This window comes from Larus michahellis, chromosome 5 (genome assembly GCF_964199755.1).
Source record: "Larus michahellis chromosome 5, bLarMic1.1, whole genome shotgun sequence".
Lineage (NCBI taxonomy): Eukaryota > Metazoa > Chordata > Aves > Charadriiformes > Laridae > Larus > Larus michahellis.
Window position 1 is genome coordinate 45,109,147 of NC_133900.1, and position 288,358 is coordinate 45,397,504.

At 39.3% G+C, this 288,358-nt stretch overlaps 5 protein-coding genes across 36 annotated transcripts; 1 reads left to right on the forward strand and 4 right to left on the reverse strand.

Moving 5' to 3' along the window:
• Nucleotides 1–16,001: 16,001 nt before the first annotated feature.
• Nucleotides 16,002–66,621, reverse strand: NEK1 (NIMA related kinase 1). Of its 20 annotated transcripts, none has more exons than XM_074586962.1 (35): nt 66,477–66,611; nt 62,539–62,687; nt 62,361–62,457; nt 60,210–60,307; nt 58,610–58,693; nt 58,086–58,153; nt 57,880–57,966; nt 56,726–56,780; nt 55,234–55,434; nt 52,149–52,209; nt 50,871–51,028; nt 48,770–48,829; nt 48,464–48,517; nt 48,275–48,322; nt 48,108–48,182; nt 44,823–45,001; nt 44,609–44,740; nt 41,157–41,259; nt 38,916–38,999; nt 38,277–38,360; nt 34,686–34,763; nt 33,724–33,819; nt 33,017–33,190; nt 31,183–31,248; nt 30,858–31,092; nt 29,615–29,767; nt 28,287–28,478; nt 27,585–27,705; nt 27,283–27,365; nt 26,062–26,279; nt 23,328–23,482; nt 22,248–22,459; nt 19,946–20,079; nt 19,527–19,659; nt 16,002–17,487 (listed from the first exon to the last, which is right to left on the reverse strand). In XM_074586962.1, the coding sequence occupies exons 2-35, from the start codon at nt 62,653–62,655 to the stop codon at nt 17,474–17,476; spliced, it is 3,909 nt and encodes a 1,302-aa protein (XP_074443063.1). In that variant the 5' UTR covers nt 62,656–62,687; nt 66,477–66,611; the 3' UTR covers nt 16,002–17,473. The 20 variants fall into 20 exon arrangements, with proteins under 20 accessions (XP_074443063.1, XP_074443082.1, XP_074443069.1 ...); XM_074586981.1 differs by lacking the exons at nt 48,770–48,829; nt 66,477–66,611 and adding exons at nt 61,380–61,492; nt 64,767–64,841; XM_074586968.1 differs by lacking the exon at nt 66,477–66,611 and adding an exon at nt 64,767–64,839 and having other exon boundaries at nt 44,823–44,911.
• An 85-nt stretch (nt 66,622–66,706) lies between these two features.
• Nucleotides 66,707–139,461, forward strand: CLCN3 (chloride voltage-gated channel 3). Of its 4 annotated transcripts, XM_074586983.1 has the most exons (14): nt 66,708–66,847; nt 82,029–82,204; nt 110,352–110,509; nt 112,837–112,936; nt 115,232–115,419; nt 116,105–116,227; nt 117,567–117,773; nt 122,147–122,227; nt 123,481–124,026; nt 128,082–128,268; nt 129,637–130,035; nt 132,094–132,310; nt 134,631–134,706; nt 136,367–139,461. In XM_074586983.1, exons 2-14 carry the CDS (start codon nt 82,045–82,047, stop codon nt 136,523–136,525), a joined length of 2,601 nt encoding a protein of 866 aa, XP_074443084.1. In that variant the 5' UTR covers nt 66,708–66,847; nt 82,029–82,044; the 3' UTR covers nt 136,526–139,461. The 4 variants fall into 4 exon arrangements, with proteins under 4 accessions (XP_074443085.1, XP_074443084.1, XP_074443086.1 ...); XM_074586984.1 differs by lacking the exon at nt 134,631–134,706 and having other exon boundaries at nt 66,707–66,847; XM_074586986.1 differs by lacking the exons at nt 66,708–66,847; nt 82,029–82,204 and adding an exon at nt 97,449–97,725.
• Nucleotides 139,462–141,437: 1,976 nt separating this feature from the next.
• HPF1 (histone PARylation factor 1) lies at nt 141,438–159,566 on the reverse strand. 2 transcript variants are annotated; one of them, XM_074586989.1, is made up of 8 exons: nt 159,434–159,566; nt 148,405–148,564; nt 146,588–146,774; nt 145,983–146,081; nt 144,780–144,930; nt 143,973–144,060; nt 143,205–143,377; nt 141,438–141,704 (listed from the first exon to the last, which is right to left on the reverse strand). In XM_074586989.1, exons 1-8 carry the CDS (start codon nt 159,434–159,436, stop codon nt 141,573–141,575), a joined length of 993 nt encoding a protein of 330 aa, XP_074443090.1. In that variant the 5' UTR covers nt 159,437–159,566; the 3' UTR covers nt 141,438–141,572. The 2 variants fall into 2 exon arrangements, with proteins under 2 accessions (XP_074443090.1, XP_074443089.1); XM_074586988.1 differs by lacking the exon at nt 159,434–159,566 and adding an exon at nt 150,214–150,336.
• A 54,652-nt stretch (nt 159,567–214,218) lies between these two features.
• Nucleotides 214,219–236,040, reverse strand: MFAP3L (microfibril associated protein 3 like). Of its 9 annotated transcripts, none has more exons than XM_074586999.1 (4): nt 235,848–236,017; nt 223,197–223,604; nt 219,486–219,551; nt 214,219–219,368 (listed from the first exon to the last, which is right to left on the reverse strand). In XM_074586999.1, exons 2-4 carry the CDS (start codon nt 223,477–223,479, stop codon nt 218,686–218,688), a joined length of 1,032 nt encoding a protein of 343 aa, XP_074443100.1. In that variant the 5' UTR covers nt 223,480–223,604; nt 235,848–236,017; the 3' UTR covers nt 214,219–218,685. The 9 variants fall into 9 exon arrangements, with proteins under 9 accessions (XP_074443100.1, XP_074443095.1, XP_074443098.1 ...); XM_074586994.1 differs by lacking the exon at nt 235,848–236,017 and adding an exon at nt 235,288–235,536; XM_074586997.1 differs by lacking the exon at nt 235,848–236,017 and adding an exon at nt 227,154–227,237.
• Nucleotides 236,041–268,369: 32,329 nt separating this feature from the next.
• Nucleotides 268,370–288,234, reverse strand: AADAT (aminoadipate aminotransferase). The gene is made up of 14 exons (XM_074587000.1): nt 285,956–288,234; nt 284,642–284,710; nt 282,776–282,944; nt 281,528–281,660; nt 280,809–280,883; nt 279,279–279,488; nt 278,699–278,764; nt 277,421–277,503; nt 276,057–276,153; nt 275,178–275,239; nt 272,808–272,872; nt 271,267–271,373; nt 270,486–270,587; nt 268,370–269,313 (listed from the first exon to the last, which is right to left on the reverse strand). The coding sequence occupies exons 1-14, from the start codon at nt 286,269–286,271 to the stop codon at nt 269,272–269,274; spliced, it is 1,596 nt and encodes a 531-aa protein (XP_074443101.1). The 5' UTR covers nt 286,272–288,234; the 3' UTR covers nt 268,370–269,271.
• Between the last annotated feature and the right edge of the window lie 124 nt (nt 288,235–288,358).

Sequence of the window (288,358 nt, forward strand, 5' to 3'; positions counted from 1 at the left end):
GGGCGAGGTGGGGGCCTCTTCCAGCCAGGGGCACCCGGGCCCGGCCCCCGGCTGTGCGCCTCCTGCTCCCGGCGCGAAGGGCGCAGGGTGTCGGTGGGGCAGCGGTGAGGCCTGGGTCCGGGGGGGTGGGGGGGAGTCGCGGCGTTTCCCGCCTCTGTGCGGTGGTGAGGGGCGGGCAGGGCAGGGAGGCAGGTGGGTGCCTTGTCCCGTGGAGTGCTGCCCTCCGGAGCAGCGGTGCTCTCTCGGGGCCTCGCAGACCGCTCTGCCATAAAGTCGAATGCGGCTTAATGCATTAATCTCGGGTGTGCGTGCCTCTCGCGGGGTGACAGAAAGTTATTTGTTAGTGTTGCTCAAGTAAATAGTCAAGCGAGGTCAGAAACTGCCCGAAATAGGTGTCTTTCTTGACACACGCACACACCCCGCCTTATGTTAGGGAGATGAAGTGCTTGCTTTGGAGGCTGTTTTTGTGAAATACTTCTCTGCAAGACTGTTGGAATGAAGGAGGAAGTAAACCCTAAAGTACATATAAATTATCATAAAAGAAAACAGCTAAAAGGAATTTAAAAAAAAATACACTTTTGGAATTGGATGAAGCACCTTGTCTATGGATGGTGAGAAAAATCTAGAGAAATGTGTAAGTTTTGATACAAGTTCCAGTTAAAGACCTCAAAAAGGGAGCAATCTGAAAGCTTTCTTCTTGTGTCTAGTTTTGAGCTATTCAAGTTTGTTGTCATTCTTACTGAATTGTGCGTGCATATAAAAAGGGGGTTTTTTTTATTGTGTAGGGTTGTGTAACTTGATAGCGTGATCAGCTGTTCTGTCTTGCTTTCTGGATTTGTTAGCTTGGTTGTTTCCTACAGTAATGATATTCTGTGATCATTAGGATTTCCAAATATGTGCTCACACTGAATACGTCTCTGATTTTTTTTTTTTAAATTTATTTATTGGCAGTAGTAGAAATATTGAAAGTGCTAAATATCCATAGTTCATTAAGAAATAAGGTTTCCTCCCCCATGAATTCTGGAGTTTAGGAAAACTGATACAGATGGGGTTCTGGTCTGTGTCTGTGCTTTCCAGGGAGTATCGTAACATAAATAGAAGAGAAGGGTATAAACATCTGATACGTAAGAATATTCCCATGTCTCATGGTATTTCTCTATCTTGCAGTGTGAGCGCTGCCACTGCAGAAAGAAGGATAATCAGTATGTTTAAAATAGGGACTTGCTGAACATAAACATCTTGAACATCATACAGTTGGATTTCATTTTTGGCCATAGCTTTTCCAAAAGATCTCATCAAGGTTGCATGTAATAATTTGCCAGCCTTTCCAGCATAGTTTTGTAAGCAACACAGTTATTGTTGTCTAAACTTAGTTTGCTGCCTAAGGAATGTAAAATCTTTTAAAATGGTAGAGGAATTTAACAATACAGGTGGTGCACTAGGGAAGTGAGATGAAAGTTCAGGGAAGCAGGATAAAAAGATTAGCCCTTTATCAGGGCTGGTCTTTGATAATGTTTTATGTAAAGTCTGTAAAATACTAAAAATATTTTGGGATACTAGCCAAAGCAGTAAACATTCTGAAGAGTAGAGATAAATATGTTACTTCCCGAGCAGCAGCAGTAGTTAATTTTCAAACAAATATAATCTATGTAAAAAGCTGTGGGTGTGCGTGCTGATGTACGCCGCTGCCCTCTTATGGATGAAGTGTTTGAGTTGGAGTGGCTGGAATAGGCTGACGCCAGGACTGAAAGGAACAGAATTGCTGTTACGTTGAAGCATTTATTCATTGTCACTTCCAGCCGCGAGCAGGGAACTGTGCGTTGCACACTATTACACGAGGAGGCCTCGCTTTATGAAACCATTCCGTTCTTCTGTACAGTTCGTTAGTTCCTTGCACGACTTACTAAGTAATTGATGCAAAGGAGAGATTGCACACAGCAGAGAACCACTGAAAACACAGATTTGAGCAAAGAGGCCCTTCAGTTACTTAAATCCCTGGATCTCTACAGTTATAAAGTCTATAAAGTTCATATTTGTGAAAACATTTTACACATTTCTGGTGTAAGAAATTGTACTTCTGAAGGTGGTTTTCAGGCACAAACTTTTTTTTTTCCTGCAACGTATGCTGTTTGTCTTCATCTGGAAGCTGTTGGGTAAAGGAAGAAGCAAAGGATGATACGTGGAACACCAAAAGACAAAATAACAGTAGCAGCACTGATAACGCCTGGTTGCTTTCAAGTGTCCAGCATCCTTAGTGCAATAAACCCAATATGTCCTCTGGGGTCCTCCTTCCCTTTTGCCGATACCTTCTTTTTCTCCTGTGGGCCAACCAACCTACAGGCCTCCCCCCCATGTCTTCAGCCCTCTCTGCCAAAGCAATCATAATCACTGGAATATTTCCTGTTTCTGTCACGCTTCCTAGTATCCTTAGTTTTTCCTCTGTCTTTAAAATGCGAGGCAGCGTATACTGTGCCTGGCTTTGAGCAACACTGCCTAACTGGTAAGTTGGCAGCCTGACAAGAAGAGATAACTTGACCTTTGCTGCACCCGTTTCTGTAGGGGGGCCATTAAATTTTAGCTCTTTTCTAGATACGACCACTGTTTTCTGTAAAATCTATAGAATCTTAATATCTTTACAAATATTCTGTCAGGTTTTGCCAATGAATTATAAATAATTGGGAAGGCGGCTGACAGATGCACCCTATAATCATTTACATCTAGTTCCTTAGGAAATTTAACTGAGAATTAGTATCAGACACTTCAGAATAGGATTCCACTTTTTGGCATGCAAGTCTTTTGAAACATACAGACATTCATAAACTAATGCACAAAAGAGCAAAAGCATTAAATGCAGTAAAATATGCTAATATGCTGAAAAACAAAACCAGGTCCAATTTCCATTCTAATACTACAAAATGTCGCTGAAGATTGTGACCCTGATGGCAGGATAACCCACGTGCCTGAAAAAGTCATGTTAGCAGTACGTATACTTAGATTCATAAACCAAAACTGAATAACTGAGTGCCGAGTAGAGAAACCCTGGCCCATAAGAATAAACATATGAATGCGTATTTATCCTTAAAATCTTGAGATGACTACAAACGACTTAAAGGTAATAAGGATTGTGGAACAAGAGGTCTTATGTCCTATCAGAAAGAAAATGTAACAGAAGATAGCGTCTTGTGGCAGTTGTAGTGTGATTTTTATTTTTTTAATAAGCTCAGGGATGAACTTTAACATTAAGATTATTTCTACTGAGGATAATAAGCATGTTTTTGTTTCAAGATACATTCTTTGTACTAAACTATTTTTATAGCTATTTTTTTTTTTGTCGGAAAAGATGATGTTTCCCCATTTGTAATGTCCACATTAGCCTGTCTTTCCCATGCAATATAGATCTTGAGCACAGACCAAAAAGGTTAATCTTATTTCCTTGTAAAATGACCCCTGGAGATGCAGTGGCAATTTCCTTTTAAAGGCCACGCAAAACTCCCACTGACGTCAATTTAGTAAGAGTTTACCACTGATGGCCATGCTGATATTCCTGGCTTTGTATTGGCAAGTACAGCATGGAGTGAAGTGGGGCCAGCTTTCTTCAGTCTCCGGTGGAAATGAGCAAGGATGTTCTTCGATGACTTTGTTCCCTTTTCATTAAAGAGTTGGGGATTTTTTTTTGTGGTTTTGGTTTCTGGGGGCTTGTGGGGCCTTGTAGTTTGGTTTGGGGTTGGGTTTTGGTTTTTTTGTTGGCTGTGTTTTTTTTTTTTTACAACAAGATGTCTATGCTGCAGTTAGTGCTAGCTTTAAATTGCCCAGCTCGGTTACTGTTCACGGAATGCTAGCCACATGGAGCTCAGCATGGTTGGTATTGATCCAGTCAGTTTGCTGGCAAACCGAGTTTTGTGCTGCCCCTGCTGCACTTTCTGTGTTGTAAACTAGTCGTAACTATATCGACGACTGTAATACAAATATATTTCTAAGGCTTCTGCATCCTGCCAGAAGAATCTCTGCTGTTGCTCGTATTTGTGAGGAGGCAGGAGAAATGGGTTATTGTGCTTTCCATACACTTTGGCTTCTATTTTCACCTCTTTATTCTGTATTCTAGGCATCTAGCTTGGAGTATAGACAAAAGTTGCCTGGCTGTGTCTCAAACCTCACCAGACAGAGATGACATTTGACTTTTGATTACTTTTTAGTTTCCCGTTTTCTTGAGAAGAGTATCATTTGTTTGTTAATGTTGTAAACTACCTGTCTGTGACGTGAAGCTGTGATGTGAAGCTGGGATTGTACTTTTGCACAGATCGATGCTTTTGTAATAACTTAATTTGCGTCGCAATGAGGGAATACGCAACAGAAAAGGTGGCTGTGGCTTTAAAGAATAAACATGTTACAAACTCTCAGTGTTTAGATGAGCTCTTTGTTACCTTAAGACATTTCCACCAGGCTAGTCACAGGAGGACACTTACTGGGTTTATGGGTGCATATGATCCCAATAGCCTAGCTGCACTGTCCACTGCTCTACCTTGTAGAAATGCAGTAAGGAGTTGGTGTGTGTAGGTGGTCAAGAACTTGATTTAAATGATCATTACACTGATGGGAATGTAGTGCCTGCAATCTCATTAACCAGCAAGCTTAAAATTGCCCTTAGTACAAACAAGGTTAAAGAAAAAGCAAAGGAGAACGTTTATTTAAAGAAATCAAACTGGATGGTGCATCTGTGAAGACTTTAGAAGAGGTACAGAAATGTAAGAAGCTGTTCTTAATAAGTTTATTCTGAAATCAAATGATCTTTTTCCTTCCTTGCATGCAGCTGATAAACCACAGACCTCATCTGTGAGGCTGCAGAGTAGGTGCTAACGCTCCGTCACCCCTCTAGAATTAGTGTTGTGTCCACAGCGGAGATTCCTTTGAGGGCAGAACGTGACAGATTCTCTGTTCAATCCTTTTCTAGATATCTCCCAGTCCTACTTAGATCTGCTCTCCTAAAGATTCATAAGTGATTCAGGATGTAGTTTTAGAATTATTGACTGCCCTAGACTTTTTGCAATACTTAACGTGCCATTTTAATAGTTTGCTATATTGTTAGCAAATGTTAAACTATTAAAAAGCTATTAGTATTTTCCCCACTTGCAAAGGCTATGTACAATTCACAGGGTAAAGCTGTTTCATATGAACAGTAAACCAGTAATCATATAAATGTTTAAGTAGAATTATTGTGTTACTGACTCTAGCCTGACATCAGGCAGAACCGTAATCAACCACTTTGAGTGATAGTGGGTTGGAGTGACTAAACACCAATTTTATCTTTGAGGAACATTGTGACAAATGTTTGGAGCTTTCAGAACCCAAACAGATGAGATGAATTGCAGGGCCCAAACAATTTTTTTTTCTTTTTAAATAAGCACAAAACTGTAATGTGATAAAGGATATTCAACATTCATAAAAGTTTACTTAGTCTTCATTACCACACCTCATTACCAAAGTATCTGAAAGAAGCTGAACGTCTGGAGACTGTATAGTTGGCAGGTATACTACTTGAACAAAAAAATACAATATTAGATAGGAGGAGGTGGAACTGCTGAGGAGAGTCAGAAGCACCTTTGCACGTGGACTGTGCAGAGGGAGGGAGGTTGCGGGCATTGGGAGAAGTCTGTATCCATCATGTCAGGTCTACAGTTCCTAGATTCTGCCTATTGTTGTATTTTGTATTTCTAGAAATGCCCTACAGCTTCACTCTCTAAAATCCTGTGAGATAGACATAGCTAGTCAATAAGTTTCATGAATAGGGAAGAATTCATAGCACTGTGCTATTTTACCTGGAGGGGTCCTGCATTCAAATTAACCCTCCTAGAGCAAACAACCTTGGCCAAAGCCTCAGTGCCCTAGCCTCAGAAAAACGTCCTCCAAAAAGTAGCAGGCTGGAGCTTCAGACCTCTTCATGTTTTTCACACCAAACATATTAAGCACCCCCTTCCGTCTTTCTAGATGAGAAATTTTCAAGTCCGCTCAGAGCACAGGCTCTACAGTGGGTGATTTAAGGCATGTTATTTCTTTTTTGGGCAACTGCATGACATAATGAAAACTCAGAAATCTCTGCAGGTTTTAACAAACACCTTATTCTAGGTGTTTTATTCTGAGAGCAGTTACTGGAAGTGCATTTACAGAGGAGTGACTCTTAAAGACCACTTGGGCTTTTGTGGTCATTAAAGCATGAGAAATGTATAGTACAACAAGGATGTACTGTGGGTTGTGTGCATTTTATGGCGAGTCCTGCAGTTCCTCCTATTGTCCAAAGCAGGGAATCTGTTGAAAAGCACCGTACTGCCTTCGCCTGTATCTCCTCTGCAGTGAGAGTCGCTTTGGACTTTGTCCCAGAACAGAGCCTGAATGTAGCCATGCCACACTCCCAGGCTTAGGAGCAGCGCCTGGTACACTGCTCCAGGATAAATATGCGACATCTTTCCATATGAAAGTAATGTGTTTTTAGAGCAAAATCTACGAGAAGAATTTGCTAGCTTGTTTAAATTCTAAACTAAGCCATTTTAGAATTTTGAGTGCTGCAACAGTTTGATAGTTTGCCAAAAAAAACCCAAAAACCAACACCCCCCCCCAAAGAGTTGCCATGTTAGTTCTTAAAAGCATGCTCAGCTAGTTTTTTCAAAGATATTTATTTCCTTAAAATAGCATTTTCCTACTAAAACTGCCTGCTGGGCAGAACTATCTGACAGGCAAGTAGAATTATCAGCATGTTTACTTTTCAAACATCTCTGCCACACTTGCACAGTTCTGCTGTGGTATCAGACGTACATGAGTGACGAGAGAGGTTTTGTAAGAGTTTGTGTACTAGGATATAAAAAAAATTAAAATGTGTTAGAGCATTTAAAGTGCACTAACATATCTATCCCAAACTAGTCAAAGCAGTGTCCTTACACCAAGGCAAAGCATTTTCTTTGACTGAAGCATCCCTTTTTGGAATTTATCCTCAGCTATAAGGAAAGTTGCATTCCCATTAGCACAAATTATACTTCTTGTGTTGTCTGAAAGGTACAGAAGCTCCTTTATAGCTTCAGTTACCTGCAATTTCTGGTAAACTTAGGAAAGGATGTAGGCAGAGGTTTAGATGTCATCACGGTACCATCCATGTACCGTTGGTTTTGTCTATACCTTAGAAGCAAAAAGCAAGGATTTCAAATGGAGCCTGACTCTGAAGAAAAGTTTTGAATTGCATTGGGATGAAAGTAAGGGAATAAAGGGATGAGTTCCCTGGTGATTTTTTTGCAGAATCACTACCATTCTGCTACCACAGCTCTTTACAAAGAGAGGAATGTAGGAAAAAACCCCAACGTTTCCCTGTTCAAAATAAGATTAAGGAAGTGAGATAAATTTATGGAGTACTCATGGCACTACTTTGGATTTCTTTTGTAAAGCTTGGGACTTGGCTTTTAAGTTGATGAAGACATTGAGACACAAAATGAATTCTCTGAGGCTGCTAGCACTGCAAGGCTATATAATCACTCTGGGATTGCCAAAGATGTTGGGGTTTTTTTTGGTAGATTTGTGTCACTTTCACTCCCACACATCTGGCAAGAGACCTCTCTGCACTGGCTTAGTTGAAAATCTTATCTCATAGATCATTACTAGCAATAAATTCCAGCCTTTGTGCTTACTTATATTGTCCCACAGCCTAGAGTCACTGATTTTGTGGAACTAGGAATTTGGGCTGTAAAATATTTACTCACTAACACACACCAAAAAAAAAAAAAAATGCCTCAAAACCAACCCTCTAGCTCTTTCTTTGTGAAGCCAGCTCTAAAAATGTAAATCATATCAAACTGACTCTCAGGGCCAAAGAAAACAGGCAGCTGGATTCCATCTCTTTAGCTAAGAATCAGCCCTTAAATACTGCTTAAATATACACTTTATATGAGCTATAGTCAAACTCATTTTCAAGTAATGTTTTCCCACATGTCCTAGAAAATGTGAACAGCCACTTTCTGCATGTGGATGTGACTAAGGCACTGACAACGGGTAAGCGTGCCAAAAACCTGTTCGCAAGCATCACTGCAAACTGCTAATGCAGTTCTACCACCATTCTTCTCCAAGGTCACACCTCCACTAAAAAAGGGATGTATTTTTAATCCACATCACAGTCCTTAAATACAGCTAAGGCAGCTGCGGTCAAAACAGTTGTCAGCAAATGGTCTGCGCTGGATGTTTTCCTATGTGCTAGTTCACGTTAGTCAGTGAGCATTTTTCTGGTATTGCAGTCTGGGAACATTCTTATTTATGGTGTTTATTGTGCTCTTCCTTTTCTAGATGACAGAGATGGGAAGCACAAAAGTGGAGTTACCTCATATGTTGAAGACTTGGAAACTGATAACGAAAAGGACTGGAAAGAGAAGGCAAGACAAACGAGGGGAGATAATGACTGGCATAGATGCAGTTATCTCTGCAGGATAAATTAAATAATTTGCTGGGGAGGAAGCAAAGGGGCAATTCCCAGAACTAAACCACAGATCTCCAGTTTAGTGACCTGTCTCCTGGAATACCGTTAACAAGCAGGATCAGGGTTAGTAATGACCAGCAAGTGTTGCTGGGTAGCAGATGCATTCTCTAGGTGTGGGGAGAAATGGTACGGAGACACTTGAGATGCAGTGTGCTCGAATATCCCTCCATTCCTGATCATCAGATTTCAGAAAAAAAAAATTGGCAACTGGCAGATAATAAAGCCAGAATGTTTTCCACGAGTCCCAACAATCATTCTTGAATAACTTACCCCAGCAAAAACACAGCAGAATAAACAATCAGGGTATAACGAACTTGAAATGCCTTCCCCTTTTGTTTTCATAGGACAAATTAACAATGTTTTGACTTGAGGTAGTGTTGCATAACATGAAACATTGTAGTTTGAATCAAAATACCAGGATAATCCAGGAACAAGCTGTAACTTAATTTTTGGCATTTTTATTTTCAGTTTCCCAAGTGAATACTGGTAAGTGCGTGGAAGTGTTTTTTAATCAGTCCTGATACATATCCACATGCACCGCCATCAAGAATGAGGTTAGTGCGTTATAGCTGCTGCGGGAACCTTAACTCACTTTCATTGACTTTAGGAGGATTAAGTCAGAAACAATACTATTTTAATGCCATTTTTCGTATTTACTTGGCAAATACGCTTGTCAATTTAAAGTTTCCCATGGGAGGTGTCAAGAGGTCACTGAAATTTTCCTGGGCAGGGGAGGGAGAGTGGTTGAAACCTTGGCCTCCCTGCTGCTTCCTTCAGTGTTTTTCTTCATGTCATTAGTGCTGTACTCGGCACTTTTTCCCCAGCTTCCATTAGAAAAGAGAGTGAGTGAATGTAAAAATGTTAGTGAGAAATGGAGGCAAGAAACACAGAGAAGGCTTCCCTGCTGTTTTATTTGGCTAATTCTAGGCCGTGGTAACAGTAAACTTAGTCACAGAAAGTGAGTATAGAATATATTGTCTACTATACACAAAAAACTCACAGATCTTTCATCACATTTTCTTTTTTCCCCAGTTCATTCTATTATTGTACACAGTCTTCTGCCCAAGGATCACAAAGCCTCCTGACCTCTCTGTTATCCTATGGCAAGGAAATACAGTTCCCTAAGGCTGAAAAAGCATGAGGGTTCAATTTCCAGAAATGAGGTACCTGCAATTTTCATGAACATCAGTGTAACTGTAAGTGAGCAGCACATCTTTCAGACACCACTAAGGCAGACAGAAATGCAGAATGGAGGGGGGCAGGAGAGACACCCCGCATCTTACAGGCTTTGTATGCAAAGCTGCTGAATTTTAGCTGAAAATACCTGAGTTGAAATATCAAAGACAGCTTTGTTAAAGCTAGTGACTGTAGGAAGGGATGTGACCTGTTTCATGCTATGGATTAGTGTGATCCCTCTAACAAGCCCCCAGGGTTTATCATATGATAAAACAGGCAATTTCACAATTACTAGATTTTTTTTACCGATGTCAGTTACACATTTTGCACTTTTTTAACTGCTGTAAGGCAAAATAAAACGACTGTGGGAGTTTTGCCAGGAAGCGAAAACAAAAATAGCGTTAAGTAAGTACATTATGACTTGATGAATGCAAGAGAAACATTATACACTACACAGCTTTTGCTCCTCAGCAGGCCTATTTCACATTGTATGTTCATACCTAAATTTCTCTTACTAACACTGCACAAGCCGTCTTGCACCATCCTTGATAGATGAGCTTTAGGAGCTGTTACGGAGTGGTTTGAGTTATAGCTCCGTCTGTTATGCCCCATCCTTCTGATGGCGCTTGCTTTCAGTGTGGCAGAATAAGCAGAATGGAAGATGTGCTCATATCCTCACCAGCCGCAGCTCGGAGTCTGGTGGCTTGGCTCAAACTTGTCTTCCCAGCAGTTTAATCAACGCTGCTGTTCTTTGCGCCGAAGCATGAGGGCGGGCGCACGTTTCATTCTGCTGGTCCTGGTAATCCTCAGCAGAGGGAAAGAGGAGCATCTTAACAGATCACAGTGGGATTTGACTCAAGCTTTCTTTAAGTTTTACTGGGAGGAGGGAGGCCTTATGACTGTGGTCATCCATGCTCCACTATTGTATGTATGTCTAGATAGTGGTATTTATGGTGGAAAATCTGTCCGTTACTGATCTGAGCAGAACAGTTACGGTAGTATTGCTGCATGGTTAACAAAGGTCACAGGCCAGGGTTGAACTGTGCTCCTTTTCCCAGCTGGCAACGCTTAACCCCACTGTCTGTTAAGAGTCAGAATTTGCTGGAGTCTCTTCCTGGACAAACATGATTGCCCAAGGTAGAAAAAGCAATAGTGGTCATCTGAGGAAAGGGAGCCCTGCAGTGAATTAAGTGAATACAGTGAGTTAAGTTATTCAGGGCACTGTGATCATTAACTGATGTACTAAAGTTCACGGTGGAACAGGATATACAATTCAGTGCAGTCAGGCTTTTCAACAGCTGAAAAGAAATTCTATGTTATTAATAGCTAAAAATAGCTAGAGATGTTTTCCTGCTGTGGAGGTAATTCTCCGTATATGTTTACTAACAGTAAAATTCAGATCTACTAAATAAGGCTTTGAAACTGTTAAGCATGAAAAACTAAAAAATACTAATATTTCTTAGAATTAAAGAGGCATAAAAGTATGTCCAGCGTTAAGTCCAAATTTGCTCTGTTGAGAAGTTCAACTGCCATGATAATCTTCTCCTCCTTTTGATTTTCTCTTAAAAAGTTTGAAGAACAAGTCTAAAATACTCCAAACTGCCACATAAGTTACAACAACTAACATCAGTGGGAAAGGATCAACTAAGCGTGCTACAAGAATGGTAAATTAGATGCATTTTATTACTTTTAGATCTTTATTGAGAGTTATTAGAGCTTAATACAGAAGAAGAAACAAGAGTTTAGAGAAGTACAACAGCTACAGCAGTTTATAGGAAGGAGACTGACTGACCCTTTAAGTAGTCGTCATGTTGGTGTAGCTCCACAATACATAGCGCTCTAGCTGTTTATTTAAAGACGTCTCAGGTTTTCTGTCTTTTCTATATCCCCATCAAAACAATCACTTCTTCAGAAAAAAGCTACATACCTTACTTTTGCAAAACTACTCTGATAACATTTAAAATAGTTCTAGCAGCCATAAAACAAACAGCAATGAGAACTCTTGACTGTTGATGGGGAAGCAGATAGAAGGAAAAAATAGCATCCCTGAAGTACTGCTTGAGATTTAAAATTTTATTAAGAGAGCTAGAACTGCAGAGTTTTTGCCTAAAGTTTGAATCTGGGGAAGTTTTAGCCTATATTGGGGATCCAGCAAAAATGCATACTTCATCCCTTCCCCTAGAGACGAGATTACTGTCAGGACTGTTGGCAGGATACAGCAAAACTGAGGGTATGTCAAGGACCTGATTATGGTTCCATTATCCTCTGAGCGTGTCTGCATCAGCTTCAGCCCCGGCGCTATTTAAAACTGAGCTGTGTTTTCTCCTGGCTGACTGCCGTCCCCAAGGGAACATCCATCAGCCAGGCAGAAGTGACTCAGGCAGCGCCGCAGCCTCACACCCGATACAGACAACCTCAGGGACGACTCGCGGAAGAACTGTCACAGCCATCCTGAAACTAAGCAAAACGCTGCCTCGCTGGAGTTTTCCCACCGTGCAACCCGCCTGGTTTTGGCTTTTGTTGCGCAGCTAATGTGAAAAAAACTCGCCAAGCCTTTGGCTCTGCAAGTTTTTAAACCGTATCGTTAAAAAGAGAGTTAATAGAATTAGCTAAATCACATCTTGGTTAAAAAACATCTTGGAAATAAAATCTGGAAGAGCACACCAGATCAGAGGCGCTCTAGGCAAGCAATTTAGCTGGAGCAGCCGAACTCCTATATATGTGTCTCACAAGTAACTACAAATTAATATATCTTTATGGAAGCGGTTCAATTAAGGCTTTAGCTGCTGAAGAAGTGTTTTTAAGACTCTGGCACAAGCCAACCGTTAAAAGTGCTACTATTTGAATTGATGAACTCATCAGCTCAGCTGGAAAACATCAACTTGGAAATGCATTTGAAGTGTGTACTGCATTAACACACAAATTTAATTTAAAGGAATAAGCTGTTTATGGATTTTAAAACTAGTACTTAAACTCTGCAAATTGCTCCGTCTAAACTGCTATGATGAAAATGGCAGAAAGAAATGTTGTAGGAATGGTAAGGATCGGTTTCTATTGTATGCTAAATTTTAGTCTACGTGGCTCATGAATGAAAAATTGTTAAAATAAGATTTGAGAAAGCGCATAATTCTTTGGGAAGAAAAATGTTATAAAGGCTCGAAAAACCAAAATTCTGTATTTGTCTGTGGTTTATCACAGTTGATAAAGTTGAGTCTTGCTTCATTTGAGTCTTGATGAGGTGCTTTTAGTGGAGAGATGAAAGTCAAATCAGGAATTGAGTCAGGAGTGCGCTTCTACCCCACCCTCTGGCTGAGGGGAAGATTGATACAGAGTCCAGCCATACACAACATCATAACCGTGCTAAAAGCGCCGTATTTTGTTTTATTTAAATTTGCATCTAGTCATTTGGGGAAACTGGAGATATTGGGGGTTGGGGAAACATGCCATCCCCCAGGAAAAGGAACGTAAGGGTGGCATGACTGATACAAGCTGAGAAGCTGTGCTTCAGCTAAAGGCTTCTCACCCAGTTCCGCAACTTCTATATAGTTCTCTATATTTTTGATTTCATGGAATCATAGAATGGTTCGGGTTGGAAGGGACCTTAAAGTTCCATCTAGTTCCAGCTCCCCTGCCATGGGCCCAGACACCTTCCACTAGACCAGGCTGCTCAAAGCCCCATCCAGCCTGGCCTTGAACACTTCCAGGGATGGGGCATCCACAGCTTCTCTGGGCAACCTGTTCCAGTGTCTCACCACCCCCAGAGTGAAGAATTTCTTCCTAATATCTAATCTAAATCTGCCCTCTTTCAGTTTAAAACCGTTACCCCTCCTTCTGTTGCTGCGTTCCCTCATAAGGAGTCCTTCCCCATCTCTCCCGTAAGCCCCCTTTAGGTACTGGAAGGCCGCTATAAGGTCTCCCTGGAGCCTTCTCTTCTCCAGGCTGAACAACCCCAACTCTCTCAGCCTGTCTTCATAGGAGAGGTGCTCCAGCCCCCTGAGCATCCTTGTGGCCCTCTTATGGACCGGTTCCAACAGGTCCATCGCCTTCTTGTGCTGAGGACTCCAAAGCTGGCTGCAGTACTCCAGGTGATTTGTAAATTATTTGTGAACGATAACGTTTTGTAAACACGTGAAGATTTGCGTTTATGTGTAGCGTTTTCAGGCCGTGGCCTTGTACAAGGAAACGCTTGTAAATCACAGCGACTTCAGCATTTCCACGCTGCCCCAGGCTCACCGCCTGCCAGCTCGCCCCGCAGCTTCCCAAGCAAAGTGCGGTTTTCATGGAGGATTCCACCCGTTTGGCACCCCCCGAGGCGGCGGGTCCTGCACCCCGCCGGTGGGGCTCTGCTTCCCACGGCCCCCGCCGTCGCCCGCCCGGCAGCCGCGGACGCTGTTATGGCGCCACCTGGCGGCTGCAGGGCTGCACGGCCCCCCCCGAGAAACCCCGTCGGGCTTGGTTTGTGTATTTTGAACAGTCTTATTTAAGAACTAGGGGTTCAACTCTTGAGTTGAGGACAGTCAGAGTTTTGAGAGGGTGTAGTTTCCCCTACAAACAAATGTGGAAAAAAACCCAAACCCAAACAAGCCCTTACAAAAAGTTTTTGTAACTTTTCGACAGATTCAAGCAAGTTTTACTGTGAGCGAAGTTTCCTGTGAGGGTGGTGAGGCAGTGAAACAGGTTGTCCAGAGAAGGTGTGGATGCCCCATCCCTGGAAGTGTTCAAGGCCAGGCTGGATGGGGCTTTGAGCAACCTGGTCTAGTGGGAGGTGTCCCTGCCCATGGCAGGGGGGTTGGAACTAGGTGATCTTTAAGGTCCCTTCTAACCTGAACCATTCTGTGACTCTATAAGGTTGCAAAGCTTTAGAACAAAAGGGTTAACAGAGAATCATAGAATCACCTAGGTTGGAAGGGACCCTTAAGATCATCAAGTCCAACAATCAATCTAACACTGCCAAAACCACCCCTAAATCACATTCCTAAGCACCCCTTCTCCCAGCCTGTTAAATACCTCTGGGGGTGGTGATTCCACCACTTCCCTGGGCAGTTTTACTCCTTGCTGTTGCAGGTCAGAAAACTCAAGGTGTACATACAGCTATAAACGGCACCATGAGCCAGGAGAGGCCAGTGTCATGGACTGCAACCCTGTCTGCAGGGCAGCACAACAGAGGCATTACAGGTTTGGTTTTTCAGCATTTGTTTTTTGGGAGGGGAGTACGTGCATTTTTTTGTTTATGTTCTGTTTTTCTTTTTAAAGATTCCTCACCTGAGTTACGGTTGGCTTTAGGGGTCAAGAAAAAGGACTGAGGACAGGGATATAATATGAAATAGTTTATGGTTTGTGTCAAAAATACCATCCTGTATGTATCTCAATTTGCTACTAGAATTACAACAGAAAATTCTTTATAGTGAGTGTAATATGAATACAAGCCAAATGCTCAACTAATTTCAATAAGTTTTACATACAGACCAATAAATCATCCTGAATTCACACTGTCCTTCATGCCCTTATAATGTACATTAACTAGAGATTTAAAATTGTGTATAAAAGTATTTCTTTAGCAGAGAAACTTATTTACTGTGTCAATTCTAAATTAGCTCTTGAGGGATTTCAAGGATATCCAGTACCGGTTGGCAGGTTTGAAGATTATTCTTGAGCAGCTGTGCATAATCTATGCATATTTTTCAAATCATTAATTGATAAAAAGCTCTATGTCTGTAAAGCTTGAAGTCTGCAGCTTATGTCCATTTTTCTTACCAGCAGCAAACCGGCACACTGCCTAAGAAATGAAGACACTCAAGAATGACATGATTTCAATTTCAAAAGAATTAGACACCCTCCACCCTTTAACTTCAGTAAGACTGTATCACCTTGAGAAAATCCAAAACCACAGAGCGCAGAATAAACCAGTTGGTATATTTTCTTCTTTCCATATAGTTAATCTGTATTCTTTTAAATCTATAGCCCCAAAAGGTGTACAAGGTATTGATTTGAAAAGCAAACCTGAAAATAGAAAATAACGCAGACTCATTCTTTATTAAAGTCTTTAGAGTGTGGCTGCTGAATGTCATTGATGATGCAGCTTATGAGGATCATCTCTCTGAACAGATTAATCAGCAGTAAAAAATGGAATGAAAGAGAAGCCTAGTGAAAAGCCCCAAAACTTACTGTGGGAAGTTTAAAAAAAGGAAGGGAAGGAAAAGAGAAACAGCATAGAACAGAACCAGCACTGTGTCCAACAATGACGTTACTTTCTCATCAGATGAAGCAAGAGGTGTTTATCAAGTAAATAAGGACTTAAAAAAAAATTAAAATGTTAAAGGCGTTTATGATTTTTAATTTTATTCTCATCGCAGATGCCCAGGATACAGCTGAAACAGAGTAAGTTTGGCCTACCTTTAAGAAGTGGATGTGTTTAAAAAAAAATTAACACTTTTGAGTGGGCAAAACTTTAATAACAACACCATAAAACAATTATACAAAAATCATGTACATGTTTTGACAGTTCCAAATAATACATATGTATATACTTGATTTTACTTTGTGGAAAAGTAACTTTTGACAGTTTTAGATTGTGACTGGCTGTAGCTGAAAAATAAAAACCAAACTATTTTTCTCCAATAGGGCAGTTGGGATCAGATTTGTAACAGAGACTTCCTGTATGGGGGAGCCAATCAAGTTGTCCCAGAGATAATTGGAAAAAAACAGCAGCGTACCTGATGTCTGCCCTGCATAGTACCACTTTGACAGAAGGAACAAGGAAATGTGGGTCAGAAGACGTGCCTTCCCCCCCCGCTTTCTTTTGGGGTGGTGGAAATCAAGCTACAAAACCTTATTACAGAGCACTTGTGCCTGCAATTATTTTGCCCCACGGCTGCTGGAGCCATGAGTGTAACAGTAAGAATTTAAAAACAAAACTGGAAAACTCCCACTTCTTTGAATTCAACAGCATCCTATATTATCATTGACCAGATTACAAAATTCAAAAGAACTAAATACTTGGGATTTTGGGAAAGGGTTGGGGAAGAAAAATATTGAGAAAAAAAAAGTATTTGAGCTCCACATGAATTTTACAATCTCAAAACCCCCAGATGTTTCAATGATGACTGAAGTATCAGTTTGCCTTGATTTAGAAACACCATTAAGATATTTCAGATGACACTGGTTAAAAACTGACGGAAGCCTTCAGCTTCAAAATACAATAGTTCTTTTATGAAGAAAAGAGTGAAATACTCAAACCGGACCACTAGATTAAGATGCCATTAAAATATAACCACAAGGGTCAATAAAAATGAAGTAATTTCTTTATGTGGGTGTAAAGAGAGGCTACTTTCAGTAAGTAAGTGAAGAACTAGGTGTGGGTACTTCCACAACATAGTAATGCTTCCAGTTGCTTAACCATACCTGCCAACTGTTGATACAGCAGAAATTCTGTTTTAAATTATAGGTCTCAGTTTTGTATAAGAATATCTACAGGTATTCCTTTCTATATTTATTTTGGAATTTGAGAGATTACAGGTTTGGGGTTTTTTTTCTGTTGTTGTTTTTTGGGGTTTTGGTTTTTACGTTTTGGGCATCTAATATTTAATGAATACATATGCAAGTACACACGAGATGTGTATAGGTATCTCAGTTTTAAAAGGCAGAGTCGTCTTCTTTTTAATACAATCAACATTATTTTTTGAAGTCTTGCTTCTCCTGCCCCATGTTACATTCTCCACTACAATTTGTTATTCAGCTGTGCAGACTTCAAACACCGGTATGTAGTACAGCATTAAGGGCTTTCCTGAGTCAGGTTTATTCATCGTTATCTGTAAAAAGCAGGAGAGGGGGAGAGACAGGGTGAGAGAGAGCCACAAACACACACACACACACACAAAATCAAGCTGGGGTTACAGAATGAACTAGAAACCACAATTTAGTAAGCAATAATACAAGAATTCAGTCGGTCACTGATGGGGTGACTGTTACCAAAACTGTCTTGGAAGCACTATGCGTACAAATACTGAACAACATGTCATCTTTCTTGGATTAGTGAATTTAAGATAGTTTCATCTCAAGTGGCCTGCTTCAGTTAGAACAATCCTCTTAGTAGAGAGCAACATAGATCTTTTCAAACTTTTCTTATTTGAAGAGTATAAAATTTGAGACAGGTCAGGAACGTGCTTCTGACTGTCACTCGTCCTCTACTCACCTTTATTATCTTAGGATTTTTTCTTTAAACGTCTGAAATTTAAAGTAGCTCTTAAAATGCAGTTCTTTATGTACTTTAGTACCAAAGTAGTACCTGTACTTTAAATGTCTGAAGTGTAAAGAACTACTTTTTCCTTTACATTTTTGTATACTACCACATAAATTTGTAAAATACAGAATTAGAACTGAAGCTATTCAAAATAGCCGCTTGTTAATTAGCATTTTACAAGATGAAAGCTAGTTCATTTTAACAGGACTCACTCAGACAGCAGCTTACAATTTGTATGCCAACATTTCTGCTAGTTGTCATTTAAGCCTTTTGGAACTAGTTTTAAGTATCCTTAAGGCAAAGTGGCAAGAAACCAGTAACACTATAGTTATCGTTTTCTTCTGTATTGCCAATCCTTTGGACACTTGAGAAAAAAAAAAAATCAACTACTACAATATATCTTTCCAACTCTGTCATTAAATCAAGAACTTGTGGTTGAAAAAATATTTTTCAGACACTTTTCTGTCATACTTCCACAACACAGCATGAAAACAGCACTGGTTATTCTTACTGAGTGGTTCTATATCAGTAGCAAGAAAAGTTCAGACAGTGAAATTTGTATTAGAGCTTTTGTTTTTCAATTACTATGTTTTTAAAACTAGTTTTTAAGACTTTTTTCCCCAAGCTTTTACATGTAAAATACATAGAAAGCCATAATCTTATTTGACCCTTTATCCACTGCTATTGCAACAGATTTGTAAAAGAATTTAAAAGATGCAGAAAGTAGATGTTGACCAACATGTATTAGAATATTTTTTCAAAATTGAAAATTTCAAAATTGCACACATTTCTAGAGACAATATATAACACTTCTGATTTCTATAAAAATAATTGAGATTCTAGATTTTTTTTTTTTCCTCTCTAGTAAAGACTTTCATCATTAGAAATCTAAAACTACATAACTGCAGATCAATTTTTGACATGAGGGGAAAAAAACCCAACAAAATGATTTCTCATTGATAGTGGTCTGTGCGGGATTTCATAGGGCGACTCCAAGATCTAGGAAACTATCCATCTGCCTAGTAATCTGTGCTAAGCAAGGCAGGGCTCCCCCAAGCAAGATAAGTTTTCTTAACGTATTACTGAGCCACCTGAAAACTAGGATGGATGGTACCTCCACATCAAGTTCTTCTAAATAACAGCAGTTATAGGATAAAGAGCCATGTGAAATTTTCTTTTCAGGAAAGTAGTGATACTGCAATCCATTAAGAGTTTTGGAAAGAACAATATTATTTTAGCTAAAAATCCATTAATTCTTAAGATAAAATTGTTTTTAATTCTGAAAGTTATATTCTAGACTTTCATCTTCCCAAGCTGTGTAACTGTTTTACAGAAGTTAAATAATTATACTGCACCTTTCATAAGGCAACTATTGTTACCATTGACTGCATATGTACAAACTGTTAAAAGAGGGCAGTCAGCATGCTTCATCAAAGCTTGCCACGTTTTGCTGCAGGAATAATAATACCCTTTGTGAAAAAAATTATCAGTTTAGCCAATCAATATAACAGAGCACAGATATGTTTTAGAAGTATATTGGAACCTATTGTATACTGACCAAGAAAGAACGTAAGACAAGCCATAATTGCCAGGATACAGTGAGATTACCTTCCTGGTAGGCTCCATCTGCCATTACTAGGTGAAGTATTTTGGCATACAGGTGTTTGTGTTCATTTCCAAGAACAGTCTGAACTATGGTTGAACAAATATCAATATTTTCATCTTCATCTTCATGTATAGCCTGGGAGAAAGGACAATTCATGTTGCCAAAATTAATATGGGCATAGAATCAAGTAGTTCAAATTTATTAAATGCAATTCATGGTTAAACCTGAAGTTTTCCTCTTTAATCCACTCACGTGGTATTTTCTGTGATAATATTGTAGCGTGTTGAAACAGAGTAAGAGACTAAAGAAATAAGCATTGATTCTAGTCACATAATGCAATTAGTTACTGGCACAGTAAACAGCCCTAGGTACATTTATCTTGTTTCTGAAAATATTTTCCACTTGAGGTTATTCCACAAACCTTTATTTTCTCATAAACTTCAATTAATTTATCAAAGCCTATTTCCTGCTCCAGGTTATATCTCAATTCTTCCAAATGGCTGAAGATACTATCACATTCTTCACATTCACTGGCAATCTCTCCATCGCTATTATCTATAAAGAAAAAAAACAACAGTAAAACCCCCTCAGTTTTCCTACAGTCTTAATGTTGTTTTCACATCCCTAAACTTGATATCCACACAGACCTCTAAGTATAATGAGATCAGGTAAGCTCAGGAACAGTAGATGATGTTGGCAGATGTTCTGAACAACCTGCAAGGAAATAGGAGCAGCCTCTTTGCCTCTTTTTTGGCAGCAAAGAAATTCTGAATCCCAAATGGGAAGCATCTAGGTATCTCCGCTAAAACCCCCCTTTGACCATTAGCAACAAGGGCATTCGTACTGAAGGAAAACAAGGCATGGTCTGAAAGCAGACTTTTATTTACCAAAGCAATGTCAGTAGGTCAAGTTCCACATAACTAGTCCACGTATTTCTGAGGTGGAACTGATGCAGGGTTCAGTGGCTGTCCCAAGCTAGGGAAAAGTGCTCCTTAAGGAAGCAGCTGTCTTCTAGCAGAAAATAAGGAGATGTACATTAAGAACCAGTTATTTAATTTCTGGAGCAAGATGCATCTTGTTCCACTGAGCAAGTCTAGAAAACCCAGTACTAATTTAGCTACAAAGTTCTTCGTTCTTTTATGAGTGCATCTCCTCCATGTAGCAAATTCAGCATGCCAATTGATGCAATAAGGCATGCAACAGAATTGAAGGTGATGTTGTTTATAGGCTACAGAAACCTTACAAATTGGTTTGTAACAGTCAAACATTAGGTAAGTTTAACAAAACAAAAACAAGGATCTATTTAAAAATACAAGATAGAATTCCTATGTAAATCCTATTATAAAATACAAACTGCTTTTGCCTAAGAAAAGTACTTCCTTAAATAAACATTTGAATTACAAAAGGATTTACCTACCCAGAGAAAAAAAATATACAGCTTTTTAGATTTCAGTTTATATTACCAAATCTTTAAAAAAGCCCACATAGTATTGCCTGGTAGGCCACAGACTTCGTGAGTTAATATTAAAAGTATACTACCTCCTATATGTGACTAAGTGTAAGGTATAATCCTGACCAAATCATATCCCTGATTCAAGTATCAACAGTCATATCAATAAGAAATTATTACTGAAATAAAAAGAAAACTTGTATGTGGGTTAAACCCCCCCCCCATTAGATGCCTTCAAATCCTATGCTGTACTTTTGGATCTTAGATAGATTTGGTTTCAGGCTCTGTCTGTTGCCCTGAGTTTTGAAGGCCTTCCTCCCACCCCCAACACTGAAACCTGCAAGTTTTCTGAAATATCATGTTTCTAGAAGGTGGGACACTGACACCAAGTGCTGCAACACTTGCAACAACAACAGAATCACAGAAAGCATTGTATGTTATTAACGTATAACATCAGCACTGTCAAAAAATTAAAGAAGATGGTATTATGTACGCTTATTTTACCTTAAATACTTACTGAAGTGTATTATATAGATTATATCTTACAGGAATACTCACAGATTTTCAATTTGTTTAAAGTTGCCTTCAATAAACCAAAACTACACAAAAGCTATGTTTCAGATTACTTATTGATGTTTATACATCTTTTTATATACCTGTATTTCTAAATGCACTTTATTTTACAGCAGTAGTAAAATACTTATTTCAACCAGAATTTCAATAACAGAACTGAGGACACCATTGTGTATAGCTCATGCAAAATGCTAGAAGCAGTAATAAATTTTTCTGTCTCATTTTTAGTTCAACTGCATTAATAGTTATTTTGGGCTAAGAACAAGGTTAATAATTTCACGTTCCTTTTGACTGCCTGTTAAATTACTTAATTGTAATGTAAGCTGGATCCCAGATACTCCAGTCATGCCAATTGCCATTTCTTTTTCACTCTTACATTGTAGTCATGAATTATTCAAAACACATGATGTGCACAGTCCTTGATCTTCCTTGAAGACAAGTTTTAGACAACTAGAGAAAAAGCAACTTATAATCGCTGCCTGACAAACAGCCGGCATTTAATTTACAACACCAAATGTTGCGTAGATGTTGACCTTAACATTCAGAGTCTAAATATTATCTGATTTTTTAAAACTTCGGTATAAAAACTATTAACTAGAGCTTTACTTCATTATAAGTATACAATGAAGAAACATTCTTCTGTGTTTGAGTTGTTAGCATCAATAACTAACTTACGAAACAGGTACAATAGAAATTATACCTGACTGCCATTCTTCATTAAGTGCACTTTCACTGCTGGGGTTGTTTTCCTCTCCTTCCTCCATCTCTGTACCATTTGTTATGCATCCGACAACATTAGCCTTTAAAGTAGACTCCTCCTCTTCACTGAATTCCTCACTGGGCTGCTCCCTAAGCAATTGTTCCATTGAGGCCCGGAGTTCCTGCAAATCTGTATCTGCCTCCCCAAACATACTGAAAGTGATATAAAGGTTATAAATTAATACTTTAACAAGACAAACCCTGTAGGAAGAGCTCATTTCTTTTGTTATGCCAACAAACTGGAAAACCAATGTAGCTGGAGAAAAAAAAAAAAAAAAGAGACAAATCTTTGCGTCCTTAGTCCAACATCACAGCATTGATACCACAAGATACCACAAGACACAGGGAATAAAGACTAGCTAAACAGATATCACAGCGTTTCATAAAAAGATGATGACATGTCCTCTATTCAACTTAATTAGTAAGATAATTTCAGAATCTTTGTACTCATGCACTACTATAGAACCCTGGCAAGTATAATATTTCCAATCCAGATTAAAAATGTATCTGGAGCAAAAAGAGATCTAGATCTTATCAGATTAGATCACCAGATGATTCTGTCCCTGCAGACTACCCAAGCTGCAGGGAATAGTCAAGAGCCAGATTTTGAAGCTCCTTAAGAGGCTTGGGGAACTTGAAGGACATCCCAATACAACAGTAGAGAAGACAGATGAGCGAGATTCCCAGAACATATGAAGGAAATAAATATTCCTTAAATCTTTATTTCTAGAAGACTGGCAGCCATTGACTTTTATCTGCTTCAGCATAATGCAAGGCACAGAAGCCAGAGAGAATAGCATCTTTGATGGAATTTGGAAAGGAAGTTTAGACAGCTATTGTAAGCAGTACATCCCATTAGCTTCTCAATTCTCTGGAAGAAGACTCAAAGTAAATGGTGATTCAATAAAGGATTTTTAAAATTTGGGTAAAAACCCCATGCTGGTATACTGTGTATAGTTGTTAGTGTCTAACCAAAAATATTCTTGATCTAAGATGACCGTTGATAAATTGATACACTCACATATCCTCAGAATCAGAAGGTCCTTCTTTGGCTTGCTCATCTTCTGTGTCATCTATTTCAAGATTACGCTGATGCTGCACATCTGCTACACTGGGAACATCAACTAAAGTTCTGTACAGTTTGTAAAGATCCGGGAGTGAACATGTTCTCAACATCTGCAAAGGTAACAGAAAGCCTGTTTGATAACAACACTGAAGACAGTCTGAGGTTACAAAATACTTCAAAATTAGATTATTTTTTTTTCCTTTTTCATTTGAGGGTCAGTTTCAAAATAACAAAGTATCTAGCACAGATACTCAAATTGTTGAAAATATGACATCTTGAATTTTGCCTCTCAGCTACAAGGAAAGCATTCCTTCTGCCTTTACGAGTTACAGTGATTGAAAAGCTTTAAGAACATCAACTGACAAAGATTCTAGTTTCGCACAGATTTGTTTGTTACCCTGACATCTATCTAAAGAAGAGGAACACTGCAATAGATAAATAATACATATACACACACACACACACAATTGTTTACAATGCATGTATGACAATCACTTACAGCTTAGAACCATTTTAAGTAGCTGACAACAGAATAATTTTTGAGATGACATTTTATTATTTCTCTGGGTTGGTCACTGAAAACAGTAACTTTTGTTTATAGTATATTTCAAGGCAGATCCATAGTATTAGAAAAGTTAATTACAAGAAGTATTAGAAGCTCAAGTTACAACAGTAACTTGTTGCAATGGAAATAGAGCAACATGGAAACAAAGTAACCATTTACACAGTAATCTACCAGCTCTCTCTTGAAAGAAATCTAAGAATCCCCCAAAATTACTAAATATTCACCATATTATTAATAAAACAAGAAATAAGACCTAATCTTCACTAAGAAATTTTACCAATAAGCCTCACCTTCCTTCAGCATAGCTCTGAATACCTGCATGTTCAGTGTTTGCTCCTAAATTGTTTCTAAGTTGTCCTGAACTGTTTCCCCCCTAAATTTTAATGAAAAAAACCTAGTTCCTCAGCTACAATTTATACCAGCACAGTGTATTCATATACATGCTCAAATATCAAATCTCTGTCAGCATATGGCCAGAATATTATTGCCAAAGGAATAACCACTCTTTTTCACCACTACTACTAAAGTGAAGGAACAATTAGAAGACTGACTACCCCATCATTTGAAAGTTTCCGGGTATTTTGAAAAATGCTTATTTTCCAATTAGCCGACTTCTGTTGGCATACAGCCCTGCCTACACATAGGACACTAACTCTGTCTGCCCCGCTCCCTGCTGAAGGTTTCCATGGTTTCCGGGTAGGCGCTGCAGCAGAGGTATATTTGGGAGATTCCAGAAAGTCACATTTGCAGATACTGCAAAGTACTGAACTTCCTCTTCTTGCAAGCACATAAGGAAAGGGAATTTGTTGCATTCTCTCATCAAGTCTACTGCCGCAGTAACAACACATCTGTTGCTTTTACATACAACTCAACTGCATTAACAATTCTGTGCAAACACTTAGGTGCCAAATATGCAGTCTGTGACATAGTGTAGCACTTTGTATTGATACACTGAATAACTTCATTATAAAGCACACCCATTACTCTAAATCTGATAAGGATACAAAGAATGTTCATTTTCCCTCTCCTCACAAGTTAGCCTTTCTGTAATTATCATCCAATTGCCAGATAAGCAGCTTTATAAACTGGGGAGGTTAACAATAGACTAACTCTTGAGGAATCAAAATTAGTCATGAAACCATTTATCTGAATATATGGATCTGTGAAAAGAGATACAAGCTTGTCAAGGAGTCTTATTTTTCCCAAGGATGCAAACACCACTATCCCTGATATTATGCTTCCTAACAATGCATCAACCAATAGATATTATCCAATATTCAGTTATTCACCAAGTACTGCAACTTCTTTCATGAACTCACAAAAAAGGCTGGGAATCAAAAGAAGAAACGTTATTACTTGTCTGGCATTCCTCCACCCAGGAAATCATTTACTACATATTGACTGAATATAATGCAGGTGTGCAAGTTTTCAGAGAACCCTTGCCACCATTGTTTCTCCAAAAAGCAGCTCTTCTTATACACAATTTGTACTTTGGAACCTATGCAAGTATCACACATAAAGTCTGTTTCATCTACTAGTTACATAACTATTCTTAAAGTATTTAAAATTTGTATGATGAAAACCACATTCCACCATTCTATGCTGATTTCAGAGACTGTAGGGCTCATTTCAGAGCAGTTAGCTCCATTCACTCTCTTCAGTCTTCCTGCTTCACAGCCAGAACCTGTGCTAGTGGTTAAATCCTACAGGAGAAAAACCCCAATCATCTTGTTGACAGAAATTACAAGATACATTTGCTGATCTGTTCGGTGTTTATGACGATAGCAAGAAGTCTGAAAAACTGCATAAAAGGGAAGAAAGCAGGTAGTGGAAGTTAAGAATCCCCTTGTGAACTCCGTTATGTCTCAGAGAAGTGGTGGCATTCCTCCACAAACACCTAGACACTGAATGATGAAACTGGAGACACTCAACGCTGCACAATTTCTGCTGATACAATGAACGCACCACAGTCACACTGCAGGGCAGACACCGCTAGACAAATACAAACACCTGCTGAGACACTTATGCCATCTGTTCTGGCCTCACTCAGCCTCAATAAGAAAGTAAGTATATTACTATAGAAATAAAAGTTTTTGTGGTTTTGTTTTTTTTTTTTAAACTTGCCTTTGGGTCATTTGCATCAAACAGCCCTGTAGAAAGTCCAATCAACAAGGAACTTTTGCCTCTATTTTTTGCTGGTGATATGGAACGTGAACGAGGTATGAAAGGCTCTTCCTGTGAAGACTGAGCTGACAGAACCGGTGAGGCTGTTGGTACAGCCGGGGGCTGTATTACCCTCTGGAATAAGGGTTCAGGTTGCTGACAGTCACTGGAACAAGGTTCTGATGTGGTAGAAGAAAGTCTGTTAAAAATCTAAACAGATTAAAACCCCCAAGCTCTTAAGCAAAAGGTAACTGAAGTGAATACAACTAACTAATTTCTGTTGTACAACTGATGCACTAAGAGTATTAAAATCTCTTTGGATTATTTCAGTATCATAGAATCTTCATGGTTGGAAAGGACCTTTGAGATCATCAAGTCCAACCATACACACACAAGAAAACCCCCAAACACCTACAATCTCTGCCACTAGAGCATGCCCTGAAGTGCCAAATCTAGACGTTTCTTAAACACCTCCAGGGATGGTGACTCAACCACCTCCCTGGGCAGGCTGTCCCAGTGCCTGACCACTCTTTCAGTAAAGTAATTCTTCCTAATCTCTAATCCAAACCTCCCCTGCTGCAACTTCAGACCATTTCCTCTGGTCCTGTCATTATTCACCTGGGAGAAGAGGCCAACACCCACCTCTCTCCAGCCTCCTGTCAGGTAGCTGTAGAGGGCAATGAGGTCTCCCCTCAGCCTCCTCTTCTCCAAGCTAAACATTATAATGTAAAATTCTCCCATTTTAACTTTTTGAGAATAGCTATAGCCTATTCTGTTCTCATGCCTGTAGTTTCTTGTTATCCAGTCCATGCCTTAAATTATGGTGTAATCCATTTTCTTCTGTTGCTTTTTGCTTTACATTGAGGTAGCTTTGAAGAAACCTAATATAATTTGCCCAAACACTGGGAAAAAAACCCTAGTTTGCTTAATCCAGCCATAGATGCCATAGTATCACCAATGATGCCCGACAGTATTGCTGATGTATTTTCTATTCTACTGCAAAATATGCAGACCTTCTGACGTTACTTCAAAGGCCTCTGAGAGCAAGCAATTCTTCTATGCAATAAAGATAAAAGATAATCATTAGCTTGCTCTTTGGGGGTTAGAGAAAAAGTGAGAAGGGATGCCTCAAATTCTCCATACCGCCAGCTACAATAAACAAAACAAGATACTTCAACTGACCTTCTGGAGCTTCCTTTTGTGGTTTCACCTTGTCAAGCGCTACTTTCTCAGAAGCTGCCTCATTTCTTCTGTCATGTTGTGCCCTATTGTGAAATACCACATCCAGGGGAAACACCGTGTAAAAACAGTGAAAAACTGAAAAAAAAAATCTTCAGCCACCAAGTGCAGTAAAACTAACACGGCAGGCAAGTAATGAAGCTTTACCTAAGCTTAACATTTTAACTGATGTATCTAAATCCTAGCTCAGTTAAAGCTAGTTGTTTGAACTGGAGAGAGAGGAATCAGAAGAAGAGAATACTTACTTGTCCTCTTTCTCTTTTACCCACACTTCATTAACAGTGATGGGAAATTTCTTACACTCCTTACTCTGGTGCTCTTTAACTTCTGTTTCTTCCAACATCTCTGCTTCCAAATCATCAGGCTCTAAAATTAATAAAGTCATATACATCATTAAAAATGAATCCCAACCAAACAAAGAGACAGGAGAGACTATACATCTTAAGATTATACTTAAATCCTTCAGCTTTAATAATTTTCTCCATTTGGCAGAAACAACTGAAATTTTGTAACCCCAGAGCTAAAAGTTTGTTTACAAGAAAAGTATCTTAAAGCTCCAATAAACTATGTCTTCTAAAAACATCAGTAACATGCCCCCAGATGTCAGCAGAGTGCTGGTATTGTATAGAAGAAATGATTCTAGCACAATTGATGGGGAGAAAGAAACAAGAAATCCAACATCAACAACACAATTGAAACACTTTCAAATTCCACTTGTATTCTAGAGAGTTTTCTAAAAGCACACAAAAAAGGTTTCTGGAAGTTTAGAAAATACATTAGTGAATCAAATTACAACACAGGCATAGGAAGCACTTGGTCCTACCTAAAAGATGTTAATAAAAAGCTGCACATTACTTGTGGGAAGGTATAAAAGTATACAAGATCATTACTTCCCTTATTGAATTGGCAAATAGATTGTAATTAGAATTACTAATGAAAAGGCTTACCATTCAGCATAATAGGTTTACTCTGCACCTGGGTAGGTCCAGCTCTTTGAGATTCTTCTTGGATACTCATGTCAGAGTCTGTGATACCAACTGATACCGAAGACTGAGCTCCGACGGTAGGAAAAGCTTTCTTTTCCTTCTCCTCTCTTATAATTATGGACTGATGATCTCCTTCAAGAGGTTCTGCAGTACCTAACACAAAGTTATTCTATTATTTAAACACTGCTTTGACACAGTTTGATAGTAAACTACAATGTGACTATAAGATGAGTTGAGAATTTTTGTTTCTTTAAAGGAAAACAGAATATAAGAGTTTGTATGCTTTTATTACAGCTATTATGAAGAGGAAAGCTAGAATGTTAAAATTTGAATTTTACTTGCTACGTTACTTGACCCACTTAGCGGACAAGGGAAAGGCTGTGGATGTTCTGTACTTAGTCTTCGGTAAAGCCTTTGACACTGTTTCTCACAGCATTCTCCTGAAGACACTGGCTGCTCATGGCTCGGACAGGGGTACTCTTTGCTGGATAAAAGCTGTCTGGATGGCTGGGCCCAAAGAGTTGCGGTCAACGGAGTTAACTCTAGCTGGCTGCTGGTCAAAAATGATGTTCCCCAGGGCTCAGTACTGGGGTCGGTTCTCTTTAATATCTTTATCAATGATCTGGATGAGGGGATTGAGTGCACCCTCAGTAAGTTTGCAGATGACACCAAGTTGTGTGGGAGTGTTGATCTGTTTGAGGGTACGAAGGGTCTACAGAGGGACCTGGACAGGCTGGATCAGTGGGCTGAGGTATGAGGTTGTCATGGTTTGGGTCACATTGGCCAATGACAAGATGACAGAAGCTCCCCCCATCTCCCTTGCTCCAAGAAGAGGAAGAAGAGAGATAAAGAGATTTATGAGTTTAGAAATACTAAACTACTTTAATGAAATATTAATAATAAAATAAAAAGGAAATAATGAAATAGATGCTATACACATATATAAAACTGTATGAAGTTCCTGGGAAGATGACAGTGGCAGGCACTGGGGACGTCCCAGATTGGATTCAGCAATGGATGGGAACTGGATTTCAGATAATAGACAGGGTCCTCCTCAGACATCAATCATTGAAGAGACAGAGCCACGGAAGAACCAGCCGTTGAAGAAGAGACTGACCCTTTGGATCCCTCAGCTTGCATTGACATTTAGAATGAGGCAATGCCCAGAAGCAGAAAGCAAGAGTAAGGATAGAATATGCTTTTATGACTTCAAAATTAGTTTTAGTAGACAAACTAGCGATCTGGCACATCCTGCGCTTGCAGTGCAGATAACTGCCAGCTGTGCTTACCATTTATTACATCTAGATCCTCAAGTAGGTCAGTTTGCAGCTGCAATTCTGCTTCTCCTAGGATCTTCAGGACTGAATCAGTAGGGCTTTTGCCCCAGACTTTCCTGTGGGGTTCCCCAATATCTTTTTTAATTACTTCCCCAAGAGTTTGTCCTGTCGGAACACAAACACAAATACAGAAACTTTTAGAAATAAGAAACTTTTATTCACTTTCTACATAATGAACAACCTCCACAAAACTAAATACCACAAAGCCAGACTCATGCCACCTCATCCCAAGTCAGACAGACTAAAGACTGTCCTCGAAAGTCTAGAGTTTTGCTTCTGCCAATTCCATTTAATAACAGGAGTTATTCAATGCCAGTTAACATCTGCAACTTAATAGCAGCAGATCTTTTCAGCAATTCAGGCATTCCAGAAGAAAACAGTATGATAAAAGTTTAAAACTGGCATGAGACGGTCTTAACTTTACCTGAAATGGGAAACTAGACAGTCTCTTGTCCTGACATCCTTTGAGATTTCTCTGTTATTTCTCCTTCCAAGGAAAACAGAGGATATAAAAAGCAACAAAGAAAAATAGAGCAAAAGAAGAAGTTTCTTGATCTTTAACATCCTAGCCGTGTAAAACCACTGTGCTATGAAGTAAGTCTGTCACATTTTCAAATTATTTCTACAGTGTGAAACAGACCCTTAATAAGACACACTAAAACCAGGAAAAGGTCTTCCACCCAAAAGACCAGAGAAGGCAAACAGAAAATCTGAAGAGACAAGCTTGATTTACAAAAAGAAAAAAGCTAAGACTGATGAAGGGCATAATAGAAGCAACAGATACAAATTGAGAAAACCTTCAGGTTTTATTGTTCTACTGATAACATAAAAGGATTCTGAAGTTAAAATATATGAGTTTCTTATTTAAGTGCTTTGTGTTCCTTCTGTTAAATTAGTGCCTATTTAAAAGACACTTACAAAGAAAGCTTAAAGAAAGCAACCATGCATTTAACCAGGTAACTGTTTATTGAAATTAGAAAGTTATTTGTTGAATCTCCTGTAGGCCAATTAATTACTCAGCATGTGTCTTATTCCTTATCCAAGGAAATACATAACCACCGGCTTTTTTTTGGAAGCAGAGGACATGCACTGACTAGTAAGACAATAATAATAAAGAGTACTTGCTTTATAAAAACAGACACTACACAACAGTAAACTGATTTACTAATATCATGGTGACAAAAAAAGTACTTACGGTCTGTTCCAGAGAGAGAATCTTCCATCGATAACTGAGCTAGAGGAACGACCAACTCAGATGCCCCAGATGTCCATTTTTTGCGATCTCCTTGAAGAGGATGGTCACCTTCCTGTTGTTCCCCACCATCTTCAGATTCAGCCAATTCAGGGATATTTTTGCACTCCTTTTTTCCTTTCTCATCTTCTTGAGCTTTAAGATTTTGATTTAATCTTCTCAGTATTTCTCGTTTACTCTGAAATAAGGGTCAACATATATAACTTAAAATAGCACCCTCCTTAAACGGAAAAGAAAACTAAATCAAACTGAATACAATTTTACATACTTGCATTGCAAAATCTGGCTTTTTTATTTCCTCCTCAGTTTCCTGGATAGCGGTTACATTTTCATCCTTTAAGTCCAAGAAGCATGAAATACAATGTAGAAGAACACGTCAGAGAAAAATAATCTTGAGAATATTAATAGACATAATAGTGAAAAAATCACCTCTAAAACATTTTCATTGACAACTGCAGATAAACTGAGACAGAATATATGACACTTCTGTATTTATGGGGCTTCCCAAAGACAGAATTTCAAGGGCAGCTTCAGTCTTTGAACCATTCGCTATCTGAAAGTGGTGAGTGAATGAAACAGCCTCAGTTTAAGCAGACAGGTGAAAATTCAGAGCATGAACATGTAGAGATAAAGCTAGACAGGACCTCTACAGCAAAATGCCACCAAATTCCAATGCTAGAAATGAGTAATTCTATGAGGGAACAAAAAAAGTGGCAAAGACGGAGTCAAGGAGCACCTGTAAAGAAAAGCAGAAGGGAGACGAGACAACTTCAGTGATTACAACATACATAATGTCAAGTCACTAAAGAAAACAGTAGTTCCATGATATCTGAAAATGTATGGGAAAGCCTGCCCAGATTAAGTTGACTGAGACTAGGCAGATATTCGTTTGTGTGGTGCGTTCTTTGGGAACACATTCTGCATTGTTCTAATCTGCCTCAATTACAGGAGCAATGAGATTTCAACTACTACATAAAACCTACCAGGCTTCCAAAAGCAAATTCATTTAGAAAGTACATTTACTCTTCAAAATTATAAAGTAGTAAATACGTAAAATAATAAAACTAAAAATTGAAGGCAAAATGTAGAAATTATAATCTTTGTGTACAAGGCTTGTCTTCTCCAATTGCTCTATGTGCTAATTTTCAGTCAGTTATAGTCACCATCTTGCATTACTGTAAGACAAACTACTCGCGTGGAAAAAAAATTTGCTAATAATTTAAGTATTTGTCAAAACATGATTTACTTATTTTTCCAGCTATCAGCTGACATCTTTTAGTGTATTACATTTTCTATACACTATTTAGCACTAAGTTTCACTATATTCCCATAGTCATAGCCTTCAGGGTTGTATACAGTATATAACCTCACGCTACACTGAAATCTAGAAATAGGTTAGGTAAAAACCCCAAAAGTTAGCATTCAAATTAACAAAGACTGTTAAAAAGCTCAAATGCTACCAATGCCCACTTGTATGCTCAGTTTCACAATTGTTACTTAAATCAAATGGTGGTAGTTGAGATAAATGTGTAAGCATTTACAATATCAGAACCTCAGATCACAGAAAACGGAAATTAGAAAGTCTCTAATACTGTTTTAGACAACAAGAAACAACACTACCAGTTTCAGGTCTCAAACTTTATATTTTGTGTTATAATCAGCATATACTTTCAAACTCACTGAAAACAAGGATTAATATAAAGTAGTCCTATCATTCAAAATTTATTTTCTCACTTCCACCAGGTTACAAACTTGATGACTCCCCTCTTTAAGAGGCTGATGAAAGTGCTGGTTAGCTGATGTCATCTTCCACTAGTCATTACTACCTTGATTACAACTGAAATTGCACCCTAGGGTTCATCATAAATAAGCCATTTTGTTCAAAACCAACTGAATTTGAGTTTCAGCGCACAGATGTATTTCAACAGTTTCCAAGTTTTGTGGTTTTTTTTACTTTTTTTTTTTTCTTTCACTGATTAGAAGCAACAAGTATCCTCACCGATTCTTTTTCTACCTAATCTATAACATTCTTCTAAAAATTCTTTTTCAAATCGGTTTGGTTTTTTCACCACTAATTTTACGCTCTTCACAAAAGTACCTACCACACCCACTTCCTTCAAAGCAGAAGTCATGGAGATGACTGGTGTACCAGGCTTCACTGGAAGTTGTGGCTTAGGAAGAGCCGCTCCAAGCTCTTGTAGTCCATGCACAGGACTGTGTTCTGTAGCTCCCACATGAAAAGGCACATTAGGATTCTTTACCCCTTTCGCTATCAGCTGCATAGATTCAATTAAAAATTTTAAATCAATAAATTAGCTTCAAGACTTCTCACATTAAACAGAGTATTATAAAATAGGCTCATGTAAACCTTAAAAAAGGACAATAATGCCCTACTTTTCATACAAAAACAACTGACAACTGCACATGTAAATGATTTCCAGTTTATCAGTTGCACAACATCCTGGGTTTTGTAGTGGTATTTTACCAGTTGGACTTGTCACTGCACAGCACACAGTAGCAAAAGAAGATTAAGTATACATTTCTAAGTTACAGATTGTTAATAAAATGCTTAAGGTAATCCTAATGATTCTTAGGGTTGATGTTCTTAAATTCTTGAACCAAATTCTTCATTCAAGTATACCCAAGATTAGGCTTCTAATGAGGGAATTCTGACTGACAGATGCTCTCCTCCATTTCAGAAGATAAACTAATTATCTAAGCTTGAAAAAAAAAAATCACAGTATAAGATTTTAGTTACACAGAGATATGGCACTATATACTTTGACTGCATGTAACAAGATTTTCTTACATGTTCTTCCCAGGCTCTCTTCTCTCTTTCATATGCTTCCTTTCTCTTTCGCTCTAACTGTTCTTTCAGAACTGCAGCTCGAGCATTTGCTTGGGCCTGTAGTAAACAAACAAGCAAAAAAAGACCAACTTAAAACCATAAAAAGCATTAGTACCCCATTCCATGGAATGTTTTTAAAATAGAAATAGATCATCTTGCTTTCTCTCACTTATTACTGTATAGACTGTGAATGAAGGACTCCACTGACAGATCAAAATCACCACACAAGTATAACAACTGATCCTCTATGTTGAAATAATGGCAACTCCTAAAAATTTAATTACAATTCTTGACTTGCATGGTTATACTTTTAGTGTACATAGTCATATTAAACATAAAATTATAATCTCTACTTAAAATTAGTTTTAAAGCCAAATGCATTAATCAAAATATTAAATATTCAGTTTAAACTTTACATACTCAACATAAACACAAAAAGCTTCTGGTTAGCTACAATAGATAAGATAGCAAGTATTACCCTACTTATTCTATGTATTGTACGGTAGAGATAGTTATTGATAGAAGACCACCACAGGGAATAAAGTGCCAATCAAACACTGGATTTCTGTGAAACACATTTGTTTTAAATGTACTTCGTCACACAGGTATATAGCTCACCTTCCAATCCCTATGGAGCCCATGTAAGCACACTCACAGAAGAGGTTTTGCCCTCCTTTATTCTTTGAATTAAAGTTGTTGTTATTTAAGGTATGTCTTCCTTTCCCTTTCAGTATCAAAATACAATTTTAGTTATACCAAATTGCCTTTAGGACTAAAGCTAACCTAGAGAAAAATCTCAAGGGCAGGGATGGAAAAAATCCTTGACTTACTATGCTAGGTCATAACATATTTAAATGTACTGAGATGAAACAGTGAACAAATGTGAAAACAGTAAGTTCCATCCCCTCCATCCCCACAATTACCTTCTGCGCTTCTATCTTTTTCCGTTTCAGTTCCGCTTCCTCACTTGATTCTTGTCCATCAGAACTGGCAGCTTCATTCTGCAAAGTAAATGATAATTCTTTGAGGACTTTAATTCATGTATTTAAAAGCTGCGTGATATTAAATGACTACACAGATCATTTAGACTGACTGTATGACTAACACAGGTTACAATTTCACTAGGTAACTCCTGACTCAAATGCAATGGCCACTTGGAATGAACTTAATCTTTGAGATTTGTGGGGGTTTTTTGATTATTTCGTTGGTTTTGTGGGCATGTTTTCATTTTAAGAGACATGAAGCTTTTACAGGCGAGGAAGAAAGTAATGTGCCTACTGTTGCCAAGGAAGTGACCTAACGATGCTGGGCTCTCACCTGCCATCCCTCATCACCGTTGCACGCTCTGCAGGTAAGTTATACAAGAAAGGTTTGAAGCTCTGGAATTCCAGTTTCTTCCACTGCATGTGTTCCAGGGAAGGCAGAATTAATTCATTCTCACTTAATTCATTAATTCTCAATTGATTCATTAATTAATTCTACTTCACTCACAGGTGAGGTAGAAAATGGTAACAAGTAAGAATATATGAGGTCTGTCTCAGAAATCCCTCTTACTTCCTTCCGTGGCCTCTGCATATTCTAATTTACAGAACACACTGACAGAGTTACACAAAAAAAGTTGTGAAAGGAACCTTTTATTGTTCATTACCAATTTGTGCAGACCTTTTATTTTAAAAAATACCAAACTATTCAGAAGGCCTATTTAATAGGCTTCTTGCAGTATAAGAAAAAGAGTATTATTAGAAATAATTTGGGAAAACACAAGCAAGAATTTTAGGTAAATTTTTAAGTGAAATTAAAAAGAAATAAGGTCATGCCCACCTTGGCTTCAGTCAGCTAACAGGAAAAAAAGATGACTGGAAAGAATGCTGGAGGTAGAAAAACTTCAGAAAAATAATCTGGCACTTTTCACAGGCAAAGGAATGAATACATATATTAATCTATTGTATATAAAATAGGATACTATGCGGTATAGTATACTATGCAGTAGCAATAGATATAAAATTGTTAATCAACATAAGGAAGTAAACATAGATATGACAAGATTTCATCTGAGATGGTGTTGCTCTAGAAGTGAGCCTCCTTGCATCCAGGTTTGCATCTGCAGGTCATCAAGAAAAAGCTTCTTAAACTTGGTCTCTGAATTCTGAAAATTAGTTTAGGCCTACTTCCTGGAAAGATAATCTATTCTCTGTTCCTGAGGGCGGCATACCTTTTGGGACATACAACACTACCACAGGTAAGGTTCAGCTATTGGGAAAGGAAGTAAGGTTCCTGATAATCCTAATAACCCATACAGATAATCAATGCCATGGTCACACTTACAGTACTTTTGTTTGATTTTACTAGCAAAATCAGCCTTGGCCTCCAGAGAACAGGTTTCTGGAGAGTACCTTTACTTCTGCAGTTAACCACACTGCAGGTAGAGTGTGGCTGCTCCTGATTTTGACAAAAAGCGTTGCAGCTGCTCAGTGAAAAAAAATGAAAGAAATTGTGCAGTACAGCAATGGCTCTATGCTGGTAACATTTTCGCACTGTCGTCAGTATTCTAAGTGTATTCATGAGCCACAGTAAGATTTCATAGGCCTGTGTATAGAGATGACTAGCCCCACTGCAACAGTTTTGAAGCAGAGGACACAGAGTTACAAGTGAAACTAGCACCCAATGCAATTAAGACAGCATGTGCTTATGGTGCATTAACTAAGCATTTTATGCAAGTCAGCTCTAGTGATAACTTCACTGACCAGCCTCTACAGTAACTTTATAGACTCACAAGATCTTGATTTTCCTCTTGCTCCTTAAGACAAACTTAGGAGAACAGCCCATGTTGATTGATCCCTTTGCCACTCACACATCTTACAAAGTTTGCATAGTCTCCTCAGGTAGAAACATAAATAACTTTTGCTCTGTCCAGAACAAGGGGCAAGTGAGTCCAGAGGAGGGTCATGAAGATGCTCAGAGGGCTGGAGCATCTCTCCTATGAAGACAGACTGAGAGAGTTGGGGTTGTTCAGCCTGGAGATGAGAAGGCTCCAGGAAGACCTTATAGCGGCCTTCCAGAACCTAAAAGGGGCCTACAGGAAAGATAGGGAGGGACTCTTTATCAGGGAGTGTAGTATTGGGCAAGGGGTAACAGTTTTAAACCGAAAGAGGGGAAATTTAGATTAGTTATTAGGAAGAAGGTCTTTACTATGAGGGTGGTGAAGCACTGGAACAGGTTGCCCAGGGAAGCTATGAATGCCCCATCCCTGGAAGTGTTCAAGGCCAGGCTGGATGGGGCTTTGAGCAGCCTGGTCTAGTGGGAGGTGTCCCTGCCCATGGCAGGGGGGTTGGAACTAGATGATCGTTAAGGTCCCTTCCAACTCTAACCATTCTATGATCATTCATTTCAGATTTAAAAAGGCACAGGTTCCTCTTCAGTGCACTGAAGTTTTGCATCTCAATCAAGGGATTGAATTTGGCTCTCTTGCATCTCAACAGTGAGATGCACTCAAGGTCAAAGAAAATAGACAAAACAATTCAGAAGAAGTCACTAATACAGGGGGGGAAAAAAAATAGAGTATTTTAGTATTAAAGAAAACCAACCCCCAAAACCTAGAGCAATGCAGAACTCTCTCTAGTTGGGACAGTGGTCCAAAGAAACTGATTGGTACTAGGCATGCTCTTGCCTCATATGTCCACTAAATATAGATAAGATGCATGAAAGCACTTAATATGGGTGCTTGACGGTACGGGTAAGGCAGGAACATTTCTCTAGTTTTAAATCACAAAGTACAATGTGAATCTATAAGGAGATGATCACTTGATGAAACCCAAACCACTCTATTAAGACAAATGGACAGGAAGGGGAAGAGCAGACAGGAGTACAAGATCACACAGTAAATTAATGAGAAGATGGAAACAACTCAAACCACATTTACTACATAGATTACCTCAAAAATGAAACTTTTTTTAAACAAGTAAATGGATAGCTTCCAAGGGTGCCTTGGATTATTCATTTGACATCTTAAGTGTTCATTCTGAATTAACTTTATGAACATTTTTTTGTTGTTGTATTACGAACATATTTTGGAAAAGCGATGTTTTTAAAAAGGTGTAATGATTAAATTGAGCTCATGCCAAGAATTTCTAACTTTATTACACACCTACAGAACATATGAAAAGAATTGCTTCATATGTACTCTGTGTAAGCATTGTCAAAGAGTGGCTTCTGGAGAAGTTTCTATAACTAAAAACAAATAAATATAAACAGGTAACCTTATGTTGTCCTGTTTTTAAAACATTGTTAGTTCACAGGCACTGAAGGTGCATCCCCACACTGAAATAACAAACAGATTTTGCATATTCTAGAAGAAGAGATGGAAGTACACTAACTGTGGAACAGAATTAAATGTCAAAAAAATATGTCTATATATAAATCTGCCTATGAGAAAAGTCTTCCCGCAGGGATAGGGATAAAAGAATACATCTCACAGCAAACTTCCAGAAGTATTTAAAATTATTTTTCAAACCAACCTTCTCTCCACGAAGTTTTGCTCTAATCTGTTGACGTTCATTAAAGTTTTGTAGCCGGATCTGTCTTAATCTTGCCAAATACTCCTAAGGCAAAGAAAGGAAGTAAGTGTCAGTTATACTGAAACTGTCTCCAGCACAGTTAAAGTACATAAGATTCCATAAAAAAAATTAAGACGGGGAAAAAAAAAAAGAAAAAACCACCACACTATTACTATCACCCTATTAGCATTTACTAATCTCCAGAAAAACTCTCATCTAATGAAAATAAAGAAAACTGTAACATATGTTCCCCAGTATTAAGCTATCATTACATTTTTATATCACTGAAGGCTAGGAATGGTTATATTTGTCACAACAGGATTAAAATACCCAGAGTCATATCTGTTTGTATGCACATTCAGGAACCTCTCTGAGACAGACTGAAGTAGACAACTATTATTTTGATTTAAAAAAAAAAAAAACCACAACCACAAACACAACCAAACTCTAGACCTTTATACAGTAAATTATTTCCTAGTAATTTATAAAGTCCTTTTATTTTGTTACAGAGATGAACCATGCAGGGAAGCTAGGCACAGTCAAGGTCAAAACAGTGCTGTTTGTGTGATGAGCGAAGTGGCAAACATGCGTCAAGCATACCTCTTCCTCCTTGTTTCTGGATTTCCTTCCTCTTGCAGAAATGGGCCTGCCTCCATAGATATCTGCCACGTTTTGCAGTGTGCCCTGTTTGCCATTTAATGGTATCAAATTTAAGGTGGCTGGGGTGGTAAAATTATCTGCTTTATCCAATAACTGTTCACTTACAAGAAACCAAATCCATCAATGATCTGCAGTTGTTCTGGAGTTAACCAATAACCCCTTTTCACTTCCATAAAACATGACAGTAGTAACTAAAAATCCTGAGTAGCCAAAGAGAGCGACTAGAGCTTTAAGAACATAGTTGACTTCTCCTTGCAATTCTGATCTTCTCCTGCTATGCCAGAAAGCCTAAATTCAGGTGGTCATAAGTCCTCCATCTGGATTATATACAAGTTGTGGCACAGAGCTGGCATTTCTGCCATTGTTGAACCAAGTCTAAAATAGAAGCGGAATCTTTGTGTGTTCTTAGATTAAGCTTTTTCCACATGATTACTTTTTTTTTTTCTTAAATATACTACAAGTAGCAAAAACTCAAAAACCTAATAAAATACTTCATTCACAATGTATAGCCTTGGTTAGTGTGATCCACTCTGTGTCCTAACTGTCACCAAAAGGATTCAACCTTTAAGGAAGTCCAATACAAAACAGTACAATAATCATTTAACTCCAGGTTTCCTGCTGGGATTAAAATCCAAAACATTTAAATTACTTTGTTCATGACAAGCCTCTGCTGAACAGGCTAAAAATATCTTGATTTGTTAACTCAACATACAATAAAGACAGTAAGTATACATGTAATAGTTACATCGACCTTCTGCCTTATAAATCACAAGCTTGAGTGTGGAAAACAATCAGTAGGTAAATATACCTGTTAAGTTCTTGACAGGGAAGACCAAATCCAAATATTCTGGCTAAATACTCTCTCAGATTGAGCAAGAAATCAGTAACTCAAGGAAATAGCACATTTCTGGACTTCTGTGGTTTAGTGACTGGGGATCAGAGAATAAATTACAGGCACCATCCTGTGGTTAAGAAGTAGCATACCATTCATGAGGACTCCATGAATTCTGGTTTCCGCTTGAGCATTAAGTCATGCAAAATGAAAAGGAATATTTTCCATATTCACCTTTTTAGAAAGTATTTGTCTTTATTTTTAACTTTTTTATGCGTGTTTCTGAGCTTTGCAAAAGCTAACAGGCACTATTCAAGTCATCTCATTCTTCATTCTAGCTTTCAAGTCAGTCTAGGTGTTTTCATCAAACTGATGGACATTTATATCCCTGTTCTTAAACAAGAAACTGGAAGCAAGATTTTTGAGAACTGATTTTCTTTCTGTAGATTGTTAACTTTTACCTTCCAAAGACCAGGACTCAATGCTTTGCAATGCCACACAGCTACAGCAAAGTAGCAAATTAGGTCAGCAGCTGTCTTAAAGAAGAGATGATTGAAAGTATCTCATCAACTCACCTACTGAGTCAAACTTTATATTATCACTTGAAAATTAAAATTGGCAGCAACTATATTTAACAGAAGCTGGGTAAATTAATGCAAGTCATTTGACTTACAGGTCTTTATACAACAAAGACTGCATATTAGTTCATGATTCCTACCAATTTCTCCTTTCAGATTATCATGGTCTGCTGGAAAATAGTCCCACCCCTATATAAGAACTGCTGCCTGCCAGTCAAATCACTTTCCTGCACACATAGAAGGAAGCTACTGAGAACACTGTCCACTAGTTAACCTCTAAAGAGTAAAGGTTTTAGAAACATCAACCTTGACGAAGATAGATGTCTTTATAATACCTTCTAAATAAGCAGAACATGTTTTTGTTAAACACACTACTGTACCTGATCATTAGCTGTTATCAGTTTAATCAAACTTCATTCTATGTTCAAGCTATCGACTAATACAAAAAGTTTAATTTCAACAAAAACTTTAAAGCTATGAACAGAAAACCATGTAAATGAATGTTCTAAAATTCACAATATCACGTTAGACACATGCAAGAAAAGATATTTTCCTTTGTTGATAATTTACAGTCATGAGAGATGTATTGCACAATTCTGTTACATTTTAATAAAATCAATAGCAATATGCAAAAAACCTACCTCCCATTCATTATTTTTTTTTAGTATTTAAAGAAAATATTTAGCCAGCATTTCATGGTTACGATGCTACTTCCAAGATTCATAATGCATGCTGAAACAGTAATAAACATAGGAAGACCAGACTCCATACCATGTGTCCCTCAGCTCGAGCTTTGTTTTCCATAGCCTCTCTCTTCCGTTGCCAGAATTCTTCAACTTGCTTTGCTCTATCTGCAGCTATCCATCCTTTTTGCCTGAGTAATTGCAACACATAGCAAGATAAAAGTCTCTGAAAAACGACACTCAAGCCCCCCCCTCCCACCTTTATTCTAACTAGGACAGACACAAAAAAAAGTAACTTTCTATGAGTAAGGCATCTTCAAAAAATGCCTTTCATCAGCCAAAATACAAGTCAGACTTCCACAAAATGGAGGAAGATAGGCTTAACTAAGTTAAAGGAACAATTTCAAAAAAAAAAAAAAACAAACAAACAAAAAACCCACAAACCAAACCACCATGCTGTCCTTCCAGATCCTGGTCACCAAAACAAAAATGAATGTCAAAACACAATCTTAGTGCAATCATTTCTGGAAATGTCTCAGCTTGTTTTGTTATTGTTATCGTTTGTGAAAAAGACGACCCCTTCAAGGTTACCCTTTAGAGACAAGCAAGACCTCATCACATGAGCCAGTCAGTAAGGTCAATACTGCAGCAGTCTTTCAAGACCGACCTACATTTGGAGTAAGAGCTTCTACCACTTTGATTATCAGTGCAGCACTAGTAGTCTCAGATTGTTCTGGCAACTCCTTTTGGAGTATCTTCAAGGATTTTTGCTTGCTTTTAAAGGGACTGTGAAGGAATTTCCTACCTTAAAAGTAGGAAAGGTATGTATTTTTTCCACATGTTCCACCCCAGGTCAGGGACCTGCTTGGGTAGACAGAAGACCACGTTCAAATTACCGTGCTCAACTGAGCACCTGGGAAGTCTCCTAGCACATACATACGATTATTTTGTAGAAGAACCAATTTCTGACAAATTGGTTAGAAGTGGACTCACAGGAAGCTTTCTATTAAAAAAAAAAAACACACAACCAAAATCTGAGAAATGGTGTAAGATATTATAACAAATGGTAGAATGATGAGGCAATCCCCTTTACAAGGTTTAATTAGCTTCATTTTACTACAGAGTATTGGCAGTCCAATGACAGACAGGAAGAAACTGGCAGAAGCCGATACCAATAACCCATCAGGCTGAGACAGTCAAAGAATCATTCTGCAATACAGGAGCTATTGCTAGTAATTTATAAATGAATTAGCACACTAATTAAACATCCTTGCATCTTATTTTTTCTCTTCTCTCACTGCCCCCCCCAGGCAACAAAGAAATGAAATATTTCCATATGCTACAATTCATTAAGAGGAAGACAGAGATAAAACTACTTTGATACAATAAAACACACACTGTAGCTGCTCTGAAGAGGTAAGATGATCCATGTAGGTGTTACTGGTAGAGAAACAAACACTTGATAATCTTGGTATACACATATTTGACTCACTACAAGATTTTTACTGTAACTGTTCGTTACATGTGAACTCAATTGGTGGATAGTGAAATCTGTCCAAACCTGCGTCATACAGCTGAAGTTTAGCTTACAGTGTTGGAGGAGAGGAGTCTCCCAAGCAAAAAAAACCAAACCAAACCCAAACCTATTTGTCTTAAATCAAATGCACAGGAAAAACTCGTTTCAACTAAATTTTACAAAAATGGTTTTCCCTACTCTAAAGCTGAGTGACTCGTTTTGCTAAAATATTTCAACTAGATTTCTTCTGGGATGCATTTCTGTCCAAGAGACAATTTTTAAAGACTGTTGATGTTGAAAATACTTAGCTTTACATTAGTTGTGCTAGTGTAATCCGAAACATTGCAACTGGAAGATTTTTCAACTTCTTTAACATATGCTCTGAATTACCTATCTTTAAGAAAGTTGCAATTATTTAAATTCTTTGGTCGAGCTAAACATCCTGAATACTTATCTTTATATTTCACCTCCAGCTGAAAAAAAATAAAGTGCAGGAGAGAAACACTGCTAGGCTAGCTACAATAATAAAACTGCTTCCAGATAATAAAGTACAAATACTTATCACTTTTTAAATGCTAAGAAACCACACTTTAATTTAAGGTTAAAGGCAATCCAGTTTATAAATAGAAAAAAAAGTCTACCTATTTTGAAACTTCTGCACAATATTTTGAGTGCTTCCAAGTTCATGTTCTCAAATAATTTGAGAAATATTGAATCAATTTCTCTTCATGATCTCAGTGCTATTCATAATTTGCAGCCCTCTACTATAGTTCCTTGCAATTTGAACACATTTAAAACAGTTTATCCAGGTGTAGCTAAGTATCATTTAATATTGTCAAATGTGCAAGGCAAACAGTGTTTCCTAATCCAGGCAAGATTTGAGGATTGTGGCACTTTGTGCCAAGCACTGAGAATAAATATAGGAGGATGGAAACGTGCACCTACATCATCTGGGAAAAATACACCTTCCAGTACTGGGTTGTACTAGGAGGAATTTTAATTAGCTCACTTCAGGCCAAATTACTACAAAGAAAATAAAATATTCCTTATAGCTTGCAAAATTGTAAACATCAGCATTAAACATGTTATGTTATTGCTGCAAATTTTAAAATAGAAAAAATCTACAAAGACAAAATATATTGTCTTAAAACATAACTGCATAAAATTAGTTTAGAAGAACAAATACTTTTCTCACAGTAACTTCATTTATTTCTACCTTGATGGGATAAGTCATTTGATCTGCAGAAGTTTAAATGATGCATGAGAAATTCTGTCCCTCCTGGAAACTTAGTAATGCTCACGTACTAAACTTCTAGAAAAAAGGTATTTTCCCCATTTACTGCTCAAGAGTGCAGACACAGTTCTTTGGGCAGTATTAACAGATCTGACGGACAGTGAAGTTTTGAAGAAGTTACTTGAAAGAGTGAAATCATTAAGTAAAAGAACAATACTTGTTTACAATCCTTCTATATATAAAATACTCAGTTTATAGTCATTGCAAAGAATAAGCATCACCAAATTAAAAGCTCCACACCATTTTAACACCTGGCATTCGCATCTCGACAAAGAAGGCTCCTGGAAGTTTTCCACTGATTGATAAACAGGAGCTAACGGTTCTGGGAGCATTCTACATCCTTCTACGCTACAGTCCAACACTTAGATGTAGAGAGAGCAGTGAGAATGAGATGACAGGAGAATCTCAGCACGTAACACAAAAAGTGGAACTATGAAAAAAGCAAAGGAGGAGGCTTATCATGTTATCTGCAACTGCATTAAGCCAAGAAGTTTGGCTGAAATCGAGTTTAGTTACAGTTGTTAGTAATCCATTTTTTCCATTATTGGTGAAGCCAAAGTTTCCATTGGTGCTAAAAGAATTGTGGTCTGCGAGGGGCTAACACACAAACAGACAGCACAATACCAATGGATAAAAGTGATTTTGAGACATATCCAACTACTAAATGAAACAAGACACAGAACAAGAATCTAACATGTAGGGACAGATTTATGGATTATCATAGTCCAACCTGTTTGCATTGGCTTGTTTAGACACCTCCTTCAATCTTTTCATTTTTTTCCTAACTGCACCAGCATCAGGTGAATGATGATGACCTGCAGGCCCCTTAGGAACTCCTGGACGTATTCCAGGTGGAATTCCTCTGTAGATAAATATGTACAGTAACTTTCATTACTTTCATCTAAAGCAGACCACACACAATTTCTAATGGAAGGTAGCCATACCTTTCAACAACTTCTCGGCCTTGTACTTTCACCCTCAATTTGGCTTCCCTCTCTTCAGCTACTCTAATGTTTTCCTTTTGCTGTTGCATCTGGTCAAAAATAGCATGATAGTGTTCATATTGTCCTCTGGAAGACACAGGAAAAGCACCAACACCACCTCCACCGCCATAATATGGTGCCTGGAAATCAGAAGAGGTAGGGTAGAAATCTCAAACAGTGGTTTTAACAAGACCTTCCAATTTTCACCTCTTCAGTAGAATAAAAGTGTTAATATGTCCTGCAACAATTTTGAATTGGTCCTAGTTTTGCTCCTGGCATGCCCCGATTTTAAGAAGCTACAAGACAGAAAAATTAAAAACTTATTTTTCTGTTAGCACTCCAGAATAACACAGTGTTTTACCTCCCTCTGATAATAGTCTGGTTATACATGAGACATCTGTGTCACATTTTGGAAGTCATTGGTAACAAATCCATTGGAGTGTAATTGGAGACAGATGTTCTACACAGCAGAAATCAAAGTTTTAGCACAATAGCTAGAAGTTATATAGTACTAACTGAAGTACTAATGAGTGATTTGTAGCCAAACACCCATTTTTTTCCATGAAGCTGAAAACAGTTAAGCACACTTCTGAGGTTGATGAATGGTATTAGGTGCAGATTTATCTGAGAATCCCCATAGTTACCAACCTGTAATTTGGTTTCATCACCAGAATTGAGATGCTTCCCTACTAAAGCTCAGGTCAGCACAGCATCTACAACATGCTACTGCTTTATGCGAAGTTATCTTTGTCATTCTCAAAGAATTAGAATTCCCACACCAGAGTTCATGTGAAAATAATAATAAAAAAATAAAATGTTGCAAGCAGCTGTGTACAGTAGTAGCCAAGGATGGATGCAGAAAATGTGAAACTGGCAAAACAAGGTTAAGGTTGTCAGCACATGCATAAAAACATTCCCTTTCTCCCTGGCGGAAGCAGTCAAATAGCCCATGGTAGTGAAGCTATGGAACCTGTTTTAACAATAGTGTCAATGTTCCTTCCAGAGTGGTCTAAGTATTTCAAGTAAATTCAAAGAGGTCAGTGCAGATGTGACAGGTTTAAGATTGCCTACTTAGAATTTCTTGAACAGATTATATTTGACAATAGAATTTAGCTCACGTTGAGTTTCAGTTGCTTATCACCCATCAATAGCTCCTCATAATCCATATGATGCAGTACTAACTGAAAGATTATCCAGGCATTCAAATAAATATGTAAGTATACTGTTCATCTGAATAAAGATAATTTACAAGACTATAGTTTCTACAAATAGAATGCTAAGTCTGGCTTTAGGCACTATTCAAGGTTTCACCTATCAGAGCTCACTTTTGAAAAAGGATTATCTAAAGAAATAGTATGATCAATCTCTAGGCAAATGCTATGAAGCAGGTGCTCATCAATAGTCTGCAGAACAGTTACAGCCCCTGCTACAAACCCAAAACCAAAGCCAAATCCTTGCCACCTCTTTTCCCTACCTTTCCTCAGAAACAGGTGCCAGCAACCAACCCCAAAAGACAACAGGAGGAGAAAAATCATGCAGTGCATGACCCTGCTGTGCCTTCTTAAGATACTACATGGCTTGCATTATTGGAAAGCTTGAACAACGCTATTCAACAGCATCGTCAGGGAGTTGCTGGATACACTGCTTTCATTTTGGAGAAAGGAAAAGGATAATGAAGTCAAGAACACTGTAATAGTAAATGGAAACCTGGAGTGATGATAATCTAGCAACCTGCAGTAAGATTTTTACTAAACTATCCAGTGTGGAGAAGCCATTTCAATGAATTTTAAAGCATGCTTACCACAACATTTTACACCAGTGACACTTACTGAAAATATACACAGACACTGAACCTCTTTTCCTAGATGACTGAGAATATTGATAACAATGCGGCTGTAGCTACAACAGAACACTTTATATGTTTGCAGTGTCTAAGGACCTTGCAATAAAATTCTCAAAGTTAACCAGAAACATGACTGTTTTCAGGAATATATATAGCTCTGGTCCAAACGTGACGATGCTGATATATCATGTTGTATGGAAGCTTGCATTGGTGCCTGCCAGTTTCATCTTGAGAGAGAGAGAGAGAGAGAGAGAGAGAGAGAGAGAAGAACAGCATAGGAACGAAATTATGTTTTTTGATTTTTCCATTAAATCAGTACCTGGTAGTTTTTAAAGTCTGCTACGCTTAAGTTTTTCTTATTTAAGCTCTACTTACATGATGTGTGGCGCACATGAAAGATGATGTCTATTTTGAAATAACATACTTGATAAGCAGCTACTGAAACCTGGTCAAGTGCTTGTGTATTCCTCATACTCTTGTACAAGGAACAGAAGATAAAACCTCCATTCATTTTGGCTCTACTACTCTGTCAGTACCCTAGTAAACCCTAACTAAAACCCTACTAAATGTGTTTAGGCCAATTATTTTTGTAAGACTTACTACCACCAGAACAAACAGCTGTGCTTTAATCCATTTTCCATGGTCAAATAGATTTACACCACAGCAATACTTAAAACTCCTCCAGTGGCTCAGTCTGATTAAAGTACTCACAGCTTTATATTCAAATAACTTCACAAGACTACTTTCCAGAACAGTTGTTTCCATGGAACTATGACACACACAAACAGGCAAAAAGAAACTCTCATAGGAATCAGACTAAATTATGTAATTAAATTATGCAAGAACTGAATGGCTAAAGAGATTACTGCTTTCAGAAAAAAATAATTAGATTTACTCAGGATTTTTCACTCCCCTCCTGATATTATATATCAGTACATATAAACATGACCATTTACGTTGCTATATAACAAAGAATGCTTAGAAGTAAGTGTTCAATACTGGGGAAGAGGGCCATTATCATAATATGAGAGCCTGGAAAAAGATTTCAACAAAAGAATTGAAGAACAAACTTGAATGTGGAAAAAGCTGTTCATGCATAGATTCAGCACAGGAAAAGTAGCAAAAGCAGGAGTGGCAAAAAAAAGAAAGTGGTGCATGAAAACCATCACTGGCAGAAAGAGATTCAGAAATTTAGTAAGTACTAAAAATGAAAATTGCACGTGACCTCCAAAAAGCCAGGGAAGAGTGTGTTATAAAGTTTTTCTTAAATTAACCATAGATTAATAATGGGCAGCCCCAAGAGTTGACATCCAAGAGCAGATCTTTCTGAAAAGAGAAGACCACACCAGATAACCAAAGGTGGGGGGAACAGACTACACCACATTTCTGCATCTGCTGCCAACCTTAACATCACCACTTCCACCTGAACCAAGCACATTCCTCCATCCTTGTTCCCTGGCTCTGTTTATTCGTTCCATCTGAAGGAGAAAACAATACAGGAAAACATAATTCAAGGAATCACTATGTAAAAACTGAACTTCACTATTAACACATTTTAAACATATTTTACCCTTTCTTTTTCCAATCTTCTCATTTCATCTGCCTTCAGCAAACTGATCTGCAATGTGCAAGGATTAAACATGTTTAGTAACTGGAAAATTAAACTGTTCTATATTCTTATGCAACATGTAACACACCACAAGCTATTTCATTAAAATTACTATGGGTGGAAAAAAAAAGTCTCGAGAATCTTGTCTACCTGGTCTCTCTGGCGTTTTTCAGGCAATTCTAACCTTTTCTTTTTTGAAGGTTCCTGAAAAATAAGCATATAATTTAGTATTTATTACTAAGCCGTTATTCTGTCAAGTCTCTGTCAAGACAGCTTAGTGCTCCAATTGCTGGTGTGTGTCCACAAAGATTAAAAAAAATTTTTTTTTAAAAATCACTGTTACATAACGTTTGGGAAAAGAGATAAGGAGGAAAGGTTTGAAGGTTTTATTTTGTCATTCTTGCTCTGGACTTAGCTTTTGCTTAGTTTGAAAATTAACAGATGATTTCATGATACCTCAAACATTTTCCTCCTTTCTTCTCCTGGATTCATTTTCTTCACTGGAGTGGGAAAGGCCTGGATAAAAGGTGAAACTTCAAATTAGATAGCACGATGCCAGAATGAGAGAAAAATTCTAATCAGAAAAAAAAATTCCTAAATCCACAGCTTAGTAGATGCAAAATGGGGTTTAAAATAATTAATTTTTCAGGAGATTTAAAATGAAAAGGACGAGAATCTAAGGGGTAAATGCTGCAGTACTCGCTCATCCTCTACTAAACGCTCTGTCTTAAAAGCTGAAGGCAGTAATTTTAAAATCTGTTTTGTCTTAATTTTTCTTCTCTGGCAATATCATTCTGCATTACAATCTGTTCCTATTATAAGTCTTTGAGGGTCCCTAGATATTAACATTCGCTTTTATTTGTAGAACAGATTTATTAGGTTATCCTTAGGCTCTTTCACTTGGGTAACTCTAACTAAGCTTCTTGCTACCTATGGAAGAAGAGAACGCAGCCACTATTGAACACCTGGTGAAGACAACCTGTATGTAATAAACCATCCTGCTTACTCTAGTCTTCTCAAAAAAGTATTGGTTGCTTTTAAAGCATTTTTTTTCTGACTGTACTAGAACACAGAGAGCTTCATAGTATTTTCTTTTGATGACCTAAAATCTTATCACATGAGTACTTTAAAATCAACTATTTCAGAAGATGGAAGCATTTAGAGACTTAAGCCAATGTAGTTCAAGTACAGTGAGTTAACATAATATCACTAAACAAAGGAGATGATGGTTACAACCTCCTCTGAAAAGCCAGTTGAGAGCTGCAAGCTCAGACTACCCTGAAACAACAGCAAAGAGAAGTAAGTTTCTATTACCCCGTGCCCATTGTTTTTATCCTACACCTTATCCCTTGTCACTAGGTATAATTCAAACAGAGTACCTCTTAAAATTGCAGCATTACTGACTCCTTACATGCAGCAAAGAGGATATTTCCTTCAGTCTCTACCCTGTCACTTTGTCTCCATGCAAGTTGGATTAGAGTTGGCTGGTGAAACTGATTATAGAGAACAGCAGACTGGCAGATGGTTGTGCAACCAAGCTTTAAAACATATAAACCTCATGGTCTCATAAGGACACACAAAGAAGTCTGTGTCTTCCCTTCTTGCTCTTTTTCACAAGGCTTGTTGTGTGCTTAATGAGTTTTTCCCGAAACCTCCAATAACTTTTGAACTTCAAGGATAAGTTATATCTTAGGGATAATTTTCTATCCGCCTATCAAATTCAACAGATAAAGAACTCAGTATTATGTTCCCCAAAGTGCCATGGGAAGAAGGAAAAAAATAAAAAACCCAACTCCAAACCCACAAAAAAACATCCCACCACAACAACAATATTACTCATTCAGAAGAAAATTTGAATTAATTCTCCTGCTGAAGAAGGAGCTTCTTGGTTGGTAGTTGTTTGGCACGTGCATATAGCTCAAAATTAGCTGTATCTTAAACATCTCCTGACCATGCAGTAATTAAAGGAATACAGAGAGAGAAAAAAAAAGTTTTATGTAATAAGGAGTACAGAGAAGATGACTGAAAAAGATCAGAAGTACTGTATGAAGGTATACAGAAGATTATTTCTCATTAGCGCATAGAATTAAGTCTAGGAAACTCCTCTTCCAATTATACAATTTCTCTGGCTGACACACTTTAGAAAATGACTAAAAAGTTTCTTATGTTTTGAAAATTTGCCATTGTTTTCGAACAAGAAAGATGCAAAGAATCTTATCCAGTGTCGATGATCTTGATATACCTGACAGACTTCCAATATTTCTAAGAGTGGTCAACACCAACAAAGGAACTGAAAACATGCAAAGCACATCTAATTCAGCAGTGGAATTAAAAACAAACCTAAGGTAGCAGTCTCCAAAACTCATATTAAAAACAACTAAACAAACAAACAAACAAAATCAATAATGAAGCAAGCCAAGCATTTAAACTACTACTACTCCCTTTGCAGAAGCATGTGTCCATTTAAAAGACATTTTGAAAGAAATGCATAGTATTTTCATAGCGTTTAAATAAGGTATAAGCAAACCAGTTCAATTTAAGTAACTTAGCTTCTTACCTGTCTAGATTTAGCCAATGGCTTCCTCTCACTAGGTTTTTTAGGTGCATCACAAGACTTCCTGATCACTAAAGGCACTCCATATTTTGCAGCAGGTTTAGTAATTTTCTGAGCTGGTGCAACTGAAGTCAGTATTTGTTCTTGAGCTGGTCTTTTAGCTAAAAAGAAAAAGCTTGGTTTACAGCTATCCAGTCTGGCCTGTGTACCATATTTCCCTTTCCCAAGGTCTTGGAACAGCAAAGCTGGAAGAAAATGGGTGAACTGCTAATAGTTCACTCACATGGCCTGATGCGTAAGTGCAATATGCCCAGGTGTCCAAACCAACTTGATAAGAAACAGCAGAAAACAAACCCTGAGCTTTTCACTCTCAGCACTTCGCTTTAAACTGTAGAATTGAAGCTTATTTCATCTGCCATCGTTTATTATACAATCGACACAGACAAAGGGAAAAGTTTTCCTAATGAAATGGAGGGACAGGCTTCCCTCCACTAGTGACACTGGAGTGCAACCCGCAACACTAATGTCAGCAGAGGATGAGTTCTGGAAGAGCTTCAGTGGCCTTCAGAGATACTGTTTTCCCTGTAGAGTTCCTGATAATATGCCAATATTGCAGTTTTAATTCTGCGCTAGCAGGGCTTTCTTACCACAGAATAGCAGGACAGCAGTGAAACACACAACACTATCAAAAGACACCAAAGCACTTGCCATGGCTTCAAGGAATTACAAGGAAATAAAATAAAGAGGAATAAAATCTAGGAAAAAAAAGGTAAAATAATGCAGGAAAATGAAGTAAGGTAAGACTATTTGACAAAGTTAAACAAGTTTGGGCTGAAGTCAGGGCTTAATCCCAGAATCTCTAACAAAACCTCCCACATTATATATATATATTTTTTTTTTTTTTTTTTTTTTTTTTTACAAGAAATGGTATTTCTCATTATCCGTTTGTCATTACTAAGGGGGACAAAAAAATCGTACAATAACAACATAAATTGTTTCCAGTATTTGCAGTCTTCATTGTCTCTTTAAGTTTTGGAAGCGTAGCACACTGCAAGAAGAAAAAGTACACCTAAAATATGACAGGACCATAGTTTACACTTGCATCATTTGTAGCATACATACATCCAGCTCCGTGGGGGAGAAGGGAAAATTGCTTCCCTCTTGTTTGTCCTGAAACTTCTAGGATCAGGTATAAGAACATACCAAAACTAACAAAAGAACAAAGCTACATACACTATCTTGCCAGAGCTGAAAGCAAAAGCACTTTATACACTTGCTTACCTGGTGCAGCCTGTGGTCCAAACTTCTGGAAGATTTTGTGATTGAATTCTTCTGCAATAAGCTAAACAAAAAATTGAACAGTTAGCCAACAGTATTTGTATCTGAAGCTAGAGAGAACTCCTTTTCAAAGTGTGCCACTCCCACTAATAGTATTTACTGTAACTTCATTTTATATGAATACTCAACTTTATGTATTCAATTTAGTATCACTAACTTTAATATGAAGCTGGATTTAGGATTTTGAAATATTTTTGCCGTAACTACTCAAATAATTTTTAAAAAAGCAATTTAGTTTGACTTTAGGTAGCATGTGTTACCTCATTTATGAGCTAGCTAAGAATCTAGAAGAAAGTTAATAAGAGCATCAACATAGTTTTATGCATAGTTCATTTTAGATTCTTGTACAGTTGCCAAATTGCACTTCAAATTGTCAGACAGCTTGTGTCAAAAAAATAGCCCTTTAGAAACATTTGCAGTTTTTAGTTTCTCTATCCTTTTCAAGATGGGAAGATGACTACACATGTGGATATCTAGGAACAATATGTATGGTGTGCTGTCAGGCATATCAAATTAGCATAATAAAATCTGGAAGACAGCCTTACTGGAGTAAAAAAAAAAAAAGGAGTCTAGACAAAGAACATTCAAACATGAATAGGCCATCATCTCACATCATATTGAATACCATATGTAGCTTTGAACCCAACACCTCAAAAACCATGTAGTAGAAATGAAAAAGGTTTAAAGAAGAGCAGCAAGGATCTAAGTGCTGAAAGGCTTCAGTACAAAGAATAAGCTTGTTCTTCAGCCTATAAAAAGATGACTGAGATGTAATGTGACAGGTCTAGAATACATGCGATTTTGCAGAGAAACACACAAGGGCAGCAAATGATGATACCAATACGGAAGTGGGGTACAACTGAATACAAGGAAGAAGGTTTAGACTAAACAAAAGTGATGCTTTCTGCAATAAGTAGCAGACCTATGAAGTTTCTCACTGATGATAAAAACTTACACATGTTCAAGGAGAAATCAGATAAGCTCACAGATGAGAAGTCTATTGAGGATGAGTAAATACCAAAGCTGATGCAACTGAGACAAAAGATGAAGGCTGGGAGAGCATTATAGGGTAATGTCACATAGGCTTGCCTTGTTCTTATAGGGCTCACCAGGCACTGGTTATGGTCAATGTTCACCGCTCACATGATATAGAGTGAGACTAACTTTTAGCTGAGCCAGCACCACATTCGCGTTTTCTAACTTCCTGCTCTCAAACTTCTTGCTGAACCTGAGTACGGCAACTGGTGCTACCAATACAGAATATTTGAAGGATGTGAACTGCAAAGATATTTTTCACAACAGTAGAGCTACTTGAAGACAGATAATGGTCATATGACAGACCACCTTTCTAGAGACGGAGCATGCCAGGAATGTGTTACTTAACATTCTGACAACAACTGACAGCAGTGTTAGCTGAATAGTCCCTAAACCACAAGGTTTTAAGGAACAGTCTTTATAGAATCTTGAACCATCCAGATTATTTTCATTTGCTTAGAGACTACCAGTCAGTTACAATAGATGCTGGGGAGTTAAAACTGAGAAAAACAAGAACCAAAGCGCAGAACCTAGGGCTCTGCACACAAAGGCAGAAAAACTGTTTAACTCATACAGTCTGACATCAAAAGATGCTCTAAGCAAGAAGATACACATAAGAACAGTCTCATAACGGTATTTCAACGCTAATTTAGATCCACTCTTTACTGTAACTTATTAACTATGAAAATTAAGAAAGAATTTATCTAAAACTGGAAGACTGATTTCCTGTCATTTAAGAGCAGGATTTCAGCAATAGTTGCAACATGTTGAAGATGTCAACCATGGAAGATCTCTTAAGCTTAAACTAAGGAAAGCAGCAGACAACAGCATTAGCCATGGACGAAACTGAAAGAAAAAAGGCATGACAGTTGTGTCACAGAATGACCACCTCCAGCTGAATACAAATGTACCAATGATTGATACATTTAGTAAAAGGTGCTTTATGGGTGTGGGGTTTTTTGTTGGTTTTAAGATTAGGTAGCATCACATGTTAGTGATTCAGTTGGAAAAATTGTGTGCAAGTATTCCTACTTAACTTACGAGAAAAGAGTATCTTCAGCTGGTAGTAGGGTATTACTAATTATACTTTGCCTGACTAACTCCAAATAAAAATTTTACATCCATTCTAGCTACTGGAAATAAAATCAGATCAAACTATCACTGTTGTAAAAGTTTGAACAAACTTCTGAATCTTAACTCTTATTTAGACTTTAATATGAACTATTATTAGTTGAAAGTCTATTCATATACAACTGAAATTCCAATTACATGTGGCCTTCTCGTGCAGTTTCTTTAGTTATGAGTTAGAATCCATTAGAATTCTTTATACTTAGCGACATATTCTTTCGCATTCATTTCCCCCACATCCTTTCCCTGTCTGTATTTACCTCGTACCAATACTACTATTCACTTGATCATCTTGATCTCTTTTTATTAGATTTATATTAAAAGGACATCAATATATGTCAAATGATATCAACAGATTCTGAACAGAATAGTGAGCAACTTCGAGGTTATATACATATGAAACATTTAAACAAAGAAATTTAAAGATTAATTTACTTAGCAACAGAGTTCTACTTCGTAGAACACGCTTTTGGGCCATTCCAAATTCCAAACAAAAAATGGATTGAAGAAATTTTGATAAAGCAGTGATGCTGAAGTCATTCACAGCACTGTTTTATGACAAAGTGCTTATCTAAACACATCAACATCTCACTCATAATTCCCCACTACGTAGAAAACTACACAATGTAATGAACACTAGAAAACCCCAATTTAAATTTGTTTATGGAAACTACAGAATACCTAAGTAATTTGAGATTTTTCTTCAGAGTTCACAGTAAAACTCTCTTTTCCTCAACTGAAAGCGTCTCTATAAAAGTTCTAGGGAATACCATTACTTTATTTTCTCATGCAGTATATCAACATTATAATAAAGATGAGTCCTGTGATGTTTTTAACAGAATTAGAATTAAAACTAACTTCATACCTGCGGTGTGAGAAATTTTTCAACCCGTTTGGCTATGAAGTTTTTCTCCAATATGGAGTTTATTGATGGTCTATTCCTGGGATTCCTTTTAAATAGCTGTGACAGCAGATTACGTAGGTCATAGGAGTAATGCACAGAAACAGGAGGAAACGGTCCAGAGATTATCTTCAGTACCAAGTTCTTCATGTTACCAGCTTCAAACTGTATCACACAAGAAAGAAAACAGTTACTACGTACTACTTACTGCCCGTGTACATGTAAGGCTGCATATAAAGATGAAGAGGAAAACAAAAAACTGACACACCTTCCCTTGCCTCTACACATCAAAACAAATTTTCAAGGCCCTCAAGAGTTTACATCAGCTGTTCAAAATAATTTGCTGCCAAGTATACTGATTATAAATACATCATAATACAGATATTTCATACAATAGAGATATAAATTTTCTTTAAAAATAATTATTTCCCTCCAGATGTAGACTGACAATGATATATAATTAAGAATAAATTATATAGTTATCTGCTTGATCTCCTCTCCCCAACACTTTCAACCATCACATGCCTTCTGCCCTTTTTAGCAAAGCCGTATTTCAAATAAAAGAATGTAAAGCATTCACACTCATTCAGTGTAAAATCCAAAGGAATGCTTAGACTTCAGCTTAAGCTCAGGAAACTGAGCCCATCATTTCAATTCCTTTGTACAATAAAAAGAAAACGGTACATATCACCCAGCTCACAGAAAACAACCTATTGTCATCAACTGTCAGAAAGGCAACATTGTCAGCATTGCTGCTACAGAAATGACCCAAGCAATAAGAAGTTACAAGAGTTTGAAATTAAATGAAATCCTTACCCCTTGAAATTTTTCTTCTGATTTTCATGTTTTCATCTTTTTTCTTTTAATGAAAATTGGTATTAAACAAAAAAAACCCCAAACTCAAACAAAAAACCCACAACCACAACAAGACAGAAAAAGTGGGGTTTTTTTTCCTTTCCTTCCTAATGGGAAAATGGATGACAAAGATGTACTCTTTAAAACAACAAACACACCAAAAAAGGCAACTCTTTCACCTTGGGAGTTTCTTCTAGGAACTATTTCTGTTCTAAACAGAAATGCACTAATCCATCTGCACAAGAGCTTACAGTCCAAATTCAGACTTTCAATGAAAGCATCAAGTTTTTTGAAAGAAAGGAACACTATTCACAGTATCATTTGTTACAGCACCTAACAATTTTTTCAGCTAACACATTTCATTAAAAACCTACATTGAAAACAAAATATACAGTGCTGCAATTTCTGGAGAGATTGGCATGAACCAAAACACAGATGGAAAACATTGGTCAGTATAGGAAGAGGAGATTAAGATGTTGAAGGTAATTTTAAACAGTCACCTTCAGAGCCCTTCATCAACTGAAATACATTTGTGTAACATCAGGAAAAATCCCTGTTTGAAATCACTATTCTTTTAAAGAAACAAGGAGTTTCAACTCACCGCATGTTTAAGTGTGCACATTTCATAGAGAACACAACCAAGGGCCCAGATATCACTAAATCAAAGAGAACATACTTAGGAATTAGTTCTAGGTGTAACATTGCCAAGTAACTTATATCTGTGAACTCTATTTTTGAAAAGGGGAAAAAAAAAAAAGGGGGGGTTGCATTTTGAGCATGTACAGGCTCCTTTTATCTTCTACTCCCCAAACCACAAAACCCCAAAGAATTCAACAACCAAAAATATGGCCAGCCTGAAAACTAGATGGGGTTATTTTGGCTCCAGATTTTATTTAGAACTTTTCATCTGAACCACCCTAGTTGGAGAAATTAGACAAAATATGGAAAAAGGCTTTTTTCCCTTTAAATGTATGCATTTGCTTGAGGTCTTTGAATTAAACAAACCCCACAACCCAGTTAAGCAAGTACAAGTCTTAAAGTCAATTTACGCTGTTTAACATTGACTTACCTTACCCTCACTCATTACAGGATAACAGAATTTGGTTAGAATACCATTGGATTATAAATCCCATGTGGGAGAAATTAAGGGACAAGGAACTGCAATCATTTTTATCTTTTAAGAAACCAATTGAAATTAGTATAAGGCACTCACAGCAATGGATGCAGCAGCTTAGTGACGTATAAGACTAACTTGATAATGACCATGTTAATTACATTAGGGACACCGTTACCAGATACGGCCTGCTGACAGAACAGCAAACATGTAAGTAAAGAATCTGTATGACTTTGTTATCTGCAGCAAGCTGAGCCACCTATCTACGCATGCTGGGCCACCTACCTACGCATGTGTTTGTGATTTCACAAATTATGTGTTCACTTAACACAGTTTCACATTCATACCGCGTAAAACTAAGGCAGTATAACTAGTGTTTAGATAGGCAAAAATGGAGCCATAATTAAGAACACAGCTAGATCTAGAACTCAGAGAATTAAGCTAAGTCATCTCTGTATCACTTTGCTTTGTACTGCATAGACCTACAAAAGGTCTGATTTGTACAGTGAGAGTCAGTACCTTCTTGATTAACAGATGAACTAATGGCTGTTCACCATCACATAAACAGAACAGCTTTGGATTTCTAAAGAACTCACTTTCTCCTCCTTGCCAAAAATGCTTAATAAAATGCTTATTAGTACCTTTTATTGTTGTAAGGTTTGTTCTGACATATTTCAGGTGACAAATAGTATGGCGTTCCTATGCAAGTGCGAGCCAACTCAGCAGTACTAAGGAAAAAATAAAATGAACGTTAGCTAGTTAACTCACATGAACTGTACAGATTGTGTTTTCCTAGATCAAAGCGATTTAGATTAAGTCAGAGAAAACAGCATCAAAAAGGAGTTACCTGTTAAGAACTCTGGCGATCCCAAAATCTCCCAGCTGTATTGTTCCATCTTTGGTTAAAAATATATTCTTGATATAGAAATTTTAAGAAGTCTGTTAATTAAAACATTCATACAATTGCACACTTTTTGTTCTCAACATGTTTTGCGAAAAATGAAATTTTCTACCATTCAATCACGCTGAAGTCACTAGCAGTAGTGCTATTGACTACTATGAAACACCAGACTTATTCTAGGCCTACTTCATCAAAATTAAAGAAAACACCATTACACTTTCTAAAATATAACCTTTTCTGTCCCCACAGATTAATTTGAGTATTACTCAAAGAACTTTATCAAATAGCCTACTCTGTTTGTACAAATATCATATAAACCTCTTCCAGACAATTCTGAAGAAAAAAAGCTTCCAGTATTAGAAGTGTTTATGTAAACAGACTATATTCCATAATTTGCCAACTTACGGTAGCAAGATATGTATGTAATCACTTTGGAAGTAAATTCAGTTAAAAAATAATTACCTACATACCTGTGACTTTATGTCCCGATGCAAGATTTTTCTATCATGTATGTGTTTTAGTGCTAAACAGATTTGTACAAACCAATCCAGAATCTATACATAAAAGAAAATGCAACATCAGCATCATTATTTATCTGAAAGCTTCCCCAGTTATGTAACTGAAGATATTATCAAATCAGTTTTATTATTATAACTCAAGATTTTACACTCTTGCCACAAACTTGTCTTCATTCATACCATAAAATAATTAAAAACATAACAGTACTGTCACTGTAACACAAACCTTTTAATGAAAGATGCCTATTACCCAAATTAGGTATTAAGCCTGAGACTACTAGTTCCATTACATATTATAAAGCTAACAAAAGCATGCAATATGAATTTGACTGGCTAAAGTAATTAAGACATGGAACTTGTATCTTGAAGAGTGTACTTTTACTGTAACCAATACAAGTCTTCTTGCAGTCAGTTAATCAACCAAGAGCCTAAAAAGCTATACTGATGTTTACAGAAACATCCGGTAATTTTATGTATTTTACCTTAACAAGAAAAATAGTACAAAGCATATTTCAATGAGAAAAGCAACAAACAACTGGAAGATTACAAACAAGCCAACAAAATCCACTTTTTTGGGTACATTTGTAAAAAACACAATATGAAAAGGGACTAACAGCAAGAACTTTTCCATGTGAAAACTTTTTCCATGTGATTTCACATTCCCAACTTAGAGATATGTACATGTCAAAATTACAGTATATTGCAAGGTGTAATTTTCACTTTTCCATTGTAAGTTCTTCTTGCAAAGATGAGTCCAAATTAGAAAAATGAGAAGGTTTACAAATTATGTCCAAGAAGTTTCATGATTACCCTATTCTAATTACCATTAATAGACTTAATACACTATTAAGCCTTTCCAACCACAGGTAAATTGAGATCCTACTGAATGCACACACAAAAGCATAGAAATAATTTATAAACACGGAAACATATATCATTTTTAACCAAAAAATCGAATGCTACATCATCTATTTTAACTTAATCAAATCTGTATATAAAATCCTCTCATTTATTCCAGATTTTCCCACAGTACAAATGACTTTATAACCACTATCATAGAAAATCTGCTAGTATACTTCCAATACAATATTAAATTTTTCTAATGGAAAAATAAACTTTTGAATGATGTAAACTTCATATTGCAGTATTTCATATTATTTTATTTACAAAGTATGTTATTCTTCCTTCTGATAAATGAAAATCAGTATTACAAACCAAAAATCCTGTGCCATTATATCTTAAAAAAAAATAATTTCAAAGGTTTAAAAATATTCATGTTATTCTTCAGTATTTTCCATTTCTCCAATTGGGTTTACTTTGCCAGAGATTCAACTTTTTTGACAGCATCTTACACATGCAGACAAACCCCAGGATCTACAGCTACATTTTTTTTTTTCTTCAAGATACTACTGTGACTGACAGCAACAAGAATCACAATTTGAGAACCTCCTTTTAGATTAAGCAACCACACTTACCAAACAGAAACAAAACAATTTAAAACTCACGAAGAAGGATTACACAACAAAACACTACAGCAGAAGTTTGCTGATACCTGATCTTCAGAAAATAAGATTCCTTTCTGGGCATTTATTTTTTTAAATAGGTCTCCTCCTTCGCAGTAATCCATCACTATGTAGAGACAGCCATTTTCTGTAAATTAAAACACAAAGTATTAAAAAAAACACAAACAAAACAGACCCAGTCTTTAATATTACTTTCCAAATATCTTCATTGCAGTCACAGAAAAAGCAACAAAAAAATTAACCTTTTCACATGCAGCTTCAGATATCCTTTATTAGTCCTTTTTTCAAACTTCAAGCAAAAATGCTTTTATTATTTTGAGTTTTACAACTTAAGTTTCCCATTTCTATTTTGATACAGGGAAAAAAAAAGTGACATCTACTGAACCACGTCCCAATATGGGGTTCCAAACCACTATGAAATTAAAGGTGTAATTTTAGGAATGCAATATAAATCTATTCTTCAACCTGCTTTCGAACATCCTACAGATCCCCCACCCTAAAAACAGAGGTCTTAAGTTCTAATTCAGGCAGTTGTCTCTATTTGCCTAATTCTTTCTTGGAGTTTTACCTGGACAAAGTATTACTCGCATTAAGTGCAAGAAAGTGACAATCATCAGCTCTCATTCTAGAAATACAGTTCATTTCAGAGATTGAAGAACAGTAATAAAACTTCCAGACGACAATGACAGATGGAAACAATTATTTTCCTATTTTTGAATGAAATTTGGGGAGACTTCCAGGAATCCTATGCAGGTTTCCACTAGGAGGTATAAAAATATATAATACATTTCATACAAAGTTCCCCAATGCAATCTTTTCCAGTTACTGATGAGAAAGGAGATTAGGCAGAAGTCAACTGCAAGTTACCAAAACCACAAGAACTACACTACTCACATACTAGGCATGATTTTGAGAAGAGCTGAATAAATACATAAAATCAATCACATGCTGCTCAAAAGAAAAACTCTTATTTTATGAAAGAGTTAGTCATAGCACTTAAAAACTCTAGAGTCAAAATTAATTAAATCATCACTTAATCACTTAAGTTTCACTCCCACAGAATGCTTCCTGAGATCTGTCTTTCAAAACATCAAACCCAGGATTTTTCTTTTGTGCTTGTGGCTGTTTGTATCTTGGTTAAGCTTTATAATCGGTATTATTTTTAAAAATTATTGTAGGAGCCTGGATTTCTTACAGACCTGTTGCTGAAATAATTCTCTTTTATAAATCAAATCAGTATGTTCAAAGTCAATGTGCTTTAGCAACAAAGATGAAACATGAAGTCTTGTGAACTACAGATTACAGGATCTACCTTGTAAGAAGAAAAAAGAAGAAAAACAGACTTAAAGAACAGGCCTCTATTACAGAGAAGACAGGAGCGTGGATTTATACATCAGAAGACTGTGGCTGTGCAATATGATACGGCACAAAATTATACTTTAATTAATAGAAAAAATAAAAGCCCCTAATCAAAAGACATATGAAAGTCGGTAGAAAGGAAGGAAAGGAGAAAAGAGCAGTGCTCCTAAACAGTATCTCAAATAGTATTTAGGTTTTTCAACAGTATTTTAACCTATATAACAGGCTCTCAGAATCTTTTATCTCTTCTGCTTATCTCTCAAGACATTCACTGTGAAAACACTGTGGAATTATATTTCCCCTTCCTTCATAGCTTGCTGAAGCAGTCAGTCATCTATTTTTCCAGCTCTGAAAGCAATTATATGATTGTAATTAATGAAGGCTGCATTTTAAGACAAGAGATCTTGAGATAAAATTGCTCTTGCTATGTTATCAATCCCCAAATTTAGACCATACTCATATTTAACATGCACAAGCATTCAAGTTGTTAGCTTATACACAAGTACCCAAGGAGACTTACACTGTAGAGAAACAAGAGAACAAAACCCTTTTGTTTAAGCATCAAAATTGATGCATGTAAGGAAGAGACATGAATATTTCTGTTTAATTGTTGTGCTTTTTTTAAACAGCTATTATTTTTAAATGTGCAGGGAACTTGTTAAAAAAAAACAACCAAAAAGAACTGAAGCAAGTAATAGAAGTATGAAAAAGACTGATTAAAGAGAAAAAACACACTGACTTTTAAACTGCCTGCAATAAGTAGTGCACCAACAGTCACCTACTGTCGTTACTTCAGCTTCTACTGTATTAGTTAGTCTTACCTTCAAATGACTCCCTATACAGGACAATATTTGGATGTTTCATGTTAGCCAACACAGCAACTTCTCTCCTTGATTCTTCTCTCTCCTTATTTGACATCTTCAGAAGGAAAACAATGCTTTTTTGAGAGCAGGAATACAAAAAAGAATGGACCAGTAGCAATTAATAATAATCACTTACCTTAGAAATGTTTATTTCTTTAATAACATACTGTTGCCCATTTTCTTTAGCTTTGACAAGAATTGCTTTCCCAAAGGATCCTTCTCCAATCTTTCTCACTTTAATATATTTATCCATAGTTATCTTCTTAAGGCATCTTTAGTCAAGTACTAAGCAAAAAAAAAAAAAAAAAAAAAAAAAGACAAAACAGATATAGTTAGCCATACGTAGTCATCTAGCCTGCCAGGTCACATTATGTTTGGGTTTTGTTTTTCTTTTTTGTTCAAAATGTCAACCCGTTTGTCTCCTCAGTTGCATCACATGCTCTGGAGCTTTTCTGTAAAGCATTTAGTCCCTTAGTCTCACTTCTATTTTGGTACAGTTAGCTCACTTGGTGTAGAAAAAGGGTTGCATTGCTAAAACTGCCTTAAATAAAGCAAGTAGTCAGTGCCATAACTTCTGATTCAGCTAGCACACAGACATCATACAGAGCTATAGCACCTGGTTAACAATCTTTCATTCAACTTTACTTAGAAGAACTACAATAGCTAGTCACTATAATGAAGCCAAAAGTGGACTGAATTAAATACATCCCCATCAAGTTTAGAATCATCATTCAATACAGAAAGGTGTGACCTTAATTATGACTGAAAACTTAGATAATTTATTTTTCCATCTTGCATAGAAATAAATTCATTACAAAATGGTTCAAATCAGTATTTTTAGTATACTATCTGACCACTGAGACTACCTTTTGAGATTAAACAGATTACTCAGCTGAACATTGATGGTGTTTAAGGTTCTATATTAAAAAACACCTACCTTGATAAAAATCAGACATTAACGAGCTGCACATGGAAGGTATGACAATGTAGAGAAGTGTCAGAACAGCAAAGTGAATTGGCAAAACAAGGACCAAAGTGATAAACATCAAAACAAATTCATGCTGGACTAAAAGATCATCTTTTCTACAGTGGAAAGAACTTCTATACCACGATAAAGTTTCTGTAAGCCAAAGAAGCCAAAAGGTTCCTAAGCTTTTTTTGCATCCAAGCCTCATTTGAGAGCACCAACAGCATTTGTGCTTTGCTCTACCCAGCTTCCTTCCAACAGGAGACCCTATTAGATCCATATTTCACACGCATCTCAGGTGAGGCTTTTCCTCCTGATTTGGGATAATTTTTTTTTGGTCACAGAATTACCACGCACCAAACACAGATGCTGCTACTCTCAGGAAGATGAAAGGCCCATACCACAGAAGGAGACTAAAATTAATAAACTTGACTAGTATAGCAAGATAAAACACAAGAGAACTGAAGTAATCTTTTCTGCAAAACAGGAGACAGGAAAACAACCAGGACTAAAGATAGCTACCAGGAAAGAAAAAAGTGAAAACAACAGGCCTGCAATGTCTTGGAGGGGTTTTTTGCTTTGAAGCACAGAAAGGTAGTTTAGTGTGAAGTTGCACTGCTAAAAAAGTAAAGACTCAGTATTAACATCAATATTCTCTTTGGGGCAATGACAAAGTGTAGCAGGTCCGAAGCAATTTTAACTGTACATGGCTTTACTAACTTCTCTTCCTCACCCTGCTTCTTTATGAAACAAGCTACACTGTACTGCAGTTAAACCATCTTCATTAGGTCTCCTACTGCACGCTGCTCTGTGTGCATATAAACGATCAACAAGCAGCCTGTGGGCAAGAAGGTACCGTTCAGTTAAACGGGGTATATTATTTTACACAAATTAGATGGCTTATTTTTCCCCTTGGCACGGGAAACACAAGTCTTGAGACCGGCTCTCAGCGCTGACAGGGCGTTGGCTCTCCAAGCCCTGGGCAAGAAGTCATTTTACCCATCACGGACACGCACAAAAACGCGGGGGTGGGGGGGAGGCACAAGTCCCAGCCCGACCGACGGCTGAAGCACCGAGAAGGCGAGGCAACAAACCCGGACCGCACGGCCAGGCCACGATCGGGCGGACAGAAAGCGGCACGGCTCACCGGCCCCAGCCCGGCAGGAGGGGATGCCCCCAGGGCCCAGCGCCGGGCCGCGCTCCTCAGCCGGGCCCCATCAGGCCGCCGCCCCCGCACAGCCAAGGCAGGACCGGCGCCAGGCCGAGAGACGCGGCCGGGGACCATCCCCTCCCGTCCCAGGGTGACTGAGAGAAGCAACCCGCCACCGGCCTGACCCCACCAGCGGCCGACGCTACCGGCCCAGCAGAAGGGCAGCCTCACCCCCGCCCCAGCATACCTCCCCGCTGCGCCCACCACTGCCACAGCCGCTCAACCGAGCCTCACACCCGCCGCGGGCCCGCCCCCTCAGCCCTTATTGGCGGGCCCGCCCCGCGGCTCAGCTCCTATTGGGCGAAGCAGCGGGTTGGCTTTGACCGCCCTTCCCGCGTTAGCGGCACTTCACCGTGGTAACGCGCGGCCTAGGGGTGGGGGGCGGTCACGTGACGGGCAGGGGGCGGTGCCCCGGGGCGCGCGGTGGTTCTGCGGGTTTTTTGGGGAAAAAAGTAATAAATGAAGCGGCTCTAAACGTCTGACGCAGCCACCGCGACCGGCGGGACGTGCCTTCCCCGGGGAAGGGTTTGCCGGCGGTAGGGAGCGCGTCCGGTGCGGCGGAGCCCTGCCCCCGCTGGGCGTTGGTGGGAGCTGTCGTGGTTCGGGCAATTACTGAGCAGAAAGTTGGTTGTTTTACCTCAAACCAGGACAGGAGCGCGGGCTGGTGATCCCCAGCGCTCCTTTTCTGTCTGGTCTTAGTTGTCTGGGTCCATTGTCCTCTATATGCCCTGCAAAACACTGATCACTTTTCGGCCTTTTGCAGAAATGAACCTGCAGGTATTTTATCATTTTTGAGAAAAAAAACCCAAACACAAAACCACCACCAAAGCTGCCACAGTATTCTTCTGGAACCTCTGTTCCATCAATGTATGTTAAGAAAATACCTCACCAGCCCCAGTACCTTGGCAGGCACCAAAACACTCCGTGCTGACCTCGGGGTGCTGGCACACAGGAGTCAAGCCCGAGAGTTGCCTTTCACCTGCTGTCCTGGCCGGAGCGACATGGGATTAATGTCTCTTCCAGTAATTTTACTCTTTGATAAGGTCTCTTTTAACACTAGGCAAAACTGCCTTCGTAGAAGACGCTAGTGTCTGAATTTTTTAGAATATCTACAGCTATAGTACGCAGGTTTCAAGGTCTCAAGTGTTTCCGAGCTCACCAAGTGCGGGGACGAGGAGGAGCAAGACTCGTGCACTTGACCCAAGCTGGCCAACAGGATTATTTCATACCAGGAACACCACATTCAATGTAAGTTAGGAAGTTTGCCAAGGAGTTCTCTCTCTCCCTTGATAGATGCGATCCTGAGAAGTTCTTGCCCCAGTGCTGGACCCCTGAGCCCTTCCCTTCCTCCCGAAGCCGTAGCACTGGCAGTGTCCCACACTTGCTGTCCACTGCCAGGGGTGCACAGCTTACTGCTGGTATCATTGGGTGAGTATAATCCTCGTATATTTTATATTGGTATCGGAATCAATACTGGTTCTTTAGTATTGTTAATTATTTAGTCTTATTCTACTAAATCTGTTCATATCTCAATGCTCAGGTTTCCTTGCTTTTTTCCTGATTCCCCTTCCCAGGTGGGGAGGGGTCATCAGGTGAGAGAATAATTGCCTAAACGACAATAAATTCTGGGTTCCTCAACTCGTACCACCTGTAAAATGCCTTTTAGGCTCTCAGGACCCGACAGTCAGAGCACGCAGGGCCCGGGACATCCAGACGCCTCTGGCTTAAGCCAGCAGCCAAAGGCCGCCGCGACGCGCAGAGACACCTCTTTTACCTGGGACACCGTTCCCAAGCACGGGGAGCTCCCACTCCCCCGCTACCGCCCGTTCTGCGCAGCGGCGAGCCGCAGCTCGGCCCCGCCGCCCGCCCTTACGGAAAGGGCCTCCTCTCGCCTTACCAAGCGCCTCTTCCGCGGCCAGGGCCGGGGGCGCCGCCAGCGTAGGCCCCGCCCGCCCTCACCGGGCCGGCGCGTAACAGCTTCTCCCCTCAGCGGCCGCTGGGAGGGCGGGAAAGGGGGACCCGTGGCGGCGCCGGACCGCGGCAACCGGAAGTGGCGGGGTCGGCGCTGACCCCGGCGGGCGCCTGCGCGGCAGGAAGGCCCGTCTCATCCCACCCCCCCCAGCTCCCGGCCGAGGGGGCGGGGCTGGCTGGTGGAGCGGCCGTTGGGGCCCGGGGGCCGAGCCGGTGTCCGCGGCGTCTCCGCCCCGCCGCCGCAGGAGGATGAGCCAGCGCCTCCCCGGGGAGCAGCAGGCGGCGCCACCCGGACAGGTAGGGGCGGGGCGGGACTGGGCCGGGCCGGGCTGGGCTGGCCTCCCCTCCCCTCGGTGGAGGGCCGCGGCACGGAGGGACGGGGGCCCCGGCCCCGCCAGGTGACAGGAGGGGCGGTGGAGCGAGCGAGGTCGAGGTGTCTGCTCCGGCCGCACCTCGGCGGGGCGGGAGGAGGAGAGGGGAGGAGAAGGCCGTCCCCGCCGCAGGGCCCTCCTCAGCGAGAGAGCGCCTCGTCCTGCCGCCGGCAGGCGCAAAAGGGCAGAAATGGTGGTTCCTCACGGGCCCCTCAGCTTACCTGGCCTCCTCCCCCGAAACGGGCTGAGTGGGAGTAACCCGCGTGTTTACACAGCCTGTAACCTCATCGCCGGGTTTCGGCGTGGCAGCTCTCGTTCGCATACGGGAAAGTGAGGGGGCTCCGCAGCTGGGAAGATCCAGAGCCTTCTCCCCACGTAAACAGCGTTATAAGCATTATTCTGCTTGAATTGCTCACTTTATGTTGGCTCACGGCTTTGGTTAGTAAGGCTGCGGTTACACAAGAGAGGGAGGTCATGGGCTCTTCTTGCAGCCTCTTAATTAAATGAGGAGGGCGCAGGTCAGCGAGGTTAAAACCAAAGATTGACTGCATTCGTTCGCATTGTCTTCCCTACTTGTCCCAAATCCTTCCCTTCCCTATCTAGAAAGGCGGAGCTGACTGTAAAACGTGTATGTATCAGTTCTCACCTAAAGCGAATGGCAGCAAGTGTGACAGTGGAAAATCGTGTGCTGGTTGTGAAATACATTCAGTGTTAAATAGTAAATTTGCTATGTCACACTTTAAAGTACTGAATTAGGTAAGACAAGGCCTTAAAAGCAAATTAAAAATGTTTCTGGTGCTAAATTGTGTTAAATAGACACCTAAAATATTTTTTGAAAGATGTTTTGGGGTTTAGGACTCACCCCTCCTTTTTGAGGTTGTTGGACCTCTGAAGTTTATGGTGCAGAGTTTGTGGAAGAAATTAAGTTCATGATTATTTAAGTGCCATGTGTATTGCTACTTTTTGCTTTCACATGCCTTTCTTCTTTGTGGACCTGTGCAGGATTTTATGTTCTGTATCCATTGGCAACATAGAAGCTTCTTTGCAAAAACAGCGATTTGAATGAAGGATGTGTTTGTGTGACAGATTTGAAAGCAGATAGTTATCAATACTGTTTCTCTATTTAAGGAAACTTCAATATGTAAATTAAAAAAAAATCATTCATGCATTATAGGAAACGCCCATAGAGAATTCACCAACTGTCACTATCATTTTTTCTAAGATAAGAGTCTCATACTGGCTAACTGCTTTATGTTTGATGTCTTGTGTCTTTGGTTGGCTGCAGGTGTAAACTTGCTGCTCAGTACTCTTGAGTTGTCAAAATGGGAAGCAGTTCTGCTGTGGGAAAACTGCAGCTAGCTTGAAACTCCTATCTTGAAACAAAATGACTTTGCATCTGTCTGCAACACCTGTGAAAATAAAAGGCATATAGTGCCCAGGAAAATGGAGCTTGTTTCTTGTTTGTGTCTGTTTAGTATTGGTTAGTATGTCAGTCCTAAAAAATCTTTGCCTGACAATAGTAGATGTCATGGCACAGTGTGTATTATAATATTTCTAGAAATGTTTCTTTCTTGTTCTATGATTCCCAAGGCTGTCTTTGCCCAAATCTTTACAGCATCCTATCTGTGAGTGTTTTACGATACCACTGTTCTCCTGTGGTGCATACTTGCAAGTTAAAGTAATCCTGGGGTATATTGCTTCTCTCTCTTGTGCTTAATATTGGCTTGTAATAAGAACAGGCCTATCCAAATCCTCAAATGGTAAAGACACTTGAAGCTGTTTGTCTTTGCTGTTCGTGACTGCATTGCTCTGAGCCACTTTATTTCATGAGTTTGACGGCATTTTCCTCTTGCAACTATGTTTGTACTTCCTCTTGTGGTCTGTTCCATACCTAATGCTTGTCACAAACTGATGTTTTGGTAACCGGCAAGTGAGAACCCCCCGTGCGCTGGTTGTTCTTATGAACAGCTGGGTCTAGCTGTGTAGTACATGTTCTCTCATTCACTGAATATACACTTTGACTTTCCCCCCCACACTTTGCTTTGGGAGCTCTGTGCAGGTGTGTTGTACCTTGGTATTTGAATAGCAGAGCTGCATTCTTTGAATGTAAGCACTAAAGCTGGGACAACTGTTCCAAGTTCACAGCCATTGCCAAAAGTCGTTCTAAGAACGTTAAAATTTTTTTTCCCTCCCCTCATTTAAGTGACTTCATATGCGTGTGGATAGATGTTACTGTGCAGATCAAGTTTTCAGGGTAAATTCTTAAAATAATTTGGCAGTAGGGATATTTTTAACTTGGTCGTAATACAAAAGTGGAATAGAAGCTCTGCTATTGAAAAGATTTGTGCAATTTTGAGTTGTCTGAGAGTTTACTTCCTAATTCTCAGACTCTAGGTTGCGTGTTCCTAAACTTCTTGCTTTGGCATCTCCTTGGCAGCAGCAGTAACCCAGTAATCTCTGAAGGCGGTCAGCAGCAGCAGTGATCATGCGCATGAAACTGCTTATACGCCCTCCCTGCTTGTTCTCCCCAAACTAAGAGTTCAACTTTATACCTGCAAATTCCCAGTTCTGTGTTCCCTGTGTCAGTCTTTCCCTTATGCCATAACCCGTGCCACGGAAACACGGGTTCTGTGCTCACAAACGTGGTATGCGTCTCCAGGCTCTGCTACATAACACTTTGTGCTTGTTTATACGCCAGGCTTCGGAAACTGAAGATGCTCAGAATATTAAAATGTTGACAATTACAAATTTTTGTAGCTGTTTAACTTGAAGCTTGGTTTTGAAATTTGGAAGCCTTTCCAAAATCATCTGAGAGAATAACTTTTAGACAAAACCACACTCATTTAAATTGATACCAATAAAAGGGTTGTAAAAATCTAAAATAATGTTTGCTGGGAGGTGTGCTCTGCTTTAAAAAGATACAAACTGAATAATCAACATAAAAAGTCGAGATGGTGGTTACGTTTAATGAGCTGATAATGCCTGTCACTATCGTAGAGAAGTGAGTTGAGTTGACAAAGTAGTTCCTGGGCTTCCTGCATAATAGAAAGGATTCTAGACGAAGGTGTTAAAATAGTTGTAAATCTGTTTACATCTGGACTGTCCTTATTTGTTTGTATTATGTAGTAAGTAATCTTGAATATGTACTCCTGAAAATGAATGGGAAGAAGAGAATTTATAACTTCACAGTGGTTATTTTTAATGACTTACAGAGAGTCTAGTCAGTTAATTCCTCTTGAACTTTCTAGACATTCAGCTTTTTTGTTTGTTAAGCATTTTGCTTAGGCTTTCTAGTTATGGGAGTAGACTCTGCTTATTTTGTGAGGGTAAGGAGGAACAGCAAACGAAAAAATTAAGTTCAGTCCTAAAGTACAGACCCTTTGATAAAAATAACCTTTGCTGTTACGTTTTTTTCCCCCTTATTTTTGGTATATTTTGATTAAGACATTCATGAAAGAGAAGTACTCAAATGTGCATTTTGTGTGTTCATACTGCAGTACAGTATAATGAAGAAACATTTTCTAATTGAAATAGTAAAAATGTAATTTTACTTCAGTAATGTGCTTAAATTACAGATCGAGCTACTGAGGTGACTTAATATTTTGACATCCTGCCAGTTAAAATTCAAGTACTCGTTTTCCTGAAAGATAAGGTTGTGTTTGAATTCCTTCCACTCTTATCTCCAAATTAGTGTTCTCTGCCAGATTTGTTGGGTTTTGATGTGTTATCTGCAGTTCTTGATCTAACGCAGCTTTTCCCCTGAGGTTTCTGTTATTAATTTGTCTCTTGTATATGTGTTGGGAAAAAAAAAAAGTAGTTCTCCATGCGCTTGCAAACACGCTCATTTTCTGATTCTGCAAAGTGAATCTACAAATTTCCAAAGGGTGTATCTCTAGGAAAGAAAACTGAAAGTTTTTTTAATTATTATTTGTCTTTTTGCTGCTTGTCTTGCAGAAAACTTGCAGAAAAAAAGTGTGGAACACTAAAAGAATGAATAAACACTTAAAATGATTATCAGTGTTACAGACTTACCAGCTTTCTTCTGTTTTGTGCTGAGTCACAAAAATCTGAATGTTTATTCCTCTCTAAAAAAATTTAAAAAGCCTTTGGGTTTTTTAGGTAGGTAGAGGGTGGATTATTTTTAATAAATTTGATCTATGAACCCAGTGAACTGATCTCATCTCTGTGGTTACATAACACATCTAAGATAACTGACCTTGTGTTATCTCTGTTAACTGGAAGCCTTTTAGTAAAGTATTAGTGAATCTTTTTTTCTGTAATTCTAAAAATTAAAAATCTCCCACGAAGCCCCTTTCTTTTTTTCCTCATAAAATATCCACCTTGATTCTTGCTTTCAACTTGATACCACTATTTAAAAGTAATAATTTGCCTCCAGACTCTCCTGCTAGAAACTTGTCTTATCATTTGTAGACCCTGTCAAAGTACACCTAAGTTTAGAAGTTGTACTTGCCAACCACCCAACTAAGTTTTACAGCTGGAGAAAGGAATATTCAAGTGAGGAGAACTTGTTGTGCATTCAGAACTCCTAACACACTTTGATTTACTTTTCCCACCAAAACTTCACTTTTGGTGATTATTGTGCATCAAGGTCTTCACTGCCTTCTGTGGGTTTTTTGGTTGGTTTTTTTTGTTGTTTTGTTTTGGTTTTAAATCTCCTTTGGTCGGCATGTATGTTTTTATTAAAAACTAGAAACAAGCCATTAACAATCTTATTTATTAACATCAGAGGTTTACAGGTCTCTCTTAACAGATTTATTTATTTATTTCATGCTTTGAAGAAGACCAGAATGGCAATCAGTAATGGTTGGATATGCTGTACTTACAAAAATGAGGTGGCTTCTGTCTAGTACAGCCAAGAAGGTCAGCTATGAGCCAGATCCAGATCACTTCACTCCTTTCTTACCTTACTTCCAGAGGAAGAAAAAGAGCAAGCCTATTGACAGGGCTCCTAGCCTTGAAGTTTGAATAGCTCTACATAGTGCATCTGTCAACTTATCTGTTTGTTATGCATACCAAGAAGAGCCGCAGCCTTTTTCATTTTTTGGTGACCAAAGAGTTGTCATTTCTAACCAGAGGACAGCAAATGGGTTCCTCATGAGCTGGTATTTTCTTCACTACTTTGAAGTCTGAAAATCAGTAGTAAGGAGAGTAAGTAAACAGGAACCACGTGGGGTCCCCATGTGACTTTATAAGCAGTGGTCATATGCCTGTGCTGTATTTTGGAGAGCTCTGTAGGATTTTTTTTGTTGATCTTAGGGGCTTTGGTGTGTTTATAAAGAAACTGGAATTCTGTACAAGGACTGTAAAAATCTGTGGTAGCTGCTGTTATCAAGAAGATGCTTACAGTTACTGCGGATAGTGGTGCTTTTTCAGATTCTAATTTGGCGATCCTCAGTGCTAATTTTGCGTGTTGAGAATGAGTACTTCTCATGTGCTTCTCTTTCTGCTGGAGTCTGTGCTCTCGTACGCTCTTTGTCTCGGCTTGCAGAGCCTCTTTTCTGTGATGCTTTCTTATTTCCTTTATGTTAAAGTTTCTTTTTCATTCCTTGAGTATTTTTAGATCTTTCAGATACAAATGTATTGAACTTGAATTAAATTATCTGAAAGATACCCAACTCGGGTGTGACCCTGAGCTTATGAATCTGTTCACGTGGCTAAGGACTGTTCAGTGCATTTCTCTGAAAAGATAAAGAAAAGTAGTATGAATAACAAGACTTCTGGTCATTCTGGTGGTGTGTAAAAGCTCTACTCCGTTATTTGTGTAACCCTAAGATGACTGCAACCCAAGTCCACATTAAAAAGGAGCAAAATCCTTTAAAAACTATAAAGAGAAGTTTGCATGCTATTGCTGTGTCTTTTCATCAAGCAGAAAATGAGCATTGTGGCCAAAGACTCAACAGACAAAAATAACAAACCTACAAAACCTGAAGTCATAGTTCCAGCCCTTCAAATGAGGGGTATGGGTTTTACCTTTCATGGTAAATGACCATTCATGTCTTAATGAATTTCAGTGTTCCTCTCATCTGAATACGGTCACAGAAGAAACACCAGAGATTGTTTTGCTAAGGGGGCTCTCCGTCTTTTCTTTTCTGGACAGAATATTTGCAGCTATAAGTACTGACCCATTAGTTTAGAAACTAATACTTTATCTTACATGTATTTTAGGCTCGCTCCAGAGTGGCAGCCACGGACACAGTTGTTTACCATGAATTGGCTAAGGATCAGTACTTGCTTGTGAAGCTTAAGCTTTTGATTTGTGTTTGCTTTTATATTTAGTTCAGATTCGTGCTAAGGGATTATGTTCTTAGCTTTCTTTTTAAATTGTTAATGAAATACCCCTTAAGGACCTAACCACTCATGTAGCTGCTTATTACTGTGCCTGTGTGGGAGACCACCCTTCAGTTCTGATAGCAGAGGTTTTTTTCTAATGTATCAATAAATGTAAGTAAGTTTAAAGTTTAGTAAGTTTAAATCTGAATTTTCAGCTAATCCAGACAGTTTTGGTTGAAAGCAATTAAAAAGTATTCACATTAGTAATTTGGTGAATGGCTAGCATCTTGCCAGGTGGTATAAGTCTTCAGCTGTCACAACTATGGGTAGCTGTAGCCTTACTGGTTAAGACATTTTAGGGAGTGGAGATGAAGTCGTTTTGAATACTTTATACAAACTGAAGTCAATGCCCTTAATGTTTGGAATCATATGACTGGAAGCATGAGTTCAGTATTCATCCTGTAATTAGGCTGGCAGTTTTTAGGTTGGGGTTTTGTTTTAAAGCTAAGAAGATTTAGAAGTGCTATAAAAAATGAGTATTTATTATTGATTCAGTTTTTATGAAGATCGGATATAGTGGTGATATGCTGTATTGGTATGTATCGTAAAAATGAAAAAAACACTTTTTAGGCTGTTGTTATGTTATATTAAGCTTTTATAACTAAGAGTGGTAAGGTTCAGTATAATCTAGAAAATAGATATGAATACTGTTTTCTTGTTACATTTCTAAATCTAAGATTGTCTTTGTGCTTTACAAGTATTATCTTTTCCTGTAGTTTTGTCTGTGTGTTTCTGTTCTTGTCCTTGCTTACTTTCTCGTTTAAAGAATATTTGAGTACGTGTCTCTTTCCTCCATGAACATTGATTTTATTTTGTAAGTAGCTGTGAATGGAACTAGACTTAGCTTTACCTATGTGTATTTTTTGGAAACTGACTTTTTATTTTCTATTCCAAGAGAATAAAATACATAAATAGATTATTTTAAAAAACCCACCTCAAATAGCTTCAGTTAACTGTCAGTGCTCATTCGTGACTTTATTTTTCTAAATATGACCTAAAAATTGACCAAGATCTTTTCTCACTAAATGACTGCAATAGGAGCAGCCCTGTACCTGAGATCAGTTAAGTTGGTTTCAGATGGGTTTTTTTGGATGCTACAGAGAGTGATCTTTTGTGTATTTATTTTTGTAAGGTTAGCGTATGCATTCCCTAATTTTTAACAGTTTGGGTTCTTGAGTAGCCTTAAGAATTTTTGTGGTCCAACCTTACTTGAGAAAGTTCAGGAAAGCTGCTATTTTGCTCATCTTCCCTTCTGTATTTTATTTGAAGTGTAAGTTTTTTTGAGCCTTTTTATGAATAAATAGTCTGCTAGTGATCTAAAAATCACATTGAGAAATTCCTCAGAATTCATTCACCCCTCTTCCAAAGCTGAAGTTTGGAAGATGAGTGATGTTCTCATCTTGCTTAACTATCTTCACATGACAGGCAAAATAAATAAATGGAGGCTAGATATGCTGGGTCTGTGATGAAAATCACAGAAATTCAAAAGAAGTGTAGCCAGCAGGTAGGGGGAAATGATTCCTCTCCTCTGGACCACTCTGGTGAGATCCCACCTGGAGTACTGCATCCAGCTCTGGGGTCTCCAAGGTAAGAAGAAGATGGATCTGTTGGAGTAAGTCCAGAGAAGGGTCATGAAGATGATCAGAGGGCTGGAGCACCACTGCCATGAGGACAGGCTGAGAGAGTTGGGGCTGTTCAGCCTGGAGAAGAGAAGGCTCCAGGGAGACCTTATAGCAGCCTTTCAGTACCTAAAGGGGCCTACAGGAAAGATGGGGAGGGACGCTTTATCAGGGAGTGTAGCGATAGGACAAGGAGTTACGGTTTTAAACTGAAAGGGGGTAGATTTAGATTAGATATTAGGAAGAAATTCTTTCCTGTGAGGGTGGTGAGGCACTGGAACAGGTTGCCCAGAGAAGCTGTGGATGCCCCATCCCTGGAAGCGTTCAAGGTCAGTCTGGGTGGGGCTTTGAGCAACCTGGTCTAGTGGGAGGTGTCCCTGCCCCATGGCAGGGGGGTTGGAACTAGGTGATGTTTAAGGTCCCTTCCAACTCTTAATCATTGTATGATTCTATGAAAATGGGAATGTAATTTTGAGATTGAGGATGAAAGAGTGGCCCCAACATGGCTTTTGTTTTAGAACGGTTGTAAAAGTCTTATCATTTCTGAGCCCAAAATTTCTTTCTGAAGGGTGGGCTTACTTAGAAGATTAAAAAGATGAACTGCACTATTTTAAATTAACGTAATATGGGAGGTTTGGAATTAAGCATTCAAAGCTGTTCTTGACTGCGTCCATCTTTTGGGCAGTTCTTCTGAAATATATTGCCATATATGGGATGTATGTTAAAATTTTATTTTAAGTGCGGGTGTGGGGAATGTGTCTGTCATATTATTTACCAGTTCTTAAAGTGTATAGCAGTTGTATACTTTTTTTTAATAAGATGATGCATATAGGATTCCTGACTATTTTATAACAAATAACTGGTAAGAACGTTGAAAGTGATAAAAACCTTTAAAATCCTAAAATCTTTTCAAAAATTTTCAGCTAATGACTCTTCTATTGCTATTACTGCATTTCCTCTACTGTAGAACACATTCTTATGTGTAAAGATTGCATTATTAATTTCTTCTGGTTTTGTTTTATGTCTCCATAGCATTTCTCACTGGGTGCAGTCCTTGTGTAGGGTTTGCAGGAAGGTTTCTGTGAGTTAGGGGACAAATGACTGCCTTTTAGCCATTAGTTGTTAGTACTGAACAGAAAATTTGAATTTTACACTGATTTTTGCGTTAATTAAGATTCTTAGTTTGGGAAAGAACTCTTCTGTTAACAAGTTTCTGGGGTTTTGTTGGTTAGTTTTTTGGTTTGGGGTTTTTTTATTTCCTTTCAACTACTTAAAGCAGGTATGTAACCTGCAAACTGGAAGAGTACTTTTAAGTTTTCACTCCACCCCCCTCCCAGGGAAATAACAAACTTAAGATGCCTTTGTTTCCTGCCACTCCTTTGAGATACAGAAAAGTGGTTTTATGTGTTTTTATGGGACAACAGAGCACATAGAGATTTACAGATTACTCAGATCGCCTGACAACAAATGTCCTGTGTATCTGACTTCTTACTATCCTACTTTGTCTTCTCCAGAGACGCTTCTTTGCACTGGAAGTGGTTCCCTCAGCTGACTCGTTTCTCTGCTTGACCTTTTATTTGTAGAGCTTGAAGGATAAGCAGGATGCCTAGTGTTTGAGAGCAGAAAAGTGCCTGAGGTAGTAAATGTGCAGAAAACTGCAACAGCCTTATATGCTTTTTCTAGTATCAATGTAACTGGTTTTGTGCTGTTCTCCTTTACCGATGTAGTTCCTGCCTGCACTGTATTTAATTAATCTCTCCCACTTTGATCTACTTCTATGTTTATTACTTTTTTCCCTCTCCCTAGTCATAACAGGTAAGACATCCTGCTTTAGCTGCCTGTTCTTTGGTTTTATTTGGGTTTTTTGCTGGTGTGGGTTTTTTTGGTTGTTGTTGTTTAATTTTTTTAGTGCCAGAGGCTTCTCTGTTAACCTGCTTTTTAAAAGAATTTTGATTGGTCAGAACATCCTGGAAATACCTTAGTAATGGCAGCATGACGGGTTAGTTGCACCTTTTTTGCTTTATAGAAGACTTGGGTATGTGAGTTGAGTCAAATTCCTTCCTTGTTTCAACAGCTCCCTGAATATCGCTTAGATTTTCTTTTTTTATTCTTACAGCGCATTACTTCACTATTTCTGGGTTTTTTGTTGGTTGTGTTTTTTTTTTTTTTTTTTTTTTTTTTCCAAAGATAATCTGAAGCATTTTTGAGCCTGCTTTCTGAGGTATCTGGACTGGGCTCTGGATCAAAATGATGATGCCTCTCATTAATCCTTTGTAATGTCTCTTGGATTTTTCCAGTAGTCTAGGTTGGAAAATAAAAGGTTTATTACTTAAATATTTACTGTGACTAGTGGTTGTTGGGAATCTCGTGTAGGATTTTTGTTTGCTTTTTCAGGATAATGGGTTTGGCTAACATTCAGCCAGCAGTGTTTTTCCCCATTCGCAATTCCTCTCAAGTAACTTCCATCTTTCCCCACTTGTGTTTTAGTGCCTATTTGGCTAGGGCAGGGAATCTCTGGAAGGTTATCTGACATTATAAAATGGCAAGTTGGCTGGTTAGTTCTCTCTTCACAATTCCATGAGCATTTGTGCAGGCTCTCTTGTATGAATGCACTCTTCCAGTATCCACAAAGATAATCTGCACCACACTGGGTTAGGCACAACACTGATTCTCTTCTGGCTGTTGTAACCATAGAAAAACATTTTCTGGCTCTTCCTTTTCTTTATTACTGCTGTTCCCAAGAATCTGTTTCAGAGGAGGAGTCTGCTCTCTGGGTCCACATCACTGTATTTCCTTCAATGAAACGAGGCAGATCTCTTACCTGCTAGCGGTATTTTAAGGTCATATGAGCATACACTTTTAAGTTGTCTTAAATGTTTAACATGGCTCAAGATAGTGCATCCCGAACTTTGTATCCTAATTTGTTAAGCAAACCCTTTTCTTACAGGCACACAAGGAAATTTGCTATATGTTGACCTAAGCTGGTGTGTCGTGTCGTCCATCCGTTGTCTCCTTCCCCCCCCATTAATTGCAGGTAGTGGTGGACAAATTAGTGACTGATATGCTCTCAAGAAGTGTGAAGCTTATTGTAGTTTCCTGCATTGGTGCTACACAGCAGTATCTAGCACAGTGTCAGATATGAAAGCAGCCGGGGTAGTTGACTCTCTGGGGACATGGAGAATTAACATACAGTTCTTAAGAATCTTTGTTAGGGTCCTCAAAATGAATCATTTTAGTGTTATGGCTTTTGCTTGATTGTTGGAGAGTTCTGCCAAAAGCAGTACTTCTGCAGTAGGGGACATGCAGTTTTCAAAACAAGAAGAGAAGGCCTGTAGCATCATGCTTATCGTGTAACTGTAGGCATGTGTGTGCCAGAGGAGTTGGCATGTGGAATCACGTTTGTGCAGAGATGATGCAGGGAGTCTTCGCAGTACACTTGGTCTGGCTCTGGAGAGTCTGTTGGTTTTGTTTGTTGGTTACTGACTGATTGATGAAACTTTCCTTTCCATTGTAGACCAGACTGAAAGCATTTTCTTAATTATTGAAAGACTTAATATCTGTAATCCACTACTCTGACATTTCTCTGAAGTGATTAAAAAGACATCCAAAGGGAGAGTTATTTCTCTTATTCTGAGTGGCAGGTTTGTTATAAGATTAACTGAAGCTGTGGAATTTAATCTAAAGAAAATTGTCTTTTTCTTTTTTTTTTTTTAAAAAGACACATTTACAATGTTCCACCTTTATGCTGTAATAAATATTTCTGCTGAGGCTCTTACAGGAAAATGTCTTTATTAGATGAAAAATCTCTATGTGGCTTCCAAACTTAGTACAATAACTAAAATACTGAGCAGGCTTTAGCTGTGCCTTCAGTATGCATCAAACATGACAACAAAGTGTTAATAACAGAATTCACTACTCATGCCTCCTTAGTCTGCTTCTGGTAGTGCTATAGAACCAATTCCTTCTGAGTTCAAGTAATTGCTTTTGCTAGTTGTGTTTCTGCCTGTGGTTTACAAGAGAGATGCTCTCACTTGCACACTAACAGAAAGATATTTAGGGCTTCTTGGAGCAGTTTGAATTTTGAGTTTGGAGACCTGGGTTTTACACAGAATTGGTAGTGCTTTTGGGGTCTAGATTTGCTACCTCTCTGTTGTTTTGATACATTTACAAACAAGTCTTTGTGATTGCTAACTGAACGGAGGTCTTTCTCTTGCTTGCTAATTGTTTTCTCCTTTGTAATAAAGATTACTACTTTAAGTGAAAAAAATTAACTATTAAAAAAGGTCAGATATGCAACAGGAAGAGAACACAATAGACTAAAACTTACAGTGTGCTACAGGGAGGGGTTTGTGTCTTGTGCTTTTCATCTTTTAATGTTACTTTTATGGACAAGGCAGGAGAGTTTTTTCTGTCTCCTTGCAGACCTCATCAGAATATAGGAAAAATCAGGTAAATGTAAAAGTAACAAAGATTTCATTCAAGTAGGAGGCCAGTTGGTAGACAAGAGTTTAGAATATAGTTTTTGGTGCATGGAGCAGGTGGAGGAAGGTGACAAATGATGCAGTGAGTGGAAACACTTCTAGGAAGTCCCAATGTCTCATTTCAGCTGTGCGGCGTGGCATCCATTTATGATTATACTGGCAGAGTGATACTAACAGGAGTTTCTGTGAGCATAATAATTAAATAGTTAAGTCTATTTGTGATCTGACTTCTTTTTGGGCATGCTTTTTGTATGGGTACTGTATTATTGGGAATGCCAAAAATTACTGTGTGGGAAAAGTTAATATCTGTTGAACAGTTTCAAATATAGCTTCTGAATAAATTATAAATTGTGATCTGAGCTATTTAGGGGAAAATGGAGATGCTTCCATTGTTTCCAGATATAAGCAACTGTATTTTCAAATAGGATATGCTTCATAATATAGCAGTATGAAATTTTTTTGGCTGTCCGTTAAGAAGCTTTTCTTAGTGGCTGTAAAATGGTAGAGATCAAGAATAATTTTCACTAAAAGATGAGTGGAAGAAATTTATTAGAAGAGAGAGTACATTTTAAATTGTAAATATTATAAATAATTTCTTAAGGAAAAGGGAATAAGTAAAGCCAAAGGGATCTGTCTTGCCCAATAGCAGATCTCTAGGGAAGAGTATAAGAACAGAATAGCATATGCACGTCTCCAGAAGGCTCTCCTAGCCTTCAGCATTTCCATCAGAGGTGTCATCTTTAGTAGCTTTTGATGTTTTGTTATTTTTTTTCTTCTGTGAATTTGCCAGACTGCTTTATGAACCATTGCATATTTCTGCAAAGTGGCAAAGAATTCCACCACTTCCCTACATCCTGTGTGAAGAATCAGCCCTTTTTTCTCTGCTTGTCATGTCACTTCTTTCATTATGACTTGTAGGGGCTACTGGAAAACAGTGGATGCTCTTCACTTTCTTGATGCCGCTTGTGATTTTGCTGACATCTGTTGTGTCATCTTCTACATTACATCTTTTCCAGACTGAAGAGTCATGATCGATTTCGTTGCCCTGTAGACGGAAAGCTGTTTTGTACTCCATCGTTATAGTGCCCTTTTGTAACCTATTTCAGCTCTTCTACAATAATTTTGAACTTTAGGCACTATGTAAAGCATTTAAGGTGCGGACAAGCTGTGGATTTATACAGGGGTTTAATGAAGTTCTCTCAACTGATAATTCTTCTATCAGATTAATTTGGGAACTGCTAGTGCATGCTGAGCTCTTTCTTGTAACTTTATTATTACATTTGGGAATGGTAGTAGTTGAGTCGGAGCCCATTGCTTTATAAGGTAAGTTGGGATGGGTTCTGCAACACCCCCCCACGTGATGTGATTCATATCTATCTGCACAGAATTTTATCTTGTGTTATCACCCAGCTGCACAGTGCTGAGAGTTCCACCTGCAGCTACCCAGCAAACCTTGTTTTGGTTTTCACTCCTTCTAGGTAACTTACTTAGAAGGCTAAGCCATTTGCCAACATGAGAAAGCTGTCTGTCTGACTTCCACTAGTAATTCTTGATATTGGCTAACCAGTCTGGCGTGCTTCTCAAGGCTCAACAGCTGGGTAGAGGAGAAGGATCGGAATTGGAAGTCCTGTTATCGGTTTTTATTGCTGCCAGCTGGCTGGATGTTTACAGCACATACAGCTTTGTAGCAATTACAGTGGATGGTTACAGAATTTGCACATAAGCAGAGGAAAAAGGGTGTAAGGAAGAGATTTGGAGGCGGATTGACGGGGGCATCTTCTTTGCTTGGAGGGAATGAGACGTTTCTTATTACTGAAAAAACGTATGTTGGGCTGTTGTATGTTAATAAGGAGTGATGATCTTTGAGAAATGACAAACACAAGACTTTTTTTGGATAAAGAAGAGCATGGAATCAAGATGTGATCACATCTTGCCCTCCCTCCCACCCCAATGATGAAGTTATTTCTGTGGATTTAACTCTACAAGGCAAAGGAGGACTCAACCTGAGTCTGTGAAACCTAATGTGTTAGTGTTATACCGAACGTGCAAAAACATGTGTTGCTGACACCTCCTTGTGTTTAAAAACAGAGCAACAACCAAACAAAAGGCATATAGGTAAGAGTTTTGAAAGCTATATGTGGACACGAAGATTTTGACCTGTTTTCCACTTTTATGTTTTTGCTCTTCAGTGCAAAAGAATGTGGATGGTTGTACTTCAGGGGACTACAACTTCAGCCTACCATCCGTTTCATTCCAAGCAGACATAGTATAGTACAAGATAGTACCACTAAAGGAACTGATTTTTTTAACCTTAACATTGGCTGGATTTTGCACCAGCTCCATGGTGCAGTGCACATTTGTACGCATGGGGCATGCACATTCCAACCACCTGTACTGGAAGTGAAATACTTTCATGATAACATTGAACTAATGAGAGACCAAGGAAGGGGATGAGGAAGCATCATCCAGTTAAAAATCATGAAAGATTTGTATAAACTTTTCTCTATATAAAATGTTCTGTATTACTGCTATGTTTTGTAGTATTGTGACCTTAATATTTCTTCCCCAAAGCATGAAATGCACTTGTTTTATTTGTATAAACTTCTCAGTCTTTTGTGCGTATTCAAATAGAAAATAACTAATTTTCTTTATATAGGTTATAAAGCAGCTAAATGGAGTCTGAGCAGCTGTTTCATAGAGGCTACTATCGAAACAGTTACAACAGCATAACTAGTGCAAGCAGCGATGAGGAGCTTTTAGATGGAGCAGGTGTAATTATGGACTTTCAGACCTCTGAAGATGACAATCTCTTGGATGGTGATGCTTCGATTGGTAAGTTAATGTTAATTTCAGCTGAAAAATTTCTCTGGGTTGTATTTTTGAGGGGTTTTGTTTTGCTTTGTTTTTTTAATAAACAAAAGCAACCCTTTTTCATAAATAATTAATGTTTCTCTTTAGTTAACCTGTCCTTCAGAGGGATGCTTTAAACCTGAAAGTGGCTGAATGTTTTTCTGTGTGCTTCCCTAATAGTTACATTGTATGGGATGACTTCTGATACCAGGCAGATAATTAATTTACTTCTGGCAAATGACAAACCTACTGTCAAGTAGGGGAAGGATGTCCATGCTGCAGCTACCTGCAGCAGGATTTTGGAAGTCTCACTGTCTTCAGTATTTCTTTAGGACAGAAATTAACAGTCTCATTTAATTGTTACTTCTAGAGATAAATCTATTCTGCTTGATTCAGCTTCAGATCTGTATAGTGATTGCTGTGTCAGTAATACCTGTTGGTTTTAGTTGTTGCTAAGTGATGTTTACACTATTTAAGGACTATTTTCAGGTTCCCATAGAAGCATAGACAGAATGATGGAATGGATGATGAAATATTCCATACCATAGATATCATGCTCAGTATATAAACGGGGGTTAGCCGGGGGGTGGAAATCCACGAGCGCTGCTTGGGACAGGGCTGATTCACTGGGTGGTGAGGGTGACCCGTGTCATTATTATTATCAGTATTTTTCCTTTTCTGTTATTGTTTTTATTAAGCTGTTTTTATCTCAACCCATAAGGTTTTTTCTCCCTTTCCCCTCCTTTTTTTCCCCTCTTCTTCCTACCCTTCTTGCAGGGGAAAAGGGGTGTGTGGTGTACGCAAACAGCTATGTGGTTCCAGTTGCCAGCTGGGGTTAAACCACAACAAGAAGAGGCAAAAAGCTTATAAGTAGAGTTGTTGGAAGCAAAAACACTGTATGAGTTGAACTTTTGACTAGGTGAAAAGTTGCAAAGAAAACTTTACGTGAGCAGTGAAGTGATACAAAGAAGAAAGAACTGGGAAGCTCTTCCTCTCTCTTTTTTTTTTTTTTTTTTAATATTTTTTTATTAACAAAGCAGTTAATGGGGTGAAAGCGTTAACATTCTCTCAGCATGGTCAAAGAGGGGAACAGAAGGAGTGAAAGAAAGTAATTTCTGTTTAAGATAGTAAACTTAGTTAAATATATGCTCTTGTCACTTCCTCTTAGTTTGTTTAAAATCAAACTCGGCCTCTTGAGTTTTCTTTTTTTGTAATCCTTTTCTCCCCCATTAACATTCAGTTGTCTTCTGTCCCTGCAGTCTCTTCCTTCATGCATTTTCCCTTTGCCAGACCTAGCAATTGGATGTTGGCATTGTACTAGATAGTTGTGATGTATTATTTTAAGCATCCTCCTCATCTGTATTCCCTCTGTGTAATTAGATATGTCTTGAATGTGCAGGAATTTACTTGTATACCAATATAGGTATTAAGAGCCAGGACACCTTCAATCTACATAAAAACTCCTGCCAAATTACTTAGAGAACACCAGAATGATGAAGTCAAGCACTTGATAGTTAGGAAATTATTAAGTGAGGAACTGGCTTCCATGTGTAATATTTTCTTCTGAATATCTGTCACTTTGAATAAAGTGAGTGTCTTGCTTGTCTAACGTAATATTTGCAACCTTTACTGAAAGTCTGAAGCTACTCTGATTATTGTTTATATAAATCCTCTCCATCACTTCAACCTTTAAGGAGAAATAAGTTTGCAGTAAAATAGTCTCTGAGCCAGTGTTCTGTCCCTTACTTCTTGTAAAATTAGATCTGTAAATTGAGTCCAAACAGTGAAGTGGTTGTTTTGTGTGCCCTGTCAAAAGCAATGCTAATTACTGCACGTGCCAGCAGCCCCTATGTCATTGCAATGCTGAAGTATTAGGATGTGCATTAGAACATAAATATTAATGTATTTTCTTTCCTGGAGTTAAATTATTTTCCTAATGGTCTATCTGCTTGCCACAATTCTGGTTAGTCAGTAAGAGGCAGCAATAGTAATAAGCACTATTATTTTATTTAAGTGAACGGTGATTTATGTGTGTCTACACATGGAAAATATTTTCTTGTACAGTAAATCATAGTAAATATCTTAACAGTAGATCAGAATGTGGTGTAAATTTTCTTTTCAAGGTGGTAAGAACATTCTTCCAAAAAAGTTTTAAGTAAACTTAGACGCAAGAGGTGAACATCATTATTTCCCATTCCTTAGCTCTCCAAACTTCTACGGTGGTTTTTCTTGTGTGTTTTTAATTCAGCAAATCTCATTGAGAAGACCAAGCGAGCACTTTCTTGCTGGACTGCACTTGCCCTTTTTGTAGTCCTCTAGCATCAACTGTTTGTTTTCTTGATTTGTTTTAGTTATTATTATTTAAATACTCTTATCCTTTAACTGTCTCTTAATGTATTTTTGTTCTGTTGAGTCTAAGTACAGACCAATTCACCGTACAGAATCTGTCCCACCTTTTGAGGAAGGGCAAGACCATCCCGGTAACTGGCAGATCCCATGCTTCTCAACACTGCAGGCCCTCCAGAGCATGATATGAATGCAGAGGCATTAGGTCTAGCTCTGTGCTTTAGCTGGTGAACCCTGCCAAAATCAGGAGCCCTGTTTAAACATATAGTTTGCGTTTTAAGTCTGTAGGACTGGAAGGATTTATGAGCCTGGTTTCTTAGCAACACGAACAAAATGGCAATAACGTATCTGTATCTAAAATGATTGCGGAAATAATGTAGTTAAATTGAAAGCTGCGTAGCTGCAGACTGTAAGTTTGGAGTACAAATGAGCACAGACATGAACTTATCCAGTCTGGATACGCTGACATAGACAATAGTGTGTTCATCATAATTTTACAGTTTATGTAATAAAACATAGAATTACAGATTTAAAAAAAACAAGACCATGCAATGAATAGAAAATGAAGGATTCAGAAAATTATCTTTTTTTTTTTTTGGCTAATGAAAATTGAACCATAAACTGCACATACATTATGCAGATAAAAAGCTAACAATATGGAATTTCTAAAGTAATTGTAGTCTTTCCCCCTCATTTAGAGGGCACTAAGTCAATGGAAGAAGTGTGCTCATTTCAGTAGGCTTGATAAGTCCCTTGGCTGTCAGGACAGCAATTCTATAAAGCCTGCACAGTACTGCCATTCACGTTACCGCTCATACTTAAGCACTTAACGGAGGCTTACAAAGCCATTGAGGCTGTTATTCAATGGTGAATATGCCTTCTGTTGAAAGCGTATGGAAATTAGATGGTGTTGGGAAAGAATACTAATGATATATGCTACTTGTCTTATGTGGGAAAATTTTTTATATTTTATGAGACTACACAAGTGAATGTTAACTAGAACCCATCTTCAGAAAGTCTTATCACCTAAACTTTTAGGTATCTTTAATGTTTAGTTGAAAGAGATTTGCCTTTTTAGTGTCACCTCTGATTTGCAATTTGAATGTTTTTGTGTAGTTCCATGTGGGGGATTCACCATTATGTTAAAAACAATGCTGTACAATAATCTTGTTTCTCTTAACGACTTCTGAAAGCATTTATGTTACCTGTCCTTCACTGTGTCATCTGAGAAGAATACAGAAACTGTGAATATGTAGTATTATATACGAAATACATATATAAATATATATGTGTAGTATTTATATGATAATTATTATTAGAGTATATCATGCGTCTTTTATGTTCTCCAGTCGCTGTTTCCATTGCATAAATTTCAGACTTTTAGTCGCAGCATTATGGAGAACAAGTACGTATCATGAAACTGTAAATTCTTGGAGTGTGGTGTGTTTTAACATGGTAAATAATTAAATTGCTGTGCATGTGGAGGCTTGGGTGGCTTGCACCAAAAGCCCTCCCTAGAAGGAATACTGCCTGTCAGCTTTGGTCAAAACTTGCTTTTGTACCTTATCAAAATTAATCTCTTTGTAGTACTGAAATTAGTGTTTTTCCTTGTTGAACTGCCATCTAATAAGAAGTATGATGACATTATACTGATAACAGAAGTATCTGCCCCTTTGTAGGGAGGATGTCTTACCAATGCTTGTATGTGCAATGTACTTTCGTGTATGCAATCTGTGGAGATCATTTTCATCATGACTTATCTATGTTTTATTTTTAGACTGTTTGCCCTGCTTCTTGTTACGTCAGTTTAATCACGTTATACTTACCATTGAGAAGCTATCCGTTCTTTAATAGTTAAGTCATATGAGCTAATACTTACTGGTTTAAATTGTATAGGAGGAGATCTATACTATTTAGTTTTTTAAAAATTGTTGCGCTGGGATAGTTCCTTGTTTCCTATCACTTTAACAGGGGAAAAAAAGAATTCTTTCTAAACAGAAGTCAAATCTCCAGAATTGACATATATTATCAGATTAATATTTTAACTGGCGGAATGTGAATGAGAAGATGAAATGTCTAATCCATTCTTTTTCTCTCGGCATTGGCTTGCCTTGCCTGTCTCTAAAGTTTGAGAAACACAATTCTTGGCTACTGGCTGGGCTTAAAGAGTGTAACAAGTCTCTTCAAAAGTTCAGACTTTTTCCTTTTATGACTCAGGGTTGGCCAACTAGCAAGGTAAAACTGAGAGGTCTCATAATTTTACTGTATTTACATAAAGTATGTAATATTATGTAATTTTACAGAATTGAGGGACGTTTATATAAGCTAACTGCATCATTTTTCACTATTTTTTTTATTTAAGTGTAGGGCAAGCTCAGCAGGAGTTGGATTTTTGTAACGTTGTCAGACTGCAGATTTTTCAAGGCACTGACTGAAATCAGATGATTAAATCTTATTTGCAGTAAAAATGGTTTGCAAACAAATGATCTCACTGATGTTTACATCTCAAGGTACTTTGATCTGTCTGTGGGAGTCTGAGTCCTGAATGAGCTTGGTGTTCTTTTCAGATTCCTGCTTCAGTTGTGAAGGAGCTTAGTTGCTTATATTGTGACTTCAGTGTGGAGACAGTTTACAGTCTGGCATATGGTGTTAGCATAAAATTGGCAATAGTTAACCTTAATATGACAACCTGTAAACTGGCAATTCAAAAGCTGATGCTACAGCCGCTACTATCTCCTTGCAGTGATAGCAGCGCCACTGAAAAAAAAAGAATATGCCAACAGGTCATGGTGCAAACACTGCAGCTCTCTGCCCTTACCCATGAATTGGAGTCCTTTGCCTAAAGTGAGAGACCAAAACACTCCATTTTCAACACCCTAAATACCGACATTAAAAAATGATGTAGAGAACTAATAATATGGCATTATTTGAGGAACAGAATGTAATTTTCAGTAAGTGCAGGTGGTTCTATACAATCAAGAAATTCATACCACATCAGAGGCTAATTGTTCAAGCAAGATCTAGACAGTTACCTTTCCCAACAACACATGAATGCCCTTTCACATGTATGCTTGTTTCAATTTTAGTTACCACAGTTTATAAAGAAAAGAAAGAATACAAAGAAAAGAACTTATTTCCTGCATAAAGAGCTTAAGTTCCTGTTATATTCTTTATGTGTGGAAATTTCATTAACAGATTTGTCCTGTCCACAGCTGATATGAAGAAGGATCTTCAAAGTAATTTTGCATCGTTGGCATTGTTTGTGTTTTCTATCTATGTGCTATAAAACTGACTTGACTGAACAGTCATTATGACAGTTTGACATATCTCTTTCCTAAGTTACATACAGCCTATCTTCCAAGTTAGCAATATTTGCATTAAAGGGCTCATTGTTCTTCTTAAGGAGTATATTTGCTCTCAAATGATGCCGTACAAATTGAAGCATGCAATAACGTGACTTGCTTTGATCACAAGGGCAAGCATGAGACACAGCTAGTTTCTTTTAAACAGCTAAATTGCCAGTAACTGGTTATCATTTACCTTTTTTCTCTTGGATTGTAGCTAGAGCTGCAGACATCTTGCCTGTGCTCCATACTACTAACGCAGCTGAACACAGGATATCTGACAATACAGAACCATGTTTTCTTTTACTTTTTTTATTATCAATGCGTGAAGCTAATTTTTTGTCCATCTATCTGGGACACAGATTGTTATACACTATGTTTACATGGACATCTGGGCTAATTAACAAAGTTCTTCCTTCAAGGATTTCAAAATTCCTGTCAGAAAACAAAAAAAATTGACTGGAAGATTCTTAGATTAAAGGAAAAAATGTTTTATCTTAGTTATTGGATGTCACTATTGAATGAGTAAGTTGCATGTCTTTGAAATGTCTTTTGCATCTTACCTGTATATTGTGATAGTGATTTTCCTGAACTCTGATCTATTTTTTTAACATAATTATTGTGCAAAGTGAAAATTTTGCCTGTAATGGTGGTACAGTGTTAGTCTGGATTGGTGTGCCATTAGTCTTTCTGAGAGACAGTAATTATGGCAGTGTGTATGTAGAGTTCCAGTAACCAATTAGTGTCTTGTTCTCTTAAATGTTTAAAAACAAATACTGACCGTTTCAATTTCTTACAAATGCCATGGTCAGTTCTTTGAAGACTTGTTTATAGGATATGAGAATTGTGTTGGTTTTAGAACTTAACCTTACCAACAGTCCTCGAATGGTCTCACCAATCTTTCCTGCCAAAGTTGTATTTAGAAAATTGGGTTTCATCTTCCAAAACACACAAGCATATGCATTTCCAGACTGATACTCTGGAAGATGATGAATCATAATACTAGTAATTCGTTCTTTCCATCTTTCTGATATTATATAATCTTGTTGGTTTCCTTCTGCAGCTCTGCTGACGTGCTTAAAGCACCCTGGCTTTGTTACCAGCTGCTGCTGAGGCTGTTATTACTGACTTGACAGCCTGGTGTAGCGTTACCATAAGTATGTCCTTCTCCAGGCACGCTGTATGACTAGTGTAAGATGAAGGAATGAAAGCAGAGGAAATGTGATGGCATATACGTAGGTATGTAGAAAGAAGAGTCTGAAGCATACAATAAAATAATTAAGTCTAATATGACTGTGAAGTCTTTAGTACTAAATAAACAGCTTTCACTACAGCTTTAATAATATTTCATTTATTAATTTTACCTTTGATTTGTTCTCTCAATTCAGCCAAAGGAGGCAGATATGATTTTAACCAAATTGATGTCAGGCTGCACTCCTGCTTTCTACCTTTGAGAATATTCTTGCATACCAGCTAATAAATACATTTTAAAGTGAAAGCTTTTAATCTGCTTGGATTAGACAGAAGTTTTATTCTAGAAGACGTTAATCGTGACGTCCCTGAAACACAGGAACAGCTGTACTGCGTCAAACCACAAATCCACCTTGCTCAGCATCCTGACAGGGGTCAAAAGTCAGTGTTTAAGGAAGAGTAAGAACAGGGTGGGTAAGTGATAGTTCATCTGAGTACTTGTACGGCAGTTTTAGTCCTTATCACTGGATTTTTCTTCCACTGACTTTTTCCTGAAGCAATTCTTTAGCACCCATACCATCCTTTGGCAAGCTCTAACAGTTTAGCTACATTTTATGTCAAGAACCACCTTCTTTTCTTTATTTGAACCTAAACGCAGGTATAAGTACTGCTGAGAACAGCTATAACTGCCAGAGTCTTGCCTAGGCTAACTCTGGCCTATGTGTTAGCACAAACTGACACATGGACTTCCTTGTCATTCATCCTTGTACAGCATAAATGCTTACGCTCTTTTGTTGTTGTTGTTGTTACTATTTGCAGCTGTGAAAAATCTTTCTGCTGATAAATAGGGATTTTAAGGGGTTCTTTCTGCTGATACATAGAGATTAAAGGGGGTTCTTATTGAAATGAAACTGCTGTTGCTACAAAAAGGTTTGATATGAAACTAGGACAGGGTGACCTGAAACTAGGATGACTTGACTGTCTTGCTAAATGCACAAGTACACATACTCTGATAAGGCCGTATGCATGTAGAAACAAACACAGATTAGCACATATATAGCATGGTACTGTCACTGTGAGAGGTGGTAGTCCCTCTCCCATTTCTAAGAGGAGAGAGGAAAGACTCAACGGATTAAAATCCCAGATTTCCCACCATAAAAGAACTGCATCAGATCAGTGATTTTAATTACAGCAAATCAGTGAGGAGGTATATTTATAAATCACCAGTGTGAGATACCAAACTGTTGATAGCTTATGTTTTGCTATACCTGTATACAATGTATACTTACTAACAAAAATTTCTTGTTGTCCTTGCCCTTGTTGTTTGTGGCGATCTTGATCCCCTAAAACAATAACTATCTTAAGAGCTCTTTTATTGGAACAGATGGTGAAAATTTTATTTCCATTGCTACTTACTGCTCTTCCACCTCAGTTATCTCTTTTCCAGGTTAAAGACTTCTGGTTTTCTTAGTTGGACCTTGCAACTATCCCATGCTTTGGATCCTTTTTAGTGCCCCTTCCTGAGCCTTTTCTAATATCTGTAACTTCAGAGGAGGGATCAGAACTTCATACAGCATTTGAAAGATGAACACGTCATGGAAATAGAGTAGCAAGTCTCATTCTGACCACTACTAAGTATTGAGCTAATAGTTTCGTGGAATTCAAATATGTCTGGCATAATACAGTATTATCTATTAACAACGTACAAAATTACTGTTGGCCCTATGGTCACACAGCTTGTGTATGTATGGAGAAGATGTAGTATTCGTGAAGATAGAAAGTAAGCTTAATATATACAGCATATCTAGGGAGGAATATATGTTAATGCTGTAATTTTATCCCGTGCACATACTTTGAACAGTAAGTTGGAAATAGCAGCCAAAAATAAACAGAATAAGGGCAATCTAGCAAATAAAACCTATTTCCTTATATGCATTTAGGTAAGAGGAAAAACAGAATGATCTCAGTAGCAGAATTTTGGCTAGTCCTGGAAAAGGGAGAAGTGAACTTTAGAAAAGCTGCTAAGTAAGTCAGGATCACTTCCTACTACGGATGCCAAATCTTCTTGTTGATGAGTTATAACTACAGTGTTAGCAGATTGGAGTGTGAGGAAAGAACACGTATGCAAAGGTAAAAATGCAGCAGGACTTTCTTTCTTAGTAAAAGCCTACCCTGTTAAAATAAAGAACAGAAAAAAAGATAGAAAGTAGTTAAGAGTCTCTTAGAGAATCAGAGAAAGCAACTTGTTTGCAGAAAATAGCCTGCTTTTCTTTCCACGTTCTCCTTGCATGATAATATAGTAAAAGTAGATATTTTAAATGTCAGTGTAAAGCTGACCAATTAAAAGAAAAGGGAGAGAAAGAAAACAAAGGAAAAACTCCACCTCTCACAGCTGATAGCTATACGTAGTCAGTTGATATCAAGGATTTTCTTCCAGCATCGTTGGTTCCTAGATCAGGAAGAGTGTCATGGACAACCCCAGAAAGAAGTGAAAGGAAAACTGAAGAGTCTTGCCTTCAGCGTTTTGGGCCAAGATGTCAAAGCAGTCTTTGGGACCAAATACTTGGGTTTTTCCTGTTTGTTTTTGGTCTTAGGTGTTAATGTTGCATCATGATTTCATTATTTCCCCTTTTTTCTGTTTATTTCTTTCTTCTCCTGCTCAAAAGTTTGGCATGGCAGTAGGGTGTGTTTAGTTGTGTTTCACTGATTCAAAGTGAAGGCTGAGCTACCCGGGGGGGAAGTCAGTCTCAGAATTGATTACACAACATGCTTGCGGCTATATGACCTGTTCTGCTGCATTCTGTTTGCTGGTTGGGTCTGACTTCAATTACCATCTTCCGTGTCTGGACAGTGAGTAAAAGCACCACTGGAAGTTATACAATACCGTAGGAGAATAATTCAAGAACCTGTGGTTGGCCAGTGAAAAAGTAAGCTTATTAGGCTAGATCCTGGAATATAAAGTGTTCTCTTCTGGGTGAAATGATTGTGAGCAAATTTAAATAACTAATTTGTGGGAAACAAACGATCAGCAAAAAAAACCTGTGATTAGGAAGCTGGGGTATTTTTTCTGTATTGCAAATAGAAAAAAAAAATCTTATTGTGTATTATCGCGAAGCACGTTCTTTTGTATTTTTTTGACTCTTGTTTAAACCCCATCTGCCTTGAACTACTCAACAGCATATGTTATAGATTTTTCTTCTGCTTTTACATTATTTGATCTAAAATTTTTCCTGTCATTGTGTGTCTGCCTCATTGTGGCTTTTGATGAGGTGGCAATGGAAACAGCTTAATGGAGTCTTCTGTAGATAGCTTGATACACAGCTAGGAGCTTTTTGCTAATGCCACTGTGATCAAGCACAGAGTCTTATATACTGCTGATGAATGAATGAAGTTTGGGATTCTGTAATTTAAGATTTTAATTTTTTTTTCCTTTTTTTCCTGTGTATTAATTTGAAGCTATGTGTAACTGAACTTTTTTCCTCTCTTTTTTTCTTGGTCTGTGATTACATCTTTGAGTTGTTTCATCTGGGACTATGTCTGGGTACCAGAACTGGGAGAAGGGTCTTTGTCCTTTTATTGTCTTTAGAGTCCCCACTGCTGGCTCTGTGTGACCCAGATGAGAAAGTTGAATGATTTTATGCAGAATGAACAAAGTCAGACTGAAGGGGCTACAAGATTAGTAAATGGAGACGAGTTAACTACGAGAAGTCAAGCTGGTAGATGGATTAGATTTGGGCTTAGTTTGGCCACATGGATTGAGAAAAGAGTAAATGAAGGAAGAAATCGGAAAAAGGGCAGGGGAATAAAGCTGGAAAGAAAAGGTATGGAAGGACAGTAGGAATGGGACACAGTAGGTTTTGAGACATTTTGTATATTCTTTGGGCACCCTGTTGTAAATGGATGCTTTTGTGCCCAGCCTTCAACTGAGGGTGCATACGAGTTAAATTATTTTCAGAATAGTTGGAGATGGTAGCTGTTTTGAGGAGTGCTCTATTATGTAGCTTTTTTCAAGAGAACGTTATCTTCTAGCTCTGCTGAAGGAGAAGATTTAGTTTTGAATAATAATAGGAAAGAAAATGACAGTTAAGAGTCACCAGAATCTTTTGCCATCAGTCACACTAGCATTTGTAATTATCAGACGCATTTTTGGCATCTCGTGTTACTTTAATGAAATCATTCAGCATCCCCCGTCTTACATTTGGAATTTCATAAAAGATATGATTTTAATTTTCTTTAGCTGGTGCGATGAAATTACATAGTCTATCACCAAAATAAATCAAGTAATTGAAGAAATTGAGAGAATGTGTTTGGTTTATATGTACAAGGTGTGTGGCTGTCTTCCTTAAATCTAGCTTGCTTTTTAATATGAAATGGTGGAATGGTGCTTCAGAATTAAAGTCCTCCCTCCAGCCTTCAGTAAGCAGGCCGTCATACCTCTGTGATACTCTCCTTCTTTTCATTGGCCTTGTTCTGTCACCTCAAAACGCCTTGCCCTGGGTGTATCCGATTTATCTAACCTCTGACTTGTTTTTATATTTTTAGATACTTTATCTTGGAATATGTTTCTTCTCTCTCCCTAAAAGGGAAAAGATAAGATGTGGAGGGAGGGTTAAGGTACCTTTCTTCATTTTCAGTATGCTTTAAAGGTGTGTCACCCGTGTACCTTGTGGTATTTCTAGAACAATGGACTTACAGCCCTTTTCTGCAAAGACAGATGCATCTAAGTGATGGTTAACAACATGCCTGTTGAGAACAATGGGAGCACTCAGATGTGTGAAGTTATTTGGGCATGGAGGGTTTCTGGGATTGCGGCCTTAGTCTGTAATTACTGTGATGAAATCTTGAAAGCAAGCTGCTGTACAGACCTCCTATTTACATAGGAGCTGTTCTATGGACTAAATGGGCCATTTTAAGGGGTCATTGAAAATAAGGCTATTGTAAAACTAAGTTTTGGCCTTACAAGAAGTTGTTCATAATGTTATGTATTTCATAATACCCAAAATACCTAGTTACCTAGAGTCACCATTTCACTAACTACAGTTTTGGAATTTTCTGAGCTTCACAACAGAAATAACTGTCATACTCCTTTGAATATAAAATTATCAGGCCGTTAAAGTCAGACACTATTTCAAACCAGGTAGAAAAAGAGTAATTTGGAAAGATGAAATTGTATAGACTTTTAGATATTAAAAAAAAAAAGACTGGCTTAACTAGGTCAGGTTAGCATGCATAGTATGGTGTTCTCTCTCTCTCTTGCTTAAAGAAAACAAACCACCAAGCACTTTTCATTGTATTATAGGAAAGGGAATGTACACGGTGGTAGAGTTATGAACAATGAGAACACAAGCTGCTAGTAATTGAGAAGGGAAAATGACTGTTCTGCTTTTTAAGACTAGACAAAGAAAGGACTGTATTTGGCAGCCAGTCTATAAGCAGTGACCTTGGAAGAGCTGTTACAGTTTAATATTAGGTAGACTCTTGAAATTTTATGTAGCAGATAAGAAGTTGTATCTGTTTTACACTGCAGAGTTCTTGTCATTATTTTCCCTCATATGTAAAGTTTATCAGATATGCTCTTCAGCTAGTTAGGCCCTTCATCTTTTCCAACTTGAACTGAATTTTAGGCTTCTGTAGAAATTTTGCATGTGCCTTAGTCCAGTGAAGAAGTTTAAGCCAACAAGTTAGGCATTTCTTTGCTGTGATTGATTTTTATTATCTGTTCTAAGACATTCCAGGCCTTCAATAACCACATGAAACTCTTAAACTAGCAGTAATCTTCCACACTGTGTTAATACGAGTCCCTTATATCCTGTATTTCATATTCTTTCAGATGTGGAGTTGAATTTATAGTCTTGTCTTCTATAATCAACATAATAAACTCACTAACAGCTCATTCTGTAATAATCCTTTATTCAGGTTACAAAAATTGTTGTCATATTTCTTCCTGCTGTGAATGACTTTTTATTTAGGGCCTTACAGTAAGGTTACAGGCTTCTTTGCAGGTGCTGTTGAGATGAGTTCAGAACGCTCGGGGATTTCTGTTGTACTTCTCCGTAAATAGAAGTAATGTGGATAATTTAAAGTTCAGAGTTGCTTAGGTTTGGATTTTTTTACAGGCAAAAATAAATGGTGAGAATGCATAACGGCTCTGAAAGTCACACACTTTTGGATATTCAGGATGCTAAAGATTCAGTTGCTCTTGTTGAAAAGGTGATTGTGGGAGGCTACTCTTCAGAAAGCATTTCCTTGCATAGATGACAGCAAATAGAAATGTTTCTTTAACTCAGTAGAAGACACTGGTATTTTAGAACTGAGTATTTGTGGCTCTAGGGTTCCCTTGTTATGGAGATAAGATAGTCTTTAAGGTTTTAAAATATATTTTGCTATATGCTGTTATGTTTGGTTTTGGTTTTTTTTCCTTCATTCTTACTTGTTTTACCATCTGTAGAGATACCAGCGTTTTCTCAGTGTTTGTATTGGAGCCATATTTTTAAGATTTAGTATATTGACAGGTCTGTGAAGTAAATCCAGTATTTCTTTATGTCCTACTCTGTGCTCAAAAAGATCATTTACAGTAGACAGCTTGTAACATTGGCATTGGCCTATAAAAGACGTAACTTCCTTAAGAACATACTTGGAAACTCACTTAAGAAAATATTGCATTTGAAAACTTAAATAGTTTTCTGTCTGTCACACTCAGAGAGGTGGAAAGGCATACCTAATAAAATTAAGTCCTTTCCGTGTGTCCTGTGAGAATGGAACTGAAGCTGGGCCTTTGTGCTGCGGGCAAGCATCAATAGTCTCAGTAATTTCACTGGGACCCCTCAGTTACCTAAATCATGTGTTTGTGTGTATACACACACATATGTACAAGATATATTAAAGTCTTATACTGAGGCAGTATGTCTACTGCCTTGCATATCCATTTTCAGGTCTTGAGAGCATATTTTTTCCTTTTATGTAGTTGGACAAAAATTAATCTCTGCAATTTAAGTAATAGTGTAGTAAATGGATGACACATTTTACTGAAGCAGAACACTTACAATGACTGAGAATAATAGATCAGGGAACAATAATTTTATATTACCTGCCAGAGGGGGGAAAAAAGGAAAAATAAAATGCACATCTTACATAAGCATTTCATTACAACTGAACTAGCTATGAAAACCTCATGTAAAATAGTTTTCTTATCTGGAATTGTGAGATAGGACCAGTACAAGATCGTACAGTAAACAAATTAATACATGGATACAATATGCTTTCAAATGCAAGCAATAATGTAGTCAGTTTATGATTCCCTGTCTTTAGATACCGATTATTTGAAGCGCTTGGGTTTCACCAAAGCTGTAGCAGTGACTGTTGGATGATGGATCCCATGGACGCCTCGGTTAGCATTTGTGGGGCTTGTTGCCTGGTTTGAGTCCGTGACTTTTAAGGGACTCAGAGCGTTTTGTCAACATGTAGAGTAATGCAAACTTAAGTTTGCATTTATTACATTTACTTTTTTCCCCCGCAGAGCTTTTTATTATGAATATGGGCATTATGAGGTTGTAATACCAGAATAATCATCACGAAAAAAAATAAAAATCGGAGACACCAGACCACTTTAGTGAGATATGTAATTAAATTCTTGCTTTAATGTTTTTTGATTACGTATGTTCAAATCTGACGTTTGCTTCTGTAGAACTGAAAGTTCTCCAACGTGAGTGGGGGTGGAGGTGACAGTGGGGTAAGCAGAGTGCGTGGCTTTTAGCAGGTTACCTTGTTCTTCCTCGGTGATAATCATTTTAATGTTCGAAAAGGATGAAGAAAATTAGTGGGAGATAGACTTCCCCACCATCACTGGGTACTACACGAATTTTGATCTTCTATGTCCCTTCGGAGTACAAGGTGATGGCAGCAGCTTAAAAATCTCCGTAAGGGCGGCCGAAATAAGTTCGAATCTCTTTCTTCTCTTCAGCTTCACGCACCGAAAGGCAGGTTTGCCGGTTTAACCCACCCACCCCCGCCCCGTTCACTTGTTGAAGGGGCCGGCGGTTGTGGCGGCTCGGCGTGTGCGAGTGAACTTCTTCCGCCGTCGCTCATACGTCTGTCCCCACGACGGTCCCCTCTGACGCGTAAGCGGCGGGGCGGGGGCTCACACCCCGGGCGCCCTCTCGGGGGTTACCTCCCCCGTAACTTACAAACGGGCTCTTTTCCCCTCCTTCCCGTCAGCGATTAACTAGGCGGCTTCGTTGTTCCCGTGCTGACGACACACAACCCGCAGCGCCGCCCCCCCCCCCCCTCCCGCCAGGTAGCGGGGCCGCGCCCGGGGCCGCCCCGCGGGGCCGCGCCCGCCCAGCCCCCGGCAGCGGCTGCGGCCGCCCCGCGCTGACATCAGCGGCGGGCAGAGCCCGGCTCCTGCGACAAGGCGGCGGCAGCGGCGGCGGCGACGCGCAGGCCGGATCCCGGTCAAACATGGCAGCGTCCCCCGCGGCCGCCCTTGTGTAGGAAATGCCGCGGCCCTTCTGAGGCGGGCTCCGGGAGGGTTGGTGGCGTCCATGGATGTCTCTTCGGATCCGTATCTGCCCTACGATGGCGGGGGAGGAGACGGCATTCCCCTCAGGGAGTTGCATAAACGAGGTAACGCCGAGCGGACGTTCGAGTGACTTGTTTGCATATGTGGATGTGCCAGACTGCTGTGCAGGTTTTGAAGCAGAGGTGTAAAGGCTCGTTAATTACCGCATCGCTTTGTTTCGCCAGCCTGGTGCCTTTTTCCAGGAGGAGGAGGGTTCGGTTCTGGCTCGCTCCTGTGCTGTCAGTGATTGTTGTCTCTGTGGGCAGATTAGTCCTGCTTCACATCTCATCGGCTTGTGACTCCATCTTCGATATGTGGCTGGCTTCCCTTTCTCTCTCTCTCTCTCTTTTTATTTTTTAAATCAATAAAACCACGTCGTGCACAAAAAATCCCCCCAAATTGTGGTTGTGACTGACCACGACCAAATTGGCAAGAGTTTATTAAATAGGCTGTTTTCATGCCTTTCCCTAACTTGAACAGGCACAGTGTTTGTCTGGCTTTGAAGTTTCCATACGTGCCTTGAGACTTGACTCTTTGTTGACGTCTTTGATAAGTGAAGGGAAAGCTCTACAATTGTAATATGTCAGTTAAACCAATATTGATGAGCTCTTAAGAAACCAGAGCTTTGTGGTAGGTTCTTTATACTGTTGCTTGCAAGGAAGCAGATTTAAAAAGAAAACAGCGTTATCAATGTTCAGAGGAAAAATCCTCTTTTGAGCTTGCCTTTTGTTTCTTACTGCAAATTTAAAGCAGAATACATTCTATAAAGATTTGGTTTTGTACGGAGGGAAGTTGTAGTAGGAATAAATTAATGTTACGCCTTCAAATTCTGAGGATGTAAGTCTTTTTTTTCTTGTTTGGATTTGATGGTTACACTTTGATGTTTAAAAACAGTAAACATGGTAAATCTCCCTTTAGTTTTGTTTAAATTGGCTAGTCTAAAATTAGAAAGTTATCAACGTTTATGGCCGCTGGTGATGGCATTAGAGAGGAGGTAGGCTGAGAATAAAGATATGATTAACATAAGATGATTTTTTTCCCTCTCCATGTTATTTTATTGTTTTACTTCTTGTAAACTCTTATTTCTATAAATGAATAAATTAGGTCACACTTTTCTGTCTTCTACTGTCTTTATCTGTGTTTTAGTAGGGTTATTTGTTGTCTTTTTATGATTTTTAGAATGTTTTTCAGCATACGTTAAGAGTATCAACAAGTTCTGATAAGGCTTAGAGTATTTCAGGCAAGCAAATTTTTCTCTGCCCAGATTATTATGATGTAGCAGGTGCTGGTTAGTTCTCTAAGAAAGATTTTAGAATAATTTCTGAGAAATCGAGGATGACATTTTCTTAGAACATTTGCAAAGTGTGAATTGGAGATCTTATCAATGTATATAAATACCTGAAGGAAAGGTGCAAAGACAACTGAGCCAGGCTCTTCTCAGTGGTGCCCAGTGACAGGACCAGAGGTAATGGGCACAAACTAAAATACAGGAGGTTCAGGAGGTTCCCTCTGAACATCAGGAAACAGTTTTTTATTGTGAGGGTGACTGAGCACTGTAACAAGTTGCTTAGAGAGATTGTGAAATCTCCTTCGTTGGAGATATTCAAAAGCTGTCTGGACGTGGTCCTGAGAAACCAGCTGTAGTTGGCCCTGCTTGAGCAGGGGGGTTGGACCAAGTGATCTCCAGAGGTTTATTCCAACCTCTACCATTCTGTGAGTGTAGATTTGTAGATAGTTTTGAAGATGAAAACCGCCCTGTTATTACACTTTCAAGCTCTGCAAATTATAGGTAGACACTGAAATGAGATCAGCTCTATATTCCTGGAAAATAACAAATTTTAGTTGATTTTTACAATACAAAAAGTAGAGGTATGTGCAGTACAAACTGGTGTCTGGCACATTGGAGTATTGCTATTAAATATATAGTTTACAAGTACTGTAATGAAAACAGTCTAGGGTTCACCTAGGTGTTCCCATTGTGGTGACACCACTAGGAGCCAGCAAGAAAATTCCCAGTTGTGACTTGTCACTTTTTGCAGTTTCATTTAATTCCGTTAGGGCTTGTACTTCCTGTATTCTAATACCGTATTTTAAAACCAGTGTTCCTGGTGCCTCTTTGGTTTGCTATAGTGAGTTTTTGTTTGAAACAAACAAACAAAACCCCAACAGTGTTACCATAATCTCTTGCAAATCTTAATTTGTCAAGTGCATATGACTCATAAGAAAATTGAGTCTCCAGACCAGTTTGTTCCATAGATTTAATCAAAATTTGTGTGTATTTCCTGCTGATTTACAATACCTCAGTAATGTGTTATTGTCATCTAGCTATCAAAATGAGGCTTAAGATGCTAACAGACAAAATAAAATTTAAAGTAAATTCTTGACATTTCTGTATTATCTGAGAGTCTAGAAAAGGATGCTACCAAGATTTTTTTCCTCTCATGTAGATTTCAGAGCACTGTAATAAAAACCTAGAGAAAATGGATAAAGCTATTTTGAGATAACACACTTAATTGTTAAAGCCTGTGGAATTTTTTCCCTTATTCACATACTGACAGCTCTTCTGTCCTGCAGAGTAATGTTCACGTCATGCAAAACTGCTTTGTAACATCAAAGCATTTGTTGCACTAATTGGCTGCAGCATCTCACCCAAAGTGGCTGTACCTCAGCAATGGTGAAATGACTGTTTAAATCATTAGGGGTCTTTGAGGTTTAATTAACGGCCTTTACAATGAGATGAAATACAAAGTATTATAATACATTATTATTAAAAGCCTGACCCATTGGTTTGCATTAAGATGTTTTATTTTTTTAAATGCAAATACGCTGTGAAAATGTATTTATTAATTATGTTTATCTTTTAATGTTGATTACTCATCGTAATCTATTTGAAAAAAATACAGGTGTTATTGAATACTTCGTATCATGACTTCCTTAAACTTGCTCTGTTTATGAGCTTCTCTTTATGTGGTACTAAATGCATCGTTCCCGACCTCCTTATCCTGCCCTGATATACTGAAATAAAACTGCAGGAATACAGTTCAAAGAGTTAAAAGTACTACTACTCCCCTCAGAAAGGGGTTTTAAGTCCTGATTTAGGATTGCATTGACATGTACACTTTTTCATAAGAATTTTTTATATAATAAACTATATGCTGGAATATATGTTGTGTAAGTAAATTATTTGTGTTGCTCCGTTCTTTGCCCTTGGATTTATTTTTCTATCATTTTTGCTAGCTGGACCCTTTTTGAAAGTTCCAAATTACCAATATCTTGCTTGTCTTCCAGCTGTTCACAGACATGCTCGCACTGTTTGATCCCTCTCTTCCCTTTTTTTCCCCCTAAATAAGCATTCATTTTACCATTCTTTAAAAATTTGAGATCTGAGTGATAGCAGTACATGTGTAGTGGCCAGGCTGCCAGAAGCAAAACCTGAGCTTCAACAAGCATGAGAGTTGTTAACTCCTTTTTATTTGTTACATATATTAGCACATCTTAGATTTTGGAGGTCCTCTAGCAAAATAAATTAAATGCTGTACCACTAATAATCTGTGATTGAGTCAATAGCCATGAGATGTGAAAATTACATATATAAAGAGCACACCAAATTTAGTGATTACTTGGTTTTAGTAAACCTAATTTTTTTTGAGACAGAATAGCACACAATTTCATTTATTGTGCGTAAATCACCACTGCAGGTAGGTGCAACTCCTAGTGCTTAGACTATACTATAGTATATAACAGTAATATAACAGTATAATTTGGGAAAACTCTTCACTCCGCTTCCCCCCCTTCCCCCAGCTACACCTGTTATCATACACTGTGGGGCAAAGGACACTTAATAATATCCTAGGAAGAGTCTGAGTCAGATGCATACTGAGCCAGTTCAGATCCTCTAGGTGGTAAAAGTTAATACTTTTGTATTTTAGGCTGCGTTTCTGCTTCTGGGCCTCTAGTGTTTAGGAATTAGTAGATAAATCAAAAGCGATTAGAGACTGAAATTCTCAGCGTGACCTTTGAAGTAAATGGGTGTGAAAGTTGTGTACACATGCTCAGAGCTAGAGTTTGACCCTGAAATTTTATTGGTAGCAGGAGGAGAGTAATAAAATTAATTTTTAGACTACTGACAAGCTCATGACAGAAAATGGAATCAAGATGATTGTAGTTGTTTAACATCGATTGCTTTGAGAAAAAGCATTACTTGGAGAAACTCAACGTGGTTATGGCACTGAATTTCTGCTGCACTTTGTTTTAAGGTTCCTAGTATAAAAAGGGGATAAGGATTTTCAGTTATGAGTTTAGTATATTTGACTTGGGTGGTTAACAGAAAGTACCATGAGATATAACTACAGGTAGTTACAGGTTACCTGTCTGCGTGTGCTCTGTGACTGGTCAGGTTCTCTATTAAGCATGTATTTCTCAATTTTGGAAATCATTCTGAGATGTACTGTTATCTGAGGTATTAGAAAGCCCATGGACAAACCAAGATTATGCCCTCCCTTGGGCCTGAACGTGGCCTGACTGGGATAATCATATTAGCAGAATTATTATTTTTGTTGCATCCTGTCTTTTCCCTCCAAAACAATGTATAAGTAGCTCCTGCATACATGCAGCAGCAGCACTTGGAAATCTAATTACCTACATTTCTGTTGGTCTTGACTCTTATTGCCTTGGTCATTGCTAGGTGATAGATTACTTCCCTTTTGTAATGTTTGCTTTATCTAACTGTATGTTCTTATACCTTTTAATTTTCTCATCTCCTTCCTGCACTGTTCATGATCTGTGTAAGTTACAAATTTAGCACTGTGGGGATCCCCATAACTTCAGTTGCATATCTGAAGTCCCTGTGCATTATAGACATAATTAAATAAATGTAGTCCATTCTGCCTTTAAGGCTACAAGAAAAGAAATCTGTAGTAATAAAGTGATTTTTTTCTGCTGATTCATAGAAACAGAAGTGTTTCTTCCACCTAAAGTAAAAAGCCAAAGCTATTTGTGTTCTTCTTTTTTAATTATGCTATATACATTGAACAATACCTGACCTCCTCTTTGCCTTCTCAGATTCCTGGGCATTTGCAGTGGATGCAAGTCTTCAATAGTCTCGGTTTAACTCTGGGGTGCTATTATGCGGCTTTCATTTAACTCCTACTTTTTTGAAGGTTATTTTTACACCCAGATTTTTTTTTTTTTTTTTTTTGGCAGAGGAGATGGAGAGGAGCATGTTATCACTCAGTACTTTGGTAAAGCATTTTATTTCTTTTCCCTGTTCTTCAAATCTTGTTCTGAGTCTTCCTGTTTCCCACCTATCAGATCTTTTCAAGATGATTTTTGTCAGTTAGTGTATATACGGTTTTGTCATTTTTGTATAGATTTTGGCTGTAATGTGGAGACCAATTTGTGCTTTTAAGCCTTTGATGCAGTTTAGAAGAGCCAACTGAAGAGACAGGCTGAAAATTCATAGTTAAACACAAAGGGGGACACATTGCTTGATTATAAAGACTTTAAAATCATTGATCATCAACAGTAGCGAATTATAGCACTCTGGCATGGCATGCTGTGCTTCTGATTCTGGAATTTAAAAGTTTCTTCTAGCCAGGAAAAGACAATAATGCTTAATGATGCTTCTTGAGTGGGTACAGATAAATTTAAATAAACTGACAATTGTTTCTTGTCTTGCTTTTTAATTGAAAGCCTCATATTTTGCGGTTTGAATATGAAGACAGAAACAAGCTCCGGCACTAACACGTGTCTTGTGTATACAAATCTTCTTTATTACAAGTGTAAGTGATCCCTATGGTGTGCATTGCATCCAGGGTGCTCCCCCGCCTTCATTTCCCTTGCCACCTAATACCCAAGGACACACGGGTGAAGCAAAGCCTTGGATTAGTATCTGGCCTCCAGAAAGCTACAGCCCTTGCTGATTTTAGCACTCAGCAGGTTTGGATGCTCATGTCAGGGAGAGCTTATTCCAGCCTTAGGTGTAAACTGATTAGCTTCGTTTTCACTCAGAGGTGCATTTTTCTTTTTTCTCCCCTCCTTTCACGCTGCTTGGAGCAGCACCAGTGAAAGCCCTTGCACTGCTGTCAGACAGAAGGAGAGCTGATAAGGGCAGTACTGTGTCGTTGTGCACTGTCGAGAAAAAGGGATGTGTAAGCAGCAGCAAACTAGTGTGTTCTTGCTGTAAGACTTAGCAATTATGTAGCTTGTAGAGAAATACCTTTGAGAAATTGGTTCCTATTATTGCTCTGCCATTGACTCCAATATTGACGTTGTTTATCTGTTGTTGTGTTCACAACTCTGAAATGTTTTTAAACATAGCCACCTTTGGGAGTTTTGAGCTCTGTGAAATGAATGTTACTTTATAGTGTCTGGATATTAACATTTATATAGAAGTTTTGAATTGTTTCCAGCAGAAAGGCGTAATTAAAATCTAACAAGACCCCAAGGGTGCATTTATATATTTCAGTATAAGTAGTCTGACAGCTTGTTGCTGTGGAAGGGGGTGAACTTGCTCATCATTCCCCATCTCTTCTCTCGGTTCTTGCTCTTGCACTGGCTCTGTTTCTTGTCTGACAGCACAGAAGCTTGATTCCAGTTCTGTGTAATGGCAGAATTATTTTTTTATCGTTAGTTTTGTCTGCTTAGTTGCATTACCATAGTTAGTTGGTTTACCGTGCAGTCAGTTCCAAGGGTGACAGTGGGAGTGTGTGACCAAGAACGGGAGGGACAAGTAGGGGGAGCAAGATCTCTTATCTGGGTGGCAGCAGTCCGTTAGATCAGCTCAGCTTTATTGTGTAATCATGTCCTGAGAGATACGTCTCATTTCTTAAAATGGAGTAAGCCGATATATGCTCAGTTGGAGACCAAGCAGTGTATTTTGTGATGTGCATTCAGATAATGTCTGTAATATGCTGTATAGGGGTCTTAAACTTTATCATAGAATTGGTCCCATGTTAACTCTGTTAGCCACCCTCTTGAGCCTCTTCGTATCTCAGTTCTGCACCTTATTCTTTATGGAGGTTGTAGCTGTGTGCATTTGTTCTGTAGGTGATACTGGGTCATTGTTCAGATGGTCTCACATGGTGGACAACCACATAAAAAAATCTATTATGCAGTGTTTGATTACCCAGAATGCAGCATTTGTCTTAAATCTTGATGTTTCTCTTCTCTTTATTTTTATGAGAAAAGAATGAACACTACTCACAAGGAAAGAGTCGGGAGGGATTGTTGAACAGTTATGCAGGAATCAGGAATATCCAGTATGTTGCAAAACCTCTTTCTTGGGTGAAACTGTGTTTAGATAACTGTGAAGCACTAGCTCCCTCATTTCTTTAACTCAAGGTGTTTTTAAGTGTATTTTCAGTGGGGTTTTTAAATCACAGTGTGTGGAAACTGGAACCCACTGCCTCCCAAGAAGAGTGAACATCAAGAAGTGAGAACCCAGGTCCACTGGCTCTTCATTTCTTCATACTAGGGTCAGGATAGCAGGACCCTGAAGATCTTTATAATCTACTTGATTCCTTCACTTGGGGACTTGTTCTGAGAGATCTGTGAAGTGAAAAATGCAACAGCGTATGAGTGTTGGCAACTCACATTTTGATTTGTTAGTGTTGTAAAATGTTTTATCTTGAAAATTTTTGAACTGTACCATAGTGAATAATCAGTAATGGTCTGCTCATGTTTTAAAGGTATCAGTCCTTGCTGACATGACCTGTTTGGTTTTAAATCGATTAGTTAAAAACTTACCAGGTATTTTTCTTTAAAAACCCATGACTTCTATCAGCTGCATGTTGCTGAGAGTTCCTTTCAAATCTGAAAGAAATCTACCAAAAGAACAAGGGAGTATGGGATCACTACTAGAGGAGGTGAGGCAGCCTTTGAAAATGCTGTGCATGGCACCTGAAAAATGCTGGGTGTAATCTACATAAATCAGGTTTTTGTCATGTTTATCGTAGTTCCAGGATCAATCCAGATTGAAGACTGCTTCTATGAGGCACATATATAGAGTGTGAAAGAACAGATATTCCTTGCCTCAGCAGGATCACAAGGCAAGGAGGACTCTGTTATGTATAAAACAACTTGTGCGAGTATAGCAAAATATTAGTTCTGTAATTTCTTTGTTCCTGCTTTACGTCAGGAGGGACTAGCTAAGCAAAGCAGGAGGCTGGATCAGTAGTGTTGGGAGCTAACAGCCATTCAGTATAGCTTCATGTTCAGAGGGAAAGGAAGGAGAGCAGTATGGTAAGAGACTGCTTTTTCTGTCAGGTATAGTATCCTCTCAAGCAATTTTGGATTGTAGTTCTTTCATTCTCATTTAAAAAAAAACAAAACAACAAAACCCCCACTTCTTCAGAGATAAGAGCTTCTTTTATGGGGTTGAAATCTACTTCCCTTACTCCAGTTTTATCCATGTATCATTTTCGTTTGTTTTTGCTGTACCTCATTTTGGTCAGGTGTCCCAAAGTACAGTGTTTATTGTTAACCTTAATGCTTATTACACGGTTTTTCTTTCAACATGATGCAATATTCCTTATCAGTTTTTTGTTATTTCAGGTTTTTTTAACAACTTCACTTGAAGCAGTTCTTCAGCACTAACAGTGCTTATTGCTGAGAAAGGATTGTGCTGAAGGCTTGGAATTCCATGCATGGAAGGATAACAAAAGTCAGCTGCCTTCCTAGAAGGTAGTTCAGGCAAGGCGTACGGTGACTGAATCACCTAAAAGAGACAATCTCCTTTCTCTGAAGAAGCACGTTGCTTTTTATTGTCTGGAAGCTTTCTGTCTGCAAGCATGCAGTCTGTGATTGCAGCAGCTCACCAGTTATGTGTTGAGAATACAGGATTGTTAAAGGTGCTGTTGGAGAAGAGTGTGCTCATAAAGGGATGCCAGACACCTTAGTTTTGCAAAGTATGGAAGGATTGTGTTGAATTTGCTTTGTAAGGTTTCCTGTGAGGTGTATTGAGCCTCTGAGAGGATCAGTATATTACTCTTTGCCTCCCTGTAGTAACACAGGTTAGTTTGAAATAACAGTAATAATAAAAGTTCTGCCTGCCACTTTTACCATCTGCTTCCCTGTCTAATAAAGCCTTAAGCAAACTCATACATAACAAAAAGAGGCTTTGCTTTCTTTACAGCTGCAGAATGGCTCAGGTGTGTACATGCGGAAGATTGAGGTGTTCTATTATCATAGGTAGAAGCTGTGCCTGTGTACCTTGTGTCCTGAGTACTTGTTGTGGTTTTTAAGACTAAGGCTGCATATTTTGATGAAAAGCACTTGCGTTGAGGGGTAGCCTGAGAGAGTCTTGAAACTTAAGGGTTGGGGAAAAGGGGGAGGAAGGAAGGGGAAATACGTCCTGAACATTGGGAATGTCCAGAAGGCTATGTTTGCTAAATGCTACTATTTTATCAGGGTAATGATGATTTCCTGCTTGGAGGTTAGAATGTTGTGATGATAAATCTGTGTTATGGTAAGGATTTTAACAAAACCTATTAAGTTTAAAATAAATTCAGTAACACTTCTATGAACTGGCAACAAATGGTGACAATTTGCATGTGTTTATGCTGATCATTATCATCATAGCTGGAAGGAGCATCTTACCATGTGTGAAATGCTAGAGAAGAAAGGGAAGAAAGGGTAGTGGAAGCTTGTAAAAAGTGTTGAGTATTGGTAAAGGTATATTTCTTTAAATTCACCTTGAGAGTAGTTATGCACTACATAGATGATAATACTTGCTGAAGAATGTCCTCTCCCACTGCTGTCAGACTTAGCCTAGATACAGAGCACCAGATTTTTTACGGTTGTCCTCTTTGTGGTCCTCTGTAGGTTCTACCACACACTAATGCAGGGGTCACTGCTGCCTGTTTCTCCCTTGGTACAAGAGCACAGCTATTCAGCTGCGTCGGGCATTCACAGCAGCTCTGTATTCAACAGAACCATGTCTTCAGCTTCACTTCATCTTGTTCTGTGTCTCTTTCCCCATCATACAATAATCACTTACATTCCAATATTTGGTGTGCCAGCAAATGCTGGCAAGGACAGAGCCTGACACAGTTTCAGTGGGATTTTTATTGTATTCAGGCAATGGCCGTTCTTTGTGGTCTGCTCCAAGTTCTGCTTGGGGTCGGGTGCAGCAAGTGTGGTGCCATCCCTGATGGTTTCCCTGGAGAGAATTCCAATTCAGCACCTTCTGATATGCAGAAAATCATCTGTTACTGTTTGTGATACACTTATAACTCTCAGCTCTCCTTTGCTTTGTGTGGCATAGGATTGCATGCTCCTTATATAGCTATACCAAGCTATAGCTTTATATTGCTTCATATGTAGCAGGGCATACAGCCAACTCCCCTGGGGCAAAGGCAAGCTTTTGTCCTACCTGGATCACTCAGAGTCAGGAAACTGCTTGATCACATTGTAACTTTGTAGGAGATTAATAATTAAACTGTGGCTGAATTTAATTTATGTTGCCTTGCTTTCCGAAGGAGCTTAATTTTATGCAAAAATAACATTTTCATAGTGTATTCTTTTAATTTTGAGAGCTGAACTAATGATTACAGCGTGAATTTTGTTACTGCCTCTTCCACAAGATCGGCTTGTCCTTTCATCTAGCCAGACATGGATCTTGGACTTCCTTTCTAGTTATGAGAGTTGGAAATGGCAAGAGAATTGAATCCCTTATCCTAAAGCAAGGTTTTTACAATCACCACTATTAGCAAATCTGATTTTAATTTGTTGTTGTTAGCCTTTTATTAATGGAAGCATAGGTAATGCTTCTTTACATCTGCCTTAAGAGAGACTAGCAGCAGCTTTGGGAATAGATTTGCAGGGCTTAGGTATGGTGAATAGATGAGGGAGAGTTTAATATGGCATAGACTGGGGAAAAAACAGTATTAAGAAAGATTGCAGCCAGGCTGCCATGAGAGAATGGTATTGGCATTGTTGAGGAGTTGTGTCCTGCATTTGCATTCTCTTCTCTTACTTTAAGATTTTTTTAATAAAAAAAAAAGTAGTCTTTCTATAGAATTTTAAGCTTTTCTAGATGTAATGTGTATATGTAATGAATAGTAGTTTGTGTGTCTTGAAAATTTTAGATTGCATTTTGTCTTAATAGGATTTTTGTATTATTTTCTGGTGTGTTGTCTTTAACCGCTAACAAATTGTCCAAATAAGCACTGCAGGCATAAACGAGACCTCTCAAGCAATAGATGACTGAGACTCACCTTTGGGTCTGAGTATGGTGCCAGGTGTCACCCTGCTGTTTCTAGATCTCAGACTTCACAAATCTAAAGGGAAAACAGATAACTCACATTTACTAATTGTCAGTTGTTGATGAGAGCTGAGGCTGGTGAACTCGGCATTTGTAGCATTTGGAAGTTTACATGTAGGCCCTTTGAAGACTTTTTATTAATTTTTTTTTTTTTTAAGTTGGAAAGTTCTGCTGACCCACCAAGAAGCTGAGCCTGCAATTAAAAAAAAACTCAAAACCCCAAACAAGCAAACAAGAAAACCCAACTCAACCTCCCCACACCCCAGTTAACCATCCCAGTGTCAGTCTAGTGAAATGAGTTCTTGTCCCTGATTGAACTGATAGAAGTCATGGACAACTTGGGCCTACATCTTTAAGAACACAGATTACTGTGGTATGCCATATGCTATTGGCCAAATTATTTGTTCTCAGTCAAACAAGTGAGAATAATCACTCTTTAAATCGTCTAAATTAACCTCATTATAAATGTTCCCTTTTAGCAATTACTGTTGCAGAAGCAGTTTGTGTTGGGTGGGCAAATGGTGGCCATACTATATTTAGGCAGCCATCCAGCGGAAAGTTGTATTTGGGGTCTGTAAACTCAGGAACTCAAAAAAGCCAAGATATTACAGAACTGATGATATTTGAAATCTTAAAAAAATAAAACTTTCTTGATCGCTTGTGAAGGGGGAAAAATTCTCGGTACTCCTCTTGCTCGTCTTATTCTGATCACTGAAAGAAATACTGTTGGAGATGTTGCTATGTAAGCTGCTTGTAAAGGAACTAGCTAGTGATTACAAATTAGTAGATGACGTTTTCTTTGTACAGTATTTCCAGCTTCTCATGACTGAGGGCCGTTCTGTGAGTTACCTGAAATAAATTAAAAAAAAATTAAGTATTTGCTTGACTTGCTGTTATTTTTTAGCTGCACTGATAATCTGTTGATAATGTATTTTAGGTTTGGTTTAGACACGTAGGAGACATTGGTAATCAACAGTATGTACATTTAAAAATAACTGGCAACTTATGAAAGTGCTGTTAACTTTATATCTAATCATCTGGTTTTGTTTTCTTACAGTCACATTTTCCTCTGGTAGCTCATAAACTGAAATAAACTTCAAGTTAACTGTGTGCCAAAGGTGCTAATTTTTCCCACTTTGTTCTATTGAAGTTTCTCTGGACTCTGCACACAGAACAACAGTGTGTCCCGTACATTCATATTTAACCGATGGAAATACAAAGTGACTAGTATGCAAATTTAACCTACAGATGAGTGACAGAAAAAAATAGTGACATGCAACATTGACAGACCTAAATGAAGTAAAATATGCATATTATAGGAAGGGTCTTAATTACTTGTTCAGAAATTTTATATGCCATAGTGTTATGAACATTAGAATACTTTGTTTATTGCAGAATTAATTAATTCTTGTCTTTCCTCTGCCACAGGAACTCATTATACAATGACAAATGGAGGAACTATCAACAGTTCAACACATTTACTGGATCTTCTGGATGAACCAATTCCTGGAGTAGGAACATATGATGACTTCCATACCATTGACTGGGTTCGAGAGAAGTGCAAAGACAGAGAAAGGCATAGACGGGTACTACATAAATAACAATACTTGGAACATATATTTTGTTGGATGTTGGAACTAAGGTCTGATCTAGTAACACATATAAATATGTGGCTACTTTAAATTTGTAACTACTTGAACACTATTAAAAAAGCACAGTTTCATTGATACCTGCAGTCCTGCAACAGTATTATAACCTGGAAAGGAAACAGTAATTTAATAGAGTGGGAATAGTTCCCTGTCACCCAAATGACATTTTTACAATACTGCCTTTTTTGCATGCTAGTTTATTTAAGGCTGTTTTCCAGTATACATATGTTTGTAATAGTACAGTAGTGCTTATGGTGGTACTTGTACAGAAAAGCGAGCCCTGGTGTGTATTGCTGTTATACTGACACAAGTGTATCTGTGCTACTCCTATGTAGTGCTGCTGTTGTTTGGATTATGGAAAGTGAAAATTCTCCTATCTAAACCACTTACATCACTGTATATATGCTTAACAAAAAAGTAGTCTCGATATGTGCGGTAAATGTCCTTTCCACGGAACTTGCTTTTCTCCTCTTCTCTATTGATTTCTTCAGAAGATCTTCAAAGCTCAGGCCATTCATCTTTATCAGTGCGCTCTGAAACGAGTTCTTTCAGGAAATGGACTCGCGCTGTATTAGTCAGTAACGTGCTGGATACTGTCATTCACATAATAAGACTGGTTTAATAGCATTTCAGGAAGAATTATGCTATTTAGAGCCCTACTGCCAAACTTTTGGGATGCTTAAATTAATTAACCTTAAAAATGGAACAGATCTGGAGATGTGATTTCTCCTAAAATATTTTTAACTGATCAAAATGAATAGTAAAAAATCAATTGTATTTGTATGGAGGGGTCAGGGGAGAGGTTTCTTTGCGTAGGAGATCGTAGTGTTATTCTGCTTTCTTTGGAAACACCATTTTTAACTTTCTGGAAGCAAATGTAGGATGTATGTGCTGATTTACCTTGACAGGGTTAAAAGAAAAAATAATCTTACACTAGTTTAAAAAACAAAGCATCCACAATTGCACTATCTAGTGCTTTTTTAAGGAAGAGAGATCCTTGGACAATGGATCTAAGAACACGTACCTTGTTTAAATGCTTTTAATGAAAAGTAAGAAGGGGTTTCCCATGTAATAGTTTATTTCATAATTTGATGTCAAAGCAGTAATTAAAACAATGCCATCTTTATGCTGCAGACGTGTAGGTTAGTGTCTAGTGGATATGCCATTGCATAGAATTCTGTGCCTGACCAAACCCTGGCAAGGCAGTTCACACCTGGAAATAGGTTATCGTGGGTGAAGTCTCACAGCTGTTTCTGTTTAATTACTGTCAATATAATGTCTGAGACCAGAAAAGTCAGACAAGACAGTTCACAATTTATAAATATGCCCTGAATGATAGGAGACTGGCCATGTAGTCAAAGATGTAGGAAGAAGGAGTGAGTGCTAGGTCGTGGTGGTTTTTAAACACACGCTACCGTAGAAACATCTTTTTTTATAAACAAAAAAAAGTTTGAGACTCTCACAAACTTAGAGGAAACTATTAAAATATATTTATTTGCTTTAGGGGTGGTATTTTTTTCTAGATTTCTTTGCCTAGTATTGTACTTTCTTGGTTTGAGGGGGTTTTTGTGGTTTTTTTTTTAATGTTTGTTGCACATACTTTCTCCTTTTACGCTACGAAAAAACATAAGAATAGGATCCAATTACATAATCGTTAAACAAGTTTTGCACAAATTTCAGCCAAGTGCAGAAAGTAAATTAGGCTGAAATAAGAATTGCTATTTTTTCAGTGCAGTAGCTTTAGATGCTGTTAGTAATAATTGTCTAGAAGCATTATGGGGTAGTTACCCAGTTTTTGGTTTTCTTCTATTTTTGTGTGGTTTTTAGTCTAAAGATAAAAGAAAGGTGTTTATATTTAAAATAGAAGTTTAGGAATTTGAATTGTGTGGAATAGCTTCTTAGTAGTACACTAAAAGCTTATTCAAGGTTCAAGAAAAAATAATTAATATTTAGGAGAGAAATAATTTTACAATTACATTTTTAGATGTGTATCATAGAAAGTATTCATTTATGCTAATAATGCGTTTCCTGGGTTTTAGTTCTTTAAATTAAGCAGATTTACTTTCCTCTGTCGGTTGTTTGATGTCTGAATAACCAAGCTGATCTATGTAAAACACCAAACACAAAGAGAATGCTTGTAGTTTAAAGAGAGTGGATATTTGCCTGCAGCTTGCATCATGCAGTTTGTATGTCATACTTACTTTTTTTCTCCTATTGGTCTTACAGAAACATATACAAGTATACATAATGATTTCTCTCTGCAGATTAACAGCAAGAAGAAAGAATCAGCATGGGAGATGACAAAAAGTTTGTACGATGCATGGTCAGGATGGCTGGTAGTCACACTAACTGGTTTGGCATCAGGTAAATTAAAAACCACAAGATTTCTTTCTTGCATTTGTCAGCAAGTATAGTTACGGTGCTTTTCGCTTGTGTGTTATCCACCAGCACGGATAAGAGCTGGTTCAGACCACGACCGTCATTCCATGAGGGAAGGGAAAGGTTGATTATCTTGATTTAGTGTTTTGAGAGAAGGTTTACTAATCAAATGGAAAACAAAATCCTCACTGAATTCAGTGAGAATTTCTTGGAGTTATTGAACTTCCACCCACTAAATTATCAATGTTCTTTAATCCTGTAATTGAGATTGGTGTTTTCCCTTTCAAGGAAATTTTGCTTTTTTTCCTCTGTAGGATTTCTTGAGAAAGTGTATTAATTGATTGTGCTAGATGGGTTTTCTGCCATGAATATGGAGTTTGGTTTGTTTCTTTTTTTGATAGGAACTTTACTGAACCCATTAGCTTATTCCATATGAACTAAAAAAGTAGCTCCTGGTGTATTTATAGTTTCAGTAAATGCATTTCCTTGTAAAGCATGTTTATATACGAGCAAAGTCTAGCTATATGTTTATATCATACCTTTCTAGAGGTTGTCACACAGAACTATTAGCTCTAACAGGTAGAGTTTGTTGGCCTCTATTTCAGCTCTATCTTTTCTTCTTAATGTATTTTAGGATGAGTTTTACAGCTAAAATCGTCTGATAGTTTGTCACCCTGCTGTCATGCAGTGGTACTTTCTATCACATCGTTTGGAGTGACCAAAATGTGCAGGAGTGCAAAGTCACAAACTCTGTGCTCAGTTTTTCCAAAAAAAAAGTATTAAATTCAAGATATTAAATTAAATGTTAGGAAAATTAGATTAGTTGCAGAGTATGGCTGTGCCTGTTAAGAAGGCATGGTAACTGTATAATTACTGCTTAGCTATATACATAATCACTATCACAAATCACATATAAATGAATATATATGCAAAGTTTGTAGTATGTTTATATACCTGTGAATGTACAAACTGGGAGTATATAATTACTGGAAAATGCTTGTGATAATTTGGGTGGGAACGTGCAGTGTTGTGTTTCCACCCCCCAAGCTGCTATATGTATTAAAATAGCTTTTTAATGTATTAAAATTGTCTTCCTGAGCAACAAAGTAAGCAAATTATGGCTGTGAACGTTTTTAGGTTTTTCCGTTTCAATTGCTTTCTGTTGTATGCGTCTAGTGAATCCTAAGTGGTACAGCCTTGATTTCAGTCATAGGGAGATCTTATGTTTATGTATTGGAATTTGGTTTAAATTTTGTTCTACTGAAATACTGCCTTTGACTTTGACTTTGCTTGGCCCAGGATCTCAAACTGAGGGTCTGTCAAGATTAGCAAATATAAATTAGTAAATCTGAGGTAATTCTCTACTACTGACTTACACAAGTAAATTATGTCTGCCTCTGGACACTATTTCTAGTAGTGATTAATACCTTAAAAATAGTAAATGATAGCTAATTAACAATTGTACACATCCACAAAAATGCTGACTTTAGAAATAGATTTTCAGTATACTGCTACCATGAAAAAATGTTCTGTTTTTGTAAAATAAAGAGGTTTTTTAAATTATTTTTTTAAATCCTTTGAAGCAATTTCATAAGTAATGCCTATTTTTCAAGGACTCTTCAGCAAGTTTTCTGCAAGTAGTTAAAATACAGAATCCCTCTTAAGCTTTGAGTTTGTGAACTGCTTAATATCTATACCGTTTATTTCCTGCCGTAGGAATTTTAAATGCTCACCGTGTTACAGAATTAAGTCATTTTGTATAGGTATAGATTACGTGACTGTCATCAGGGCTTATTTGGTGTTATATTTATGTTGTTCTAAAACTGTTGGCAAGACAAGAACTATTTTCTCCAAATATGCTGTTCTGTGCAAAACGTAGTAGAAGAGTTCATGACCTCTCTGAGGCATGGCAGGGTAATTTTGTCAGAAGCTCTATTGTCTTTTTCGTCACAAAAGTGTATGGGTCCGCTTTTGACTCTAAACTCCTTAGTTTCAGTGGACTGTTGGAGAACTGTGGCATAGGAAAGAAAAAAAAGAAAAAAATAAATGCATTTGACTTGGGAAATATGTAAGTTACTAGATTCTTCAGTGAATACTAATCTTACCATAATGCAAAGAGGATATATTCCTGGAAACCAGTATTATTTTAAATGTCTGTTTCTTTCGGTTTTCTGTAATTTCAATTTACATCAATTACTACCAGCACATTTCTGCTTCATTTTAGATGTGTGCGTTATTCCTGTTTACCAGAATATTAATACAAAACTGTTCCTACAACAGGGGCACTGGCAGGATTAATTGACATTGCTGCTGACTGGATGACTGATTTAAAAGAAGGCATTTGCCTTAGTGCTTTGTGGTTTAACCATGAACAGTGTTGTTGGGGTTCAAATGAGACCACATTTGAAGAGAGAGATAAATGTCCACAGTGGAAAACATGGGCAGAACTAATAATTGGGCAAGCAGAAGTAAGTATATACCCATTCTTTGATGGTCTTGCTCAACAGCTGGACTGAACACGTTAAAAAAAATAATGGTCTTAAGTTTAGGGTACTGAACACAGATTTGGCTTGTACTGTCTGCTCCGTTTTTCAACATTTGAATTTATTAATAGGTTCTACTATAATAAATATGCATTTCACGCACTGCAAGGGTGCTTGGAGTGTTGCAGGTGTAAGGAAGTTATGCGTGAGTATAGAACTGTTAATAACGAGAATTTCTATTCTTGATCATAGCTATACGTAAAAAAGTAAAAATGAAATTTGTGGTGTTCTCCAATAAGAATAGATTCGTTTTATTTTTTTTTACTACAAACTTTTTTAAATAAAAAAGATTTACTTAGCATTCATTAGATTTTAGCAGCTAATAGCTATTAAAAAAAATACCTGTATTATGTTTTATTTTTTCATTTTAAGATGAAGTGTTAGAACATTTTCTACCTTGTATTACCCAGTCTTTGCTGATGTGCAGGTGTTGTGACTTTATGCTTTTTGAGCAAAACTCTGTCTTGGCTTGGTAATAGTTACTGTCCCTCAAAATGTGTGCATAAGTGTACTTGCAACGAGAGTACTCTTAGGTTATTTTAAGTAGTGATTTTGCTCCTACATCAAATTTATATTCTGACATTTTTGGGGGGTTTGTTTTTGCTTTTAGGGCCCGGGTTCATACATAATGAACTACATAATGTACATTTTCTGGGCTTTGAGCTTTGCCTTCTTAGCAGTTTCTCTGGTGAAGGTATTTGCTCCCTATGCCTGCGGGTCGGGGATACCTGAGGTGAGTTCTAACTAATATATACGTGTTAGATGTTTCATATTAATGTGAAAATTCTTGCTGCCTTACAGAGTCAGGGGTAAGGCAAGAGGGAGCACCCTTTGACTTTAACGAAATACATTAATACAAGTATTCAAATTGAAATAATGTAATTGTTCAAATTTGTTGCTGAGAAAAATACCCCAAATTTCAGAGAATCTCCTGAGTCTGTAGATTTTGCTGCGCGCTTTTTAAGGAAGCATTTAGCTTAAGAGTGTAGACTTCCAAAGAGTGATTTCCAAACCTGTTGCCAGTCCCCCCCTTCCCTATGCTAATTAGAGAGCGGTGATTCATTGACAGAATATGGGTCCATTGATACAGCAATTGATCTTTTGTTGCACTGGCTTTGATCACCTTAACTAGCACAAATCATCAGACAGCCACAAAGTAAAATGTGTAATATCTTCAAAAACTCTTTGTTTTTACAATTGCTGTCTGCTACTATACATAGAATGGGAGGAAAAAACCCAAAGGCAAAGTCTGGTCAGTCTCACTTCTCTGGTCATTTTGTAAATATGTTTTTATATATGTGTATTATAGAAGTTGAAGGGACAGATCCTACCTCTGAGTAAGCCTGGAGTGGTTCTGTGCCATTATTCCAGAAGAGATTTAATCCTAAATTGGTTTCCAAATTTAGCTAACTTTTACTTTCTAGACAGGGCTGCCCAGTCTTTTGTGTACATCCTATTTATAGACACGTTGTCCTTTCCTGTGATAACTGTATTATTTCCTATATATGGGCATATTTTCCAGGCTGATAATATGACGCTGTTAGGCAAAGTAATACCTTAGTCAAGTGGCACATCTTTTCTAGTGGAAAAAGGCTGATCTTTTCCATCTTTATACCAAGGAATCTACTGTTAAATTTTTATGTAGAGACAGTAAAACGTAAGGAGAAAACAGAGAGGTAAAATTGGTGCAAATGTGATACTGCTACAATAGATGACCTTGAGTGTAGTTTTCATAGGTTTATTTTTCCCTTGGGAGTTTTCTGACTTTCACTTTATAATTTACATCATAAACCAATGAATGCAGTCTCAGAAGCTATTGGAGATTAATTTTCTACTAAATGTCATTGATAATGTTGTTGTATGTTATTGTCCAGTGTTTTAGAGTAAGTTGCAAATGGGAAGTCTTTGGCAACCAAATGGACTCAGTGTAGCAATCTGAACAATACGTGTTTTGAAGTGTGATAGTCATTTGGAAAGGGTATTTTTGAACTTATGCAGCTAAAGTGATAAAATTATTTATTTTCTGAGAAAAGCAGAATACCATAACAGATATTATTTTTTCTTTCTTCCAGATAAAAACTATTTTGAGTGGCTTCATCATCAGAGGTTACTTGGGGAAGTGGACTTTGATGATAAAAACAATTACTTTGGTCTTGGCTGTCGCATCAGGTTTGAGTTTAGGAAAAGAGGGTCCCCTGGTACATGTTGCCTGCTGCTGTGGGAATATTTTTTCCTACCTCTTTCCAAAGTACAGCACAAATGAAGCTAAAAAAAGAGAGGTAGGTTCTTGTAAAAGTATTTCTAGAATGTATTGGATATCCATGCATTTACACTGATTTGTTTAAAAGACAGTATTTGTTCTCTTGGACGGTGTTTAGGCTTGGATTATCAATAGTTATTTATTGTGTTAAGGACAGTGTATTATCCCTAGCATTCTCCAAGGTAAATTGTTTCCATGACAAAGTTTGCGTTTCTCCCACCTCGGAGACCCTTTGACTTTACTTACATTCTTTCTGTTCTTGGCGCTCTACATTTTGGTAATTGATGAGTGTCCTCAGTTGTGAAGGCAGCAGAGGACTTTTGAACCCTTGAACAAAGTATTCATGTTCATAAACAGCACTGTTGCTGTTCTACTTAGATTTGTTGTTGTAGTGAGAGTGTGGTGGGTTAGCCCTTGGTGCTCCCCAAGCTGCTTTCTCACCCCTCCTCCTCAGCAAGACAGCAGAGAAAAGTAAGATGAAAAGCTCGGAGGTCAAGATAAGGACAGGGAAATCACTCACCAATTACCATCACAGGCAAAACAGACTAGACTTGAGGAAGATTACTTTATCGCCAGTTAATAATGGAGTAGGATAGTGAGAGATAAAATCAAAAGTAACGACACCTTGCCCCCACTCTCCCTTCTTCCCAGGCTCAAATTCACTCCTGATACTTCTATCCCAAAGCGGCACAAGGGGGACAGGGAATGGGGGCTACAGTCAGTTTGTAATGCTTTGTCTCTGCTGCTCCTTCTTCCCCTGTTCCAGCGTGAAGTCCCACCCATGGGAGACAGTCCTTCTCAAGCTCCTTAAGCCTGGGTCCTTTCCACAGGGTGCAGTCCTTCAGGAGCAGACTGCCGCAGCCTGGATCCCCCACAGGCTGCAGTTCCTGCCAGAAAACCTGCTCCTACATGATCTCCTCTCCACGGGCCATGTCTGTGCCTGGAGCCGGCTCTGGCGTGGGCTTTCCATGGGCTGCAGCTTCCTTCAGGGCATGTCAAACTGCTTTGGTGTGGAGTCCTCCACAGGCTGCAGGGTAGAGATCTACTCTGCCATGGCCTTCCATGGGCTGCAGGGGAACAACCTGCCTCACCATGGTCTTCTGCATGGTCTACAGGGGAATCTCTGCTCCTGCGCCTAGTGCACCTCCTCCCCCTCCTTCTTCACCGACCTTGGTGTCTGCAGGGCTGTTTCTCTCACATTTTTCTCACTCCTCTTTCTCACAGCTGCTGTGAAGTGTTGTTTACCCTTTCTTAAGTATCGTACCACAGAGGTGTCACCAGCATCACTGAAAGGCTCAGCTTTGGGCGGCTGCGGGTCCATTTTGGAGCCGGCTGGAACCAGCTCTCTTGGACATGGGGGCAACCTCTGGTGTCTTCTCACAGAAGCCACCCCTGCGGCTCCCATGCTACCAAAACTTTGTCACATAAAACCAATAGAGAGAGCCAAGCTAATGAAAGCAATTATAGTCATAGAGAGTAGCAAGTTTTGACGTTCTTATTAATTCGATACAATTTTCGTGTTGTAAAATAAAAAAAAGGTGTCATCCCAGCTGTGCATCAGTTCTCAGGCTTAACCTCTATATGTCTAGGAGGAGACTGCAGAACATGGGAAATTTGAAATTTCACTTTCTATTTGAAAGCTTTGTATTCTCAAATCATTTAACTTTCCTGTAGTTTAGCTGCTCATTTCAGAATGATGCAATAATTCTTCCACAGGTGTGTAAGGGCTACTACCTGGGGATCAGGTAGGAAGAAAGGAAGGAATTCCTGCAGGGAGTTTGCCCATATTGTTATAATTAACACACACTTTAGCCATCCTTATATATTGAACATAATTCATCCATGATGCTGTAGGGCCAGTTGCTGCTTCAGTTTCTCTTAATCTCTCCCATAATCTCAGTTCACCTCAGATCTTTTTGCAAGTTTTTGCTTGAAGACTACTGGGTGCAAATCTCCAGGACTGATACAAAACTGTGTAGTCTCTCATCGATTTATGTCCCTTGAATAATATTTGTGATTGATGGACTTCATCACACACATCTAGAAGAGAAGAGAATGGGATATGTCAGTTGGAAGGGACCTACAATGATCATCTAGTCCAACTGCCTGACCAGTTCGGGGCTGACCAAAAGTTAAAGCATGTTTTTAAGGGCATTGTCCAAATACCTCTTAAAACACTGACTGGCTTGGGGCATTGACCACCTCTCTAGGAAGTCTGTTCCAGTGTTTCACCACCCTCTCAGTAAAGAAATGCTTCCTAATGTCCAGTCTAAACCTCCCCTGGTGCAGCTTTGAACCATTCCCATGCAGCCTATCACTGGATACGAGGGAGTAGAGATCAGTACCTCCTTCTCAAGTTCACCTCCTCAGCTGTAGAGAGCAATGAGGTCACCCCTCAGCCTCCTTTTCTCCCAACTAGATAAGCCCAAAGTCCTTAGCAACTCCTCAGCTAAAGCAGGACGTGCCTTCCAGCCCTGTCACCAGCTTTGTTGCCCTCCTCTGGACGCATTCAAGTACCTTCGCATTCTCCTTAAATTGTGGGGCCCAGAACTGCACACAGTACTTGAGATGAGGCTGCACCAATGCTGAGTGCAGCAGCATAATCACCTATTTTGACCGGCTGGTGATGCTGTGTGTGATGCGCCCCAGGGTGTGGTTTGCTGTCTTGGGTACCAGGGCACGCTGCTGACTTGTATTGAGCCTGCTGCCGGCCAGCACCCCCAGATCCCTATTTGCAGGGCTGCTCTCCAGCCACTCCTCTGCCAGTTTATACTTGTGTCTGGCATTACTCCGTCTTAGGTGCAGAATCCAGCATTTTGACTTGTTAAATTTCACCCCATTAATCATTGCCCAATGCTCCAATCTATCTAGATCCTTCTGCAAGGCCTCTTGTCCCTCAAGAGCGTCAACAGCACCTCCCACTTGGTATCATCAGCAAACTTGCTAATGGTGCATTCAACTCTGGCATCCAGATCGTTGATAAATATATTGAACAGAACTGGCCCTAGAATTTGAACCCTTAGGGGCACCGCTGGTGACCAGTTGCCAGCCAGATGTTGTCCCATTCACTACAATCATTTGAGCCATTCAGCCAGTTCTTCACCCAGTGTACCATGAACATGATCCTCCCACAGCTGAACAACTTGTCCAGAACGATGCTTTGAGGGACAGTATCAAAAGCCTTACTAAAATCCAGAAAAACTGCATCCACCACCTTCCCTTCAACCACTAGGCAGGCGACCTTATCATAGAAGGATATCAAATTAGTGGAACAGGACTTTCCTTTTGTGAACCCGTGTTGACTGTGCCTGATGAATGCATTATTTTTTAAATGCCCTTCAGCAGCACTCAGTATAATCTTCTCCCTAATTTTTCCAGGAACTGAGGCTAGGCTAACAGGTCCATAGCTCCTGGGTCTTCCCTCACACCCTTCTTGTAAATTGGAATAACACTGGCTAGCATCCAGTCAGCAGGGACCTCCCCAGACTCCCAAGACTTTTAGTAGATGATCGAGAGGGGTCCTGCCATATCATCCGCTCAGTCCTTCAGTACTCTGGGATGAATCCCATCAGGCCCCATTGACTTGTGAGCATTCAGCTGATACAGCGGGTCCTTTACACTTTCAGTGTCTATAAATGGAAAGTCACTGTTCCAGTCTTCTGACTCAGAGGACCAGGCAGCCCAATGTCTATCGGTATTATTAAAGACTGAGGCAAAAAACACACTGAATGCCTCCACTTTTTCCTCATCCCTGTTAGTCATATGACCATCTTCAATAAGTATTGGTCTAGTGTTTGCTTTAGATCTCCTCTTACTATTAACATACTTCAAAAAGCCCCTCTTGTTACCTGACACAACACTGGCCAGTTTCAGCTCTAATTGAGCTTTGGTCTTTTGTGTCTTCTCCCTGCATATGTTCCTGGAGCTCTGTAGTCTTCCTACGAAGCCTGAATTTGCTTCCAGAGATCGTAGTTTCTTTTTCCTCTTGAGCTCCACGAGGAGTTCCCTGTTCAGCCAAGCTGGTCTCCTGCCCTGCTTGCTTGACTTAACGACACAGTGGGATTTCCTGCTCTAGCACAGAGAAAGCTTACTACAATTTATTGAAAATGGAGATATCAGCCGTTTGATACTGAAGCGTAGACTCCGGGTGCTTCGCCGGGGAGGCTTTGAGCAGCGTCCTTGGCTTCATCATGGCTAGTACCTGGTCGGTGGCTGCTGTGGCCACATCTCATGAGCATTCTGATACACTTACTTGATGCTTTTCTGTTAGCCAGTCTGTGTGTCCTTGATAGAAACATAGAATAAACTGATAACTGTGATGAGATTCTGTTTTTTATGTTTAAAGCATATCACAGACTGCAAAAAAAACCCCTCACCATTGTTCTTTTCCAGGTGTTGTCAGCTGCCTCAGCAGCAGGAGTGTCTGTAGCTTTTGGTGCCCCAATTGGTGGAGTCCTTTTTAGTCTGGAGGAGGTATGTCAAGAGATAGCCCTGAAGGATAGATACTAAAAAATATGTCTTTTAGCGTGAATAATCTCAGATTCCTTTAAGCTGCAGAGTTTTTCCTAAGAAGGAAAGTATTTTTGGACCCACATTTCAAGTCAAGAGTCCTGTTACCACCAAACTCCTAAAGATATTTTTTCTTTTCTTTGGATGAATGTCAGCTTTGCTTTATTCTCAATTCTATTTTTCTGGAGAAGGGCTGAGTCAGTTAATAATTACAGTTTACATACAGATAGAGATACAGCAGTGTTTCACTCTAGGAGCATATTCTAAAAAAAATAAATAAATCGGGCTTTCTTTTTTCATTTTGAAAGAGGCTTTAGAAACCTATTTGATAGTTTTGTGAAGCAAGTTTTTAAACATTACTTTTCTTAAAGCTTCAGATACTAAACACAATTGAGTACGTTAATTATTAAAAAGGAAATTATGCTATAAAACTGACCTCTAAGGCAACCAAACTCTCTTCTCCAAGAAATGTTTTGTATTAAATTAGTTTTCATTAGTTGTTTTCAAACTATGTAAGAATGTGATTTAGATCATTAGCATTTTTAAAGAAAACTAAAAATTAAAAATTTTCTGAATTGAAAGAAGGAAGCAAAATATTATTTAATGTATAATTTTGCTATATCATTAGGGTATTTTGAGGAATTTTTTTGTGGCAAAAAAAAATATCCAGAAAAGCTCAGAAGAAAACTGTTTTGAAATTCAAATGAGGTTACATAGAGCTTAAGTATGAGATTGCATGTTTTGCTTTGAGTGGTTTGGTTTTTTTTAATGTTTTAGTGATACTACATAAAAGTAACACATCTGCCAGAAACGTTTCAGTGTTGGCTGAATGGAGAAGAAACAGTGTTAGCAGGCAATTTGAGAGAGCAGCTAGTACACAGGCTGGTTTTAAGGAACACTGGAAAGAGAGATTTGGAAACAGAGAAGCTTTTAAACATAAATTACTATGCATTATTTCCTAACAATCTTAAAACAGTCAATACTGCTTTAGTATTGACTTTAAAATTGATGTAAGTATGAATTGTTTTACAGCTTTGTAAAAATGTAGTATGTGCTGGTGCATCAGTACTCCAAGCGATAGAAATAATACTGATAGCTTAAGAGTACTTTTTTTAGCATATACCGTGTGAGGAGCAGCACTGTAACAGGTGCATAAACCAGTCTTTCTTGTATTTTTAATTGAATCACTAATGATTCTCTTGTATTGCCTTTTGCAGGTCAGTTACTATTTCCCACTGAAGACTTTATGGAGATCATTTTTTGCTGCGTTAGTAGCTGCATTTGTTTTAAGGTCCATCAATCCTTTTGGTAATAGCCGCCTAGTTCTTTTTTATGTGGAGTATCACACTCCTTGGTACCTTTTTGAACTGCTTCCTTTTATTCTTCTGGGAGTATTTGGTGGGCTCTGGGGAGCGTTTTTCATCCGAGCAAACATCGCATGGTGTCGTCGACGCAAATCTACGAAATTTGGGAAGTATCCTGTCCTGGAGGTTATTATTGTTGCAGCAATAACAGCTGTCATTGCATTTCCTAACCCATATACAAGGCTAAACACCAGTGAGCTTATTAAAGAGCTCTTCACGGACTGTGGGCCATTAGAATCCTCCTCCCTCTGTGACTACAGAAATGATATGAACGCGAGCAAAATAGTAGATGATATTCCTGACCGTCCAGCAGGCACTGGAGTCTATTCAGCTATATGGCAGCTGTGTTTAGCGCTCATATTTAAAATAATCATGACAGTCTTCACCTTTGGTATCAAGGTAAGTGTGAATGCAGTGGCTGCGTCATCTGCTGTGATTATTTAATTATTGCCTTTCTCATTTTTCATCTCTCAAAGCTAGCAGCTTTGTTTATAGAATTTTTTTTTCATGTGTAGTTATTTTAAAATAGGTCTTTTTACTCTTGATTATTAAGCAAGTCTTGTAGAAAACAATATTAAGTTTAATTAAATTCAGAGTAGCCCTTTCTTCAGCTGAATAGAAAAGTGCTAAATTTAATAGGGAACAGTAACTCTGTGGATGGATGGTTGGTTGTATGGGCCTGATTCAGCAATAAGGATGACTCTCTAAAATTTCCAAGAGTTTATTTCAGCTGAGTTTGAACATAACCACTTGGGTTCCCTAGTCCTGTTACAAGGAAGAAGAAAAGACTGTACCTCTTGAACAACTTGTAGTGGGATTTTTAATCCCCTCTCCAAATTTAGCACATAAATGTAATTACTGCAGACTGTCAAAGGGAGCTGATGATGATTTCTTTCCTGAAATTTCCAGGCTTGCATGTCATGACTAGAAAGCGAGCTTTGTTCATGCGACTGGAATGGGAATTTCTTCTCTGTTACAGAGCAGCATATTTTTTCTTTCCTGGTCATTTTTAAAATCTGTTTTGGAGCTCTCTTCAGCTTCTCTCCAACCTGTGGGTGTTTTCTGAATGACACGTGACTGTCATGCCTTCGTCATTTTCTGGTTTATTAGCCTCCTTTCATAGTTTTTTGCAAATACATCATTATCAAACATGTAACACAAAAGTACTGTAGAATGTTCACTAAACAGGATTTCACTAAACTGGCTTTAACTTCTCAGTCTACAGTGCTGTTCCATGTAACTGCATGCATAAGAAAACACTTAACTTACTGTGAGGGTAGTTGAACACTGGAAGTTTGTCCAGAGAACTTGTGGAGTCTCCATGCTTGGAGATACTCAAAACCTGACTGGATGCAGTCCTGGGCAACCTGCTGTTGTTGACCCTGCTTGAGCAGAGATGTTGCACTAAACAATCTGGAGTGGTCAAGTCCAACCTCAGCCATTCTGTCATTCTGTAATTGATAGAACAGTATCATTTCATGTTTCTCATGTGTTGATATTTTAGAAGATGTTGCCATCTGTTGTTTGAAGGTATTTTCCATAGATTGGTTGATGGGTAAGAGAAATCTGTTGTGTGTATTTTAAATGCTAGTCTTCCATAGGTCAAAATTTCAAGGCATTATTGTATAACATGACCACTCCAATGTGCTGTATTTACTTATTGTATTTCACTTATAACTATGGCCCTGCCCTTCTAAGCATTATAACATTCCTTACCATTCATGCGTTCTGTGCATCTACCTCTTTCTCATGGGATTGTCACCACAGGATCACACTTCATGTCAGAATTCACTAGATTACAGAAGTGTAGAGTTTACATTTCATTTGGGTTTGGTTCATTTTCTCATAACTTCAGCACCTGCAATTTGGTGGAAATATTTCTGTGAAGTTGTAAGAATACACTTATCACTTTGTCAATAGGCAGAGTCATGCTGCTGTCATTAACGGGGCTGTGCTACATACATTTCTCTGAAGCTTGGAAGCATGCAGCTGGTTAGAATGTCAGCCAGTATCTGGAGAAGGGGATGTTTATTCGCATTTTAAGCTGCTTTTTTTTTCCATGAAAGGAGGAGAAAATTCAAAATTAAACAAACAAAAAAAGACTACTTTGTCATTTAAGTCATTATTAAGGATGCTGTGGGCACTCCAGGTCTGTTCCTGGAGCTGTAGCCATGTGCAGACACACGTCTGTCCCTCAGGAACTATTGCTGCCTGTTGGGCATGCTGATTTCTGCTGCTCTTACTGCCAGGAACAAAGATCACCAAGAAGCTGATATGGCACTGATTTGGGGTTTTGGGGTTTTTTTGGTGTTTTTTTTCTTTCCTTTTTTTTTTTTTCTTTCAGGCTTTTGTACATACACTGTACTGCTTATTATCAGTAGACTCGTTTCTGTGTCTAAATGCTGATGATCATCAGTTGGGGTGGGATTACAGCTTTGCCTCGGAACCTGGCTGGTATGGAACTGCACTACCAAAGCAGCAGAAAGTTGCACCCATATCCTGATTCCTTGCTTGTTTCAAAGATGATACATGTGCCACAAAACTAATCATTTCCTCTGTAGTGTAACTTGAGTTAGGCTGGCATGCACTGGAGAAGAAAGCTGAGACAAGGTAGAACCTAACTTTTTTTCCTTGTTCCTTCTCAGTGAAGGTTCCTCTCCACTTTGTGTGTCATGATTCAGAGGCTAACAAATTACAGCTGCTAAAAAATGCAGCTGTAAAATCATAATTACAGTTAGACTTGTAACCATTATCCACATGTGATGGAAAGAGAAGGAGCTAGATGCATAAAAATGTTACATTAACAAAGAACCAGAAACCATTTGGATGTAATTTCCATGTGGAGACCGAATTTCTGTGGCATACTGCTGTAGCAGACTAGACTGAGGCAGTTTCAAAGATGTATACAATTACTTTTATGTCTGAAATGTTATTTTTTTCAGGGTGCTATTGAACAGTTCACCGAGAAAGAATTTCATTCAGGAAAAAACCTGGATTTTAATAGTTAGAAAGGGGTTTAGATGCATGATTAATTGTGGGAAATAACAATAGTGGTATAAACGCACAATTTGGATATCACACTAAAATGATAGCACTGAATCTGTCAACACTGAAATATTAGGTAATTCAGGATGGGAGTAAAGGATTATTGAACTTTTTCCCAAAAACCTATGCTGCCGGCTTTCAAACACAAAGTTTGCTATGTTTTTTTTGTCCTTGGTTTGTCTGTTAGAAATCATCTTTGCAACCATATATATTGGCAGTATAATAATAATAATAGATTCTAAAATACAGTTCTGCACCAGACATTGGATTCCATGGCAAAATCAATAGTTTGTTATTGCACGGTACTTACATTTCACAGCTGTACAGTGGAAAAAAATGAAATCATGTGTCCTGTTACACGAGGAGTGCAAGTTTTTAATGAAGTTATTTTGACAATATGGGTTTAGGTGCATTTAGACAAAAAGTAAAAATTCTACTACTTATTTGTAGTCAGATCTCTACCTCAGTCACAGCTGAAAATATTTTTGATATGAACAACTGCTGTGAGGAGAAGCAGCGGGCATTTGCAGCTTAATGAGACGTTTAGATGCCAGTATGTTTTTTGGAAAGAAGATTAGCTTCCTAAGGAGGAGAGAAGATACACAACAGCAGCTCCTCAGATGAACCCTCACTCCTTATGAAGCCGCTCATAAAAGCAAGACTTGCAATAATATTTTACTAAGCCATGTGGGTATGACAAGGCTGTGTGGCCTTTTCAGGTTTTAGTTAATAACAGAAAAACAGTTTAAATAACTAAGATTGCAGTAGGAACTTTTTTCTTTTTTTACAGTAACGTGTTACCTACTTTTTGCAATGGGAGTTGTCCTGTCTTCTTCTCTCTTAGTGTATTTGGCATTTTATATACACTCCTTTGGATTGGAAACTGCAATATAATAAGCAAAGCCTCATTTAAAAATCACCAGTTTAGTTGGCCATCTAATTTATAGCAGTATTAGGAAGCAGTTTGGGAAGGCAGTCCTCTATGCAAAGCTTGTTTAGTGAGCGTTGACTCAGGGGAACATGAAGTAATAGGGGAGATGAGAAATAGTACGGAAGACTTCTCAGTACTAGTAGCACAGGTTAGACTGGACACACATATGGTAGGAATCGTGCTGTTGGAACTGAGAATCTAGGTTGTGGTCCTGTATTGGTGATAGATTTGCTCTTAAATACACTAAAATATAAATAAGCGCGCTCATAAAATGGATTCAGCCAACCAGGTTGATCAGAGATATCAATGGCATAGTGCTAAGTTTCACTAACCTTGCAATGTCAACTTACATGTTTTTAACGTGACAATTTGAGCATTTGCATCACTTTTGGCAAAAAAAAAAAAAAAAAAAAAGAAAAGATTACTTACAAAACTATGCATCAGGTATGTTCCCATCGGCATTTTGTTTTTGTTGCAGGTTCCATCTGGGTTGTTCATACCCAGTATGGCAATTGGAGCAATAGCAGGAAGGATCGTAGGAATCGCAGTGGAGCAGCTGGCCTACTACCATCATGACTGGTTCATTTTCAAGGAGTGGTGTGAAGTTGGAGCTGACTGTATTACACCTGGTCTTTATGCCATGGTTGGTGCTGCTGCATGCTTAGGTAACTAAAGTATACCAAAGTAAATAAGTACCTGATTTATTATATGTTTCCAAACTAATGATTAAAGATAAAGGGAGATAGAAATGTGTGCAGTTTTGGAACACGTTTTTTACGTGGACTTCTCTCTCTTCAGAATAATACATTCACATCTCTACAATCCTTGTGACTGAGGAATAACATGTGAAATTTAAATTGACTATATGATGAGAAAAAGAAGAATTTAAATAAGAGTGTTTGCTTTCTTTTTTTGGTATCAAGAGGTGTCATTAGTACATCAGTCAGAAAAATCAGATTCTTGAAGTGTATGAAGTAGAGGATTTGCAGAGTCAAGTACAGTTGAAATTACTACAAGGAGGTGATGTGATCAGCTGTCACGTCTACATGAATTGCAAAAAGCGTTCTTGAAATTCATAATCCAAACAAAAATTTCATAAGTGTCTGATGATTTGGGGAGTCCGGCTTGAGGTACTTTCGACAAGTCTGATTTACAAACTGTTGAAAATCAGCTTCATGGAGAGAGGCTTAAGTTGGGCACCTAAACTAGGAAAGGTTTTTTGAAGGCCTTGTCTTGCCTTAGCTTATACCTTCATCGCCGTAGAAATCAAACTTAAAAGCTATTACTACAGATCCTGCAAAAAGTAGACCTTTTCCTTAAGGAAAAGTGCATTTGATCGATCAAATAACTTAGTGGTACAAATTTAGGTTTTGGAGAGAATGTTTTGTTTTTTAATAGTTCCAACTTGAATCACTTTTGAATGCATTGGAAGAGATATCATATTCTTTTATTGAATGAAGATGCGGCATCAGAAACCTCGGTAGAAAAAACATCTTGAGTACTAACAAAAGAGAAATGTAATCCCTGTCTTCTCCTGTTGTCCAAGAAAGAGATTTCTTTTCATCAGCTCAGGATTCTCTTTAGCTTTTATGATTCAGCAACGGCAATAAGTTCCTAATCCTTTGGACAACAAAGCTGTTGAATTGCTACCTGTGACTTCCCTGCATTGCTTCCATTCTATTTCCACATTCTTATCTTACTGTATTTCCTTGCATTTCACAGTATTTTTAACCTAGGTGTGGTGTGGAGAAAAACATAGTTTATTTTTAGTTTACATGAAATAACGGCACATATTTTTCAAATCCCTTTATTATCTCACTTTCTAGAAATTTTCCCTAAAGCTCTGTTTTTTTACTTCTGGAAGTTTCATGTTCATTTTTCCTGTCTGCTTCTGTTTGTATTATACAGAATGATGTTTGTCAGATGACCTTTAATGACAAAGTTATATTTGTAGCTCTCAACAGGAAGGCAGGATATACTAAACTCATTATTATCTGATACTAGAGTGTTACTGGCTACCATTTTTCTTGCAGGTGGTGTGACAAGGATGACTGTGTCCCTGGTAGTTATTGTCTTTGAGCTAACAGGAGGGCTGGAATATATTGTGCCCCTAATGGCTGCAGTGATGACCAGTAAGTGGGTAGGAGATGCCTTTGGTAGGGAAGGCATCTATGAGGCGCACATCCGACTGAACGGATATCCTTTCTTGGATGCAAAGGAAGAATTTACTCACACAACACTGGCTGCTGATGTTATGAGACCTCGAAGAAGCGATCCACCTTTAGCAGTTCTGACACAGGATAACATGACAGTTGAAGACATAGAAAACTTGATCAACGAAACCAGCTATAATGGTTTTCCTGTTATTATGTCAAAAGAATCGCAGAGACTCGTGGGCTTTGCTCTAAGAAGAGATTTAACTATTGCAATAGGTAATTATCTTCCAGTATTGCATGATTATATATGCCAAATTAAATGATTCTATAGCTTAAAACAGATTTACTTTGTGTGTTTCTACACTTATTTCAGGTTTAGATACCTCGCACGGGCTGTCTGTTCCTTTATTGAAGTATGTGATTATCTTCAGTAGCTGGCTCTGAAATGGAGGAAATGTTAATCTCTTTGTCTCTGTCATAAAAACAAAAGTTGTAACACTGAAATAGGCCAAAACATCATCTCGTTGGTATTTCTGTTTGTTTTGAGGCTTTTGCTAGTATCTCTTTTTCTCAAGTGACACTACACTAACATTCTTCTTTAAAATTGAGTAATTCTTATTATAGAACAGCAGGATTCTGAGAGAAATACTGTCCAAGTAATTTTTAAATTTAAATGTGTATCGTACTTCTCTCTGACAGTGTTATTTACTGTTTTATAACAACTAAGATTGTATTATGGAGAGATAAGCGAAATATTAATTATTTTAGGTTTCTGTTTTTCAGTTTATTTGTGTAATGGGAAATTTGGCCCTGGGCACATGAGCACACGAGCTCTGTTTGGGCCCTCTTTCTCTGGGTGAGCATTAGGACTTGTGTGATACTAGTACTTTGTGCACTGGCAAGAAAAATTATCTGGATTTTGAGGATACTATCATAACCAAAGGGGAAAAAATCATTGTTATGTAAGAAAATGTTACAAAATCGTAATAGTTGGTGCATGAAATCAGTGATGGAGGTTGCATCTTAAAGTACTTCCCCCCCCCATAATTCATAAGATTGTATATTGACAAGCATCTCTTTAACAAAGACACTGGAGAAAGAGCCACAAAAGTCTCCTGCAACTTTTTTAAAAAAAATGTTTTGTGAACACAACACTGTTACTTCAGTAAAACTTTTGCCTGTGGTCTTGATACTGTGCACACTCTGTGGTATTACGTTACGTAGGATGTGTAGGAATGTCCAAAACTAGGAAATTATTATAGACACCTTACTGGTTTAAGTTTGCATTTACTTAAAAGTGAACAAGGGAATACCAGAACATTCTTCTAATAATACACTTTCACAGGTAAGACTCATTTCAGCTGCTGAGACCTTATAGCAGCCTTCCAGTACCTAACGGGAGCCTACAGGAAAGCTGGGAAGGGACTCAGAAGCGTAGTGATAGGACAAGGGGTAACGGTTTTAAACTGAAAGAGAGGAGATTTAGATGAGATATTAGGAAGAAACTCTTCACTCTGAGGGTGGTGAGGCACTGGAACAGGTTGCCCAGGGAAGTTGTCAATGCCCCATCCCTGGAAGTGTTCAAGGCCAGGCTGGATGGGACTTTGAGCAGCCTGGTCTAGTGGGAGGTGTCCCTGCCCATGGCAGGGGGGTTGGAATCAGATGATCTTTAAGGTCCCTTCCAACCCAGACCATTCTGTGATTCTATGAAATTGCACAGTGCAAGTTGCTCTGTCTTGGATTTTGGCTGGCTCGAGAGTCCTTGTGTGAAGTAGTTCAGGCTACAGGGGGGATGCTGTTGTCACCAAGGTGATGAGGAAATGAAAAGGAAGAGAATCCACTTCACAAAAAGCTAAATAAATTCATTACAAACAAGGAGACAAGATTTTCAGAGTGATCAGAAAATGAGGTCTTTCGTTTCAAACCAACGGTAATTACAGCCATTGGACTCATGACAGGGCAGCTGTCAATTGAGACTGGCTTTTCCCTTGATAGTTTCTTCAGCAGCCATCTGTCTGCTTCCTGTGTGTTATTTTTTTAAGTCTTTCCACCTCTTTATTGCAAATAAAACTTATTTACTGGAGTGAGAAAGGTAGTATCTGAAGAACGGCTAAAGCTGTATGGTAGATGGGTTTTGTGATTTCTGCACAAATGGGATAAAGCAGTGGCTGTGGAAACACATCAAAATAGCATGGATCAGAATATCAGCATCTGGAGAGTAACATGAGAGTCTGGTGGTGTTGATCGATCTGTCTGTGCACTAAATTGTCTTACTCCAAGAATGTAAATTCTTCCTCCTCTGCTGTTTCCCCCCCTCCCCTCTTTTTCTTAAAGAAAGTGCTAGAAAGAAGCAGGAGGGGATTGTTGGCAGTTCCAGGGTCTGTTTTGCCCAGCACACCCCGTCGCTTCCAGCCGAAAGCCCTCGACCTCTGAAGCTTAGAAGCATACTTGATATGAGCCCTTTCACCGTGACAGACCACACACCAATGGAAATAGTGGTGGATATTTTCCGGAAGCTGGGTCTGAGGCAGTGCCTTGTAACACACAACGGGTGAGTAAAGTGGCAGCAATGCTGTCTGTTTTGTTAGACACAGTAATTTTTACTTCCAGGATCAGAGTATTTGAACCAGGATGTGTTCCAGGATCATGGTATTTGAACCCATAAGTTTGGCGCTGCAAATGGGGACCCTAACTGTTAAGAAAGTGCTGTGCTGTGGCACCTCTTAAATTCTTACTCCTCCCTTGTATTCTAAGTAAGCGATCAGGTGATTTCAGGCATTTTAAGATGTTCTGTTAAAAAGTAGCTCTCATTCAGCAAGTTTTGTGTGTGCAACTTGCATGTGGAGGAGACACAACTTGTCTCATAGAAATGTAGTCTTGTGTGGTGCACAGTCTAAGGCCTGTATTTCCTCATTCTTATATATGTATGTTCTGGCAATGTGCAATGTATCAGCTCTTGAACATCTACAAATACCTGGGTTCATAAAAAGTAAGGGAGAAAATGATGCAGTCAGTATCTCCTCTTCTGGAGTTTAGTGATGAGAATTGTCGCCAAGCTCTTGTTTCTGCAATACTAACAACTAAATAACTGCTACTAGTTCTGAAACTTCAATCTGCAACTTTTGTTTCTACATTTCAAAATATTTTGAGAAAGTAATTCTAAGATTTAGAATGAGACTATAGGTAAATAAATCAGCCCTAGGCATGGAAACATAACTGTTCATTATAATTGCCTCTTATCTAAACTATTCATTTTTTTTTTACATGATCTTTTTTCTGCGTAGCTGCTCCTTTAACATTCTGCTTTCCTGTATCTCTTGTGTTTAGCACTTGACACACAACATTGCAGCTCCTACCATAGTATCTTGCTTTCTCTTTAGCATGTCTTTTAAGGCACCTGGGGAGTGAAACATTGTCTGCTAATCCACTTTATTTAGGATCGATGTCCATGGGTCAAAACCCAAGAAACTTGAAATATGGGTGGGACTTTCTTTGTTTTGCTGTGGGCAAAAGGACTGCTGCTATAAGTAGCAAATATTTAAATAGTGCATTGGTTTCCAAATTTATTTTTTCAAATATATTTTAAAACAAATTTATTTTAAATGATCTGCTCCCCCCCCCCCCCCCCCGTATTGAATGGCAAATACATGTTTTCAGAAGCATAAATGACTTCAAAAACCTTTCTCTGATCGGGAAAGGATGTCACTTAGAAGTCAGTGCAGGCATGCAATTATTCTTGTTTTGTGGGGGGAAATTTGAATTGATAAAACTTCAAGGAAGAATATTTATTATGACGGGGGGGTTTCTTAGTTTCTGTTGGGGCTGAGTGCTCAAACATTGACATTGATGTTAAAACTGCCTCTAAAGAAAGCTTTAATCACGCAAAGCTATGTAAAACTGTCCTATAATTTTTTAACTATTTTATGATAAAGTAGCAGCACGTATGGATGGCTTTAATAATTTGCTGCTTTCAGACATTCATATTTGTTGTCCTGCTTCAATTTACAGACTTGTGATATTCCATGAGCACGCTGTCCATTACAACCAGATCAGATGGTAAATACTAGGACTAGCAGTATTTAGCCGTGGCATACAGCCACGTGGACAGCAAGGACTACTCTCTACTTTGGCAAATTTCCTGCAAATTGAATATACCCACATAAAGACACACATCAACTTACTGGTTCCAGTCCAGATTGGAATAGGAACTGTGCAGAAATTGGTGCTGATGACAAACATAGAGATATATAAAGACTGAGCCTCACTTTTCCTGATTTGAACCACAATATCCATTCCAAGGAATTGCTCTTGGTTTATACTGTCATGAATGAGAAATTTGCCTGAATTTGTCTGTTTCTAGGGTCACCAGATAACCCTGTGTCATAGTGCAGCTTCACACCTCAATTGCTATGACTTCACACAGTTACTACTTTGTTCATCTACTGTGGCTTGTTAAAATGTGACTAATTATCTGTATGTGTGAGGAGAAATAACTATTAAACAAAGGAAATGAAATAGATTTTAGCTTCAGTGCCTCTAAAACCTGAAGAGATGTGAATTTGGGGAGAAGGGATGAAGAACGCTTCCCTGACCTGTACTTGATATGAGAAGCATGCTGCTCTGGGGTGGTTGAAGATCCAGTTGTGTTCAGAATTTTCGGAGAAAAAGAAAAAAGGCAATGTCTGGGAAAGGGTACTGACTTTCAAATCATTTTTCATTTAATTATCTCATTAGCTTTCCTGCAACCATTCTTTTTTTTTTCTTTTTTTTTTTTTTTTAAGTTTTGCTCTACTCTAATCCTTTTTCGTTATGATTAGAACTTTTTTATTTGATTTCACACACAGTTATTAGCATAACATGATCTGTTTCAGGATTGTCTTGGGGATCATCACAAAGAAGAACATATTAGAGCATCTCGAGCAACTAAAGCAGCACGTCGAACCCTTGGTGATTAGATATATCAGATCTCATAATTAGACACATTAGAAGTCAGGAAGCATGAAACTTGTGAACTGTTCAGGGCTTTTGTGACAACAATGAAACCATCTTGTGCTAAAAAATTGTATTAAACCATAAAACAATATGTGCAAAATCCTTTTGTAGAAATTAAGCTGTTGATACGGACATGCTGTTAGTCACAACATTAAAGGAAAGTAAACAATAGACTTTCTGATATTTTTGTTCTTGGGATCACATAGATCCGTCTAGTTGATCTGCTGCTTTCCCCGGGTGGGAAAGCACACAGCTAGGAATACGTTTTCCTTGCCTAATGCAAATTCAAATTTTCTTATATGCCAGTTTCTTTTTCTGACCTTGACAGCTTTAAATAGCTGTTAAATAGCAAAGTATCACGTCTGCTGAGAAGCAAAGTCAAGCATGTTTTTAATGTATTGCAGCATTAGATCTTCCCTGTAATCCCCCTTTATCTATGTGATTTTTAAAAAGTACTCTTACTTTTAGTAAAGTCCTGTGATTCTGTTGTTGTTACCCACAGCAATTAATGTACGCCTTTATAAAATGTTGGGTGATATCCTAAGCCACTAAGTGGCAGGCTGCTGTGCTGACTATTGCCTTCAGAATCTAGATACTGTTTTAACCATGATGTTGTGAACTAACCTTAGATTAGATGGTAGACTTTGCCTTAATTTGGACATGGGTTGCTAGTTACATCTCTACTAAATATACCCACCAGGTTTAGCTGCTTATGTGCAAAACATGCTAATTATGTTCTCATTTTATGCTAATATTTCACAAGTATTTCATGCGTCCTTTAATAAGACAAAACAAAATGTACTAACCAGAATAACAAGGGCAGCAGCTCATTCATTCTGCTCTTTGCTTCTCCTGTGATATTATCCTTTCGGACAGTCTCATCCTTTTTGATATTTCGCAGAGTTACAATTTTAAAAGCCATGAAGATGCTGTCGTAAGAGCACAGTATCTAAATTGGAAAATGACAATTTTCTTCTGTTATTCACCATTTATTTTCTAAAGCTGTGAACTCCCAAACCTAGTTAACTATCGTTTATTTTACAAAAGTTTCATGGCCAATACAGTGTGCTCCTGTGAATACATTCAGCCTGAGCCAGTGCGTCAGACTGGAAGGATCCTTACGATTTAAAAACGGAGGGGAGTTTAATTTTGCTATTGGGATTTTGGGCCATCAGGCAGTACGTCACTTCTGATGGCTAGGTGCGATCATGCTTCCCTTATGAAATGGGATCAATATCACTTCTTTTTCATACCTCTTTTTTCTTTGTCCCTCTTTGTTACTTTTTTGTTGGCATACGCTAATCAAAATTTCATTTTTGTAGAAACAAAAAGTTAAATAAAAATTGTCATGGGCTCTACTTGTATTACTTGTATTTCATTAAAATGGATCACAGCTGTCGGAGACCATCTGATACGGTGTCTCAGCATTGCTGTCTTTTAACAAACGGGTGGTTCCTCAATATTTTGATGAATAAAATGTTTTTGTTTAAATAAGAAAATCGGGCTGTTTACTTTTGCTCTATTCCTGTCAACAAAAAGGACTTGGCTACAGATTTGTTCCGCTTTATTGTTTTCCCGCTTGGATTAATATCGATCTTCCATTTATCCTTTCCAGGCGCCTCCTTGGCATTATAACAAAAAAAGATATCCTCCGTCATATGGCCCAGACGGCAAACCAAGACCCCGCCTCAATAATGTTCAACTGAAACCCATAGCTGAGGAGAGAGAGGAAGCGGAAGAGGAGGTTCATTTGTTGAATAGCACAACACTTTAGTCTGGGGAACACTTCTAAAATCAGAGCCGAGAGCTGGGTTTTTGCGTGACAGTGCTGCTGGAAATCGGGAGTTGGTCTGGGGGAGTATGTGGCGAGGAGGAAGCTGATGGGAGCGTGGGAAGGGAGAGGAGCCGCTGTCCTGCACTGGATGCGTCCCGAGACGTCAGGTCTGCCATGATAGTGCAGTGGGTGAGCCCTGCCGGGTGGCACAATTCTCCAGCCCCAGCCTGGTACTTCAGCATTGAAGAGATGCGGTATTAGTCCCTGTTTCTGGAGGGATCACTCTGAATTGAGCCATCTTACGGAGACTGAAAGGTCTTGCCCTTTTTACCATGGAAAACTGTTGTGTTAACTCATGAAACGTATTAATTATTATGCGTCACCTTTCTACATTCCAGAAGAGCTTTATTTCTCTCTCTCCTGAGCCGTAACAAAGCCTCTTTAAAATTGGTGTGCCCTTTTGAAGCAGTTGTTTCTCATATTGAGATGTACTGTGAGTTACTGAGGTTCGATCACAAGAAGGGAGGTTTTTCTTGTGCCATTAAACGTGTAAGTTTGTACATCACAAAATGCTTGGGGCCGTACAGATCCACTGCGACAAAAACAGATTGAACAGGTAATACCTTGCAAGACTTCTCTCACCGCACGTGCTGTCGTGATACGAGAAAAAAGAAAACCGGCTGAAACTAGCGTTTCAAAGGAAAATACTGTTTTTGCTGCAGAAATTATCAATAATGTGACCTGGTCTTATGCAATTTTTGTATTATTGAAAACACTATGATATATACCAATGTTGTGCAGTATAAGGAAAAATACTGCTATTCTACTAGTTAAGAGCTGGAACAATTCTGTATACGTGTATCTGGTAAAAATTGCATGCTACAACACTGGAGATCTTTTTCCCCCTTGTAAAATTTGAGAGCGGTCATTTTTATTTTTTTTCTTCTCCACAAGAGATGTTCCACTGCTGACATGGTAGGAAGAAATGTAACTCATAACTTGCACTAAATGTATATTATTTTTCTTGAAGTTTTACCATTCTTTATTTATATTTGTATGGATTTAAAAAAAAAATCTATTAAATATGAATCAGTTACTATCTCACATAACTAATTACCTTTTTAATGTGATTTTATAGAATAATTCATAATCCTCTGCAAGTAATGGAGGATTAGCAAATGTTTACAACTAGATGAAGGGTATAAACAAAATGGTTTCTTTATGATCCAACATGCATATAAGATCATTTTCAAATCTAACTTTCACTGCCGTTACCTTGAGATTCCCTTTTTCCTTTCCTAGCAGATAACTGGAACAGTAATAGCAAAATTTCATTTTAGAAAACTGCAGGGTTTAAAAAATAATAGTAAGAAAGCAACTATAATTACTAGATTGCTTTTGACTTTTTTTTTTTCTTTTCAAGTATATATATGTAGCCACAGAAGATGTACAGCAGGGCAGAATTGAATCCAGTACTTGAAACTTTGGCAGGACTTGAAAATTCAGCAGCAACACCCAGACTAGCAGGTGAACTGACAGATCCCCAACTTCTTTACTTTTTTTCTTGCCTGTCACTAGATTATTTTGTTTCCTAGCCATTTTATCAAGCCACCACAAACACGTGCAGAGGAAAAAAGGCAATATGCTATACACACGAAGGTGGGAGGAAAAAAATTAAGGAATCGGGCTGACAAAAATCATACTTTATAACAGGGAGGTAGATAAAATTTCCTTCTTTTAACAATTACGCCTTCAAGACTTGATAAGGCTGTGACCAATCTGGTCTAGTTAAAGATGTCCCTCCTTACTACAGGGGCTTGGACTAGATGACCTTTAAAGGTCCCTTCCAACCCAACACATTCTATGATTTTAATAATATAAATGGTGAAAGTCGAAATTACTAATCCTAGGTATCTCTAAGGCATTCATCACAGTTACCTCAAACGTCTTTATTCGCAAAGTACTCTGTATGGTTTTATCTTAAGTACATTAACATACTGAAACAAAATTCTGGTACTTTTGGCAACCTCCAAAATAATGCCTGTTCTTAAGTGCTCCGCTGAATTTTCACCAGTTTTTCTGAGTATAAAACTGCCATCTACATCTCATCATCTCATCTCTGGCAGCAACTGGAACCAGTAGAAAGCAAAATGTGCCAGTGGGTTCATGGTGAGCAGCCCCTGTATTAAAACGGGTTTGGAAGTGAAACAGGGAATGGGGCTGTGTTAAAATGGGAGCATTGCAGCAACTACCTGTATTCTTCCACAAGAAGTCGGTGCTAGTGGTTCAAAGCTTGTTCTGCTGCACTGCATGGGCCTGAAAAAAACTTTACAGAAGCAGCTTCACAAAGAGCAGAATTTGGCCCATTTATAGAAGGCAGCTCTGGAAGTTGTCTGTGATGCCAATTTCCATTGTCTAATTTATTTATTTTTTTTTACAGTGGAAGAATAGAAACACACTACACATATAAAAATTGCTTTAACCCAGTATGGATCCCGAGCATTGCATATAAATTGTGCATCTCTGTTGCTCCTCTTACCTGCTAAGCTTTCCCTGTTGACATTTAAAATGTCTTCTGACAAACATACGTTAGAGGTTCTGATAACGAAGTACGTGTGCCTCTGCTGTGCAACAAAAATTTTCTAATGTAAAACTTCCAGCGCCTTACTCGAGTTACTAATTTGAAAAAAATAAAATAAAAAAATGTGGTGGATGGGAGGGGGAAGTGTCAGCATTTTTTTTTTTCAGGCCATTCAGTTACTGGTTCATGAAGAATGCCTTCTTTGTTAATCTGTGATGTTGCCTAGAGCTGTATTTAATATTGATCTTAATGTTTTTATTTATAATAGTGTGGTAGAGCTGCATATCATTACAGTAAAAATTCTGATTACTGTGATGATTTAATCAAACATTAAAAACTTCTGTATGACCATTTATTGTTCTGTCATGTTTTCTCATTCTTTTCACAAACAATATTTGTGTTTGGTTTTGTATTTATTTTCCCTGAGAAAATCAACAGCTAAGAACTTTACATACGGGACAAGTAAGCAAGTAACAAAGAAAAGAATGAAGTTGATAAGGAGACGCAGTCTTTGTATGGCCTAGTATTTGGCTACAAAGCAGTAGCCAAATCAACCCAGTGGTTTGGTTATTTTTTTTCCAAAACAGAGCTTTTAAAAATTTAGTTATATGATTATAGAATAGTTGGCTTCCTGATTTAAGAGGGTTAAAAGTGGACGATGCTTTTGCTGTTTGAAAGCCAGGATTACGTAGTTTCTACACAGTAGATTCTTAGTCCCTCTGGTTTGAAAAAAACAAACTGGTTAGACACCTGTTGGTGATGTATATTAATGCTGTACCACACTTCAGTATTTTTTCAATAGGTGTAAGAGTTTTCCTTCTCAATTAGAGGTTAATAGGCAAGACTGGGAAATCCATACTTAAGGTCCCTATTTTCACACATTTAAGTTCATATTTAAGTAACAGTGTGAAAGGTAAATACTTTGTTACTTATATGATTTACAGGGCCTTACTATGAAGGTCTCTTCTTGGAACCTAAGAAGTAAGAGGGACATAAATGAGACTGAATTTTCAAGAAAGTATCTCTTTATGTATAACATACAAAATTCTGGTCCCATTAAAAAGTCCCTGAATGCTTGTGCTTATGCTTGACTCAATGGAACATTTATATGCCGAGTGAAAGGGGTGGTGTCAAATTTACAAAAGTAGATGGGGCATGTGATTCTCACCACGGAAAACACCTTTTTGGTTTAAAGACTCAAGATAGATACATTTTTGAAGCACTCTGACTTCGCTTGCAAGTTATTAGTTTATGCTGGAAGGGACCTTTGGAAGTAAAATTGTTTGCTGTAAGAGTGGGTGCAACTTTTGAGATGTGAGCATGTTGCTAGTGGTCTGTAATCTTCCTCAGCAGTGCTCTCATCATCAGTAGTGACGTGAACTGCTCCGATAGAAGTCATGTCGCTGTATGATGGCAGGCCTGTTGAGCAAGTTATTTTCCAGTGGTTTCTGGACTGTTACTTCAAGCAGTTGCCTGAGAAAAAAACCCTCTAAGTATAATAACAACAAAATAGAGCCCAGTGAATTGAAAACAATTTGCATCCTGTACACAATCACTTCAATTCTATTTTTAGAAGTCCAGATTAGTGAAAACGGGGTGATTCACCTGATTAATAAAGTAGTGAATGCAGTGGAATTCCCAGTTTACCTCATAATGTCAGGTAGCTGTTCTTGAATCCCATTTGCATCCTATTAATTCAACCAGATCCAGAAGACTGAGATTGAGACCAGATGTAGTGCTTTGTTCTAATGCAAAAAGAAGGGAAAACACCCTTGCGTTTTTTACATGTGTGGTGGGACAGAATTGAGGAAACGCGCAGTGCCAGTTAAGAGTCACCAGGAGCAGGGACATGGAGTTTGCTAGCTGTAAACAAGCTGGTTGGGACTGAGCTACACCCAACAAATCCCGGGTTGAATCACTTCCCCAGCGCCTACGGGTTTTCTGAGAAATGTAAAATAGTAAAGCAATGTAAAATAGTAATCCGCCCTTTTTGTGCTTCGTTTCAGCCCGCAGCACAGCAACAGGGTGCTGGGTTTAGCTCCAGGCTGCGAAACAGAGCAGAGAAAGAGTAACCCAAAGGCGGCACCTCAGCCTTTGCTGCTGTGAAGCCGGAGCTACCGGCAGCAGGCACCCTCGGCGGGGGCAGCGCGGTGCCCCGGCACTGACGGACGGGCCCAGCGCTGACCGGAGGCCGCCGGCCGCGTTTGAGGTGTCTCCGGCGGCAGCCCCGGCTCCCGCCCGGCGGCTACGGCAGCCCGATGCCCCCCCGCAACAACCCCCACTCGGCGCACGCGCAGCCGCCCTCCCGCCCCCAGCACGGGGACGCACCGCCCTCCTTAGAAAAGCTTTACTGAGGCAGGGGTACAAAAACACGCAGAAACACACAAAAACAAGAAGGAAAGCCACAGGCGCGAGAGCTGCGGCCAGCCCGCCCGCCCGCGCGTGGGGGGTGGCCCCGGTGGCGGCTCATGGCGCCAGCTGGTCCATGGGCTCCTGGCGGCGGTTGGCCAGGTGGGACTGGATGATGTCGGCAAAGAGGCCCCTCCGCAGCAGGGTGTAGGCCAGGGGCAGCAGCTGGCCCACGGTCTTGTGGAAGTACTAAGGGGGAGAGAGAGAGAGAATGAGATGGCATAGGTGATGGGCACCGTACACGAGAGGGAGTTTAGTCCTTCTCCCCCTTTTGGGCTACAGCAAAAGTGTCCATGTTTCCTCTGGCTCTGTACACCAGGGGACAGCCGGGCTCCCGGCAGAACCCAAGAGCTGCTCCGAGCATCTACAGACAGACAAAAACACCACGACCCAACCCCCGTGGTATTTATGGGCAAAGCCCCTGTTTGTCCCTCCTGTTTACTACACAGTAAGGTTTCTATTTTTAGAGAACAGCTGCAAAGTTACCACTGTTTCAGATTGCTGCATGAGATAGGTATCGGGACACATCACAGTATTGTAAGCAGTGTGTCAGTGGTTAATCTCATGTGCTGCAAAGCACAAGCGGCGAAAGGTGGGGGTTTGCCTACTGGAAGTAACTGCTTCCTTCACTGCCCTTCCAGAACTGAGCAGCTGAAGCAAGTGTCACTGCAAGAAGGGTCCTAAAAAAGCGGGATATCACAGGAAAATACAACACATTGTCAGATGCTGTAGGGAACTTAAGAGAGCAGGCCAGGAAATCTAAGAAACACATTAGTAATTTAACAGTGTGTGGACAGAACAATGAGTGTTCCTTCATTTCAGTGGCTATATATTTTAACTAGCATTTAGCACAACTTTTCTGGGCCTACATTTAATATTGCAAGATTTTTATCTTTCTACCTGATGCTTTGGAGCACCCCTTAGCCCAATATTGTTTTTACTAAAAGAAGCTATTCTGCATGGCTGCTTCTGTGACCATCCATTCTATTACAGTAATGTTGATGCTTCTTTATATGTTATTTCCCAGCCATAGATTTATAACAGACATGACCCCTTTCATCAACAGGGCAGTGGCTAATCCAGAACAAAAAGTGTTAGGTAGAATCTTTATGAGTGATTAAGTGCTAGTAAGTCAATCAGCTTATTTATGATACTCCTTGTTAATGCAGAACCAGAAAGAGACATTGGGTGGGAGATCTTCTACACAGCCACACAGGCAGTGTAGGCAGGCAACTGACCTCGGTTCCGAGTTTTTCAGCTGGGGTTACTGCAAACACCAGTCTGTTTCTTGATCCAGTCCAGTTGAACACAAGTGCTCGTGCCCAGGCAAGTAGTTGGGGGAAGGACACTACAGCTATTCAGTATATCTGGATCAGACATTCTGCATTTTTAGGAGTCTAGTGACTTTGTCTTGTGCACATCAAATCACAAGAGTTAGATGCTGCTTAAATGCTTCTGTATTGCACGATTGTGCTTTCAAACAAGCAATTTTAAATTCAACATGGAATGGTGTCCTAAGTGCGACTTTTTAACGGTCTTCACAATTAAGAATATCCTTGTAGGCTTTCAGAATTCCTAGGGATAATTATGCAATCGAGTTGGGAATAAAGATCTATGACACAGAACAACTCCCAGTCCGTGCATAAAATAATGCATAATTTTGTGAAGTATGGTTGTTGCAGTACTCACATGTGATCCATAGCAAAACAGGTCCATACCCAGTTCATATCCCATTCCATAGTCACATTCATCATTAGCAAACTGAACAAAGGTCAGCATTTCTTGAAGGGGTGCAAAGGCCTTCAGTCTCTCATCATCAGTAGGAGCATCAACAATGGCCTTGCAAATTTTTTTAAGATTAGCTGCAAAAAACAAAAGTATTTAGATGTTTAAATAAAGAAATTTAATATTGCACAGAAGTAGTTCGTGGCAAAAACATACCTGTGCGTCACGCTTACATGAATGGGCATACCCTGAGCTGCTGATGAGAAAGCTTCCCCCTTTCCTTTGCTGCTCATTCTTGCCCTGTGCCCACCCATCTCAGTTTCCCCAGAGACAGGCATTTGTGTGGTGAACATGCATCAAGGAACTGATTCTGATTAGAACAACACTGGGAAAAGAAGAGGGATAAAAAAAATAAACCCACAAATCCCTGAGCGTAGATCAGGTTTTTTGGATGTACTTCCTGCGTGTTGTACCAATACAGAAGAGAAGGTCATTCTAAACAACTACTTCAGGAATTATCTCAGATTTAGCGTGTTTCATTGATTCTCATCTGGTTCATTCAAAGAAAATACTTTGAGCTCAAGTGCGATGGTTAAGACTTACGCCTTTTACTCCCACCGCTTATATTCTTCAAGTAGTAAATAGGAATTGTTTGGTTTTTGCAGAGTAGCTGCATGACTAAAGATTGTTTACTTAAATAAAGCAGAAGAATATAGTAAACAAGATATTTACCATTTGTTTCAGGAAGTTCTCTGTATCCAACATCATTTTTGTCCACAGGAACAACTAGGCCTGCTCCATGAAATGCTTTGGTCACCACCTAAATAAAGAGACAGGAAACTGAATATAGCACGGTTAAGTCAATACTGTGACATAAAACCACTCATCTCACTAAGCAAAATTAACACCTGACTGTTGGTGGTCAAACCTAAAACAGCGTCCAGGCTCTAGCACATCAACTTAGTTTCAAGTTATATAGCAGTTTCTTTTAAGTATTGACATTTAAAATATCTGGAAGCTCTATTTCAGTTAAGTTCTGAAATCTAAGAATCCTTGTAGTCACTTGTGTAGCACAGTACTACATTTGTTTAGTCATCTCCTACCATAATTATTTCTGATAGGTATGCAAAAAACCTCTGTCACTAATGCATATCATCCTTAATGTCCTGTTTCCAAGAGATGCAACCCAACTGTTTACATCAATCTTCATTTTGAAGCATTTCTCTCTATACTCACCACTTGTTTACTTTTTAGATTATTTCCCTTGTGGTTTTTTTTTTTCCCCTTTAATTGAATGCCAAGCTATGGTTTACAAGAGTAAAGTGTTTTGATTTAATCCTATTATTTGGAACACACTTGTATTAATCTGCCCTCTCCCGAAGTTTTACAGAGAGAGCTGATTAGCTCTGGAAATTCTTATGTGAAGCATCCTTACTGACTATAAGGAGGAAAAATAAAAAAAAAAATAAAAGAAACAGGCAAGCACATGAAAAAAGTTTAACAGAACTTAGTTCTCTCCAGTGATCAGAAAAGTCATACTTTCTTATCTCTCTGTTTCATCTTCGTGGTTTTTTGTTCAAGAGAATAACCCAGTTCTTTTGCTGTTCTTGTTAGTTTTTCATCTATGTCTTTCAAAATTGCATTTTTCTTTTTATCGGTCACTTCCTTAAGTTTTTTTGAGAAAAATAATCTGCAAACAGAAGAGACATGTCTTAAAAGAGCTTAACAAACAAATGAATAGCCTTCTAATCACTAAACCTCCAAATCTTATAATGAAGATTAGCAGTCATGGGTCTATTTATACACATAGACTTGGGAATGCAAGCCTCTTAACAACAAGAAAGAAAAAAAGTTTGGCACAGGCAGTACTTTGGCATTTCCTATCTGTTATTAGCATTACAGTATAATTTATGCAATCTGCAGGTGCTGAAGATTCTCCTGGACCCAATAGCTGTTCATCTTTCTATCTTAAGAATTTGGTTTGCTGCTTCAGTGCCATATACGCTATTTGTCATCCAAATCATGCACATAAAATACATATTTATGAGTTTCATCATGGTGCTTTCAAAACAAGTGTCCTCGTTTAACTCTGCACTACACAAGGGTTCTTTTGCAGAAGCTTTTCTTCAGCATGCTTTCACTTACTGACACACGTCTGTCCTTAGAGAGCTTTCCATTTTTAAGAGAGGTCACGAAATCTGTTGTTTACATTCATGATGCAGGACTGTGTAAAGCTTCATGAATCATACTGAATTACAGATCCAAATAAACGTTATCCTGCCCCAGGTCAGAAATGGTACTTCTTGTAGTTATTCATTGTATACAAAATAATGTATATTTATGTATGCAAGAACAAGAGCTAAACACTACTCATTTAGTACGATATTCAGATTTCCTTTACCATTGTTTAAGATGCCCTTTCTTTACTGAAAATACTTAGGTAAAGAATAACACACCCAGTGAGCATTTTTTTCCCTTATAGATCCTATCCCTGCCAATATATTTAAAGAATGAGATAATTATCACACATTTATTTTATTTATAAATAAGGAAAACACTGTCAAGAAGCCTACTAAGGCTTTTGAGAGTACCTTAAAATTCACTAGCAGGAGCAAAAAATAAGTGAGGGTTTCTTAAGAAAGAAAGATAACAAGTTAGCTGCATTTTTCCACATCCCATCTCCCAGTTAATAGCTTCTCTTCTACTCTACTTTTTATGAATAAAAGTAAACATGAACCTTACTTGACTGCAGCAAAGACATTATCACCAACTTGTGAAATCACGCAGCCCTTCTTGGCTTCATTTGCACCAACCCACACTGGAAGTTCGTCTGGCACATCCCTATTTATGAAAAAGTACACACAAATAGTCAAGCTGTGTCCATTTTTCCTATTTCAAAGTAAGATTAATTTGCCTCCTCACCATGCTGCCACCTCCTTCAGAAACCTAACAAGAAGTGCCCTTAGATCTAAAGCTCTAAGATCTTACTGCATGGCTTTCAAAGGAGCTTGTGTCAATACATGCAGAAAGAATACATGTTCCCTTTATTTCATAAGGCTTGACTTTTTCTTCTAAATATCATGGCAAAAGTTAAAGATTAATAAGTGAAGGTGCACTGGAGGGTTGGGGGAGGTAGTTTAATAAATATTTAGATCTAGTCTTCAACTCCAATATCTTTGATCTTTTTTAATAAAAAATATCAACCCATGTGTTAATATCTTATTACAGAAGAGAAAGATTCTTGTTTGGTGATAACGCACAGTCCTCAAATCCTGTCTTGTGGAAAACAGAGGAGAAAAAGCCCCATGTAACTACAGTCCAGCAAGAGCATATATTAAACAGAATACCTGAAATATCCCATGTGATACTGTGTTTTGCTATCCCCGACAAGTATAGTCTGGAATTCTGGGGGATCATAGAAGAATCTCCAATGAAGATTGAAGTCCAGATCTGTTGATTTTGCTTTTTTGTGTTTTCCAGCAAGAATATCATATGGTCCAACCAGCTTAAGTCCAACACTTGACACAAGTGCATCTGTAAAGCAAAGCATGAACTGGTTTACTTTCTGGTGGATGCATACATAAACCAAGAAGCTCCTGTTACCACTCACGTATCAAAAGCTTCCATAAATCCAAACAGTCAAACACTGTTTACCAGACAAGGAAAGCTGAGACAGACAAGGAAAGCTGAGACATTCTTTTATTCAGAGAGCTTTCATTCAAGAGTTAGGTTATTTCACCTCTCATAAGAAGTAGTGGTCAACGACTGAGTGTCCAGATGGAGACCAGTGACGAGTGGTGTCTCTCAGTGGTCCGTACTGGGACTAGTACTTTTCAATACCTTCATGAACGACAGACAGCGGGATCGAGTATATCCTCAGAAAATTTGCAGATGACACCAAGCTGAATGGTGCAGTTGACACACCTGAGGGGAGGGGATGCCACCTAGAGGGACTTGGACAAGCTCGAGAAGTGGGCCCATGGGAACCTTATGGGGTTCAACAAGGACAAGTGTAAGGTCCTGTATCTGGGTCAGGGCAACCGCCAATATCAATACAGGCTGGGGGATGAAGGGATTGAGAGCAGCCCTGCAGAGAAGGACTTGGGGGTACTGGTGGGTGAAGAGCTGGGCATGAGCCAACAATGTGCACTCACAGCCCAAAAAGCCAACCATATCCTGGGCTGCATTAAAAAAAAGCATGGACAGCAGGTCAAGGGAGGTGATTCTCCCCCTCTACTCCACCTTGTTGAGACCCCACCTGGAGTACTGCATCCAGCTCTGGAACCCTCAGCACAGGAAGGACATGGACCTGCTGGAGCAGGTCCAGAGGAGGGCCACAAAGATGACCAGAGGGCTGGAGCATCTCTCCTGTGAGGAAAAGCTGAGAGAGTTGGGGTTGTTCAGCCTGGAGGAAATAAAGCTCCAGGGAGACGTTATTGTGGCCTTTCAGTACTTAAGGGGGGCTTATAAGAAAGATGGGGACAGACTTTTTAGTAGGACCTGTAGTGATAGGACAAGGGGTAATGGTTTTAAACTAAAAGAGGGTAGATTTAGACTAGATATAAAGAAGTTTTTTGGGTTTTTTACGACAAGGGTGGTGAGGCACTGGAACAGGTTGCCCAGAGAAGTTGTGACTGCCCCATTCCCTGGAAACATTCAAGGTCAGGTTGGACGGGGCTTTGAGCAACATGATCTCGTGGAAGATGTCCCTGTCCCTGGCAGGCGGCTGGACTAGTTGATCTTTGAAGGTCCCTTCCAACCCAAATCATTCTATGATTCTAAAAGAAACTGTCATTTCTAGAGCATCTAGGGATGCCACATTCTGTTACATAATAAATTTGGGGAAGGTAAAACCTGGATTGATATGAGGAAACATTAGTTCCATACTAAACATTTTGCATGTACTTGCAAGAAAGGCAGATTTAGACAATATTGAGTCCATTTGTATTACATGATTTCAGTAATTATATTTTAGAAAGCTTGAAGTGTACCAACATCTTTGTAATTATCTCCAGCATTCTTGTTGACACTCACGTAAATATCCTGCATCTTAACTGAAAACTGAAGCAACATTAGAATGCATCTGACCACCTCCAGTTTGCCTGCCTTCAGGCTGTTTTTGCAACTGAAAGTTAGAAAAGGCAAAAAATATTTAAAAACCCACCACTTGGTTTCTCAGGATCTAGTTCCTCACAAAACTTCCAAAACTGAAAGAAGTCTTCAGGCAGTCTAAGCCGATAGCATGTTTCTGCTTCTTCACGAAGATTATCAGGGATATCTGCCTGATTTGACCTTCTCTTCTTGACATCTCCATTTTTTTCACACTGCAGATTAAAAAAAAACAGAACAAAGTTTATTTAGTTGCTTCCTGTAGTTCTAGAAGGAGATGGACCTGTTGGAGCGAGTCCATAGGAGGGCTACAAAGATGATCAGAGAAGACAAGCTGAAAGAATTGGGGTTGTTCAGCCTGGAGGAGGCTCCAGGGAGACCTTACAGCAGTCTTTCAGTATTTAAAGGGGGCCTACAGTAAAGCTGGGAAGGGACTTGGGAAGCATAGTGATAGGACAAGGGTAAGAGTTTTAAACTGAAAAAGGGTAGATTTAGATGAGATATTAGGAAGAAATTCTTTATTCTGAGGGTTGTGAGACACTGGAACAGGCTGCCCAGGGAAGCTGTGGATGCCCCATCCCTGGAAGTGTTCAAGGCCAGGCTGGATGGGGCTTTGAGTGACCTGGTCTAGTGGGAGGTGTCCCTGCTCATGGCAGGGGGGATAGAACTAGATGATCTTTAAGGTCCCTTTCAGTTCTATCCAGTATACGATTCAATGGTTTTACAAAGCTTCTATATTAACAGAGGATCAATGAGACCATTAAGTTATGCTTGTTACCTAGATCAACATATGTATCAATTAGAACATCTATTTTGGACAGAATCCCTTAAAAGTGCATTACGTAAGACATGTGCTAAACATGTATGAAATAGTAAAGTGCTACTTTGATATTGATGAGTCAATATAGCCAACAGAAACACTTTTATTAGTTAATCAAGCAAAGGACTAAGCAATCCCAAGGTTTAATCTAAGTTCTACATTACTTTAAAAAGACCATTTCCAATCACACAGCAGCTTGTATCCAATAAACTTGTGTGTTTTACAGACTTTTGGAGGTAGGGATACTATTTTGTCATGTCTGATTAAATCACGCAACAAAAGTCCTCTGAGTCTCTACTATCTGAACTACTTGGCTATTCAACATCTAAACTGATACAGTTTACAGCATAGAATTTTAGAAGTAGCCTAAACTTTAAGTTGTTTTAAAAAAGGATGTAACACAACCCGAAACAGGCTAGGAAATGATCCGTTCAAGCATGCACACCACTAAAGCGGTAACCTCAACTACCTCAAACCCACATAAGGCTCCAAGAATGGGCAGGAATCATGACCCCCGTGTTTTAAAGAATAATAATTAAAAAAACAAACAAGGTTTATTGTCTCTTGTTAGGACAGTACAACGAGACAGACATTTCACTTCTCAAGTGGGCTGCCACAAAGTACTTTAGTATACCATGAGTATATGTTCCCAGCCGCAGGCAGCCCGGGCGCATGAGGAGGCCAAGGCAGCTGCTGTTCACAGCACCCCTGAAAGGCTGCGGTCCCCCGGGAGAAGCCCCGGCTACCGGGGAGAAGCCCCGTGTCGGAGAACGAGGGGCCCAGGGCCTTTCCTCACAGCCCCGGAGCAAACCAGAGCGAGTGGCATGGAGGCAGAGGCCCGGCACCACCACAAGGCATCCGCGCCCATTCAGGCCTACGGCCCTCGGAGCTCGTCCCCCACTCCGGGGATGCCCGGTTGCCTCCGGCCACGGCTGCCGCTCCCCGCCACCCCCCGCAGGCCCGGCGCCCGCCTCGGCTCCCTCAGGCGCGGTGACACGCACCATCCCCCCATCCCCCGCCCCGCGCGCGCCCGCTAACGGTCACCTGCTCGCCGGCCGGGCCCGCCGCCCCGCGCGGCCTCCGCTTCCCGCCACCTGTCATGCCGCCGCCGCCAGCCGCATCGCGCCCGCCCGCCGCGCCGCTTCCGAGCCGCGGCACTGCGCCTGCGCAGGTGGCGGCGGCGCGCGCCGGAACGGCCCCGCCTACCTCCTCGCGCACCGGCCGGCCCGCTGAGGGGACGGAGGCGCCGCCCGAGGGGAGCCGGGGCCGGTGGTGGGGGGGCGCGGCGGCTTTTCTGCCCAGGGAGGGGCCTGGCTGCGAGGTCAATGGGGGTTTTGCAAGGGCGATGCGCAGCTGTACATCGACGATTCAGCTCCGGAGCCGGCTGGCAAGAGGAGGAGGATTAGGGTGGGGGCTACCGTTAGCCCCGGGCTAGAGGAAGCCTCACGGCCTCTGAGGAAGGGAACGAGGCGGGAAGAGAACGAACGGCCTTGTGTTGACTGCGAACACGGCTGTGGCTGGAGCTGGGTGCTGGAGATCAGTCGGGAAGCTTCCAGCCATATTTCCTCAGTGGTAGGTTAGCTCACCTCAGGACTGCCTAGATACGCTTTCAAGATTATTATTGGGTTTTGTGTTTTTTTTAAACCCTAATTACACGTACATGCAAATTCCTGTAATACAAGTTAGAGTAGTATTATTGGGATGAGACAAAGGGGGGGGAAAAAAGTTACCTGAAGCAAGTGTAATCTTTCCCTTCAGAGCTAAAAACAGTAGAGAAAGGAAGTGATGTCAGTTTTCAGTGCACAGAAAAAGGGAAAAAACCTGAATCCCTGAAGCCTCTGCTTTAGCATTTGACAGCTGCCAGGAATTTAAAAGTGTCAGCACATAATTTCTCTTCCAATGAAAGAATCAAGGCAGCAGTGTGTGACATGCAGCAAGTAGGACACATCCCTCAGTTTAGAAAAAGAACATAATCATATTATGCAACATCCACTCATTTATGTATATTGCCGAAGTGCTTTGCATAGAAAAAAGGCCTAGAAAACCAAGAGCACAGAAGGAGGTGGTGGGAAGCAGGTTATATATAAAGCTTCACTATTTTGTTTCAGTAAGTCAGATTGCAGTGGTTTTATTTAAAGAAGCATAATGTAGTTTAGCTACATACATTCTTGCTGGTGTGCAATACGTGTTCAGCGAAGATGCATATATGGCATAAATCCAGTGGGGGTTTTTATCTTGCAATCCATTAAAGTTGTAAATACTTGTGATATAGATTATTAGCTTAGGTCTAAGAATGAGCTGCAGTACCTTCCAACCACGTATGACATTGACAGTTATGCAACCAACACAAAAGCATGGTAATTTTGAGTCTGTCTACAGCATTCACTGTTACCTGCAGCATCACAGGAAACTTGATCCTAACTGATGTTATTTCCTGTATGTAAAACCAGCTAGACACTTCATAGAAACCATGGGTTGATCTCATATAGATACAGGACAGTCAGTGACAAAGTCTCATCCTTCAGCTGGAAAAGCATTGTTTAAATCAACATACATGTGAAATTACATGTTTATAAAATCCTGCACACATAAGGAAAGAATATCAAATTTCAAATATGAGCCTTGTTTAAGGGATAAAGGTTTCATAACCTGAGGTGAAGCAGAAACAATGTACAGAAGCTCACTAACAAGCCACAAACCTAATTTTCTTCCCAAAAAAGCATGAAGAGTACTGCCGTGAGGTTTCTTTGGGAAATGCTTTCTAATATTAGTCTCACTCCATAATTTGTAATATACCAAACCTTAACTGTAGTGGAGGCTAGACAAAATGGCACCTGAAGGAACAACATGTTCCTCAGTAGCTTGGTGGAAAGTGTTCTAGGTGACTTTAGAATAAAGGCTACCTCCCTCATCACCATCACTAGTATCCATTTTATACCGTAGCTTAGCTTATCCAAATTCCAACCTCATGCAGCAAATTGGTTCAGTGACACCAAAGGCACCAATATTTCCCATTTCAGTACTAAAGCTAACAAATGTAAGTTCTGTCACCCATTACTATTTCAGGATAAGCTTTTTCCCTATTGCAAGGTGAGGTTAAGGAACTAACCTCACCACCACTCCTACAGCTTTGCAGATGCTTATCATGCCCTCCTGTTCTCCTCTCAGTTTTTACTGAAAGAAACCCTTCACATAACCATTTTCAGTTCCACAATTACAATTTTACTAAGGTGAATGCAAAAGTGACATAAGAAGGATAGCCCATGCGTGCTTCATGACTTAGTCTAGAGTCTCAAGTGTATATTCCTGATTTCTGCTACAAAACAACTTAATGAAGTCAGCAGGAAAGCTTCTACCTTTTATCTTGGGTCAAGAAGAAAATAGAAACTTTTTACAAGTGGAAAACTTTGAAAACTTAAGAGATTGACATTTGCCTCTTAAAATATTTTTCATTATAGCATTGAGAGAGAAGTAATGGAGGCGTGAAATAAACTTGTGGTGGCCCCATTTTAGGTAGGCCAATATCTCACCAGGCAAAGCTATGCTGGAAAAAATGCAAGTTAACTAGAAATGTACTCCTGCGTTGGCTTATTGTTAATATTAGTGCTAGGTCTCAAAAGCCTAACTTGGAAGGCCTTTACCACTTCACTGAAGATACAGCTCTTGTGAGCTCTGTTGAAAAGTTGACCTTTTTTTTTTTTTTTACTCTTTTCTCCACACAAGCCGTTAAAGTCTCCAAGAGCACCTATTTTCTGGAATAGCCTGCAGTTTGGTGATACTCCAAGAGAGAAAGACAGAGAATTCAGGAAGGAAGATACCAAATCTTCATTTGAGGAACTCGTGTCTCTCTCACTTTCCAGGCAAGTACCCCAGCCACCAGATTATTGGTTAAGAGTAGCAGTGTTTCACCATATCCAAGATAAAATAGGCTTTAAAAAAATATTTTTTTATATACATATGTATGTGTGTATGTATATACAGTGCAACTCAATCCTTTTATAGAAAATTTCCAAACAATTTTGGAATGAGTACCTCATGAGAAAGAGGTAATGAAATGCCCAGTTGCCTCAAGCCATCCCATCAGGCTTGAAATATAAGGCAGCTATCTTGGTTCCATTAAGATCATGATGGTGGTTATGTTCAGGAAACTGACTTTGCATGGCTGGATAGATCAAAGGGGTATTTTTGAGGTTAGATTTATCTAGTCTCAGGTGGCAGCTGATAAGATGTTTTCAGAACAGCAGTTTTGAGCTTAAGTACACATTTTGGGTTTGATAAGCCCTTTCAGTTAAGTGAATCTTCATCAGTTCTTCTCTGAAGCATGGGAATAGATTGTGGAGTGCCACCATGCAAGCCCTTAAAAGGGAAACTGTAAGACACTGAATGATTATTTAGTACCTTATAGTAATTTTTGCCTTTCTGTGAACAAGCAGTAACTCCATCTGTGTTTATCTACCTCCAAATAATTTGTTCTCACTTATCAAGTCCTAGATTTGAAAAACATACATAATTTGATATTGGCAGTCATATTGTCATTCATTCTGTTAACAGCCTGTAAGGCTGTAACATGGAAGAAGTTTTACAAAGAAGGATGAGTAACTAAAGCAGAGTTTACAATATAGTATTTTAAAGCCCCTCCTTCAAACTAGTAAAGATAGCCGCCTGTTTCTATACCATCAGACTTCTGAATCAGCATCATCAGAGATTATCTCAAGAGATTAATTTGCACAGTAGCTTTATCAAGGTCTAAAGCCATCTGTGTGATTAGTCCTGCTCTGCAGTGAGCCTAGCTGCCAGTTTATAACTGTGCAGTAACAGATTTTGTGAGAAACCACAGAACTGGAGTCTGTTGTCTTGAAACAAAACTTTTCAGGCCTGCTTTCTCAAAAGCTATGGTAGATACTTCTGTGTATACATTTAATTTCCCCCTTGAGGTCACCAAGTCCTTTATGCGAATTTTTCCTCTCCTATGTCCGTTTCCAAGATTATTGCTTAATATTCAAAGTTACCAAAGTATGCCCCATGCTATGACAAAAACCTTGGGTTTTCATTTCAGAGTTTTATAGCTATTAATTATTGTGAAAAAGCCTTCATGAGTTTAAAGCCTGAGTGAAAGCTTTATCAACCAGTAGATACTAGAAAGAAGACAACTTGCAGAGTTGGTGAAATCCAGTTTATACTGCCTCACTGCCATTCACTGACTCATTTATGCTCATAGGTTCCCTCCAGAGTTGATTGCTTTCCTCCCACCCCTTACAAAGTTCAGATTTGCTCACCTGTGAAAAACATCAGAAATAAATTAAGCTATCTTATCCAGATATTCTGTGCTGAGATGTTCCAGAGATATATGTTTAAGGACAGAGTTCCATGTGAGACACGATATAGTCTAGTCTGCATTAGCAAGTTAAGCAAGGGCAATACATACGGTTCATGATCTATTTTTCCTTTACCCTTCAGCATATACAACTGAAAAGTAACAGTGTAAATCATGCTTAGGTACTTTTTAGGTAGCTTCAAGAGTACCTAAGCAGTCTGTGCTTAGGTCTGTGCAGTCTCCTCATCAGTCACCACAACATACCAATGACTAGACTATTCAATATAAATACATATAAATTCAAATTTCTGGTCAAGGACCAATTTTCGCCAGAGAACATGGCACTACATTTTTCTTGCCACAAGAGGGAGCCATTTAAATTCTTGTCATTAAAAAAGCAGTTTTAAGAAAGAAGACAAAAAAAAAGGTATTTTAATACGTGATTGGCCACGTTGATGTCCTTTTGTACCATTCAATATAACTCCTTTAAAAGTAGACATCTTGTTTCTGAACAGATAATTTAATCTTATTCTAAATAATCCCAGTGTATGTAGCAAGTATGTTAGATTTTTGTGCATGTCAGCTGTAATGTTAGGGTTGTACAGAATGCAGTGTGGCACAAATGCAGGTAAATTATACGATTTTAAAATAGTTTTAACACTGCAGCTTAAGTGAAGGTCTGGTTCTTGATGAGTTACTTTACTAGATTGCCAGCCTTTTCAGGTTAAGCCTCAACTAATCCTCAGATCACACAGAGCCTCTGTTCCCTGGGTTATTAGCTTCTGTAAGGCAGCTCCATGTTTTCAGGTTCAGAAGAGGACACGTCCTCCCTTCCATGAAAATAAGGATGAGCAGGAGCTGTGGATACATTCAATGTCAAAGGCAAGATTTGCCTCCAGGAAGGTTGCGAGTGAGCAATGCTGTAGCAGACTGCAAAGACACAGAGTGCCTCTGCTGAGTCACCACCTCACTGCTGCCTGTGCTGACAGGTTGTCCTGGATCCCTGCCAGCTCCCTTTGCAATTCTGTGAGGCAGGCTATATACATCAGGATGAATGAAAGAAGAAAATGCAGTTGGGGGTGGGGTGGGGGAGAAGGAAAAGTCATATCACTGGAAGAAAACTCATCAGGATACTGCAGGACATACATTTCCTGAGAAATCCTGGAGGCTTCAGGTTGTTTTGTATTGTGAATGTTTGAAACAGAATATGGGTGAAGATTCACAGTAGTCTTGCTGTGAAGGACTTGAAGTTAGATAGACATTTTAGTACAGTGATTAATATTATTTTGGCATCAATTCAGTGAGCCTTGCAATAACTGCTTTTGACAGAAATGTAAACTCACAGCATGGTACTGCTGTAATCCAGCATTTTGAACCACTGTTTATTTAGATCTGGCAGCTAACAGTAAACTATGATTTTTTAAGGTGGCAGTAGTAATTTACTGCAAGCCAAAGTCTGTCTTTCTGCTCTATTTTGAATGTAGGGAAACCATCCCAATTGCATAAATTAGCACTTAGAACGCTGACCCCTACATCTACACTATTCTGCGTTTAATTTACTTGTTAGTCCTGTGATTGTACATAACTGCAATTTACATAGGACCATTTGGCATACCTACCAGTTAAGTTTCACAGATAGCCATAGACATAATAAATTGCTTAGTTTACTTGGAGGCATAACTATTTATGTTCAAAGCAGCAGTGAGGCACAGTTCAGCTGAATGTATTACCCCAGGAAGTTAAGAGTCTTCCTATAAGAATCTCCTCCTGTAAGGGGCTCCTAATGTGAAAACCTATCCAAAAAAGTGTTTCCCCAAACAAAAGTAGAACTATTGAATCGTAAATTCTAATCCAATTATATTTCTAGTAGGATAGTTTTCTGAGCCAGGCAGTCTAGGTACAAGATTCATTTTTCCAGACACGTTCTTTTGTCATTTGTGGGTATTGCGTTTCTCTTAATCTGTAACTTTTCACCTTAACCCCTCCCCTGCATATGTACAAAATAAAGATAAAAATGTGTTAAGTCAAATAGGTGCCACTGGAGGTAATAAATGAAAAAAGAAATATATCTTTGGTCTGATACATAAAAATAAATGTAGTCCAACAGCAAGTTATTTTAATCAGTGGCTGCTTAGTAGAAACCCCCTCATGAGCCTTCACATTTTTAATATGAAAGAATCACTTGATAAACATGATGCCTACAAGCAAATTGCTTTACTGTTAGTAACTTCTAAGACTGTCATGTCTTTCTTATTTACTTAAATCTATACACGCTACCTCCCAATCCTCAGTTTCAGAACCCTGTTTTCATGGGACAGTTTCCTAACATACAGAGCAATTCACATTCTGCTGTCACCAGATGTTAGAGTGATAATCAATACAAATAATGAAAATACGTATTCACTAAGTGTTGAATGATGACATTAACATTTCATCTAGTATGTATGCCTTGGTTTCTTCCCCCAACAGATAATAAGGTGAGGGGGTGGAAAATAGTGGCTCTGAGTCATTTCAGCTGAATCTACAGTGAGTCAGGAGGCAAGCAACTCAGTATAATTCCTTCTTTTTTTCAGGGTCTAAAGTTGGGCAAATTGATCATATTCCTATTATCTGGTCTTTAGAGACAGAGAATTGCTGGCTATAACCAACTGACTAGAAGGGCTCCTTTAGGAACAGGGTAAATCCATTTTTTTATTTTAACATCCTGAGAGGCAGTAGTCTACGTTTTCAGAGAAACCACTCAAATAATAACTTTTGTAGTCATTACTGCTGTTAGAGTCCCTAAATCTGAGGGTTTAGTGTACAGTTTAGGGTTAACAATTATATTTAGCAGCTTCCATAAGAATCATTTCTTCTTGTGTTTTTCTGGGCACCCTGGCAACCACAGAACATTAAAAGGAATAAAAGCTGGGTTTAGCATAAATCTTAGAGGCAGTGCTAACATATAATATTGACTTTGGACTTGTGTTCATATTTAAGGCTCTTCCCTCAGATCCGCTGAGATGTTTCCACTCCATATGGCTTCTAGTGCAACAGTACAGTAGAATTCTGCTGTAGACCTCTCCTAGCTAGCAACACAGAACCTGGCATATTCTCACTGTGCCATTCCCAGCTAACAGCTTCAGTGCCTAGAGCTGTGTAACATTAGCACAGTCTGTTCCCAAATAAGTTAGCATTCTATCTATAAGCATGGCTAATTAATTCAGGTGCAGCACTATGCTGACACAGCTCTACTGTTCCCAGTTCTGGAACCAGTCAAGTATGATGCTCACCTGTGTTTGCTACACTGTACCATTGCACAACATAAGTAGCACTGACAATATATCCAACTCTGTTTTATGTGATCGCATTTCCCATTCATCTGTCTCAATACTATAAACTACCATAAACAAGTGCCACAGCTGGGAAATAAGTTTAAAGCCCTCCCCCATGGTTATAGCATATTCAAAGACAATGACGCTGTCTAAGACAGGCTTACGCCCAGTATCGGGAAACAACCCTGGTGGTGGGAGAAGGTGGAGCCTGTCATCCCCCTTTGATGCAGGCCTGCCGGAGTCTTGCTCTTGCCACACCTTTCACATCAGGGCCAAATCTGCAAGTTTTTCTTAGGAAACCAGCCTAGTGCAGTAACTCAACTACTACAGACTCGAGGGAGCTCCAAATACAGTATGTCTAAAAGGCCAGGCCTTCACACCACAAGAAGAGACTGGCATGCTTCCTCAAGGGACCAACACATTTCTTATGTAACTTCAGTTCTCTAGGGCCCTCCACAGCTGTAGTATCAACACTGAAATATAAAAGTAGGTTGATAGCCCCAAAAGACAGTGAATGCTTCTTTCACAATAGGATTTTGTCTTTAACGTCATCACTGTTTTCTCTTGAGATTTTGTGAAGTTAAGCTTTGTCATTGTTGTACTACTTTTCACAAGCCACAAATGCCCACAGCTCATAGGGATATTCACAAATATACTGAAACTGCATTTCATCACCTACCCATAGTAGTATGCCAGCTTTGTAAGACACGAACTTAATTACCAGCATGATACATGATTTAAGCATTTTTCTCATAACATATTGGCGAAAAATACATAGACTTTTCCTCTGTCTTGAAAGCTGATACAGGACCCTTGCCAGGGACTCCTGAGTTACCAGTACGAGCTAGCCCTCATGGCTTTAATGAAAGTAGACATACACCCCCACAAAGAAAACCCCACAGCATCCCAAAACAAGAAAAAACATAAAAAAAGTCCACAACCAAAAAACCCACCAACAACCAATCCCAAATACTATCACACAAAAAGCCAAGATCATAAAGAGCCTCATCCAGGTATTGCATAGATACAAGTCTCCACATCCAGAGAGATTAATTTTCTAGTTCAGAGGCCAAAACTGTCTTAAGTTTATCATCAACTCCACCCTTTGCAATGAACAACAAAACAAGAACCTCCAAGTTGCATTGGTGAAGAATTACAGGGCAGTCTCTCTCTTTACTTATTATGTATTTACACCACAAAAACTATTGGATAATTAGACTTATCTATTTTTAAAATATTTTCTAAGCCTAAGAGCATTATGCACAAAACAACTTCAGTGCACAAGACATTTTTATGCTCTATTTACAACCAAATTGGTACAGTTTAGCCAGGTAACCCAGTTCTTACCACTCAGCTCCCTCACAGTTTAAGTTTTGGGTTTTGGTTTGTTTTGGGTTTTTTTCCATGCTTCTTAGAGAAGTTAGACCAGCACTTCATCCCAACACAAGCTAGCTAGTCCCTCTCTTTACCAATCAGCAGTTGTTACTTTCACAGCAGAAGGAGAAATACACCAGCTATCGTTAGACAAGCTCTCCAATCTTCTATTGCTCTCAGAGCAAAAGGGAATAAAGTATTTTATTAAATTACATATCCCAGCAGATTAAAACAACAAACAAATCTAAATGAAAATTCTTACCATTGCAGGGCAAAAAAAAATCCCAAGTACTGCCAAAATCTGTGGCTTTATAAGAAAAGCTACACAACTTCTTATAAACAGGCAAGAGCAAAGCTACTATGGCTTGTGCTCTTATATAGATGTGCTCTTACTAAGGTATCGGCATTGGCTGATGGGTTGCAGGGTCTCAGCTGTACCTGCTCCCTGGCTGTTTAACCCTTGCATTTCTTGTTCCAGTTTTCAACAGATGTAACTGGAAAATGGAGCTTTAAGATTTTGTATTGTTTAGGATGTAGCTTAAGGAATTTTTAGTGCCCCCAAAACCACAGTATAATTCACCATAGCTGCTTTTTTTTCTTCCTGCATAATTTCCATATTTTTCCCTTACATGTTACGGTTTTTTTACATACCCCCTCTGCTTTATGTTGCTATCACAAGAGATAACAGGTGTAAATTTCCTCTGAAACAGAAAAAGAGGAAACTAGGCAAGGACTTCAGTGTAGAAAATGTACTCGTTAATATGGCGGTTGCAAGTCTGTTTTTGTTAGAGTGGCTGGCTTAAAAAAATAGCAATTCTTCTCATATTGAATAATTCTGTGTAACTTGAGGGGACTAATTAAGGAAAATGAAAGTACTGAAAAGCAGCAAATGGGGTGGATGTTGCAAGTAGGGCTCGTCAAAGCTCTTGTTGAAATACTGCTAGTTGTGCTTTCACTATAATTGGACCGTGGTGCATTCATAGTAAAGAAATAAATCTTGGATGTTAGAAATACATTCTAAAAGATACTTCTTTTTAATGCAAACTGTTTAAAGTCTCAGTATCTTTAGACTGTCTGTCTACCCATTTAAGCACCTAAATATACCATTTAAGCATTACTGATTTTTTCAAATTGGTATCTATTGGGTGCTCAGTTTCTATCATTGGTCATTCATAAAGCCCTCATAGTGCTGCTGCAGCCTACAGCATGGAATTTAAGATAAAACATCAAACATCCTAAAATCAAATTCCTTTGTGCTAGAAAAGTTTCTATCTCTGATACCCTCTGCAAGTTTCTGGGAACTCTGAATGGTAGGTTCAATACACCTTTCAGGATCGGACCTCTATGAGCACACTGATCACATTAAGAGTTTTGCAGCACAGTTCGTAGTTCCAGCAATATAATGCACATTAATTTTAAAATAAAACCAAACTGCAGTATATAGCAAAATGAATTAAAAAATCCTTGCAAAGTCATTGACTCCATCTCTTGGCTTTATTTCATTATCAAATGTAACTCTCACAGAGGTCAGCATTTTACAAGGACAGTTTTTACGGTTTTTTAAAGATTGAAACATGGTTATTTTCCATTACTTTTTGATCCCTGTGATATCTGAACAGAATAACTTAGTTCTGAAGCATGCTGCCTCGTAACAGAATTCAAAATGCTAAGATTGTTTTTCTGCTGGCTTCCTGTAGTATTTTACTGAAAGACTTCCATGAACTTACTTCCCTGACCATCATCAAAATACTGCTGTGATCAGACAAGGAAGGTGTGTCCTCTGGAATGGCAAACTGTATAGTGTAATTCATCCCTTAAATAGGTTCAAACCAGTGACTTCAAAAGCTTATGGCAAAATGTGAACTGCAAAAGTATGCATAAATATGTTGCGCACATAGGATAGAAAGTTACGAAAGGCTTTGAGCAATTGAAGAAGTCAAGTAGAGGGACTTAAATACACATAAACAAGAAATTATTCCAAAGGTGTTACTGCCACGTCCAGAAATACTCAGCCATGTGGATATTCCAGGGCCAATGCAATGTCATAAAACATCCCAGAAAGATGCACTGAGTAGTGATAGTTAACTCTAGCATATTTTAAAATGTTGTATTATATACTTTACTATCTCTGAGTGACATGTTATGATCAGTAATTATTTTAATTGTCTAAGAAAGAATGTAGGCACCTGTACTTTTAGGGGGCTCTAGCAAGACCTGTTGTTCTGTTGTGTAGAGCCTCCTGTGACTTTCAGCTGACCAGCTAGTATTAAGCCGTTGAATGAAATAGGCTGTCAAGCGCTATGGCTATATATAATTGTGGAATAACATCTCAGGAACCCTGTAGAAAAGCATTTGCTCACTATGTCTTGTTAAAGAAAAGGTCAAGAGTATTTTTTTCTTTCAAAGACAAGGACTAGCCCAATGAGGCTGTTTTCCTAAGAAAAAATTGCAGATGTGTCCTCTTAATACTATACAGACTTTTTACTATGACAACAATATTTACTGTCATGGGCCAAATTCTGATGAAAATGTCAATTTGGCTGATAACCAAGAATCCAAAGGAGAGTGATGGGCCTGAGAAGACTGCAGTGTATTATTTCCTAAGTAAAATCCAAGGAGAACATAGAGATTTAGACTTGCAGTTCAGGTTGGAGGCAGAGCAAAGCACCTGCTTGAAACTCATCATCCTCATTAAAGCTTTGAGAAGATTCCCATTCTCTAGTGCTCACCCTTGACCTAAGGGTGTCCTGACAGCTAAGAGCTTTGTGGTAGCAGATGCGTCCCAGCACTGCCATCTGCATAGTGATTCTTGAACAGCAAGAAAATTCAAAATCTGCGGAATGGGTGCTCCATGGAAAGCTTGCCATTCACATGAAGTTTCTTCTCGGTCTTTCTTTGAGCCCCATAGAGCAGGCAGAGACTCCTGTGCAAAGCACACCCCATGTTCAGTCAGTTATGTGAGAGCTGACCGTCTCCTAGAGGCATAAGAAAATGATATAAAATTTGGTCTGTACTTTGTAATAAGCTATTGTCTAACTTTGCTGTGTCTTCTCTTGTATTCACCAGTAACATATTAGCTTTGCTTTGTGATATCATTAATATATTTTTCCTCCAAAATGTTTATCTTCACGTTTAAGTTGACTTTCTATGTAAAATAGTTTTGGAATTTACTTCATTAGGGGGTGAGGGGAGAAGGGGGAGAATGTTAAAAATCCAGAATGAGTTAACTAAGCCAGCAGAAACATAATTTGAAGTAGGCAGGATTTTTACACAGTTATTATGGTGTGTACATATACTTGAAAACAGCTAGAAAGCACAACGGACAGTTGTTGTCTTCAACCTACAGTGCACTGCACACTCATCATATTAGCAATTATACGTATAGTATGATATTGATAATCAAGTACTTTTTGTATCAAATGTCAACAAAATGGAGAGTTTTGTTGTGAGAGAAATTAAGAATTGAAATAATTAAAGAAATCACTATTTTTTTTCTTTAAAACAATGCACGGTGATTTAACCACATGGCTGCTAACTGTAGTAGGAGGCAAGCAGTTAAATTTCTATAAATCGGAAAAAGCATTAACCTCCTATAGTTTCATCTTTTCTAAAGGAAACAAAATACTTTGTAATGTGGCAGCATTTCTGACTATCAGCGATTCTTAAATCAGCCTATTATCACAAGATTAATTAGTGTCATCATCTCTTCATTAATTAAGCAATTTGTAGCTAATTGCTAACTCCTTGCATTTCTCAGAAATCCTTCCCCAGGACGTTTTTTTTTCTTGCCTGTATGATATTGCCTCTAATGGGATGCAGCACCACTGTTAAATGAGTCCACGTGCTTTTTGGAAAAAGTAGGTAGATGACACAATATCTGGCACTTCTTACATGCATGTTGTCAGCGCATGTCATCTGATTTCCATGTCATTTATTTCCTCTCTCCTATTCAGTCCAGACAGTAGCTTTGTATTTCACTGACCTGTTCCACAAGTGAAAAGTGGATTACACTTTGTGGAAGCCTTAATCCAGTGGAGAATGCAACATATGGCTAAAGAAGCTGGGAATTCCTTGTGAGTACCCTGTCAGAGTAGCTAGAATAAGATGGAAAGTGAAAGTTCGTTGCTTCTAGCTTTGAACCGAAATGTGTCCTATCACTTTAAATGAACGGCTTTACGTGGGGTCCATCATGAGCAAAGAAAGTTGTCATGGAAACCTTGATGGGATAATTATCCCAGCAAAGCAATAAGGCCCCGGAGACTGTGTAATCAGGTGGCCATTTATTCTGGAAGACTTGAGTTGCTGTCTAGTAAAGTAGGATACAATAGTGAGATATAAGCATTTTTTCTTGTCTATCACAGACAATTACTGCATGGCACTTTGATTTATTCACTGGTAAAAATATTCTAAAGCTGTTTAGAGGAGCCCAAGTGTGGAAGCTAAAGAAGGTTTTATTCTGGAAGATAGTTTTGCTCCAAGTTCTCCTCCCTTTCGCATTGTCTACAGTCTTGCTGTAATTATCACGATCGTGTTCTTTGCTGTTAGCTTGGGTGTCTCTGCGTTACACTGCAGTAAACAGTGTACACATAACCAAAGTGCCAATTACACCACTTGAGATAAATATCATCCTGTACAAAAAGAATATGCATAATTAGTCTTGTTTAATTTAAGTAGTTCACAGTGTAAGTACAAAGGGCTAAAATAATCACACAATTGTAGTTGGAAATGTTCAAAAGGTACTTTGAGTACTTTTGTGAAATAGATGATTGGAAAGCTCATTGAGTCCTCTGAGTCATAGTATTCCGGTTATCCAGGAATCCAGAATTCAAGCTGCACATGTCTCCTTGATGTAGTTTTGTGAGCAGTTTCCTAAATTCCTCAATTTTTTGTGTAGTTACTGCATCAGAAAGAAGATGGGAACTAAAAAGAAATGGCAAGATGGTTTGCTAACTCAGTACTAGGACTCAGAATCTCTCCAGCGTCATGGCTTGCCATTTAAAGGTATATAAGTAACCATTCAGAACCGTCCACTTATTTACACTAGCACCATGTTGGAGACAGTTGTGTCTTAGATTGTAGACATCGCTTGTAGGATGGTTAAAAATAAAATTGCAATTCAAACTGGCTCCTTCTGAGTTTCAAAACTGTCATGAAAGCAATCTGTTCACACAGTACTGCTATACATCAGGGCTGGATGCAGTCAGGATGTGAATAAGGGTGCTATTGAACAGCACAACGCATCCTCTGTCATATCACATGGAGAGCACATCAATCTGTGCAGAGCAAATGGGGTTGAGCAGGAACTGTAGCTCCGTTATGTGCCCCCTGGTAAATCTGTCTTTCCTTCTGGAAGCAAAAATACTAAAAATATAGGTATATATAGGCTTTCAAAAGGATGGACTCCCCTTTTCGGTCTGCAAAGCTAATGCGTATTCTATTTTGGTCAAATATCTGCATGCATGAGGCACATCAGTGGATCCAGTCAAGTGGTTGGTACTCTGTGAGACTCCCTAAATATTATTCCTTTAAGCAGATATTAACTTAGTGGAAAAATGGTGTGCAAACAGAAAATACTGGAGTGGAGGATCAGTTTTGCACAGGTGCTGGGGAAGAGTGAGGAGAGGTTCTGTGTTTACTTCCCTAAATAATTTTTCTGCAGAAGGAAACCAATCCATGAAACCACAGTGTGAAGGTTGAATGTAAGGTAACTCTACAACCACAAACTCATCTTGTTGTCTGCCTTTTGAGAATGGAGGTCTTTGTACGGATATGTTTGTTTCTCTGAAGAGCACAGGTAGTCTAACTGGGTGTCTAAAGTATCTGTAAGACCCCCATGTATTTACAGAATCAAATGGAAATTTAAGACTTGACTCCACCTACAGGTGGGTTGGATTCCTGCTATTTGGCCCTTAACTCAGGATCAATTTGGAGTCTGTTTTGTACTACCCTTATTCAAAAACATGCCCCTTGGAAGACAAAACGGTTTGTGAGGTGATATCTTATTGTTTTCATCCCAGGCTTAAAAAGTGCAGTTCAATACAGTATTTAGTCCTGAATATAAAGGGGTTGGGTGTTAGAATGGATGACTGTATCAGGTTGAAAACCTGTTTAAAGATTGCTTTGTTATCTGTATGACCTAAAAGCAGGTATGTATGCTATATAAATTATGGTAACAGCCCAGCCATGAGGTAAATGTCTCCCAAGACAGATACAGATAGTGAATGATTTTAGCTGCAGCATAATTCACTAATGTGAGCAGGGTAGCAATTCACAATAATAAGATTGAAACATTACCATGGAATCCCATACTGCTGTTTCTACTACAAATTCTGAACTGCTTTACATATGTAATGGAGCCTCTGTCCTTTTGGAATGTTGTTCTTCTATCTGTATTCACTTTTGTATTTTTCACCTTCAAAAATTGTTAAAAAACATATGAGGGATATCCTTACTCTTTGTTTTCCAAAAAAGCACTGTGTACTAAGGTGACCCAAGACAATTTCATATCTATTTGCAAACTGAGCAAGAATTATTTTTTTCTAAGTGTTGGGACAGAATGAAGAAAACATGTAATATGAGTGTACATCTTAACCGTTTCAGTTGTGACACTTCTGGATAAACCACAATGACATTTTCAGTGATGAGAAAGAACTGCTTAAATTGTTTTTCACGCTGCTAAGCCCTAGACTGTAGTCTGTCAGTTTATTGCAAGAAGTCAATAGCTGTCTTTTAGAGAGCAGGATTTTGTATTACTTATGTTATCTTTACAGTGTTTTCAACAAAAAATTATGATGGGCAGGGAATGCAAAAATGTTCTCATAGGTGATTGCTCATTTGTCCAAAAGGCTTAGGTACCTGTGTTTTCTATCAGTATTTGTGTAGAGGGAATCCTTTTTGCTTACTTGTGTCTGGCAAAACTTGATCAGGTTTGTAAAAATTCACATGGGTCACTGCTGGCATATCATAACTAAATAGCATTTGGATAAATCCAAATTTTATTAGAGGTGAGCCAACACTTTTTAACTGCCTGTCTTAGTTTCTGGTGAACATTACTCTAGAAAGAGGTGTGCTGTTGGCTCATGGAGTTAGATGCAGGAATGACAAAGCTCTGCAGGAGTATTCTGTAGGAGTTCATGTCTCAAGGAATGAAACAGTTTACTTCATATTCGTTAAGCTCCTTATAGGGAAGGTAACTCTGGAAAGTTGTGACTTTGTTCAGTTTTGAAATATGATATACTGTCATATTTGAAATATGATATTCATCTCACAGAGGCTAGCTTTTACTAAACTACATTCATACTGTTAGACCAGCTCTGAATTATGATGTACAGATTAAATTATCAATATCCAGAAAAAGCCTTGCTAAAATTTTATTTTTTGTGCAGCAGTCACTTAAGGGTGGACGCTGAATTAGATATTGACAATGGAATTTGCCAGCAATGTAGCTATAGGCTTTGACATTTTGATATCTGTGGCATGAATATTCTGAGATTTAGTCAAGGTCTATGGCATTGATGAATATTCATAAATTATTAACCTAAATACTTCCCCAAAAGTAGAATAGTGGAATTAAATAGATGCTTTTATACAGCTTGTACTATTCTGTGCTAATTCTTATTGCTTCCAAATTATAGAAATAAATGTTGACTCCAGTCCCAGTAAAAATCATTTTGCTTGGCTGTCTTATATGCTAGCAGTCAAGTCCTCTTTTTGATGAACTGTTGCAACACACCTGGTACATACCAGTTGAGAAATAAATCTTATGCAAGTTTGAAAGTATGATGAAAATATGTGTTGTTGCAATAACAGTACGTAAAATTGCACCTTTTTGTATTAACTTCATATGATCTAGATCTTCCTATCTTCCTGTTTTCCTTTCAGTCCCTTTTGTACTTGATTACCTTTACAATGTCAAGTTCTTTATGACAGTCAACATCACTTTCTGTCTGCAAACCAGATTGTGTGGCTACCAGCATATGAAATGAATTATTTGATTAGTCCAAATGCCTTTGGATCCACGATCTGAATGACCTTTACCCATTTTTATTTGGTCATCTAAAAGCAGGCTATGAAATTGTGTCTTTCTCAATCTGTTGTCAACATACTGTTGCTACTCTATCACCGTTCCCTTCTGCTACGATGGCTCACAGTATAACTGGCATTTCATAGATCTTTGGGATTCTCAACCTCAATCCCAGGTCTCAGCAATTCTGTCTATACTGATCAATTGCTCTTTTTAGACTCTCATAGTATTAGTAGCTGTTACAAACCCACCAGTTCTAGATATTTGGCATATTGGTATATTTTGGGAAGTGATACTTTTCAATCTTCTGTGTTTATTATCTTTTTACTGTGACAAAAATGTTCACGTTCCTTTTATATAGCAATACTAAGGCAGTCATGAGAAAGCGTTCTGGATTCAGTTCTGCAACACATCAATAAAATTTTTTTTATCATTACCTATCACTGTGCATTTGCTCCAGCCAGAGAACGAATATGTATTTCATATATATATGCAATAATATATATGAAAGAAATACTATATTTCTGAGTGAGAAGTGCCAGTATAGCAATCCAAAATATTGCAATAGCACCTATTGTAGACACTGATTCTCCTTGCTTTCCCACGAGTAGGAAATGCTCCCTCAGTCAGAAGGCCAGGTTAAACACATTTAGGTTTCTGGTGCTGAGAGTGGAATATCCTGTGACTTCCCTCCGGACCACGTGCTTAAATGTCTTCCTCTTTTAAAACAATACATACATAAGGAGTAATGCATATGCTGATGTGGAACCAGGCACGTGCACCTGTACCCAGGAAATAACAGATGCTCTCAGATCCCATGGTAGAGACAGAACCACAAAGGCCAGATCAGATCTAGACTAATAAAAATATGTATTCTGCGTCTGTAATAGATTATGTGTAAGAAAGCATTTTCCTCAAATAACTGCTTTTTTTTTAAATTTTCATAAATAAAGGTTAAACTGAAATAATTTTATTCATAAAAAATACTCTGGCAATACATGGAAATTAGACTAATTCCATTCGCCTTGTCATTCCTTCTTTCCTGATGTTGAAAATGATGGATTATTTTCATCAGTAAAGATGGTAAAAGGTGCTGATGAAGCCTTACAAATGACCTTTGAATTTACAAAGACAGTGTCTTAATTCTGTTGTCATGCTGGACTGTTACTGTCAGGATAGCATTTTTGAAGTCATCTAACTTTCTGTGCAGTGAACCAAGTGTGTGCTGTTTTTCTCTAACTTTTCCCACTTTCATGGTACTAAGTGGCAAAAAAGAAAGCTAATACAATGGACATTTAAAAATGCCTATTTTGGAGTGTTCGCTTAATGAATTCTGTCTTGTAATTCAGTTCAAATTGCAGGGCTAGAAAGATTCTGCCTGCACACCAACATACTCATTTCGAAGTAAGAGTTACTATTCTTTGTGTCTTCAGGGACCAACAATGGCGGAGGGAAGGAGAAAGGAAACTTTGTTAAGAAATCTGAGTTCTTGCCGTAAAAACAGAAATGCCAACCCTGATCTTTTTATAATTGCAACACCACTTCTCCACTCTGTAGAAGGATATTAATCAAGCAGTTTCAGTACATGACTCTCTCGCATGTCTTCAAATTCATCTGCTCACATGAATCTGTAGGCCTTGATAACCAGTTTCCTTGAATAGTTCTTTCACCTGCATGAAATACTCTTGGGCTTACATATGCACTACATCCTGTCCAGCAAGAACAAGGGGCAAATTATTATTTTCCATCAAAGAAGAACTGAAGTTGTCTTTCAAATTTTCTTGAATGGAGAATCTGAAATATTCAATTCACATTCCAAAGTTATTTATTTTTTAAGTAAAGAGCTTTTTTAATAATAACAATGCTATGAAAAGCACTTTAAACCACTGTGTACATCTGCTTAAGCAGCTGTAGAAGTCTTCCTTCAGTACGGCAACGTTAGGTGACCTAGTTTGTATGAAGGTTTTTCATTTATTTTTCTTAAAATTTCTTTTCTTCCAAACTCTGACACCAATTTTCCAACCCTTATTTTGCGAGGGTCTCTTAGGAAGCCACGCTTTCTGACTTCCCCTGCTATCGTAGAGTGATATTTTTCTCTCTGTTAATACTGCTTTAGTGTCTCTTTCTTATCCATTATTTCTGATTTAATTTCACTGTAAATGAGACTAATGCTGAGATGAGCAATACTAACAAAGACTCGCAAGGAATCATAAATAGTATTCTGAAGAATTTGAACACACATATGTTTGATCTAAAATAACTACTTTCCCTCCTCCAATAATGTGCTGAGTTTGAGGTAGATTAACGCAATTTCTTTATAATACATACCACACAAGGTAATGTGCTAATAGAACAACATTTTGCTTTGTGATTGACATTTACAGTTAATTTGTCTATTTTTTACTTCTCGTAACTATTCATTTGCAGCATTATTGGACTTTTTTGGGCCTTTGGAATGGCATTTTCTTTTCGGCGATGATTGACTTTGTAGCTTTCTAGATGAGCAAATGGCTTACATTTAAAGAATTTAAACACTGTCAAGGGTATTTTGTTTGTTTTTCCTGACTTTCAATATGAAATGTTTTAATTTTTCTGTGTTGGTTTGTTGGGTTTATAAACATTTAACTTCTTCACAAAGTCACTTTGCATTATATAAAAGTAGAAGACCCTTGCTTATCACAGAATTATGAAGGCTTTCCAGTTAACATTGAAAAAGGTGAATATTGGGACAGGAACAATAAAATAACAAGCTTTTTTTTACAGAAAATAGTTTCAAAAATCCTTTATTAAATTTCTTCCAATTTATTCAAACTTTTACAAGCTATATAACAAATAATTCTGATGTAAATTAATTATCATTTTATACACACACATATGTCTCACAGAGCAGCTTTCCTATATGGTAGGGTATATATGTGTTACTTGTGGACATGGATGTTTGTTATATTCTTCGTGGTTATCTTTCTGTGTTTATGCTTTGTGACATTTATATTACATATGCATATGTTTTCTAAATTACTTAAATGTTGCAAAACTTTTCAGTTTGCAACTTCAGTTGCAAAACTTCAAAGATCTGGTCTTTTCTTCCATGGAATCTTTGTTTCTCCCAGTTACTATTAGGGTAAATCGGTTATTTGTATGAAGATGAGAAGGAGACTGGTAGAGTCTGAAAGCAGTGCTGCAGGATTGCCGTTCTGTTATTTTGTTTTATATCAGCTATTTTGAAGCCTTTGATATAGTTGGTCACAGTCTGTGTTACAAAGGAGAGAAAATACAAAGTGATTTCGATGATAGCAGATGCTATTTGCTTCTTCCAAACAAGTACAGATACCTAAGCAATGCCTGTATCTTCCGCTCTTGACACAAATGGTTCCTGTATTTTTGTTTTTGCGACCTAGCTATAGAAAACAGTAATTGATTAAATGTAAGTGTGTTTATTCAATAAGGTTCCACAGGCTGCAGATGGATATCTGCTCCACTGTTACCCTCCATGGGCTGCAGGGGGACGGCCTACCTCACCATGATCTTCACCGCAGGCTTCAGGAGAATCTCTGCTCCAACGCCTGGAGCACCTCCTCACCCTCCTTCTTCACTGACCTTGCTGTCTGCAGAATCGTTTCTCTCACATATTCTCACTACTCTCTCCAGCTGCTCTTCTGCCACAGTTTTATTTTTTTCCCCTTCTTAACTATGTTATCCCAGAGGTGCTACCACTGTTGCTGGTTAGCTCAGTCTTGGCCAGCAGTGGGTCTATCTTGGAGCCGGCTGGCATTGGCTCTGTCAGACATAGGGGGAGCTTCTAGCAGCTTGTCCCAGAAAGCTGCCCTTGTAGCCCTCCCCACTACCATAACCTTGCCATGCAAACCCAATACAGATGTGCTGTCATAATTGACTTAATTTTATTTTTCCCAGGTAAATGGGTCAGTCTCTTTAAGTCTTCTCTGAGAAGACAGAGGATCTCTCTGTTCCTTGGTTATCCTGGAAGACTTCTCTGCACCAGACCCAGTTTGTGTGTATGTTTTTTTAATATAGGATTGGAAGTGTAGACTGCATTTGTGCTGCATAATCAGAAGTGCTTTATACAGTGGCATTCCTTTTCTTTGCTGGAAATATTTTTCCTGATGTATCATAGGATTTCAGTTACTTTTTTCACAGCTCTATCAAATGGGTGTCTTGGGTACCCTGTGATGGCCCTCTTTTTCCTATATTGCTTCCAGTTGTCTGTATTTCATAGCAGACCTCAAGTGCATAACCCTGTCATTTGTAGTATTAAAATTTAATCCAGTTTCTATTACTTCAGTCCTCAAGGTCATACAGCTCTTTGTGTGTGATATTCTGGTCCTCAGCCAGACTGGTGCTGCTTCCCAGTTTTTAACATAAGCAAACATTAATTAGTACATGTATTTTTTGTGTCCAGGTCATCAATGAAAATATTAAGGGAAGACTCATCCTAAAATGGATCCTTGAAGACCTCCTTTAGGAGCTGCCCATCATTCGAGTAGTTCCACTTTCAGTACAAATCACACTGTTCCATTTAGCCTGTTTCTTACCTACCTTGCATTTCTTGTGCTCATTTCCTCCGTCATGTCTAACTAATATTCCATGCAGAGCAAGTTAGCACCTGAAAGTAATTGTGTTCCTTTGGAGGTGTATGCTTATCTTTTCAATACCTTTCTGAAGTCCAGATGTAATCTTTTCCATTTCCTTTGGTTTTATACAAAATAATGTAAGATTTTATGGGAAAAAAACTGTCAAAATCATCTTTCAGTAGAGACTAGGGAGGCAGCTAATACATCCTTTTCTCTCTATGTGTATTTATCAAGTGAATGTATGGGTACGGAGAACCATGAGGGCAAACTTCACTGTTGGTATGTTACCTGGGCTGTGAGATTTTAGCAGCCCCAGTCATGTGTCTGTGCAGCTGCCTTCATCACCATCATATTCACATAGCATCTATGCCTTGTTTTCTCAACACCATTATTTAGGAAAATCATTGTGCTTGCATGGCTTTGAATTATTGAAAATACGGTGTTTTCTCTCTTGGAATCTGTTCTCCTTCCAAACATTTTTGTGGGATCGCCTAGAGCTTTAAAATATTTTCTTTTAATAGGGCTGTAGTGTAAGAATTGCTTTAATGTTACTCTATTTGTCATATCTGTGATATGCTGCCATAACTCCGTGATACTCAAGCTCAATCTGTCCATGCACAAAGGTTTATTATTTTCCTTCCACATAATATGGGACTGTCTACAAGCGAAGGTGCCAGCTGTGGTTGGCCTGATCTCAGGAGAATGTTCATAATTAGATAATAACATTGTTTTGTGGTTTTGTCCGCATTTGACTGGACATCTCTTCTAGAATATGGTAGTACTCTGACATCATGGTAGGCAGCAATTCAGTGGTGTCTCTGTTCTTACTGTATGCATCAGTCCTTCACTTGACTTACTTCCATATGACTTACATGAATTACTCTGTTCCCATTCCGCGTGGGTCAATTTCTTCTTTAATCCGGTGGTGCTTCCTCAGTCTGATCACCATGTCTCTCCTTCATAAGATAAATCATTTACATTTAACACAGTACTGTACTGGAAAGATCTTTTTTGTCATCTCATGTCTATTCAATAGCAAATCTCTGCTTTACAAACGGAGATCGAGAATGGATCCTATGAACAACTACAAACCTACAAATGCTCCTGGTAGCAGTAGGAGCTGGCACCATTCAGTAAGTCGCTTGGATTTTAAAAGCGAAAATTAATGGGAAGCTTGTGCTTGTGAGAAATTTTATTGACCAGCTCTCAGAGACAGCCAGACCACCAGCATGGATCCTATAAGAACCTTTTTCCCCGTTGGAGAAAACCCCCTATTCTAAAATGGAGGCACTGTGATGTCCATTCACTTTCAACATTTTTCTCTTTCTGTCTTGCGTAATCAGTCTTACTCAAGAGCTTTCTTTTACATTCTAATTATGCAATGCCAAGGGGACCCTCATCTCAGGTGAAGTCTTTAAGGGCTACTGATAATGCATATAACCTTTTCCAGCACCAAGATTTGAACTCAAAATTAGTGAAAAAAGGCAGGAGCTGAAATTAGGCTAGAAACAAAGTTAATGTTTTTACCAAGGAGTGTAATTAGCCAATAGAGCAGCTTCTGGTAGGAGTAGCTGATCCACAGTCATTAAAATGTCAAAGGCTTACTGTGTTTTTGTTTGTTTCCTTGTATTTAATATGAGCCATATGGCAATGAACAATACTTCATTTTGAGTATCCAAGAAAGGGAACTCTTATTAACAAAGGCTTTATAGTAGCATGTGTGAAAGAGGCCTTTCATTACATTTGTAGGGTTAATTTATATGGGGTAATGTTTGGTCTCAGTTAATCCATCTATCTAATATTTTAACAATATTTTAATGAAACCTTGAGACAGATGTCAATGTGGTAAGAGTTGCCTATTTTATCCATTGATTTTCAGTAAAATATTGAGGAATGAAAAACTGAAAACCTAACTCTAACAAAGGGGAATTACAGTGATCATCATTCATTGATTTCAACAGGGCCAAAATTTTATGGGGCATTTATATGTTCATCACAGAAGTAGAGAAATATAAATATACAGATTTAAGATAACCTTTATGCATGTAACAGAGGCAGTTATTGTAAAACCTGCAATTCTGTCATATGTAGTGTGTCATAATGTTTTATAATACATAGGCAAAAAGACCTCAAAAAACAACCTTCGTAGAACATGACTTGCATGTCAGCTTCCTTCCTAGTTAATGATAGTCACAAAGCTGGTCCCAAATCTGTCATTGCTAAATGAATACTAAATTGATACTCGTCATTCTGTTTATTGTTCCCTAGTGTGGTCATCACTATTCTTAGCCCTTTGACTAGAAGTGTCCAGCAGACGTTAATCTGTGCTCATTACATGCAAATTTTAACTGTGTCTTGAATCTTTGATTGGTTGCTGCTGCTGAAGGAACACAGACTTAACTTGACTGGGCACTACTAGACCTTAATGGTCCTGATGAGCCTTACCTCGGGTCTTTGCCTACACACCTGCCCATGGGCCCGGGAGCCTGATTTCAGTCCAGCCCAGGGCCTTCAGTCCCCATCTGAGCTGTCGGAGGACTGCTGGTCTCCAGCTCAGCCACAGCCTTGTCCTGCCTGGGCACGGGATGTGTTGGTGGAGACCCTAACCTGAAACTGATTTCCTGGCTTGGCCTCAGCCCTGCCTCATCACCATGAATTTGCCTGATGATCTGGACTCTTGGCTAGTATCACAGGACCTAACTACCCCAGATGGCTGAATGTGCAATTCCTGCATTCCTGATTCACGGCGTCTTTAAAATTTCATTGCTGTCAGACCCTTGAATGTACTTGTGGCTGGATAATATTTTGGTTTCTGTGGCTTTTGGAGAAATCTAACTTTTAATTATTCTGCACAACATTCATATCCCTCCTCCCCATCCTTATTATGCGTATAACATTTTTTGTCTTCAGACTATTACATCTAGTAGTACATGATTCATGGCCCATTGCAACCCAGTAAAATGTCACTGTTATGAATATATTGCACAGTGAGCCTGCCTTGCACATCTTTGGTGCAATATTTATTGTTCAGCTCTTGCTGGATTCAATGGAAAGATTCCCATTAGGCTGCAAAGACATTTGGAGCAGGTCTGAGTTTGCTTTTAGAGTGCCTGACTACTGAGCGAAAAAAAAGGTATATTTGTAGATTGGGTAGACATCTCTTATATAACTTTAATGTAGTTACTACTGGTGACTAAAATGGAAGTTTCAGCATACTCTGGTTGCAAGACTACATACCCAGGGCCTCTGAAGAGCTCGTAGATTTTCACATGAGCTAAAAACCAGTTACATTAAGAACACCGCATCTACTTCTTCTTGAACAGGAAGTCTGTGGCAGACACCCACTGAGATGTCACCCATGATAGTCTCCCCACTAATCTTAACCTGTAAATTGTTGGTTGGCTCATGTCCATCCCTAGGCAGAGCTCTGTCCATTGCCACTGCTCCCTCCCATAAAGGGCAAATCCCTCTCCTTGCCTTCCCAGTCTCTCCTTCCTAAAGAGCCTCCTTTCTTTCTGAATTTTCCTTTAACCTTCATTAATTGCATTTCATTTCTGTTGTCTGTAATTTTGCGTGCCTTGAGCTCTTTTGCCTGTTTACGCATTCCTCCCTAGGCCCACTTTTACTTTTCCCCTATTCCCTTGTCCCCATTCTTACATGTCTTCCTGTCTGTCTTCCTCTGTCCTCTCTTCCTCTGTCACCACTTTGACTTTGGTATCTTCACATCAGTAGCTATCTGGGGCAGTGGAAGACCCACACCTCAAGAGATGTGCTTTGATGCCATTCCCTCAGTCCCTCAGAAGTTGTACTTTTTCCTCTGTTGTCTCCCATGGCCCTCAAGGCTTAACTTTTTATAAGGTAATCCTCTTGAAACAAAACCTGTCTGTTTTCTTATAGTCTCAGAGCATTGTTATTACTTAAGTTGCTAAGTAAAATTGTGAAGACACTGATGTTTTCTCAAGAAAAATCAGGATGTATTATACCAGCCAGGATAATCTGTGATGTGCTAGCATGAATACGATCTAAAATAAAGGTATGCTCTGGGTTTTCATGGAGTTCTGTTTTTTCTTGATGAATTTATGCACCCAGCCTGACCACCATATATACAATCAAAGAAACCATATGTGCAATTTGTCTTGTGCAATGTGATAAAAATGTACTTTTTTTTAAATCCATCGAGATCATTTCATATGATGGCACTGACCCGTGCCATTCTGTGTGGGCTCACTCATTTGGCACAGCTCCACAATAGCTGTGATATCCCAGCAGGTTTTTTGCTGGATATCACAGCAAACCAGGAAATCACTGGCTCAGATTCAAAGCAGGGGAAAGAAAACAACATGGAAAACTAGATTAAAATGATTTACAAGACAAATACACAAATAGTTGGAGTGGTCACCATACACATTTTACCCATTCTCAAAAGTTTGCTTCTACTTTTAAAATAGTAAAACCGAGTAATATTGGTTTTTATGTTATCTCTTTGGTCTGAGATTTACTAATTTCTACTGCCAGATGTGCGAACTCCCTTAAAATAGCATTTGCTGACAATACATCATTACTACAGCACAAATAAGTAGTTTGAATCCATTGCTCCTAGCTAACTGGTGTTCTTTGCTAAGCCTTGAAATTATGGAATTGATTCTTCATTGAGGTTGATGTGAATTGCAACTACCTCTGCAGAAGTAAATGGAATAATAAGAAGATAAGAGCATGGAGAATAGGGCTCAACATCTCTGAAGGGAGGTGGTGTTTTTGGCTTAAAAGATTGTCAGTTTTTATAATAATTTATGACCAATTCCCAGAAGACAAACATTGTCTAAAATTAAATGCTTCAAATTTGCAAGCAACAATGAGTCATGGTAGATACAGGGAAAAGTAGCAAAACCAGCAATGACAGAAAGTGGGTGTTAAGAATAATACAAAATAAATCTGAGATCTGATAGCTGAATATTCATAAATAATCTTATTCTATTTTAGTTTTCTAGAAAGATGTTATTTCATTAGCTAGTTTTTCAACATCAGCATTCCCAAGTAAGGTAAATAATTTGTTACTCAAAATAGCAAAATATTCAAATTCATATATGGGAATCTATAGTACATGTGAAAATCAATAATTTTAAAAGAAATTCACTCTTTTTTGAAGGAGTTCTTGTGTGTTTTCAATTGTAATGGAGTCTGATTTTAAGTGACTTTATAGCTGTTTTTGTAAAAGTATCAAAAATAGTTCCATGGAGTGCATCTGTTCTTCGTTCTTCCTCCCAAAGCTTTTAGTTTGATCTTCACAGTACTCTGAATAAGATCAACTCATTCAGATAGCTGGTTGCTTAGCCTGGTACTGGCACATCAGGTAACGATCAAACTTATGTGGAACTGTGGGATCATATCCCAACGCATATTTTCTCTCCTGGAAAGGCCATGAGTAGCTGGCAGTCATGTCTCTAGGGGATCAAAGCAGGATGCAGATGGGAGGTATGATGGCAGCCTTTTTTGCAAAGATTTTTTTCCCTGAGGTGGGAAGATGAAACACATGAACAAAGCTGTTTCTGTATGAACGCATCTTACTGCCCTGCAGTCAGGTTCCCTTTTCCTTTCACTCCTGAAGGATGTGCTTAATAAAATAACAGATAATAACATGAATGCATTTAGTATCTGATGTACTGAGAATGTATTTCACGAAATCAGAATACATTTAAAAAGAAATGAAGTTTTAAAACTGGACTTCATACCAAAATGGGAAAAACACACCTCAGAAAGACAGGAGAAAATAGACTTTGTTGTTAAACTTTAGTTTTCAATTACAGACAAAACATCTTTGTCAGTGTGGTTTTATGGATGCTTTGTTAATTATGCATCACTGAATATTCTGACCCTGTTTGTATACTGGAGTATACAATTCCTAATCTTCATGTGTTTAACACTCTTCAGGAAAAAATATACCTGTCCCAGGTAACAATAAAAAAACTTGATATTCTAGATGTAATATGGAAAGGAAGCATAAGACACTACCTCTGAAGAGGGGAACTTAGTGCGTCCGGTAAATCTATGCCTGGCTTTGTGTTGTGGCTACTCTATGCTGCACTGAGAAGTCCTAAAACTAATGCAGAGACCAACCTGGGTCAGGAGGATTTCTCTTGAACAGAGCCAACACCAAGCACTTTGCCCTCTACTTTTCCCTTTGCTTCTGATCTTTTCCCTTACTGATTGGTGATTGCAGCTCACCTTTGTTGGGGAAAGTAAGGGTAGCTTTCAACCTCTCATCCATGTGCCTCTGTTAACTTGAATTGCGATCATTTGAGTGGAGAATATGAGAAGCTGCCAGATAGCATCTTCCTTTAATCAGCAGAGAAGCTGCCTATCTCTCCCACTTAAATTAGGATAGGAACTAGGGCCACGACTTCAATGTGGGTCTTCCCTCTTTTGTTAGTTTAATATATTTACACTGGAGCTAGAAATGGCTTTTACATACTTGATATTTAAAACACAACAATGAAATAATAGTTGGTAAAAGGTTGCTCTAGTTATTATTATATCTAAATGAAGTGACCCTTAGCAGTTCTCCAGAGGACTGAAAATCAAAAGTAAATAGTAATGCCACTGGCTTGGTGATAAGACAGGTAATTATATTTTATCCAGAAGCAAATATCAGAAGCACAATGGAAAAGACACGTGAGGCACCTTACAGTGAAGGCTTCTTTTATGAAAACTCGAGACTTTTGGCATTTATGACACCTTTGGGGCCTCACACTGTGCAATAAGCAGCTGGACTGCACATAACCTAATAACCTGTACACACCTAGAATAATGACTCTAGCAGGATATGTGGTGACATTCAAGAACCTTAGCCCTTAGAAAAGGTGATTAAAAGGAAACAGTAAAATGTGGTGCATGAAATAAAGAATGAAATACCGTCAGCTGATTAAGTGGAGAAGTGGAGTTAATTTTCCAAGTCCAGTGTAACTGCGATACTTGAGGACTTACTCATGGTGGGTAAGTCCTCTTGCTTGCATCACTGAAATTCAAGACTGACTCCAATAGAGACTAATAGTACCACCATAAAAACGCTGCAGGACTTGGTAACTCAGTGACTTACTCTAATTATCCTTGTTTAACAATGGTATTAGAGCTTGCTATCTGTAGGTGGATCAGCTCCTTTTCTCCCTGCCTGCTTTTTCTGCTGACGCTTCTTTGATGGGTCTCCTCCAAGTTTTTTTTCTTTGTTGTTTTTTTTTTCCCTTCTGAGGCTGCTGTACAAACTATGTTTCATGTTCTTTTCAGGCTGCACTGGGTAAAGGCGCTGTTGTTTTGAAAGATAGTATCAAGAAGTTAGTTTTTAATATTTAAAATAAGGTTGTACTTTGGAGCAGTCCTTGGAGAGTTTGAAGCTGAATAGGTTTCCTCACGAATACAGAATGCCCTTCTATTGTTTGAGCATAGGCTCATGTATGCGTGCTGACTTACTGTTCCAGTTTACAGCTGCCAGTTCTGGCCTGCCGGCAGGAAGATAATATTTTATTCTTTCGGGGTTTTTCATTTGAGCACTGAAGGTCTTCGGTTTACTATCTGTAGCTCATTTTGAAAGGGAGGTGGCTCTGGCTGATGGAAGACCTGGGAAGAAACCAAATTAATTCACAGGCCATAGAACTTCACAGTGTTCTGTTAATTAACACTAAAACCACTGGGGAAGCAAGTAGCCAGCTGGAAGGAGGTGCACAAGCATATCACAATAGATGTGATTGTAAACAGATGGCTACATTCATATTCATCAGGGAATGAAAATAGTGTGCTAAATTTCAGTGCTTCTGAAGTCTTTTCCGTGGCGCTTCTTTCTAATCCTTTAGGTAATCCCAAACCAAAACACAAATCATCTGAAGAACAGAGGGTGATGATTCTTCAAACAATGTTGCTGGAGGAATGGACTAGTCCAGGAAGAAAGGACACGTCTTTTCAGTTTGACCCAGCTTCTCCTTTATAATTCTTCAATAGCCATGTGCCAGCTGCAATGTGAAAACATGCCCTACACTTCACAGCCCCTTCTGTTCATGTAGGTCCTCTCCCAGTCATATTTATACTTAATTACTGAGGATGTGATCCTTCAGTCTTTGCAGGAATTGACAGCCTTGTCACCAGGCAACTGTCTTTGTTTGTAGTAAAACTGTCAAACAAAGACAACTGTCTTTGTTTGTACTGGCTGCTCATGGCCTGGATGAGCATACTATCTGCTGGATCAAGCACTGGCTGGATGGATGGTCCCAAAGAGTGGTGGTCAATGGAGTTAAATCCAGCTGGCGACCGGTCACAAGTGGTGTTCCTCAGGGCTCAGTGTTGGGACCAGTTCTGTTTAACGTCTTTATTGATTATCTTGATAAGGACATAGAGCGTATCATCAGTAAGTTCGCAGATGACACCAAGTTAAGCGGGAGTGTTGATCTGCATGAGGATAGGGAGGCTCTACAGAGAAACTTGGATAGATTGGATCGATGGGCCAATGCTAATGGAATGAGCTTCAACGAGGCCAAGTGCCAGGTCCTGCACTTGGGCCACAACAACCCCATGCATCGCTACAGGCTTGGGGAAGTGTGGCTGGAGAGATGCCTGGCAGAAAAGGACCTGGGGGTTCGAATTGACAAGCGGCTGAATATGCCCCAGCAGTGTGCCCAGGTGGCCAAGAAAGCCAATGGCATCCTGGCTTGTATTAGAAATAGCGTGACCAGCAGAAGTAGGGAGGTGATTGTCCCCCTGTACTCAGCACTGGTGAGGCCACACCTTGAATATTGTGTCCAGTTCTGGGCACCTCAATATGAGAGATATCGAGGTGCTGGAGCGAGTGCAGAGGAGGGCAACAAAGCTGGTGAAGGGCCTGCAGAATAAATCTTATGCAGAGCAACTGAAGGAGCTGGGACTGTTTAGTTTGAGGAAGAGGAGGCTGAGGAGAGACCTCCTCACTCTCTACAACTACTTGAAAGGACATTGTAGAGAGGTTGGTGCTGGTCTCTTCTCACAGGTAATTAGCGACAGAACAAGAGGGAATGGCTTCAAGCTGCAACAGGGTAGGTTTAGACTGGACATTAGGAAAATATTCTTCACAGAAAGAGTGGTCAGACACTGGAATAGGCTGCCCAGGGAGGTGGTGGAGTCACCATCCCTGAATGTGTTTAAGAGTCATTTAGATGTGGTGTTAGGGGATATGGTGTACAGGAGAACTTTGTAGAGTGGGGCAGATGATTGGACTCGATGATCCCAAGGGTCTTTTCCAACCTAAATGATTCTGATTCTATGATTCTATGAAATAATATCTAATGCTGATTAAATTTACCCTGTAGCCTTTAGGTTTGGTGGCACACTTAAACCAGACCTTTTTCATACCAAAACTTCTAGACTCCAATGTACTTTGCTTGGGGACTATTACATGCTCTGCCACTTTTTTTATCCTCCTGTGCTTGGGTCAAACTGCAAATCCATGGGTGTACCCTATGGACGGAATTAGGAATTTCAGAGAGTTACTCAAGTTGACTTTTCTACTAACGAGTACAAGAGTTGTCATTTAGATTTAGGCACAATGTCAGTTAGCTCTTTATCAAACAAGTGGACAGTGCCTGGTCCTTCAAGGAAAGATGTAAGAGCTTGGCAGACTCCTCCTCTCTTGAGGCTTCTGATCTCTATTTAGAGATTGGCCAAGTCTGTAAAGTAGCCAGTTTAATGTCCTTTCCAAGGTCTTTATCAGTCTTACACTACCACTTGATACCTTCAGTGGAATGCAAATTTCCAGTTTAACTTTTGCAAATTGCTAGATACCTGACAGCCTCTGGCAATGAGTTACTAAGTGTTATATCTGTGTGAAAACACAGGTCATCAGTTGGGAATTTACTTTCTTTTTGTTTGGTTGTATATGTCCTTATTCCCCTGTCACAAGTCAGAGACAATAGTTGCTCAGTGCCACCCATTGTATACATTATATACTTGATGTCACTTATTATTCCTCTTCCTGATGTAAAGCACAAATCCTTACAGCATCCCTTCATCTTTCTTTGTCGATAATCAAACATTTCTCATTCTGATACATATTTTTACAGGGTGGGTGTCCAGTGCTGCACAGAATACACCAGGCAAGACTGTACTGCTTATTCATATAAAGGTATTGTCTGTAGTACTGGTAGGATTTTGGGATTTTTTTTTCTAGTTTTTTAATGCAGTTTATCTGGTTTTCTGTAATAACACGCAGATCTCTGAATACAGTTACACTGTAGAGGTAGTTTATATATTTCTCTCGAAAGCGTATGCTCTTCAGGGTGCATATTAAATACTCAATTATGCTCTTTTTTAGGTCTTTCTGCACTTTCTACAGCCTTCTCTGGACATGAAAAGCTTCAGTAACTTGGTGCGATATGACATTTTGTCACCTTGCAATTTTATTTTTTTAATGCATCATTGGATATTCCCTTTAGTAACTGAGTCATTTTATATATAAACAGCATTTGCACTCTCAGATACACTATTTAGGCTTGATGGCTTACTGGTTTTGAACTACCAATTTCTTTTTCTTCCCCTTTTTCAGGTCTGCCTCTCTTTTTTCATTCTGTCTCAGTTCAATGATTTTCTAGTGCCTGACACCTGGATATTTCTTATCATTTGGATGCATTTGAATAATTTGATGAATGCCAGACTCATGCTTGAGTGTGAAGAGACAAAATCCAAACTGTTAGCTTCTAGCAATGTCCTAGTCTGTGTTTACAGAGGTGTATTTCCTTGGTTTTGAATTTGTAAAATGAAACTCCTAGAAGCTGTCAGACAGGTTTCTCAATGTAGATTTTATATGAGAAAGCCTCTTAAAACTTGACTTAGCTGATCTGGATAGAAATTAATCCTCTGAAAAAAATAATGAACTGGTAACATAATTTAAAAATGCCAATAAATATTCTCTGTTAGTGCCCAAGTACAGCCAGTCATCACAAAACCCAAAGATGATTATTATTACATTGCCTTAAAATGCGTCAGTGCCTAAGACTCTCATCTAATAGTCTAAAGGAATATTAAAACTAACTCCAGGATTACCTTGAAGTATGGACAGGACGCACTGAAGGGAAACTATGATTTGACTTTGGGAATAATTCAGTTTGGTCAGTGAAACTGGAAGTAAAAATTATGATAATCACAAGTCTCTTTAGTAGGGCTAGGGACACTCTCTTCCTTAACATTTACTATTTTCCAGTAGACCCGTGGGCCTAAAGGGAAAAAAAATACCCACAATTTATAGCTTGGAAGTGCATAAAAACCAAAAAAGTAATGAGCAACAGTGTTGATTTTATGCAAGCACATGGGACAAGTCATAGCATAGTTGTATTTTGTATTGGATTTGGGTTTATCTTTGGCTGTTGAGAGAAAAAAGGGAATGTGACTGTAAAACTTGCTTTTTTGAGTAGCAGGATATGGAGTACATTACCATAAACTGTCACTTTCTGATTCTCTTAACTCTTAAGAGTCATGAGTTAATATAACATAAGCAACGGATTCTTTCACACTTCCTAAAATAGAAAAAAACAATTGTCTATACCCTTATAAACAAGAATAATGCTTAAAATGGCACATAGACAGTATTTGCCATAAATACTCTTATTATTAATGGATTGTTCTAAGTGCAGTTCCTGAACAACAGCTTTTGAACACGTAATCTAAGAAGTATCTAAACTGAACAACAGAGCAGAGAAATGGCTTGCTGCTTCAGCTGTCCTACTAGAATATTTTATTATGTATTTATTTTAGCTATAGATAGAGTATTTGTTTACTGAATACAGATTAAAGATGAGAAATATTCTTTTTTTTTTGAAGCAATTTGCTGCATTTCCAATATTGTATATTCTTTTTTCTTCCAAAGACAACCAGAGCCTTTACTTGTTAAAAACCCCAAACAACTGAGTAGCTTTTTATATTATATGAATAAGTCTAGCACATAATTAATTTTCTTTTTCAAACTCTACCATTAAACATTATAATACATATCCGTACTGTGTATATCCCATAAAGATGTATATAATTTGTTTTGAGTGATTTGGTTTTGTGCATTTAAGTTCCACTTTTGTTAAGGTCATAACTTACAAAGCTCTTGGCAAGAAAATGTCATGATTGCTGTAAGGCAAAATGTATTTTTGTAGAACAATTTTATTCTGTACCCAGGCTCTTCCCAGAAATAACTGTTCCTTCTATTTACACCATGTTGCCCTTGCTGTGCATGCATTCAACCATTTCATGATCACTGTGGCCAAGAGAGCCACCTGCCATCACATCCCTCACGAGTCCTTCTCTATTCACCAAGCCCAAGTCTAGGAGGGCATCTTTCCTAGTTGATTCACTGAGTACCAGTGACAAGAAGTCATCTCCTACCAACTTCAAGAATTTCCAAGACCTGCTTGTCATAGCAGTATGATATTCCCAGTTCATGTCCCATAAGGACCAGGGCTACTGATCCAGAAATTTCTCCTAATTTCCTATAGAATTACCCAGCAGTGCTTACATCCTGGTGGGGCCATCAGTAGTAGACACCCACTACAACATCTCCTTTGTTTTCCATCCCCCTAATCGTCACACAGAGGCATCATTAGCCACATCATCACTAACTGTACGAGCTGTACAATCAAACCTCTCCCTTACATGTAGTGCGACACCTCCAGCTCGCCTGCCCACATTCATTTTTGTTTGAAATAGCAAATACTGGTTAACAATGAAAAGAAGAAGTGCATAAGGAAAAGGTGATGAGAAGATGATGATGGGATATCATGAAAACAGAACAGATGTTGCTTAGTAAATCAGTTAATCTTTAACATTTGATCTACTGCTGCTGAAATTCTGGCTATTCTGTAAATGCCTTCCATTGTCTCTTATTACCTAAAAAGCTCAAAGGCTGTATGGAGAGGGTTGTTATTTTAAATGCTTTGCAATTTAAAATAGGTAATAATCTGCTTGCAACTCTTTGCTAGACAATGCTATATGCAGATATTCTTCAGAAAAAGGATGAATATGAATTAAAACCCCACAATGTTCAACCTTGCTGAACTGTGAGGAAGTTTTAATCTTGATTTAAATAAGAATTAAAACCCTTTCCTGTTGGCAGCCATCTCTGCACTGCCTTGGTGACAGAACACCTGAAAGGCATTCTTTAAGACAAAATTGATATATTTCTTTAGGCTTTGTAAAGATGTCAGATTCTGAGCCTGCTTTTTGTTTCTTATGTGTCAGTGCTGAAATCAGGTATTCAAAAGAGTTGAACTAAGCAAATTTTGAACACAATATAAGACCCATAAGTGAAGCAATTCTTCATGTTTCGCATGTCTGACAGAATGCGAAGTGACGTCTGAATGCAGAGATATTTATCCAGTTTAGATTATTTATATTTGCTATCAAGCAGCCCATTTCTATCTGTCATTTCAAAAACACGCAAAGATCTAATTGCTGAAATGTCTGGAAAGAGTGTGCCATAGCTACCAAAGTTTATCAGAAATTGTAACTTGGACTCATTGACGAAAAGCAGTGAAAGAGGAAAGGGAAGTGCAATAACCAAGGTTTAATAAAGCAGTTATAGCTAAAAGAAATGTTCAGTCACATTTATTTAATGGGAAGGAAAAAAAATCCATTAACTAGGAAGTGGGAGGCTTCTTGGGCCCAGTTGAGGCCTTGAAGCTGTGAAATGACACCGTGGACTTAGCTGAATAAAAAAATGCAGGAAAGGTCAACAGGATATGAAAGGTGAGAAAATCATCCAAGTTACCTGGAAATTTCAAATTACCTGGAAATTTCAAATTGCATATTGGTTTAGAGGAGAACATAGGAGAATGGGGATAGAAGGGAAATTACAGATGTTATATGAAAACTTTCATAGGTTATGAGCAGTCCAAATAACAGGAAAAAGAAAAGGAGAAAAAAAAAAGAGGGTTTGGAGGCTTTTGCTTATGTGGGTGGAGTTTTATTTCTCCCTGGGGTTAGCTGAATTGTAAAATAGAAAGCAGGATGTAAATAATTCACTATAGTCCCAGCTAACTGAAGTTTTCTGCAGGAGGATAGTGCTCAGTGCCTGTGTCTGTATGCAGTAATATCGGCACTGCTCATCAGCTACTCCCTGATGGACTTCAGAGCCTTTTGGGACTTCTTTCCAGCGCAAGCACAAATATTGTATTGTGTATTATTGGACGCAGAAATAGAATAACCTGGGGAAAAAAAATATCCCTAAACCAACCAACCAACCAACCAACCAAATAAATAAATAAATAAATTTATCTGAAATATTTACATCAAGAAATCAGATTAAGTGATGACTATAACTACTAGTTTCTGGGCCAGAGATATAAGGCAACCTGTTTTAATTGTATCCAGCAATGGGCAGTAGTACAGCCACACATTAGTCACATCCTCCCAGTGGGTCATGAGCCGTTTGTGCTACCTGCTTTCAGTCATCACATTTTATTTGGAAGAGCTAGGATTCTCGATTGACCCTATAAATTGTTTCAATTGTGCTAGTGCTGCAATTCTACTAGCAGAGTAAAAGAGGCTGGTAAATAAATAGTGCTACTGCCATGCTTGTGAATTCAGCCTTCAGGCAGATTTTCAATAAATGATGAGAATATGAGAGGCAACAGCATGGAGTCCTGAAGAACTGCCAGTTTTGCAGAAAAGAAAAGTAGAAAATAAAAAAGCACTAAAGATAACCTGCTTAGAGTAGATATTTTTTTGGTCACCAAAGCAATTTTGTAGAAGCACTGTGCTGAAGTAAAGATGTTTAAGCAAGTATTTACATATCAGTCCTAACTACCACGTGGTTGACAAAATATGATGAAAGCAGTGTCAGCTATTCGATGTGTATGGATACAGTTTAATGTTGTCTGAAATTATTCCATACAGGATTTTTAATTTTCATATACTATTTTATTCTCTTCAAGTGAGGATCAAAGTCAGAAAGAGGGCTGTGCCTTAAAAGTGGCTTTACCGCAGTTGTGCCCTGTTTCATAACATTTAGTTATGAGAATTTTCCTGTTGATTTCAGAGAGAGTTGGGCTGGGCTTTTCGTGCTTGGTACATGGAACAATTCATTCACATTGTTGTCTTCCTAAATATCAGGAGTTTCTTTTTTTGGGTTTGGGGCTGTGGTTTTTTTTCTGTGCTAATGTTCAGGCGTTGTAGAATTTGTTCCGTAGCACAGCTGATGTGTTACTGGCACACCACCATAAAAGTGAAGCATATTTTTCCTACTTCAGTAGGCATCTGTTGCTGTTTTATTAGCAGGAGAGTTAAAATATTATTCCATTATGTGTCTTTTTGCCTTTGGCGGGGTAGGGAAAGGATTAATACAATTTGGATCTGAGCAACTGTAGTAAATAGAGGTACTGCGATTCATAGCATAGCACTGTATACAGATGCATGTTCATGTATTTACATATAAAGTGGAACTTAATTCTGATCTTATTTACATTAATGGGAGCTATGAATAACTTACTTTAAATAAGTGGATTTACAGAAATGCAGGACTAGGAATAGAGGCAAAGGTGTTAGACTAACAAACTGCATACTGTCTAGGATACTCAGTAAAAAAAAATAGTTGGAATATACTTTTTGTACAACAGTTTTTGTGATCCTTCAACAAACTAGAAGCTTGTCCCCATCTGCAAATGAGTATTTCCAGTGGGTGGTTAAGACTTTATCTTAATCTGGCATCAATTATTCACACCTTTATCATTTCTCAGTTGTGTTACAACAGTGCCGTCTATCTGTGAATTAAATCTGCCATACTCAGGCACCATCCAGTACAAAATATTACTGAGGAATGTCTTCTGCCTCACAGATCATCAGCACCACACTCATGCTTCCCTTACTCTGTTAAAATTCCCACTGAATTTGGAATTATATCATTGCTTTGACCCTGATAGTCAACATCTTCCATGGTGTATCTAAGCAGCCAACTAAACCCCTTAAATAAAAGCCATCATCAGTAACTTTCACACAGTGCAACTCTCTATAGGTAAAACTCATATGTTCAGATGTTAGATGTTGTTCAGGCCAGTGAGACATGGCACTTAATGACCACAGAAATTAGACTGAGAGAAACCTTCCTGCCCTGCTCTTAAAACATAGCATGCCATTCATATACTTACCTTCTCTAACTTTAATACTGGGTGGCATATATAGTTAAAAACATCTATAAAAAATATTCAGTCAATACATTTTTCTTCTTTAGAGAAGATGAGAGCAGAAATCTAAGTTCAAAGGTACAGGTAGGTAGACAAGTTGCCTTTACTCAGTGTAAGAAAAGCAAATACTGTGGTGTTGAGCCACGGTCATATGATACGTGGTGCTGTTGCTGATCCAAACTAGACCAGGGCTGCAACACATGCTGCAGTGATGTACTTTCACATAATGGAAGTGTAGGAGAACAGCAGTAATTTTAGGAAGAATGCTTAGAATAAAATGAAGAAAAAATTATTTTTTCCTTTAATTTCTTTTTCTTGTGTTTCTTTTTTATTTATCTTGTATTTTTATCATTGCAGTTGTGTTGAATTCAGATAAGGATTATTTGATGCAGCTCTTTTTGGACTTCTGGAAATTATTCTGATCAGTAACAGTGAATTGTGGCAGCCCTTTGCTAAATTTTAGTGATACCAGGTACCTCATTCATACCCTCAGGACAAGAAGCTGGAGCTTTATAATATCTCAAGAGCAGCAGTAATGAATATGCAGATTTCCTTTTTGTCAAAAGAGTTTCCATATTTTTATTAGATTTTGATTTCTCTCTGAAAGCAAAAAGAAATATCAGCACTGAATATCAGCTTGTATTAGGAACTGGGATTTTACAGTGTTGGTGAATCAGGAGGCTGGTTAGTATTTGCAAATATAACTGTCAAGCCTATTTCAAAGATGAAGTGAGCATAACCTGTAACATTTTAATTTGCCATTTTATTGAGGTGTTGCAGGAACTGGACACATGCAAGCAATGCTTCAGTTGCCAATAGCTGAACGTTTCACTGAATAAAATTTCCATGTCTTTCAAATAACTCTTGTTCTCTACCAAAACAGAAAGCTGTACAATACCGTCTTCATAAACAGCTTTCTTAATGATGCACGAAACTTAACAATAACAGATATGGGTTACCAAATGAAGGATAAAAGCATATAACTGCACCCTAAGGAAAAAGAGTGAAAGGTGCTTTCTTTTTTTTCTTTAACAGCTTGTTTTTCACTGCAATACTACAATAACTGACAGAAAGATAATTTTAGTAAAAGTTTTGACATAAAAGAACTGTGAGTTCTTCAGACAACTTCAGTGTATCTCGTAACATGTACAACATCGTCCAGCTCTTGGATTCTTCACTGGTGTTGACTGGAGTTTTGCCTAAGTATAGAACAGAATGCGGGACCAATGATCTATTAGTTCTTTTTCTGTTCACCTTTACTTTGCAATTTTGTTAGTGGTGTTGAGTCAACTGGTCAAATTCTATTGTTTACAATAGGTGGTAGATTTGGAATTACTTGCCCAAATTTCGTGGAAGGCTGTAACTTTCCCAGACAGTGGCTCCATTTACAGATATATAGGACAGTCAATACTTCATGAACATGTACAAAAATAGTACTTTTGAGTGTTGCCAGTTTGCATCTTAAATCATAGTCTTATCTCATTTGATGTGTTTTCCTTAAATTATCAGCTTTGAGACTGAGATTAGAACTCATTTGTTATCATCAGACACAATGGTTCTGATATTAAAAACTATTGAGAAGAGCACTTCCTAATTCTGGGACCTGGTGCAGGAGCCCTGAGCCTGCCCTACATCTATGCTGGGATGAGACCTTATTGCACACTCTTTCTCCTCTCTGCTTCAGTTTTCAGTGGAAGTGAACCCAGCTGTATGGATTAGGCAGGCACCCCCAGGGTCACTGCTGAGGTTCCAGTCTATAAAATCCGCTTGGTTTATATACAGCCTGGGAGTGTTAGTTTTTAATTAAAGAAAGCTCCTAGCCATAGCAGCTGTGATGAAAAGTTTGAAAATGTGAACATAAATGCTCTGACATCAGAAGACAATTAAAACTATGAAAAATCTGCAAGGTTTGAAATTTCATGAATTTTTTTTGAGGGACTGGTAATATTTTCCTTATGACAGTTCTGTTTGGAAATAGATTTTTACTTTTTTTGAGGGTGTCTTTCTGTTTGCTATGTTAAACCTTGCAGAAATGATGCTTGTCAAACAGATGAATCCCTTGTGTAACTTCATTGGCTTCCCTGGAGCTTTTCCCAGTGCTATTTCAGGAGAATCTCAAATGGTGCATAAATGCTTTCTCTGGTTGGAGCTCTCTCATGTTCTGCGTACATGGAAACGATGACTGTAACTTGGCCTTTAAGCCTTTGGCTGTTTGAAGAGCTGCGTTCCCCAGTAAGCCTCATGGTGTGCGTTACTGGTGTTAAGTCTTATAGTGATGAAGACTGGTGTCACATTATGTGTCTCAAAGCACCCAGCTTGAAACAACAGGTCAAGGATCCATCCTTCGTCCTCTTCTGAGGCTAGTTAAGATGCTTAGCTCACAACTAGAAACAGTCCCCTTTTTTAAAGTAGAATACACTTAAATGTTAAAAAACACTTGACTTTTAAATAAAATAATTTTATAATTAAAAGGGCTAAGTTTATTCTATGAACGTCTTTTTCATGAAGGGAACAAAGCATTTTTCCCTTTCCTCCTTTCCCCGTAGGAATTTTTAGGAATTTGTTACATGTTTTCTTTTAAAACTGAACAACTCCCAACTTCAACATACTGTGCTATCCTGGACTTCTCACCTCCACCCCTTGACTCTGAACTGGTATATCCATCATACCCATCAGAGATAAACCATTTCCCCTCCTGGTTCCACACACACACACACACACACTTACACTTTAGTAGCACCAGTTTAAACACCGGTTGACAAGCAGATCAACTACATAGACATGAGGGGGTGTTAACTTCTGGTGGGTATGTATGGCAATGGGCCAGTCTGGACAGGGTGTGGAAAACTTGATTTTTGTCTGCCAGAAAAGGAATAGTGAGCCTGGGGGGGAGGAAAGGAGACAGAGAGATTGACCAAATCTATGCCACAAGAAGAAATGCATGAACCCCTCCTTTCTGCTTCTGAGTCATCTTCTGGGTTGGACTTAACAAGTACAAGCGAGCTTGTTCCAGGAGAAAGAATGAGGGTGTGTAAACAAGGACAGTTGGCATTGGGGTAAACAGCATGTTTTCTGAAAGAAAAGTGATGGGCCAGCTGGTTTTTAGCATGTACAGCTTAAATAGTTGGCTGATGGGAAAATATTTCAGTTTAATTTTTATTCACTTGAAAATAATACTGATTTAGATTAAGCAAAACTATGTATGAATTCAACACTTTGGTCAATAAATCCTATCAGAAATTCAAATGTTTCAATCAAAGTATTTTGAGTTGATTTTTTTTTAATTAAGTTTCAGATTTCCATTTCAGAACATATTGTACCTAAGCATATTTACATGTAGCAGTAAGGAAGGATAGCCTTTCCAAGGTAGCAGCACTGTTTATAGGTTTCCTTATTTGTTTCTGTAGAGAAAAAAAATAATAAACACTTCAGGCTGAGGAGTTTTATTTTACTTCTCAGCTTCCAAGTCAGTAGCTGATTTGGTACAGTTAGTTTCACAGATTTAGCTAAGAGCATCCCCTATGTCCATTATTTCGCATGTAGAGAGATGGGGACACAGCAGGTCAAGAATCTCCTGGATTTCAAGAGGTACAATCGATATTCATATACTGCATGGTTTTTGGCTTTTCTGTCATTCATTTGCGTGGGATCATCGTGATGTACTCATTTGTTTGCTCATTCACAGTTCAGTTAAGTATTATTTGAATGCTAATCTACTGCTACTTGGATTCCTGTAAATACGTCTTTTACTTGAATTTGTGTTTTTACTTTGGTTTTAGTTATTCTGCATCTCATTTTAACTGAAGTTAAAATTTGACCTTTGAAGGTGTTCAGAAAGATTTTGTGATTCAAAACAGATTTCATCCTTCTGTGATGAGTTCCAGTTTCTGCTTGTTCAAAGAATGACAAATACAGAGTTTCTGGAAGAGCAGGACTGAAAATTAAGTGCTAATTTTCTGTCATTATGTTACATTATCAGAATGATAGAGTGTCTGCAGAGAAGATTGGCTTCAGAAAACAATGTACTTCTGTAGTGGTGAGAGGAAAAAAAGGCTGATAGCATGCAACTACTTTACAGTACTTCTAATATTAGTTGCAAATGATTGATCTCTAATTCACATTTTCCACTATTTAAGGAAAAATGCTACTATCAAAATGAAATTCATAAATATGGGTATGTGGGCATCTTACAAGAAATTTTCAAAATTTCAGTACTTTTTCAGTTATTTCCTTTGGAATAATCTCATTGATAAAAGTTGTTGGTATCAATCAGTCAAAAACCCACAGTATCTTACTAAATGAAATTAAATCAAATCAAATCAAATCAAATCAAATCAAATCAAATCACTTAGTTAAAGGAAGACTGTTTATTTTTTTCTCTTACATGGATGCAAAATATAAGGAGTTTCATTGCTGTAAATAGAGCAAATCAGTGCAAATGAGAACATAATCAGTCTTGAAACATTTGAATGATTTGTATGGATACCAAATAAAAACAAGATAATTTATGTGCTGCAGAGCAGCTTAGGAAAAAAAATTATTGTGCTGAAATTGTCCAGTTTTTCTAAATTCACTTTTCTATGTAATAATGACATCATCTTGTTATTAACAGCTAGTAGAATAGCAACTGTTTTCCACAGTAATAGAATTGAAACATAATCTTTAACCATTATCACTCTACCCATATTCTCCATGCCTTTTTCTTTCCTGCAATGTAAGGTAAAAAAGTTGTACAACAATTGGACTCGATGATCTGAAGGGTATTTTCCAACCTAAATGATTCTATGATTCTATGATAATAAATCAAATATTTAATAACCAACCACCTATAAAAATGGAGGAGCCATATGGATTCAGGTACTTTTAAATTAATGCCCTTCATAATTCTTTTTTAATATTAGCAGCTAGAAGGGAAAAAGTTCACCAGAGATGTGCAATAAGTTAAACATTTCATATAAGTTATCAGGGAAACACCTTGGAGGGCAATAAAAACATGAAACTTGTTATGATTTCTTGTACGGCAGCAATGCAGAATGGCTGTGGTTTACCCATTAGTTTCAGAAGACTGAGAAAATAAGAAAATCATGAAGAAGATGATTCCAGTTCAAAGACAGGTCCTACTCTGTGTACCTGCCCAATACCAAATCAATTTAAGTTGCACTACTTTTCCAAGTGCATCTGGTTTTCTGACAGCTGTATTTCTTATGTTTAAAGCATACTGCCCAAGTGAATTTGTTTGTCCACCAGGTTTGATTTTGGCTCAGGTTAAGGCTCGTTCATTGTTGTTTCGGTTGTTGATTCTTCGAGGATTTCTTATGCAATGTTTGCACAGTTCTTCATGCAAAGAGGGATTCCCATTCCATAGGAGATGGGCTGATCCTTTTTTAGGGTTCCTACTTATTATGGTGATACAAATAAGAAATAAATATTAATCACAACAGTGTCCATAGAAATTTCTGTCTCATTGTTGAAAACTTCCTAGACATAGCACCAAAGTAATAACATTTCAAACCATCTCCTGAAAAATGTTGCTTTCTGCCAAATCTCATTGGTAGTTATACGTAAAACAATTGTTAGGAGCTTGCACTGAGTGAGAATGAGTTGATGTAATATATAGCTTAATCCAGATGTGATATCTGCATTCTTTGATAAATTTACCCACATTTTAATGGTGATACATACATGTGGATTGTAAAGCCACATGTATTTATGGGAATAAATAAATAAGTAAAATTACCGGATTTGTAGTTTTGTAGTTGGCTCACAGTTTCTACTCAAATGTTTGCTGAGATATAACATAGTTTTTAATTGTGACTTAAAAAAGCATCACAAGTGACCCCTGAACAAAGTGATCTCTGAACAAGGGAAGAAATGCTGGAGTAACTAGTTTAAAAGCTGGGAAATATTTTTCATTTCAGACCTCTGCTCTTCTCAGGTTCTGTCTGTGTGAACCTCTTTAGAGAAGTATTGAGATTCAGCAGATCTCTGTCATTAATTTCACACAGGGCAGGCAGTCTCGTGCAGAGGCACTCAGTGTTCTCTTTTCTCCTTTTTTAATCAGTTAGGATGCTGTTAAACAACAGGAAATTTAAGTAGCACGGTTAATGCCAATAATGAAATAAACTGCCTGTCAACCCTGAAAGCAATGTATAAATAATTTTTGACTGCTTCAGGGAAAAAAATACCTCACAAAAAAAACAGGCCACCCAAAATAAATATATTTAGTATATATAAAAACCAAATGCGTTGAAAGGCCAGTGCTGGTTTTTAGCTAGGGCTGAGTGGCAACTTGAAATGTGCAATATTTCTCAAAGTGGCAGGGATCATATTAAATTAAATTGGATTTCATTGCAGAACATGATTTCAGGGCCCTGTGGAAGCCCCTCACTAATATTCTGTCACTAGCCTGAATGACAAGGTTGCTTTGATTCCCTTTTGTACAATGGAAAAATTAATTCCACTTCTGGTTGCTCTCACATCATTCCTGTCTAGAAGAAGCATAGTCCCACAGGTAAAGTCCCTGGAAAGAAATATTTGGGGGAAGTATTTGGAATGAATGAGATTGCACCAAGACTAAACTATTTAAAAAAAAGATGATGAGGAAAGCTCCATGTCCCGTTGTGAGATACTTATTTACCCTGTGCTATTTCAAATAAAACAAATTAGATCCAACAGCTGGTCCTTTATGGATAGAGAACAGGATGGAAACCTTACAAAATACCCTTATAAAAAGTGCGAAAAACAATTCTTGGCATAAGTAGTGAAGAGTAAGCACTCTTGGCTGGTGAGTGGTTAAATCCACTTGGGATGGGGATGGTCCTGTTTGCCCTGGGGATTTGTCCTGGGAAGGAGTGAACCTTTTCTTTCTGCTGTGGTAGGCGGCCCCTGTGCTGACTCACTGACAGCTGTGGCATGTCAGAAACAGCTTGGCTTTGTTCAGTGCAATTCTTAGCCAAGGACCCACCTAGGCATCAGTCCCTCCAGCACGTCCCCACCCAATAGTGCCCGAGCTCCTTCTTGAGCAGATGTTTTTGGGTATTCTTTTTACAGAGATTAGTCTACATTGCTCCACAGAGTAGGGTATGGTGATGGTCCTCTTCATGTTATTCCATTGCCAGTCCTACTCTGTGATTCTGCTAAGTCCATGCTAAGGACTCCTTCCTTGTGCTTGAGTGCTTTGATAACCACGTTGAAGGGCTCTTGTCCCTGAGTGTGTCTCTGGAAAGACATGTTACAATTCTAAGCTGAATTAGCTTTTGCATGTAATCTCTGCTGAGTTGGGGACAGAAACAGAAACGTAAGACTAGCCTTGGCCATCTGTGATTGCAGCACAGCGAGGCAGGTTCTGGCCTTTCCAAGAAGAGGAGATCACATACAGAATAAAACATTGATAATTACAAATAGTGACCACATATGAAACACTGTTCTCTCTAAGATATGACATCTCTAAGCCCATCAAGTAATTGCTAATTTTATCATTGAACTTTGTCTTTCATTTTATCTGTATTTTCTTTCCTTGCATTTGAATCAGTGCTGTCCTCCCCTGCAAGTACTTGCTCTTTCAGTGAGATCAGGATTCTTCATCTTACAGTTCCACATATGAAGAAGTTATCAACTACAGCAGATCATAAAGGTCTAGGAAAAAGTAGCCCGACTGGGGCAAATGTTTCTTCATCTGACCATCCTTGTGTCTCCCATAATGTTTTTTCTTATTATAAGGAAGCCAGGACCAGGGAGTTCAGTCTAAGCATATTCTGATGAGTCATTTTTTCTCTCTGAGGAGTCTGCCTTGCCCAGTTCTCATCTCTGACTCACTGTTGCTGTAAATGGTGGGGCATATAATTTTCAAAGGGCACATACTAAAATCCTCCTCAGAACAAGTTCATCTGCTTTTACCACTAATTTCTCTATAAAGTACATTTTGTTCTCTTCTAAATCCTGATTCCTGGCACTGGCAAGTTCTTTGGGACTGGACTGCAGTCACAAATGTTAAAAGTGTACAAGTATTCCTTAAATAACACTTATTTATGTAATTCTTTTATGTACATCAAAATAGATTTTATTGACTCAGTTAAAACTGTAAAACTTGGATATAGGGGAAAATCATATTTTTTTCCTGTGGTTGAAATGGAGATGTCCACTGTTAATGCTGTTGTATCATCTGGATTTAATGAAAACTCTTATGTTTGATGGATTGATCTTTTTGCAAACTTTGCCCATTCTGTCTCTAATTATATCAGCATGTGAAATTGGGATAAAATTTTGCTGTCTTGATGCAGGCAGAACCTGTATTAATATCTGACATGCTTTCTGTGTGACAGTTGACACTTGTTTGTCCTTGGATACTATATGCCTCAGCTATAGGAGGAAATCTAGTAGATAAAGGCACTGAATTATATACATAATCTCCACAGAGTGATGTACCTCTTGTGTTTTGCTATGTCTATTTGACTAGCAAAGATAAAAACCCGGAGAGACTTGTCTTTCTGTGCCTCTGTTTTAGGAAATCATAACTTCTCAGAAATGTTTCCTTTGGGGTGGCATTCCCTACCCTTGTTCTGAACTCATGGGTGACTTCCAAAGAGCAAATCCAACAAAAATGCTAAAACAATAGCTAATGTTTTAATCCAAAAAGAAAATGTTACTAGCCTTTAAAGAAAAGAAATGGTGTGTTTGTTACCTTGCACACATAAATCCTGAGATCGGGATATTTTAAGATGTGACATTATGCAGGCAAAATTTCACCTGCAAATTGAGCATTAGGATCCAAACTTTGTTGCTTGGTCCTAACTCTGATTAGTAAAAGAGTTGCAAAATCATCTCAGTAGTAGATATGATAATAATACTATATCTGCTTTTACATGACACTTTTAATTGAAAGATCATCTTTTCCTGTTTTATGGATGATGGCTCCAAACACAGAGAAGTTTAGTCTATTTGCTGGACTAGTTACAAAGCTCAGGTTTTCTAAATTCCAGTTCAGTGGTCTGTACTTCACTCTGATAGAGCTATGACATTCAAGCTGAGTGCTTGTGTGTTCAGGTAGCATTGGAGATGTCTGAATTGGGCATGAAGAAGCAGACATTTATACTTTACCAGGTGGTAAAGTATTGCCTTTCTTCCTGAGCAAGGTTAGGACATACCTGTAGTCACAGCTTCTGCAGGAGACAGTAACTGTGAAGCATGAAACACTATATGCCACAGAGCTTGAGCACATAGGCAAATCAGGCAAAGCCCTTTTCTGCAGGGCACAGAACAAGAAAACAGCTTGCTTTCTTAGATGTTGCATGGCCAGTAGCCGTAAGCCATGCAGAGAAGCTGCCAAAGCTAGTTGATAAAGTTCGCAGCAAAGAATCGCTAAGTGGCATTGTTTGTTTGCACTCAGCAGAATTGTGCATGCTGCAGCAAAAACTAAATTCAGACTGTGCTTAATACCACCAAGTTTGCAATAAGGAAGCAGCTCTTTTCATTTTAAGCTCAGTTTCCATCATGGTAGGTGAATAAAAGTTAGAATATTAATGAAGAAAAAAGACAGTAAGACTATCAAGACCGAGTTTCTGCATGCTACAGCTAAAGATCCTCTTTAAATAATTTCTTCACCAACTACCACATTTCCCTTTGGTAATTTTTATATCTTTTTAGAAATATATCCACTTTTGTTCTGGGATTTCTAAGAACGTAAGCCTATATAAGTTATTCCAAAATACTATTTGAAGCTTCATTGTATATCCCTTAAAATTATTGCTGCAGTATATACATTGAGGCTAACAAAAAATTAATGTTTTCCACAGAAATATTCAGTAGGAATCACAGAGGAAACTCGAGACAATATGTCATGAAAGATCTTCATTCAGACTAGCAGAACTTAATGTAGTGTTTAGTGTAACCAGCTCATTCTCTCAGTCACGTCACGCAAGAGAGATCAGCCTAGTTTTACTGGAGTTCATGTTTTATAGCTCCGAATATATAGCTTAGCTCAAAAAAGTATAAGAAGTATTGTCTGCAATAGTAATTATTATTCACTACATGTATATATCATCTCCTATTTGTGATTCTCAAAGAATTACGCAGGGATGATACTGACTTTGAAGGCTTTGAAAGATAAGTTTTGCTCATGTTAATTTTGGACCAAAAAAAGCAAACAAACAAAAAAACACTTGACTAAGTTTTGGCATATTTAGAATGATGAGTTTGGTTGTGTTTTTTTGTCATTGTTTGAAATGATGTATCTATTTCAATTGCTTTCTTAGCTTTTATTAAAAAAAAAACCACAAAAAAACCTAGAACTGAATCAAAAGATCCTGAGGGAGCAGAAATTTATTTTGTTTCCTTTTTATTTCCTTTTAAAAAATTGTCCTTGTGTGTAATTTTGAAAATATTGAAGGTTTTCCCAACTTGAAATATCACCATCTTTTCTTAGGCAAAGTTCTGTTTTCCACCCAGGTCTAGTCTTTATTAAATGCTTGCAATTGCTGTCTTTCTCCAATAGGGAAACTTGTGACAACGGCATGACAACGGCTGCTGGTAAAGCAGGACAGCCCTTGACTCCAAAGCACCAGATTTGGGGGTGGAGGTCAGGTAAGTTGGCCCACGTTCTCTTTTAGTGCACACACTTCCTATTTCTCAAAAGGTGAAATCACAGATCTGGAGGGGTGGCTGCCCACCCACCAACCTACCAGCATCTGTCACAAATCAGCAACAGCAAATTGTCTCTTTCTCAAAGGCAACCAGCAGGTATTGACACTTAGCAATTACTAGGCAGAGCCACATACTGTTTCCCTAATAAATACCAAGCAGGCATCAAAACCACTAGCTCTGAGATTGTTGGACTTTTTTTGAGGTAAGTAAGTGTAATGTATGTATAAATTATATATACACTATGTTATAAATAGTATGTTATATTCCATACTATGTATAGAATGTATATGTAATGTGTGTGTTTATGCTATATAAAAGTATTTTGTCCTGGCAGTCAGAGTGTCAGCATCTCTGAATGGTGTACAGCAGACGGGGGCTCAGTCCTCCCTTCTGCCATGGATGTCCTTCTGGGTACAGTATGTAAAATGCAACCCCATCCCTATGTGTCTCAGTGACAAAACATTGCTGCCATTTACCAGTGTAAGGTTATAGCCTTGTGCCTCAATGGCACAGTATGAAATGGGTGTTCTGAGTCTTCTTTTTCCCTGCCGATTTTCTTGCCTTGCCTATGTAGCCCTCAAGTTCTTTGCTTTCTGAAACAGAACTGGTATTTTATTATGTACGTGTTTGTACTGCACAGCAGGGACATGCATCTGAGTTGGAGCTGCAGAAAAAAGTTGAGTATTATAAATATAATTTAGCATCAGCTGATGTATCAAAGGAAGATAAATAAAATGAGCAAAAGACAAATATGTATGCTTGGAAATAGTGCCTTAGAAGAACCTTTTGCTTTAGAATTAGGGTGAGTTTTTTATGATACAGCAGCATGTTCTTTATTACCTCTTGGAGCCAGCAATGAGCTTTTGTCTTTGTTTTTGTTCTGCTCAGAGATTAATGTGGGATTCCACCCCTGTATGAATGTTTTTACTCTGTTGGGTTAAACTTCTGTTTGCCTGTTCAGTTCAACTGACCAAACTAAATTAGCTGCTCTGAGAATACACTCAAAGCAAAGCATTTGTGTATGGTTTCTCTCATAAAAGTTTAATGCAGTGTATAATTAGAAAAGGTTGAGTGCTTCCATTAATTCTGCAAAGTTTTCTCACCCATTTATTCTGATAAACCTAATATTTTGCTGACAAAATGAATCTAGGCTCAATTAAAGGTCTACGCAAAGACATGTATCATTGTACCCCAGAAACAACATCCCACAGAAAGGGAAATAAAGCAGGAGTTTTCGGGAAGCTCAGCTGATATTTGCTGTCGTCTCGGAGCTTTAGGGAAGATGGAGCATTCCGTGGGAATGTTAAAGTCTGGGAATCCCAGATATGTGGTTAATGGAGTCGAGTGATGTGTGGATCAGTAAGATGTCCCTGAGGAATTTGTGCCTCCCTCTTTCTGTTGCAGATCCCTTCCTCTAATAGCACAGGCTGGGCAGAAGCCATGGTATCGCCACAGTCGTGTAGCAGCAGCAGTAGAAAGAAATTTGCAAGAGTTAATACTGCTTGAGGCATCATTAATTCCTAATGGAACTTGAGGAGGACAATATTGTGGAGATCCTCTCCTGCTTGAAATCTCGTGCAGTCTAATCCCTCTGTGTACTTGTAATAGTAGTGATGTAAAACTATGCATGGGTCTGTTATTACATCTTCTACTTTGCTCCCTGTTTTATCTCTTTTTATTGGCAAGGTGGCTAAAATTAAGCTTTCTCAGGAATTTGCAGAAAGATTTATCCTTAGGATTATGACTTCAGGACTCTGAATTTTATGTATATTTCTGCTGTGCTTTCTGGTTATAGCAGCGTCCAATAAATCTTGGAGAGTAGCACGTAATTTCTTACTGAAATAATGTTAATACTATTTCCAGACAGCATTGCTAACTTCAGAACAAAACTAATGTGGAGCAAATCAGTCTGTAAATGTGTCTTACAAGACTCATCCCCCCCCCCTTTTTAAATGTCAAGTTTCAAGACAAGATTTCACTGGAATGCATACATTTCCGTATTTTAGTACACTAAGCTACAAGGTGTCTTTAATACAGATACCTCTGATCATCTCAGGGAGATGATTGAATATTCTCTGTTGGGTGGCCTCACCATGTGTGTCTGTGTGAATTCTTGACTCTTCTGAACCCAGGAGAACAGCAGCACCTGAACAGTAGCAAAACTTCTCCTTAAAACGGTTCAGACTCCTTGACAAAATCAGAGTTTGGTGATTCCCAGGCTGGTAAGTTGTCTGCTGCATCAGTTCCCAGCAAGGTCAGCACTGCAGCGTGTTGTACGTAATGCAAGGCAGCTCTTACAGCATCCCCCCTCAGAACTATTCCCCTCCTCTGTGCTTGTATATATGGGGGGATGCATGTGCTTGCATGTGTAGCTTTTCCTCCTTAGGTTTAGTTAGTTCATCACTGGAATATTAATGTGTGGAAGTTAAAGACTTTGTACCTTTAATAAAAATTTCTAATAAGCAGACACTAAACGTATGTTCAAACGGTTTCAGTGCTCCTTACTGCTTTCTAAGATGCTTGTCCTGCTCTCTACCCTATCCTACTCTCTGCACATACAGGGGTACAAAGAATACACGATTTAAGTTATTATCTGTCTCGTTTTTCCAGAAACAGCAACGATATTGCAATATTGCTGCAACAATATAATTCTGTTCATTAGACATGCATCCACATTTCCTGAAGGGCCAGGGAAAGAGGGAGCAAGGCTCAAGAGCCAACTGTCTTCCTAAGAAAAAAGTTAGCAACGTTTTCCTAGAAGTGGAACATTAACCCATAGCCAGATGTCCTGACTGCTAGCTGTTTCTGTGAACCAGGTCTGCAAAGTTACTCCAATGCTTTTAATTTGTAGCAGAGCATCTAGCACGTAGGCTATAATAATCTCTGCCACGGTGCCACTGAAATTCGTTAGGGATGTCAGGAATGGATTTGGCTCCACTGTTTGTTGCCCTTTTGTACTTTGTCAAAAAGATTTTTCCACTGTCTGTTTCCCAAAACAGTTGTGTCTTTCCATAGAGGGCTGTACTGAGTCCAAAGGAGAGGGAACAGATGCCTCATCATCCACTCCAATTAAAGAATTTTTAGAGAGAAGGAAATCCTGCCATGGTGCCTGAGTCACCAAGCTAACATCAGGGCCCAGCGTCTTGTTTCCATTGTGTGCTGAATTGATGCTTCCTGATATAATTAAAATTATATCACTTTTTCTGCTGTTAGGAATGTGAAAAATGATTCTGTTCCTAGTTGCATTGTAATGGGTATGTTTTCTGAAAACTAGGATAGAACTCAGAGACACAAATATGCGTGCACTTTCTGAACAATTTATCTGAAGCAACTTTTGTGACAGTTTTGTTTAAATTTTAAAAATTAGAAAGAAAAAAAAATTAAAAATCCCGAAGTCCTACTTGTCATGACTGTAAAAGAAAACCTTAAAAATATGTCCCAGGCTTGGTTATATGAAGTTATTCAAGAACAGCTATTCCTGAGTAACTCCATATGTGGGTATTCTTATTCCGTAATTAGCATGACTCCCATTTTTAGCTTAACTCCTTTTCAAAGTGCATTAAGTTGAGCAAGAGCATAGCAGTTTGGGAAAGGAAGGGAAATGTAAAACCAGCCCCCTGAAGAATGCCTTCCTGACGTAGTGGTATAGTCAGTTTACAGGATGCTTTGAAGAAGGAAGATGGGGAAGGTGATACCAAACCAACTGTCAGCCCAAAGTGGCAACATTATTATAATGGTTGCAGTATAGAGCTAGTAATAAGCCACTTTTTTTTTTTAATACAAATTTACAAATATGCAATATGGACCATGAAGTTCAGGTGGGAAATGCTTTAAACTGAAACACGTGCAGTGAGTCATCAACAAGGACAAGGGAAGAATTTTACCCTTTGTCGACAGAAGGAGCTGTGTGGTGGGTTGGACCCTGGCTGGATGCCAGGTGCCTACCAAAGCCGCTCTATTGCTCCCCTTCCTCAGCTGGACAGGGGAAACAAAATATAATCAAAGGCTCGTGGGTCGAGATGAGGACAGGGAGATCACTCACCAGCTACCACCATGGGCAAAACAGACTTGACTTGGGGAAACCCATTTAATTTTTCACCAGTCAAATCAGAGTAGGGTAATGAGAAATCAAACCAAATCTTAAAACACCTTCTCTCCACCCCTTCCTTCTTCCCAGTCTCAACTTCACTCCCGATTTTTTTTTTTTTTTCTACCTCCTCCTCCCAAGCATTGCAGTTATGTGCAGAGGGTTATGGTCAGTTCATCACATGCTGTGTCTGCTGCTCCTTCCTCCTCAGGAGGAGGACTACTCACACTCTTCCTTGCTCCACCGTGGGGTCCCTCCCACAGGAGGCAGTCCTCCAAGAACTTCCCACAGGCTGCAGTTCTTCACAAACAGCTCCAGTGTGGGTCCTTTCCATGGGGTGCTGTCCTTCAGGAACAGACTGCTCCAGCATGGGTCCCCTAAGGGGTCACAAGTCCTGCCAGCAAACCTGCTCCAGCGTGGGTTTCTCTCTTTGTGGGTCCACAGGTCCTGCCAGGATCCTGCTCCAGCACAGGCTTCCCGCAGGGTCACAGCCTCTGGGCATCCACCTGCTCCGGTGCAGGGTCCTCCACAGGCTGCAGGTGGATATCTGCTCCACTGTGGACCTCCATGGGCTGCAGGGGGACAGTTTGCCTCACCATGGTCTTCATCACGGGCTGCAGGGGAATCTCTGCTCCAGTGCCTGCAGCACCTCCTCACCCTCCTTCTTCACTGACCTTGGTGTCTGCAGAGTTGTTTCTCTCACATATTCTCACTACTCTCTTCTGGCTGCTGTTGTGTAGCATGATTTTCTCCCCCTTTTAGCTATGTTCTCACGGAGACACTACCATCATTGCTGATTGGCTCAGTCTTGGCCAGCAGTGGGTCTGTCTTAGAGCCGGCTGGCATTGGCTCTGTTGGACATGGGGGAAGCTTCTAGCAGCTTCTCAGAGAAGCCACCCCTGTAGCCCCCCAGCTACCAAAGCCTTCCCATGCACACCCAATACAAGCTCTTAATTAGCCAGTCAAGCACAGGACCTGATAACTTGTCTAGCAAAGAGGTATTTTTCAGCTCCAAGGGAGTGAAACAGTGCTTATTTTAACGAAGTGGAAATGGTCAGCTGACATAGTAGAGGAGGACAAAAAATATGTTTTATGACCCCTGGCAGGATTTTAAATGAGAGGTAGCTTATAGAGGGTATCATTCTCCAGCATGATAAGACACTCTTTAATGATTGTTACTTGACCCCTCTTTCAGGGACACAAACACGTCTTTTTGTCAGGAAAATCTGTAACTGTTCAACTGCACCATTAAAGAGAGATGTAGGTAGAAAGATAGTCTTATGTGCATCTCTAACTTCTTTTGTGGTAAGAGTGATTTTGAAGTAGATGAATAATAAGAAAACATTCCCCACAGAGAACTGTGATGCCTCTAAAGCCATCGCACCTATAAACCGGGGCATCAGGGACATTGGAGCAAGTGCCTGTGTGTTCTGCATTTATCCAAAGGGCAGCAGTTGTCCCATCCAGGTGGAGAGCATGTATTACTGGGGTATAGCGAGGAAGAAGGGTTTTCTGGTGATGAGTTAGAGCGCACAGACAATCAGAAAAATACCAGAGACCACTTTTTGTCTCTGTCTGGCCCAAGAGGAGTTCACTACAGTCTGCAACTGCTCTTGGCTGGCACAAACTGCAACTTCAGCACCTCTAGTTTGCTGGAGCAGTAAAAAATGTAAGTATCACAAGGCACAAAATACAGTCTCCATGCCTCGTTATGCAAGCCACACAAGAGTGGTTATAGGGAGTTAACCCCCAACACACACGACAGGCACAGGGAGACTTTCAGAGTCTGCTCAGTGACTTTATGAAGTCTTTGGAGACTCTGTGGTGGTTCTCCTGGGTTGACTGAAATGGGAAGCAATTGTCTGCTGAAGTGTTGAAACAAGAGGATCTGTTGTGAAAATAACGCGGCCAAAAAACTCTGAAAAACACTGCCCCTTGTTTTGCAAGACTCTGTACTTCCTCTTTACGCATGAAACATTAAAGGAGTTAACGTTAAGCGAGGAGCTCTATACAGGAGGAGGTTTTATTTTTGTATCAGTTTGTTCTTTAGCATATTTGAATTGTTTACTTTTTGCTTTTTTTTTCAGTTGCCTGGAAACATTTATTAAGTTGTCAGCACTATAACATCAGCTGATTTAAGATTCAATTAGAATGGGCTTTAACACAAAAGCTTGTAGTTTGTTTTTTTAAAATGCCTCAAGAATATTGGATTAAAGGATTCTTTGCCTTTTCAGGTTTTGAGCAACTAGGAATTAGTTTTACTAGGACAACAGCATTGAATGTACTTTATCCCTTTCTCTGAGAACCAGACTGATGACGTTGCATGCATTACATGTCACTAATTCAATACAGATTTTTTTAAAAATTGCTTTTTCAACTTTCTTTTCTGATTTTAACCTCAGAAAGCTGAGCTGTCTGCTATGTGATAGGTCTATCAGGACTTTGACTCTGCAAGATTTTGAACACCTCCCTGAGATACGCTGTTAACTGCCCTTAGAGTTTATGAAAATTAATGATGAAGAGTGTTTGGCCATCATCAGTGTTTCTGCAATACTGACCCTAGGACTCAAATCATTCAGTACGAAGTTGCGCTGTGTCAGACACAGCTGCAAAGAGTTCATGTCTGGCATTTTAGAGTAAATATCCCATCAGCACTTTTAAATGTCTGGTCCAATATGTGGGAATCTCCAACAGGAATTCCTAAGCCTAAAGTAGGATAATTGAAATAACTTGATTGTATGAAATTGTTTCCAGGAGAATTCACGTTAATGATCACTCTCAGTTAATACCTATCTCTAAATGTTTATTTTGCTTATGGGACTGTTTGAAACATGTTGATATCTCTCCTCTAAATATACACCACTGCTCATAGGTGAAAGAATATTTACAGGTTCACAATATTATAGAATCCACACTATTTAAGTCGTTTAATTTTAGAGTATTTAGCACTTAACATCCCAACTACGTTGTAACTCATAAACCTTCACTTCTACTTCTGCAGTGGTATTTCCCTAACTAAATGAGCTACTGGGACGATCTTCCTAAAGGTTCAAGCTGAGCAAACAAGCTAGCCAGCCGTTGTTCTGATACATGGTAATTGGTTGAGATGAAAAGCAGTGCTGAGAACTTTCTGACATCTCGTTTTAAACACAGTTGTACGTGTGCTTTATGTCTTAGTTGTTCTGAGAGCCCTCTCCTCTCAGTGCTGGGGATGATCGTATAGATAGCCTGTACCCCATTTTGAATTTACAGGAAAATCTTGGAATAAACAGAAATGCCACATGCAGTAATAGGGAACAAAGAAGCAATACCAGAGAAAAGACTGGTGGCAAATATTGGGAAAGAGCCTGCACCCTTCACAATGGTACTATTCATATATATAAATCACGTGCTTATGTGTTTTTCTGGATCTGGGCCTAACTGCACAACTGGATTTCTTTCAAGTGGCAAGTAAGTGCAAGAAGAAGCAGAACACAAACTTAGACTCAGATTCCTCTGGTGGAGGGTATAGTTCAGGCCCCCAAATCAGAAAGTCAAGGACCACAAAAGAAAGTTGCAAAAGACCTGGAAAAGAGAAGAGAATAGAATGTGAGTTTGCACAGTGGTGGTTTAGTGTTAGTATTTAAAATTGCAGATGCTTATTTGGTGAGCTTGAAGGTTCATTTTCTGCCTTCTATTAATCTTTGTTTGTATTTTAAGAGAATGGGACTGGATGTGGACTAAAGCCCTTCTAAGGTAAAGAACAAGGCTATGTTTTGGGCTCTGAGGAGGCTGCCTCCTGTTCCAGTGCAGAGTAAGGTTTTGAAAGATTTCGTAAGAGTGCATTATGAAATTCTGAGCTGGTAGTGGATGGTTACTATGAAAGATATCGAGGGTATGGGGTTGGTAACAGATCGGTGAATATCCTGAATGCTGCACAGCATAGAACTAAAGTGCATGTCGGTCACAGCAGATTCCCTTCAGATCTGAATGGTGTTAATATGCAGAAGGTAGAATACAGCTTGTTCATCTGCTGGATCAGAGATCCTGCTACCTTGCCTAATCTGTTCTTTTGTCAGGTAGCCAGTTGGCAGCCTGAGCTCTGTGCCATATATTTTCTTATTTTTAGTATTAGTGTGTCGCATAATAAAAATATGAGAGGTGTGGAAATAAAATTGCAGCTTCGTCAGTTTCATTTTGAAGCAGATTATACATTTGAATTGAAAATTAATGGCTATTCTAAACCATATTTTCTTCTACACAAATATACATGGAACTAGAAAAGCATTTGTTAATTGATGATATATTAATGTCATCTAAAGATGTAGTGAAACAGGAAGATAATTGGATTAATGTGTAAAATACAATATTTGAGCCCAAAAGATCTAACAAATGTGACACTGTGCTTTATCTAATGAGAGTAAATGAAATCTCACATGAGATTTGAGAATGCAGTGCTTTGTACTGCGGAATCTTCCATTCCCGTTCCAACCACATAGCCATAATCATAAGTCATTCATGACAAAAATCAATGATCTTAGTTTTCTGACAGCTTTTGTTCACTGTTCCTAGGAACTGTTTTCTATCTTTTCTCAAGAGGGTATTTAGAATTTAAGCTCCCTCTCTCTGCTTGTTTATTATGTACAGTGCCATTCATTTGCTGAGTGACCGCAGTGCCAAGTTCCAGCTTGGCATTTGTGGAACATTTTCCTTTCAGTCCCTTGAGAATACATGCTTTGGCCTCTCCGAAGCCAGCAAATTCTCAGCACTCTAATGAAGTGGCGTGGTCTAGGCTGAAGTGGGCAGAAATGTTACCAGCATCTGTCTCAGTGTTTGTGACTACAACATGGCGCAAACGATAGAATTATCGATAATAGCACTTGAAAGAAAAAATATAAGGGACAACATATTTTTTCTGATTCTTTATTTGAATAAAATTTCTCTAATTGCATGGGTAGAGCATTAAAGTTTTCTAGTACATATTATATCCTATAGCAGACTCTTAAGAGAAAAGAAAAAATGTGCAGCAGTAGACTAGACTTGCAAAAGATTGTGTAGTCCTGCTCCAGTAAAATTGGCCTTTTACAATCCATTATATGGAAAGTCAATCTAAAAGCAACAGATCTCATTTACAAACTGGGAATTCCCAGTGTGGTTACTTTCCAAACAGGGTACCTGATCAAAAGCATTTGCTATCATCTGCTAATTGACAGTACCTTAAAACCTTTTATTGTGTTACCTGGAGGCAAGCTGAGGACAACCACAATCACTGAGAAAATATTGATTTGTCTAGGACATCCTGTGTTTGTTCTGCAAATTGAAAATAGGCACAGAATACAATTCCTACCATTGTGAGAAGAAAGCATTGTGATTACGCCTGGAATCTGTGTTCTCTTAACTCTTCATTGCTCAATTTGCATAGGTTAAAAAAAATCATATAAAACTCCCTTTAAAACACAGCAATAGGTCAAGTTGTACGTTGTTAAATCTGGCCAGCATCCTGCCATTACAGATTGGGAAGATGAATAAGCATACAGGGTTTAACCTGGCAGGGGCTTTAAATCTATTAATTCATCTTGATGTGCCTAGCTTCTGCACATCCTCCTTTAGAACAGAATAGTTGGTCTGTTAGGTCTCTGAGGACTCGCTTTTCACTTGTGTGCTGGCAAGTGAATCCCATGCCTTCTTGTAAATTAGTAATGGGGAGAGACAGGGCAAGAAGAGCCAGAACAAACCTCCATTAGGATTAGACAACCTTGTAGCTGCTCAGTAAAAGCAAAAACTGTCTGGTCAGAGCCTGAATAGGCAGAAGGACAAGGAGATGTTGCTGAGCTGATGATGGGTGACATAGCTCTCAGGAGTAGAGGGGGTAGGGGCAGGGAGCTGATTTTCCTGGAGGTATTTTGCAGTAGTAAGTGTGGGACTGTCCTCTTAATTCCATGTCTATTGGACAGGCCCAGGCTGCCTCCAGCTCACTCTCGCCTGCCTGTTTGCATCTACTTCCGGCTTGTCCAGGTTCACAGCATCACAGCCCTTTTCCACTTGGATGCTGGCAGGGCTCTGGGAGAGTCTTTATCTGGTATGGTACAAAGGCAAACTCGCATCTGCCAGTACAGCTGAGCTGCTCATTCCCCTGTGCATTTGCATGGTCTTCAGCAGTTGCCTCACTGAAGAGCCCATGTTTAGCCTCCCTTGAAGGAGAACTATGAGGTCGTGCTAGAGCAAATAAAGAAGAGGGGTACTTTGGTCACAATATCAAGCCAAAAGGAAGGTTCTCGTGAAAGGGTCTGACTCCACTGTCCCAGCACGGAGCCTTTGGTGATGCTCCCAGTGCCCTTCTCTAGTCAGGAAACAGGCTTGAGTTTCAGATGCAGTGCCATCACCTGAACAGTTTGGGGGCTGCATCCTGCGACACTATCCATAGTCTCCTGGACATTGCCAATTTACACGATATGGAGTAACACTTCCCTCCTTATAGTATCATGCGTTACCCTGAGAAGTGTTGTTAGCTACTGTCTGATAACTGACAGCTACCTACTGGTAGTGATGAGCTTCCATGCTGCAGTGAGCTCCATCTATGATGACACTTTAGCCCCTGCATCAATTTTACAAGAAAGATCCATAATAATTACCTAGATGTTGGTGTTTTTTTTCTGAAAAACATGTGAAGCGTTAAGTATTTCAGAAGCTTTCAGTCCCTGCTTCTCTGCTGAGAAGGGATGGGTTTTCTCTGGAGATTTTTTTCTGAAACTGGTGTAGAGTAGGAACATAGTTCTCGGTGGTGCTGTATCATATAACATTTGGCTAATGCTCTGGGGCTATTTCTGGTAACTGAAACAGGAGTTACAGTGTCAGGGTAGGTCTATTATATGTTCTAATAAAATAACTAGTAGTCTGATGCGGACTACATGAATAACAAAGATTTGGAGCCTTTCACCTCATTTGTAGCATATATATTAAAGAATGAGCTCTTGCTTAATAGAGATTACACAGGGATTACAAAATGTAGAAACTGTAGTTCTAAAAAGCAGTTTTATTCAGCAGCAGATTACTGTCATTTTACTGCACACTTATGAAAAACTGGAGTTTCTAGTTCAAGGATATAGAAAAACAGACTCTATTAATATGTAGATATCAGCCTATATAGAAATACAGCATTTTAGTTAAAAAAAAAAAAGTGAAAAAGCATTTATCAATGCATTTGAAATGAATATCATTTACATAGTGCCACCAAGCTGTCTGCAGTCTCTTCAAAAATATCTAATTTAGAGAGGGCTCTGCACTTGGCGAGCTTTCCAATGAATAAGATAAACCAATACAGATAACGGACAGTTGATGTACAAGTGTAGGGACTGTGCAAATACGCTAGTCCATCCATGATAGGAAGCTAAGCAAAAAGAAAGACATTATTTAAGGCAGAGATGTGTCATATGTGACTTTTTTGAAGTGAACAAACAAAAGAACGTAACTTATTCATAGACCCATATGTGACTGAGGACACTTATTTCACTTGTATCTTAGGAATTATGTCTTTACCTGTTCTGTTGATGCTGTTCTGCAAAAGAAATCTACTTCAGCTTATTGATTAGTTCATCCTGCACCAACCTGGGAGTAGTTAATTGTACATCTGCATAATTAAAATTGAATTATACGGACAAGTGTGAGGGATCCTGCCCCCAAACAGGCAACTGAAAAAACATTAGGATCCTCTGATTTATTTTAAAATGTGGGGAATTTTAGGGCAAACAAACCAAAATCCAAACAGTAAAACAAAACACAAAAAAAGGTATCAAAATGGAATGCTACCATGGGGAAAGGAAGCAAGAAGATAAATCTTCAGTGAAATATTGATTTTTATACACAAAGAAGAGATCACACAGGGTAGAGAATATGTAACCAAGAAGAAGACAGCAGAAAAGAAACCCACTTCCATCAGTCCCTTAAGGAAGTTGCAGTCACCAAAGCAGAACCATAAAATGGACTAGAAATATCTTCCCTGATAAAAGGTATCCTGAGAGAAGGGCTGGGCAATATGTTTCGTATTTTTGTGATAATTTACTTTAGGGTTGGGGGTGAAAATTTCATTGTTTTTAGGAATCTTCTTTTTCTCCACTTGAGTATTTTTAAAAACACATGAACACGATCAAATGGGCTAAAATTTAATATACTTTGAAGATAAATCACCTCTGGATGTTTTGAGTGAGGAGAAAAATTTTCCATTTTAATCTTCTTAAATTTCTTTCCATTTTTTACCTCCTTTTCCTGAGGCTGTTTACTCTGCACATATTAGAGAGAAGGATAATGAACCATTTTAAACAGGCAGGATCCACGCTTGTCTTCTTAGAAGGGAGCTTCTTTTTCTGGCTGATATTTTTTTTGAATCCTGCTTTCTGACTTAAGGTAGTGCTCACCAGCAGGAAGGAGTTAAAGGATACCCCAACAACTCAGGAGGTATCTGTCTGTCAGGGATAATCTCAAGGTGGAAGCAGTAAGAGGCTTCAGAAAGAGGGAAGTGATGACGGCATTTATTTGGCTTCTCTGTAATTATCAATTGAGAATAACTGGGCCTGAGCTGTTAATAAATATGAGTGGTTTATTTTGTGGTATAATCAAAACCTATGCAAGGAAGACAGAAATATTTCAGAAAGACCCGCTTGTACGTCTCAAACAGGAGCTCCCAAACTCTGTGGCTCCACAGCAGGACGGGACAGGACAGGGTGGCAGTCTGTGGTTGGCCTGTGATGCATAGCTAAATAGTCCTGAAAATAATTTCAAAAATGGTAGGGAGATAAAGCTCTTTCTGATAACTCATGTAGTATTTCCATGCCTAAGGTGCTTGCCCATATAACAGGAATCTTTTCTCAAAGTGGGAAGTGGCTATAGAATGGCAAATTGATTTGATACTGGTGCTAAATTTCTACTCAACCATAAGCAAGGTTTTACATGTATTCTCCACGGAATACAAGGCTGGCTGTTAATTTTTCTCATTCTTGCCTCATCTTGTCGTGGTATGAAATAGGTTCTTGTTACATAATTTGAGTGTCCTAAGTTTGCCACTTTTATTGTTTCCTGCAATACATCCTGATTTTGAATAAGAAATTGGTAACTTAGCTTCAGTTTATATTACTATCTTTGACCAATTTACAGACTTATACATGATACCATGGATTCACGAGTCAGCTTTTACTGTAAGAGTATAATGACTCAGTTTGGGCCTGGGAGACAGAGAGCTAAATATAGTACATAGCATTAGAGCCTGGTACAGCTGGGGAAAAAAATCCATTTTGGGACTTATGAAAGGTCAGTTTGGAACAGAGGTGCCTGAAGTGCAGAAACACTTGCCCTAACCACTAACTTCACTCTGTTCTCATTTGAGAAATGCTGCAGACCTGGTGGGGACGAAGAAAAGCGCAGGAAGTTAAGACAGAGAGAGGAAGAGATGGAAGAAATGGACCCTGAAAAGGAACTGATACACAAGTCTCTTAGCTGGTTATTCGAAGCACTGGTGCAGGATGTGGGCTAGAAAATGTCCAGTCCTGTGGGAAAGCAGTGGTGTAGCACTGCAAATATCTGGGGTACCAGCCCTGAGCTATGCACAGGCTTTCCCAGGCTCCAGTCTTAGGAGAGCAGAGACATCTTTGTCTCTGTGGAGACACTACCCACCAGCAGCTTTTAGCTTTGCAGTGCCTCTGTAGTACTGATGAAAGCCAGTCTCCTCCACATCATAAATATCTTCTCTTCATAAGAAGCACTGGGGCCAGGGAGAGCCTGTTTCACAGTGTTCAGGAGTGTAGCTCACTAGGACCAACTGCTTGGTGGTACTCTGCCTTCCTGAAAAATGTGCCACCGAAGCTGTTGGAGGAGTTCAGCATTCTGGAGGGGAGCATCCTGAAGTGGTGGTGTTCTACATTTAAAAAAAAAAAAAAAGTCACAGCCTATCAAACTGCCTCAGTTGCAAGACAGGGTCACATGCTGAGACAATAAAATAGCATATGGGTCTAGCCATATGTATTCCATTTTTATGATCGGTTTGTGATCCCTTCACTATTTTTCACAGATATTTGTAGATAAATTGTGGATCTCTCAGCTCTCTCACTAGCTCAACTGAAACTGTTGAATGAAAATGCTTCTGAAAATATTTTTTAAAATTGCAGCACTCTTTCAAACAACAGAGTTAAAACATAAAATATCAACTGTTTTCCTGCTATTGTCTGTTTTTTAGCCTAAACAGGCAGCTGGCAAGAGCAAATCTTTCATGTGTGAAAGGGCAAGTCCCCCCACTCATCTCATCTCATTCAGCGAGACCTGGACAGGCTAGGGAGTTAGGTGGAGAGGAACCAATGAAGTTCAACAAGGGGAAGTGTAGGGTCCTGCACCTACGGAGGAATAACTGCTTGCACCAGTACAGGTTAGGGGTTGATCTCTGGAGAGCAGCTCTGCAGAGAGGGACCTGGGAGTCCTGGTGGACAGGAAGTTGACCATGAGCCAGCAATGTGCCCTTGTGGCCAAGGAGACCAATGGCATCCTGGGGTGCATTAGAAAGAGCATGGCCAGCAGGTCGAGGGAGGTCATCCTCCCCCTCTACTCTGCCCTGGTGTGGCTGCATCTGGAGTACTGTGTCCAGTTCTGGGCTCCCCAGTTCAAAAAAGACAGGCCTATGAAGATGATCAGGGGACTGGAGCATCTCTCTTATGAGGAAAGGCTGAGAGACGTGGCTCTGTTTAGCCTGGAGAAGAGAAGACTGAAAGGGGATCTTATCAATGCTTGTAACTATCTAAAGGGCTGGTGTCAAGTGGATGGGGCCAGACTCTTTTCAGTGGTGCCCAGTGACAGTACAAGAGGCAATAGGCACAAACTGGAACACAGGAAATTCCATCTCAACATAAGGAAAAACTTCTTTACTTTGAGCGTGGCAGAGCACTGGAAGAGGCTGCCCAGAGTGGCTCCTCTGTGGAGTCTCCTTCTCTGGAGATATTCAAAACCCGCATGAATGCGTTCCTGTCCAACCTGCTGTAGGCAAACCTGCTTTGGTGGAGGGTTGGTCTAGATCATCTCCAAATGTCCTTTCCAACCCCTACCATTCTGTGACTGCCACTGACTGATAGTTGTGGTAGCACCAGCAGAACCAGACCGAGGTATTACAGCGTCTGCTTCAGCTAAGCCCTGCTGAAGACTATTAGGGAGTCATATAGTCCAACTGCTGTAGGACAGGAAAGCCATTTCACCTCATCCTTTTAGGGTGGATGAAAGAAAGGGGGTGGGTATGGCAACACACACTTCTATTTTGTCTTGGTACTAGGGTGCATCTGGGAGAAAAGACTTTTACTTCATTGGCCCCAACTCTGAAACACCAGCAAGCCCATGACAGGGCTCAGAAAGGCAACAGTGGACAAAGTAGTCCTTTGGATTACATGCGTAAGCACCGACATGCTTCCAAAGGGAAGATGCTACATACTTCAGCAAGCTAGGCTATTGATAACACCACCAATTAACAAGTGGGTCTACATTCTGAATAACAACAGCTCCCTTTCGGAGCTTTACTAAAACTTCCTTTCTAGGTAAATAACTTTCTCCTGATCAAAGTTTCTGGAATATTAGCAGATGTACAATGAAAGACATAGTTCACTTCCCCTTGAACTGGAGCCATGTCATACTCTTACTAGGAAAATATCATCTTGTTGAGTGTGTACAAACTCGACATACTCTGTGCAAATTCTTTATTGAAACAATGATCAATATACAAGCTGGATCACATTTCATTTTGCCACTTCAGCACGAACTGGTCTCTTTGTGGTTTACGGCTGTGAACTATAAAATTGTAACAGTTATTCAAATCAAAATACAGTAACTACTTCTCAAAAGAACACATTCAGGTTTGTCTTACACTTCTTGTAAAATCAAAAAGGATTTTATAATAAATGAAATATAACTTAAGATACTTTAGTGCAAGCATTTCCTTTGCATCTAAGAAGCTTTCAGTTGTCCAACTAAGTATGGCATACTTAAGAGGCCAACTCTTAAAATAGCATGCTGCTAAGGTATTCCATGAGAACTTTTGAAATTCGACACTGTTAACACTTTTCAGAACTAGCTGATCTGAACCAAATTGAATGTCAGAAAGCCCTGGTTATATGTTACAGTACTTTTGTCAAAAGGTAACTCCAAATCAAGGAACTGACATTAGTATGTACACTAGAATAAAACAGGCACTGATTTTAAAAAAATCAATATCTGCCTGTATATGCCATTCTGCAAGTCTTATCCAGTAATTTTTAAGCACAGGAGCAAACGCTGTGCCCTACCTAATACCAATAAACCTGCATCAAAATGCTGATCTATGGGTTCTTTTACATTTTTTAAATTACAATCTCAAAAAATGACTGAAGGGTAGGTTTCATGACAAGCATACTCAAATCGGAGAAGAAAAAAGATCAGCAGTAAACAAATGCTGCTTAAAAAGAATATGTTGAATAAGAACATAGTGAGTGGTTTGATTGTATGGCCTTACATTTAGTGAAAAAAGAATAGAAGTTGAAAATTCAAATTCAACACTGGTTTCTTGTGCTGCAGAAATCTAGTCACGTTTCATGACATTTTGGCAAAAATATTTTTAAATGGTGTAAATATATCCTGCAAATCTCTTTTCCTTTCTAAGGCTGGCTTGGTGTTCCTTATGCTTTTAGAATGCAAATTCTGTTGGACTGGATTTTCCAGACCCTGAGCGTTTTAAGAACCTTAGTGTTTGGTGACATAATAAATACGACAATGTAACAAAAGGTGTGCATAGTCCAGTCGTGGGAACAGATCGCTCTAATGTCCCTGAAGTGCTTAAGGTGCATGAAAATACGTAACAATGCAAATGTTAATGTTTTCTTAGAGCCATCATTAATTTTGTATTTGTTAATTGTGTTCTTGCACCATAAAATAGCCATTCCCTAAGAAATACTGCAAGAAAGAATTGTTTACTTCATAATAGCACAGCCACAGAAAGTCTGGAACAGGAAAGATGGGTTTGGGTCTTGCTTCCCATCTATCTCCCAGAAAGGAAGTGCCTGAAAGCATGTAAAAAGCCTTAGGCTTACACGTGTTATACAATGGATGAATAAAGATACTGAGCAGCATACATGAAAACAGAAAAAATACATAAACCAGAACCATTACAATCTGTATTTTCTTCAGGTACAGTGCTGATCTGCTTTTATTCCAGTAATACCACAAAGCTAAATGTCCAAAGAATTTATAGCAGGCTGGCTGGGCCATTCCTACCTGTGAACTCTCAGCTCTGAGTGAGTCCAGCTCCAGCAAAGTCAAGGTTCCCTTTGACCTTGCAACGGCGGGAATTCAGCACAACACCTATTACGTGCATCTCATACAAATAACTGTTGCTCATAATGTGGTTTGCAATGTACATTTGTTCATGTGTACTTCAAATACATGCTCTTTGTGGGCAACCTTTGGAAAAAAACATAGTCTGTATCTTCAAGGAAGTTTACACAGAGATACTGAAGAAAACCATGGGGATTGTTTGCTCTCAAATGTTTCTCAATAAATAAATAATAAACAGGCTGGAGGACAGTCTGAGAGCAGCAGTCAGGATCAGAACTGCCTGGTACCAATCACCACATAAATATGTGAAGGGGGCTGGTCTCTACTGAAAAAAGTTCATAATTAAAAAACAATTAAAATAGTGTAGTTTAATAAATAATTTTGAAACTTAAAAAAAAAAGTTATTTTTATGCTTTCAAGGAGAACACCCTTGCTTATCTATGCAATCTCAGCTGGGCACCAGGCAGGTAACTTTAGAATGCATGAGCGTTGTTTGTAATTGCTGGATAGGCTGAAAAATCAAGATGCCTCTTTTCAGGAGGTTAAGGTGAATTAAAAGAATTTAGTGCAAGCTCCTGCTTTTGTTTCCACCCTCATCCTTTTTCATACCAGAAGCAAATTAAGTAACTTGAAAAACAGAAATGTACTTTGGACTCAAGCAAGAAGTTAACAGTTTGCATCAGTAGTATTTTCAATCGCACTGGTCAGAAGTGAGGTTCTTTATGGTATTCTCTTAATCTACCCTGTGTTCTAGATTTATATTGCTTCGCTGGAACGAAAATATTTCCAGCCACATTCCTAAAAGGACTTTGCCCTTGCATGTGCAAATGCATTTTGTATAGATGCCTGCCACTGTGGTGAGCACAAACGTTAGGCAACTGAATGCTGTGATTTTCACAAGTTGGTCACAAAATCTGAAGTCTGTTATTAAACATGTATTTTTTTTTAGTAACCATAGAAAGATAAATACGGAGCCTTCTCTGCTTCACCTCTGTAAGTCATAGGGTGTTCCTGTATTACACTGCTACTGAAGCTCTGCACTTTAACACAGAGAAGTTGACATAAAACCTCAGTTTATTATCAAGGGTTTTCTCAGACAGCTGCAACATTGACTTTGTTTGGTCTCAATTACCTGTGCAGTTAATGTACCCGATTGCCTCCAACTGACACCTTAAGCAGATGTGGCTACTTCTATAAAATGTCCAGAAAGCCACCCCACAGACCTAAGTGATATCTTTTTCTGCAATATACTTGATTCCAGGTTTATTTTGAATATCTATACTTAGACTACAGTCTTTCCTAAAACCTATGAGGTGACAGTTTGTTCATTAGTTTCAAATTAAATATGCGTCAGGGAATTAAGTAATATGCTATTAATCCTACACAGACTCCTCCTTGTAAGTGCTTTCTTTCCATACTCACTCCGGAGAAGGTCCGTCTTATTGTCTGTCTGCAACAGTAATTATCCCTTCCCTTCCACCCCTGGCATTTCCTGGCATAAATGTTGATCCTTTTTAATGCCACAATTGCTGTGATCATTAAAGCTTTACTGGGGTAGAGTCACATGTACTCAAGCAGTGAACATCCTACACAGGTAAGGGGTTCTTAAAATACCAAAGCAATTATAACACAGTAAACAGCTTGTGTGACGGTCATTGTAATTTCACAGAACACTTGATTTTAATATTTTTTTTTTCAGTTTGGATAAAACACTCTCAAACTTATGCTTATAGATGAATTTAGGATTGATCTTCAGAATATGAATCTGCACAAAATTGAGAATCCCAATTAAAAGGTTCTTCTGCCATTTCAGCCTTGTCATCAGCTGATTACTGGCATTTGGAGGACTGTTAAGGAACTTGCGTATTTTCTGGTAAGGTAGTGCATACTTACTACTACCAAATTACTACAAAACAAGACATCTTGCATATTTGCAGCTGTTTTCTATATGAACTTCTGGCAAAGTAAAAAATGGTCAAATATATGCAAAAAAACCCCTGCAGAGCTGTTGGACTGCAACTTTCTGGAAGATGTTTATGGGCTTCCCCATCTGTAAAATACACCTCAAAGTTGTTTCTCGATGTGAAAAAAGCGATTGTTGGCATCTTTATTCCATGGAAAAGGGAAAACCATTTCCCGTGTGCCTAAGCAGTGTGGCCTCAAATGAATCGGAAACATTTTAACTTTCTTTAATAGCCCTCTAAATCACAACGCAGCTGAGCAAACAGGGTTTGTAAATGGGATCTATTAGGATTTTATTTGGCTACTGGAGTGCTGCCTCTTGGGCAGTATTTCAAATTCACAAGATAATATTTGCAAAAATGCAATAGATGGAAATAACAAGAGTGAAGAAGGAAAATGAAAACCAGTTTTATGTTTAGTAAGTTCAAGTGTCCTACATCAAAGACTACCAATGACTTCCAGGAGGCCACTACAGGTGACTCCAACCTAGAAAATGCTGAGGTAAATGTTCCTTGGAAATACTCCTAATTTAAAAGAGCAATTAATATTAATGTAATAGCAATTACTCTGCCATACATCATGGTAAACTAAAGTCAAACTGAGAAGAAAGTGCCAAATAATCCACATACATGCTTTTGCTATGATAGTCTCCAGGTAAGGCTTAGCGGCAAGTACAATATGTATTTTTTTTAAAAGAGCTCCACCTGATTTTCCTGCTATGCATAGATTCAGGAGTAACTATCATACATGGCTTTCATATATAACGCATGTATTTTTGTCATTTGCCAATGCTGTATCATCAGAACTGAGTTCAGCAGAAGGCTCAGGAGGGGGCTCTGCAGGAAGTGCTGGTGTTTGAGGAGTGTCTTCTTCCTTGGTGTCCAACTGCATGCTTTCTTGTGACTGACCATCCATGCAGTCCTTTTTGGACAACGGGTGAACTGACACTTTTATTGCAATCTGTTGAGGTGGTTCGTGCAGTGACGATGCGTCAGAGTCAGCTGTGGGAGAGTCACTGCGCTTCAAAGCGTTCGGAATCATGTACAGCTCATCTGTTTCAGTGGTTTCCTGGCCTTCTGCTGTCTGCCGTACAAAATTCTGTCCTTGCTCCTCCAGACCCACAACCTCCATAATTTCTTCCATTATAGTCCTGCAGTTCATGATGAGAGGTGGCAAAGGTACGCTCCGAGCAAGCTCTTCAATATAGCGAGCAAATTCCATGGTCTTGAACTGGGTTACTTTGGCAAGCTCGAGCGTTTTGGCTGAAGTGATAATGGGGATACGCTTCGCAATCTCAAAGGCTTTCTGGAGTTTCTCTGCTCCTTCTGTTCTGAAGAAGTCATTGATTGCTTTCTCTGTTTTCTTCAGATGACTGCTCATCATACATAACCGAGTAATGTTCAGTATCATAACAATGGTAAAAGCTACAAGGCAGACAATCATGTAATAGATTCCCATATCTCCGGAGGTAAAAACAACCCTCAGCGTCACAGTGTTGTTAACACTGCCATACGCATTAGATGCGACACACGTGTATTTACCTCTGTCTTCAAAAGACACGCTGGTAATGTTTAGTATCCCATTGTCAAGAAACCACCATTTTCCTGCTGGAGAAGAGACAGAGTAACTTAGTTACAAGTATTTTGTTCACATGATCAGCATAGACTTAAACATCGCCTTTGTCAAACTGGCTTCAGATTTTGGAAGAAGGAAATAACGTTCACAAGACAACAAAGAATTTACCATCGCAAAGGCCTGTCTGTGCCCAAGATCCTAGCTGTGTTGCTATCAAATCCCTGACATCAAGCTGCGAATAATCGGATCATGCCCTAAAAAAGTCTCATAAAAAGATGTTAATATGCATGACATCTACCACAATCTTATGGTCAGTTAAGTTACAAAGAGAGGACTACTTACCCCAGAGAGCCTCCCAAACACATGCCACACTTCCTCAAAGAACAGTAACAATGGGACTGTGAGGCAGAAAAACCTACTAAGCCCTCCTTGTTTTGTTCCCTGACAATGCATTTTCTTACAATTATTTGCGGTGTTTTGTTACAGCATCTCATATAATTCTGTTAATGTAAACTTTAAAAACCCTAAAATTTCAGACATCATATACTACACTGCCTGCCCTGTGAGGTGTTACGAATCTAATTTTGAAGTATGATTTTAAAAAAGGGAAATAGGACAGGAGGAGTAAGATGGATGGGAAAGAGAAGTGCCATGACCAATTAAAAGAATATCTTCTTTGCCGGTATGAACTTCTATGCAGCACGATGGAATTCCTTTTACTTTTAAAAGTCATTTCTATCAGTGCAATATAATCGACATATTTGGTCACTACATGTAATTGTACAGGTACATTTCATATCCTTGGACCCTGGCACAGCAGAACAATTTAGCTATTAAACTAAGTTTTAAACAACATGTTAAAATCCAGTGCTCCTATCACTGCTAAAGTGATTCAAGATTCAACTAGTTACTGTGTTTGCCACTATATATTGGTAATGAATTAGATTTTTAGTTCCCCAAGTCAGCTGTGGTTTTACTCAAGTATCACTACCATTTAAGAGCTGTGGATGTGCATTTTTTCCTTTATTCGTTATGATATGACTTATTAAATTGCAACTTTGCTACAAAAAACATGATTCAACTCCAACAGGAGAGCCTGGTGTCAGTTCTTTCCTTCATGTAAACCGAGCCCTGGAAGTGTTCACATAGTGGAGGGAAAGTGTAGGAGTGCCTCTGAGCCTTCTGAACTCGTCATACAGGGAGATGTCATACAGAAGGTTTCCTTTTAAAACAATGACATAGCCTGATATATGCCAACAAGATCATCTAATACATACTGCTGCTCCGAGGCCGACTCAACTGTTTTCAACCTCTGTAACACAATCCCAAGCCGTTCCTGACAGGTATCTGCTGAAGGCAGTAATGGAATTTCAGTAACCTTCCACAGGAAGGAATTTCAGGTGTTCACCCATCTTTACTATCAGAAAGTTGTTTTTCCTTAAACCTAACCTAACCAGCTGCAATTTAAGTCTATTAAGGCAGCTGAGCAAAGACACAGAATCTGTGACTAGAAGAATAACACAGCGCAAAACCCCTGTGCAATGCATGTGAATCACAAGGCAAGGACTGCAGTCCTGCCACAGGTTGGTGCATACCTTGCTTCTACATTTATTTTATCATTTTCATGGAAGTTCTTTTGTTGTTAAAAAGATTATTCTATTTTCTTACTATATTTCTTTCAAGGAAGGATCTATAGGCAATTCTGAAACTCATTAGTCAAAAAAACCCTTTAATTCAGAGTAGTTATGGGCTTTTACCATTTTGAAAGTTTTTCTAATTAAACATGGATTATTCAAATTGTTTTTTCTACACTATCTCCAGTAGAAGCCTATGTAGAAAGTATTCCCACAAGATCCCTGCCTCAGTTCTTAATTACATCTTTTTATCCTCTTACTTAGAATTTTTAACTTGGCCGAAACACTATTTTTTGCCCTAGCTTGATTCTTGAAAACAGTTGAATCACTTTGCCTGAAATTAAAAAAATATAGAATAAAAAACTCAGTCTGAAGCAGACCTTCACATAAAAAAATGACCCCAATCTTCTAAGTTAAGCAAATTCAGAGGAAAACTCTCTTACAGAGGAAATGTCAGCATCTGTAACAGATGACACTTGTTTCTCCACCTCTAGAATAAGAAAAAATACAGAGTAGTGGCTGCTCAGTATTTCTTTGAATTGCAATGTTGGCTAAGTAGGTCTTTATTAATTGTAAAACGACAAGATGCCTTGCTGATGTATCCTGGCTCCACTGTTATAAATGACATAATGGCATTGAACGGTGACTCAATGACTGGGTCTGTGCCAGTGGATCCTAGCAGATAGTAGAACCCTAATGAGAAAACAATGATTGGAAAAAGGTATCATTGCTGGGTTTTGATAATTCAATGCCAATCTCAACATAATTATACATAATAAAGAAAGGTCTTGTGCTAGAAGATATTTCTTACAGGAAGACAGTCAGTTTCTTAAAGGAGGAAGTGCACTGTTGAAAGTCTAAGTTAAAGTGATGTTGTCTTAATACTACATCTGCAATTTTTACTGATTTGCTCAAAATTTTTGCTCACCTACCTAAATATTTGTGTTAGTATCTACCTCTCTCAGTTGACTGTACAAAGACCTAAAGTTAGATGCCTGACTAATGGGGAAAATTTGTTAGTGAGCCTTAGTAAAACACTCTAGCCCACTAATCACAGTATGTTGCCATGACTGCACAAATTATATGTGCAAGTTTGCTTACTAGCTCAAGTACCTCCTTTCTCTAGCTTTACTCAGAAAATTATATAATACTGTAAAGTAAAATATAACCAGTTATGCAGTAAGCTTTTACAGCTACACTATGCTGTTGCACATCCAGCTGGGTCAATCATTACTCCCGTCATAGCAGAGTTCTCCCTCCGGTCAACTATTAGTTAGGCAAGCTATTGTGCATTTATTATGAATAACTAAGAGTTTATTTCATCATGCTGTGAACAAAGAAGTCAGTATGGAAGGATTACATGTGCAAAACCATCCCAATTCCCCCCGAAACATTCCCTAGAATATAACTAGGATTATCACCCAAACCTTCCATTTCAGGAAAACAAGCTCATGTGTAATTAAGGTCTCTGGCAAATGCAACTGAGGAGTCTTAACTACAGCCAGGAAGGCTCAAACTTGGCTTGTCATTCCAACTGCTGCCCTATATAGGTTTTTCTCTTGGTCATTCAGGGCGTCTTCCTGTTTCTCACACACCCATGGCACTGTGCATAAAGACAGGAGGCGTATCAGGGAGCTAACTGTGTTGAATTCGTGCCAACAAACTATTCCCATATGTCAAGAAAAACCTCCCTTGAGTTGGAAAACAGCTTTTTAGTCTTTTTTGGTGCCAGAGAAGAACAAAAAGAGGACAGAATGGGAAATAGAATCAAACCCGAAGTCTTCCAATGAAAAGAAGCCTGTCTACACCTTCTGTTAAGTGTTTCAGCCTCTTGCTATGTGTTGCTATAAATAACACATTATAAAAACGTTATTGTTTTCTTCCAAGGTGTGCACAACAAATTTATGGCTGCCATCAGGCTTTCATATATTTTCACACAGGGGAACACCACAGTCAGGCCATTAAATTCAGGTTATTGGTCAACCTGCTGAAATCAGAAATGTCTCTGGACAGGCTACATCAGCATGAATACCAAGATCTTACCTTTATTCTCTTCCTCTTGGAGCAGGCGGCCATTGGAATTGTACCATCTGTAATGTGGACTAGGACTACCTTGGACATTGCAGTCGATCAAGGCACTACTCCCCTCCTTGACTATAATATGGTCGATGCGGGAGATCACCACAGGCACAGATCCCGTGTTCATTTCAGTGCGGTTGAAAGTGCTATTACTCACATCCTCAGCAGTTGTCAAAGCTGCTAATAAGATGACAAGGCGTGTGGTAGGCAGAAAGTACAAGAAGTGGTGGCTGTTCAGTATGTTCATTTTCCTTCAGTAGTGTACGCAACTGGCTGGGAACTGGGATCAGTTCTATTGAACGCAGGCCCTTGAGGCAAGGAGGTCACAAGAGAGTTCTACTTTGATCCGTGCAATTTTATGTTTAAAATATCCTATAAAATAAATAAATAAGTACAATGAGATGGCATGTATAAACAATCCATTAGATGTGCTCTTTTAAAATAGTGACACATCCATTAATGCATTTCACAACCATCAGCTCAGTGTCTTGTCTAAATACTAATGTTATCACAGTCCTTATCCTTACTGGAAAAAGATGCATACATTTTCCTGACAATAGTGTTGTTCAGACTGGCAGGCGTGGGAGAACGCTTTTATCACCTAGACACTTAGCGGCAATTTAGCTACAGCAGCAGCTACACTTTTATGCCAAAAGTTCTACAGATTTTTCTCTTTTTTTTCTTTTTCTTATTTTTTTTAACATTTGCAAAATCAACAGGAAAAACAAAGGTACAGCACGTTAAAGCTGTCACTACCAGTTAAGTGCTGCAAGTCTGTCACGTGCATGGTCTTAGGTGAATTGTGGAACATGGTGTAAGAAAGAACTGCTCCAGGAAAGGTTTTTGGAGCTGATGCTGGAATCCTTAATATATATAATTTTGTCCAAATACAATAGCACATACAGCAAAACATTTCAGACCATTCACTTTTCTTAAGCTACTGCATTTTTTAAAGTTTTCTGAAACAAAACATAGCATGGGAGAATATTCTTAAAAGAGTATATTGATAAAGTCATTTCAATGTCATTTTTAGGGCAGAATTAGAAAGAAAAATACTGACTGGTGACATAATTATAGGTAAGGTTTCTTTGAGATACAAATGAAATTGGGACTTTTCCATTCCTTGTGTGGCATTAAGCGTTTTTGCCAGTATACTTTTTGCACACTCTCACTACAATATTTTCCCTCAGCTAATCATCAACAGTGGGCCTTGTCTTAAGCAGTGATTTCAGTTCGTAGAGAGAGGAGGCGGGGGGGGGTTTACAAACGTGCTCTCTATTGGCCTCATTATGCTCCCAGTGAACACAACTGGCATTCAGTATTGACAGAGGGCAGTTGGCCACAAAATGAGTGCCTTCAAAAATTTCACTCAGAGTCTAAGGGTTACAAATGATGTTAAAATCACATCGCAATATCTAACTACATTGGTTTTACTCATGTTTTTGCAAGATACGTAATTGAAACTTAGTGAAACTTATTCGTTAGAGGAATCTACCTGGAATCCAAATACAGGTAACAGGAAGCATCTAATGAACGTTCCCCAAATGATCATTTTACTTGCAAAACTGTTTAAATTTTATTACGGATTTGGTTGACACTACGGTAACTTATCCACCTTTGCATGGAAAATGACTGCTGACAATGTTAGGTCAGATCTATATGTAAAGGAAACTCTAAAATACAAACAATCAATCCCCTTCCCTCTTTTAGTCTTTATTCAAAAAGGAAAGAAAACAACATTACTGTCTTTCACTGGAAATACTTGATTTGGGTTGTTTTCTTCCCCATCCCCTGTTCTCTGCAAGGCAATAAACTTGATTTCATACAAATAGAGACAACTGCTATTAAAAGAGCAAAATAGTTTCCTCCATTTTGTAGGATAAATCATTACTAGAAATGACAAACTATGGTTTTTTTAGATAAGCTGCACACATGGCATGCGTGGATGCTAGTCACAACTCCAAGCCTGCCCTCATTTTTTTCTCTGTTTTTCTAATTATTGAATGTGGAAATATTTGCCTTGAATAGCCAGAATAATTTTAGCTTTAAATTAATATGCAAATCTCATTTGCCATATAAAGCTATATAAACAATGACTTCAGAAATCCATTTCCAATTATGCAAAGCATGTAGAGCCTGCGCTTTTGAAGTTCTGTATAGGTATAGCCTGTCTGCATCTACACTTTGGAAAAAATCCTTCAATTCTGCCTATTCACTTCAGTAACTATTTACATCTCATTTCTACTACTCCATTAACCTTGGAGATAGCCATTCTTTATGGTTACACATATTCACTCTATAAAATGTTTCTGTACAGTGTTACAGATCTGCATTGCGCCATACAGAAAAGCCAAAAGACACGTCACACTTCCTGGCAAGGGAACAGGAACAAAGACTGGCTGGATTAAGACAATGGGAAGGGCAAAAGAACAACATAAATTGATTAAGCTTTGTGTTGCTAATTACTGGCTGTGGCTTGTTATCAGTGTATTTGAGCCTAGCATATTTTTGATGGCAGTAAAATCAGTGGCAATCAAAAAAGGTGTTTAGCATGGAGAGCAATTTGCATTCCAGCAGGAAATGAAACAGCATCACCCCAAGGGGTGAAGAGAAAACCTGTAAAGGCCCACAGTGTATTGGGAAGCTCAAGGCAGCTGGTGGCCCACTGAATCCTGACAGCACGCTAAACACCTCTGCACATGCATTTCTGTTTGAAATAAATACAGTTTGATGGCTAGTGCGAGGAATAACCAGGCAGCAGGTTTAAAGCAGAGTATTTGGAAATGGTGGCTGCTGCTTTCACGTGCCATCCAGGGAAGTGCTCTTGATGGACACTTGAGTATGCTTGAGAAGTCAGGGAGAAATGTCTCTGAAGAACGGTGTCTTAAGATGCAAGTTTAGACAAATGTTCCCAGGGCAACTAGGAAGTGACAGGGAATCTTCTCTTTGGTGTGTATCCCTGCACTGTTAGTGGCGAACAAAAAAAAAAATAAATGGAAAAAACCAAAGAAGGTTTTCTCAGCCTCCACTAGCACAAGGAAGCTAAAGGATGGCCATGCAGGGACCTGCATGTCCAGGACCCTCTGCTAACCTGTTGGGCAGGACCAAAAATGCTAGAGTCCAGTTGGAAAAGCAGGAAGAAGCAGAGAGAGAGAACTGAAAGCACAGAAAATATGCTCACACCAGACTCTGATGTAAAGGCAGATTTCCTGAGAGTTTCTTTCCTACTGCTTTGCCGTAGGCACAATAACAGCCTGAGGATATCAGGGAAAATAAATCTGTGAGCCAGCTGCTTTGTTAAACTTAAGCGATGTAATGCGTTATGATTCAGTCACGCAACTGAATGGGGATAAGGCTAAGAGACTGAAATAGGACTGTTAGTGCTATCTGCCCACTTCTGGCAAAGAAGAAAGAGAATACAGAATACTGGAAAAGTGGGCACAGTGCTGTCACCCTGGATCTTGGCCACAAGAGGCGGTAATTAGCTGTGGCCCATGATAAGCCTGATGACGGCAGCCAAAATTGTAACCTTTTAATCTGACCCAAAAGTCAGAGAAAGCTGGATTGACTAGACTAAAACAAAGATTCCTGTACTAACTCCTCAAGACTGACAGTAGCACAGGACACTAATGGAAGAGGACATCTGCAATTTTGAGTATTACTCTGTAGAAACAGACTGAGTCTCTGGGAGCATTTTTGCCACAAAAGGGTTGCTATAAACAAAAAGTTAAATTTCTGGTCACAGAAAGAATGTCAGCGTTCCTTTCTCCCATCCCCAAAGCACGTGAGCTAACTGAAAAAGACTTATAAAAAGTAAAAGTTTACAATATACTTTTTTCCTTTTCTTTTTATTTATTTCTTTAATTTTAAAACTGTGGTGCATGAAAAGGCAAATGAAAACCCCCAGCTATTCTGAGCTACCTTTTCCACCTGAAGTTGTAGCCAGGGACAGGCTTACTGCCCAAGATGGAATCAGAGGAATCCCCAAACTCTCCTCCAGCACCTAGAACATAGATAAATATAGATAACTTACCCTGCTGTATTGTATCGGTAGCAACATTTACCACTGAAAGATGGTTGCCAGTGGTCCTTGTATTAAATAGTTTTGGTTTTTTCTTCCCCAACCCAAATGGTATAAACTAAAAATATGAAAGTAACAAATTTACTGCTTGCAGAATTAATTTGCAAGGGAAATTGCATGAGACTTGTGCCACATGAGGGAACTATAACAGGCTTTTCTTATACATGACACAATATCCAGCTTTATGGTGCTCTTTATGCATTTCTATCCAGAGAAGTTCCCTGGAACGTGCTCCAGAAGAAGCACAGCTGCAAGGTGGTGCTGTTACTCCTGACTATGTGAGACAGGGACAAAAACGGAGGTTAAAACTTCTCTGTCCAAAATCAAGCATCAGTCTAAAAAGAAGGCACTTACAGCTCGGACTGGCTGGGAACATTAATCGCTCAGAGACATGTTCTGATTGACCATTTATTTTTTCATGTCACAGATGAGTTTGCTTCCCAGTATTACTGCCACCAAAGAAAATGACTGTGCATGAGGGGCCACATTTGTAAGTACTGCATTTGTGCAGAATAACATGATGACAGAGCACAAAAGAACAGAAGAGGAGGGCAGTGGTGCATACCTTTTCCTGGCTCACTCACTTCTGTAAGACTGGCCTGTTCTTGTTCTTGGAATAATGTGTAATCCTATTAACTGTGAGGTTATTCAATTCAGAAGTGAAGTACAAGAGGCCAGCTTATTGTATAATGCATAAATTATGTTCCTATAGCTTTAACATCCCAATGCTATCTTGCTTGTAAGTGATCAAGAAAATGAAATGATTTTCATTCTAGTTCTCATGTGTCTATAAATAAGTATCAAGGATGATGCTACAAAACAAAATTAAAGGTCATTCTTTATTATTTAAAAACTACTTGCTACCTTTCCTATTTTCCATGGGTAATGCCTTTACAGACTGAGCAAAAGTAAAAGTTAACAGGTTTTAGTGGAACAGGAATGCAAATGAAGGAACTTACACCACATGGAAGGTGAGAAGCTCACTGACAGTTCATGGGCTTAGGAGCAAGAACTACCTACTGAAAAGGTTAAGCTATGAGGGTCCAGACAGGCAGACGAAGAGAAGTGTCACTCATTTACAACTACCAGAAACTTTCTGACTTATTTTTCTAGTAATTTGCTAGTCAATAAAATATTAAGGCTTGGTTCCAAAAGAGATGATCTGTTCATTCTCCTTAGGGGGATTTCAGTCCTTCACAATTTCTTGGGTTTCTGTTTCCCTGGCTCTGTTGAATAGGTGGCACGCTGGTGAGGTTTCTAAGATGAAGAGCATGCTTCTGCACATCTAGACCAGGGCTTCCCAATTGGGCAGCAGCTCCCAACTATGTGTGTGTTTCAGTCTCTTCAGCTGCTTTCAGCTGCCTGGGGATCTTTTAGAAACTTCTCATCAGGGATGTGTGATACTGCTCCAGCCACGTGTGCTCAGCCACTTGGTGTCACACTCGCTGCCTTCAGCCACCTGATGGGAGAGTACAGAGAAGACAGACCCAGGCTCCTCTCAGAAATGCGCAGTGAAAGGACAAGAGAAAAAGGACACAAGCTGCAACAACAGGAATTAGGATTATTTATGAAGAAATTTTTAAGCAGAGGGTCAGTCAAGCCCTGCAACAGACGGCCCAGAGGGGCTGTGGAATCTCCATCCTTTGAGATGTTCAAAACTTGATTAGACATAGTCTGAGCACACTGGTCTACACTGGCCATACTTTGAGCAGGGTGTTGGATCAGACAGCCTCCAGCAGCTCCTTCTAAAGAAATTCTAATACTTAAGGAACACAAATACAAGAATTGCCATGGCGAAGTCAATGTGAAAAAATATGGCTAATCTTAAAAATTTCTATATGGGATGCTGAGAAATTGCCTTCATGATCCCCTTCATAACCCTTTTATTTTTGAGTAGCAGTATTTTAGAATGATGAGACAGGATGAGAGAGTTGACTACAGCCTGAAAAAAATGCGTGTGGTCTTCTCCATTGTACTTACTTGTTTAGGGCATCTGCAATAGCGAATGCTGGGTTTTTTCCCCAAATGCAGATAGTCAGACTCTAAAGTTTATGGGTTATTAGCTGCTGATAGATGAGAGAATTGTCAGTTGTGGTGAATCTAATCTTAAAATAGAATAAAGCAGAAATAAGTCAGACTCAAAGATAGACTAAGACAACCTTTTCAGAGAACTAACTTCAGAAGGTAGATGAATAAGAAGAGATGTTATTAAAAATACACACAATATTGAATGGTGTAAAGAAGACAGCTGAGACAATGTATTTACTACTTCTCATAATATGAAAATGAGACAAATTTCAGTGAAACTGAGGTGCAAGATGAGGCAGCGAGAGGAAAGAGAAGAAACTTCTGATTAACAATGACTAGACTGCAATTTCTTGACAGAAAATAAAGTAAAGGGCTGGGAATTCAGGAAGATTCAAGAGAGACTGTATATAATTTGATATAGGTTGATAGATTGATATAGTTGATAGATAGATAGTTGTATATAGGTTGATATAGGTTGATAGATTATGGTCGTTTATGCAGAATGTGGGTACTTAACTATCTTTTGTGTAGTCACTGTCCTCTGAGTGTGTGGCCCCGGGCAATGAACAAGAATGGCTGTCAGTATGGCAACTTGGAGCCCTTTAATAAAACTTCTGTCTAAAAGAAATGATAATAAAGAAGCCTATGTATTAATTTTATGTTTTCCAGGCACTGGTAATCTATCACAGGCAAACATTTGTCAGTTTGTTTTGTAAGGTGACAAATGATAAATAACAAAAGAAAGAAAATGGAAAAATCAAGGGCCTAGCTCATTGATGGCAGAAAGGGAGTAAAATTTGTAACGAGTAGCTTCTAAAGTTACTTTGTTCTGAACACATCCAACGCTGTAGGATGTAACAGAGTAAAGTTAATGACTTTAAGATGCAGTTATCTTAGTTTCAGGGTTCCACAGCGTATCAATAAATTACAGCAAGAAAGCATCAAGCAATAAAGTGATTCCACGTTTTATATGTGTGATCAAAAATGAATGCTATATCCAGACTTTTGCTGTAGGGAAAGAAGCACTTGCCATTCTATTCAGCAATGGTACAAGGAGTTCTTCATGCTGCCTGTACAAGTGTGTAAATATTTTGGAATATTTTTTCTGTAAATTTCTCCTGAGGTTTTTTCCTCTCTGTCCTACTTCACATCTCGATATTGCAAAACTAGCAAGCATATGGCATCTTAGAGACTTTAAGACCCCCTTCACTTTAAGTGTTTGAATGGTCTCATTGATTTAACCATGTCTTTGAATGGTCTGGTGTGTATGCCCCTCATGCCAACAAACACGCAGGGACCCTAATCCATTCACCTAAAAATGAACAGATGAAGGCTGTTGGTAGGTAATTATTGAAGAGATTGTTTAAAAGTAAGTCAAGAATGCCAAACCTCTGTAAAGTCCCCTTTTGATGTTGCGGCTCCTGTAATCCCAGCATCTCTGCCCTGTCAAATCAACTTTTTGCGAAATACACTGAAGTAACAAAAACACTCAGGCAACCTGGATGCTTAACTTTTCATTAAATAAGTTGTAGTTCGTACGTCCATTCTGATAGGGACTGAGCAATTTAAGTGTTCTTTCTTGGAAGTATTTTAATGACTCCAGTAAAAACAAAGCAAAGTTCTATATTTAGTGGAGAAGCTTGCTGTTTTTAATCAAGACAGGTACTGTGGTGGAAATGTCCTACTGAGTTATGGGCTACCCAGATCACAAAGCAGATTCATCACTCTCCATAGTGGAGACTTTTTAAGGCCCATCTTATATGTTATTAGGTATGCACGCTACTGGATTTTTGATCTTACAAATAAATACTTTGTTTATGTAGATTATCTAGATTTATTTAGCATTTGTATTTATGTGGAGGCTGGACAATAACCACTCAATATAGTTTTGTATACAAAGCTATTATTCCAGAAACATCTGTATGGCTTTAAGAGACACTTGCTTAACTCCTTGTGAGCTTTCAGCACAGCTGCTGCTTTACTGTTGCAGTAAACGCAGATGGATCAATGCTTAAAAGTCCCCTTTGTTGAGAAAGGAGGAACAAAGAAGATGCACAGAGAATCTCTCCCGCACTTCCACAGACATCTGCGTAATGCCTGGCCTCACCAAGTTATCTTTCATTTTCTTTACACACCTCTTATCTTTTATTTATACCGGCACTCTGTAGGCATTATTCTGCCAACAGTTTAAATAACCAAAGTCAGCAAACACAACAGCTCTCGTATGCTCTTGGCATGGCTTATGTGACCCTGCTAAGAACACAGCAATGCAGAATGCGGCCTGATTCACTTCCCTCCTCTTCCTCTTTTGAGCTGTGTAACCATCCTTTAAGCACATCTAATCGTTTTCCTCTTCCAAATGAAGAAGAAAAATTCCAGATGTAGGCCATTGAAACGAGACATAAAATTAAAAATTAAGTTCTGTTTAAACAAAGATATGATGGGCTTTGCAGGGCTAAAGACTTACGATATTTAAACTCTAAATTTTATATGTGCTTTGAATAAGGGAATGTTTTCAATGCACTGATACAGTTTTCATTATAGTATTTTAACAAAAGGCTCCCATTTTAGTTAGAATAGAAAAGAGAAAAAAAAATAGGAGAAAACAGGTTTTAGTATGACTAGTTCTTTTCCTTCCCTATAGAACTGCAAGATGGGTATAATTTTTAATGACTGGCTTTCACATTTATTGGTTTCCGGGATACAGGGCAAAGAGGTTACACGTGGATGCGGTGATTACAACAGGATTAACCTTGTCAGAGGGGGAATTTAAAGGAACCTAACCATTCATGACTGATTGCAGTAGAAAATTATCATTTCAGGTTAAAAGTGCCTGTGCCTATTTCCTCCACAAGTAACAAAGGGGACAGCAGACAGGATTCAAAGGAGTTTGCCCTGCACCACACAATAATGTAATGATAATAACACAATAACTTACTTGTACACAAACATTATCAATTCAGCCCTTTCCAAGCATGTCTATGTAAGGCCACACATATGCAATAATTTAGCTGGAAGCCCTCAAAAGTTTACTACAGAACCTCTATAATTTCAGACGTTTGTACCAGTTATTTTTACGTCAGATTGAAAAATGTAGCATTAAAATAACACGATTTTTTCTGCATCCAGTCTTGTCGGTAGGACTGCATACCACACAGTCACGCACGTATGACTGGGGACCACACACACAGGAGTGCAGCTGCAGTGCCATATACGTGCCCTGGCCCTGCATGACTTAAAAATATCAGCAGAAATCTTTTCTTGCTATAAAACTTTCAGAGTGGCAGAACCATGTGAATTAAATGTTAAGTTTAGGCTAGGTGGGTTATTCTTAATGCAATTCCTCTGCATGTGGTGGCCCTCTTTCAAAACAAGACATTTACACACATCTGTACAGAGTTCCTTATTCCTAATGAACAGGTGCTAGTCCTGGTAATTACTTTTACTCTGAAATAAGACAGCCCACTACCAAAATTTTGTAGATAGCTAAATCAAAATCACTAAACCTGTTTGAATTCCTCTATCCTGACGCAAATAGGTAGAAATTTTGACTGCCCTTTTCAGCCTTCCTGGCAGACAGAAAATACGATGCTCTAAAATGCTGCTACAAATGACGTTAATCGTAGTAACTGCTGAAAAGTAATAGCATCTCCATTGTCTTGGAAATGATGTTTCTAAGATGGGTCTGTATGTGGACAGAAAATGCCACCGTTTTAGTTAACAGAACTAAATAACAAAATTAAGACTACAAAGAGAGGTTTGCAAAGGCACACAAGTCTGCATGGATGGGCAGGAATCTGCTCAAAATGAAAAAATACCAGGAAGTACCCAGGAGCTTGGTCTTACACCAGTGTCTTCTGGTGACCTACTAATATGGTCTAGGATATCTCAAAGTAGGGTCATAGGCATTTGTGGCTGCAAAAACTTCTAGCAAAGATGCAACTTCCTGACAGAGAAAGAAGACACCGCTAGCAAAGCTCAGGACAGGTTACTTTAGCTCCTGGCAAGCTCACTCTCCCTATTATAAGTTGCATCTTTATCTCAGTGGGGCCTTACACTGACAAGAAGTTCAAACCACAAAAGAAATGCCAGTCCTCAGATTCCAAATTTTTTAGACACGAACTGAATTGGAGATTTGTTTTATTCCATTTAAATCATTCCCCAGCACCCATATCATTGCATCACAAACATGACCCTCTCCTAAACTGTATGGGGGTGGCTTTGAATATTTCTGTTGGTTGGTTTTGTTTGTTTTTTTTCCCCCTGGTTAAAGTGATGAATACACTTTAACCAGGTGCCTGTGCCGATTCCATCCTCCTCCTCCATATTAGAACAGGACCTGTCTAATTGCAGGGAGGCAAAGGGGACGGGGCAGGGAGGCAACTGGAGTTGTACAATATAGATCACTTCAGAATTCACTGCCATGCTTCCACCATGTGTTAAATGTTTTAAAAGCAACTGATTTTATCTCCAGCCTTTCAGGATGGGAAACATGCCTTGGACAAATACCACATATCACTGTATTAAAGTAGGAAGAAAATTTTTTTTTGGTGGATGTTCTGCTCTTTGTCTAGGCCTAGGAAAAAAAAAAAGGGTGTACAATGTGCACTCCAGCTTTGCAAGCTGCATTCAACATCAGCTGATGTTGATATACTGCAGTCTAAATGAGAAGGCTTTCTAATAAAAAAGGATTCCTACTACACCAACCACAAGTATATCACTGGTGCTGTTGCTAACCGTACACACTAAGCCAGACAAAAGATTCCTGCCATGCAATCATCATCTCCATTGAAAAGGTATCTGCTGTATTTTGTCCTACTGCAGTGAAGAAAGAAACTCTTCCACAACAACTAAAATGCTACATTTTTTTCCTTTTAACTCTTCTGTCTTTTTCCCTGTGAACTAACTTTACAGTCTCTCAAGCAAATACATACCAAATCAGGTCGCATTCAGTAATGAGCATTGCTTACACAGTTGGTACTTTTCTCTCCAGAGCGGGGTTATCAGGGTAGCTCCATTTGAGACGCTTCCATTTAACATCTGAAAGAGGAGTGCTAGGAAGCGCAGTCTCTTACAAGCCTCTCCAGATAAATGCACTAGAAAAGTGCCTGCTCAGTAGTGCTCTCTGTTCTCTTAAGCTTGCTCGTCCTACGCTGTTCGAATTTGCCCCGTTAAGAAACAATTTGATAGTTATTGCAAGACCGCGATGAAGTTTTAGATTGTCGTTCCCTCGGGGCACTTCGGAAATTGAGTTTTATCTCATGAGACCATCCTGTCAAGCCAAAGGGTAATTAAAGCAAAATATCAGGAGGCACCCCATATTATAAATTTGAAGCAGCACAGTTTAAGCTCTCTTAAGCAATCAGCTCCGCTGCAGAGGTCTCTGTACCGCATCCATACCCCCCGTTCTCCTGCCCATTGCGGGACGGCAGCGAGCATCCCGACGGCGGGCTGCGGCGGGAGCGCAGAGGCTGCGGGTCTCCGGTAAGACCTTTGGGCTCAGTAGCTTTTTTATTTTTTTTTCTTCTAAAGAAGCACACTTTCCGGCAAGCCCCGGTGCCGGTTTCAATTAATCTCTTGAACTCTCACGCTGAACACCACGTTACTCCACTCCCGTGGCGCGGTGACTCCATGGCAGGCTCCCCGCGAACAGCCGCCGCGGGAGAGGGACGATGTCGGGCTTGCCAGGCTCGCCGCGCTTCGCCCGGGCACGACCACCGTCCCCGTTACTCCGGACCTCCAGGCTTCCCCGAGGCAGCGCGCCCGCTCCGGGGCTCCCCGCGGCGGCTCCGCGCCGGGGACCGGGGCGCTCCGCAGCCGCTCCGCGGCCACCCCGCAGCTCGCCGGCAGCCGCGGCAGGTGCCGGCGGCGGGCAGCGCCTCCCCGGGACCGCCGCCCACCCGCCCGCCCGCCGAGGAAACCTCGGCCCCCGCCGCGCCCGCTCACCTGCCCGCCGGCTGCTCCCCCTCGGCCGCTGCGCCCGCCGCCCCGCGGCAGCGCCCGCCGCCGCCGTGCCCCTCAGCGCGCCCCGCGCAGCACCATGCCGGGGCCGGGGCGGGCGGAGCGCGGCGCTGCCGCAGTGCCGTGCCGTGCCGCAGCGTTACCCACCGCTCCGCCGCCGCCGGCTCCGGCAGGGGAAAGTAGGTCAGGGCGGCACTGAGCATGCTCGGGGCCGGGCCGGGGGGCGGCCCCGGGGCCCGGGAGGGGGGACGCGGCGGGGGGGCGGCAGTGCCCGGGGCCCGGCGGGGCGAGGTAGGGGCCGGGCCGCCGCCACGGGGCTGGCGGGTGCCGTGGGGCGGCTGGAGGCGAGGCGGCGGGGCGTGAAACGAGCGGGCGGCTGCGGGGCCGCTGGGGTGGAGGCGGGGGGGTGTCACCCCGCCGTCCCCGCTGCCCCTGCGGAGCCGCCGGTCCGGCGGGAGCCCCGGCCGGCGGGATGCGCACGGCTGCCTGTTCGCATCGGAGATGTCTGCGGGAGCAGGGGCTGCAGGAAAGGGGGAAAAGCCAACCTGTTTGGATAATCTTGAAAATCAAAATGCCGTGCTTCAGAGAAATGCTATGCTTGGTGTCTCCGCAGGGTTATATTCGTAACGGGATTACAGCATCCAACTCCAGTTTAAACCCAGTCTGAGGAGGTCTCAGTCCCTTCCCAGGAGGAAGCTGACACTGACTCTGAGCTGTCCAAGTGCTCTCTCACAAGAGGATAAAGGTGTCTTTTAGCTTGAGCAAAACTGCTTGAATGTGGTTGGTGCTACCTGTGCAGGCTGTGCAGCCACTAAAAATGGATTGGGATGTATGCGGGCAGCTGCAGGCAAGAGTCTGCCTGGGACCTCGTGTGTACCGGTGCTGTCCTGTGCCATTCTCACACACTTCTGGCTGACCTTGTGGCATCAGAAAGGGAGGATGAAGGGCCACCTTTGGCTGAGCATCAAGGCCAGTGGAATATGTTTCCAGGTGTTTGTTTGTAATCCTCCTATAGCCAGGTGTGGACCCTGCTTTTGATACCCTCTTCTGATTGCTTCCAGGGCAGTAGTAACTGAAGCTCCTCCGCTCCCGGGAGGAGTAATAAGATGAGAGAGCATTTGCTGAAACTGCTAGAAAAACATGGGTTAGGACTGCATCTCATGGCAGGGTGAGGGGTAGGTGAGGCACACTATGGTGCACATCAAAGCAGGTCTCCAGCCTGCATAGGGAAAACTGAAGAGGAACAGCATCAAAGGGTTCGGAAATGAAGAGGAAGACCCACTCCAGGGAGCTGGACTAGTTATGCCAAGGGCCTGGACACTTGGACCCACCAGCTTGCATGCAAGAAGAGCAGGGGTGGCTGCAGCTGCCAGTGCTCGGGAGTGGGGCAGGCACCATCGAGACCAGGGCTGCTGACAGACAGGGCTTTTTGTCTTCAGGGTCTCCAGTATGGAAAAATTGGGAGTCAGTGGGGAAGACGCATCTAATGTTGCCACACTTGGCCAGAGCCAGGTGCCAACTGAGGGAATAGGTGTGTGCTTCTTACTCATCCACTCACCCAGCAAAACATTTTCTTGATGGGAGGAGCAATTTTGGTCATAGGACCTTGTTTGCCACTGACTTTTGGCTTGTGCTAGCTTGGCCCCATTTACTGTGCATTTGTTTTTCCTTCTTCCCATGTTTAAGTACTGGTCTTGAACACAGTTGAGTGGCCTTTAACCGAGTCCCCAGTCCCACAAACTCCTTTAAGTCAGGTAGCACTCTGCTGCTCTCTGAATGCATGTCAGATCTCTGTGAGATGAGGTTGAATTTTTATTTGGAAAAGTCACACATTTTTCCTTAGTCCCTCTGAAAGTGGCTACCCTTTCAGTCTCCTTGGGTTTCAGTGAACATAAACCTGTGTTGCTGAAGACAGATGTATGAATTTGGAAGCCCACATACCTGCTGAAGAGGCAGTTTTTCTGGGACTTTTGTCTCCTCCCAGCACCTCCACATCTTGATATGACCCCTCTGCTGACAGTAAAGCCACCGCATTATTTGGTGGGAGATCACAATCTCCCAGGCTTGGTATGGCCCATGCTTGTCCTCCCATTCCTGTAGCTGTCCTGGGGGTAACTCAGAAGGAAGATGTAGCCGTGTAGGCTACCATGGGAAGTGTCCTGTTGCTCTTCATGGTCTGCAGCAGGTAGGATGCAAGGACTTACACCACCACAGCAGTTAAAAGCAGTGCACAGTTTCCTTTGATTCAATGCTTCCGTGGTGTCTCTTTCTTCCCTTCCCATCTCCCACTCTTGCAACCAACGTGTAGTAGCCCTGAGGAAAGCAGCTGAGCTGTGAAGAGGAACTGCGTTTCCCAGTACCCATGGCGCATGGTCACTATCTGACCATAAACTCCTGATGGCCAGTGGGGAACTGCCCTCCAACAGGTCAGGCTGCCTTGCCCAGGGCTTGGAACGGCTGATCCTTGTCCTTGCTTCCAGCATTAGGTATACCCACCTGGTATATCATTTGTGCCTCAAACGCTGCAAGTTTGGCAAGCTTTCTGAGCTGACTCTGCACCCTGGTGGCTAAGCTTGATGGCTTTGGTGCGTAGGAAAAAACAGCTAAGGTCTCTGGGCGAGAGAGGGAGAGCTGGCTTCAAATTCGTACTTGATCCAGTTTGGAGCAAGTTCTGAAATCCCAGTCTGTCAAGTGAGCGTCCGGACTTCTGGAGGTGTGTTTTTCCATCCCACCTTTCCAGTAGTGCTTGCACCAGCTGCATGCAGAGGACTGGCACACTCAGTGGAGGAAGGACTGTAACACAGGTCTTCTGGATGTCTGCTCCAGGTCTAGATTAGCTATAAAAATCACCCTAATTTCCCTGACATTAAATTATTATATACAGATAAAAGCATGTAAAGAATGAAATTGAGAATGTCGTTTTGTTCTTTGATAACGCCTGCTGTAGATGAACACTGGCCTTTTATATTTGGTACTACAGTGAGCACATTTTGCTCCTATAGAACTGTAACATTGTTTAATAAGAGGAAACCTTTTACCTTAGAGCAAACAGAACTTTGTTATTGCTGACAATTGTATCTGAACAGTGTAATGAGGGAAGCCTTGTAATCAGGCTGCTAGAAATCTAAGATAAGATTAAATTGTACGTTTTGTGTAATTACAGTCCCTCCATCCACTACACAGAGCAGGATACAGGAATGACTGAGACAAGCTTGTGTGCCATACAGTGTAAGGTAACAGCAGGGAAATGAAAGAAAACAGGGAAGTTTTCAAATAGTATTGAGCAAATTAGCCGTATTAACGTGCCAGTCAACATAGATACATGAGAGGATATTCCATGTAGAAATTAGATTGGCATATTTCACACAAAGTAGAAAGGATTGCAAGAAATGCCTTTTTTCAGTATGATGATGTTACTCTTTTCTTTCTTTTTTAAAATTTTTAGACCCGAGTACAATTAGATCTTGCATGAATACTAATGAAAAAATACTAACTTTCTTTATTTTGGTAAATATCTTTAGCATGCTATATTAACTCAATTTAATTGTTTTCTGAAATATGAGCTGCATTCTAGTTTTATTTGTATGTGTTACCTAAGATTATTACATTAGTCACTGTAATTGCATTATGCTCATCTGAAAGTCTGCAATTCCAAACTAGACCAGCACTGCTTTCTTGGTTGAGAAACCATCCCGGGTTTTGGGAAAGATGTGGACACCTGAAAGGCATGGATCTTGCTGCAGCTCATCTTGGGTGGGAGGGAGATGCAGAAATCGTATGGTCCCAGGAACTCCCAAATGTGCCGGACTGGTCGGGGAGGAGGTGTTGCGGGAGGGGATGGACGTTCCTGCCTTGAACCAGACAGCTGGGGTCTAGTTCAAAATACTTTATTTATTCATTTATTTAAAGCAGCATATATTCTTGCAGCAAGTGAAAAAGGACACACTTCTTTTGGTACCTGATCAGGGAGAGAGCTGGCTTTCTATCAGTCCTTTCAGAAATACCTTACTCTGAATTGTGTGCTAAGGCATCGTGGCTCATATCACGGCTTGTGTTTTGTTCTTGTTTCTCCTCCCTACCTTTTGAAATAACTCAAATTAAAAAAGGTTAGGCATGAAGCTCATGCTCTTATGTTGTTTTTCATTTGTACCTCATAATATCATATAGTGGTAACTATTTCTCTTCTGCACTTCTGGATTTGTTACTTTCCAGTTTTGTTGGTCGTTCCTTTTTGTCCTCTGCAATTGTATGAATAGGAATGACCAATTAAATTTTATTCCCCCCTATGCCTTATCTTTTAAGGCATGGGGTTACAAAATAAACTTTTATTTTTGTACCTTTAAGGTGACCCTTCTTTTTGCTCCTCCCAGAGGAGGAAAAATTCTTGTCTTGTTGAGGAAGACTTTCTCTGCAGTGATGCAATTTCATCACTCACTTCTGAGAGAAATCCCTTCCTGAACACACTTCAGTCTACAACACTGAATCCCTTCCTGTAGACACACTCCATAAATGAAACAAAAATGCTGATTATGTGGTCACTATAATATTATCGTACACAAATGCAAATATGATTCTTCTTGAAGTTAACAGCATATCTTTTGTGGTTTCATTTCCTCTTTGAGAGTCTTTTGGCTTTGCAGTATATTCTCTTGATGTAAAGGTCTCTCCCTGTCCTACAGCACGTATCTGGGCAGTTCCTGCATGTGCTTGTAGTTGTGTTGAAAGTGTTGCTGCTGAGGCTCTTCAGTGATGTGTGCCACGGAAAGCCCAGCCGCGCAGAGATGCGAAGCCAAGGGCAGATATGTCTGCATAAATTATTGCCAGCTGTGGAGAGGGTGAAATTCACACCTCTTGTGGTCTGAAGGGAAAATTCCACGCTGAAGGTCACAGAAAACTGGGTCCAGAGGGTTTGGCACTGTTGCTTAAAAGTTGCCAAGCTCTTTAGGGCATGAAGGGCTGGTGAAAGCCCCTCTGTCCCCATCCCTCCCCTAGCAATACAGCAGAAAAAAACTTTCCCCGTGTAAGTTGAGGTCAACTGAGAGTACTTCTTCTGGATAAAAGAGTTTTCGTTCCTTTCTTTTTCTGCAGCCCCCCCGCTTTCCTGCCCCATGATTTCCTGGTTTCCTTCTAGCTGCTGAAAACAGGAGACAGGGTGTTGCTTCAGATGATACTAATGAGATGAAACTCTAGGCTGGAAATGAAGAGTCGCTGAGCCAGGAATAGAAGGATCTTGGTTCTCTCTTGAAGCTTAAGAGGGCTTTTGTCTTCAGACAGAAATATTGGATGACAAATGGATTAGTGGGGACCCTGAGTGAGCCCAAGGCTTAGGGGTCAAAACAATTGGTTTACAGTTACCTTAATAATGTCAGATGCCTCAGACTCTTTAATTCTTTTCCTTTCTATGCCAAATAATCTTATTTATTTCAACTTTCTATTGTATGAAACAATGATAGTTTCTGTAATCGCTTTTGCTGACCTTGCCTGACCCATAGCTCTCCAGCTGAATAAAGTGAGATAGGGCAATAAAAAACAAATCTACATCACTAATTAGCTTTAGAAACATCAGTGTTTACCATTCACTGCATGAACTGACTCTCAGACATTATACCACCATGGAAACAATCTACAACTGCATGTCATGAATGTAAAATAATATGAGGCAGAGATTACAGTGCTGAATTGCACATGAATGAGAAGGTACTGGGAATGCTGCGTGACCTTCAGCAAGATTCAGTGTTTATGTCAGTGAGAAAGATGAGCCAAATTATTCATGAGGCTGAAAGGGGGAGAAAAGACATGTGATTTTGGAGCGGCTAGAATTATGTTATTCCTGTGGGAAAAAATCAAGATGATCACGTTAATATTACCATTTCTGATACACTCTCACCAGAGTCAGATTTTTAGGAGTGTGTCAAGCTTTGTGTGTATTACCCAACTGCAAAAAGACAATACGATTTTAAAGCATCAATCAATGCAGTTTTTATTCCTTTTTGGGGTTGTATTTTTATAATGCAAATACTTTCAGAAACAAGGCAAATCAATAGGTATGAATCATCAATAAGGTGTCTATAGGATGGGGAAACTTTTTAAGAATGTAATGTAATCATGCATTAATATATAAAAAAACCTCCAAAAATATGACAATGAACTATTAAGGATTTTATAAAATAAAAACAAAACCCAAAACTGTTTTCAGTGACATAGTCCGAAGCTATGTTCGTTAGTGACACTCTGTGCTTATCAGAGGAAGTTGGGCATATTATTGCAGGAAATAATAGGAAATGTGACTTTAAAGATACTGTTAATCAAAAAGAATTCTGTTTTTCTGCATGGTCTGCAGTCGGGTAGCACTGCCAAGCAGCACTGGTGCAATAAATGCAGAACTTGTCGTGACACCGAAGGTGTGCCAGGCTGGCATACTTTCTACTTTTCAGAAGCCCCGTGTGTCGTCGCCCCATGCATTTTCTTATGAGGTCCTCACAAAAGAAAGCAGGTAACCTCTTTTTGTCAATAAATATAGTATTTCCACTAATCCTCTAGTTCCACAGTATAATAGTGAAATTAAATACGTGAGTAATTTCAGTGTGGCAAGCCAAATCTGGCACAGGCCAAATGAGAAGCAAAAGTATTGGGTGTCTGATGTCTGAATCTTTTCTGCTAAATAAACCTGTGTAAAGTGTGGACTGGTATTTTTTCCTGCATCCATTTCAGTTTACCTGCAATGTCCAGAGGTTGTCATCCACACAACATCCACAAATGTTTTTAGAAAGTGTTGACACAACCAGAATGACCACATTTATATCCACCTCATTGAAGCCCAGCTATCCTTCAGGGAGATGCCCATACAATCTCGAACTCTTATAAGTGAATTCACTTGCTAGAGTCATTATAAGTGTTAGAAATACCGTAGGGTGCTTCTTAGTGCTTTGGCTGGAAAAGCAGATTCAGAGAACTGTAGTTTTAAAAAGCTGAAGCCTTGTCTGTTTGCAGCCAGTTATTATTAAATCATACTGGGCTGAGTGGTTCGGTTCCTGGCACGTAACAAAACATTTCTGAGATCCTCAGGGCGCATCAGGCTTTCTTCCCCCATGGCTGTTTCCGAGTGGGGTGCCAACCTGTGAAGGTGTTCTCCACCTGCTGAGGTCATGATTTCCATATTGATAAAATCGGTACAAGATTCCCTTTTTAGGGTGCTCTTCTTTTGCTCAGTATCTAGAAAGCGGCGAATGCCACACTGTCTGCTGAACTGATTTTGGTCCTGAAAGCCACTTTTGCTGATTACTTTCAATAATATTTGTGAGGGCTTTTAGCTTTTTCCATGACTTTATTCTACAACTGGCCACTCCAGTGGATTCTCACATTAAATACTGTGTTTTCTGTTTTGTTAGTTTTGTGATACAAACAGTTGTCTAAATGGAGCTTATTTTTAATGAAGCTAATTTTTGATACTGTATTGAGGTTAAAGGTTTTTCACTACTTTAATACATAACTTCTACATTTCCCAGCTTCCATTAGATCGGTTAAACCAGCATGTGTTTATGCCTTTTGGATATAAATTCATTCTGCTAATTAAATATATTTAATCAGTACTTGAATCTTTTTCCGGCAGCCCTTGCAACTTGAGACTTCCAGCTTTGTCACAAGGTAACCCTGCCATCTACTGGGAAGTCTTTAGTAATGGGTTTTGGCCTGTAAAATTGAGGTGGGGATGTCTGCAGTTTTTATCGACAAAAAGGGCCACCTCCATTCTGACAAGCACAGGCTGATTTCCTGTTGTTCAGGGGAAACATGCACCTGAAATGCACAGATAATGAGTTACCTGGGAAGGGATCAAATATGTGGTAAACAAGGGATTTTCCTTTCCCTCTTGGGCTGTCAACCTTTTCTCCATCAAAGGTTTTCATATCTCATCCTTTCCTCTAGCAAATTTTTGTGTGGTATCTCAGGACTAGGGAGGATGGCTGGGGAGTCCCCTGGCCTCCCAGTTCTCTGCATGGTTGGAAAGGTTGGGAGCTGAGCGGGCGGTCGGGGATGCACAGCTCCAGTAACAGCTCAGAGATTTTGCACAAGTGGGTCTGATTTCCAGTTGAGTGTGCATGTGGACCCTGGGGATCACGAGGTGTTCATCTGGAGAAATGGAAGAAGCAAGCATCCAGATAGACCAGCTGTGATATAGGCCAGCTGTGCATGTTTCTATGTTGCCAGTCTCCTCTTGCGGGTGATGCTATGGAAGAGGTCTTGGGGCTATGTAGTCCAATTTGAGGCTAGTTTGTCCTATTCTCTGTAAGTTACTTTGCAGCTGGTAGACTGCTGGCATCTGGCAATGTGTCCAGTAAAAGGTGAAGACTCTTCTTGCCTTTCTGAGCTCTTGTTTTTCTTTCCCTGTGTCTCTGTGTAGCTGAGAGGTGCAAAGAAGTTCTTGTAACATGGTCAGACATACACTGTTATGTCTGTGCTTCTGGGAGCATCTGTCCTTGAAGGCATCAGAGCCGATATCTCTACTGACCACAGAACCACTCCATGTCATGCTCTTCCTACACCCACTCTTTTTGGGCGACTCTTGCTTTAGTTATTCCTCAAGACTGATTTTCTTCCTAAAATTAAGCCTATAACTTTGTATAAAAGTCAGTCTGAAGAGCAAGAGGAATTCTCCCTCCTTGAGGGAAGCAAAACCCAACCCAAAAAAAGTAAAGCAAAGTTTGTGCCCTAAAAGTGTTGAAGGAATTTATAAATCATCTGGCATTGGTTTGCAAGGACTGGAAGCTATGTCCCTGTTTAATCAACTGTCGTGCAGGGATTCCCAGCTAAATCTGTCTATAGGGGTATGAGTTGCATAGCGTTCAGTCCCAGCGAATAAACTGAACAGTAGCTTTAGCTGTGCTTAGCAGGACATAGTACTCGACCAGACTCGCATCTGGACATCTGGGGTGGTGTCTCTGCGTGGGTCTCCCTGCAGAAGAAGCTGGGCTAGGTGTGCCAGCACCTGGCAATGCAGCTATGCCTAATGAGGACTGGCTTAGCAACCATGATAGCTTCCCATCAGGAAGCAGAAGTTTCTCCAGAATGATTTTTAATGTAAACAGCTTTGCAAATGAAGTATATTAAGCATCTGCTTCAGTTTGGGTTTTTTTTAAGACTATATTAAAAAGCAAGATACAACAGGCGAGTAGTTTTAAGGATTATCATGTAATGGCAGAGATGTAATAAAAGTCTCATTAGTGCTCTCTTTCCTCCACATACTATTTTTCGAAAGAGAGGATACTTCTTGGTAGGAGACACTTCTATTATGGGGGAAATGATGTAACTTTCTCTTTGCTGGCACAGAAGACCAAAATTGTTATCTACTCTCCATTAAAATTGTCATTTTACTGCTCACCTCCTCACACGAAGACCTTGAATAGGGTTGGTATTACTTTCAGATATCAAAAGAAAAAAGTAATTCGTACCAGAATATTGTCTGGATGTTGATAATATTTCAGTTTTACCTTTGTTGAAAAAATAATTTATTCCCACACTATATTAGAAAGGAGGAGGCTTGGTACAATCATAGGCTTATTTAAATTGAAGCTTAAAACTGCTTTAGGTTATTTAGTCTTATGGAGGATTGTCTCGTACAACATAATAGATGGCAGTTTTAGATGGCAAAAAAAGCCATCTAAAGCCCTGGACACGGAATATCATTTATGTAGGACTGAAATGGGACGAACTGCAGGAGGTACTGCGTCAGGGATGGGACCGGTGGGGTCAGCCTCTGGGCTTTGCAGAAGAATCTTTGCATTAGTTATAAACAGGGGTAGTTTTGCAGGGAGAGGACACAGGAACTCCTCGAGCTGCTCATGATCAGAAGGCGAAAAAGAAGGATATTTTGAGTGATTGCCACTGAAATGGGTTCTGATTGTCTGTTTCAGCACTGAACTAGCACTGCTTGTACTTAGGCTGAGAGAAGTGTGGGATGGGGTGGGATAAGGTGATCTACCCCCCTGCAAACACCGCCTCCCCCCTTTCATACAATCAGCCAACTGATGTGGGTTATTTTTTTTCCTCCAGCTGCAATGCATCTCTGCATATTAAATTTTTGAACAAAAGCAGGACCATTTCAGTCCTGCTTCAGTCAGTTTCAGGGAACGAAAAATATTCTGGTTTGACTTCTCCTGTCACATCATGATACAGTGTGTGGGGCAGTAGCAGAAAAAAATCTCTTCCACCTCCCCTGCATTTCAGCTCCTGAAAGACCAGCTACTGTATACTTCATGCAGAACATGTTATTTTTGCCCACATACCCCCTTTTTTCTTCTGATAGTTTTTAAAAGCTCATTAAAACTGCTTCTTCCTTTTCACAATCCATTTCACAGGGCTCTGATACTTATGCATTATAAAACTTTCCTTTTGTCTAGAACACAGGTTCATTTTACTGCCTACTCTCATTGTTCCCAAGCCTACATTAACGAGAAACTGTAGGAGAAATCCTAACAAATACTGGCAGATTGCCTAAGAGGGAGAAAGTGGTACCATCTACCAGAATAAATAAAATTGCAAGAAATTCCAAGACTCATAGGCTGCCAAAATATTCATTGCCGCAGAGTTAAATAGGGTAATTCTTGTTTACGGAAAGCTACCTGTGTTCTTTTCAGAGTAGATAGATGTACTACACTTCCTTCTTTGAAAAACAGGAAGAACAGAGCAGAGTATCCAGAGCCTCCCACCAGTAACCCTTCCTGCTCCGAAGGTGGGAATGGCTGCTGTGAATGCATTGAGCATGGACAGGACAGGGTAACGACAATAACTCCAACTGGTGGAACAAATAGGGTATATTTGGTGTTTCTTCTCTGTTCTGTAGCATTTTATCCTGTCTTTGATTTTCATGTGTGCCAAATACCCATCACCTTCGGCGCTTGCGCTGAGTAGCAGTGAGTTGTCCCTCCACTCTGAGGAGGAGGATGGTGTTTGTTCTCCTTTACTGTGGAAATGCACCAGAGGGAAGCAATGGGGTGTCAGGGACAGTACGCTCCAAGATGTTCTTTCCCCATTCTTCATGCAATTACAAGCCAGGAGTCACCTTAGATAAACCCAGTTGGCGTGAGCCATGTCCAGCCACCTCACAGGTGCAGCGGGGCAAACGTATTCAAGCTATCCGCATCAGGTATTTGGTGGGAGATGTAGCTGAGCATTCCAAGCGAACAGGTAATTCAAGATAATTGATTCCTCACAGCAACAGGAGCACTCGGTTTTCTCTTCACCGCACATGAGCTGATATGTGGGTAATTGGTTTCTCTTTGCGTGATATATTTAGCCCATGTTTTGATGACAAGTAGTTGTTGAAAATATTTGCAGCTCTGGAAAAATAAAGTGCTTCCATGCTTGGTGTTTACTTTTTGACGAAAGATACATATTTTCGCTCGAGGAGTTTATTTTTGGAGTCCAGAGAACAGCTTAATCACTTTAGAAGGCTAATTTATGAAACTGCTGGAAAATATCACAGTCCGTAGAGCAACTTAACATGTGTACAGCATGGCTCATAAAATCAAACAGTAAGCATAAAAAATGTGAAAATTATTCGATAGTATATCTATTATTTAAAAAAAAATTAGATAAGAAATGAAGATGTATGAGAAAAAACAATATTCTTTCTTATTTTCTTTGGAAAATATAAATTGGTGGTAAAATGAATTAACTGTAATATCTACTGATTTTAAGTCAACTGAGATTTTTAAAATGTAAAAGTTAAATGGTTATTCACTCAAAGGTCATTCATTCTCACAAAGATAAAGCAAACTGTCAGTTCATTGGAGTGATTTGCTATTGTTTGTTTCCTTGGAAATAGTTTGCAAAGACATTTTCAAAACTGAACTTTTTCTTTTAAAACAACATTATTATTGAAAATTACCAAGATGTTAAGGAAAAGGGACTGTGCTACAAAAGAGATTTCACTTTGGTGACATTTTTTTATGGAATGTAAGGCCAAGTGCATCAGACTTTCTTAGGTCCTGTGTGGAGGTACGTAGAGGTGCTGCTGGGTGGTTGCAGGCTGCTCTCATGGTTCTCCTGCCCCTCACATGCCATGCAAGGAGGATTGCAAATGCTCAGATTTTACGTAGGGAATATAGAGTTCATCTTTTCAGGTCTGCTCCATATTTTAGAATCTCAGAGTGCTAGAAAAAGTATATGAAGCCATTGGATGTATGCAACCACTCTCTTTAGTGTTAACAAACCTTATGGCCAACATGGCAGTGATATTGCTGAGCAGCCAGTATTTCTTACTCATTGGGGTTCCTGGGCTGCTTGTTCATGAGCAAAACCACACTTATTACAAAGGAAGCAAAATCATTGTGCACTTTGGTCACACAGAGAGGCAACGATAGCCTTGAGTCACACATCCAGGGGGCTGGGTGCTCTGAACTCCTGGGCTCTCAGTAACGTGGGGTGTATGGGTGTATCCTTGAGCAAATTGCTTAAACCCTTTGCCCTGAGCTACAGTTTATACACCAGTAAAATGGGGGTAGTAGATTCATAATGAGGTTACAGAGATACTTTCAGGATGTCGTAGCTGGATGTTCTGTTGTTTGCATATACTATGTAAAGTATTATTATTTGGAGTTACTGTGAAATTCTTCATAGTTATTGAAGGTAAGATTGTTACTTTTTTTCAATGTCTCAGTGAAATTAGAGCCACGATTTCTATACCTTAATAAATGCAGGTTTCAAAAAGTGCCATTTGACAAGAGAATTTTGTTTTGATCTCTTAATAGAATTTCTCTTACAGTTTCTGATAGTGTCCTAAAATCCTGCTGTTGAAAATATAGGAAAAAGCAGATAAAACAAGTGGTGTAGAAAAAGAGAAGCTGGAGTTGACTTAATCCAAATAACAGCAACTAACATACTGACTGCTGATATCAAACTGTAGTAACTGTGCTTGTAAGGAACTTCAGGCAGTAGTGTCATTTCGCATGTTAAAAACCCCAGGCAAACTTCCCATCTTGCTCCTCTCCAAGCCACTCCACTTGATGGCACTTTGAGGCTTTGTTCTCTCAAGTCATAACTGACTCAACTCACTTGTTTAGGATGGCATATAAGCTGATGTCTTATGCTTCAGAATTTATACTTTAATGCAGCACTTTGTCAGTGTCTGAAATGACCCTGCTTTGAAATTAACTGAATAATCAGTTTGAGGGAGTGGGGGAGAAACAGGTAACGCTTCTACTTGTCATGTTGACAGTCTCCAACATCTGGATCAACAAGCACTACAACGGTGTCTCTGAAGACTGTCTGGTGAGATACACAAATCGTATATGTACTAGAGATAGGTGGTTCATCTCTGGAGAAAAGCATATGGAAGCAGTGAAGTGTATCAGGAAAACTGCACTGATTTGTCATGGTGCATGTCCTCCCATCCCTTGGGCAGATGGGTGATCTTGCTCTCCACCTTCTGACCAATGGAGCTTGGCACCGCAGACACCCAGTGCTGACCCTGTCCTCCTCATCTCACCTGCACCGTATGCTTTGCATGAAAACAGGTAAGAGAATTTTGCAATAATAATCTGTATAGCTCAACGTCACCAGGCATTGACAGTTATGAATTTGCCAGTATTGTAAAAATGAATTTAGCTGCTTTCAAATAATGAAAATAACCACACATTAGTGAGAGGTTAAAGACGGGAGGCTTTTGGGATGGGCCAATTAGGTAAAGAGAAAGCTAACCGTGTGCCATTATCTTGCTTTTTGGTATGCAACTGGTGTTGGTCAGTGTGGATAAACCTGTTGTCTGCCTGGGCTGACTGACTGTGTGAATGGCTACAAGTCCATCGCTACCATATCTGGAACTGCTGAGATCTCCAGTGCCTTGGCTTGCCTATGACTGACCACTTTGATTCTGACACCCAAACATTCCCTGGACTTTCTGACCCACAGGGTGAGAGCCAGTAAGTATTTTCAGAGTATTCCTGTGACAGAGGAAAGGAGGGTATGTGTTCACGTGTGCCGTGTCAGCTGCCTGAGCAGTCTCGAGAGTTCAAACCTACCAAGCAGAGCTTCTAGCGTAGTGCTCAGGGAGGGCCAGCCTTGCCGGTGGGGTACAACCCCTGAGCTAACAACCCTTCTCTTTCAGTTCATGCACGTCACCACTCTAATGTAGCTTCACCACTGCCAGTTTCAAGGCTAACCACCTCTGCTAATTTGGGAATATGGTCCACCCCCTGTAGCCGTCATCTGCTCGATGAGGTTGTAGGGTTCCCAGCGTGAGGCTGAAGATCCCTTTGTGCAGCAAAGAGGGAACGCTCCTAAAAGGAGTGAATAATAATGGGATGCTCCTAGGAGTGAATAATAATTATGATCCACTCTCTCTAAGCTCCCAACTGTAAAATGAGGATTTACGAAGTAGGCGTGGTGTGAAAATACCTGTATTGTGCATTATCCAGCACTCCAGTACTATGTTAGTCTTCTGCAAGCAGAAGCAACGCTGCTTCTGATTTTGTTCAGGATGCCACTTCTTAGGTCTTTGTGACTTCAAGTAATTATTGACATGCAGGATGACATACCAGCTTTAAGCTTTTAAGAGAGTTTTTAATAGGTAATCTCACAACTACTTGGCATCTACTTCCTCTCTCCTGGAATTATGCTGATTCAGGCTCAAAATGAACAGAATTGGCAATAATGTCACAACAATGTCAAATATGATTATAGGCTATAAATAACTACCTAAACGGTTATCATGGACCCTCTAGGCTGATGGACAGAAGAGATGTCAGAAACTAAGAATGTAATTTCTTCATTTAAATGAGTAAAATCCAAAAAATAAATACAGAGTAAATGAATGCATTGTCGATGGATGTATGAGCCAATTCCAGTGGGGACATAAACCCAAAGTTGTTAATTGCATTTCAGTTGCCAGGTGATTGGAAAATGGATGTAAATATTTGACAGTGGTGCAGAGCAACCACTGTTAAGTACCAGATTATATGACTTGGGCACTCATCAGTGTTTTAAAACAAATCATTTGCATGTGAAGGGAAACAAAAGTGAGGAGGATTTAACAGGATTCAGCAGAATGAAAAATAAGCATCTCAGTCATCAGCTTTAGTTTTCTCACAATGTTCTTTTTTTTTTTTCTAACCAGTTTAGGTGTGAGGGCTATCCCTTCTCTGCCACCTGTGGAGATTACACCTCCTTGTGTCAGAAGCTTAATCTGAGCGTTACAGAGCTTCAGATAAGTAACCACAATTTTTTTTGGCTAGATTCTGACAAATACCCATACGACTATTTCCAGAAATAACCGGGAGCATCATTCCCGTTCAGTAGTGGAGGAAGAGTTAGGTGCCGCTTTGGTTATTTTGTTAATGTCTCTTGACAATACAATAGTGAAGGAGGATGTATAGCAGACCTAGAAAACTCCTGTGAAGTCTGTTCTGCTACTTGGAAAGTGATCCACAGTAACTGTAGGGTTAGAAATGTGCATCTAGTTTTGTCCTGGAAGAAAGTATCTCAATGGCTTCGTTACAAGTGTAGTTGATGTTAGAACACAAATTGAAGATGTAAAGAAAGCTAAGACTGTTGCAAGGATATTTCTTAGACTTTAGAGCAGTTGGGTTTTTTTCTCCACTCTAAAGGTGGTTTGTTTTTTTTCTAGTTTCCTTTTGGTTTTGGCATAATGTTTGTAAATGTTCCCAAGTATTGATAAAGTAATCAATAAATTAATTTTTGGGCTTCCAAGAACCAACAAGCTCACACCATTTTAAATTCTCTATAGTCTATGTAAATTCATTTTTCATACTTACATCTAAGGTGCAGGCCAGGTTTCACTAGGGCAGAAAGAAGCCAGTGGAAATGCTGGTTTTTTGGGACAGCATTTTCGAATACGTGAGTGTGGCCACTCAGAAGACCTTCCAAGCTGATGGTGTACTTATTATATTCATACTTCTTCTAGTGTTTTACATATTTTAGTGTAAAAAATGTAGAAATTCTACAAGTTCACACCCTAGTCTTGCTAATCTTTTTATCTCTGTGGTGATAGTTCTTGCTAATCATATTACCTCTGCAAAGAGTCAGGTAAAATTATTGGTAGAAGCCTTTTTGTCAGTTGGTGGGAGAGACTAGAACAAAGATTCCCCGGTCTTGACTTCTATACATGCCTGGGGAGACAAGCATTTTTCTTTGTGGGTATTTCTGTGTCCATCACATTTAATGGAATTTTATTATATTACATTCCCAGAGGAAACAATGTGCAAATAATGGATCAGATCCAAATCATTATAATAACTATGTGATTCCCCCTTCCCACCCCTTGAAATTTTGTTGTCTTCTGAAAGAAAACATCACTTGACTCGCAGCGTATTTGGAACAACAAAAATTCACAAAACTATTTGCAGAATATTTTTTTTTTCCCTGAGTGGATAGTTTTTACTTACCCCTCTCTCTGTGCCTTCTTCCATGATCAGCTGTTGTGTTTTGGAGTTGTCCTTAATTGTAATCCACAAAACCATTCCAGTGGAAGGACAGTTCTACTCTGCCAAGCTTGGCAAAAGAAAAGATAGAAAATGAATGTTTTATTGATCCCGCAGCTCTCCAACACTGTTATACTGAAAGTAGCTTCAAGATGGGCAAGATTTAATCTACGATACTGTCGGTAATTTACTACACAATTTTTTTACATCCATATTTTATGCGATGACTAAGCAATTATCTCTTTTTTTGTAGCCTGGGCTAGGTTTCCCTTTGTCAATCAATGACCATTCCAAATCAGCGATGGAAGCAGCTCAGGATAACTTCATCAATGCTTGTTTAAAATTAAAAGTCTTTAAAAAATAATTCAAAAAACATAATTATCTTCCATTACTACCAGATGTATACAGGCAGAAAAGGTAAAGAAAGGCAGGAATGCTGCCTTCATTTGCACTGGTGATGGTCACACTGCGCAGCATGTGTGTGTGTATGCAAGGGTGCACACGCAGACCCTCTGGACACATATCCAGAGCCTGGCAGCTTGGTACATTGCCTCTTTCCATCATTTCATTATGTGATCTGTGCCTGCTGCTCAGTCATTATATTTGCAGCAAATCATGGTACCAGTTTGCCTTGTATTTCACTGTGAAAGCTGTAACTTGCATCCTCTTGAAAAAAATACTCCTTCCAGGCAGCCTTTTTGCAGCTCCCACCTTCCAGCGAGAGGCCCGCTGGCTTCATTTGCTGCTCTCTGCTTTTACACAAGTGGTGGGCTGTAGGCTCATTGACAGAGTCAATTTTAGGGACAATTTCAGGCCACTATTTTTTTTTTCTTAGCAAGTTTATAAAGGCTATACCTTCTGATTATTAGCATATGCAGCTGTTTGAATAATAATTGTTCCCTCAGAGGATTTATTTCATTCTTGTCCATTTTCTGCTCATTGTCAAAGAAGCTAAACAGTGTTTTGTGGATGCTCCAGCTCACCAGGTCAATTTTGCATGGCAATTGTGTTTTAAGTAAAACAGACAGCATCACAAAACAACTTCCTGGGAACATACATGTCTCATATAATTACCTCTAAGTAAACCTACGCTGTGAACGTAAATCTGAACTGCAGGGTGGTTTGATGCAGTTAGAAATCTTTCTAAATAGTTTTAATATTTATAGCAATTCTCAAAAAGGAAAGTCCAGCATTTTTAGCGAGACATGCCTTGCATAGCTTATTTACCCCACAGGCAGCGACTACCTCTACAGTTTATCAGGTAGAAGAATATTTCCCTGAAGGAAATGAACCCACTGTACTCTGTGTTGTGCAGCTTGTATACAAGCTCATAGTCTGCAAACCAGCAGGCAGTAGTTGCCTTAGCAGGGCATTTCAGACCCTGCCCATCACACAGACCAACTCTGAAGCAAGCAGCTCCTGCCCCCAGGGCAGTAGGACAGGCACAAAGCTTTCCTGTTCTGAGCACAGGCTGCGGGGGGGTTCTGAGTTACTGATCATTTCCTCTGCCAAAAGCAGTAATTTGGATTTTTTAAAAAAAGCTTCTAATTAGCTTATGTTTTATGCTTTCTCTGGAAGTCCTGACTTACCTAGGAAGAGATGAACGTAGCAGAGTGCAGTCACTTCCCATCACCAGAGTGACTCTGAAGTTAGATCCCTCCGGGTCCTTCCCTCCCTGCGAGGCTCAGGCTCTCAGCAGAGCTCAGAAGATCTTTTATATCCTCTCTAGGCAAAAGATTTTGCTGGACCTGTCTCCAGTCGTGGGCCTTTGACAGACAGCAGGATAACCCTTGGCAGAGCTGAGGGTGATTTGCCTTCAGATCCCGGTGACGTTCCTGCAGCAGATGAGTTGCCTGCTTTGCGAGCGCTGCAGTCGGACGGGCTTACATCCCTAGCTCCAGCCTGAGCGTTGCTCTCTGATAGCTTCTGGTAAAACAGCAGGTATCACTTGTAATCTGTGATGACCTGGGTGATTTAGGCTTTCTGCCCTTTTTCTCTGTCTATACCATTTGTTCTGTGTGAGGAGCTCACTGAAGATGCATGGTACAGTGTCCCTTTCAGGATGGGCTCCTAGCTGAAATCTCCCTAACTTTCATGTTCAGAAAGCTGTGAAAATTGTCCTGGAGTTCATCCATGTGTGGTCCTTAGTGCTTGCCTGTTCCTTAGTGTCTCTTTGCACTTCTGTGCGGAAGGGGGGCTTTGTGCTCCAGGTGAAGAGGGGCTTCTCTATCGGGCTAATTTCTGGTAGCCCGACGAGGCATTACAGTGAGTGTGACCTGTAAGTTTAAAGCCAGAGGTGATTATGCTAGTTTAAACCTTTTCTACCCAGTTTGGCTGTGCATGTGTGTAGTCCCACTTCCAAAGACAGCCAGAGGCTGCATCACCTCTTTTCCTCATTTGATTATGTGGCTCACCGCTGCTGCTAACGGATTACATTTGCAGCTATTACCAGCTGCTCTTAGTTATAATTTGCTTTTGTTAGGTGCTTGCTATGATGTAGGCAGAAAACAAAACACAAAAAAAGGGCAATTTGTTATCAGATCATAATACTCTTACATCATAAAACCCTTCCAATTATTACCTTTAAGTTAGTCAATAATGTGTTCTGATGCTATAATCTGAGTGGAAATGTGGCATCCAGAGTAATATGAGACAGTACACGTGCGCAGCAGACATTGTCTCATCTCTAAAACATCACTGTATCCCCGCTGCAAGAAAAATAAGTTCATTTTCATACAAACTTAAAGAAACTCTCTGATTCTTGTCAAGCTTTGAGCATTTTAATGTGTTTGAAGTTCTCTTGGCACTGCTTCTGCCTTCATAAAAGACACAGTTTTCTGCAAGGCAGGCAGATCTGAAAGGCTGGTACTCCTGGCTGTATATTTCCTTCCAAATTAAGGTTACGTGTCCTGGTAAGAGTAAACAGATTTTGCATAGAATTAGAGGTTGTTTATGTAAGTTTATAAAGTCACGTATTAATTGACAGTAATTAACGGGGCCTGCTAAACTAAACTGAGAGGTGATGCTATCCGGTGTCATTGTGAAATGAGCTCTGAGACAGGAGGTTCAGTCACTGGGTGTCCCCGTGGGGTAAAGTAGGGTTTGACTTCCAGAGATAAAAGGAAAAAGGCAAAGCTTGAGTTCATAGCAGGTTACCAGGGAAGCTTTTCAGAGTTCAGGCATAAAGCACTGAGCTGTGTTTATGTTGGGATCCTAAAGCAGTTTTTAGGCTATGATTAGCCTTGGCTGGGATAAAGGTGAGGAGTCAGACTGAGTAAAAACATGATTTGTGCAAACCTAAAAAGTAAACCTAAAATCCACCATAATCCTAGTGGTAGTTCCTAGCTGGACTAGAAGAGGTATGGAGCAAAAAACACGTCTAGGGAAAAGAAGTGGGGTGCAAAGGCTGGAGCTAGAGATGGGCCTCAAGTTCACAGAGTTCCAGGGTAAAGGAGAGTGTCTGCAAGGGGAAACAGAGCTGCTGTCCTGTGTTTTGGTTGGCAGGTCAGTGGCAGGCTAGGAAATTCCACTGCGAAAGGATGGATGTGAGATTGGGATATACCTTGAGTCGAGGCTGAGGTAAATCAAAGGGCTAAGGCAATCGCTTGTTTCAGACTGACTTAAGAAATGATGCCAAATTCAGTTTCTGGGCCACCTTTTGCTCTGGAGCTTAAATGCAAGGCTGGGTAAAAGGTTAATATTAGGATTTGCTTGGGATTTGCTGGGATTTGCTTGTTGCTGACAAGTTGGTTACACAGAGGTGGCCAGAATGTGTTGTGTGTCAGTGCCGGTTTGTGTCACCGTGATGTTCGTACATGTGGGACTGGATGGTGTCACTAGCTTAGAGGAAACCCTAGGCTTTTACTTAACATTAGAGTGAGTCTGCAAAAGAAAGGGTGGAAAAATTCAGATGCAAGCCTGCTTAAACTGATGTGGACTGTTTCACACGAATGTATAAATAAAAGTTAGCAATGACGGGTAGTTTTCAGGAGGCTGAGCCAGAACTGCAGATAAACATTCTTCAAATATAAATTTCTTCTTTGAATTTGCTTGGATCTTGGCAAATATAGCAGCAGCACAGATGCTACTGATGTGCACTGAGCACACTGACCTTTCAGCAATTTGCCTGCGTGTCAAGTATTGTATCCTTCTGGGCCCTGGGGAATCCCAGGATGCTGGAAGCAAACCCAAGTAAAAGTATAAAAAAATCAATGCTCTTGGTTTCAAAGAACAGCAAAGACGAGTCAGTCACAGAGACGTCATTCCTTACTACCCTCCCTGTCACGTTCAGCCATAATTTCATTGGAAATCGATTTTAAGTGCTCTCTTAGATGGAGCTTCTTCTGACTATATTTTTCCCAAGTCCTTTCATTTTTATTTTTTTTTCATGCAAGCTTTAAAAAAAAGAACAAAGTTGTTGGCTGACCGGTGGCAACTTGTGAGTTAATTGAATGCCTGGCTTTGGGAGGAAGCAACCAGGCAAAAAAATGCAGCTGAGGTAACCATTGCCTGACCAGTGGCTAAACTCCAGCCTGCTGGCACCTGGCAATGGAGCCACACAACCCTTGCTTCTCATAGTATTATCTAAAACTAAAATAAAAGGCAATGCCAAATTCTGTTGTCCATTACGTGTGTTCTATAAGTGTGAGTTATGGTAGACTTTGGTCTATAATTCACCACTCTGATGACATGGCGAGGAAGGTCTTCTGGCTGAATCAGAGAACTGAAAGTCAAAAGCTCTAGGTTTCCATCTCTGCCACAGGCTTCCTCAGGAACTTTGGACAAGTCATTATTTTTGTGTCTCAATGTTTCAAACTACAGAATAAAAATATTTAAACTGTGAGGTAAATGTGCCATTTTTGCAAAGAGCATTCCTAGAAATAAAATAGTTTTTCTAGGACTGCCCAACATGTTGCATGCCATCTGGGCTTGTGAGCCCAGGCCTGAGACAGTTCACTTTCTTACCTGAAAATGGGTACTTTTCCCTACTTTTGCTCTGATGTTGTGCACAGAGAAAAAGAAAAAGCATCAAAACAAACGCGTATCATCTACAGCAGTTTATATTAGACTGTGGTTTTGCTTCGTTAGAATCTGTTAGGTAGATTTCATCATATTTTGAAAAGCTGATGAGTCACTGCACTTGTGGTGAGTGGATCTTTGTGGGTTAAATTATTGTCTCCTATTATGTCATATGCACTATGCACATTATGTGAAGTAGCTCTGCCTTAATTTGCTTTATCATCAATAATTACAAGTAGAAATTAAATACAGAAGGAGTTATCATGCACATGGCGTGTAAGGTTTTGTCGATAGACTGAAGGGTGATGCCTCTTTGGCCTTCGCTAAGTAATATAAAACCTGCTTGCCAAGGATGAGCCCCGAAGGAATCACAAATCTTCAGATTTGATTTTTTAAAGTGAAATCAGTAAGAGGCCACTCTGTGGTCACTTATAGGTGAATCGAGAAAGAGCAGTACTTGATTCCCCAAGGACCTGTCAGGGAGAAGGACTGTCAAAATCAGCCATGCTACTTTGAAGTACCACCGCACAGGGCTTACTGCTCGGGAGTCTGGCATCGGGGAGAGAAGGAAGATGTTCTTAGACCTGTGTAATGAGATACTGCTCCTCCACTGATCTCCACTATGGAACTAGAGGTTTGCTTTATACAGCACATGACGTTCCAGCTTGAAAACATTTTGTTCAGCAAAGACTATTGAAGACTTGGGGCTCTTTGTTCATTTGAATAGTACAGAAATCATGAACATCTTCTGAAAGTTTCTGATATGAGAAAACATTTTGAAGTTGTGCTTGCCCAGCAGAGATGGTTTTGGAAAAAAAATTAAACCCGATCACTTTGCCATCAGTGTTCATGGAAAGAAGAGATAGTGTCTTAGGCTTTTAAGATTTGTTAAAAAATAGCCTAGATGGCACAAAAATAGGCTGGATGGCTTTTCTGGGATGGAGTAAGGAGGCAACCTCTTTGACTTTGCATCTCTGTGGAGGGTCAGGTGAAGCTGAGCAGCAGCTCACTGTGCTGAAACAATGTCTGTGGAAGCGGAGCGCCAGAGAAGCTGATTTTTAAGGCAAGTTCAGTGACGAGTCTCTGGAAATTCTCCTTCTCCAGCTAGCTTGCCCAGCTTCACCTGCTGGGATCTTTGAGGAAGGGAGTGGTGAGTTCAGCATCCCTTACAGTGCGTGTTATTGACCCCTCACTGTCAAGCGCACTGCTGGGGCTAGAGGAAGCCCACAAGGTGAGTATCGTGCTAACCAGCTGAGTCACCGAGGCAGCCTGATAGGATCCACCCACCACCCACCACCGACTTTTCTCCACACAGGTCCGTGCAACAGTTGTACTTTCCAAACATAAGCACCAGTGAGTTTAAGCAGCTCTTGAGTTCGCATATATACAATTGTATATGTTTCACCTTTGCGATGGTGTAAGTAGGTTTTGTGGGCTCAAATTTGACCACTGGTGAATGAAAGCTTAGGTGGCCTCTAACTGCCAAAATATATTTAAAGCAAAGGATTCTTTCATCATGTTTTACTATTTGCATGTTTTAACTGGGGCAGATGCAAATATATTGCTCCTTGTGGAAAAAAAATTGTTCATGACAGGAATACTAAAAATCACAAGCAAGTACTTACCTGTTCCTACTGAAGAATATAATATGGGTCACCCTCTGTCATAAGGAAATCAAAGTCTTGCAAGCAAAAAGGAAACTGTGTTTAAAAAGGAGCTATGTTCTACATTTTTCTTCATATCACCAAAGCACACTGACAGAGAAGAGGTAGTGTGATCCGTGACAGTGCAACAAGATGCAGTGGAAATAAAATATGTTGCGCTTGGAGCTGTTTTATTCCTTTCACCATACAGTCACTAGGGAAATTGAGGAATGGTCACAGGCCGGGCAAACTGGAGGGTTTTCTACGACCTGCATGTGCAGAACCAATATTTTCCTCTCCGAGTTATATTCTGGTTATATTCCCCCACAGAGGGGACAGAAAAGAAACCAATTTGTCATTGACTAAAGGTGCCTTTCATTTACACAGACTTATCACTGCAAGTTTTCTGTGACTCAGCAAACTGAAGGGTTTGGCCGTCAGAGTGAAACAGTCTCTCGTGGCACAACGCCAGAGTTCAGCGTGCTTTCACTTAGAGTGTTATCAGAAACTGAAAGTCAATAAAATTTATAGCAGCAAAATTTTCCAGCACGTCCACGACCTTGCTGGAGAAAGTTGTGCATTCAGCAGTGCCAGCAACTGTCGCTCATTGTTCAGAGGTCGAGTCCTCGCTGTGGTTTGTGTCTGTGCTGCCTTTTGGACGGGAGGAAAAGGATGGAGTTTCATGACATTTAAAATTCTAGTCGTATGACATGGTGCAATTTAAACTAGTTTATACATTATAAAAACACTGTGCACTGAATTGGTCTCTCCATCTTGCTTTATCAAGAAGTGCAAGGCTCTCCATAAGAACTTTGAAAAGGGGTAATTTTGCTTTCTGATGGGGGAAGTAAGAAAAAGCTTCAAGGGGGGGCAGAAATCCGGTTTATTTTTCTGGAGATCTTGTGTAATGCTTTCTGGCTGGAATAGGTTCCAGTACTTTATTACGACCCCCAGTCCTTAGGATCGTGAAAGCACTTGCTGAATTTTCTGAAAATATTCTGGAGAATTAAAAGCAGAATGTAAATTCAATAAATCCTCTTCACAGGTCAAACAGCTTAGAGCGTGCGTACCTCTTCACTTCAACAGTCTGATGAAACGGACCCCGCACGGCCTCGCTTCAGGCTTCGCAACGTTGGCTATGGCTCACTGGTGGGGTTTCTAAAGCTTCCCATCATCCAGGTGCTCTCCGTGCTCTCAGTATTCTGTTCTTTTTCTTTCTCTTCTCAAGAGGGTGATTCCTCTCTCTTCTTAATAGGATGACGACTCCTTTGTTTTCAATAAATCTAATACATTGCTCACAAATCAATTGGTGAAAAACGTCGTGCCCGTTTCTGCTGTAGAAATACCACGGTGGATGTTGGTGTTCTGCTCTGTGTTTTTGGAACCTTTCCCCTAAAGCATTTAATTATGTTTTCTCTTTCCCTGATTATCTTCACCCTTATCTTGATCATATTATTGGTCTTATTATTTCTCGGCTGCTTCGTCTGTCTGTATAAACTAGATAGCAAAGCGGGATAATCATTGGGCTGGCAACACTGTTATATGTTGTTAAGGGGCCGCTTGTTTTGCAAATGTTGAACCTGGGTCCCGAAATGCAGTCTGATTAAAAAAGGTGCTGTTAGATATTAACAGATGATACTTGCCAGAGCTTGGCATCAAAAAGCAGACAAAGACAAGAATGAAAAAAGCGCCACCTGCTTGTGAATTCACTTGAAAAGCCCCTGAAATAAGGTGGTCCCTCAAGTCGGTGAGCACATAATTTCAATGAAAAATAGAGCCAATTAATACACAAGTGCAAAAACACCTTCCTTAAGTTATAGCATTTTCAGCAATTGACTTATTTACCACCTCAAACCAAAGCAAACCAGACCTGGTTTGATACCGTCTGGTGGAGAAAATAAAATCTTATTTTACAGATAAGACTGAGTGAAAAAATAGGCCCCCAGAAAACAGTATAAATACACTTTCTCCTGAATGACATTGTCAGATGCATCTGTTCATCCACGGCTGTTCATATTCAGCAGCACTATGCCCGCTTGGTCCATCTGCTCTAGAGATGCGCTCTGAAAGAAGATTATACAGAATTAATAGGATCTGTGCTACCACTGAATGCATGACCAGAGAACAACAGTACTTCAGAATTAAGATTCTGCAATAGTTTTCTTAGGTTGTACCTTAATTTGAGATAATTTGCTCTATAAAATGAGTTATAAAAATAACCTGTGAACTATAAAGATAAATTTTAAGGAAAAAAAGTATATTGTTCTTCAAAAGCATAAATCCAAATAAATGGATTTATTTTTTCTTATCTGCTGTTCTTTTCAATACCTCTGCAGATCAGACACTTTCTGAAAAGTTCCAGCCAGGAACAAACTATGTGAGAACTGAATGCCGTATCTGTGATTGCGGTGGGATTGGGCAGATTCAAGACAAAGGGAAATTTTGAGCCTGCAATTAAAACATGAGAGACAAAAAAGAAAACGCTTTCTTAGAAATACTGTCAAGCAATTCCTGATGTAATTTTCATTTTTAAATGACAGGTAATGTTTCAAGCAGCAGATGTTTGCAGACCTCCCCATTGGGAAGTTTAGACCTAAATCCATATTTATTGTTAATTTGTCTTTTATGTAACTAATGCCATTTTCAGCAATGGCAAAGGAAAATGTTATCTAGTAATACAAACACATCACTTACCTACATGCTTCAGGAAGCTTCATTTTCGTGTCTGAAGAAGTTGGGATAATGGTACCCGGGCGAGAAGTATCATTATTACTGCTTAATAGTTTGAGTGCTGCTTTGTCAGTTGGTGATCTTGTCTACATTTTGAGTGGTAGGACAGCAGTTCTGTGGGCTCAGCTCTATATAAATATTAGATATTTACCTGGAGATATTTACTGCAATATTAGATATAAACCTGGAGACTTGCTAAAATGTTTAATCTTCGCTGGCATGGTGAATGACCCTTTAGTTTGAAACCACTCATTGCTTTCCAGCCCACTTTATCTTTTAATGTGAACACCCCAAGGCTCTACATATTCATGCTCTTCTAACACACGTGTTGTGGACCATATTCTTAATGCATGAAGACTTAACGGAAAAAGCTTTGCTCCTTTAAAATTTTCCTTTACTGGCACAATATTGTTTCCACATGTCCTGCCCTTTTGACAGCTCGGTAACCCTGCTCTTGTTTAACCTCATTCAAGAAAGAGGAGCTAGTATGTCTAGAAAGGAAATTTCTTTGTTATTTGCACATCGGTACTCATCTACGTGAAAGTCGCAAGATTCGTAGAATTGTGCTGATAATCAGAGCATTGGGATCAGTTAAAAGGCCCAGTTTTATTTTTAATAAATCTCAACTAAGTAGAAAAGTGAACTCTTAGGCCTGGTATGAAAAGGTACCTTTAATTGCAGAGGTGACTGGTTGAGTGTATGGACTTAACAGTGTGACTGGAATAGAGTAATACCCGTGAGAAGAATAATACGGAGTGCTGGGAACCACAGCTGCCTGCACATTGTAGAATTATTTGCTGGTCACTATTCTGGAGCAGTGTTTAGCCAGGAGATAAAATAGCAGATGTATCAGGCCCTCAGCTTCCACTAACAGAGATATCGGTGCCTAAGACATGAAGGGAAAAATGAAGTTATAAATGAGCTAGTTGTAGTAGCACGAAACCCACCGTCTTTATCTGCTTTCATTAAACAAAAAATATTGCAATAATTTCTAAAAACTTCCGTTAGGCTGTCACTAATACACATTTCTAGCACGGGATGTGTGTGACAGAGAACAACAAAAATGAAATGTCATGAAAAGAACTGTGGAAGATGAGATTCTTCTCACAGAGCTTTTGATAGCTAAAATATAGTCCTCTATAATGAAGCGAGTCACTGTAAGCTCCCCTTAGGGTCTACAGAAGGAAAAAGGAACCTTAGAAATATTATTCATCTGACCAATTTTAAACCTCAGCTATAGAGAAGATGAATTGCATTGACTGATGTGAATAATTCAGATGCAGATACGTACATTGTGGCCTTCATAAATTGACATTTGTGTAGATGGGTTCCCAGAGCAGCAGCTAGTAAATAAGCCAGTTTAAAAAGCTTTGTAAATATTAATAATTTAATTTTCCCTCATAATTACTGTTAATGTATTGATGATTTTTTCCCCATTTCCTGCCCTATGCTTCAAATAGAATTGAAAAGAAAACACTATAGGACCAGTTCTTGCAACAGCTCTAGTCAGGGAGGTGTTTTTAGGAAGCGCTGAAGAGGGGACCTGCAAATGACCGGCACTGTGATTCAGCAACACCGCTGATGCTCGGCCACGGTGAGACTTTAAGAGCAAATGCTGCTTTAACATCAGACTGTTTAAGAATGTGAGAACCACTAAGGCAAGTTAAAAGGCGTGTCTAGGACCCCGTAGTATCCAACTGCCTCATTTAACACAGCATTACCTCAAATGCATCTCACTTTCGGCATCCAGAGCTGTGCATTATGGCAGGGTGAATTAGGAGACCCTCTTCATGGGCCTTCACGTCCTTGGTGGAGAGAGATGGGGTAATTGCCTTCCGTGCAGGTAGAGTGACACAGAGCAACGCAGCCTCCTGACGCAGACGCCTGCCTCTCTCCTTTACCTTCAGAGTGACTGGAGAGGTGACCCTCCTAGCATGGAAGTGATACAAGAGCTACCACTTTCGATTCTTAAAGACAGGGTGTACACTCTTATCTTTCCACTCTCTTCTTCCCCTCCCCTGAGAAGTAGTAAATTCAGAAAAGAATTCTTGCCTCTTTGAATTGCCAAAGATGATATGGATCATCCTCTCCTACAAGAAAATAATATTTTGCAGCTGTGAAAAAAAATTATCTCAAATAAATTTGCATCCTTTGTTGGGTTCTATTAAGTAATTAGATTGTGCAAGTACCTGGGAATGTCAATAGCATCATTGGATATCAAAGTTTTTAAAGTTCTTTACAAAGGATGGTATCTATCATTATCCCCATGGGGATGCAGACAACGAAGGGACTCATTCAAAGTTACTCAGAAAGGAGCAGGAAATCCAGGACAAACCCTTTTACAATGCTCTGCACACTTGGCAACACCATCCCTTCGGTACATAACCAACATGCTGTTCCAACGCAGCTATTCACTCCATCCATCTTCAACAGCAGTTAGAAAGGGAAAATGAGATACTTTATATAGACTGTAGCCACTGGCTTCAGCTGAGCACACAGAAGCCAAGCCAAGGCTGAAAAAAACCCCATGACCTGAAGAAAAGCTTGAACTTACTTAACAGCAAACTCCCTTAGTGCCTGTGCATGAATTGAGGGTTACTTCTAAACCTTGTCCCTAGATTTTAATCCTCACTGTCACTAACTTCCTACGCAATGATCTGTCTTGCCTGAATTGTCCTTGCTAAAAACAGAGAGTCAAGCTAACATAAACACCCGTACTGCCATACTACTTTAGACCAATGGGTTTTAGTCCAGTAAAAATGTCTCTGATAAAGGCCAAAGCAAGAGCACAAGAAATGGAGAAATATTTAGCGATGCTTTGAGCACCTCCCTCATTCAGGCAATCATCAGATTAGGAACTCCTGATCTGGACCATGCAGATCATTGTGTTTAATAGTCTTTTACGGACCTGTTCCCTATCGCTGTGTTTAATCTCTTTTTCAGACCCATTTGTGTATTTGGCCTGCACAAAGTCCTGTATAATGTTATGGTGCGTGTAACACTTTTTTCCTGTTTTTTTTCTGCATCCATGATGAAATCCCCCCTACTTCTTTTGCTGTGAGAACAATGCACACCCATTCCCTACACATTTTGCCTGTGCTGTTGCTGGTGTTATAAAGCTGTCTGGCACACCTTCAATCTCTTTCCAAATGGCAGTGCCTGCCCTATTTTATACATCCTTTAGGGAAGCTGTATCATGTCCCTGCATGATTTCTAGTGCTGCGATGCTGGCTGCGTGTACAAAACAGGTCTGGTTTTCTGAATGAAGAGTGCTGCATAAGAGCAGGAGAACAGGTTTTGATGCAGGTTTCAGTTTTTGGCAGGGGCAAAACAGTTTTGTAGCTCATTCACCACAGTATATTGTATCTTCTGTGCTCTGTGAATCTGTTACTGGTAGCAATCTGTGGGAGCTATTAAATTTCAAGTTTGGTGGTGAAGATGTTAGCAAAGCTATTAGAAGAATTCTATTATAGCCTGGGGAAAAACAGAGTAAGCAATATTTTCAGTGAGATTCTTCTAAGAGTCAGTAGTTGCATAGTCATATATGATTGTTTTGGCCTGATGTTTGGCCATCATCCTTAATATAGATGTTTGTTTGTCCGTAATCCTGTTTTGGCCTATCATCCTTAATATAGAAATAAATTTTAGAGAAACAAAATATTTTTGTCCCTTGAGAAAGACGGCCGTTTCACAATTGGAAAGTATGGCTAGCACTGTGTATTAGAAACATCTCTAACGGAGGAGGTCTCCTGTGTACCTGGCTTTGGGGAAGACGACTTCTTGTTTGTTCTCACTGCACTTTTCTCATATGCTTTGTCCTACTCTCCTTTCCTCTGCTGATGTTGGACTTTTCTCCAGTGTTATCCTTCTTACTTCATTTGTCCAGAGCATTATCAAGGCTTTATTTTGAACGGTGAAAGAAAGGTCAGAGCACGCTACTGAGCTGTTTGCAAAGATCTTTTCTGCTGTCATTAGACCTCAGATGCAATGTGTGCGTGTACGTGTGGTCAAGGCGTTGAAACATTTCATTCAGGAAGCTCACAAGAACATGGCTAAAATTTCCTCTTGCCCGTGCAATTAATGAAACTTTTCTATGGAGTTTTATTAAAAAGGACATCAAAACCACATTAGTGTCTTAGAAATTTTGGTTCCATTTTAAAAATGAACTTAGTCATTCGGGAGTCTAATTTACAAAAATAATCACTAGGACTTCCCCTTCCTAATTACTCTACTCACTCTGAAAATTAGTTTTACTTTTAAAAACAATTAGGGGATTGTAGAAACTTTTTACCCCATCTCACCTTCATGGTTTGGTACCACACAGCTAAGGAATTACAAATCATTTTTCTGAACGCCACTTTTACAAAATAGCCCAAGGCCTAAACTGCCAGGATGCAAAACAGGCATATCCATAAAAAAATGGGAAACATTTTATTATGCCAATTAGGAAGCAGAAACAAATAAGACTTATTTATTTGGTGTAGCTGCTGTTACTTGAAGATAAAGACAATATTATATTTCCAATAGTCACCCTTCTGAGGTACATCTCCCCAAAGTCAGCACTGGTCTCCTATAGTGATGCCGGCTGCTTGAAATGAAGAAGTGTTTGGGTTAGACTTGCCACCACCCAGAGATTAATTGTGGATGGGATTATGTATGATGTGAGCTACAACAAATGCAGAGAATAAGGTAATAGCATGCCCGGTCATCAAATTACTAAAAGATAAACAAAATGATGGCAATTGTCAGAAAATAATTGGCCTTGATTATTGAATAAATACGTTGCCTGGGGGGCCTGTGGAGGGAATGATTAGAGAGATCCATGACAAGAGCTGAACAAAGAAGTCCAGATGAAAAAAAAAATGAACTGAGATGCAAAAGTGTGGATTAAATACTTGGGGTGAAAAAGGTATGAAAAAATTGGGTACTGAATAACATATCTGTAAGAATTAAGTCTGTTCTCTTTTGGTTAAGGTTTGTGATAAAGTATTTCCTTTCTTGGGTATTTCTTAAGGGCTTTTTGCTGTTTCCTTTAGTGTTTGTGGAATGCCTAAAATGTTTACAGTTTAACTGGCTATGCCCATACTAAGACAGTTTGGCCAGTTAAATTTTGTTTAATATTGGCTTTCACTAGATGCAATTAAAATTTTTCTTTCAAGACATTAAAAAAAAGTAAAATGTAACTGAAAAAAAAACCAGTAAAGAAATTCTGTGCTTCATATTGTTCCTGCATTCTGGTGGCTACAAAATGGAGGCAAGCAAGCCATGTTCATGATGGCTAAAATCAAACTTTTGCTACCAGTTTCATAGCAAGAGGTGTTCTACTTTCTGCTAAATTTTCATGGCTAAATAACAAGAGAAAAGCCAAACTGGATAGGGTTTTCCTGAAGTGTTTTTATATGCAGATAAACTGGTGATAATTCATGCTCATGACACAAATAAGCAGATTTCTGGATTCAGCTGATGCAAGAAGCTTAGACCCAGCTATGAACGAGAGAGGTTATTTGCTCCTGCACGGATGAAACAGAAAGGGAAAACCAAATGTTTTTTGACCTGCCACATCATTTCTCTCTATGTGAACTTGTTGCCCACCCTTTTCCTTTTTTTTTCCTCTAAGTGGCTTCCTCCAGGAACATTTAATCACAGCGAACGCTCTCTCCCAGGAGACCAGAAACTGCGCTTTAAGAGGTTCAGGGAAACAGTACGTGCATAGAAGATTTTGCTCCCATTGTTCAATTTGCACTGTTCAGGATATTAATTTAATTTTAGATGCTTCACCACAGTCAGGGAAAAAAACCACTCTCTCTAAATTAAATTAGCTGATAGCAAAAGCATCTAATGTGCAGCAAATGCAATTGCATTTTGCTTCCATTCAACTAAATTAACATTTAGATCTCTGAAAATTAAGAGATGCATTATTCAACACATCACCATATAAAGCTTAGTTAATAACGATATTTTCCTTATGATTTTCTAATTCAGGTCTGGCTGAATAACAATATGACAATAGTATTTGACAATGACAATAGCATTTGCCTGAGAACTAAAATCAATCTCAAATGACATTTACATTTATTCCTATGCAAAATTACATTATTTTAATTAAACAGACTCATCAATTCATTCTGTCGCATAAAATGATTTTCTAAATTGAACCCAAGATAAAAATTGCCTTACTGATAGCAAAGTCGGAGCTTTCAAAATTTCTACACGTGGTTAAGAAACTGAAACGTCAAAACTTGCTGTTAAGCAGCACTGCACAGAGGACACTGCTAGTTTGGACCCCCCCATTAGCTCCATCAGTGTACAAAGGGACAGGTTTGTCTTCAAAGATAGCGTTGGTGCCCTGCGAGCAGCTTCGGGACTGGGGGCTCTCCCCGCACTATGTCACCCTGTGGGTGCGCGGTGGGGGTGACCTCACCCACCCCACCACTTGCCCGCCAGCGGCAGCCCCGCTCCTGCTGCCCACAGGGAGGATGGGAGGGAACCTGGAGATGCAGGTTGGGTTGCAGATGAGTCGTGGTGGGACAACAGAGCCAGCCCCCTGTTGGCAGAAGGGCAGGAGCAACAGACAAGCTGAGACCATACCGAGATCTTTGAATGGGTCCGAGAGGGAAGGCATCACGTACTGACATCAAATTGGAGAACATTAGTCTGAAAATCATGTGCGCTTGACTAAAATTCGCAGCAATCTGGGAACAGGGGAAAGGACTGAGTTCAGATATGCTGCTCAAGAAGCTGCAAAGTGCAGAGATGGCTTGAATGTGTGACTAAATTAAAAGGCTTGAGATAAAAGGTGATGCTGGGCTGAAGGCATTGGAATAATCCTGATGATGGAGAGATGCTGGGAAAGGCAGACATCTGTGCTACTTTGTTATGACACATGCTACTTATAACTCGGGAGAAAAGAGGGAATGAAAATCATTGCTAGTACTAAAACTCCTGTGAAACTTCCAATTAAGCAAGGTTGTGCCTGACCCTGATTTGGTGGGGTTACCTGAGCTGCTGACGCGGCTGGATCCTGGAACATATATTTTTACCTTGAAATTCCAAACGCTTGCACGTAAAGAAACAACCATCTGCTATTGCTGGAAAACCACAGCACTTTCATCCAAACAGTAAATAAAACTAAAGTCATTAAAGAAAATGGGAAGCCTTGAAGAATCTTTACAGTTAAAACTTTCTGAAAGTTTTGTGCATGTTGCCAAGTATCAAATGTTTGGGATGATAATAACCAAGGGATTAGAGATCAAAACATTTCTTTATTTTTTCATTTTGCTTGCTTTGTACATCTGGCAGTGTCAGGTTATTGTCCATTCTACTGCGCCCCCGGATACTTCCAGTCTCCATTCAAAAACACATCCGATCGATTAACTAAGAGCAGAGAGCAGTTCTATTAGCACATCCACATGCCTTTGCAAACCAGACATTTTCTAAACACAGGTACAGAGTAATTATTCACAGACTGAAGTGGAAGCCAGCAATCAGGAAACCTTTTACAAATCAGAGAACAAGCTGCAAAACCCATGCAAATCGCAAGGGACCTTAGGCCAAATACTTTTATTTGTAATCATAGCCTAATTTTTCTAGATCAGTTTCGATTTTTAACATCCTTACATCAGTTTTATCTGACAAAACTTCAGTAAAATTAAATACCGATCTTCAAATCTTCAAAACCAGATGCCATACAGCAGGACATGAAGAAAAGTGACACACAAACCCAATTCCAACATCAGGCGTTGGAGGAATGTATCAGTTGGGATTAACAGTGGCTAAGACCAAGTCGGGGGCGACTTCCTAAGTAGCTGATTTCCCCGTTTCCCAACTGAAATGGAAAACAAAAGCCACAACAAAAATCAATTCAAATCTAACAAAACCATGGATTTGACGGGAAACAGAACATTTTGGTTTTGAGTATTTTAAATGTTTCTGAATTGGAATAAATTTAGTAATGCAATGTCCCGTCAAAAAAAATAAGCAAATTGCTTTTCACTCTTTCACTTTTTATTCTTTTTTAGCTGAAACAATCTAGGGAAACATCCGTTGTGTTGTGCTTGCTTTTAAAGTGTTCTGATGAAATCCAAATGTTAATAAATATTTTCCGGAGACGATTTGGATTGCAGCAAGAGCTCTATTTAGCTTTTTCACAAAGCTTCTTTTATAAGGTCAGCCAGTCTCTTGAAGGCCTGCAATGACACAAATACAGTTCATGTTTATATTCCAGTATTATTTAAACAGGCAACAGACTAAACCTATAAAGCTACTAAAACTACCCTACCCATATACAAACTCAGTATTTTATAACGCAAAATTCTGCTGATATTCTGTTTTCCTTTTATAACAACGTGTATGGGGTTTCACTTGTCAAAGCTTCCAATTCTCTGACAGAAGATGAAAGGCAGAGTTTTTTGAAACAGAAAAATACATATATTGATGTTAAAAGGTTATTTGGAGTTCAGATGCAACTGAACAATTGTACTTTTAATACAATTAGTGATCCCTGGGAGAGTATCTCTTTTAACTTAATACAAGGGCCTAGAGGCTCCAAAGGTGAAAGAAAAGGAAGAACAGTTGATTGGGTAAGCATATAAAAAATACAATTTGACTGTCAATACTACGGTTATCACGTTTCAAAGAACAATGAAGAAATAGAAGAAATACAGAAGAAGAAATAGAAAGGCAATAGGAGCCCTTATCTGTTACAAACCTTCACAACGGAATGAAAGTACAACTACAAATACTGAAGTGTCCAAGCACCTGAATCAGATGAGTATTAAATCTGTAAAAATAAATGTCTCCTATCTTTCTTCCCGCTGATTTTACAGATACAGCCAAATAAAATGCAAAATGTCCTAAATACATAGGAGATTAGATCCTGAGAAATGAAATACAACGTATACGTCAATTTTGTAGAAGAAAAACAATATTCTCTCTTATAGAGGATTTAAAACACACACACACAAGAGCAAACAGGTAATTCAATCTCAGGAATGAACGTCTGAAAAATAAAAGATAGGTGATGCCTGCTAATGCTAAAGCAAATAGCAGAACTTACTCTGACTTCAGTGGAGTCTTTATGAATAATATCTGGGAGGATTAAGTGTGAGACTACATGTATGAGAGACACAGGAAAATGCTAAGTAGTCCCAAAAATTTGGTACCTTTCAGGTCATTTGGATATGAGCATGTTGCCTAAGAAACAGCTAATACTGCTTCAAAGTACTGCTTAATCACCTAAGCACTAAAAAAACTACACTAATATTCAAGAAAATGCATAAGGAGAAGTAAGTAAAAATAAGGAAGCATTATTATGTGAGAAGCTGTCTCGATAAGAATGTAAAAAAAAAATCTCACTTACCAGATCCATCTGGGCTGGAGAAGACAGAGAGAAGGAGGCTCTGACATAAGAACTGGGCTCTGAACTATTAATATTGAATGCTCCTCCAGGAACCAGTAACACCTAAGAAAAATTGATTAGCCACCCAGTTATCACCACTTCTACAGTTTTAAAACACTATGTTAAAATTAAATTTGAGAAGGCTCACTGCTGAAACACTGGTATCAGAACATGCCTTAATATAGTTCTTCTCTTCAAAATGAGAAGCCAAAAATATGCAACCTGGAATCAGACTTTCTGTAACAAAATCAAAGGGCTCTCAGGTTTTGGTTACCCAGGCTGGTGGCTTACCAGGTCTGGCTTATCATTACCATACTGTTTGGAAGTCCCAGTGAAGTGGTGGGATGTAGTCTACTGATTACACAGTGCTGGCTTCTCATAGATTGTAGAAATAAAATCACACTTAATTTCTCTTATTAAAAAGATATAGTGGACAGCCATCATTCATATAGGTACCTATATTAACATTGTATATACATAGTATATGTGACATTGTACTATGTATTATAATGGTTTAAATTTAAGTAAGCTGATTAAATATCAACATCTGAATACAAACATGAAAATATTTTATTAACGAGTCCCTATGTGACAACGCCTGACTTACAGACTCAATGATGGTGCACAGCAAGTTTCCCTGCGTTTTTATGCGTGTGCATACGTGTGGATACATATGGTGAATTTATTTTATTCTTCCCTTATTTCATTTTAACATCATAAGCCATTAAATCATAGGTCTTACTTCTTTCTGCAAAGCTTTTTCCATGATCAGCTGCTGTGTATCAGAAACACCCTTAATTTTGATCCATAAGAACATGCCAGCAGCAGGAGGGTACCATTCTGCCAAGCCTGGGGAGAGAGAAAAGAAAGGAATCAAGAAACTTCTGCCCCACGTTTAACTGATACACCACAGATTCAGTGATGTTATTTGTTGCTCCAATGAACTCAAATGTAATGTGGGCCACAGAGCCAGGATACCACTTGCCAAATTTAAAGTACTCCAAATCTGTGTGGGCTTACTGTACTTGTGTTGGTATCCTCAATACTTTTTGTGAAAATGATTGCTCTGAATTACAGAAATCCCAAACATTAACAAACTATATTTGTTGATTACTTTCAGATCAAGTAAACAATTTAAAAGGATGTTCCTGATGCAGTTTCTCCTAATATCACATTGCCTATCAATACAATTTAAAGTATAGCAAAGGGCAAAACTGTTCAAGTTACAATTATTACGTATTTTTCCCCAAAGAAAAGGAGAGCCTAGGAGTTATGCAGAAGATGGGAATGCTTAGGGAGGATTTATGTCTTAAATTATATATGCAGACTTACTGTATACTTTTGTTTACCTAGAATTCTTTACTGGACATATTTTTGAAGAAACTATTTATTTGACATCTTCTCAAGCTCTTCCTCAGTGTATTTAACTATTACATATCTACAAAATACAGACTGTCTTCCATAATGTCATGGCTCCTATTACTAGAAAATGTGAAGACCCTACAGCCTTTCACAGGAGCATATTCTCACAATACACGTTAAGGTAGCCCAGTGCTGTTGCACTGTTTTGATACTTTGGGAATCGAGACAAAGAGGGGCTGCCTAGGTCAACAACCCACAGTTGTTCAGAGCCATGTAGAAAAAAGAAGAAATGCTTCATATCTAAAACCCTGGAATTAGAAAAAGTAAGTACATTAATGATTGTGTGGTGCCTAAGCACCCACGTCCCATGGAAGATTCATCTAAGGTAGGTGGGCAGTTCTTAAGCAGTTATTGCTGATTCCACTTAGACTGACAAAAAGGAGTGAGTCACTAACGTAACTGCATTACCGTTGACCAAATTCTTTCTGTGCTCTGTAATTAACCACAAAAGAGGACATTTGAAATTGATTTCTGACAAAAAAAATTATCACTATTGCTATATTGATTGTTTACATCTTCTTTTAAATTAAGGCCACTAACTCTGGCTATTTCTGACGAAGATTTTAAAGACAAACAGTGTAAGAACATAGTGGAGTGAAATATATGTTCTTTGTAAAAATCCTTTATACAGTAACGCAGTGAGCTTTTTTCTCATCACAATCTCCTTGTCTGACCAGAAAAGCATGAAAACAGCAGCACTAGATCATTTGTCCTAAGTTTAATATTTAATGTCATTGATTTGCTTATAGTGCTTATCTGTCACTTCAGTCAAGAGATGAACTTTAGTGATTTTTCTTGAACACAAAGATGATAAATAGCTAGGAAAAAATCTAAGTAATTAGCTGTGTTGCACTCACTGACCTTTTAACCACTTGTCAGCAGCGATGAGCATTGCATCCCGCTGGGTCCTGTAGAACTCCACCACTCTGAAAGTAAATTATCAGTTCAAAGTCACGATCCCATAGCGCTTCGGAGTCCATTTGTTTCCAAAGACAGAAACAAAGCTTTTATACTTGAACAACCTAAATGCATATTTAATGGCAATAGGAGCGTATCCTAGATGGGCACAATACAGTACACTGGGTGTATGAAACTTTGTATATGTATCAGAGAAATCTTGAATATTCGTTACAGTGTGTCTCCAACAAAGCACTGATCAACCAGAGGAAGTGCCTGTGTGGCTGCTTCTTAAGATTTACATATGCCATGGAAAGTCTTTATGTATTATATCCATGCTGGATACAAGCCCTGTTAGCAGTATTTATCACACAAAACAGACATAGTGAAGAAAATGAAGGACTTACACATATGCAAAAGCACAGACTCAATATTTGTGCTTTTGAGTTGAATTTGTGTAATAGGTACACACAGAAATGATATTTCACAAGGTAAAAAGCAAATAATTTTATAAACCTGTCATGACTATTTGACAGCTTCACCTTTTCTAAGCCTTTGAACCTATCTCCTTCACACTTTCATAAGTAAAACTTCCAAATAATTCAATCTCTTACTGGGGAAAATGGCTCTAACCCAAGTTTCAACATGGACAAGTCTTGTGCAGTGGCTTTTGTTGACATAAAATGAGACAGCTGTGATTCTGCAATGGGAGAGAAATGCCTGAGACAGAGTTCATAAATCAGATGTAGATGTGTTCCCTACTCCGTAGAGAAACCGTACTTAGTAATTTGCATAATTTTACATGCATTTTTTTTATACTCTTTGAACCAATAGCTTTGATTTCTGGATGTATTTTATTACACCTTATAGACTAACACCACCAAAAGCTTGTATAGTTTTGGGACTCAGCCTATACCAATTGCTATGTTCTGCATGAAATGGGGAATCTTGCTTATGCTGTTTTTACCACACTTGCAATTCCATTGCAAGTTTTTTGCCTTTCTGTTATCATTTTACTTCCATGTTGGAATGAAATTGTTAAGTGTTAGTGAGACAAGACTATAACACAAAAATGCAGCTGCTGCAAACAATAGGCTAGCTCCTACCCAAAAGCATGATTTAACAAGTCAACCTTGTCCAAATGAAATCACCTGGAAGAGACTGCAGTCAGCTGTTGGGCCTCATCAATAAGTCACCTGACAACTGAGTCTAGAAGGTTATAAAGGGTTGCAGTTACCCTACTGCAGCATTATTTTCATTAGCCAAGAGGCAGAGTGGCCTTCTGGCTTAAGCAAGGATGCCTTTTGGCCTACAAGAAGAAGGTAAGTAAAGAGATGCTTTAGGATATATTTTTCTAACTGCTGAAAGTTGAGCTAAAGTGTGGTCCAAGTTTCCCTGCAAAACCTATATTTATGCTCTTTTTTCTTAGAACAAGGTGAAGTCAGGGCTTGTGTGTCTACTGTTTGTGGATTTTTTTAAATACTAGTATTTACAGTATAGACAACAGGCAGGTGCTCAGGGGACAGAGGTGGCTGTTACAGTCAGATATAAGAACTTTTTTGTGGTTTGCTTGCATCCTTGTTACAGGCCTAGGCAGAGCATAGCACATTACCTGCTGAAGTAGGAAGCTTGGGGTTCTAATGGCATCCAAGTATGTCATCTGAAATGTGGCACAGATATTCAAGACAAACTACACTCCTCCAGTGTAATAAATGAAAAACAAATGTGTGTCAGTCAGTATATAAGAAATGCTGAGTTAGACCTTAGCCCAGTGTTCTGTCTCCAAGTGTGGTGACAGAGGCAATGTTTAGCAAGTGCTGGTGATCTTCACTGCTCTCTGTAGGTCTTTTCATCAGCATCCTTAATCATTAGATCAAGGGTGTTAGAGGGTGAATCCCTGCTGAGTTAGTGAGGCAAGAACTCCCTGTATAGAAGCTATGCTGACTCTTTTTCAATAGATCATGTGCTTGATGATCTTAGCCTTTGCTACAGCCCCTACCACTTTAACAGGAATGAAAACCTTACTCACTGACTTGGTGCTCCCAGGATCCTTTTGAGCTCCCTTCGGATGGGAGCTGCATAATGACCATGTCAGTGGACTGGTGGATTATTGGTCTGTAGTGGCAGTTCACGTGCCCTGACCTGCATGTCTGCAGCTTCACACTGAGCTCCTTCAGGACTCTTGTGTGAATACGGTCAGTCTTGGTGACCTGGCTTATCCATTTGGCCTAATACTGGTACCTTCTCTGACTCATTTACTGCAAAGAATGTTTTATATAGGTAACAGGAAGCAGAATGACAAATGATGAGATTCGGCATATGACATGACCCTACCTGTCTATATGCTCCAAGAAACCCTTTTCTCCCCATTGCTGAAGCAGCTGTGATATCATAATCTAAAGAAATAAAACACATAATCAATACCATGTTTTAAGCAGGACTGTTCTGCAATTATCAAAAGATATATAGCCTGATGCATTATTCAAAATTCCACACAGCAAGAAATTGCATGCGGGGTCTCTTGGAGCCCTTTATAAACAGAGGTGGCAACAGCAACAGGCCACTGTAGTCCCTGTTACTGCTGTCTCCAAGGATCATGGCAGTGTTTGGAAGCTGGAGTGGGGGGAGGGAAGCATGGATGGAGAGCTGAATATGGTAATCAGGGAGAAAAAGGAAGGCAATGTTATATTGCTTTACCTTCCTGCCCATATCAGCCTCCCTGCTTTAATACTGCCTCTGTGCTGAACTAATGGAGCTGGAAGATGGAAACCATATCTAGATGTGCTCAATGTGTCCTTTATTACTAACTATAAAGGGGCTGTAGCTGGCAGCCTGCTTTGTAATGTCTCTGTGGGCTGCTGGTATTGTTCTAATTACACAGTAGAATGAAAAATAGAAAAAAAAAAAAACTTAGAGTGCTTCCGGTACATGCTTTACATTGAGGTTTTTCAAGTAAATCTACTAGCAAGAGATACAAAGTATTTTAAATCTTGAGTCTTGAAACCTGAGGGTTAAGGGCATATTAGCAGTGCTTTCCATGCCCTGAGACACCCTCTGGTTGTAATTTCTGTGGTGGTCTCTCTTCCTTTGGCAGAACTGACAATGTATGTGCTGCTTATAAACAAAAATGCAAAGCTGTTCGTTTGTGGCTTCTTATGACTTGGAATATGTTATCTATTCCAAGTACAATTCATTTGGCAGTTTGGTACTTGCCTGTGTGAAAGTGCTGGTATGCATTGTTGAAACCTGAATGTGTAGAATAACTCGGTCGATAAGAGGCTTGGGACCTGTCAGAAAACCTATTCTTAACCTAGGAAAAAAAGAAAAAAGTTACTACAGAAATACTATGTGCTAATACTTTGTGTGAGTTATGGTTTAACTTATAACTGGGAAAACATGTTACTGTTTCATTAATATTGTAAGGATCTTCTACACATTTAAGTTTATTTATACCTTAATAATGCCCTAAGCCCCAGGCTTATGCAACTTATGAACTGAGTTCATAAGTCATGAAATAAAAACATTTAAGGGTTTTTAATGCTTATAGTAGCTTCTTAGTTCTGAGACTGCAGGAATTATCCCACGCTTGTAAGCTTTCCTCTGCAACCACAAAGATTACATGAATCAAAGGGAAGGAAAGACAGGTTTTCCACATGATGAAAAATCATGAATGCTCACACTTTATGAAAAACAGATGGGAAGTGGCAAACAGCTTTACTCTTTCACTCCCTTTCAGGGCTGCAGAATAAATGGAATTTATACTGATAAACTAGATTCTTATTCATGCTTCAATTCTTAGGACCTATCTTCACAGGTTGGCTGAAGTTTTATTTTGAAGAAAAATAGAACCAGTAAGCTCATGTATGTCTTTGACAAAGATAAAATTGCATCATGCCTTTTTGCAGTGCCACTTCTGAAAGTGCAATCACACTTAGCATCGTGTTGTCTCCTCACTTTTTCAGAGATGGGGTTATAATCCACTAGCTGCCAGTGCAGAATTCATATTACTTTCTTATATCTACCAGGATAATAAACAAAAGCAAGTTAAAAATCAAATACGTTGACTTGTGTGAAATCGAAAACAGCCAGCTTAGTTTTTAGAAACAACCTGCCAGAATTGTATGGCTAGAAGATGGGAGATCAGTATAATCCTATAGTTTGCAGAGGAAGATGCCATCGTTTCTATTCTGTATTGTAAGTTCAGGGAGACTGCAGGAATGGTAAGAGATAGGAGAAACAGAAAAAGACGAGAGAAAAGCTCCAAGGAGTTCCAGGATCAGAGCTGGAATCCAGCATCTGTCTTTCTGCCTATATGGTGTCTGCAAGAATGGGCTGCCGGGGGAGAGCGGCTTAACTATCAGTATCAGAAGAGAAGCAGAATCTGGAGTTAAATGACTGCCAAGAGATGACAGGAAAAGTGAGTGGACTGAGAAAAGCTGTGGATCCAAAAGTACGTTCCAGAAATGGACAGGTATTAGATGGAAAAACACTATGACATGTCTGATCATTTTGTATGAAGTATTAGTCTTGTGCCTTAACTGAACAGGCAGTGCTGAGCATTCTGAAGCTGGCCTTACCCAGATGAGAGAATTTTAGAGAAAGAGTCAGTCCTGATAACTCGGCCATCCACATCCATTGAGAGGAAAGTTGGAGCCCATGGCTTGGAAGAAAAATAAAAAATAAAATTCAAGGTGCTAGTAAGGATTATGATGGAATTATTTGCTTTACTATGAAGACATCATTAATTTCTTAAAGAAATATTTGATAGTAAGTATTTTACAGATGTGCATTGCAAGGAAAAAAATGCAGTAACCTCCTGACAAGTGATTGTTTAGGCTAGCTGTCTGAAAGTATTCTATGAAAGTCATCAAGAAATCAGCCTTGTTTTTTTGATGCTTAGCCCATTGCTCAGTATACAAGTGTTCAGTTCAAGTTTTGGTATGATGCCATAAGTAGGAGAGAGAAGTTATGATTTCTCTGCCAAGATTTTTTTATTGAGTAAACAGATACTGTAATTTCTAAGATGAGGCTCTATAGCTTTTAGCTTTATCTTAAAAAAGGAAATTGGAAGATATGACCAAATTCTGATGATCTGAGAGTACACTTTTTCCTTACCAAGAATTCTACTTTAAACCTTCTCCCCTTACACTCTAACAAAGCTACACAATGCTATTCAATGAGTAAGTGAAGCAGTTTTATTGCTACTCCCATAAAAACATATTTCAAAATAGAAAATACTGAACTTCAGCTTCTACCAGTGTTTTACTGCTTTATAGGGCCAGCTTTTATTCCTGAAGTTATGTACTCTTGCAGACTGTGCAACTGTAGATCCATGTGCGAAGACAGATAAACACTTGATTGTTACCCATTTGGGGAACACTTAACATGAAGGAGGGAAGCTGCCTATCCAGTACTATGTCCTGTGCTATCTGGGAGAACTCTCTAGGGTTCTCCAAAAGGCAAAGGGGTAAAACTGGGATATAGTAGATTGGGAGTAGGCAGTTTTCCACTGAAGGAAGAGACTGGGCTGGAAGGAACATTAAGAGGCTGCTATTTTCAAGTGCTGCTTCAGTGGCATACTTGTTTTGCTCCGGAGGCAAAGTTTTTGCCACTTTCTGACTACTGAAGGAAATTCTGTCCTGTTTAAGGCTTGAGGAATTTGAACTGCTGATTAACAGGACTGATGCAATAAAATGACACAAAGGGGACAACAACTGAAAGTAGCATAGACTGTGAGGCCTACAACTACCTTGGTAGGACATGAAGAAGGAGCATGCAGGAAGATCCATGGCTCAAACCTTAGTTCTCTCCTGGACCAGAAAAGATGTTACTAAAGAGTATGGAAGACAAATTACCTTTTCAAACTGAAGAAAGTAGTAAGGATCATCTTCTATTATGAGGAAATCATATTTTCTTGCAAGCTAAAGAAATTAATAAAAAGTAAAGATTCATTAAAATGTAAAGACGTTGTAAATTCAGTTCTTCATACACCCTGGGCCTACTACCAGGACCATATTATGATCCTGTGGATTGCTTATTCACTATATACAAGGCTCTATCAAGAGAAATTTTCAAATACCTGATTTAGACATCAAGCAATTACAAGAGTAACATGATACCTGTAGCGCAAGGACACATATTTAAGTGGAAGTCTGTTCCATGTAGCGTTCAAACTGTGCAGAAAACTTGCAGTAAGTCCAGTCTGAAGCCCATGGCAAAGATACCATGGCTACTATTGCAAAAATAATTTATCTAATGCATAGCTCATCTCTGAAGAGTTGTCATGAAAGCGGTTCTGCTAGAAACAAGTTCTAGGAAGAATGTCTACTGGACCAATAATGGTCCCAAATGCCACACAAGGGGTATCCTCAACTGAAATGAGACAGACATTTATCCATTTCCACCTACAAGGTTCCCAAGGCCCCAGCTACTTACCTGGTAAATCTCCTTCTTGCGCTCTGTGGTCAGAGAGTTTCCAGTTGGGTTGCAGCCATTTGGAATGGTGTACAGAAATTTGGGGAGGTGGTGGCTACGATTTTTCACATCTTCTGAGCTCCAAGTAGATAGAATTTCTTTTAGAGCTTTTGGAATAATGCCATGTTGGTCACTAGGAACATTAATTATGTTACAACCCAAAGGTCTCAGCTGTTGACAGGAGGAACAAAACCGTCATAATCCAGTAATTCAAAGGTCTTCCTTTTGTCATTGGCATCGTACAATTTCAGTGATACACAGTCTTTCTGCCTTTACTGCTGTCTCAAACTCCATTTCCTCGTGATTGAAAAGAAAGTTTGCCTGAAATTGCTGCGAAGCTTGTCAAGCTTATCACAGCACTCTATTTGCCCTGTTAAGCCAACCAACAAGAAATGGGTAGCTCCTATGTCCAACTGCTGCTCTTCTCTAGGAAATCACACGTGGTTTTGCGAGCAGAAAGGGATTTTGTGAATTTGGACTGTGTTCTCTCAGGGCTCCTCATGCTCTCACCACAGATAGTAAGTTCATAGCACCTTCATTTCCTGCTGACAAGGTACACTCTACTTCAGTGGAAGTGCCAGAACTATAAGCTACTCGTCAGTGACAAAGGGCAAAGAATTTATTCTCAATAGTTATATTCAGCAATACAAGGGAGAATGAAATGATGCTACTGCAATGACATGTTGACAGCAGTATGACAAAATATATGTAAAATACCAACAAAAAGCATGCTGTCTCCCCTCTGTGGAATTTCAATTTGTACCATGTGGTGCACTGCATTTTTACGTAAAAATGCAAGTTGGTGCATTGTCAAAATATATTCCTAACAAAATATATTTCACTAGACAAGATACACTCAAACTTGGCACAGCATACAATAACAAAATTCCTTTTGATGCAAGGGGAGACTGGACTGAAATTATGGTTTCTTATCTATCCTATCCCTTCTTACATACAGTTCTTATGCATTTTGAGCTGACATTTAATTACATACTGATTAAATTATTTTTCAGAAGTAAACTTTGACATTTTTATATAGTTCTTACTAACTCACACCCTCATACTCACATATGGATGTTTCAGGCTTATTCCAATTTTATACTACTTACAGCTATGGTATTATCAGACCATGAAATACTTCAGGTAAATGTGCTGATATGTTGAAATACCCACTTGTTACAAATTTGCTTCAACCTGACTATGCTGTGGTGGCTTTCCTTCCAATCCCAAATGTGACCTTAGCCCTTGGATGAACTAGGATTTGAAAGAGGAACTTCTGTCCTGGGAAGAGCTTTTATAGAACTTTTAGTAGAAAAGCTTCTATGAATTAGTATTTATGAACTTAACTGGACTAACACTGAAAACCTGATTCTTAGATATGCTTTTACAGTAAATACAGACTGTGTATAGATAAGCCTGCAGATCAGGTACTAAATTGCTGTTTACTTCAAATGTAACATTCACAACACTTTGCAGCTAAAAAATACTTACAGCTGCTAGTGTCCCAGAGTATGTAGGTGCATCCAAAAGGATATTGTCCCCAGGATTAATAAGCATTTCAAACACCTGTGAAAGAGAAGCCTATTTTAGAAGATTGTGCTGTTCTTGTACACATGCTTCATAGTTCTGACTTCTTTGTGGGATTAAAAATCTTCATTAGGTATTAGTAATCCCCTAACCATTTAATCATACTGTCTGAGAAAAAGCGATGAACAGATGAAAAAATCTGCTTTAGAGGCAAATGAAGTTAGGTAATCAGCTAGAGAATATGGAAAGACAGCGCTCTATTATATGATAGAAACAGAGCTTCAGTTAGAAAGGATCAACTAAGCAGCAGTGGGAGTGAACTGGTGAGGGTAATTTAAGGAAGTCTGACATAATTAGAATTGAGTTATGGTAATGCAATTAATGCACATATGTACTTATTACTGCACTACTTCAGTAACATGAAATGTTACCTTATAGCATATTTTCTGACATTTTTTTTTTGGTTTACCCAAACATTCATGCAGTCCTGACAGATTAGACTGCCACACCAGTTTTATTTCAGTTCTATTATCTCATATTGATAATACCATGAGACGTATTTAAGAAACTACTCTGCATAAAGTTATACAGTGGCACTTAATGCTGAGTATAACTGAACATACAGAAGAATAAACATGTCTCTAAAAGAAAATGCTTTTAACATATGAAGCTTTTGGTCTTACTTTACACAAGCCTTCCTGGCTGCCAGTTGTGACACAAACTTCCATTTGTCCTTGCTCAGGACTGTAGTTGGCTGTGGGGGGATTATGTAGATTCCGCTGGAAATCCTTTAGCCAAGACAACAGCTCTGGAATCCTGAAACATGAATAAAATAAGGTGTATCTAATGTATAGGCTGAAGCTAGGCTGTTCCTCTAAATCATTGCCAAATCTAGCACACGCTTCTGAGTCTGATTTCAGCTGTCACAGATGACAGATACACTTAGATGATGATTTTATGACTGCTTTACCAAATGAGAAAAATGAGATAAATGTTTCTCATGGAAAAACAGAAGAGATGGGCATCAGTGATCCATACACCAAATTATCACACTGAAATCTGGGCATAAATGACTCGCTGACCATGGAACAGGGGTAGGGGCTGAACAATATCCACTCCTAGGAGTGATCTTTGCATGCTCAAATGTGACAAAGCTTGCAATACTGCTAGTAATAGGCTGCAGATAATAAGGATTTATGAAACAGATTTTTCAAAAAATGTTTTCAGGTCTTGTAGGATGTTCACAAATGGCTGGGTTCATTTAAATATTAAGAGAAGTCTGAACTTCACTGACGAATGCCCCGTGTGCCTCTGTAGGTACCTAAATATTTTTGCAAACCTGTCACATGCCGGACTCGGTGTCTGCTGGGGAGTTCACATGAGTGCTAAAGTAACTTAATGATATGTAATTTTTGTACTAAAAATGACAATACTATAAATACCTCCACATTCAACTACATTCACAAGTAGCACATTCTGACTTTAGTATGTTGTACCAAATGAGAACAAAACAAATACTCCAGAATGTGCAAACTATGTTATAAGATAACATGTAGTATTTGGTGTAAAACTATGTTATAAGATACTATGCAGTATCCTTTAATGAATATCTTCTTGCAAAACACAAAATGATTCTTCCTACTGGTTTGGGAGTCTAGATTCTCAAATACCAACAGCCAGGAAATGTTCTGTCTTGAGAATTACTAGTATTAGTTTTGTTTTGTTTTTAAATTAGTAATCTACTCAAATCTTTCCACTTCTTTCAATTGCCTCACCATTTTAGTCTAAACCTGTTTTTTTGTAAAACAGGTTTTAGAAACAGGTTTTAAAAACACAGGTGAATTAATAATAAAAGGTATTATGCACATAATAAAAAGTATTATGATCCTTTGATTCTGGTATCTTTAACTGCAAGCAGCCCTGACAGATACCCTGCTGAGGCCGAGTACTGGAGAGCTCTCTTCATCAGATCTTCCCCAATCTCAACAGCAGTTCCATGTCCAATGGCAACAGTAGCCCTCTTAAATGGAAAAACATTAGGGTTTGGTGCCCCTCCAGCCAGAGAGATGAGAGATGGAGGAGACTTTTGCATCAATTCAGCTAGAGTAAAAAGAAAAAAATGTGGTTACAATTTCATTATTGCAACACTGATCATATATTTTAGTCAATATATAATAATTGCCCAGAAAAACTTGCTCTGTTTTTCACTTTATTTTTTTAACAGCATCAGGAATGCAGAAGGATGATAATTCTTTTTAAACTTGCCTTTCTACTTGGATTAAAAAGGTGTTGGGAGGGATGACACAGGTGTGACAGACCAGAACAAAAAAAATATCTTTGTTTTAAAATAAGATTAAAAAAACCTATTTATAATTTATCTGGACTGTTCTACTACTATAAAAACTTTTTCTGCAATGATGTCTTTTAAGCTTCAAGAATTTAAAATCTTAATGATCTTCTGTTTAGACTGACTTGGAATGATTTACTTTGTTTTTTGTTATTCAGTCTCACTTTAGCTGATGTGGCAATAGTGCAGCTACACTGCTACTTACATCTATGATTATAGCTTTTTTCATTGGGGAGTGGGAATGTTTCTGGCAGACCAGCTTTAGTGGCAGAGGCACTGTGTAAATAATTCAATATGAAGAAAATGTTAACAACTCTTGCTTTAAAGTCACAATTCCATAACCACCCAGATCCAATCTATGCTGCGAAGACTGGACCTCAATCCAGCAAGGGCAATTGATTGCATTAAACCTAAGAGCTCACACTACAGCACTCATGCTGACTCCACACTTTTACATCAGATATGAGAGGACAGATGATACCAGATCTGGCTTAAAGCCTCCTGTTATCAAGTTTGTACTCCACTACTTATTAGCAAATTTGAGCATGGGGAGTTAATTCTTATCAGTTCAGCAATATGGGTCATGTCTATGACTTTTGGTCTGGTAAATAGATATTTACTTTGTCATCAAAACTGCAGCCTCAATCTGTCTTTCTGCACAAGCTGTGCTACTTAATATTTGTGTTATGACGCATATTAACGTATCACTTGAAAAAGTATAGAGACTGACTAGAGTGAATTAGTTGACTTAGCTGTGCCTGTATGAAGTGTTTTAAGCAGAACAGCAAATGCCAACCCCTTACCAAGAGAGGAAATTGCCCCCTGAAGGCTTACCTAGTGATGCATGTCCCATGGTCTGATTCTGTCAGGTCTCAATTGAGTTTCAACTGAGTAAACAAGTAGGCAGTTAACCTTTCCTATCTGTCACACACAAGACTATGTAACATGGTAGCCTAAAGGTAGTGTCATATAGAAAAGGAAAGTGTAGCAACGCTGAGAGGGTGGACATAGTAAGGAATTTATAGATGTTAACAGGACACAGGAAAACTAGGTGGAAAGAAGCATTATGCAGGCAGTGAATTTCAAGTCATTAGCAGTTGCTTGTTTCTGGACAACCAGCACAAATTCAGTAGCAAACTGTGCCAAAAGCCCTATTTCAGAGGCAGTAGCAGAGAATTTTTTTCCAGACACATGTTAGAGTGACAATACTATTTCTGCTGTCTGGATGGGTTTCTGAAATGGTCCAAGGCTATTCACTTTATTCTCCTTTATACCTGCCTGACATCTCAACTTGACGGAAGTCAAAGCGGTTAACTGGCCTTGCTTTGTCAGCTTACAGCATGGTTTTCTTTCAAGCCTTTTTAAGTCTTTAGCCATGACACCCCAGCAAAGTCGAGAATGTAGAATGATACCCTTCCAGAAAACCTGGAAAGAACAGGTGTATACTCACTCAGAAGTCTTATTGGAGATGCTTTTCTTGCTGCACTCACAGTGGTGATAAATCGAGAGTAATTCATATCTATGAGGAAAGAGCAATTAGTTGGATGTGAAGCTTGAAAAGTGAATAGGAACCCCCATGCTTTTGGTAGGTGCAACTCCCACAAGTAATGCTTCCAATTTGTCATCTCTATAGATTTGCTCTATTGTAAATTACGTGTCAATTTATTAATGTTAAAATCAGTGCTGGGGTTTTTCCTTTTTGAATTCAGGGAAAAGGTTTGTACTTCATATGCATGGGTTCTGTCACAGCCTCACAGCGACACTGGCACAGTGGGAATAGGCCAGATGCTGCTGTTCTGACAAACACAGACAGCAGTACAGTTTTGATGTGGGGAACTTGTTGGTCTGCAGTAAACAGGAAAAAGCCTTTCCCCTTCCATTTACTGCCAGCTGTGGAGTTTTAAGGCAGATTACAAATTTGAAGATCTGACAGATCTTAAACACCCAACAGCTCTTTTTAATGAGAATACAGCTTTATTAGCTGTATTAAGTATTGCATTTAAAGTGCTTTAACAATTGCAAGCCATCATTACAAGTCACAACACTTGTCAAGTTAGAGGTGTTTTCTTAGGAGGGATAATTAAGAATGTCTCTCAAAATGCTTCAGATGAGTGTTTTCCCCCCTTTCCCCCAGTGCCCACCAAGATTCAGGGGACAGTGAACGTGGGAAGCCTCAAGGCCCGTTCTCCGGGGAAAGCCAGCTGCTCCTTCATTAGGAAGGAACGCAGAGGAATGAAATGATGGGCGGAGAGACCCTGCCATCTTGACCACCACTTCCAAGCGTGCTTCTACTGAATTCACAGAAAATAACTGCTTCAGCAGCCACAGCAACATGCATGTGCTGGCAGTTACTAAAATGATCTGTTGAGCAAGACTGCTTGAAAAAAAAACAAAACACCTCATGCTTTCTAAAAATACCACTCTTAACACCCCTCACCCTCAAGCGTGTTTCCCCGAGCAGCAGCAGCACCCCAAGGCCGAGCCTTGCTCCAGCCTGTCAGGCAATGGCTTCTGCCGCTGCTCCAGGCGGGGGCCGCCAGGCCTGGCTACGGCTGTTTTAGGGCACATCTCAGGTAGCGCTCCGCCCCCCCCGCCCCCTTCCCCGCGGCGATGTCCGAAACGCCCCACCGCTGCCCCCCGCTTTCCCGGAGGGGACACAGCGTCCCCAGGGCTGCCAAGAGCCGCCCGGTGCCGCCACCCTCCCGCGGCCCTTCACGGCGGAGGGGCCGTTGGTGGCCGTTGGCCGGGCCGCGCGCGCACCTACCGGCAGGACGGCGCGGGGCCAACGGCGGCGGCCGGAGAGGGCAGCGGCGGCTGCCCGCGCTGCTGGGCATGTGCGGGCCCGCCCGCTGCGGGGCGGCGAGCACCTCCCGGGGCGGCTCCTGCGGGGCTGGGGCCCTGGGCAGCGGGCCGCGGCCGGGACTGGCCGGTGTGGCTGCCGGCGAACCGTGAGGGGAGCGGGGCCGGCGTCCGCAAGCAGGGCCGCTGCCAAGGCAAGGCGGCCGCCTTTCGCTGAGGGGGTTCGGACGCCGATCCTGCGCGGATTCGTGACAAAGTCGTAAAAGGCAGGGCTCCCCCATCGGTTCCTTCTGTGTAATGCCCTGAAGAGAAGGGCTGAAGCCGGATGGGAGAGGGGAGGCGGCCGGGCAGAAGGCGACGGTGCGGGCTGGGCCGTGCCGTGCCGCCCCGCCATCCACGGGGGTGGTGGGGAAAACGGGGGGGAATGTGACACTTCTTGTCTTTTTCCTCTCATCTGGAGGGTTAGGACTAGTGGACCTGGCATATTTGATCAATACATCAGGTTTTTAATGAAATTATTAGTTTATAAATTGCTAAAAAGTAGGGGAGAATGGAACCCGGTGGTGTCTTGCAGACCTCACTGGGGCAGCGGTAATGGGGTAACTGGCGGTAGCATTTTCCTTCAGCTCTAAGCTGTACGAAGCAGCAGCGCAGACACTCTCTGCCCCCACCGCTAATTGGGCCTAGCACTTATGGAGCCGGATGGGATGAAGGAACTGGCTTCGGTTAAAGCACAGCAAAAACGTTCTGGTTTTTCAACTAAATTACTCTCTAAGCCACTTTGATATGTTTTCACTAAAGCTTCTGCTGCTAGAAGGAAGCAGGATTTAGATCAAAATTTGAAGTTATGAAATTTTTTTTTTTTTTTCACAGATGAGCAGGATCAATTGTGTTGTGACATGTCCCCACCTCTCTGGGTGTCACATGCTGTTGTTTGGGCCTGTGACTGTGACTGTAGCTGCTGTCCAGAGACACAAGTGTAATTTTCGAGTCATGGCTTTGGACTTCAGGGCTGCCATAGTCCATGCTCCTGAGTGGAAAATAGGAGAGACGTGTCTAGGTATAAAGTAGTCTGAAAAACCATTGCAAGGGCATGTGAAATCAGGCATGCTTTGCAACATGTAGGTTTTCCTAGTTAGCTTGGAGGCAGGACAGTAAAAATGATGGACAGGATGAGCACTGGAGCATTTCTAGGCTTTAAATTAGTAAATCATCTGGCTTTAAGGTTCCCAGTGCCACTTTTTAACTGGCACCTTCCAAAGCCTGCTCAAGGCAAAGCTGAGGTATGAGAGCAAAATGGCTCTAGAGAAAAGAGGTGGTGCCATAGTAAGATACCTTATTTCTTTTTCTCTTTTTTTTGGGTGACAGTGCAGTGTTCGGATCTGCTGAAAGGCTCCATAATTAGATGGAGTGTATTGAGATCTAAATGCGAGTTCCTTCCTAGTTTTTAATGTAGATGAGGAAGGATTCTTTGCTTAGTTGGTATGTGAATGCTGTTACACTGAAAACCGAATGTTGTTACTAACTTTCATGGCCTGAAGAATTTCAAAATTAGGTAATTGCCTTCTAATAATGTGATGTACAGACAAAGATAAAAGATGGGTATAGAAATATGAAATAACCTAAAGTATGACAACCTATAAGAAAACCACTGAGTATATTGACTATGTCCCCAAGCAGCCACAAATGTAGAGACACCAAACTTCTGTGGGGAGCTGGTTGTGAAAACACTGATTGAATCTAAACTGCTTGTTGTGTAATCTTGGTTTTTTTCATTTCCAGGCATCAGTGTTGCAGTTCATGGCACAGACCAAAGCCCAGAGAAGTCAAAAGCAAGATTTCCATTGATTTCTGTGGGCTTTGTCTGGTGTCTTAGCCAATTCCAGTGTCATCCTATTGAAACAAATTTTTAAAAAAAGCAATTAGAAAGAGTACAAGTGTTTGGATGCTTATCCCTGCTGGATTCATACGGCAGATCTCTGCATCACTGTTTATATTCCTTAGCAGCCACAAATTGAGTGCTCTGTTTTCTTACTGTGTAAGAATAGTTATTTCCTTGCTGTCTTTGTGTCTTATATGCATACTTAGAACAATGGCTATTTGGTGCAAGTCTTGGATAACTCACGAAGCATTGGTAAGGCCCGCATATGGCTGTTTCTAATGAGAAATATCTCCTGTTGTCTGAAAACGTACTCTACCTCTCTCCAAAAGCTCTGCATGCTGATGCTAGGCAAGGTCAGGTTATGTGCTAAAAAAAAAAACAACCAAAAAACCCCTCAAAAACGAAAAACAAAAACAAAGCCCTTAAGCAATTTGACTTAAGAGAACAAGGAAATCAGGCAAATAATGTTCCTGCACTATTTCCTTC

What these genes read in the sequence shown, in the direction of transcription:
- CLCN3 (XM_074586983.1), top strand. Translation starts at nt 82,045, where the DNA reads ATGGAGTCTGAGCAGCTGTTTCATAGAGGCTACTATCGAAACAGTTAC. An exon ending in TCTTCACCTTTGGTATCAAG is followed by an intron (nt 124,027 to 128,081) that starts GTAAGTGTGAAT and finishes TTTTTGTTGCAG; the next exon opens with GTTCCATCTGGGTTGTTCAT. An exon ending in TGCCTTGTAACACACAACGG is followed by an intron (nt 132,311 to 134,630) that starts GTGAGTAAAGTG and finishes GATCTGTTTCAG; the next exon opens with GATTGTCTTGGGGATCATCA.
- NEK1 (XM_074586962.1), bottom strand. Translation starts at nt 62,655, where the DNA reads ATGGATAAATATATTAAAGTGAGAAAGATTGGAGAAGGATCCTTTGGG. An exon ending in CTCGAGCTGAGGGACACATG is followed by an intron (nt 39,000 to 41,156) that starts GTATGGAGTCTG and finishes AATGGCAAACAG; the next exon opens with GGCACACTGCAAAACGTGGC. An exon ending in TAAACCTATTATGCTGAATG is followed by an intron (nt 27,706 to 28,286) that starts GTAAGCCTTTTC and finishes TATTAATTTTAG; the next exon opens with AGCCTGATGATTTGGAAGCA.
- MFAP3L (XM_074586995.1), bottom strand. Translation starts at nt 223,479, where the DNA reads ATGAACATACTGAACAGCCACCACTTCTTGTACTTTCTGCCTACCACA. An exon ending in CCAAGAGGAAGAGAATAAAG is followed by an intron (nt 219,552 to 223,196) that starts GTAAGATCTTGG and finishes TCTCTTCTCCAG; the next exon opens with CAGGAAAATGGTGGTTTCTT.
- AADAT (XM_074587000.1), bottom strand. Translation starts at nt 286,271, where the DNA reads ATGGGGGAGCCCTGCCTTTTACGACTTTGTCACGAATCCGCGCAGGAT. An exon ending in GCCAGGAAGGCTTGTGTAAA is followed by an intron (nt 280,884 to 281,527) that starts GTAAGACCAAAA and finishes TCTCTTTCACAG; the next exon opens with GTGTTTGAAATGCTTATTAA. An exon ending in ATACCAGCACTTTCACACAG is followed by an intron (nt 275,240 to 276,056) that starts GCAAGTACCAAA and finishes TTATTTCTTTAG; the next exon opens with ATTATGATATCACAGCTGCT.
- HPF1 (XM_074586988.1), bottom strand. Translation starts at nt 150,270, where the DNA reads ATGACAGGTGGCGGGAAGCGGAGGCCGCGCGGGGCGGCGGGCCCGGCC. An exon ending in TATCACATGGGATATTTCAG is followed by an intron (nt 146,082 to 146,587) that starts GTATTCTGTTTA and finishes TTTCATAAATAG; the next exon opens with GGATGTGCCAGACGAACTTC. An exon ending in AATGTCTTTGCTGCAGTCAA is followed by an intron (nt 144,931 to 145,982) that starts GTAAGGTTCATG and finishes TTCTGTTTGCAG; the next exon opens with ATTATTTTTCTCAAAAAAAC.